The following is a 242050-nucleotide window of genomic DNA, read 5'->3' on the forward strand; positions in this document are numbered from 1 at the left end:
TGAAAAGGTATGGAGGGCCTGGATCAGGGAGGATCAATGGCTCTAGACTAGAGAGTTTCTGAGCAAGGGCAGCTGCTTGGAGGGCCACCTGGTTCCTATGGGGCATAACTCGGGCTGGGAGGAGAGACAGTCGTAGCTGCACATCTAGTCTGCCTGTGCTCCCTGAGTCCTTTGGCCACAGGATAAACAGATGAGTCCACAGAGGTATATGGCAGGGAGACACTGCTACAAATGTTTTTGGTGCCTTTGTTGATGCAGGCATTGTGCTTGGCACTGAGACAGCTACAAAGATGAGGAAGATACAACATAAGAATGCTCAGACCTGTAGAAAAAATTTTTTTTAAGTTATATAGCATTTGCTTTATTTCATTTATGTAAAGGTCGAGAGTTGTGGAGATTTTTTAAATATATTTTTATTGATTTCAGAGAGGAAGGGTGAGGGAGAGAGAGAGAAACATCAATGATGAGAGAATCATTGATTGGCTGCCTCCTGCATGCCCCCTACTGGGGATCCAGTTGGCAACCTGGGCATGTGGCCTTGATAGAATTGAACCCAGGACCCTTCAGTCCATAGGCTGATGCTCTATCCACTGAGCCAAACCAGCTAGGGCTTGAGAGTTTTTATAAGAGTTTATTTGAGGCCTCGCGGCCCTCCTCCGGGTCCTGAGCCACCTGCAGTTTCCAGGGTTTGCTGGGCTACTTTGTCCTGTGGAGTTGGGTGGGCACAGCCACAGCTAACTTGTAGCAGGTTGGGGTTCCAGCTCCACCCCAACTATAGGGGTGAGAGCCGATTCCAGATGGACCTTGGGCATGTGAAGTTCGTCTTCAACATCTGTGGGGGTGCCTTGGCCTGAGTTCTAAGCGCAGGCCTGCACCGTCCAGGAGGCTTCAGAGCCACTGCACCCAGTGAACAGCTTCAGATCACATGGAAAAACCACCCAACCACCACCACAGTGACACACTCAAGAGGCAGACTCGGGGCAGCAGAGCCCTGCTGAAGTGTGTGCTGCTCAGTGGGGTGGGCCCCTGCACACCTGACCCTTCACAGTGGTTGGTGGTGGTAGCCAGTTTTTGCAGCAGATTGGCCTGGGGGTAAGTCCCTCCCATTGATGTGCCAACAGCGATCAAGATTCAACTAAAACAGGAGGGTATACATAGCCCACGGGTGGGGAGGGGTGCAACTAGAGTGGTCAGGGAGGCTGGGCCATTGGATCCTACAGGACATCTACTACAATAGGCTATTCTACCAAGCCTGGGAGACATAGCAGCTCTACCTAATACATAGAAACAAACACAGAGGCTGCCAAAATGAGGAGACAAACACGTCGTCCCAAATGAAAGAACAGAACAAAACTCCAGAAAAAGAACCAAATAAAACGGAGACAAGCAATGGACCAGATGCAGAGTTCAAAACACTGGTTATAAGGATGCTCAAGGAACTTAATGAGAACCTCAACAGCATAAAAAAGAAACAGCCCTGGCCTGGCCACCATGGGTCAGTGGTTGAGCATTGACCTATGAACCAGGAGGTCACGGTTCAATCCTGGTCAGGGCATGTACCCTGGTTGTGGGTTCGATCCCCAGTGTGGGGCGTGCAGGAGATGGCCGGTCCATGTCTCTCTCACATAGATGTTTCTCCCTTCCTCTTTCTCTAAAATCAATAAAAAAAACTTTTTTGTTTTTTTAAAGAAACAGTAAGAGCTCTAGCTGGTTTGGCTCAGTGGATAGAGCGTAGGCCTGCGGACTGAAGGGCTCCAGTCAAGGGCATATGCCTGGGTTGTGGGCTCGATCCTCAGTAGGGGGCATGCAGGAGGCAGCTGATCAATGATTCTCTCTCATTATTGATGTTTCTATCTCTCTCCCTCTCCCTCTCTGAAATCAATAAAAATAAAAATATTTAAAAAAAAAAAACAGAAATGAAGGATACACTAATGAAATAAAGAATAATTTACAGAGAATCAACAGTTGAGTCCATGAAGCCAAGAAGCAAATCATTGACTTGGAATGTAAGGAAATAAAAAACACCCATTCAGAAAAGAAAGAAGAAAAAGGAATCCAAAAAAATGAGGATAGTATAAGGAGCCTCTGGGACAACTTCAAGCATACCAACTTTCCTATCATAGGGGTGCAGGAAGAAGGGAGAGAGCAAGAAATTGAAAACCTATTTGAAAAAATAACAGCCTTAGCTGGTTTAGCCCAGTGGATAGCGTGTCGGCCTGTGAACTGAAGGGACCCAGGTTTGATTCCAGTCAAGGGTCAAGGACACTACTTCGGTTGCAGGCTCCTCCCCGGTTAGGCCCTGGTTGGGGCATGTGCAGGAGGCAACCAATCGATGTGTTTCTCTCACATCGATATTTTGCTCTCCCTCTCTCTTCCATTCTCTCTAAAAATCAATGGAAAAATATCTTCGGGAAAGGATTAAAAAAGAAAAGAAAAAATAATAACAGAAAACTTCCCTAAACAAGATGAACAGAGTCCCAAACAAGATGAACCCAGTGCGGCCCACACTAAGATACATCATAATTAAAATGCAAAATGTTAAACACAGAGAGAATCTTAAAAGCAGCAAGAGAAAAGCAGTTAATTACCTTTAAGGGATCTCTTATAAGACTGTCAGCTCATATCTCAAAAGAAACTGCAGGCCAGAAGGGATAAGCAACAAATATTCAAAGTGATGACAAGCAAGAACCTACAACTAAGATTACTCTACCTTTCAAAGCTATCATTTAGAATTGAAGCACAGAGAAAGAGCTTCCCAGACAAGAAATAGCTGCCCTGGTTGGTGTGACTTGGTTAGGTGTCACCCAGTGCATCCAAAATTTGCTAGTTTGATTCTCAGCCTGTGTGTCAGATTGAAATTTGGGGGCATTACCTAAGGAGGGACAGTAGGAAGTTATGCAGTAGTTAAGCAGAGGTATGGCATGATAAGGTATCTGCTTTTTTGTTGTTGTTAAACCTCACCCAAGGATATTTTTCTATTGATTACCCCCCGCCCCCAGAGAGAATGGAAGATGCCTCCCCCACGCCCTTGTCTGGAATCGAACCTGGGACCCTTCAGTCCACAGCTCTATCCACTGAGCAAGACCAGCTAAGACAAGGTATCTGCTTCAAAGGAGATGATAGACCCTAGCAGGTTTGGCTCGGTGGATAGAGCATCGGCCTGCGAACTGAAGGGTCCCAGGTTTGATTCCGGTCAAGGGCATATGCCTGGGTTGCGGGCTCCATCCCCAGTGGGAGGCGTGCCAGCGGGGGGCATGCAGGAGGCAGCCAATAAATGATTCTTTCTCATTATTAATGTTTCTATCTCTTTCTCCCTCTTCCTTCCTCTCTGAAATCAATAAAAATATATTTAAAAAATAAAAAATAATAAAGGAGATGATAGGTGTGAGTGGGAAAACCTGGGGCCAGGGAACCAGTGAGGAGGCAGGCAAAATAGAGCAGAAGGTACTGAAGAGGTCCAACCTTGAGCAGTGGCAGTAGAAAGAGAAAGATAGTACTCCCTTTCCTGACCCTGAGTTTTAAAGTTACCTTCTTGAGTTGTTTCCCTTAACTGGCGAGCACACAAGTAGAGCTGGCAATTTGTTGTGTCAGGACCTAGAAGCCCAGATCCCTCATCCTGCTTCCAAAAGACAGCTTCCCCTTGGGACCAGTGACTTGAAGTTAGCTTTCCTGTGTGTTCGGGTGAGGAACAGGACGGGCCTGTCATGCAAAAAGAGAGGCCTAATCTGTACCAGCCATAAAATGTCATGATTCAAAAGGCATGAAAACACTCAAGGCTCCCATTTCCTAATCTCTAAAAAGGGAAATCACTTTCCATGCTTTGTGTGAGTCACAGACCTGTTAGTTTGCTTATTTACTCAGCAGTTATGTATGGAGCCCATACCATGTGCCAGATACTGTACTGGGTGTTGGGAGACAGTGATGAAAAAATACAGAACCGACCTCTGCCCTCAGAGAGCTTGCTGCGAAAATAAATGAAATACAGTAGCTCTGCCAACTATAAAGCACTGCACTGGTCTCATTTTTCTAATTTTAATTCCCAATAAGATTGTAATCCTGGTTACTCTTGTCTTCTTTATTATCTTCTCTGTATATATCCTTGAGCACAGTCATTTCGCCTCTTCAAGTGAGCCTCTATTCATACCCAGTGCAGGGTCTATGATTGGCTTTGTAGCAATCTCTCTCCACCCACCCTTTCCATAGTCCATCCCTATTCCCCGCCTTTAGTAGCTGCAGTCTCTTTAAATGCGCTCTCGTGTGTCAGCGACTCTGTGGGGCTGAGAGCGCATTTCTTCCCGGGCTTGACTGTTAGGTTGTTTGTCCGTTTGGGGCTTCCGTCCGGCGGGTCCGCCATATTGTCTGCTGGAGCTGCCGCCGGAGCTGCCGCCGAAGCCGCCGCCGCTGCCGCCGCCAAGTAGGAGCGAGCGGAGCCGCGATGGGTGAGTAAGGAAACCAGGCAACTGGGAGCTCCAGCCGAGGCAGTCTCGGGGCCTGGGGCCTGGCGACAGGCTGTCTGCAATCTGCAGAGGATGCCTGAGGCCCCTCCACATAGGTTTTGGGGAGAAGCCAGGCCGGGAGTGCCGCTCAGGCTATTTAGGGAGCGGGCTAGGGCCCCTTGCGGGGAGCAGTCTTTGGGGGCTGGTTCCGGGAACGCTGCCACGCCGGGAGCCCCCACGTGGTGTCCCTGGGTCGGAGCCCAAGCCTCGCTGGGGGCTAGAAAGGGGCCGACCCTCCGGCCTGCGCGGTGGAGACTGGGACTTGGGGCCGGGCTCCCCGCCGCAGGCCCGGGCGGTGCCGGCGGAGCCTCCTGCGGGCGTGTGCGTGGCCGACGCGCATCTTGACCGTATTCAGCGGCTCAGCCCCCGAGCGGAGGGAAACCTTACCTGCGTCGCGGGCGGAGTCCCCCGGCGCGGAGACGCCGGGCGCGCCGGCTCCGGGCCCGTAACCAAGGGTCGCCATGCCAGAGACGGCTCGGCGGCTGAAGGCCTGGAACTTCCCCGGCCCAGGCGGAAACGGGGAGGTGCGGTGGGGCTGAGTGACACCCTTCGCGGTGGCAGAAAACCAAAGGCCAGCACCTGTGGCCGTAGGTAGGTCGGGGACTTAGGAGGAAAAGCGACCTGTTGCTCTTTCTTAAGGGACGCCGGCTGGCCAGGCTTGTGCTCAGGGAGACTACGATGGCAAAGCTTTTGGACTTAGGGACAGAAACATCAGTGGTATTTCCTCTCCAGGAAAAATAAAAAAAATAAAATAAAAGATTTGCTGAGCACTTCCGATGTGCAGGTATTGTTCTGAGTGTGTATATGTCACGTTTTACTTAATGTGCGCCACCTAAGGAGGGAGAGACTACTGGTGTCCCTATTTTACAGATAAGGAAACTGAGGCTTCGAGAGGTAAGGTAACTCACCCAAGGTCACACGGTGCCTAAAACGGGGTGATTACTCCAGAACCCTAGTGAATAGCCTGGCCCCCTAGTGGTTGGGCTGGGAAAAGGGTGAAAGAAAGCTTTTAACCAAAGTTGTAAAGGTGGGTGTGTGTGTGTTTTTGTTTGTTTGTTTTTTTGGTTTTTTTTTTGCTTGTGGGACCACTTTGAAATCTTTAGTCTGAACGAAACTGAAAAACTGCAAATTGAATTGCTAACCCCAAATATTGTGCGTGTGTGTGCCCTCGCGCGTGCGCTAAATGAGACTCTAGGATTGAGTTTTGGAAGATCCCTGATCCTGAGAAAACATAAATTATTCCCTTGAGCTGCAAGGCAGTGACTGTAGAATCAGATCTGGCATTATCATCCTGCCTGTTGCTTCCTAGCTCGCATCCGGAGAAGTCACTTAGGTGTCTGATGCAGTAACACATGGAAAGTATCTAGCGTATCCTCAATAAATGTTGCTTTTCTTTTTTTTGAGTCTTCATTTCCTCATCTCTAGACAGAGCAAGGGGCGGTGTTATCAAAGGATATAACACAGTGTCGGAAGCCTAGTAAGAGCTCCGTACATATCAGAACAGATTCCTGTCCACCTTCAATAGTGTTAGTTCCTTTTTCTTAAGTGCTCTGGTTTCCAGAATCCTCCGTTAAGGCTGACATGCCTGTCTTTGTAACTGCTGCTTTATGTATCGAAAAATTTTAGGGGCTTTAATGTTACAGATTTTGTATTGGTCCTCAAGTTCAGGAATACTGGTGCCTCTAAGTCAGTGGTTCTCAACCTTCTGGCCCTTTAAATACAGTTCCTCGTGTTGTGACCCAACCATAAAATTATTTTCGTTGCTACTTCATAACTGTCATGTTGCTACTGTTATGAATCGTCATGTAAATATCTGATATGCAGGATGGTCTTAGGCGACCCCTGTGAAAGGGTCGTTCGACCGCCAAAGGGGTCGCGACCCACAGGTTGAGAACCGCTGCAGGAACTTATGTTTAGTTTAAGTTCAGTGAAATAAATTTGGTGGCGATTTACTCCCATTTTTACAGAAACTACCGCAGAGAAGATAACACAGTAAGTAGTAAAGCCAGAAGTGAGATTCTTACCTATTTTGCTGCACATAAGCCTCTTGGAAGACTTAAGGTGTGAAGTAAAGTAGTCCTTTTCCAGTAGACTTTGAAAGTTCTTAAGTGGAGCAACAAAACCTGACCAAGGTCCTGAAAGGGATTTTTTTTTTTTTTAATATAGTTTTATTGCTCAGAGAGGAAGCGAGAGGGAGTGAGAGAGATAGAAACATCAATGATGAGAGTCATTAATCGGCTGCCTCCTGCACGTCCCCCACCAGGGACCTAGCCCGCAACCCAGGCATGTGCCCTTGACCGGAATCGAACCTGGGACCCTTCAGTTCACAGGCTGACGCTCTATCCACTGAGCCAAACCGGCCAGGGCCGGAAAGGGATTTTTAATCTAGAGTCAGGCTGCCTCCCCTTGTCTCCCCAACTCCGTATCAGGTACCTCTCCCTGTCCCACCCTGTCTTTCCGACCTTTTGTTTTGGCTGATCCTTATACCATGGGAGTGAAACTAATGTAAGGCTACATTTAATCCTAACATCAAATCTGAGTTAGTTTGGGTTTTCCTCATTTATAAATGAGTAAACTTAGGCTTTGAGATTAGGTCAGGGGTGGGCAAACTTTTTGACTCGAGGGCCACAATGGGTTCTTAAACTGGACCGGAGGGCCGGAACAAAAGCATGGATGGAGTGTTTGTGTGAACTAATATAAATTCAAAGTAAACATCATTACATAAAAGGGTACGGTCTTTTTTTTTTTTTTTTTTTTAGTTTTATTCATTTTAAACGGGCCGGATCCGGCCCGCGGGCCGTGGTTTGCCCACGGCTGGATTAGGTGATGGTCCAAGGCTGGTGGCCTGCACCACACCCACATAAATGTAGAACCTGTTGTATTTCACCGCCTCTCTGGTGTACTCTCCTTGAGCTCTGCCCTATATGCGATGCTGTTTCTCCTGTGCCAAAATTCACTAGCCTTACCAGACCTTTGTAGTGATTTCACTGCCATTAGGAGCCCTGAGGGGGTGATATTTGGAGTTCTGGAAGTTACTTATTCTAACCCTCCCTGGCAGAGACCATAACCTCTCAAGACTAAGTGTTGGCAGACACTGGTGGTTTTATCACCATTCCTTGCCACCTTGCTAACCAGGAATCTGGAAGCCCCTCCCAGCCCCAGCGATAGGTCTTGATTAATATAAACTCTAAACCAGGGGTCCTCAAACTTTTTAAACAGGGGGCCAGTTCACTCAGACCGTTGGAGGGCCGGACTATAGTTTAAAAAAAAACTATGAGCAAATTCCTATGCACACTGCACATATCTTATTTTGAAGTAAAAAAACAAAACGGGAACAAATACAATATTTGTATTTGCATGTGGCCCGCGGGCCGTAGTTTGAGGACCCCTGCTCTAAACCAATCATTGTAATTCTAGCTCCCTAAGCAGTGATTGATTTAGGCCTGGGCATGTGATACAGTTCTGGCTAATTAGATGTGAAGGGAAGTCTGGGTGACTTCTGGGAAAGCCTTCCTTATTTAAAAGAGATTTGCCAGGTTTTATTTATTATTTTTTGCCAGCTTGTATTTTAATCCAGATATCACCAAACAACCTCAAAAAAAAGACAGCTGAAAAGGCTATAATAATAGTCAAAAATTATATAGAACTTTCTATGTGCTAGGCACTAAGTACCGTAATTTTTTTTTTTTTGAGGTCTAAATGCCTAACGTCTAAGTACTGTAATATTGACTCATTTAATTCTCAGATTCTCATGTTCTAGTTGAGAAAACTGAAGCACAGAGAGATTCAGTAACTTGTGAAAGGTCAGAGATAGCAAATAGAGGAACTACTTACTCAGGTGGTACGGCTCCAACCAAAATATGGGCTATCTGAAGGACAATGTTCTGCCTCTGGAAAGGAAAGCCCTTTCTGACTCTGAAATTGCCATTAGCAATGCTACATTCATGAGGCAGAATTTATAAGAATAGGCTGTTGTAAGGATGAGGGTAGAGAAGATGGAAAGAATCTGGTCTCGTGTTTTTGAGTCACTGAATTAGCCAACTTTGGAACTGTCCTATCTTTGCCCTTAAATAGTATACTGAAGACCACTTTTAGTTTGCTTTTGGGTGCAAGTAACAAAGCCTTTCTAACTGGTAATAACACTTATAGGTCAGGAAGTCATTTAGCCCATCATCTCTCTTCTTTTCATTACCTCCAGCCTTGTCCACCCACCCTACCGTTCATAACAGCTTCTTGCAGAGAAGGCACCAAACCATCAATCACTAAGTATCTCACAAGCACCAAACTCACTCCTCCTCCTTATCTTTCTTTTCCTTAAATATATTTTCTATGATTTCAGAGAGGGAGGGAGAGATAAAAACATCAATGATGAGAGAGAATCATTGATTGGCTGCCTCCTGCACACCCTCTACAGGGGATCAAGCCCTCAACCTGGGCATGTGCCCTTGACCGGAATCGACCGGGGACCCTTCAGTCCGAAGGCCAGTGCTGTATCCACTGAGCCAAACTGGCTAGGGCCTGCATTTTTGTTATTGGTGATCATTGACCCAGATACTAGGGCATAAGATAGAAAGGATATCTATCTTTGGTTTCTTACTCGTTTCTTGCCTTTCTATATTGGCAATGGTTGAATACTGTTAACACAGTTATCCTGTTACTAAGGTCTTCTCTAAATTGCTTTGTGTGAGTTTTTCTCACAACCTAGTCCCACGAAGAGTTTTAATTCTGTGGGGTTCAACCTTTTAAAAAAAATATATATTTTTATTGATTTCAGAGAGGAAGGAAGAGGGAGAGAAAGAAACATCAATGACGAGAGGATCATTGATGGGCTGCCTCCTGCATGCCCCCTACTGGGGACCGAGCCTGCAATCTGGGCACGTGCCTGGACTGGGAATCAACCATGACCTCCTAGTTCATAGGTCTATACTCAACCACTGGGCCACACTGGCTGGGCCAGCAAATGTTTATTGAATGCCTATTATGTGCCAGAGATTGTTCTAAGGCCTTGGAAATACAGTGGTGAACAAAACAGACAAAAATCTATCTTCCTATTGAAATCCCTAGAGTTTAAATTATAGTGGGTAATTGCATGAAATCAACCAAACGGAGACTGGCAGGCCAATTAGAGAGCCCCATGCAATCTACTTCCTGCAATTGACCTCCTGGTTCATAGGTTGACGCTCACCCACTGAGCCATGCTGGCTGGGCTATAAAATATGTCTTAAATATTTTATGTATTTTACCAAATTCTGTGTATTTAAAAATACATATTAAGCCGAAACCAGTTTGGCTCAATGGATAGAGCGTAGGCCTGCGGACTGAGGGGTCCCAGGTTCGATTCCGGTCAAGGGCATGTACCTGGGTTGCAGGCGGATGTGCAGGAGGCAGCTGATCGATGTTTCTCTCTCATCGATGTTTCTAACTCTCTATCTCTCTCCCTTCCTCTCTGTAAAAAATCAAAATATATTTAAAAAAAACAAAAACAAAAAATAAAAATACATATTAAAAGGATGAAGACAAGTATTTTTAAACATCATGCTGATCCCATAGCACTTTGTATTCAGTAGGCATCATTATTATTATTGTTGTTGTTGTTGATCCTCAGCCGAGGATATTTTTTTCATTGATTTCGTTTCTTTAGAGAGAGGGTAAGGGAAGGGGAGAGACAGAGTAACATAGATGTGCAAGAGACACATTGATTGGTTGCCTCTCCCACATGCCCCTAGAGCAGGGGTGGGCAACCTTTTTGTGAGTGCGTGCCAAAACCAGCAAAATCTCTGACTCAGAATTCTTCTGCGTGCCAACCCTAATTTTTTGAGAACATGTTACGCCTACTTGATATCTCTTAAGGTGTACGTATGTGAAGTACCTTGAAGAAATAATAAAATTCATTCGAGCGACAAAAACACAGTATATGATGTTGAAAAATACATTTATTTTTTAATGTATACATGTACACTGATAGTCCAACAGAAAACTTTATGACTCCGATTGATATTATTAGTGGGACTTTTGCTGCTGCATCACTGATGACAGAGATTTTATGTCAGGTTTATATTTCGTGACCTTCAGAGATATGCACGAGCTACTACTTTCATCCGTCAGGCTACTCCTATTACGAGACTTAACAAAATTCATCACTGAGAACAAAGCTTCACAAGCGTATGTGGATGAAACCAAAACACTGGTCGGATCTAGGAGGCAGGGAGAGTTAAGGCAGAGGCATAGAAATTGCTCTTCCCCTCTCTCGTCAATCCATGTCTATGGTCTTTAAGATAACTTGTTATGTAAAATTATTTATCTAAGATGCACCTACACTGAATTTATCTGAAAAATAAAAAAGTCGGTATTAAGAAAAAAATTGTAAATGGAAGATTATAAGAGAGGGTTTCGCGTGCCAGCAAAAGTTACTGGCATGCCATGTTTGGCACGCGTGCCAGGGGTTGCCCACCCCTGCCCTAGAGGGCTGGAGACCTAGCCTGCAACTGAGTTATGTGCCCTTGGCCAAAATCGAACCTGAGACACCTCAGGCCTCTAACCACTACACAACTGGCTAGGGCTCCGTAGTTTTTTGTTGTTGTTGTTTTCTTTAGTTTTTTAAAAATATATTCTTTATTTTAGAGAGAGGGGAAGGGAGAGGGAGAGAGAGAGAGAAACATCAGTGATGAGAGAGAATCATCGATCAGCTGCCTCCTGCATACCCCTACGAGGGAACAAGCCTTGCAACCCAGACATGTGCTCTGATCAGGAATCGAACCAGTGACCCCTTGGTGCATGGGATGACACTGAATCCACTGAGCCACACTGTCTGGGCAGTGGATATTATTTTTAAACACACCATTTGGAGTGAGATGAACAAGAGATTATAAATCCATATATATATATTTTTTCAATTACAAGCGAAAGTTTTAGAAAGTCACAAAATTAGAAAAGGTGAGCCTGTTGGGCTGTGAGGGCTCTAGAAATCAGTTACAAAGGCAAAAGAAGGGCCTTTTGAGCTTAGGAAAAAGCAAGGCAGAGAGAACGCACCTATGGTAAGGAGAGGAGGAAAGACGCGGGCATGCTCAAGAGAGAAAAAGAGTGTGCCTGCCATAATTCCATATTTTAAATTGTCTTCTAGATATTTAAAGTTTTTGGCTGACTTAGTTCTGATTAGCTGGTCATTATATATGTTGTTTTGTTTTATTATGAAAGTAGGTGTCATTTTGGTGCTAGTAGCTTCATATTTCTAGAGACATCAGCTCTGCTATTCTTTTGTTCCTTTTGTGTTTATATTATTTGTTTTTTAATATATTTTTATTGATTCTGAAGAGGGAGAGGGAGAGGGAGAGAAAAACATCAATGATGAGAGAGAATCATTGATTGGCTGCTTCCTGCACATCCCCTACTGGGAATCAAGCCCGCCACCCCGGCATGTGCCCTTGACTGGAATCAAACCCAGGACCCTTCAGTCTTCAGGCCACTCTATCCGCTGAGCCAAACCGGCTAGTGCTGTGCTTATATTAACACTAGAGGCCCTGTGCACGGATTTGTACACCGGTGGGGTCCCTTGGTCTAGCCTGCGGGGCTCAGGCCAAAACCGGCTCTCCGACTTCCCCCGAGGAGTCCTGGATTGAGAGAGGGTGCAGGCCAGGCCAAAGGACCCCACTGGTGCACGATCGGGGCTGGGGAGGGACCACAGAGGGCTCCAGGGCATGTCCAGTCTGTCTTGCCCAGTCCCGATCGGACCCCAGCAGCAAGCTAACTTACCAGTCGAAGCGTCTGCCCTCTGGTGGTCAGTGCACGTCATAGGGACCAGTCGTTCTGCTGTTTGGTCTATTTGCATATTAGCCTTTTATCATATAAGATACATATACCTATATTAAAGGTAAACCTTAGCATTATGCACTTATTTGATCAGTGGCTTTTACAAAATATTTCAATGGCATGGAAGCAAATTGGAGTGGGATAAGAAATGAGAGAGGAGAGGCAAACTGTTTCACGAAGTATGGAGTAAAGAAAAAAGAAACAAGTAAAGAGGCTCTTATAAAGTCTAGGCAAGACATCATGAAGACCGGAATTAGGTCAATGATAGTAGGAACAGAGAAAAAGAGAGTCCAGAAAAAATTAGGAAATAAAGATGGCCATTCTTAGTGATTGGGTGGTGGATAAAGGAAAACGAGTTGTCCAGGGTGACTCCCCAAGTTTCTGACTGTAAAGCTAAGAAGATATTGGACAAATCCCTAATCCCTTATATCAGTGTGTTTCTCAACCTTTTCTTTCATTATCACCCACCTAAGGAGCCTTTTTGAACACTTTTCCCCCTTGTTCATCCCTCCCATGAAATGTTAATGCATATACTCTATACCTTTCTACATATAATAAGTATATCTTTGCTTTATATATAAAGAGAGAAAGCATAAAGCTTGCTTTTTATTCAGTGCAGGGTTAAGAATGACTAAACAAATTTTGATGTTAAAAGTTAAATTGACAGCATGGATGGAACTTGAGAGCGGATAAATACCACAGGATCTCACTCATTTGTGGAATATAATGAACAACATAAGCTGATGAACAAGGACTGATCCAGAGATGGAGAGGCATTGATTGGACTGTCGGGACTTGGAGGGAAGGTAGGGGAGGGTGGGGGTAAGGGGGAAAGATCAACCAAAGGACTTATATGCAAGCATATAGGCCTAACCAATGGACATGGACAACGGGGGGGTGAGGGCATGAGCGGGGGTGGGGGGGGTGGGGGGTAGAGGGTAACGTGGGGACAAGGACACATATGTAATATCTTAATAAAAAATATATTTAAAAAAAAAAAGTTAAATTGAAAAGCTATTTGCACTTAACTAAATTTGATAGCTGTATTTACTACGTAACTTCTAATATTATTTATTTATATACATTGTAATGTATCAAGTTGCATATGCAAGTTAGCATTTATAAATATATAAATAATGTAATCAAAATTTAAAATTATCCAGAACTGTTTATTCTTCAGAAAAAGCAAAACCATAGAAAAAAAATAAGTTTCTTATTTTTAGTGAACTTTTAAACTTTTACTTGATGTGAGAAAATAACTTAGACTTAACTAGCTGCTAGATGTTTATTCAGATCTTGTTGACATTTCTCTTTTCAGCACTTGACATAATTAATCATGACAAATTTTAATTTGTAGAATTAAGCAATAAAATGTAAGCTTTTAATTTAATTACCAAAGCTGGTGTCACACACTGAGGATCATACATAAAGAGCATTCACAAGGCTTAACAGGCATGCACAGGCCACCTATGGTTTTATGACTTCAAGATCCAGCAGTTAGGAGTAAGTCCCCCTGTCAAATTTTGTTTGGCTGGCACGATGTAAAAATTGATTATGAGTGCAATCCCTGCTTTATTATTGTAACTGCCCTATTAAAAATCATTAACCTCTAGACGTTACAAGGCATTTGAGTTTGTGATTAACTGAAATTCTGGAATGTGAGCAGATTTGTTTATTTATTGGTGAGAGACAGTCCCCAACCCAGAATTCTGATGGATTTGCTGTTACCAGTCTTTTCCTTTTCAGGAAATGAAAAGAACCTGGAGTTTCGGACCAACTAGGTCAGGGTTGACTTTTTAGCATCATGGTTTATTATTTAACCTCTGAGTCTCAGTTTTCTCATCTGTAAAATGTATTCTCAGGATTATTGTGAAGATTAGGGATTATATCTACAAAGTGTTTGGCATATCAGGTCTTACTAGCTCACTGAGGCTGTGGACTCTATACCTCAGTGCACTCTTAACTCCTTTCTCTCTCATTACTGGCATGTGGCCATAGTGTTTCAACCCAGGAATCTTATGTTGATGCATATTTGCTAGAGAATTCCTAGTGAAAACTCATAGAGGCCAGCTTAAAAATAAACAAACAAACAGAAAACACACACGCGCACACACAAATCCAGCCTGAGAAGAATCAGGTTTCTTACATGCTTTAAGGAAGAGGCCTTAAAATGGGAGATACAGTGCATCTCTTTTATCTCTCTTCCCAGTGCCATTAAATAACTTTCAATGCATCATGATAAATTGTAAAACTTCCTAACTGTAGCATATGCCCAATAGTCAGTCTGCCTGATTTAAAACCTTAGCTCATTCTCTTTGCCTAGGCAGCTACAGTAACATTTTATTAGAAAGCCTCCTTCAAACAGGAGGGGAGGGCTCATGCAGTTTAGCACCAGGACAAAGGAAGTAATTTGAAAAGACTGACAGCTTCATAGTGTTCTAGGGCCCATGTCCTTAGAACAGCGGTTCTCAACCTGAGGGTCGCGACCCCTTTGGGGGTCAAACGACCCTTTCACAGGGGTTGCCTAAGACCATCGGAAAACACATATATAATTACATAGTATGTTCAATTTGTAACAATGAAATTGGGGGTCACCACAACATGAGGAACTGTATTAAAGGGTGGCGACATTAGGAAAGTTGAGAACCACTGGCTTAGAAGATTGTGTCATTACCCTGAAAATAAGGCTAGTTCCCTTATCTCCTAAATATAGCTCTTTCAGGGTCTTCTAGGGCTAGGCAAATGCCTTCAGGTGATTACTTGAAAACTTTTTTTTTTTTTTTTTTTAATTTTCGCGGAGGACATTTTTCCATTAATTTTTAGGGATAGTGCGAGAGAGAGGGAAAGACAGATTGGTTGCCTCCTGCATGCACCCTGCCAGGGCCGGGGCAGGAGGCAACCAAGGTACATGCCCTTGATTGGAATCAATCCGGGACCCTTAGGTCTGCAGGCCGACACTCTATCCACTGAGCCAGCAGCTGTCTAGGATGTGAGCTTGAAGGTGTGGCACTATCATTCCCATCTCATATACAGGACAGCTAACTATATATATATGCTTTTTTCTGAGAAAATATGCATGATTTTATTTATTTTTCCCTATTGAATACTTTATTTTAAAAGTTAAAATACTCTGAAGTTCACTTGAAAATGATATCAAACGTCATTTATTGTCTGCCAGGTAGTTCAGAAGGCACTTTAAGATTTTGAGGTTTTCTTATCATTGTTGTGATAAATATGGACATCATAAAGATGTAGAGTGTTAGGAGAGAATTGGGATTAGTCAGAGAGAGCAGCTTTTACTTAATGGTAATATTTTCCTGTATTATATAAAAATGTGCCTGATTTTAAAATGTGATGAATCTCAAAATTTTAGACATACCAGTTATTAAATGGAGTATTACAGTAACCTTGTTACTCACCTAGTATGTGAGCTCAGGCTCAAGGTCTTCATCTATCAATTACGGCAGTGATGGCGAACCTTTTGAGCTTGGCGTGTCAGCATTTTGAGAAAAACCCTAACTTAACTCTGGTGCCGTGTCACATATAGAAAATTTTTGATATTTATTTTATATATATATAAATGCCGTTTAACAAAGAAAAACTAACCAAAACAAATGAGTTCGCATGTCATAGGTTCGCCATCACTGAATTAGGGCCTGTATTTTGCTAGGGCTACCATAACAAAGTAGCATAGACCAGGTGGCTTAAATAATAGAAATTTATAGTGTTCTCAGTACTAGGGGCTAAAAGTCTGAGATCAAGGTGTTGACAGGGCTGGCTTCTGAGACTTCTCTCCTTGCCTTATAGAGGGCTGTCTTTGTGTTTACATAATGTACTTCCTCTGTGTGCATCTGTATCCTTTTGTTTGTTTGTTTTTTGTTAACCCTTACCCAAGGATATTTTTCCATTGATTTTTAGAGAGTGGAAGGGAGGGGGAGAGACGGAGAGAGAGAAACATGGATGTGAGAGAGAGAATTGATTGGTTGCCTTCTGCATTTGCCCCAACCATGGCTGGGAATGAGCCTGCAACCGAGGTATGTGCCCTTGACCAAATCAAACCCAGGACCCTTCAGTCTGTGGGCCAAACTGGCTAGGGCTGCATCTGTATCTTCTTTTTTACTTTTTTTTTTTTTTGACACTATGTGCATCTACATCTTTTTAAAAATATATATTTTTATTAATTTCACAGAGGAAGGGAGAGGGAGAGAGATAGAAACATCCATGATGAGGGAGAATCATGAATCGGCTGCCTCCTGCATGCCCCACACTAGGGATGGAGCCCACAACCCAGGCATGTGCCCTGACTGGGAATCGAACCATGACCTCCTGGTTCATACATAGGTCGATGCTCAACCACTGAGCCACGGTGGCCAGGCTGCATCTATATCTTAATCTTCATATTGGATTAAGGTCTTACCCCAGTATTAAGACCCTATTTACAAATACAGTCACATTTTGAGGTACTGAAGGTTAGGACTTCAACATCTGAAGGAGGGAGCATAATTCAGGCCATAGCACGTCTATACCTATTTTGTATTATTATTGCTAGTCCCTTATTTCTAAAAGCTTAGAAAATCCATGTCAGTATTAGACATTAATTTCCTGAAAATGGGAGGTATAACTTCAGGGACCTATTTATTTTGTGAGAGTTCCTTGACTAAGAAAACCCAAGGCAATCAGGTGCTAGAAAAAGTATATTTGTATTGTGGATTTCTTGATCCAGTCCCAGCAAGTAGGGAGTGCATGATGAAAAAAGCTCCCTTACCTGCACAAGACTCCAGCCTTCTTTGGTTGCTGATTCCAGATGTGCTTCTGCAGATGTTCCTCCTTCCAATCCAGTCTTCCCTGCCTGGCTTCTCCAGTGAAGTCATAAGCAAATATTTGTGATAGTTTCTTGTCACCATGGTGACTAAAGAAGTACAACCTGGGTCTCCTTCCAGCTTCACTGTCAGCTTTGCTGGAAGGAGAAAACAGCCCTCTGGGAGGGCCCAGGTTCAGAGTCATGAAAAACCATCTGTCAGGTAATGGGGGACAGAAGTCCACAGTGCCAACTTTAGGAATCTATCCTGTGCCTGTTAGTCTTGAGGCACTGGGGTAATTAGAGGTCCCAGAGGGAAGCTACTGCCCTGTTTTTTTTTGTTTAATGATAAATCCACTTGGGCTTTGTCAAGTGGGTATGGCGACTTGCACATTCTAAGTTCTAAGACCCAATTGATGCTATTGGTTTGCCAGGCTACTTTCTAGAATGACCCAAGGCATCATCTCTGAAGTTTCATTTTCTCAGTATGTTTACTGTAGAATTCAACTCTCTCCTCATCTTCCATTTTCATTTCTCTTTCCCTCAGATTCTCTTAATAGACTATTTTCCCCCCTCTCATTTATTCCATTTCCACCCCCAAAGTGAATTTTCTACTTGAACCAGCCCAAATCTTTCCTTGGGAGACTTATTTATTTACTAGAGACCCTGTGCATGAATTTCATGCACTCGGGCGGGGGGGGGGGGGGTTGGGGGCGGGTCCCTCAGCCCGGCCTGCACCCTCTTGCAGCCCAGGAGCCCTCAGGGGATGTCCAACTACTGGCTTAGGCCCGCTCCCTGCTTAGCGCTGCCATGGAAGCAGGAGAGGCTCCCGCCACCACCGCTGTGCTTGCCAGCCGTGAGCCTGGCTTCTGGCTGAGCAGCACTCCTCCTGTGGGAGCATGCTGACCACCAGGTTGGGAGCTCCTGCATTGAACGTCTGCACCCTGGTGGTCAGTGTGCGTCATAGCGATGGGTCATTCTGCCGTTTGGTCAATTTGCATATTAGCCTTTTATGTAGGATTTCTTTATTAAAATTTCAATTACAGTTAATACTATATTACTTTCAGGTGTACAGCATAGTGGTTAGACAATTTATATCAGGAGATTTATTTTTTAATTTTGAGAGTACATTTATTAAAGCTGGGAGCAGTGAAACAAGGAAAGGCCTAGGACAGAGCCTAGGCAGGGCTGGTGTCAACTCACTGGAGACAGGTTCAGGGGGTTAGCTCAGAACAAGCTGCTGCTGCCTGCTGCTCCCCTGTGGGGACCCTTACAGTTTAGGAGAAAGAAAAAATTACCTGAAAAGTAGATTCAAATGGTGTGCCTCCAGGAGGGTGTACCAGGAGATTTCTTTCCTTTTTTAAAAAAAAAAAAAAAAAAAAAAAATTATTGATTTCAGAGAGGAAGGGAGAGGGAGAAAGAGAAGCATCAATGATGGGAGAGAATAATTGATCATCTGCCTCCTGCACACCCCACACTGGGGATCAAGCCTGCAACCTGGGCATGTGCCCTGACCAGAAGTCAAACCATGATCTCTGGGTTCATAAGCTGATGTTCAACTACTAAGCCACTCTGGCTGGGCCAGGAGATTTCTTTTTAAACTCTAATCACAGGCACCCCATCCACTCCAGAAAGAGGGCAATATTCTATTAGAGTTAGTTTTTTCTTTCTGTGTGCCTATAAAACTTGTTTTCCATTCCTTTTGCAGTACTTTTAGTATCTGCTTCAAATTAGAAATTTGTAGAATGGGAAATATTTATAAAAGGGTAACCTACTCTTAGTGAGGATTCCTCTACTTGTACTTTAACACAATCAGCTTCACTTTTTCAATTTTTAAAATACTGAGATTGTTTTTAAAATATTGGGGCCGAACCGGTTTGGCTCAGTGGATAGAGCGTCGGCCTGCGGACTCAAGGGTCCCCGGGTTCGATTCCAATCAAGGGCATGTACCCTGGTTGCGGGCACATCCCCGCAACCAGTGGGGGGCGTGCAGGAGGCAGCTGATCGATGTTTCTCTCTCATCGATGTTTCTAACTCTCTATCCCTCTCCCTTCTTCTCTGTAAAAAATCAATAAAATATATTTAATAAATAAATAAAATAAAATAAAATATTGGATAAAGTATGGTAAAGTCACTCTAGCCACAGGAGGAGGCAAGAACAAGTCTTGGAAGGAAGATGTGTGTTATACTCAGTGGTCTCAGAGAGGGTGTCACTTTATGCCACACAGTGTCACAGAGGAAAACACCAGGATGGTGGAGCGGCAGAAGGGACAGGAGCCAGTGGAAGGTTAAGGCAACCACCTTTATTAGGGTTCCCAAGGGAAAGTGAAAGCAGGGCAGAGTAAACAGTTTAGGGTTAAGCTAGTTTGAGTCATTCTGGAGGGCTTTGGTCTATAGGAGTAGTCTCTAGTTGCCTACTATGTGGCCATGGAATATTTCCTCCTGGGGTCTACCTACAAGCTAGATAGAAGAGATACGGCTTTTGATTGGTTAGTTTGCATATCAAAGTTAGGCTCTTAGGCAAGTTATCTTTAGGAATTAGTAGGCCTGAGAGGGGCAGTCTCTCCCTGAGTCTGTAAGGCTCCCAAATACCAGAATATAAAGAATATAGAAAATAAGAACATATAGTTAGTTTATTTGGCTCTGTGATGAATGAATGCAAATAGATAAATACAGAATCTAAGAAAACATAGAACAGGGATTCCATGTCAGATTTAACTGCAGGAGGTATGCTACAATCTTAAAATTTGTGAGTGGTAAAATATAACAAAATTCACCATTTTAACCATTTTGAAGTATACAATTAAGTAGCATTAATTACATCTACAATGTTGTAGCACCATCCCCACTGTTTCCAAACTTTTCATTACCCCAAACAGAAACTCAACCCAATTGGCAATAATTCCCCATATCCCCCTCCCCAAGTATCTGATAATCTCTAATCTATTTTCTGTCTTTATGAGTTTGACTACTCTAATTACCTCATATAAGTGGAATCATGTATTTGTCTTTTTGTGTCTGATTTCTTTCAATTAGCATACTATATTTGTAGCATATGTCAGACCTTCATTCCTTTTTATGGCTGAATAATATTCCATTTTGTGTATATGTCACATTTTGTTCATTTCTCTGTTGGTGGATACCTGGGTTGTTTGTTTGTTTGTTTGTTTGTTTGTTTGTTTAAAATATATTTTTATTGATTTCAGAGAGGAAAGGAGAGGGAGATAGAAGTATCAGTGATGAGAGGGAATCATTGGTTGGCTGCCTCCTGCGGGCCCCCTGGACTGGGGATGGAGCCCACAACCAGAGCATGTGATACTTGTCTTTCTCTGATTGACTCATTTCACTTAGCATGATACTCTCCAGGTCCCTCTATGCTGTCTCCAAGGGTAAGAGATTCTTCTTTTTTACTGCTGCATACTATTCCAGGACGTAAGTGTACCACAGATTTTTTATCCACTCCTACTGATGGGCACTTGGGCTGTTTCCAGATCTTAGCTATTGTAAATTATGCTGCTGTGAACATAGGGGTGCATATATTCTTTCTGATTGTTTGTTTTGATTTTCTTAGGATATATTCCTAGAAGTAGGATCACTAGGATAAATGGCAGTTCCATAATTTTTTTTTTTTTTTTTTTTTGAGGAAACTCCATACTGTTTTCCATAATGGCTGCACCAGTCTGCATTCCCATCAGCAGTGTACTAGGGTTCCCTTTTCTCCACATCCTCACCAACATTCTGATAGGTGTGAGATGATACCTCAGTGTCATTTTAATTTGCATCTCTCTGATGATCAGTGACGTTAAGCATTTTCTCATATGTCTCTTGGCCATCTGTATTATTCACTTTGGAGAAATAGCTATTTTGGTCCTTTGCCCATTTTTTAATTGGATTGTTTATCTTCCTTTTGTGAAGTTGTATGAGTTCCTTATATACTTTGGATATTAACCCTTTATTAGATATATCATTGCCAAATATATTCTCCCATACAGTGGGCTCCCTTTTTGTTTTTTTGTTTTTAATATATATATTTTATTGATTTTTCACAGAGAGGAAAGGAGAGGGATAGAGAGTTAGAAATATCGATGAGAGAGAAACATCGATCAGCTGCCTCCTGCACACCCCGCACTGGGGATGTGCCCGCAACCAAGGTACATGCCCTTGACCGGAATCGAACCTGGGACCTTTCAGTCCGCAGGCCGACGCTCTATCCACTGAGCCAAACCAGTCAGGGCCCTTTTTGTTTTTTTGATGGTTTCTTTTGCTGTGCAGAAGCTTTTTATTTTGGTGTAGTCCCATTTGTTTATTTTCTCCTTAGTTTCTTTTACCCTTTAACTAAATTTTTTAAAAATATATTTTTTTGTTTTTTTACAGAGAGAAAGGGAGAGGGATAGAGAGTTAGAAACATCAATGAGAGAGAAACATCGATCAGCTGCCTCCTGCACATCTCCCACTGGGGATATGCCCGCAACCCAGGTACATGCCCTTGACCGGAATCAAACCTGGGACCCTTCAGTCTGCAAACCAACGCTTCTATCCACTGAGCCAAACCGGTTTGGGCTAAACTAGACTTTTAAAAAAATATTTTTTTATTGATTTCAGAGAGGAGGGGAGAGAAAGAGAGAGATAGAAACATCAGTGATGAGAGGGAATCATTGATTGGCTGCCTCCTGCACGTTGGACCACGACCGCAACCCAGCACGTGCCCTTGACCGGAATCGAACCTGAGACCCTTTGGTCCGCAGGCTGACGCTCTATCCACTGACCCAAACCAGCTAGGCTAAACTAGACATTTTTAAAACAACACTGTTTTTACTTGAAAGAATGACTGACATAAAAACTCATTATTCACACTTAGGTATTGGGCAAACATTTTCTTAAAATGCAAGAAGTAAGTCAGGCTCCAGCCAATTTGGCTCAGTGGATAGAGCGTCGGTCTACGGACTAAAGGGTCCCGGGTTCGATTCTGGTCAAGGGCACATACCTTGGTTGCAGACTCCTTCCTGGCTTGGGCCCTCGTTGGGGTGTGTGCAAGAGGCAACCAATTGATGTGTTTCTCTTACATCGATATTTTTCTCAGTCTTTGCCTCTCTCTTCAAATCAGTGGAAAATATCCTTAGGTGAGGATTTAAAAAGAAAAAAAAGAAGTAAGTCAGTATTTGTTGCCAATGATAAAATTTTAGCTTCCAAGCAAAAAAAGACTTTCAGAAAACTTATATCTACCACTTAAGCTCAACAATTTTCCAAAAGGTTTATAATAGAATAAAATGGGGGTGGGGGTTGGGAGTGGAAGACCAGCATAATAAAAATGGTTAAGTTATGATACATTTATGCAGTAAAATAATGTAACAAGAAAAATGAATGAAATACAGCTCCATAAAAAAGGTGAGCCCTGGCCTGTGTGGCTCAGTTGGTTAGAGAGTTGTCCTGTGCAACCTCGGCATATCGGATGACACTCTAACTGACTGAGCTACCCAGCCATTGCCCAGGCATATTAATATTCTAGTTCTTAGATTTGGTGGTGGGTTTACAGATTCTCACTGTATTATTTTGTTTGGTAACAACATTGTTTCCTTTTGTATGTATCAAATATTACAGATTCATTTTAAAATTGGGTCCTTTTTAAACAATACGTGGTATTTCACTGAATTTGTATGTACTATAATTATTTCATTTGGCTAGGTTAAATATATTTGAGTTTATTGGGCAAGTCATATAACTTTCTCATCATGGAGGTGATCATAGCTTATGAGCATTTACCCTATTATGTTCTAAGAAGTACTTCACATGTATTAACCTATTTAATTTTTCTCTCTCTTTTTTTGATTTGAGAGAGAGAAAGCAACGTCAATTTTTTGTTCTGTTTATTTATGAATTCATTGGTTGATTCTTGTATGTATCCTGACCTGGGATCAAACCCACAACCTTGGCATATTGGGCCGACACTCTAACCCAGCGGTTCTCAACCTGTGGGTCGCAACCTCTTTGGTGGTCGAATGACCCTTTCACAGGGGTCGCCTAAGACCATCCTGCCTATCAGATATTTACATGACGATTTATAACAGTAGCAACATTACAGTTATGAAGTAGCAACTAAAATAATTTTATGGTTGGGTCACAATATGAGGAACTGTATTTAAAGGGCCAGAAGGTTGAGAACCACTGCTCTAACCAACTGAACTGCCCGGCCAGGGCACTTTTCTAACAACTCTATGAAGTAGGAACTATTATGTCCCTGTTTGAAAGCTAAGATCCTACAGCATAGAGGTTAAAGCAACTTATTGAAGGTTTGCACAGTTAAGAAGCAGAGAGCCAGAATTTGAACTCTCACAAACTGCCTCCAGGGCCTACACATTTAACTATTAATATTTATATCAATTGCTATAATTACACTTAATTTAACCAGCTTATTATGATTAAAGGAAACTGTTTTGGTGGTGGTAGAGGTGTCAAGTGTGGTTAATGAGATTATTATGCTTCCTTGGGAATCTGGTCTCCCGGAGTAAGGGAGGGTGGGTAGAGACAGGAGCCCAGGGAAAAGGAAGTGTCTTCTTAAGAGCCTTTGCCAATGTGTTTGTATCTCCTCTTCTTCTAGAGACCATGGCAAGCCCAGGGAAAGACAATTATCGGATGAAGAGCTATAAGAACAATGCCCTAAACCCTGAGGAAATGAGGCGAAGACGAGAAGAAGAGGGCATTCAGCTTCGGAAGCAGAAGCGGGAGCAACAAGTGGGTTAACCCGAGTATTCTTTATTTTTCTTATATGTTTTTAAAGAGAGAGAGAGAGAGAGAGAGAGAAACATCAATTTGTTCCACTTATATTTTTTTTATTTCAGAGAGGAAGGGAGAGGGAGATAGAAATATCAATGATGAGAGAGAATCATTGATCGGCTACCTCCTGTGCGCCCCACACTGAGGATCAAGCCTGGAACCTGGGCATATGCCCTGACTCAGAATTGAACCGTGACCTCCTGGTTCGTAGGTCAGCACTCATCCACTGAGCCATGCTGGCCGGGCTTCCCAAGGATATTTTTTCCATTGATTGTTTTTGTTTGTTTTTTTTCAGAAAGATTGGAAGGGAGGAACAGGAAAGAGAGAGAGAAACATTGATGTGAGAGAGACACATCAATTGGTTGCCTCCTGCACACGCCCGAACTGGGACCAGGGATCAAACCTGCAACACAGGTACATGACCTTAGCCGTGATTAAAGGGTGACCCTTTGGTGCTCTAACCATTAGACCACACCTACTAATACCATTGGTTGATTCTTATGTGCCATGTGTGAGGATCAAACCCATAACCTTGGCATATTGGGACAACACTCTTACCAATTGAGCTATCTGGCCAGGGCCCAGAGTATTCTTAAACATATTGTTCTGAGAAAGGATCCAGCTGCCATGATTGGCCTCCACCTTGCACTCTCACCCTCCCTTTAGGAAAGTAGCTAAGCTACAACAGCTTCCTTTGTTGTAAAGAAATGTTGAAAGCTTTGAGAAAGAGAAAATCAGCCCTACCTGGTTTGGCTCAATGGATAGAGCATCTGCCTGCGGACTTAAGGGTCCCAGGTTCAATTCCGGTCAAGGGCATGTACCTTGGTTGCGGACACATCCCCAGTGTGGGGTGTGCAGGAGACAGCTGATCTTGATGTTTCTCTCTCATCATCGATGTTTCTAACTCTCTGTCCCTCTCCCTTCCTCGCTGTAAAAAAATCAATAAAGTATATTTAAACAAAAAGAAAAAGAGAAAATCAATCACTTATTCTTTTTTCATAACAGCAGCATCATTTCTGTCTTCAATATAACATTTTGGTTTTAGACCCCTATTTATTGCCTTCTCTCTTCTTTACCCTAAAGTCAGTGTTAGGCCTGGCCTTCAAGGCCTAGCTCCAAGCCTAACTTTTTAAGAGGTTCATCTGCTATTCTGGGCTGCCTTATTTCTCTTTCCTGGGTCCATTCTTTGTAAGTCTCCCTAGGACTGAGAGTATATTAATACCTCACCATTTGTGCTCTTTCACACACCCACTAAATTGGTGCCTTGCCCAAACCTACATGTAGTCACCTAACCTGCTTTTGCCTACCCTCTTGCTTTACCATTATTCCTTCAAAGCCTTTTATACTCTTCACCTTTTATACAAAGGGCATTAGAATCTTTAAAGATTTTTTTGCTTATAAAAATGAAAATAGTTAGATAAAATAGAAAGTAAAGCTCTTGAATATCTTTCTATGCCAGTATGTTGAACTTGGCATTTTCTCAACCATGCTAGCATTTCCTTGACAGTTTTGCCATAATTTAACATTAGGTTATTCTTTGTTGTTGTTGTTTTTGTTTCAGTGAATAGTCTTACCACCATCTCTTCTCTTCACTTGCAGCTATTTAAACGGAGAAATGTAGAGATGATTAATGAAGAAGCTGCCATGTTCGATAGTCTCCTCATGGACTCCTACGTGAGCTCTACCACTGGGGTAAGGCCCTTGCTTCGGGCAGGCCTGGGAAGTACCTGCTTCTACAAAACAGAAATTGGGCAGTTCACATCATCTAGTAGTTTTGCTCACAACCATGCAAAGCTCTTTCTTCCACGGGCCCTTTTGTAGTTGGTCAGCTTTAAGAGACCTCAAGGATTTATCTCTAATAGAGACACCTTAGGAAACACTTAAAAGGAAGCCATCAGTTGCCTCAAAAGTAAGGAATTACTTTTCAAATGTCCCGACTTGAAGCAGCCATGGATTAAACCAGCGCATTCTCCTGAGCCTGTCTGTTATGCTGTCCTCTTGCCCTCAACTCTTTACAAAGTAGGATGCCACACAGGATTATGTGCTCATGTCTGACTCTAGTGTTGGTTTGCAAAGCCTTGAACCTGTTTTATATTCTAGGAGAGTGTGATCACAAGAGAGATGGTAGAGATGCTCTTTTCTGATGACTCTGACCTGCAGTTAGCAACCACACAGAAATTCCGGAAACTGCTCTCTAAAGGTACAAAGCCTGGCCCACCCCCAAAGAGACCAACTACATGATTTAGTGTCTTGTTTCTTCTCACCGACCTCATCAATCTACCCCCCTTCACTCATTCTGCTTTGGTGTGTAGAGAAGCCAGGCACATTTTTACCTTTGCACTGGCTATTCCTCCTACCTGATACCCTCTACCTGACATAGCTGTGTGACAGCTCCCTCACTTCTGCAATCAGATCCTACCTTCTGGATGAAGCCTACCCTGATATCCTATTTAAAATTACAGGCCTTCTCCCAACCCTTGGCATTTTTAATCTTTTTACCTTGCCCAACCTATTCTTTTTTTCCTCATTATATTTATTACCTTCTATCAACAGAATCTCTCTCCTCACTAGGATGTAAGCTCTGTGAGAACAGAGACTTTTGGTTTTGTTCACTACTGTATCCTCAGTATCTGGAACTGTGTCGGGCACATTGTTCATGCTCAGTAAAAATTTGATAGTAAAAATACTTGTCTCAGTATATGAAGCAGCTCTCCCAATAAAGGAATGCTGGTCTTAGAAGGAAAATGTGTAGACTAGGGTTGCTCATCCCTTGGGCTTTCTTCTCTCCCTTACTTACTTGCTTAGGTTCAATAAGCCAAAGGTGAGTATACTTAAATTAGGATAGGTTTCACTCCTGAGCCAAACCGGTTTCGGCAAGGCTTCACTCTTTAGCATCCCAACTGCTTCACAGAGGTCAAAGATGACCAACTGTTGTGAAAACCACCTCACCCAGAAGGAGTTTGGGCATGCTCATAGGATGGTCAGGAGCATCTAGGGAGGATGGTGAGTTGACCCCAGTGGATGCATCAGCCAAAGCCTATCCTGACTTTTCCTCTTCTTCCTTTCTCCCTCTTCCAGAGCCTAGCCCTCCTATAGATGAAGTTATCAACACGCCAGGAGTGGTGGATCGGTTTGTGGAGTTTCTGAAGAGGAACGAGAATTGTACATTACAGGTGCGCTCTGGGTGGAATGGTATCAGATGAAAGCCCTCCTTCAAAGAAATTGCAGTGGGATGTTTCTATAGACACATCTCTTAGGAAATAGACAAGTAATGTGAGGAAACATTTAAGAGAAGCTATCTGTTTGTTGCTCAGAAGTCTTGGCCTCAAATAAGAGAGCCCAGATCTCTTCTCTAAAATAATGTGAAAGAAAGATACCAGAATATAACAGATGGACCGTTCAGTTATAAATTAGAGGTTCCAGTTCACTTCCACATTACCTGTGTGACCTGAGGCAAATTATTTAGCCTCTGGATTTTTTTTCTCAGAAATGGGTGGTGAGTCAGTCTCTTGGAACTTGCTAGAAACTCAGCTGAAAGGGACTTGGACAGATCCAACACACGCTAATCCTGGTTTCAGTAATGAAGAAAGTGAATCCTGGGAAATAAAATTGTTTGCTGAAGGACTAATTGATGCTGTAGTAGTGCAGGTCTAGACCGGGAACGTTGAGGCCCACTCCTGGCTTCCCATTCTGTTATGTCACTGCCAGTACCTCTTCCTACCATTTAAAGGGGGAGCGGAAAAGGCCTGTGTTTTGATTTATTTATTTATTTACTTACTTATTAGTCAGGAACAAGAGGCTTACTGCCTGAGCCAGCTGGTAGGCATAGCTGCCCTGTCTGGAATGACTTCTCAATGATGGTTTAATCTCACTTTCAGTTTGAAGCTGCCTGGGCTCTAACCAACATTGCCTCTGGAACCTCTCAGCAGACCAAAATTGTTATTGAAGCAGGGGCTGTCCCCATTTTTATAGAGCTGCTTAACTCAGACTTTGAGGATGTACAGGAACAGGTAATGCTCAAATTTGGCTTAATTCTTTAAAACAAAAAAAAAAGATATTTTTAATTGATTTTTTTAAAGAGGGGGAGGTGGGAGGGGAGCGGCAGAAACATCTATGTGAAAGCAAAACATCAATCAGCTGCCTCTTGCATGCCCCCTACCAGGGATTGAGCCAGAAACCCCGGTGGGAATCGAACCATTCCCGGCAACCTGTTGGTGCACTGGACAGTGCCCAACAGAGCAACCCACCAGCCAAGGCTGGCTTAATTCTTGATAGTACCTGTGGTATAATACAAAATATGTTTGGTCTTTGCCTCCAGTTCTGGCAAAAAGCTCCTAAAATCCTTCGAATTTTCTGAGTGATAGTAGTGTCTTTTGTTATTTATTATGAGCCCTTTTGGAACATACCTGAGTCTGTGCTAATGAGATGGTTCAGGGTGTGGCTCCTTAATCTCAGGATTGGGGGGAGGGGGGTGGCTGGTCATCAGAACGACCAGACATAGGATTAGAGGGTGGGAACTCTCAGCCCCAACTCCCAAAACCTTCCCCACCCATCCACCCCAACCTCCCACGAAGGTTAGGAGAGCTAGAGATCTGGTTATAAAAACTCTTGAACAGTGATTATTTAGAGAGCTCCCAGATTGGTGAACACATCAATATGCTGGGAAGATGGGAAGCCTGGAGAGGACATGGAAGCTCTGTGACACCCCCATTCCTCACCCCATACCTTGCCCTATGCATCGCTTTCATTTAGCTCTTCCTGCATTGTAGCCGTTATAATAAACTGGTAAATAACTAAAGTGTTTCCCTGAGTTCTGTGAACCTTTAGTGAATTATTGAGCCTGAAAGGGGATTGTGGGAACTCTCAAATTTATAGCCAGTGTGTGGTGCCTGGTGTCTAAAGTGGGGGCAGCGTTGTGGACTGAGCATTAACCTGTAGGGTTTGCGCTAACTCCAAGAGTTAGTGTTAGAATTTAGTTGACTTGTTGGGCACTTGGTGTGGAAAAACTCCACACGTTTGGCATCAGAGGTGGTAGTGGAGAAAAGATACCCCTGTACCCACTTCTCAGTACCTACAGATCATAGAGATAAAGATACAACTTCCATTTCTTCCACTGGATATTTGCTGTTGGCTAGAAGTAGAGGGTGGTACTGGGATTTTTCCCCTCCATTACAGTAAGGTAGGTCCTGTGAGAATACAAGAGTGCACCTTTTCAATCACTTTCGCCTTTTGTGGGGGTGGGGCTAGAAAGGTCTTGGTTAGGCTTCTCTGGCTGTAGTACAGAGGTCAGCCTGTCTTGGCCACTGAACCAGGAACCCTCATAATAAAGGCCGTCATAGAGCAAGTGCTCATAAAAGACACCAAAAGGGCCCTGGCTGGGTTGGAGCATCATCCAATATGCCAAAAGGTTGTGGGTTTGATTCCTGGTCAGGGCACATACTTAGGTTTCGGGTTCAGTCCCCAGTTGGGGTGTGTAGGGGAGGCAACCAGTCCATATTTCTCTCTCATATCAATGTTTCTCCCTCTCTTTCCCTTCCTCTCTAAAAAAAATTTTTTTTGATCAATTAAAAATATATCGTTGTGTGAGGATGAAAAAAACAAAACTACATTAAAAATAAAAAAGGGTCAACAGAGATGGCACCTGAGCTTATCCAGTGTGTCTTGGGCCTTGATATGGTTTTCATCTGATTATTGGTGGGTACCCACTCTGTGGTTGTAAGTATAAAGAAACCATTAGGCTCTGTGGGTGACAGTCTCATCATCCCCTTTTCAGGCAGTCTGGGCACTGGGAAACATAGCTGGAGACAGCTCCGTTTGCCGAGATTACGTCTTGAACTGTTCCATCCTTAATCCTTTGTTAACGTGAGTAACTAATGATCACCTGCACCTGAGGCATCTGTAGGGCAGCCATGTGGTAGTTCTTTTGGGGGAACTTCCCTCAAGTTGGTAAGTAAAGATAAAAAGTACATGTTGATTGCCAAAGTAAAAAGTATCATTTAAGAGCATGAAGATTGTGCTGCTGGTCTGTGCCAAGGTGGATCTTACGCTTCCTCACTTCATGGCACCGTGGAATCTTACGTTGGTCATACCTGCCTTATTTTTGAGCCAGGGAGAGAGGCAGGATTAGCCCATCTTGGAAAATCTAGCCTTCTCTGCAGAACACACTGATTTGCTATGGGTTTATGCATAGGGACATTGGAAAGCTCTGTTGTAAACTGCAGGTCAAAGTCCCCATGAAAGGTCACCTGGACCCTTCCCCCATCCCTTAAAGTAGAGCTACATTACATTTAAACCAAAATAAATGGATGAACTGTTCTTCAGAGAGCACAATCTCATAGCATCATCCTCTGGGCATGCGGTTGGCCTCCCAGCACAAACAGGCTATTAACTTAGGCCTATGGGTAGGAAGAAACTGAGCTGCTGGAGTCTTAGGGATCTAACTGGATTTGCTCCTGGGGTTCATTGGCAACAACCCTATGCCAAGGACATCATTGCTCAGGATCTGGCTTTTTTTTTTTACCCTTTCAGGCTCCTTACAAAATCCACACGACTGACAATGACACGGAATGCAGTCTGGGCCCTGTCAAACCTCTGCCGAGGGAAGAACCCACCTCCAGAGTTTGCAATGGTGAGAGAGTGTCTTACCGGTTCCTGAGGGATAGCAGGTTCCTTCATGTGGATGAATTTTTATGTGGGAGTTTTCAAGTCTTTGGGGAACTCCTATGACTCTCTCAACCTATGGGAGACTGGGAAAGGCTCTTGTCAATGAAGTAGGTAATCTTGTGTGCATAGATGGGAAAGTGAAAAGTTAGGCCTGATGGCTTAATGTTGTAGGGATGTCCAGGGCATAGAATTACTTGTAGAGGCGGGGACAGCAGTGTTAGTAGTAGTAGAGTTGATATAACTATCCCCTGTGAGTCCCTCTCACTCTGCTTCCAACAGGTCTCCCCTTGTTTGCCTGTGCTGTCTCGCCTCCTCTTCAGCAGTGACTCAGATTTGCTGGCAGATGCTTGCTGGGCCCTTTCTTATTTGTCTGATGGCCCCAATGAGAAGATCCAGGCGGTCATAGACTCTGGAGTCTGCAGGAGATTGGTAGAGCTTCTAATGTGAGTGGTCTCAGAAAGTGTACAGATTCCCTAATCTTTTCTTTTTTAAAAAAATATATTTTTATTGATTTCAGAGAGGAAAGGATAGAAAAAGAGAGATAGAAACATCAATGATGAGAGAGAATCATCAATTGGCTGCCTCCTGCACGCCCCCTACTGGGGATTGAACCCACAACCCAGGCACATGCCCTTGACTGGAATCAAATTCAGGACCCTTCAGTCCGCAGGCCGATGCTCTAGCCACTGAGCCAAACCAACTAGGGCTCCCTAATCTTTTCCAAGCTCAGACTAAAGAACTGCTGCCCTTTCCCAAGATCTGGAGCCATGAGAGTGCTGTCAGCCTTGGTGGTCAGCAGGGCTGAGTACTATGTACTGTTTTTTACTCACCAGTTCTCCCTCCTCTGCAGGCATAATGATTACAAAGTGGCTTCTCCTGCCCTGAGAGCTGTGGGTAACATCGTCACTGGGGATGACATCCAAACCCAGGTAAGGAAGAAGAGGGCTTTCTGTGGACAAAACCCTTCCCTACCAAGAACTGTGGGGCTGATGGGAGGCAGCATAGACTAGGAGAGAAAGCATGGGCTTGGGTGAAAATTTCCAACTTTGCCACTTGCTATATGATCACGGGCAACTTGGTTGCCTTCATTTTTTTCTATAAATTGGAAGCAAATTATCATTCATTCTGTGCTTTTGAAGGAACATTAAATTAATCTAACTTAGTACCTGGGACATTGTAAGCTAACTGTTAACAGTTTTTGAGTCCTGGTCCTTTGGAGATATTAAAAGGTATGAAACCTTACCCCTACTTCCTAGACCTTAGGATCCTATAGGGACACTACCTCCAGTTAATGTAGACAGGGAGGGCACAGTAAACGAGTTCTGTTCTGTTCAAAGGCTAGAAACCTGGGTTTTCTTTGAGTCTTAAGTAGTTGACATAATTCTGTGGGATTCTTGACAGTTTTTTATGCGTGATCAAACCCACACTCATTTTCTAGGCCATTCTTAATGTGTGGGTATGTGAGCAAATATTCATACATAAAATTTACTGGTTTAACAATTTTCAAGTGTACATTTCTGTGTCATTAAGTACATTCACATTGTTACTCAACCACCATCACCATCCATTTTCTTTTTTTTAAATATATTTTATTGATTTTTTTTTACAGAGAGGAAGGGAGAGAGATAGAGTTAGAAACATCGATGAGAGAGAAACATCGATCAGCTGCCTCCTGCACACTCCTTACTGGGGATGTGCCCGCAACCAAGGTACATGCCCTTGACCAGAATCGAACCTGAGACCCTTCAGTCCACAGGCTGATGCTCTATCCACTGAGCCAAACCAGTTAGGGCACCATCTATTTTCATAATCTATAATAATAAAAGCATAATATGCTAATTAGACCGGACGTCCTTCCAGACAAAGTCAGGGTGCGAGGGAAGCCCGGGTCCTGGTTACCAGAGGGAAGCCTGTGCCGGCAGCCAGGGGAAGGAAGGCCTACTCTTGCATGAATTTCCTGCATTGAGCCTCTAGTTTTTCCATAATTTCAAACCGAAAGTCTGTACCCATTAAATAATAACTCCCCATTTCCTCCTCCCCCCAGCCCCTAGTAACCACAATACTACTTTCTTCGTGAGTTTGACTACTCTAGGTACCTCATATAAGTGGAACCATATATATTTGTTCTTTTGTGTCACCTTATTTCACTTAGCATAATATGTTTGAGGTTCATTCATATTATAGCATGTGTCAGACCTTCATTCTTTTTTATGTGTAAACTAGAGGCCCGATGCACAAAATTTGTGCAAGAGTAGGCCTTCCTTCCCCTGGCTGCCGGCACCAGCTTCCCTCTGGCACCCAGGATCCGGGCTTCCCTCGCAGCCCCAGCTTCGTCTGGAAGGTTATCCGGAACAACATTTGGTCTAATTAGAATATTATGCTTTTATTATTATAGATAATATTGCATTGTATGCATACACCACATTTTGTTTATGCATTTTATGCATCTGTTGATAGACACTTGGGTTGTTTTCACCTTTTGGCTATTGTGAATAATACTGCATTGAACATTGGTGTTCAAGTTATCTGTTTGAGTTTCTGCTTTCAGTTCTTTTGGATATGTATCCAGAAGTGGAATTATTGGATCATATGATAATTTTATGTGTAATATTTTAAGGAATCACCATAGGGTTTTGCACAGTGGCCATACCAATTTGCATTCCCACCCTCAACATACCAGGTTCCGTTTTTTTCCATATCCTTATCAACACTTGTATTTTCTGGGGGGTTTTTATAGTAGTCATCCTAGTAAGTGTAAAGTGGTATCTCATGGTTTTGATTTGCATTTCCTAATGATTAGTGATGTTTGGCATCTTTTTATCTGCTTTTTGGCCATCTATATATCTTCTTTGGAGAAATGTCTATTCAAATCCTATGCCCATTTTTAAAATTGAGTTGTTTGTTTCTTCATTGTTGAATTGTAGAAATTCTTTATATATTCTTTTTTTTTTTTTTTTTTAATATATTTTATTGATTTTTCACAGAGAGGAAGGGAAAGAGATAGAAAGTTAGAAACATCGATGACAGAGAAACATCGATCAGCTGCCTCCCGCACATCTCCCACTGGGGATATGCCCGCAACCCAGGTACATGCCCTTGACCGGAATCGAACCCGGGACCCTTCAGTCCGCAGGCCGATGCTCTATCCACTGAGCCAAACCGGTTTCGGCTATATATTCTTGATATTAATTCTTACCAGGTATTTGTTTTGCATATATTTTCTCCCGTTCTGTGATTTAGCTGTCCACTCTATTGATGGTATCTTCTTCTTTTTTTTCTTTTTTTTTTTTTTTAAATATATTTTATTGATTTTTTACAGAGAGGAAGGGAGAGAGATAGAGAGTTAGAAATATCGATGAGAGAGAAACATCGATCAGCTGCCTCCTGCACATCTCCTGCTGGGGATATGCCCACAACCCAGGTACATGCCCTTGACCGGAATCGAACCTGGGACCTTTCAGTCCGCAGACCGACGCTCTATCCACTGAGCCAAACCGGTTTCGGCTTGATGGTATCTTCTGATGCATAAAAGTGTTAAATTTTGATTAAGTCCTCTTATCTAATTTTTGTTGCCTATGCTTTTGGTGTTCTAGGTCATTCTCAACTGTTCAGCACTCCCTTGCCTCCTCCACTTGCTGAGCAGCCCCAAGGAGTCAATTCGGAAAGAAGCTTGCTGGACCATTTCAAATATCACTGCTGGCAACAGGGCTCAAATTCAGGTAGAACAAGCAGAAGGGAAGTCGGGGTGGGTACGTCAGGTGGGAAGGCATGGGGACATGAGAGGTTGTAGAATATTTGCTTCTAGAAGAATTTGTTCCCCTTTAGAAATTGGGGTCAAAGATTCTGTGTAGTGGAAGCCAGATTCCCCCGCAGTTTCTCATCTACATAACAAGAACAAAGGAAGACTCCCAGGAAGGCAAGAGGTCTCAATCTTAGCTGATTTGTGGGCTGGATTTGATTTCTCTTCTTGAAGTGACTTACTTTCTCCTCCCCATCCCCACCCCAATCCTCTCTCAGGCTGTCATAGATACAAACATCTTCCCTGTGCTGATCGAAATTCTTCAGAAAGCAGAGTTCCGTACAAGGAAAGAGGCAGCCTGGGCCATCACCAATGCCACATCTGGAGGAACCCCTGAGCAGATCAGGTATCATGTTTTTTCCCCCCTTGTCTGGAGTGATATGTATACTCTCCTTTTCTTTTCTTTTTTTAAATATATTTTTATTGATTCCAGAGAAGAAGGGAGAGAGAGATAGAAGCATCAGTGATGAGAGAGAATCATTGATTGGCTGCCTCCTACATATCCCATAATATGAATCAAGCCCGCAATCTAGGCATGTGCCCTGACTGGGAATGGAACCAGCAACCTCTTGGTGCATGGATCAACGCTCAAACACTGAACTGGCTAGGCAGCTGCAATAGGTTCTAACTGATAAACTGCTAGAGTGGCACTGGAGTCTGGAATAGATACCGACAGACCATGTACCTCTCTTCTCTCCTGGAGAACAGAAATCTGTGGTACAGACTTCTGTCTCCTACCTCATTCTCCACACCAGAGACTATAAGTAATTGTCAATTATCCATGCAAATGAAGGAGAGCCATGTTATGGTTCATTCGCATCAGCTTCTTTTTTTTTTTTTTTTTTTTTTTAAATATATATTTTATTGATTTTTTACAGAGAGGAAGGGAGAGAGATAGAGAGTTAGAAACATCGATGAGAGAGAATCATCGATCAGCTGCCTCCTGCACATCTCCCACTGGGGATATGCCCGCAACCCAGGTACATGCCCTTGACCGGAATCGAACCTGGGACCCCTCAGTCCGCAGGCCGACGCTCCATCCACTGAGCCAAACCGGTTTCGGCCGCATCAGCTTCTTTAGGAAATCATTTTGGGGGGTGATACTTGGGAGAAACAAGAAGAAAGTATTTTGTGTATGTGTGCTTGTTTTTTTTGTTTTTGTTTTTGTTGTTGTTTTTTTTTAGTTTCCATTATCAATATGAATAGGAGTGGTGGGAACTAGGCAAGTGTCTTGCCCTTAGTAAGGGGATATATTCAGTACAGTCATTCACCACTTAATGACAAGAATACGTTGTAAGATTAGGGGATTTTGCCATTGTGCAAATATCACAGAGTGCACTTAAACAAACCTAGATGGTCTAGCCTACTCCATACCTAAGCTATATGGTATAGCACACAGTTCCTAGGCTACAAGCCTATCTCTACATGTAAAAGGCTAATATGCAAAGTGTCCCCTTGGGAGTTCGACCGGGAAACTGTAAGTTTGATTGCTCGCTATGACGTGCGCTGACCACCATGGGACGGTGGGAACAAAGTGAGGCCCCAGTTGGCAGCCAGAAGGCCCCTGTCGGCCCTGATCCCCAGCCAGGCCTAAGAATCCTACCCGTGCACGAATTTTGTGCATCAGGCCTCTAGTACTACATATTACTAAATTAAACAAAATGATGTGACATGGTAAACAGGAGATGTGTGAGGCTACTGCCAGCATAACAGTTATTGTTTGACAGCAAACTTTTTTATAACCAGAAGAGTATTCTTTTTTTGTTTCTTTCTTTATTTTTATTAAATTTATTGTGGTGACATTGGTCAACATGAACATACAGGTTTCAGGTGTGGTTTTTGTGTTATAAGATCTGTTCATTGCAGCACCATGTGCCTACAACCCAAAGTCAAATCTTATACTGTCACTGTATATTGGAACCCTTTTTCCCCCCTTCGAGAAAGAGTGCACTTATAACAATAAAAAGTACCGTATATGCCCTAGCCGGTTTGGCTCAGTGGATGGAGCGTCGGCCTGCGGACTGAAAGGTCCCAGGTTCGATTCCGGTCAGGGGCATGTACCTTGGTTGTGGGCACATTCTCAGTGGGAGGTGTGCAGGAGGCAGCTGATGGATGTTTCTCTCTCATCAATGTTTCTCTCTATCCCTCTCTCTTCCTCTCTGTAAAAAAATCAATAAAATATGTAAAAAAAAAAACAAAAAAGTACCGTATAGTAAACACATGAAGCAGCAACATATTCATTTATTATCATCAAGTGTTATGTATTGTACAGAACTATGTATGTTTTACTTTTATACAATGGCAGTGCAGTAGTTTTGTTTATACCAGCATCACCACAAATAAGTGAATAATGTGTTGTGCTATGATGTTATGATGGCTACGATGTAAGTGATAAGAATTTTTCTGGTCTGTTATAATTTTTATGGGACCATCATCATATAGTCTGTCATTGACCAAAATTTTGTTATGCTGTGCATGACTGTATACATAAAGCTTTAGGAGTAAAGGGATAGCCATTAAGTTAATCTTTGAAGGATAAATACAGGGTTGTAAAAGGCCTTTACGGTTGTAAAAATATAAGTAAAGTACAAGAACCAGAAACTTGGAGACCTTTATTTTTTTAATGTATTTTTATTGATTTCAGAAAGGAAGGGAGAGGGAGAGAGAGAGAGAGAGAAAAACATCAATGATGAGAGAGAATCACTGATTGGCTGCCTCCTGCATGTCCCCTACTGGGGATTAAGCCTGCAACCTGGGCATGTGCCCTTGACTGGAATCAAACCTGGGACCCTTCAGTCCACAGACCGACACTCTATCCACTGAGCCAAACCAGCTAGGGCACTTGGAGACTTTTACATGTTTGACTGGAATGTAGAGTATTTAGAAGGGAATGATGGGAAGCGAAGCTAGAAGAGGAGGGTAGAAGCCAGATTGTAGAGGGTCTATATTGTCATGCCTGTAAAGCTTGTACTGTGCAAACTTTTAAGCAGAGAAATGATGTGTTCAGAGTGGTAATATTACAGTAAGGAGACATTAGAAATGAGGAGAAGGAATCATGGTAGCCTTCCACATGGAAATGAACTAGACCAGCGATTTTCAACTGGTGTGCCACAAGAATTTTTAAAAACATGCAGTACTATGCCCGGCTGTGTGATTCAGTGGTTGAATGTCGACCTAAAACCTGGAGGTCACGGTTTGATTCCCGGTCAGGGCACATGCCTGGATTGCAGGCTCAAGCTCCAGAGTGGGGTGTGGTCAGTGATTCTCTCATCATCGATCTCTCTCTCTCTCTCTCTCTCCTCCTCCTTCCTCCCTGTCTCTCTAAAAATCAATTTAAAATCTCTTTTAAAAGTGTTAAAAACAAACAAAACAAAAAAAACATGAAGTACCTGACTATTTAGTCAAGGGCACTGACCTCTTTTCCCCTTAGATTGTCAAATAAAATTGACAACAGCCAATACAACAATAGCTGTCTGGTGTGAATGAATCAAAATTATGCCTTTCGTTTTTGTCAGATAGGCAAAAATTATATTTTTGATGTGCCACAGAATTTTAGTAATTAATTCATGTGTGGGAAAGGTTGAAAATCGCTGAACTAGACCACTAACATTGGGAAGGTAGAGAGATTGAGATAAAGGATGGGTGGTTATAAAGACTCAGTAAGAGTGGATTGGTCAGCATGTTGACATGCATGAAGGAGATCCACAGGCATCATAGTACCTGCCCAAGCACCTCCCTTGCACTGCATTCATTTTTTTCTTTTCTTTTCTTTTCTTTTTTTTTAGCTAAAGTAAAGGTTTATTACAGAAAAGCTCCCTGCTGCAGGGAGAGGACCCGAACAGATTGCCAGGGCAGTTCCTTTGTCTAAGGGTTAATATATGACCTGCTAACTTTCCATTGGTTGGTTAGAAAAATTCGACCCTAGCATCATCCTTATATTTTAAACTTCAGAGTTCCCACTCATTTCTCCCCTCCCCCCAGCCCTGCATTAATTTTAGAACTTGCCTGGTCTCTGGTCCTCAGGTACCTGGTATCACTGGGTTGCATCAAACCCCTTTGTGATTTGCTGACTGTAATGGATTCAAAGATTGTTCAAGTGGCCCTCAATGGACTGGAGAACATCCTTCGGCTTGGAGAACAAGAGAGCAAGCGCAGTGGCTCAGGAGTAAATCCCTACTGTGGCCTCATCGAAGAAGCCTATGGTATGTGTCCTTTCCCAACATGAGCTCTGACTTAAGTAGAGAGGTTATAGGTCAGAGTCTCGGGACTGTACGCCTCCAAAGTAGTACACATATGTGAGGGTGTATGTTTTAGAGTCATCATTGAATGCAAGGTTCTATCTCATCAGTTCCTTCTTCCTCTCAGGGGCAGTAGATCAGTTCAGTTCTCTTTCAGATGGGCTCTACCCAGCAAGTAAGTATAATACAGATGCAAAAAGAAAGCTCCAGCCGAAACCGGTTTGGCTCAGTGGATAGAGCGTCGGCCTGCGGACTGAAAGGTCCCAGGTTCGATTCCGGTCAAGGGCATGTACCTGGGTTGTGGGCACATCCCCAGTGGGGGATGTGCAGGAGGCGGCTGGTCGATGTTTCTCTCTCATCGATGTTTCTGACTCTCTATCTCTCTCCCTTCCTCTCTGTAAAAAATCAATAAAATATATTTAAAAAAAAAAAAAAAGAAACCTCCAGAACTGATAATAGAACCAGGCACTGGGAGGCATATTTTTAGCTGAGCTTATAGCAAATTCAAGCAAGAGTACAATGTAGATGGACTCATCTCAGAGATTCAGAGAAGTAATTAAAAGCAGAATCAGGCCCTAGCTGGTTTGGCTCAATTGAAAGAGCATAGGCCTGCAGACCAAAGAGGGCCAGGTTCGATTCTAATCAAGGGCACATGCCTGGGTTGTGGGCTCGATCCCCAGTAGGGGGCGTGCAGGAGGCAGCTGATCAATGATTCTCTCTCATCATTGATGTTTCTATATCTCTTTCCTTCTTCCTTCCTCTCTGAAATCAATAAAAATATTTTTTAAAAAATAATTTAAAAAATAAAAGCAGAATCAGGACTAGAACCTCTGATTTATAACTGACATATGGTATTTTTCCTTTGGGGTTATGTAGTTTGGGAGGGAAATCTTGGCTTTCCTCTTTCAGGTCAAAAGATAAAGATTCGATCATATTACTTGTATTTATAAACAACAACATACCTCGGGGAAAGGAAAATAGAAAAGCACTTATGCAAGTTGACTCTCCCTCCTTCCTTGTTACCACCGTAGGCTTGGATAAAATTGAGTTTCTCCAGAGCCATGAGAACCAGGACATCTACCAGAAGGCCTTCGACCTCATTGAGCACTACTTCGGTGTAGAAGATGATGATAGCAGCCTGGCTCCCCAAGTGGATGAAACACAACAGCAGTTCATCTTCCAACAGCCTGAGGCCCCCATGGAGGGCTTCCAGCTATAATGTCTGCCTCCGGGGAGGGGATGGGATGGGAAGCACCACCAACCAGCGGAAAAGCAGCCCTCTGGTGGGCGGGAAACCAGCCCCCCACCACCAGCCACCACACACCTCTGCTGCCCTGGAAACTGTGCTCTTGACCTGCTCCACCCCCTTCCCTTTGAGGGAGCACCCTCTGGACAGACAGAACCATCTGAGGCTCATATTTGGGTTTTGTGACAAGAAGGGGACGTGTTGGGTTTTTCTTCCTTACACTCTATTTTGGCTGCACATATGTCTTTAACCCAGGAGCCCAGGGTAGACAAAGGAGGACTGAGGTAATCAATTTTGCACCTTTTTTATGTTTATTTTTTCTTTAGTAGTGACTTCCTTCCCTTTTATCTTCCTTCATCCTTCCCAGTTCTCTGCCCTGATTTGTGTAACTCTTATCTTGGGTACTTGAGCAGATGGAATATTCCAGAAGTAGGGGGTGGGAGGGGAGGAGAGAAATCCCAAAAAAGTATTCTCGCTCTGACAGAATATTAATCTTGTACGCTTGGATTGAGTTATTTAATTTTTTTCTTTTGCACATTTTTCTTGTATTAAGGTTGCTCTTTCCAAGAACCATGAGTTCCTGGTTTTAGGAATCCCAGCTGCCAGCATTGTCTGGGACTAGAGGCTGAGGGGGAGGTCCCCATAAGACAAGGCCCTTCCTCCCACCCCCTCTCTAATCTCTGCCCAGACCTCTTTAGTTGGGGAGACCCCCCTCACTCTCCTGGGCAACTTCACCAGTGGGAGTGGAGGGGAGGAGCACAGGCCTTTCAGACGGGGCTTCCCATGTGTCGCTACTGATCCCATGTTTCCTACCCACCTTCCAATGGTGCGACCCAACTTCATTTGTTTACTTGAAAATTCCCCTCGGAGCTGAATGAACCTCTGAGGTAGCTGTATTTTCTCCTAGGCACGAGACGGGGCTGCGATCCTTCCTTCTCCTGCGAGAAAGTCCTTGCTCTGGTGACCCATAAGTTGCAGAGGAGGGTGGAGTGAGAGTGTCATGTATTGGGATAGCCAGGGATCCCTACCTTTGGCCTTTCTTCCTCTTCCATAGTTGGATCATGTATATTTTATTTCCAAAGGAGAGAATGTCAAAAAGTTCTGTATTTTTTTATATTCTATATATTAGGTAGGTCAATCTTAATTGGTCTTGAGAGGAAGAACTGTAATTTCTGTTAGTAGGGTACTGTGAGGAAGACCACAAAGAAATGTGGAAGCTCCCTCAGGAGGCCTGAGCTTGGTCCTTTTCTTCTCTGCTTGGATTCTGGGCCACCACTGGGGACCAACCCTTAGCTCTGGTACCTTTATGTAGCATGTCAGCCTGGTCTGATTGTCCCAGTACCTGAAGGAAGCAAGGATGACCCAGGGTGTGGTGAAGTATAACACTCTAATCTTTACTGTGAGCATCCTGCTTGCATCAGAAAACCCAGAAAGTGTCTGTCTTCTTAGATTTGGTCTCAAAAGACCCTTATTCACATAAGTTATCACTCATGGCTGACTTTCCTATTATCACAGAAACTTAGCAGCCTCAGGACTTTTGTGAGAGTTATCGATATCTTCCCTGTTTGGGATCCTTGTACCTGGTTTGGGTTTTGCCCTTCCTTGTGACAATTATAACCCTAGTGTCTTTTTTTCTTTTCTCTTTGAATAAAGCTAGTGCAGTGCCACAATGGCTTGCCTGTGCTTTTGTGAATTACATGTGAGAGCAAAGCCCATAGTTGGGGATGGGGTGGAGGAAGTTGTCAGATAAGCAAGTATAGACCAACTTTGAAAAGGCACAGTCTGCTCTGCCCCTGCTTTCCTCCGTGGTCGGCCAGTCAGAGGTGCCTGCTCTAAGCTGTATTTTCCCTTCCCCAGAAACAGTGCCATTCTTGCTTCCATTCCTACACGTCTCTGGCTCAGGTGAAATCCATGCCCCTCTGCTTACAGGTCTAAGGTTCAGGTGCTCACTGTCAGCCTTGAATTTGCCTTCATTCTGCTTTGAGATCCAACTCCATAGCCATTTTCTGAGAAAGGTGGTTTGAGGCTATAGCTTGTCACTAAAAGTATGTCAGATGCTACTCTTCAGCTTAGGAATGTGACTCAACCCCCAGTCTCCCAGGTCGGCAAGAGGCAGGACCTTTTCCACTTGGCCTGCTGACTCCATTACAAACTATTCTATAGTTCAAAGAGAAACTCCACTCTCACCCCTAACCCCCATCCTTGTCCAAAGGGGAAAGAAAGCACTTTAGTGGGATCACTTTGTACATCTTAAGCAATAGCTAAGTCCCTGACATTGGGACCAGATTCTTACTGTGAGACCTACACACCCTGCTTTTCCCAACTGTTCCTCCAAAATCTCCTTTCCCTTCAGATCTGGGCCCTGTACCAGATGGAAGACTTGATCCTCTGGCTGCTGCTTAAAGCCAGTTTTCCTCAAAAGCTGAAGTCTCCCAGGGCACAACATGAGGACATTCTCATCAGCTCAAAGGGGCCTCTTGGAGCTTTCCTTCGTTGGTGTCTTCCTCAGACCATGTTTTCCCACGATCTTCCTCTAACCCCTCCGTCAACAGGCGGAGTTCTTCCAGCCGCAGAGCAGTGTTTCTTTTGTGTTTCTCCTCTCCTCTGGCCATCTTGGGAAGCAAAGTAATATTTCTTTAACCCAGGCTTGACAGCCCCTCTTCATGGACAGCTCCCATCTGGACTCCAGACCCCGGCCTAGGTGAGGTCAAAGGCTTTCAGGCAGATTTCTGAATGGGTGTTGCAGAGATGGAGGGCCTGCCAGGCTGCTATAGGGAGTAGCCTGATATTCATGTTTTGGAATCTTCATATGTTGACACATGACTGGTATGTCCACTTTAAGATCTCTGGTGGGGATGGAGGTTTCTAGGTGTGGAATAAGGGGATAAGGAGCCTTTTTCTTAGCTAAAGTATTCCGATACTGTTTTGAACAGTGCCAGCTATTCTTTATTGCCAGCCCCTCTTCATCTTCCAGTACTAACAGGGCCTCTTGTCCTAGAAGCCTGCCCACATTTCTAAGGTCTCCCCAGTGACTACCTGGTCTTGGTGTTGGCTGCACCTTCTGATAGAACCACATGGGTTCCACCTCAGCTGGCCAGCCTGGTTACTTGGGTCCTTGGGTACAAATGGCCCTTCCAAGGAGCAGGTGTTAATGACTTCCGCTTTCAGGAGCCCTTGGTGTTCCCCATTACCTACCTAGGACCCTTAGGTCTACCTCCTACTTATTCTCCTTGCTCTGGAAGCAACTTTCCATAAGCCCAAGTTTTTGGAGCTGAACTGCACAGATTATAGCTGCTAGTATAATTAGTCAAGGAAGAGCAAAAGAAGGCTCTCAGGCACAGACTTTTCTCTCAAGCCAAACCAGCTTAAAAAGAAACGGTGTACAGAGTGAAATGGATTTCCATTTTCGTGTCTGCCTGCCTTCCCCTTCATCCTAGAGTTACTCCTGTTTCTAGCATAACAGAAGGGAAGGTGAGTGCCTGGCAGTACTTCCCTCCTCATTCCACATACCCCTCTTCGAATGCCTCAGCTCATATGTTGTGGCTACACATCCTCTCCCGAGACTCACTCAGCTTGGTGTCCATCATCTTGGGTATTCATCTGTAGATTTGTCTTGTGGGCTCAGATTCTGGATTCTCAAATGAAGGCAGGAAGCAGATTCTCCAGGTCCCTATAGGCCCTACAGGGACCTGTAGGATAAACAGGCTACCCGGGGACCTCAGGAATGTGTGTGACTGCCTGCCTCCCTGGCAGGCTAGGGAAGGGTGCCAGGCCCAGTGCCACAGGAAAATGCTCATAACCAGTCGCAACATCTTCTACAAGTGAGTGTGAGACTGAGAAAATGCTCAGAGTAGGTTTCTTCCATCGCCGTTTTAGGATTCTAGACTAATCTTGTCCAGTATTTTTTCTGTGTCTTAACTTTTGGATTCTTTTGTTAAACCAACAAGCTGAGATTTTGACCCTGTGGGGATTCATGTCATAGGCACTAGCTGCTCTTTGGCCAAGGCCTTCACAAATGATTCAGTAATCCTTTTGTCTATCTGCCAGCCTCGGATTAAGACCATAGCAAGGGAAGAATTTGAGGTCAGCACCAACCAAGTGTGAATTAAAGCTGTTATATTTCCTTTGGGGGCATTTTGCCTCAGGCCTGGGATATTTTGCAGCATTAAATTTTGGGCTCAACACCACAGGAGAAAGATTTGCGTAGTGTTACAAAGGTTTGTGTAGTTTGGGCCTACCTCGCTATTTCTGGGCCAGCGTGACTGTTGATATCCACGTTAGAACATACCTGAGCCCCTCTGCTAAATGCTAGATCCCTGCTCCCCTGTGTAGGTCAGATTTTCAGCCCCTGGGTTTTAGGACAGTATCTTGCCATTCCCTGGGAGTAGTGAAGGAGGTCAAATGTCAGATCCTGAGGCTGACTGGGAACCTCTGACTCCGGATGGCTTTAGAGAGTCCACATCTATGAGAACCCTCAGGCCCTATAGTTGGGTGTTGACTCTTTAGCCAACTTGTGTGGGAACTGCCTTTGAATGAGCCACTACAGAAGCGAAGGTGGCGTGAGGTCCCAGCCGCCCAAGACAAACCAGATGTCCCTCAACAGCAGCTTGGGTGCCCAGTACAGACCCTGCAAAGGTGAATCGAACCCTGTTTCTCACTGGTTTTCCTTTCCAAATTCATTTGCTTTTCATTTTCCAAGAACTGTAAACTCTGGCTATTTTCTATGTTCTCAGGGCCCCTGGGTAGACGACAAAGCTTGATTTCAGAGCAGACATAGGCCAAGAAACCATGGCATTGAGTGTGCTGAGTCCAGACAAATGATATTTATATACACATCCAAATTTGAAGAGAAAATGTATTTCTTTAGGTTTCAAACACTGTAATAGAAATAAAGCAAAAATAAAAACCTGTTGCAAAGTTCTAAATTGTCTTCTTTGGGATTCTTCTAGAATGGATTCTCGTGATGTGAATGGGAGAACATGTTTAAACCTGCGACTTAACAGTGGAATTAAGAATTGGTAACAGCCTACTCCTGCTATAAAGATGTTTTTAAAAATCAGCTTTATTGAAATATTATTGGCATTAAATAAATGGCACATTTAAAATGTACAATTTGATGTGATAGCATCACATCAATGAAGATAGTGAACATATCCATCATCTCTAGAAGTTTCTGTGTGCCCCTTAGGAATCCTTCTCATCCAAACTCCAGCAACCACTGATCTGCATTCTGTCACTATAACTTAGTGAGCCCATTAAGGCCATACAGCTCACTGATTACTCGCTTTGGATTAGATCAATTCCTAAAGCAAAGATTATAGACAAGCAGCCAAAAAATTGATGAACCCAAAAAGAGGATTTTGGTTAACTGATAGTGTGTTTCAGTTTTAATATGTTGCCAACATCCTATCTAATAAAAGACAAAAAGGGTAATTAACCATACCTCCGCTATGCTTCCCATTGGCTAATCAGCGAGATATGCAAATTAACTGCCAACAAAGATGGCAGCCGGCAGCCACGCAGCTGAAGCGAGCAGGAGGCTTGCTTGCTCCAGTGATGGAGGAAGCCAAGGTTCCCAGCCTGCTGCGGCCTGCTCTAAGGTCCAAAAGCAACAACTCCAAAAGCAACAAAGTTTCAATTATAGAAGCCAAACAAACCCCAGATACCTGCTTTCAGCCAGCCGTAGCCTCAGAGCTGGAGCGAGTAGGATGGCGACAAAGTTTCAATTATAGAAGGTAAATAAACCCCAGAATAAAAAAAAAAAAAAGAGAGGGTGGGAGCTTCAGTTGCCGGCCAGTCTGAAAACGGCCCTCAGCCCCTCACCCAGACTGGCCAGGCACCCCAGTGGGGACCCCCACCCTGAAGGGGGTGTGACCAACTGCAAACAGCCATCAGCCTCTCACCCAGGCTGGCCAGGCACCCAAGCGGAACCCCCACCCTGATCTGGGACACCCTTCAGGGCAAACCAGCCAGTCCCCACCCGTGCACCAGGCCTCTATCCTATATAGTAAAAGGGTAATATGCAAACTGACCCTAACAGCAGAAAGACAGGGAATGACTGGTCACTATGACACACACTGACCACCAGGGGGCAGACGCTCAATGCAGGAGCTGCCCTCTGGTGGTCAGTGCGCTCCCACATGGGGGAGCTCTGCTCAGCCACAAGCCAGGCAGATGGCTACCAGTACAGCGGTGGTGGTGGGAGCCTCTCCTGCCTCCTCAGCAGCGCTAAGGATGTCCGACTGCAGCTTAGGTCTGCTCCCCGCTGGCAAGTGGACATCCCCCAAGGGCTGCCGGGCTGCCAGAGGGATGTCTGATTGCCAGCTTAGGCCCAATCCCCCGGGGAGCAGGCCAAAGCCAGCAGGTGGTCATCCCCCGAGGGATCCCAGGCCGCGAGAGGGCACAGGCTGGGCTGAGGGACCCTCCCCCCCACCCACCCGCCCTGAGTGCACAAATTTTTGTGCACCGGACCTCTAGTTTTAAAATAGATAACTATCTTGAAAAATATCTGGCATTACCAGGCTTGAGTTTCTGCTTGAAAACAATTGGGCCGAAACCGGTTTGGCTTGGTGGATAGAGCGTTGGCCTGCGGACTGACGGGTCCCAAGTTCGATTCTGGTCAGGGGCATGTACCTTGGTTGTGGGCACATCCCCAGTGGGGAGTGTGCAGGAGGCGGCTGGTTGATGTTTCTCTCTCACCGATGTTTCTGGCTCTCTATCTCTCTCCTTTCCTCTCTGTAGAAAAAAAAAAAGAAAAAAAAAAAAAACTCAATAAAATATATTAAAAAAAAAAAAAAAGAAAACAATCGGCAAGAGCTCTGGCCACAATCACCACCATTCTAAATGGTCTCCCTGACTCAATGGCAGGTTCTAATATTGTTGCTATTTTCTTTGGTAGCACAGGAGAAAGTAACTTTTTAATACGTGATATCAGATTTAGTTATTACTCTTAAAATAATTTTTATTGGTTTTAGAGAGAGAAAGAAACATAGATTTGTGGCCCCACATATTTATGCATTCATTGATTGATTCTTGTATGTGCCTTGACTGGGGAATCAAACCCACAACCTTGGCATATTGGGATGACACTCTAACCAACTGTGCTAGCTGCTGGTCAAGGCCAGACTTTGTTATTTCTTGCCTGCTTATTCCACTTGATCCTTCCTGTTACACTGCTCCACCCCTCACTTTGTTGTTGTTTACTATGTTCTTTATCTGCCTAGAACACCTTCATCCTGTGGAAATTGAGCAAAGTCTGATTTATATATTGCCTCTTCAACAAATTTCCAACATGCTTTTCTGGAAATAATCAAGCCTTGGGTTCCTGTGATCTGGATTCCAAAACGTTCTGGCCGTGAGTTTCACCATTATTATACCACATTACCTCTCAATGTTACCTGGTAAATATGAACTTTGGCTGCCTAAGGGAAGGGAAAGACCACTGCCCAGGAGTCTCTTAACTGGGAAAAACACTTCATACCTTAGGAGCCCTAAAACAGCCCTGACCGATGTGGCTCAGTTGGCTGGGCATTGACAGGTTGCCAGTTCACTCTTGATTAGGGCATATGCCTGAGTTTCAGGCTCCATTCCCCAATAAGAGGCATGCAGGAGTCAGCCAATCAATATTATGTTCTCACATGGATGTTTCTTCCCCTCCCTTCTCTACAAATCAGTAAAATATATATATTTTTAAAAGAGCCCTAAAACAATGCTGATTTGCACAACAAGTGAAACATTCTGCCCCCAGAAATTCTACGCTTTAGAACTAGAGGACTTAGCCAACAGTTCTTGTAATGTTCATTGATTTGTAAGCAAATAATTTCAACACCTAATGTGTAACAGAACTCTATCCAGACGTTGGGAGCTAGTACAGACTGCAAGCGGAGCACTGGAAGACTCTGAAGTAACCTTTGAGTTGGGCCTCAAAAAAATGTTTTTGCTAGAAAAGTAATTTGTAAACTAGAATAGCACTTGCAAAAACCTGTGAAGTCCTGGATATAGTAAAAGTAGAGGATGGGCCAGTCAGAGAAAAGGCTCAGGAATTGGCTGAGGCTAAACTACTTTCAGGGTCTCCTCAGCTCCTTCCAAAAAGTGATTCATGTTGGTAATGGGTAGAGAAAAAAATATAACCTACTTTCACAAGTTTTTAAAAAATGTTTTCTTAAAATTGATTTTTAGAGAGGAAGGGAGAGTGATAAGACAGAAACATCTATAGAGCATTGGCCTGCGGACTGAAGGGTCCCAGGTTCGATTCTGGTCAAGGGCACATGCCTGGGTTGTGGGCTTGATCCCCAGTAGGGGGCTTGCAGGAGGCAGCCAGTCAATGATCCTCTCTCATCATTGATATATATTTCTCTCTCTCTCTCTCCCTCTCCCTTCCACTCTGAAATCAAATATATATTTACATATATATATGCACATCGTAAGCACTCAGAGAACTACTATTGTTACTGAAAGCTTCCACCTGAGTACGGAAATTGAGTCCTGAGGAGAGAAAAGAATGCCCAGTCAGGTAGCAAATTCATGATGGAGTTGGGACTGCAATACAAGTTTCCCAGACGGTCATACATGTTCACAGCATGGGGGAAGTGTTGGTGGGAGCGTGCAAGAAAGAAGATTCAGGCGCAAGGCTTTTGGGGCTGAATCACAGCTTCTGAGCGAGAGAAACAAGCTTGACGTGAGTCGTTGCGCAGAATGACCAGCTCCTTCCGGACCTCCTGAGTTTCTGGCACCTAGAGCTAAAGCCCTTCCTATTGTATCCTGGGAGTGGAGGGTCATCCCCGGTGCATGGAGGGACGTGTAGTCTTTTCCCTGCCCCCGCCTTCCCAGCTTGCCCGCCTCAGAGGCCGCGTCTCTTCATCTTTCCCAGCAAGCCCCGCGCGAGAGCCGGCTACTGATTGGCTGCGGGGAGCAGGCGGCTCTGCCGGCAGCGGTTACCCGGGTTTCCGGTGCGCGGCTACCGGGGGCGAAGCCGTGAGGACGTCGGCTGTGGGGTCCGTCCCGTGGCGGCTGGAGGGAGGAGGCGATCAGAGGGCCCGTAGGCCTGAGCGCTTTCGGTCAGTGGGAAGAGTCACGCAGATTCCGCGCGAGGGCTCGGGCCGGAGGGCAGGGCTGAGGCCTCTGCGCGTGCGCGGGTGGCTGAGAGCGGGCGGCTCGCGGGGCGTGGGTGGCTGTGCGCGCGGGGGGTGGGAGGGAGGCCCATGTGGGGCCCGGGAGGCGGGGGAGAGGCCAGGAATCGAGCGTCCCGCCACGTCAGTCACCGGCCGGGAACCTATCCCGCGCTCGGCGGAGCCTGCGGGGCCCGCGTTGTGTCGGGAAGAGGACTCAGGGAGAAGGAGGCCTTTCTTCCCCTGCGCCCGGAGCAGCGCCCCGACCACCTGCCTGTGCACACCAGGCTCCCCTGACCCGCCGGAGACGGAGGGAACCGAGGGTTACCGCCGGGGCAGGCCGGCCAGTTTGTGTTTAGAAGCTTGGTGCATCCGGTATCGGGAATTCCGATCCAGGCTGAGAAGAATTCCGAAGGCTTGGGAAATAGCGAGTGTGCTTGTTTCTATAGGATCGGCTCCTCGCCTCGCACTGCAACCACAATGAAGAACCAAGACAAAAAGAACGGGGCTGCCAAGCAATCAGGCCACACTTCCAACCCAAAAAGCAACCCGGGGCAAGTGGAAGCCGGACCAGCCGGAGCCCAGGGGCTGCCCAGCCGGGCGGCCTCCGCGGCACAAGCCGAAGGTTCCGCCCGCCAGACTCCCGGGAAGACGGAGGGTGTGTGCCAGCCCTGCTTTCCCTGCGGGCCGGGGGAGGAGCTTGCGGTGCGCCAGTCTAGCTTCTGGAGGTAGAGGCCCCTGTGGACCCAGAAAGAAGGAAGTTAGAATGGGCGGGGAAGTGCGGGTCTGGGAGATAGGAGAGCCTTGGGCGCTAAGCACAGGAGCAGAAAGAGCTCTTGGGAGAAGGCTCTGGCGGGATGAAATCCCGAGCAGTCAAACGAGACACCAGCTTGCAAGTCCAGGTTGGAAACGCCTCCTGTGCCAGGGGGTAACTGCTCTTCATAGTGGAGGCACTTCCGGAACTTTTTTACTATCAAGAAATGATGGTCACTAGGAGGAGAAGGGGGTGGATTAGACATTGAGCTCCTGCTACATGCCATCCCTCTGTGCGGAAGGCTTTACCGGATTTCTTTTATACTCAGAAAAGAAATACTCCTCTCATTTTATAGGTAAATAAACTGAGGCTTACAGAAGTTAGGCCACATTTAATCCAAACCAGTAAGTTTGGGCCTGAATAAATCCCAACCAGTGGTATCACCTTCTCATTTCACATTCTGCCCTTCCTCCTCCTGTAGGAGCACAGGCCAAAGGCTCTCGGCCTGGGGCCCTCCGTGATGTCTCAGAGGAGCTGAGCCGCCAGTTGGAAGACATCCTGAGTACATACTGTGTGGACAACAATCAGGGGGGCCCAGGTGAGGATGGTGCCCAGGGTGAGCCTGTGGAACCTGACGATGCAGAGAAGTCCCGGACCTATGCCTCGAGGAATGGGGAGCCTGAGCCAGAGATCCCAGTAGTCAATGGTGAGAAGACCTCTAAGGGGGAGCCAGGCACAGACGAGATCCGGGCAAGTGATGAGATGGGAGACCGAGACCACCGAAGGCCACAAGAGAAGAAGAAAGCCAAGGGTCTGGGTGAGCAGAGGGCAACTACTTGTGAGGCTGGTGAGGGGAGGGTGTTTGGACCTGACCTTCTTTGGGCTAGCCTGCTCTGCTAGGATTCGGAGTAAACCCTGCTTCCCAGTGCAGCGGCCACACCAGCTTAATCACAGCCAGGGCTGTGGGGCCGTAGCATAGAGGTGTGCAGGTTGTTCACTGCACAGGGACTTCTGGCCTTGGGAGCAAGTGAGAAGCGAAATCCAACCTGCTCTCTGAGAAAATGGGGAGCAGGAGACCTGGGGGGACTCCTGTGCCAGTCAGCACCATTTCTCATCTGTGCGACCTTAGGCAAGGCCTTTCCCCTTTTTCGTCCTTAGCTGTCACTTCTCTACAGTAAGAGAAGTGGACTAGACCAGGGTTGAGAACTCAAATAAGCCAAGCTAGCCAAGAAAGTGCCCACTTCATCCAAGGGTTACTGCCACCTGGTCCCAGCAAGTTGATAGCATGTAAAACTACAGGCTAAGTCTAGTTTTCCTTTAAAAAAAAAAAAAAACCCAACCAGAGTTATGTGCAATCTCTAGATTTTTAACAGTTGGCAATTGGTATGCTAGGAGCCAAACAAAACCTATCTGTGGGTTGGGTTTGGCCCGTTGTGCCAGTGATTTGCAGTCTCTCTTGGAGCCTCCCAGGGTTGCCATTGCAGAAGTCTAGTGCTGTGCTATGTACAGTGGCCCTCCAGGGAGACAGAGGGAAGAGTCTGACTCAGGCACAGGCATTGCAGGAAAGTAATTTGGGTGAGGGTGGAAGTAGAGGGCTATTGTGTCTTAAGTTCCCTGTTTGGCTACTTCTGTTGATAAGAGTTTCATAATTCTTGCCCTGACCAGTTTGGCTCAGTGGATAGAGCGTCGGCCTGCAGACTCAAGGGTCCCAGGTTCGATTCCGGTCAAGGACATGTACCTTGGTTGTGGGCACATCCCCTGTGGGGGGAGTGTGCAGGAGGCAGCTGATTGATGTTTCTCTCTCATCGATGTTTCTAACTCTCTACCCCTCTCTCTTCCTTTCTTTAAAAAATCAATAATATATATATATATATATATATATATATATATATATATATATATATATATAAAGACTTTCATAATTCTCAAGGAGACCTGTTCCTTTTTGCATCCTTTCTATTTCAGAGGGGAATTCCTTGCATTGAAACAGTAGTACTGAATTCATAGATCAGATATATATACACACACAAACACATTTTTTTAAAATATATTTTATTGATTTTTTTACAGAGAGGAAGGGAGAGGGATAGTTAGAAACATCGATGAGAGAGAAACATTGATTAGCTGCCTCCTGCACACACCCTACTGGGGATGTGCCCGCAACCAAGGTACATGCCCTTGACCAGAATCGAACCTGGGACCTTTCAGTCCGCAGGCCGATGCTCTATCCACTGAGCAAAACCGGTTAGGGCTTTTTAAAAACATATTTTTATTGATTTCAGAGAGGAAGGGAGAGGGAGAGAGATAGAAATATCAATGATGAGAAAGAATCATTGATTGGCTGCCTCCTGCATGCCCCCCACCGGGAATCAAGCCCGCAACCCAGGCATGTGCCCTTGACTGGAATCGAACCCAGGACTCTTCAGTCCACAGGCCGATGCTCTATCCACTCAGCCAAACCAGCCAGGGCCACACACATATTTAATATCTTTATTGATTTCAGAGAGGAAGGGAGAGGGAGAGAGAGAGAGAAACATCAATGATGTGAGAGAATCATGGATGGGCTGCCTCCTGCATGCCCCCTACTGGGGATCAAGCCCGCAACCGGGTATGTGAATCAAACCGTGACATTCTGGTTCACAGGTTGATGCTCAGCCATGGAGCCATGCTGGCCGGGCAGGAACACCTTTCTTAAACCTGTTGGTAGAGCAGGTAGTTGTTTTTTTCTCCCATTCCTGGTGCTCACCAAGGAGATTCCACAGAGATTCGGTCATTCGTTTTTGTTGTTGTTAATCCTCACCCGAGGATATTTTTCTATTGATATTTAGGGAGAGTAGAAGAGAGGGAAGGACACAGAGAAACATCTATGTGAGAGAAACACATCGATTGGTTGCTTCCTGCACAAGCCCTGACCAGGGCCTGGACCAGGGAGGAGCCTGCAACCCAGGTACATGCCCTTGACTGGAATTGAACCCCAGACCCTTCGATCTGCTGGCCGATGCTCTATCCACTGAGCCAAACCGGTTAGGGCCAGTCATTCATTTAATAAGTATTTGTTGAGCATGTCCTCAGCGAGGGCCACTAGGGACAGCACTGAGCTGCATTGGTAGGCAGAATTGAGTTGGTTGCAGACCTCATGAAGCACACAGAGTAGCAGGAAAGGCAGCCAGTTCAACAAACAGAAATGTAAAGTACGATAGTGGGCCCAGGCCTGGAGGGGACTCCCAGAGAAAGGGGTACATGCCTTTGTTCCCTGTACTTTGCAGGAAAGGAGATCACATTACTGATGCAGACATTGAACACACTGAGTACCCCAGAGGAGAAGCTGGCAGCTCTGTGCAAGAAGTATGCTGAACTGGTCAGTTCTCCCCCTTCTCCTTGCACCCTCTCTGCCTCGGAACATCAGCAGGCCACCCAGTATGGGGTTGAGGGTACAAGGGCAGGTGGGTGGCTTAATTTCTGTTCAACCTCTCTCAGCCTTTTCCGTATCTGACTGGGGGGGGGGGTCTAGTCCCAGCCACCTTTCGGTCTGGCAGTACAGTAAGAAGAGAAATTGTACATCCCAGTGCAACAACATTAATCATTTGATTTTCTCTTAATACCCAGTCTGTAGTCAGATTTCCCCAGTTGTTTAAAAATGTCACTTTGATCAAATCAGGATCCAAAGGAGGTACATTTATTACGTTGTGTTGTTACGACTTTTTCCCTCCTTTACTCCAAAGCAGTTTTCATCGATCTGCCCTGCAGATCAGTTGTCCTGTTCTAGCTTTGTGGTGGCATTTAGCTTGTTCCTTTAGCTCCTTAGTTCCTGTAAATAAAGTGGAATTTTTCTGGGAAAAGAGAGCAAAAGCGATGAGGGCATAAGGAATTTAAGCTGAGTGAGAAAGAGATTATTTAAAGGAAAGTGAAAGAGTGGTTGGTTCAAAGGCTTGAAGGTCAATAGGGTAGTAGACCTGAGACCTCAGATATGGATTGGAGAGGATGAGCTTGGAAGATACGTGGTGGTCCTGGCTTGGGATGAGATCTTGGAGGTGGATGCAGTTCTGAGTGATGACAGAGTTGCCGATTGAAATGTGACTACTCTGAATCTGGATGTGTTGTTAAGTGTAAGACAAAGAGGAGTAGCAGGTGATCTCATCTGAGGGCATGAGTGTCCCCTGAATTGGGGGAATGTAGTGGTCTGAGAACTGGGAGAGAAACTGGGATCTGCTGGCTGTGTGCTTCTGTCCTATCTGAGTGTCCATTTCTGTATCCTTGAGGTATGGGGGCCCTAAGGGTTATTGTGAGGAGCAAATGGAGTGCCCGCACAGTGTCCGGCCTGAGCTGTTATGGCTGGAGTTGGGGGAGAGGGCCCGGGTTAGGTCAGCCCAGGGGACCCTGGATCCCCATGGGAAGAGCCTCCCAGGGTACTTACCTGCCCTCCGGTCCCAGCTGGAGGAACATCGGAACTCCCAGAAGCAGATGAAGCTCCTGCAGAAGAAGCAGAGCCAGCTGGTGCAGGAGAAGGACCACCTGCGCGGTGAGCACAGCAAGGCCATCCTGGCCCGCAGCAAGCTCGAGAGCCTGTGCCGCGAGCTGCAGCGCCACAACCGTTCCCTCAAGGTAGGCTGGCTGGGCCCCCTAAGATGGACAATTGGTTCCCTTAACTTCCACTTATCTTTGGCGGCTTTTCCCTTAAAAACTAGCGCAGGTTTTCAGTACAGAAGTAGATTTCCCCAGTAATGCCCTGATTAGCAAGAACTACTTCTAACCATTTGAAATGTACTTGTAGTAGGGAAGGTAAAGGCTAAGAATCAAAGAACCCAGAGTGCTTGCCTTCAGGAGTTCTCAACTCCATCATAGTCCCCAGGTAAGCTGGGGTCCAGTGCTGACCAGCAGCTCTTGTCCCGGTGTTGGTCAGTCAGGAATGTGGGTCCTTTCTCCTTGTTCTGCCTTTCCTAGGGTGGGGTCACTGGTTAAAGCCTGGTCACTGCTGTGACCTCCAGGTCATACAATTTGGATCAGTAAATATATGGTATTTTGCAACTTGCTTTGCTCGTTTTTAATTTGTCTTTTAAAACATTATAAATTTAATGTGTTTGATGTAAGATGATAAAAGTTAACAAGTCAAAGGTAATAGTCACCCACTGTCCTCAACCCCAGTGGCCAGCAGAAACTGCTGGGAAGTAAACCTACTAATATGTAAGTTTAAGTACAACCTTTTAACTTTCCTATCTACATAGAAAATCTTACATACAGTTTTTTAAGTAAAAATATTATACATGTATTTTTCCATATCCTATTCCATTTTCTCACTTTACACAACGCTTTATCTTTCCTCCCTGTCGTTATACATAGAGCTATCTCATTCTTTTCAGCAATGTCATTATATGGGTATATTGCATTTTATTCCTGTCCTCATTAAGGTATTTTTGGGTAGCTTCCAATTTTTTACTATTATCCTATATAACAAAAGCCTAATATGCAAATTGACTGAACAGCCGAACGCCCAGTTGCTATGATGTGCACTGACCACCAGGGGGCAGATGCTCAATGCAGGAGCTGCCCATAGGCCAGCCACGGAGGGGAGGGGGCTCCCAATCACCCCACCAGTCGCCCTGCAGATCAGCACTGGTCGCCAGCCAGGCCTGGGGACCCTACCCATGCATGAATTTCATGCACCGGTTCTCTAGTATATAGAGTTAGTGAAAATTCTTGTTACATATGTCCCTGTCTAATTACACAGAATTTATCTAAGATAAATCTCAGAAGTGATATGTCCAGATTGCCTTCCCACTAACTGTGTCTGAGTGCCTAATTCTGAACAACTTTGCCAAACCTGGGTATTTCTGAATCATAACTACTTGATGGTATGTGGGGGGTGGCTGTCAAATATGAAAGCACATTAAAACAAGACTATTAAGGCCCAGCCAGGTAGCTCAGTTACTTAGAGCCTGTCCCAATACCTCAGGGTGTGGGTTTGATCTCCGGTCAGGGCACATACAAGACACAACCAATAAATGCATTAAGTAAGTGGAACAACAAATCGATATTTCTCTCCCTTTCCCTCCCACTTCCCTCCCTGTTTCCCTTCCTCTCTCTAAAAATTCACTAAAAAAAAAAAAAGAGAGACTACTTTATAAGTCTGGAAGCATAGGCTTAGGAGATCCAGAGTTCTTTAGAACGGCTCTTAACAAGGATGCCTGCATTTTCTAGGGAGAGGCTCTCTCACTTGTTGCCACCTGAGATACAGAAGGGTCCATTAGGAGCCCCCATTCCTTGACATCTTGGAGCCTGGCTATTCATCAATTTGAGAGCAGGGAGGACTATTGATAGAGCCCATCCCGGGCTAGTTGGGTGGCAGGGGGAGGAGCCTTGCGAGGCTGGCTGGGGAGCAATCGATGATGGAACTGGGTCTGACTTCCCTGCCCAGGAAGAAGGCGTGCAGCGGGCCCGGGAAGAGGAGGAGAAACGCAAGGAGGTGACCTCGCACTTCCAGGTGACGCTGAATGACATTCAGCTACAGATGGAACAGCACAATGAGCGCAATTCCAAGCTGCGCCAGGAGAACATGGAGCTGGCTGAGAGGCTGAAGAAGCTGATTGAGCAGTATGAGCTGCGAGAGGAGGTGAGGTGTTGTGGACAGCACCTTGGCCAGGGAATTGGAGGGTGTGGGTGTGGCAGGCACTGGGACAGCACTTTTCGGGCTTCATTCCATTCTCCTATTCTATTTTTTATTTTTTTAAGAGTTTTCAGTATCCATTGATTGATTGGTTTCAGAAAGGAAGGGAGAGGGAGAGAGGGATAGAAACATCAATGATGAGAGAGAATCATTGATTGGCTGCCTCTTGCACGCGCCCCCAAATCAGACACATTAATATTTACGCAGTTTATGCCCTGACCGGTTTGGCTCAGTGGATAGAGCGTTGGCCTGCGGCCTGAAAGGTCCCAGGTTCGATTCCAGTCAGGGGCATGTATGTACCTTGGTTGCGGGCACATCCCTAGTGGGAGGTGTGCAGGAGGCAGCTGATCAATGTTTCTCTCTCATTGATGTTTCTAACTCTATCTCTTTCCCTTCCTCTCTGTAAAAAATCAATAAAATATATTTTTCAAAAATAAAATATTTACGCAGTTTAACTTGTGAGTATCCTCACCTACATTATAATTAGCCATACAAAGGTACAGGTCATGTTTGTCTGCCAACTTCTGACAATGTCAGTTTTCAGAATTTTTTAGAATTTGAAATCCCAGGGGAGGAGCTAGACCTAGGGTCAGTGATCTACTCTAAAGGCTACGTCCTCTGATTCCTTGCTGCTCTTCTGCCCCAGTCACCAGAGTCCCTCTCTTGGGGTCTTCACATGCTTGGCTTTTCTGGGCCTCTGTTTCTTTGTGAAAAGAGAGACTGCCAGCTACCTTACAGTCCCAGACCAGACCCCTTCCTAGGCCCTGGAGGTGTGGTGATAGGTGATAGGTGGGACAGTCCAGTGTGGCAATCATTGTATGCAGGGCCTGGAGGGGCCTCCTCTGGGAACAAGGCTGCTTGTGATGCATGTGGTTTGAGAGGAGTTGGTTTGGTTCCTGTCCTACAGAACTGAAAGACATGGAGGCTTACTGAGCCACCAGAGTGAGGCACCTACTTCAAAACCTGAGGACTTCCCCCTCCTGCACCCCACCCCCCACCTGTTTCCCACCAAGGCAAAATAGATTTGGTACTACCTGCAGAGGTAGAGCTGTGGGCCCCAGGCCCTATGCTCCTCATTTACACCCCACCCCCAGTCAGAATCAGGCACTGCCATCCTGCCCCCTCTGAGCCTCTGCACTTCAGATCACAGGAGACTGAAATTCATGTCCCAAACTGGACACATCCCCAAGCCACCTTCCCTTCCTCATTCAAAAAACACAATTCCCCTACATCCCTTTTTTTTTTTTTTTGTAGCACTTGAGTTCATCACCTTCTCTCACCCGTCCCGGTTCCCAGGGCTCCTCCTGTAGTTAGGACAGCTATTTCTTGCAATATCAAATCTTCACCTATAGATTGAGCAGAGCTCTGCCAATAGAGCTAAGCTGTTGTGTTGGCAGAGGTGTCATTTTTGCCCTTTCTTCCCCCTTACAAGGGAGTCAGGCTATAAAAGTGAGGGTTGTGAGCCCCATGGATTGGTCTCTCTTGGGGCTGGAGATTTGAGTATTTATTGACTTCCTGGAAGCTGATTTCATCCATAGCCCCTATGCTCACCCAGGACTGACTCAGTGGGAGAGAAATAAGGTGAGGTTGGACAGTAGGCTTTCCAGGGACGTGGGGCCCATGTCCTATGGTACACATGGGAGTCCAGCATATCAGATTGAGATGGGAGGCTGGGCAGGGAGCCCTGGAGTCTGTAGCCATTAGGCCGGCCTCTCTGAGAAAGGGAAAGGCAGGTCCTAACAGGTGGACCCCTCCCACCATGCTTTCCTGCAGCATATCGACAAAGTCTTCAAACACAAGGACCTGCAGCAGCAGCTGGTGGACGCCAAGCTCCAGCAGGCCCAGGAGATGCTGAAGGAGGCAGAGGAGAGGCACCAGCGGGAGAAGGATTTTGTGAGGCTCAGGCTCTGGGGTTGGGGGGTCTTGGAAGAGGAGGGTTGGGTTCTGGCTTAGCTCATAGTCACGTTTGTGTGGGAAACGTTGGTGCTGGCCAGAGCAGGACACTTCAGTGGGTTTTGGTGTGTTTGGCAAAAAACACACAGAGCCCCTTGGGGCTTCTAACGAGGTCTTATGTCCTATCTTGGAAATAGCTCCTCAAAGAGGCAGTGGAGTCCCAGAGGATGTGTGAGCTGATGAAGCAGCAGGAGACCCACCTGAAGCAGCAGGTGAGACTGTGTGTATCTTGACCCTGTGCCTTCAAGGTCTCCTCATTGGGACCCGTCCTGGGGGCAGGGCAATGGGACCCTCATTCTAGGACTACCTTGACTGCTATATGACCTTGCTGAGTCTGTTCTCTCTGGACCCGCCCAGCACCTGTGTGGTGGTGACCAGGTGGCTAGGTGAGCTTGAAGGACTTCATTCCTAGTTGGAAGTTGTGCTGCTTTTGAGGGGTTGGGGACAGATGGTTGGTTTTAATTCTATAAATTATATGTAATTCTGGAAGAAACATTTGAAGACAAACATAAAAAAACACACACACACACAAAAAAAAAAACATGTCACCCCAAATCCTACTTTCTAGGCTTACATGAAGAAAAATGGGATCTCGGAATTGTTGGGTCAGAGGGCCAAGCATGGGTCTGAGTGTATGGACCAGAAGTGCCCTCTAGGGAAGTTCGGTCTTAACTGTGGGCTTCTTTCTCGCCCAGCTTGCCCTATACACGGAGAAGTTCGAGGAGTTCCAGAACACTCTTTCCAAAAGCAGTGAGGTGTTCACCACATTCAAACAGGAGATGGAAAAGGTAACACTGGCCCAGGCTGGGTATGGCTGCAGGGGCACAAGCTGCTTCATTCAGAATGTGGTGCCTCACTGAGAGCTGTTTACAGTAACAGTGTGATTGAGACCAAGGGAGGGACTGTAAGAAGGAATCACACCCTTTCCTCCCTCACCTTCCGGGTTGTCCTGGAGAAGGGACTGCCTTGCCGTTTCCTGTTATTGGCAGTGGGCATTTAACTTGAGAGGTCCTAAGGTGGCACCGGAAGCACTGGCTGTGTCCTGTACTGCCTTGCCTGCTGCCATGGGACTGTTGCCCCACCTTGGGGACACAGATGCAAACAGCTTGTGCCCTGACCATTTCCTCTGCCTGTCACATAACCCAGATGACTAAGAAGATCAAGAAGCTGGAGAAAGAAACCACCATGTACCGGTCCCGGTGGGAAAGCAGCAACAAGGCCCTGCTGGAGATGGCTGAAGAGGTGGGCTGAGTGCACTCTGCAGCCAGGGCTGGGGTGTGCAGTTACTGAGTACCAGGCCGTTTTCTGTAGTTCTAGCAGTGAGTGATGCAGCTGGCATGAGGTGGAGCTGGGCACGTCTGTCCAAGTCCAAGGCACTGCCAGCTCTCCCCAGGGGAGGTGGTGAACCCAGTCATAGGCCTGCAGTGGAAGCAAAGGGAATAAATGGAAGAAAAGAATAAGGAACAAGAAAAACAAATGGTGCCAATGATGTGTGTAGTTTGTATGTGGAGTGGCCCCGATCATTTGATTTTGTGACTTGAGATGTAGGAGAGGAAAGTAACTTTATGCTAGAGTAGCTACTGCAGCCAGACCTGCTGAATGTCTGTGCTGTGCCAGTTCATTGAACCTTCCCTTGAGATCTGTGAGGTTGATGTTAGTAGACGAGTTTAACAGATCAGGAGATCGGCTACAAAACCAAGTACTTTGCCAAGGTCTTCTGGTAGATATATGGAGAAATACATGGTCTCTAAGCCATGCCCCTCCCCTACACCACATTGCCCTCAACTGACAGCCAGGCCTTGGCATAAACCAGGGCTGTTCACATGAAAGGGGCCAGCTTTGGACTCCAGTCTGCTCCCAGCGTTGTTAAAGTGTGAATGTTTTCTACCAAGTGGCAGTGGCAGGTGGAGGATCGATGGCATGACACTGAAAAGCCCCCTTTCTCTCCCTAGAAAACCCTCCGGGACAAAGAGCTTGAGGGCCTGCAGGTGAAAATCCAGCGGCTGGAGAAGCTGTGCCGGGCGCTGCAGACAGAGCGCAACGATCTGAACAAGAGGGTACAGGACCTGAGTGCTGGTGGCCAGAGCCCCCTCACTGACAGCGGCCCTGAGCAAAGGCCAGAGGCTGCCACTGCCTCCAAAGAGCAGGGTGGCGAGGGGTCCGGGGTCCAAGCACCTAGCTCTACAGGAGCCACAGAAGCTCCCTGCTGCCCCGGAGCACCAAGCACAGAAGCGTCAGGCCAAACAGGGTCCCAGGAGCCCACCTCCACCACCGCCTAGGGAGCCTGGCACTAGGGGCATGCTGGGAAGGGAGCAAGCAGCCCAGCCAGGCCTGGCTCATGCAAGGCTCCCACTGCTAAGTAGTCCAGTGCTGAGGCCCAGGGTGCTCTGACCTGGCTGGCATATGACACTGCAGTTTGAATTTCATGGGTCAGCTTCACGTACATATGACATGTGCAAGGCCTCATACATTTATTTCTCTAAGTGTAAAATAGGCTTGCACTGGATGCAGAGCGGGTGTGTACAGATGAAGGCAGTGGCTCTTCTGTGAGCTGAAGAGTCGAAGCGGAGTCGTCATCTGTAGCCTCCTTCAGTGACCTGGCAGGACAGTGACTTGAACATTTCTCTGCCTGACATGAGGCTTAGACCCCTCCCCTCCCTGCCCTTCAGGGATCATGACAAGTGACACACCCAGGCCTGACTGCGTTTCTCTTGTTGGCAGGGCTTTGGCAGCTCTGGCTCTCCTAGCTCCTCTGGACGCTTCTTTGCTTTTCTTAACCAGGAAAGGGGTCCCCAGACAGAGCCTTGGCAGGGCACTCAGAGCTGGTGATCAAACCACTTTCCTGCCTCAGACAAGGAACCTGAAGAATGTTCTGTGTAGGATGATGTGCTGGTAGGGAGCCCTTTCGGCACTGCTTCCCCTGCCCTGCGGTAGTGCCAGGACCAGGCCAGTGATGCTTCTCAGTAGCCTTATCATTCACAGGTGCCTCTCTAGCCTGCACAAATGATTGATGGGATCACCCAAAGGATTCTTTCGGAAGGTTTTTTTTGTTTTTGTTGCACGTGACAGTGTTTGTATGGAGGGTCTTCTGAGGAGGGAGGAGGAATACTCCAGAGGTGGTGCCTGGGTTCCTGGCTTCCAGTGCCTCACCCCCCTCTCCACCCCACCCAGCACTTCTGTCATGTGGTGCTTAGGTTCCTGTTTGATGAGATCAGATTGTGGGAGAAAGGAAAGGAGTTTGAATCCTATGGGTTTCAATCCTGGAAGGCCACCACCAATGCCATCACCACTGCCTCCATGTAGCAGTCGCTAGGCCCCAGGAGCAGCTGTTCCCGGTGGCTTTATGGGTCTGTTTCTGCTTCCTGCCCCCATCCCCACTGTGCAGTCCTTGAGATTTGCTCTGGTTCCATTGTCCAAGGAGTAAGAGCTGAGTGTCCTCGATATCCTACTTCTTCCTGTGTGGGGGCCCCAGCTCTTGTCTGGCAATTGATGGATAAGAATGAGAATTGACTAACCCCCAGAAATCCACAAAGTGGCTGCAGATACTCCCATAATCCCCTCCCCTTACATGTTCCTCTATAAAGTTCCGCTGGTTGCCAACTTGCCTAAGGTATTAGGCCACCGTAATACAGAGCAATTTTCTGGAACAACAGATGAGCCTTGGATCAGGAAGCAGAGCTCTGCTGGGCTTGGGGACTGTCCCCTCTCCAGCGGGGCCTGGGCTTCTGTAGCTGAGGGAGCCACGGACCAAGGTGGGTGAAATGGCTGAGCTGATGCTGTATTTTCTTAAAGCTAATTCATTATCATATAGGTTCTTTCATCTTGCACAACTAGCCCATGCTTTCAGCCCTTAAATCCCTCTTATAAAATAGGTTCATGAAGAGTATTAAGTACTCCTTGTTCTGGCTTTGACCAGAGATGGCAAGTGAAAGGTACACCATTCCTCTGCTCCATAGTAGGTACCACTAGTCTCTGTTCAGAGTTTTTCCTGCTCATTCTTGGTATTTCATTTCTTGAAGTTCCCTCAGCAGCCAGTGCTGAGACCTGTTTGCCATCCCTGGCTGAGATATTGCTCTCCTGTGGAGAAGTGTCTTCCCCTCTGAAATGGGTGTGTCTAGATTGGTCCCTGAACATGCCTCTTCCTGTTCCAGTAAGGCTCCCTCACTCATGCCGGGTTGAGGTACTCAAAAACTGCCCCATACAGGGTTTGCTGGGCTGTGGAAGCATTGGGAGGGGGCAGAAGCTTTTGCCCACCTCTTTAAAGATCAGGTAGACCTGCAATAGCCCACATGATTGCCTGCCTCACTTCACCTACCTCTTAAGGCCCATGGGGTTAGCGGGGAGGGAGCCCAGTGTGATGGGGTGGGAACTCAGCACAACAGCTCTCTGAAACCAAGTGGAGCTACAGGGAGCAAGGTGGCCTCAGCTGGGCTTCCGGGTCAGAAATAATAGGCCCTGGGCAGGGTGGAACCGTTGCTCTCAGCTCTGGGCATCCTGGCCAGGCTGTAGGTAGGGATCCCATTCCTCTAACTCCATTGACCAAATCGTAATCACTACAGCTGTTCTGCTTGCTCCGCTTTCCAAAGTCAGCCCAGGTACCTGGGTGCTGCCAGCCAGGAGCCTGGGCCAGATGCAGGGGATGTGGCCTCTCTGAAGGCCAGTGCCTTCCTCTCTAGGGCAGGTCCCATGCACATGACCTCAGTTCTAGGACCAAGAGCTGTGTTGGTTTCTTGGACTGCTAGCTTTTCCTCCAGGGGACCACAGCAGGCGAGGCTCACAGCCCAGAGCCCTTGGCTCTGCTGACAGTAGTTGTGTTCAGACCTTGTCCAGCTGAGAGCGTCATGTACACCAGATTCTAAGAGGTGTCAACAGCACTTTCTTGTTTGTTTTCCATGAGGTTTTTGGACCATGGGCTGAGCTCAGGCACTTTTTTCTGTAAGAGAATGTTATGTCTGTAAAGATGGTTATTTTCCCTCCTCTACCCCAACTGTGGTTGCCCTGGTGTCTAGGGGAGGGCCAAGGCCTGCTGAGCTGATTCTCCAGCTGCCCCAGCCCTCCCACCTTGCACAGCACAGAAGGTCACCCCAGGGACAGCCAGGTACCCACCTCCTGGGGGAGGGGTGCTGCCGTCTGTCTCTAACTGCTTCCCTTATGGCCCACCTTGGCCTCCCAGATTTGTTTGAAGCTGTGCTGACAGGTTTTTTTTGTTGGTTTTTTTTTGTCTCATTTTGGTATTCACAACAGCCAGGGACTTGATTTTGATGTATTTTAAACCCTATTAAATAAAGAGTCTGTTGCCTTATTGCTTCTGTCCTGACCTTTGTGGTCATTCAGACTTGTGAATCCATCCAGCCATCAGTGATTTGTCTGGATCTTCTGCCAAGTCTGGCTGTGCCCTGACACCCTGCATCTTCCAGAGTGCCCTCCCTCCCTTCCAGCTCAGGATACAGACTCACTGGAGCTGCCCAAGTGGAGCCCTTGGCAAAGCTGACATGATACACATATGTGTGGGAGCACCGGAAATGATTCTCACAAAGTCAAAAATTGGCCCTACCCTCGGAGGGCTCACAGGCTGGTGAGGGGAAAAGGGATGTTCGGATGTGGAAGGGGTGGTTGTCCTATGGGACCAAAGAGGAAGAAGGCCCTGTCCCCTTCAGCAAGAGAATAGGGGTGGATACCTGGAAGGGCCTATGGCCCAAGGAGCAGGTAGAAGTTCGATAACCATTTAGTACAGAGGTAGGGAACCTTTTTTTGCTAAGGGTCATTTGCATATTTATATCATTTGCTTAATATAATTCACTTAATATACATTTGTGTTGCTATGACAAAAGCTCTTAGATTTGTTGAATTTTGAGTTCTGCCTATGATTGCCTTGGCAGGACCATGCCAACTTATTTCATGGGCCTTATACAGCCTGCAGGCCGGACGTTCCCCACCCCTTGTTTAGTAACAGTGGTTCAATGCAGGTGCCCTGGAAGGGGTGGAAGAGATGATGCAGGGGCCAAATAAGTCACCAAGAGCCGGTGTGCCAGATTTGGGCTATATCCAGGGAGACCCACTGAAGGTCTTCAGGGAGGGCCCATAGGAATGCAAAATCAAGGGCAACAGAAAGCTAGGCACATGGTGAGGTCCAGATTAGACAAGTGGCATCACTACTATCTGGGCTGTCTGCCATGGGCAACATCTCTTGGCACCAGCCCACCAGGGACCTCCAGGTCCCTTTCCTTTGATTTTGTGTGTTCTTTGACCACAGTCTGCATATAGTTCTTAAGAATGAACTGGTTTCAGCCTGACTGGGTGGCTCCATTGGTTGCAGCATCATCCCCCTGCACCAAAGATTGTGGGTTCAGTCCCTGGTCGGGGTCAGGGTGCATACAGGAGACAACTGATTAATGTTTCCCTTTTTTCTCTCAGTAAAAATCCTCCGGTGAGATTTAAAAAAAAAAAAAAAAAAAAAAAAAAAAAAAAAAAAGAATGAACTGGTTTCTTATACACTCCTGCTCACCCACCCCAAGCTCCTATATGGGACACATGCTGGATGTCTCACCCAGCACCTGTTCTCTCTGGGGCCTGGGCTGTTCATCACAAAGGACCATATATGAATGGCCAACCAATGACAGAAACCAAGTGCCCTTCCCTCCACGTCTCCACAAGTAGATGTGTCCACCCTGTGTAACAGTCCCCACAGAGCCCCTGCCCCTTCCAGTCAGGGTTCTAATGGGTTGATATTTTTCTGTGCTGGCCACGTTGGTTCCAAAGATCCTTTGGAGGGGGTCAGGGGAGACCGCCTCAACTGGGAGCTCTGAGCAAAGCAGCTCTAAGTATTACCACCCTAGAGGTGCTCCCGGGCCCTCTGCCACTTTCCCACAGGAGCCTGGTGCCACTCCTGCAGTTCTATAAGGGAGGAGGGGGCCTTCCAGCTGTCCTGTCTGCCTGTGCAGGCCCGTCTCAGATCCCTGCTTATCGAACAAGTCCTGACCTACTAGTAATGTCTTCCCTTCAGGAGCAGTCTGGGCATTGAAAGCACCTGGCAAAGAGCCTTGCTGGGGAGCCTGCTGAAACAGCGCCTCGTCCCTCCCTAACTCAGCCGGAGGCCAGGCCCAGGGACGCTGCCCCGGCCCCTCGGGAGAGGACGGTGGGTGGGAGCAGTTGTGTGCACTGCCCAGGGCAGCTATTTGAGCCTGTAGGGCAGCCTGTCTCCTGTTGCATCAGATGCTTCTCTGAGGACCTGAGCTGGGAGCCTCTGCCAGGTCTTTAAATAGCTGCCCCACTGATCTCCTGGGGCAGCAGGGGGTGGGGAAGTGTGTCAGCCTCCAGGCCTGCAGTCAAACGCCAGGTTTCCATTCACCGATGCCCAGCTCCCAGGTCTCCTGGGCCTGGGGGTGGGCCTGTCCTGTCACTTCATCAGTGACTGAGTACAGCCCCCAGCGCTGTACCAGCGAGCAGTGTCTGGTGTTGTGGGAGGAGTGCCACTGCCCTCAAAAGACTATTGTTGACTGTTGGTAAAAGGAGACGATGACGGGATCTTCCGCCAGGGCTGTGATGAGGGTTAAATGACCATAAAGTGCTTAAAGGGGTCCTGGACTCACTTGATGGATCATGTCTTCTCCCAGTTTCTTCCTGTTGCTGCTGCCCTGGTGCTTCGTCCATGCTTTTATATATGTCCATTCACATTCCCTCTCTTCCCTCTGCATTCTTCTTCCTGACAAAGCCACCACCATTTTGTGAGACTATAGTTTCTCTCCAAAACAGATGGGAAAGTGAAAGGATTTTTAGATTGCCATCACACAACATCGTAGCCACCTTGTTCAGGTGAGGAGGTAAAGTCTTGAGAGGAACAGCATAATAAATGTGGAGACTCTCTCCCATCTTACCCCACCACCAGCGATAAAGGTCACTTTCTCTTTAAATGCAAATTACCTCCTGCCGGCTCCGCTTCCACCCCTCCAGTTCCCTGTTCCCGGTAGGAGAGTGCTGAGGGCGGAGGAACACACACGGAAGCATCACTCCAGACCCCAAACCTCCAGGTCTGTTGCCCCTGGGAGTGGGGTGGGGCAGAATGACACTCCCTTTGAGATCCTGGCTCCTGAGCTGAGCGATCCACTTGGCACAGGTTTTGGGGGTTGAGTGGGAAACAGATCCCAGGCTGTGCCCAGCGGTTCCTGGGGAGCAGAGGCGCCCACTCCAATTCTTCTATCAAGTCCCTAATTGGGTCAAGCTGCCGCAGGTCTCCCCTCTGCCACACCCCCTAATGCCAACCAGCCATATGCCGATTTAAATGCCCCCCGCACCACCACCATCCCAGAGTGCAGATCAGGCTTGGTGGTGGCAGCCTGGAAGGAGCAGCTCGGGGAAAACCCCCAGAAAGGGCCCCCAGACCTCCCGGGGAGGACCTCAACAGACCTGGGCTTGCGGGCGGAGCTGGCCCGGAGGCCCAGCAGCCAGCCACAGGCCAGCCATTGTTGGGGCCAAGGCAGCCAGCTGCTGCCCACCACCCACCCCAGCGAAGCCAAGCAGGGACTTTCTGAGTGGGGAGGGTGAAGCAGCTGGAAGCATGTCCCAGGGAACTTCTGAGAGTTGCCTGGTGTTTGAGTTTGGGAGTAGATGGAGGAGGGGGTGCAAGCATCTAAATGGGGGAAAACCCCACAGAGCCCTGCCCTGCAGGCCACCGTTTCTCCCGCTGATATCCATCCTCTGGTGGTTAGTGTGTGGCACACCCACACCTGGGTCACCTCCCATGCAGATGCTCCCAGCTTCTGCCTAAGCAGTTGACATACAGAACATGGCCTGGCTAAGACACCCCTAATCCTTTGGAGCTCCTGCCAGCTCACCTCCGCTGCCTCTCCCTCCCTCCACATTTCCTCTGCCAGCTCCCCGCCCTCAGCTACGGGGCAGGGAACTCCAGCAGCCTCTGGAGAATCCTACCTGATGCAGCCCTTTCAGGCAGGGCTGGAGGACAGGTGGGCACCTGAGTGGGCTCAGAAGGTCCTTCAAATACAGACCCATGACCCCAACAGTAGGCGCTGGCATTGGGCCCAGCCCATACTGGACAGATGAGGGGACGGATGTGAAGGGATGGTTGGAAAGCCCCAGGGCCTTCCTTTGCAGCTCTCGGGACTTGGCAGGTGAAGGGATGACTTTGCTTCTCAGATTTCAGTGGGTCTGCCTCCCACCCAGGGCCTGAGGCCCAGCCAGCATCAATGGAGGACAAGAAGAAGAAAAGGAGTCCCAAACCCTGCCTGGCCCAGCCGGCTGCAGCCCCAGGAACACTCCGCAGGGTCCCTGTGCCCACCAGCCACAGTGGCTCCTTGGCCCTGGGCCTCCCTCATCTGCCGTCCCCCAAACAGAGGGCCAAGTTCAAGAGGTGGGTACAGAAGGAAAGGGCAAGAAGGGAGGGAGCCTAACTCTAAGCTGAGCACTATGGTCAGGAAGGTAAAGGGGCCTTAGCCTTTAGGTACTGAGCAATAATTGATGCTTTCCCTGGGGTTGCCCCTGAGAACCCAGTGCTCAGGCCCAGCGTCAATCCTCAAGTGTGTGGGGGAGAGGCTGGGTGGGTCACACAGTGTGATGACTGAATCCCTCAGAGCAGGGAGTGAGCAGCACTGCCTGCCAGGAAGTGAGAGTCAAGGCTGGGGGGACACTGGACAGGGAGAATGTTCTAAGGGGCTTGCTTGGCATAAGAAAGAAGAAAAATACTGCCTGGAAAGTTCCAGGAACCACAGGTGGTTTGGTGGCCCTGGAGTGTCATAGGTAGGAAATGGTGAGGAGCTACTCAGGTATACAATTAGAATTATTGGCCCAATTTTTAAATTAAATTTATTGGGGTGGCATTGTTTAATAAGATCATATAGGTTTCAAGTGTACATTTCTCTGATACATGATCTGTATATTGCATTGTGTGCCCACCACCCAGTCATATCACCTGCCGACACCATATATTTGGCTTCTTTCCCCTTTACTAACCCATCCTTCCCTCTGTAACCACCATACTGTTGTGTGTGTCTGTGAGTTTCGGTCTTATATCCCACATATGAGTGAAATCATATGGTAAGCTTTCTCTGATTGACTTGTTTCACATAGCATAACATTCTCAAGGACCATCCAGGGCTTAATATTTTTTAATGATTGGGAATCTGCATCCTACCCTATAATGTGTCCCTGTGTGTTCTTTCTGCAACTGCTATGTTTCCCTATGGCTTTGACATCCCCTGCCTTAGGGGCATGTTTAGGGACAGCCACAGTGGGTATAGCTGAAGCTCTGGACTGGGGAAGGAATAAGAAGAAATGCAGTTGGAGAATGGGATTGCAGATGGGGACCAGGCTGAGAAGGTCGTTAGGTGTCATTCTAAGGGCAATGGAAAATTCAAAAGTTTTTAAAGGCCCTGGCCGGGTAGTTCAGTTGGTTAGAGCATCTTCCTGATACACCAAGGTTGCAGTTCGATCCTGGTCAGGGGACATACAAGAATCAACCAATGAATGCATAAATAAGTAGAACAACAGAATCAATGTGTTTCTCTCTCTCTCTCTCTCAAAATCAATCATAGTTTTTAAATAGAAGAGTGTCAGAAAGATATTATGGGGAGAGGTAAGACAGCTCTCATGGCAATAAGGGAGTAACTGTCCCCAAATTCACTGAGAACCAGTGAGGACAAGTGATTCACTCAGGGTCACAGGAGGAATGAGTGGGGGCTCAGACAGGAACCCAGGAGCCTCCTTCCAGGCATGGCTCTGACTTTATCATTGTTAGAAAAAAAAAAACAACTTATTTTGACTTCTTACCCTCATCCCTCCTCACCCTTCCTTCCTATTATCAGTCCTGGTACCCAGCGCAGGGCCAGAAGAACAAACATCCATTTATGTTGATGAGTGGATAGGAAGATGAATTAGTGTACAGATAGATGGCACAAAAGACCTGGGGGTGCCTGGCTGCCTCTGCCCTGTGACCTTGGTCATGTCCACTCCACCCAGGGTAGGCAAGGAGAAATGCCGCCCGGTGCTGGCCGGAGGTGGGGTTGGCTCTGCAGGCACCCCCCTGCAGCACTCGTTCCTGACTGAGGTGACCGATGTTTATGAGATGGAGGGAGGACTGTTGAACCTGCTCAATGATTTCCACTCAGGCCGGCTACAGGCCTTCGGTGAGTCCTGGGAGTTGGTTTAGAGGGTATCTGTGTGTGGGGTGTGCGTGTGTGTGTGTGTGTGTGTGTGTGTGTGTGTGTGTGAGGGGGTGGGGGGCACGGCTAGAGGGCCTGGTCTCTGGTGAGTGGCTGGGGCCAAGGTCCCAAAGTTGCTCCCAGGGCTCAGACAGGTGCTGTCCAGGGAAGGAATGCTCCTTCGAGCAGTTGGAGCACGTGCGGGAGATGCAGGAGAAGCTGGCCCGGCTGCACTTCAGCCTGGACGTGTGTGGGGAGGAGGAGGAAGAGGAGGAAGAAGAGGACGGGGTCACTGAGGGGCTGCCTGAAGAGCAGAAGAAGACCACGGCTGACCGCAACCTGGACCAGCTGCTTAGCAATGTGGGTCAGGGCTGGGTGCTTTGATTCCTGGGGGCATAAGGGAGTGGGGGAGGTACTGCTCTTAAGGCCATTATTGACCCTTGGGTGAAAAGCTGGGGGTGCATAAAGCTAAGAGCTCTGAGTCTCTCAAGCCCACAAGAAAATGGCACTCAGAACATCTGGGGTTTGGCCTGGTGCCTCTTCTGACAGGAATGTCTCTTTCTCTCCACAGCTGGAAGATCTTAGTAATTCCATGTATCCTTTCCCGGACCTGTGTATGTGTATGGGCCTCCCAGAGATGGTATCACTTTCCTCTTCCCTCACACCCTCCAGGAGTGTTTACTATAACATCATCGCCACACTCTGATGTCCTACTAAGTCAGAGTTAGCCACAGACTGCCCCCACCCGGGAAAAGGAGTGCAGGAAGAATTTCCCAAATATTAGGAAAAAGTGGTTGCAGGGAGTATGTTTTACCTACTTACCCAAAATCTTTGCAAGCACTTTGGCTGACACCAATCCATGGCAAAGCTTGTCTAATGTCTTCCTAATCTTTCAGCACGCAATTATTTTCAGTGATTTAGATGATCTCCCTACCTAGTCCTGGTCAGAAATAGTGCGGATGCAGACACCTGTAGGATCTACTAGATCAAAAGAGAATGGGCTAAGCCACCTAGCAAGAAGGGCCGATGAAGACTGCAACCTCAGCCCTGGCTGGTCTGGCTCAGTGGATAAAGCTAAGGCCTGTGGACTGAAGGGTCCCAGGTTTGATTCTGGTCAGGGGCACATGCCCAGGTTGCAGGCTCTATCCCCAGTGGGGGCCATACAGGAGGGATGGACCAATGATTCCCATCATTGATGTTTCTATCTCTCTCTCCCTCTCCTTTCCTCTCTGAAATGAATAAAAATATATTTTTTAAAAAAGACTGCAACCTCAGACCACCCCAGAGTCCCTTGCACAGCCCCTTTCGCAGTTGGAGAGCCAGCCTGTGCAGGATGGAAAGATGGGGCTGGAAAGACCGGGTCTGCAGTGTCCAATCCTTGACTGACACAGACAGAAGCTGCACCTGGCCGAGAATGCGGAGCCTGAGGAGCAGGCAGCGGTGTAGGTGTCGGACCGACGCCCGGACTGCCCCCGCTCATTCCCTTCAAACTGTGACTTTTTACAGACTCGACTGCGTATTCTGTGGCCCCCCAGGTGCTATGGGGAGGGGGGATTACATGGAATTAAACCAGAATGAACGAACGCGGCTCCGTGTCCTCCCTCTCTCATCGCGTCTTTCTCGGGTGGAGGCCCCGGCCGGGCAGATACATCCCCGCGCAACCCACTTCCGGTTCGGCAGGTCCGGCTCCTGGAGGCCGGAATCCCAGTGCGGCCCCGGCGGGCGCGGAGGCTCGGACTCATCCCGCCCAGGCCGGAGGGGAGGTTGTCCTGGAGACGGCGGGGCGGGCCTGGCTCGCCAGCCCTGGGCGCCGACTAGTGACGCACGAGGCAGGCGCCGGCAGCCGCGCGGGCAGTTGGCACCCAGATGGAGTGGGAGCAGTTGGTTCGGAAGGTGGTGGTGCTGCAGGTACCGGGCGGTCGGGTGCACATGATGACCCCCATGGACCTCGGAGATACCGCCCTGAGGAAGGCTGGGACCCAGGGGCCCCCACGCGCTCCCAGCACACGCTCTTGGGGGACCATGGAAACGGGGATCCAGCCCGGAGCCCCAGCGCACAGCGTCACCTCTCCTTTGCCCGTGGCCACGGGGTGACCTCCCCAGGAGAATCCCAGAGGATGCCTCCACCTTAGCAGTGATGAGGCTTTCTTTCCCCACCAGGCCTGCGTCCGGGGTTTCCTGGTCCGACGCCAGTTCCAGAGTCTCCGAGCAGAGTATGAGGCTATTGTACGAGAGATCGAGGGTGATCTGGGCACCCTGCAGTGGACTGAAGGCTGGATTCCCAGGCCCCAGTTCCTCCCACAGGTAGTGCACACCCCAGAAGGAGAAGGGACCTGGGCAGGGGATTCAAAGGAATGGTAGACTCCACCCTTCCTGCTGACAAGCTTTTCTCAATGGAGAAGGCAGCAGCAGGCTTGCTTCCCCACACCCCAATCCTGAATCTCCCCCCACTTGTAAGCCGAACGGCACCCAGATACTTAGAGGTTTAGCCCTGGGGCACTCATACCTCTCCGATTTCTCAGAAGGCAAGATCCCATCGGAACTGGAAAGCTGGAGAGAGGGTACCACAGTCAGAGCAGGAACTATGGAGTTGCTTCCCATGTAAGGAGCCCGAGAAAGAGATGCTGCTGAAGAAGTCGGGAGAGAGCTCAGCAAACTCAGAAAGTCTTCACCGCAGAGATGACAGCTCCTGGCTTCAGGATCAGCAAAGTAGGAAAACCAGGAAACCCAGCCAAGAGGAGACTGAAGCTATGCCAAGGATGGAGAACCCAGGTACCTCTCTGCCTAGATCAGGGCAAGCCCCTGACCCTCTATGGGCCTCGACTTTCCCACCTAAAAAGTGAAAGGCTTTTTTTAAACTATATTTTGTATTGATTTCAGAGAGGAAGGGAGAGGGAGAGAGAGATAGGAACATCAATGATGAGAGAGAATCACTGATTGGCTGCCTCCTGCACGCCCCCACTGGGGACTGAGTCCACAACCCAGGCATGTGCCCTTGACCGGAATCGAACCCAGAACCCTTCAGTCTGCAGGCCGATACTCTAACCACTGAGCCAAACCGGCTAGGGCGTGAAAGGCTTTTTCTAGATAAGTTGCACCCCATCTCCTTCCTCTCGCCTAGTTGAGGGCAACTCGTGGGTGGGCAGGAGGAGGGTGCTAGGGTCTAATGCTAGGTCACTGCCCAGGATTTACACCTTAGGCTTTCTCCCATTCCTCCCTCCTTCAAGAAGCTGCAGGTCCAGGACTGCCCCACAGTCCAACAGAGCTCCAGGAGCTCCAGTACCAGCACAGCCACTTGGCCATGGAGCTGCTGTGGATACAGCAGGCCATCAATAGCCGTAAGGAGGTAGGCACTAACTTGGAACCCTTTGTGACATGTAGAAACAAGGGTGGCAGTGAGGGAAAGGCCTCCTGCCATGCCCTTGCAGGCCTGTCTGGTACAGTGTTTGTTCTCTTCCCAACAGTACCTAGTTCTCAAACAAACACTGGGATCCCCAGAGGCAAGGTTAGACCACGGGGGACAGACCTGTGAAAGAGCTGGGTCACAACCAGGCCCCCCACTGGAAGACCAGTACTACAGAGACAGGACAACTGGAGAGCAAGACCATGCAGATGACTCTTGCTGGAGGCTCAGATCACAACCTCACAAATCCCCAGAAAGACTGGCCACTACAGATGCAATCACTACTGGGGCCAAGTACAGGGACCCAAACCGCAGGAGGGCTGGACCACAGCTACCCACACCATCAGATAAGCAGGCCACAGAGAACAGGCTCACCAAAGAGCCACATCCTGGGGAACAGACCTTTGGAGGGACCTGCCTACAGCTGACAGAACCGGAGGACCAGACACCCACAGGCCTCAAACCTAAGGGCCCCTGTTCTGGAAAGGCCAGAACACAGCTGCCCAGACTCCGTGTGGACCCAAATATTGAAGATAAGTCTCCTAGAAGGTCAGACCACAAAGAGCCTAATTGCCAAAGAGCTAGGCCACGAGAGCTGGGCCTCTCAGAGGACCGTGTCATCTGGGGTGGGACTCTGGCAGAACATGGTACCCTGGATCTCTGGAAGACCAAACCGCCCAGGCCCAGACCCCCAGTAATAAAAGCTCCAGAGGTAGAGCTTCCAATGAGCCTAGCCCTGAAGGATGGAAAAGCCAGAGGAATGGACCGGGGAGATGAAGGCCACTTGAGAAACTGTCTTCTACAGGGTAGATAGCATAGGAGGGAACCACTGGAGGGACAGGCTGTGGGAAACAGGACCAGCAGGCTAGACGCTGGGGGAGCCAGGGCTGATATGAAAGGGCAAGGAGACAGGTCCCTGGGACCAGTTCTACCTCCTGCCCCTGGCTCTTGGTGGCCAGTGGGGCCAAGAGAAGCTGGAGCAAAGAGTTGGCACCAGTACAGGGAGAGGAGGGAGAAGGACACCCTTTCATCCTTTATCTGGGCTCAATCCAAATTTCAGGACAGGGGAGTTACCTGGGTAAGTAAAAGGGGAGACCTGATGGAAAATAAAGGTTTTCCTTGGATTCTGAGCCTCATTGCATTCATTTGCTGCCTGTGGTCAGAACTGGCTGGAAGCAGACTAGCCATCCTTGGGAAATAATCCCCAAAGCTGATCCTCCCTGTAAGGTGGCAGGGGGATTCTGAGAAGCCCTCCCTCGGCCCCGTATTGGGCCATCTATTTCAGTGTGATCTCTGCCACTGCCTCTCACCGAGCCCCAGCATCTTCCTGTATATAGTGATTACACCCTCTCTGCTCTGGTGAGGCCCCTGCAAGGGCAGATTGAATGAGACCCTGAATGTCGATAGATGTTCCTGCCGAGGCTCTCCCTGCATTCCTGAGTGAGAGGGCAGGCCTCCCCCTCTGACTGGCACTGCTCCCAGGCCTGCCTTGGTTGCCTGGCAACAGCTCTGCGTCTCTAGCTGAGAGCACACTATGGCAGCCAAGAGGGTAGTGGTGTACCGGAACGGGGACCCTTTCTTCCCAGGCCGCCAGCTGGTGGTCACTCAACACCGCTTCCCCACCCTGGAGGCCTTCCTCAGCGAGGTGACATCAGCTGTGCAGGCCTCACTGGCCGTGCGCGCCCTATACACTCCTTGTCATGGCCACCCTGTCACTGACCTGGCCGACCTGCAGAACGGAGGGCAGTATGTGGCTGCTGGCTTCGAACGATTCTGCAAGCTCCAGTGAGTAGCTGGGGCTGGTCAGAGTGTAGGGAGGGAGGTAACAGCAATAGCACGTTCAGAATGTACTAGGTATGTGCAGACACTTCAGACGTTTAAATGCAGCAACCCTATGAAGGGGTGGTCTCGTCCCCATTCTTTAGAAAGGGGACATCAAGACAATGAAGTTAAGTAACAAATAGTGGAGCCACAGTCCAAGCTGAAGTCTGACACTGATGTTTGTCCATCACAGGACCAGCCTGTGAGAAGGAAAACCTCCTGCAGGCTGAGCCCCTTTTACCAAAGGCTCTTCCTCCGAATCAGAAAATTTCTGAGATACAGTAGGATGCTTAATGAACTAGTTTCTCTCAACCTTTCATCTTACGGTTTGTGTCAACCTGACTCAGGACACTAAGGCAGGTTCAAGTGCCAGCGTCTGTTTCTGGACTGAAATGACAGACTGTTCCAATGGGAAGGGATGGCTGGTGAGCTGGGCCCCAGCCCCCAGCTCTGGCATCTACAAGGCTTCCCAAGATGACCTGTGACCTATCTGTCCTTTCAGCTACTTGCCCCCTGGAGGGAAGGATCTAGGTGGGAAAAGCAGCAGACTACCAGTAAGTCTTCCCACCCCTCCTGGGATTGCCTCCAATTTCATCTGGGAAGCCAGGGGCCTTGGCAAGGGCAGGACCTGCCAGTCTCCTGGCAGCAGTCTCCACGCCTACTCTGGAACAGCTACTATGCTTCCTGGGTGTGAGACTTCAAGACACTATCCCTTGCTCCCTTCCCAGCCTTTCACTTTATCTCCAGGCTGTGGTCCCCAAAGGAAAGGGAGCTGTAAAACACATGGGCAGGGGGTGATGAGAACGTGACTTAGGAAGTTAGAAGAACCCTTTGGTGAAGATATGACCAGTACCATCCCTTCTTGCCGCATCTGCCCCAATCAGGTTCCTTTCCCTCACCCTACCTGCCTTGGACTGGCCCACCCTAACCAAAGGCCTCAACTCTCACCTGACTTGGGTTTTAGTGTTGTCCTGTGACTCAGCACCCAGGTGACGGGGCCCTTGGATGGAGGCTGCCTGCAGGTGCCCCCTGCTATATCCAGTAAGTGCTCGTGTCCGGAGCAAGGGCATACATTTCTGTCGCAGTGAGACCGAGAAAATGTGAGTGGGTTTATTCCAGCAGCCCATGGTCCCTGGTGGGAACATAAAAAGTCCAACATGCTTGATGGGTGAAAATGGACCAATGCACTGGCTGGTTCTTGAACCATCTTCTGACCCCTGTGCCACCCTTTTTCCTTTCACACATAGGAAGTTCTGGGGACCCTCCCCCTTACCAGGCTGCTCTTTGTCCCAGTGTGTTCAGGAATGGGGACCTGTTAAGTCCCCCATTTGGGCTGAAGCTGTCCCAGGCTGCCAGCGAGGACTGGGAAACGGTGCTGAAGCTCCTGACGGAGAAGGCCAAGTTACAGAGTGGGGCTGTGTGCAAGTGAGTATGGGGACTGGAGAAGCCCAAAAGTCTCCAAAGGGAGCCTCCTTACTGGTTTCGACTGTCCTTGAGGATGAAAAGGCAAAAGGAAAGCACATTTCCCTCAATGGGATTTCTTTCTGTGCCACAGGCAGAGGCCCCTCCAGCCCAGCTCTCTTGGAGCCAGGGCAGAGCCTGGGGACTGGCCCTGGTGCCCACAGGACAAGTAGCCAAAGGATACCCTGGAATAGCTGTACCCACCCCCTCATAATCTGCCAAATATGAAGAGGCATCTTGTCCTCCGCTCACCTCTCTCCCCCAGACTCTGCACCTTGGAAGGCCTCCCGTTGTCAGCAAGGGAGGCTCTGGTGAGCGGCCGTTACTATGTGGCTGTTGGAGAAGATGAATTCAAGGCCCTCCCCTACCTGGAGCTGCTGGTGCCTAACCCCTCACTGCCCAGGGGCTGCTGGTATGTATGTGTGAGGGGGCGCGGGGGTTGGGGGGGTAGCTGGTTAGAGCGAGGAAGCCGCCCTGACCCCATGTCCTCTTCTGCCTACTACAAGCTTTTCCTTTTTCATTGCAGGCATCCTCGAGACCGAAAGTCTAGGCCCCACAAGCAGGGGGTAGGTGACGTGTGAGGCCAAAGGGAGCGAGGGGAGGAAGGAGAGTGACTGGCTGACTCCCCCTGCAGCTCAGGCTCTGCCCTTACCTCACTGCATCCTCTCAGTAATCGTGTGAAAGAGAGATTATTATTCCCATTTCCCAGAGGAGAGACTGAAGTTCAAAGGAGTGAAGTAATTTGTTCAGGGTGACACAGTAATTGAGTGGTAGGGGCCAGACCAGACCCTGATCGGAAAGTCAGCTCATCCAGGCTCTATGAGGAACTTCAGGACTCTGACTTCCTGGACCTAATGCCTGCTCGCCAGGTTCAGTGCCGACAGAGAGAAGTGGTATATCTGGCACAGCAGAGTCTACAGGAGCTTATCTCCCGTGAGATGAGCCACTGAGCATCCAACGGGGGCTAGGGAGACTCGGTCTGGTTTCGCTGGCCTTCTTTCTTTTTTTTATATATACATATATTTTTATTGATTTGAGAGAGGAAGGGAGAGGGAGAGAGAGAGAGAGAGAAACATCAATGATGAGAGAGAATCATTGATCGGCTGCCTCCTGCACACCCTGCACTGGGGATCGAGCTCACAACCCAGGCATGTTCCCTGACCAGGAATCAAACCCAGGCCTCTTCAGTCCACAGGCCGACGCTCTATCCACTGAGCCAAACCAGCTGGGGCTCCCTGGGCTTCTTGAGTGCCAGGCACCAGCTACTCTGTTCTTGGATAAGGCAGCCTGATGGGAAGAGGGAGCAGGGAGGGAGGATGCAGGCTTTGAAGATGGACGGCATCTCCTCTCAAGCTACCACAGGCACCAGGGCATTCAAGCCTGGACTGGGAGTAGAGAAGGTAAGAACAACCAGTGCCTGTGGCCCAAGCACTGTGTTCCCTCTACAGGCCCATGGCCACAGGACACACACAACCCAACCCTCTCCAACGAAACCAAGCCAAATTGAGCCATCTGCTTTCTATGCCAGACCCCCACAGGCTACTCAGCCAAGAAGCCTGCTCCCCGCGCTCTCATTCCCATCAGGTGAGGGGCCCCTGGACCGAGACTCTTCTCAGCCACCTTCTCACTGGAACAGGGGAGGTCCCTGCTGCTGTGGGGATGGTCCATGGGGGCATAACGCCCAGGTACAGAGCTAGCCCTGACCTCGGCAGAGCTGTCTCCCACGTGCATATCCAGTCCCTTTGTCTGTCTGTCTGTCTCTATTAAGCCTCACCTGAGGATTTGTTTGTTTTGTTTTTGTTTTTTAATTGATTTGAGAGAGGAAGGGAGAGGGCGAGAGATACATCAATGATGAGAGAGAATCACTGGTGGGCTGCCTCCCGCGTGCCCCACACTGGGGATGGAGCCCACAACTCAGGCATGTGCCCTGACTGAGAATCAAACCGCGACCTCCTGGTTCATAGGTCGATGCTCAACCACTGAGCCATGCCAGCTGGGCTGAGGATTTGTTTTTTTGTTTTTTTTTTTTTTTTTCTTTTTTTTTTTATATATTTTATTGATTTTTTACAGAGAGGAAGGGAGAGAGATAGAGAGTTAGAAACATCGATGAGAGAGAAACATCGACCAGCTGCCTCCTGCACATCCCCCACTGGGGATGTGCCCGCAGCCCAGGTACATGCCCTTGACCGGAATCGAACCTGGGACCTTTCAGTCCGCAGGCCGACGCTCTATCCACTGAGCCAAACCGGTTTCGGCAGGATTTGTTTTTTATTGATGTTTAGAGAGCAGAAGGGAAAGAGAGAGACATAAACATTGATATGAGAGAGAAACATCGATTGGTTGCCTCCCATCCCCAACCAGAGATGGAACCCAAAACCTAAATATGTGACCTGACCAGGAATCAAACCCACAGCCTTTTGGTGAACGGATGATGCTCCAACCAATGAAGCTACCCAGCCAGGGCCAGTCCCTTGTCTCTTTACGAGGACTTGGCATATGGAAAGAAGTACATGGAAACTCAAAGAAATGAGTCTTCAGGGGTAGGATTTGGGAAGGACGGGGGTGGGGGCCAAAGTCCTGCTTCTGAAGTACCCTGCCATCCTCGGAGGTAATGAGGAGCAAGGCTCAGGGGAGGGGAAGGGCTAGTAGAGAAGATCAAGGGAAAGAATGTTCAGGGCTCAGCCTGAGCATCAGCCAATGCTGTCCCCTCATCAGGAGTGTATGGGGCTCCCCACCCAAGGAAGGAAACAGAAGGGGCCCAGGAAGTAGCAGATGATACAGACACCTGGACAGAGGAGCCCTTGGATCAGGTGGGCTGGGGCTGGAAGCAGTGTGCTGGGACAGGAGGGGTTCTGAGCTGGATGGAGACTGTCAGCCCTGCATCCCAGGATCAGTTCTTCCCCCTGTGACTCTGAGCAGATCTCCTAACCTCTCAGAGCCCACTTCCTACCTTGTTAAATGAGAGGCAAATCCTAATTTCTAAAGTCTCTTCCTTTCCTGGGATTGGGACACTCGGCTGAGGGCCGGACACTGGACGTGGGATGCTAATGGTCCACTCCGTATGGCTTTCCTCCTCCCCCAGAGGACAGCACAGATAGTGGACGAGGCCCTGCCCCTGGAAAGCCAGCCTGGAGCTGGGGCAGCTAGCTCCACCTCAGACCCTGCTCCTCCATCTTGAGAGCCACAGCCCCAGCCAGGAACCGGGACCACCACTCTGCAGCCACACTTTATCCTCAGCCCCAGCAGCCTGTTCTAGAGGAGCTAGTGCCTCCCCTGGGCTTGTAGAATATGCTTCAGCCCCCTCAGCCCCTACCCAGTCTTCTGCTTCTAAGCTCACAGCCCCGTCTTCCTTTGCTTGCTGAGCAGAGTATCCCTGGCCACAGAGGTCATTTCCTCTGGGGTTCTCTGGCCAGAGAAAGGGGTAGCCAACTGAGCTTGGGAGAGACCACAAACTTGGGAGTGGGTCTGTCACAATAAAAGAATACTAACCTCGTCTGTTTACTACAGATTTATTACGGGCTACTACTCGCCAGGCATTACGCCAAACGCTGGTTAGGCAGTGCTGGGCTCACAGGTGTCTTATCTATTTGAGAGGGGCAGACATGCAAGGCTAACAGACAGCTTATCTCCCCTACATCTGCCATTCTGAGGCACCTCCCTCCCCTCAGTTCCCCTGCTGGTAGCCAAGGCGTTCTGAGTCCTGGAGGCCTCCTGCTTGCATTTCTGGCTTAAAGACTAGAGCTGGCCCTTGCAGTGCAGCTGGGGCTCTGAAGTCCATTGACCCTGCTGCTGTGAGAGTCAGAACAGACCATAGTGACAGCTGCCGGGCTGGGGGACTCATGTGACAGCAGGAAGAGAGCTGCTGGGGCCCAAAGGTTGCTGAGGTTGAGTGTGAAGTTTCTTGTGCTAAATCCTAGCCGTTGAATAGCTCTTGAATGTTACAAAACCCTTTCACTCTTGTTCTCTTATTGTGATCCTCGAGGTAGTAATTATCCCCATAAGAGATGAGGAAGCTGAGGCTAAGATGGAAGTGCTAGGTCCATCGCCCGCACCTCATGGCCCAAGGGGCTTCCTGGAGAGAGCAGAGCTGGAGGGTGGCGTTGGCCCACTCAAAGGGCAGACGGTTGTCCCTGGGTCTTGCTCACTGAGCTTGTGATGCAGAGTGTAATTCCTGCCGTGGTGAGCACCATGCCTGCAAATGTTCCTGGGATAATGGATAGAAATCGAGGGGCTCTAAGCCCAGCCATGCCATGGAAGCTGGTGCAGGGCTGGGGGAAGGTCCTTTCCTCACCCGCCCATGAACTGACACAGGGGTGTCAAGGCCCAAGTAGCTGCTTCCCACACTTACAGTAGCCTGACTTACGTTTTCCACCAATATCTTCTCCCAGGACCTTTCCAACAATCAGTGTGAAGACGATGGACAGGGAGTTACTGATGGGCACAGCCAGAGTTAGATCTGAATGATCAAATTAAAAAAGAAATCACTGAGATGCAAAAAAAAATGTCTTTCTAAGCACAAAGCACTGTCATTTTATCATCAAGACAGGCTTTTTTAAAATTTTTTTTGATTGATTTTTAGAGGGAGAGGAAGAGGTAGATGAAACACTGGCCACCTCCTGCACACCCCCTTACTGGATATTGAGTCCACAACCCAGGCATGTGCCCTGACCAGGAATCAAACCAGTGCACAGGATGATGCCCAACCAACTACCAACTGAGCCACACCCGTCAGGGCTAGACAGCTTTTATTAAAAACGTATCTCATGACTCCGTATCTCAGATGAAGTCACAGTAAAGCTCAGGATTCAAACCCAGGTTTCCTGATTCCAAATTTGTTCTCTCAGGATTCCAGCATGAAGACCTGAGCTACAAGGTATGGGACCACCCTGGTTTGCTGATAAGTATGAGATCTCTGCACTCAAAGAGAGCTCCTGAGACCTCAAGGACATCGGGCCAGACAGACACCCAAAACTCAAAGGATGCAGCAGAATGACTGCAATAACACCTACCAAACATTTATTCAGCACATGTTATGTGCTAGGTGCATTGTGTATATATCTCACTTAATCTTCAAAACAACACTGCAAGAAGAGCATTATCATGTCTTTGCATAGATAAAGGAAACAAGGCTCAAAAAGGTCACATAGCCCTGGCCAGTTTGGCTCAGTGGAGAGAGTGTCAGCCTGCAAACTGAAGAGTCACAGGTTCGATTCTGGTCAAGGGCACATGCCTGGGTTGCAGGCTCAATCCCTCACAGGGGGCATGCAGAAGGCAGCCAATCAATGATTGTCTCTCATCATTGATGTTTCTATCTATCTCTCTCCCTCTCCCTCTCTGAAATCAATAAAGACATTTTTTTTTTAAAAAAAAGGTCATATAAATTGAGGCACATTGAGGATTTAAATCAAGGTCTGCCTAACTCCAAAGCTGTCCCTTACTAAACTAATGGATATGAACAACCCAAAACAGCAGGTGAAGCACATTTTGTTTCTGTTTCAGCTCTGGCTCAGGCCTTATGGAGTTAAGGAAGAGAAAAAGACAGGGTTGGACTTTACATAGAGGTCACCAGAGCTCAGGATCCCTTCCTTAGTTTTGAAGTTCCAAGGAACTGACTCCCAATAAACAAACTGGAAAAAGACTAATGAAGTTAATAACACTGTTAACTTAAAATGTTATTAACTTAAATTTTGTACACTTAAAATTTGCTAAGACGGTAAATTTCATGTTAAGTGTTGTCACACACTACCAAAACAAAACACTAATGGATAAATCAGAAGCTGAGTTACTTGTTGACAACAAGATTCACAACTGCCAGGCAGACTGGGATGCTCATGTGGGCTCCTTAGCACATTCTTTCCCAGCACCTCCAGGCCTCACCTGCTCCAGGTAGAGGAGGAAAGAACTGTCTTGCTCCTCAGCCCCTCCAAGGCCCCACTACAGCATTATCCATCCAAGAAACTGGCACAACTCCTACCTACTCAGAGCTGCTTCCTTTGGTTAACACACCTTCCACTGGATGCCATGCCTGCTAAGGACTGGTCTGCAACAGTAGATGGGAGAGGGAAGCAACCTGGCCAATGGAGCAGCAAGGGCACTGGAGTGAGGCAGACACTGGTTTCCCTGTGTAATCTTGGTTAAGTCACACAGACACGCTGAGCCTGTTCCCCACATGTAAAACAGTGATAGCAAGAGAACATCTTACAACAGATGTTATCTTGTAAGATGAAATATGATAATGCATGTATAGTCCCTGGATAAAGTAGATGCTTAATAGTGATCGCTATTCTGATCTTTAGAATGGGCGGATGTTAAAGGATAGAGGTAGAGTAGATGATGAGAATCAGATCCTAAAGCTGCAATTTGCTCAAAATTTGGTAAATGGCTCCGTGCCATCAGCTGGCCAAAGGGTTTAGCATTCTTGGGCCCCGGGGAGTGCCAGAGGCATTCAAACTTTCTTTTAAATGAAGCATTATGACCCCTGGCCGGTGTGGCTCCGTTGGTTGGGCATTGCCCCACACATCGAAAGGTTGCCGGTTTGATTCCTGGTCAGGGCACATGCCAGCGTTGTGGGCTCAATCCCTGGTAGGGGGTGTGCAGGAAGCAGCGGATCGATGTTTCACTTTCACATCAGTGTTTCTCTCTCTCTCACTCTGCCTCTCTAAAAATAAATGAAAAATATATTTTTAAAATGAAGCTTTATGAGAAGCTCAAAATGTAAAACAGATGCAAGTGGAGTGGCTCTAGCTGAAGCCGAGGTGGCAGGTCTGGAGGTTAGCCTATCCCCTCACCCCCGGTTTCTGAGGGGTTCCCCAAAGTTACTTGGGGCCCAAACTCCCCTCAGGTCCCTGGAGGGCCTGGTGAGCCTCCGGGGAGGTGAAGCTACAACAGGGAGACTTCTCATAGCAAAGTTCAAAAGCATAAACTTTAGGTAACATATGGCTTCAAATCCTTCTACACTGGCATGCTATGTGGGACAAAGACAGATAAAATAAGTTGCAAAACGAACCCTCCTTTTTCCTCTGCTGCTGCACAAACCAACCTTAGCGCCTGTCAGTGTACTCATAACCAGCCCACTGTGCCCCTACGGCTCAGAGAAGAGGGTGCAAAGAGAAAACCGGAGATGGTGGGCTCACCCGCACTCATGGAAACAAGGTGTTGCAGGCACCCTCCCCAAAGTGACTCTAAGCACAGCAGTTCTAAGCCAGAGACCCACCTGTTGATGCCAAGGTGAAGTAGTAGAGAAGGGAGCCACACTGGTTGAGGAAAAAGGGCACCAGGTACTGGAAACAGAAGAAATCCAAAGTCAGTGTGATTGCGTGACTGAGCAGCGCTGCCTTCTTTGAGCTTCTAGATGAGCCTTTCCCCGGAGGGAGGAATGCTGTAAGGACCCAGGGAGCACTAAGCCCTCCGAAAACCAGCCCCCGCGCCCGCAGTGTACTCATAACCAGCCGGCGGGGCCCTGCAGCTGAGAAGAGGGTGCAAAGAGAAAACCAGAGACAGTGGGCGCGCCTTCACGCATGGAAACCAGCTGTTGCAGGCATCCTCCCCAAAGTGCGGGAGGCAGAGGGAAAGTTCCGGACTGAACCCTGGGCCCCTGCCCCGAATGCCCTCTCCCTCAGCGCCGCTCGTTCGCATCCTCCCATCCTGCAATTCCCCTGGCTCCAGCCCCTTCCTCTAATCAGCATTGATCTGCACCTCTCTCGGCCCTCAGCCCTGAGAGGCGGCCGTGTGTCTTCTCTTTGCCACAAACCTAGACTGGCAGTGCTGGGGTCAGAGGAAATCCCCCACGGCCTTCCTTATCCTCCCTCCCCAGGGACAATGTGAACCCCAAGACTTCCCTCTGTCCATCCTCACCCGAGGATATTTTTCTTTGACTTTTATTTTTTTTTAATATATTTTTATTGACTTCAGAGGTCATTCACAGACGCACCTCAATATTGAGGAAGAGGGTCTTCATCTCCTGCAGCAACTGCCGGAGCCAGGTCCGCTCGTGGACGTGCCGCAGGCGGGAGGAGGCCCGCTTCAGCAGCGGCTGGGTGCCGCCCCACAGCGCGGCCACGAGCACCAGAGCCAGCACCTGCCCTGGACCAAGAGGCGAGTGAGCCTCTCCCCGCCCCCAAACGGCCGCGCGCCGGGCCCAGCCAGCTTCCGGCCCCCCATGCCTAGCTCGCCGCCCCCAAAGCCCCCTCCGCTCCCCGACGTCCCGGGTGCGACTGGCGGGTAGGCAGACCCGGAAGCCGGGGAGATGGACCCAGGAGCCGGGATTTGGGGCTGTAGCGGGGGTCTGAGCTGGTGAGGAACGTGGAAAGGGGGACAGGAACTCTGGGGTGAGGGGCTCAGATGGGCGGGGAGTGGGTGTGAGAAGCCCACAAAGGGGATGGGCCGCCTACACACCGAGAGACGCCGCCATGGCAACGCCGCACCTTCCACTTCCGGGAATGAAAGGGCGGAGACCCATAAACCGGAAGTGGAGCCAAAGCGTCTTCCGGTCCTAGTCACGTTGCTTTTTTTCCTGGTGTCACCGCGGGGATGGTGAGTTCCACGGGTGGGAGATGCTGTCGTGGGGGGCCGGGGCGGGGGCGAGTGCGGATTCTGGGCGCTGACACCCCCGTCCTGTCCCCACAGAAGCCGATCCTGCTGCAGGGCCATGAGCGGTCCATCACGCAGATTAAGTACAACCGCGAGGGCGACCTTCTCTTCACGGTGGCCAAGGACCCTGTGAGCTGCGTCCCGAGGGCTGGCGGGCGGGACCCTTCTGAGGGGCCCGGGAGGGGCGGTCGTTTCGCCTGGGTGATGGGTGGACACGCCAGTTCTGCCGCGAGCGGGGACCCGAAGAGAACCCCGTTCTAAGAAGTAGGGAACGACCAGCCTTTTCTACCGGGAAAGGGGCTAGAACTCAGTTGGTGGAAGGAGGGCGTAGCTGGAGGAAGCAAAGCCAGAGACCCGTGGTGGAAGGGGCGGGACGAGGAGTTCGTCCAGGGGCCGGGAAGAGACCATTCTGGGGGAGAACACAGCTGTGCTGCCAGGATAGGGAAGCCACTTGTAGAGGGGAAGGCGGATCCTTGGGCAGCGAGGGACACCTGGGACTTCATGGAGGCGTCCCTGGTCTTATTTCAGTCAGGTCTCTGGGCCCGGCCTGCCCAGAAGAGTGCAAACAGCCCCTCACACGACTGCCTTTTATGAAGTAGTTCATGAAGGCGGGGCCTGGAGCAGGCCTGCCCTCAGGCTGGCCTAGACTGTAGGGAAGATTTCACCACAGGAGACCGGATGGGTTTGAGAATATGTTTGTTCATGCTGGGGGCAGCGAAGCAAAAGAAGAAATTAGGGTAGAAGAAACAACGGTGAGAGCCTAGGTGCTCTGCTTTGGCTCTCTAGCTACGTTCCAGGAAAGAAGTGAGCCAGGGCAGGCTGCTGCTGGCTCACTAGAAAGTGGGAGGAGAGGGGGGCCTGGAGATAGGATCAGGGGGTGAGCCGCTGCCCACTGAGCTCCTGGCTGCAAGTCTCCTGGGGACCCTTAGAAATTAAAAGTTCAGCCGGGCCGTGGTGGGTCAGTGGTTGAGCATCCACTGATGGACCAAGAGGTCACGGGTTTGATGCCCTGTCAGGGCACATGCTGGGGTTGGAGGCTCTGTCCCCAGTGGGGCGTTCAGGAGGCAGCCCATGGATGTTTGTCTCTCATGATGTTTCTATCGCTCTGTCCCTCTCCCTTCCTCCCTCTCTAAAATCAATAATAACATTTTTTTTAGAAGAAAGAAAAGCCAAAACCGGTTTGGCTCAGTGGATAGAGCGTCGGTCTGCGGACTGAAGGGTCCCGGGTTCGATTCCGGTCAAGGGCATGTACCTGGGTTTCGGGCATATCCCCAGTGGGAGGTGTGCAGGAGGCAGCTGATCGGTGTTTCTCTCTCATCGATGTTTCTGGCTCTCTGTCTCTCTCCCTTCCTCTCTGTAAAAAATAAAAAAAAAAAATTTAAAAAAAAAAAAAAAAAGAAAGAAAGAAAGAAAGAAAAAGTTCATGCCCAGGAAGAGAGAGACATGGGTGTGCTCCAGAGCATGCCCCCACTGAGTCTTTGTCCTGAGGGCTTTTTATGTTCTGCGGGTGAGGATCTTAGGGGAGCGTTTCAGTAGAATATTCATCAGCTTTCCAGGTGCATTTTTAATATGCTGATGCATTAAACTGAGTATAGAGGGGAGTTTTGGGTTATTGGTCTGTTTAACTTTTATCTACGTCTATCTGGCTTTAATGGGATTTTTGTTACTTGTTCCCCAACCTCCTCTGTCTTTGGGGTTAGCTGGCACAAAGGGCATTATTTGGGCCTTTGTTCTCTGTTTCCCCAGGCTATGTGTTTTAAGCTATTGTATGTAATTTAAGCTTTGTATTTTCTGATTGGGGAGGAGAGGTGTAAACCATTAACTCTCAATTGTCCTTGGTTAGGGAAGATAAGGTCTTGCAACCACAAGCTGGCTGTAAGCTGCCCAAGCTGTTGGGCCTTGTTTAACTTTCTTGTCTCAGTTCCCCCATTCCACTTGCCCAGGAATTTTCCTAGCTTCTTACTGTCCAGCCCCGGTACCTCCATATGGAGAAAGTGAACAGTAGAGGCTAATCCTGGGGTCTCTAAAGCCAAACAGACTTGATTTGAATCCTAACTCCTGCATCCACCAGCGTGACTTTGAGGATGTCATTTGACCTTTCTAAACTTCAAGTTTCCCTTTTCGTAAAATATGGGTACTAGTAGCCCCTCCCTGGTGGGGTTGTCTTTAGAATTAAATGATATCATTCAAGTAAACACTGTAGCACAGAACCTGATGCTAATGAGTGCCTCTTGAATGTTAGTCACTTTTATTCTAAATTCCTTAGACATCACTTTATTAGAATAGCCTCCCTATCCTTTGAAGAAGGCATTATTGTCATGGCCATTTTACAGATGGGAACACTGAAGTTCAGAGAGGAGAAAAGCTGTATTTGAGAGAATACAGTGAGATAGTGGCAGAGCAGGGATTGAAGTGCAGGCTTCACTACTACCAGCAGCTCCCACTTGGACCGATCACCAAAGCTCCTGTTTTTCTTCAAGGGTTTAGGAGTCTGGGGGAGGGCTGGAAGCCTCCTGACTCCCCTGCCACTTACCTACGGGGAGGAAGAGAATCCAGGAGTTGATCTTTTTGCCAGCAATCTGCCAGTTCCCAAGAGATGAGCGGGAGAGGGCCAAATCCGACCTGGCTAGAGGCTGCTGAGGGTTCCTGGGGCAAAATAGGCAGCCATCACTCTGCCTGAGTGTGTGCTATCCTGTCACATTATCTTTGGCTCCTCCAGATTGTCAATGTGTGGTACTCTGTGAATGGGGAGAGGCTGGGCACCTACATGGGCCATACTGGAGCTGTGTGGTGTGTAGATGCTGACTGTATCCTTGTCTTTGCTCTGAGTTTATGTTCCCAGAGTTTGCCAGCAATAGAGAGGCTATTGATGTGGAGCTGGGAATTTGGGGTACGATTGTGGGTCTAGAGAATAATACCTGCCTCCTATTCCCAGTCTGTTCACTGGTTGGGGGAACATTTAGGACAAGTTCCATTTCTAGTTGAGAAGGTTAGAGTGCTCTGAGGTCAGAGAGGAAGAAGGGCTCTCTAGAGCTGAACAGGGAAGTGATTGAGTTGGGCTCAGGTGAACTTGGTCATGTTTCTTAACGCCTTCTTCAGGGGACACCAAGCATGTCCTCACCGGCTCAGCTGACAACAGCTGTCGTCTCTGGGACTGTGAAACAGGTAAGTCTGGATCATTCACTTTTTTAGCAAATGAGGACCTACAGTGTACTGTTTAAGCAAACGAGTTCTGGGGGTGGCGGGGGCGGCGCGGGGGGATGGAAGGGTGGCAACTGACTGCCTGGAATAGGATGGGAGCAGCTTAGGAAGATTTCCCAAGGCAAATGTCATATGAGCAGATACTTAAAGGATGAGAAAGAGTTCATCACTTTGACACGTGCAGGAATAAAAGCACGGCAAGGGTCGTGTCCAAGTAAACTGATCTAGTGGAGTTCCTGCTTCTTGGACACTGAAGTAAGACAGTGGAGCAGATGGGGCAGAGTAGGACCAGAACAGGCCTTGAATGCCAAACTCAGGAGCTTAGCTTTGTTCTGTCAGACTTGGCATGCTGAGGAGGTCCCTGAGCCGGGAAGAGTGGTCTGGGGTAACTTTTAGCAAGCTCTGGTAGCAGCGGGGAATCTTGGAAGAACTGAGACTAAAGATGGGATGCTATTAAGCTCCTCGGTCTAGTAAGTATTTACTGGGCACCCAGTTCTGTGCCAGTTCGCTGGGCACCGGGGACATGCAGAGAAATTAGGTCTTTGCTGTGGAGGAGCACATTCTGAGGAGGAGACAGGTGTCCTGCGCTCCACTATGAGCAGTGCCTCGTGAGCAGGATGTCTGAGGAGAGACTGGGGGGGAAAGTTGAGACTTGAGCCAAAGCATAGCAGTGAGGAAGAGGAGGATAGTGGGTTAGAGCCACTAGAGCAGGAGAAACAGTGAGAAATGATGATAGGCAAGGGGTGGCTCGGGCTCTGTCTGTCCCCAGGGAAGCAGCTGGCTCTACTCAAGACCAATTCAGCTGTCCGGACCTGTGGCTTTGACTTTGGAGGCAATATCATCATGTTCTCCACGGATAAGCAGATGGGCTACCAGTGCTTTGTGAGCTTCTTTGACCTGCGGGATCCGAGCCAGATTGGTAAGGACGGGGCCTAGGCTTGGGGTTGAGGTGAAGGGTGCAACTCCAAAGCCCACGGCCTGACATCTGCTGTCCCACACAGACAGCAATGAGCCCTACATGAAGATCCCTTGCAATGACTCCAAGATCACCAGTGCCGTTTGGGGACCCCTCGGGGAGTGCATCATTGCGGGCCATGAGAGTGGAGAGCTCAACCAGTATAGTGCCAAGGTAAGTGGCTGGCTGGGGCCCGTGCCCACTAGAATGATTCCCTACAAGAGGCAGGATTGCACAGTGGTTAAGAACGAGGGTTGGATTTAAATACAGACTTTACCCATTTGAGCTGTGCGATCTTGGGTAAGTTACATAACTTCCCTGAGCCTGTTTATCATAAAATGTTTCAAGAATCTAATATTAGGTATTTGAAAAACTTGTTACTTAGTTCTCAGGATCTGTTAATAATGATCACAACTAAGTATTTTACTGCTATCCCTGAGTTTCAGGGCCCTGCCCCAGGGGAGACAGACTGGCAAACAGCCAGCATGAGTCAGATTGTGAGTTCTGCCACCATAGAGGTCTCAGTCAAATGCAGAAAACGCCTTCTGTCACAGAGGAGGTGGCACAAACATTAAGTAACGGAGAACAAATGGAGCGTCACACAGGAAAGGAAGTACATTCCGAAGGCAAAGGGAGTAGCAGACACAGGCACAGAATGAAGGGAGTGTACGGGTTCTTCAGGAAATAGAGTCTGGTATCACTGGAATGTGGTATTGGGGAAGGTGGACAGAGTTTCCTTTATTTAATTTTATTTTTTTGTTAGGGACTAGATTTGAGTATCAGGAATTAAGGCGTGATTTTCCGTTAGAGAGTGGGATATCTTTAAATGGTTAGTGATGATCAGAGTTCCTCTTTAAAAAGCTTTTGCAGGCTACAGTTTGGAGAATGGACCTGAACTAAGCAATAGCCATGAAGATATGGGGTACTCAACGGTCAAGAGATAGTTAAGGGTGACATGAGGATGAAATGGGTCGGGGGAAGAAAGGATAAAACCCAGGCTGTCTGAGATTTCTGATTCAGGTACTTCCATTCCTGGTGAATGCTGGAATGTAATGCCATAAAGGTTAGTCAGTCACTCAGCAAGCACTGACTGTGGTCCACTAGGCACCAGGCCTACCTGCAGGAAGGAAACTGGAACCCAGGTCAAAGGCATAAATGATGCTTGATGCTGGCAAAAGTGGAGCTGATCTGTGCCCCGAGGTAGGCCAGATTGTAACGCTGATGTATGTTTCCCAAAATGTAGGAGACAGATACATCCCTACGATGTGCCCAAATTGATGGATGGGACAAAAATATATTCTTCCCTCAGAATAGATAAAAATAATTAAGGAAATGAATATTTTTTGAGGATCTGCTATGTGTGATGCTACTCCCTTTGCCTTCATCTAACAAATGTTTACAAGACATATGGCAGGCGCCTGTCAAAACCAAAGTCCACTAAATCATAGTCCCAATATCCTTACAGTGACCCTGGACAGTGGGCTTTTAGCACCCTTGTTTTCTAGATAGAAAAAATTGAGGCACAGAGAAGTACATTTAAGGACAAACTCAGCTCTGCTCTTTGTACTACCACAATCTAGCAGGTTGTGGGAAGGGAAAGCAGATGAAATGGCCCCTTGAGAAGACCTAAGAGAAGGCAGACAGGGCAGTCCTCGTGGACTGGAACCCAGCCCCTGGCAGGGGAGAGGGCTAAGCTGGGGCTCTCTGCCTCGTACTATTTGCCTGATCTCCCAGTCATACCACCTCTCTGAACCTTAGAGTATTCCTTTTAAAATTTCCGTTAAAGTATCCACTTCATAGGATTGTTGTGAGGATGAAATGAAGGAAGATGTTGGTAAGTGCTTGGCACAGTGCCTGGCAATTAGTAACTGTACAATAACTAGGTTGAAAAAAAGGGACAAATGGGAACTGCTCTACCATTATAATGTGATGATTAGCTAATAGGCCCATGGATTTGTCGCCATAAGCATGTGTTTTCCTAGATGGACTAGCAGTGTTTATGAAACTTGTACACATGGGCCAGGTGAAGATGTAGGCTTGGGCTTGGGAGAGGGAGTAAATGTTGATTCAGGGGTACGAAGGCAGTCCCAACCAAGACCTGTGGTCCCCTTGATGGGACAGGAAGCAGTGTCAATCCTGGCTGAGTAATGGGCTAGTGGGGCTGGGGCTGGTCAGGCTCACTCTTTTTCCTTCCCAGTCTGGAGAGGTGTTGGTGAATGTTAAGGAGCACTCCCGGCAGATCAATGACATCCAGTTATCCAGGGACATGACCATGTTTGTCACTGCATCCAAAGACAACACAGCCAAGGTGAGCCTGGGCAAGGGGTCTGGCAGAGCTCAACTTTCCCAACTTCCCCCAGGAAGTCTCCTTTTACAGATTCTACCCCCTTCCTCACCCCTCCACCCCCCCTCTCTCTCCAGCTCTTTGACTCCACAACCCTTGAACATCAGAAGACTTTCCGGACAGAACGTCCCGTCAACTCGGCTGCCCTCTCTCCTAACTATGACCATGTAAGGGAATCCCATCTATGCTTCCTGCTAAAGCCTCAGAATGCTTCCAGGATCTAGATGTTTGTCTAGCAGTTAAGATAGAATTCTGGGGGGAAATAGTGTCAGGCAAAAAGGTGATTCCCAGAGCATCAACAGGACTGAACAATTGAGATGCCCCAGGGATGGAGTAGGGGGTGGCTAAAGTACCAAATCTCTTTGTCCCTGCCCTTTGTATCCTCCCATCTGATGTGGGAGATAATAAGTTTATGGAGTGGGGAGGAAAACAGCAAAGGGGCTTGCCTGTCCTTTGGGCCTGTGTAGAATTTCTTCTTCTCTTCAGGTGGTGCTGGGCGGTGGTCAGGAAGCCATGGATGTAACCACAACCTCCACCAGGATTGGCAAGTTCGAGGCCAGGTAAAGGTGGAGGGAGCTCTTCCGCATGGAAATCCCATGGGGCATCCTTCATAATGGACACAAACCGAGTGACAAAGGAGACTGCCCTTATGTCTTTAGTTGTTAGAAAGTGCAGCCAGATTTGTGGCCCTCCTGTGACAAGTGTGTAATGCAGCAGTTAAGAGCATGAACTCTTGGGCTCAGTCAGATGCCCTGGACACATTCTTATATTTCTCTGACCCTAGTTACCCTTTGCTGTACAATGGGGACAGTGACAGTAAACTTCTCTCATAAAATGATGCAGATTAATAAGTGAGTTAATGCACTGCCCAGCACATGGTAAGGAAGAGTTAGCTGTGTGGGCCTAATCTTCCCCTAACTTAATGTTGTTCACATTCACTTCTCCTTGTCCCCGTTTCCCCACTTTATAGTTTGTGTTGGGGGTGATACCTCCAGAGTGTTTTGGAAGGAGATGGAGAGTGAATAAACTGCCCCTTCTCACCACCCTTTTTCCTCCAGGTTCTTCCATTTGGCATTTGAAGAAGAGTTTGGAAGAGTCAAGGGTCACTTTGGACCTATCAACAGTGTTGCCTTCCATCCTGATGGCAAGAGGTAGGGCCAGTGAAGGGAGCTGAGCTCAGCTTGGGCCTGGTCCCTGCCCCACAGGCCCACTCCGTGCCCCTTTCCCAAGCCCTGCCTCATAGGCCTGCCTCCTCAGAGCAGGCATCTGACCAGTCCCGCTTATCTCTTTGCAGCTACAGCAGTGGTGGTGAAGATGGTTATGTCCGCATCCACTACTTCGACCCACAGTACTTTGAATTTGAGTTTGAAGCTTAAGAAGCTGTGTCTCTATCCTGGCCAGGGAAAAGTTTCTGGTTTAGGGCTCACAGAAAGTTTTGGACTCTGAGAAATAATAAATTAGTTTGGAAATAAATGGATTCTGGTCAGATATTTTATGGGGTTTAATAATTTTCCCTTCTCAGTGTGACACCCCAGTGAGCTGCTATCCAGGCAAGGAGACCTTGATTATTTGGACCTCCCTACACTTTCTTTGGACACTTCAAACCTGGAAGTTCAGTATTACGAGCAAGGCTGGTTGCAGGCACCTTCATCCAAGGTCCGAAGGTGCTGTGGGCCTGGAGAGGTCTCAGGAACATCGCAGCCACTCTAGGAGATGCCAGCACTTAGGGCTGGGGCTCAAAGGTGCTGTGGGCCTGGAGAGGTCTCAGGAACATCACAGCCACTCTAGGAGATGCCAGCACTTAGGGCTGGGGCTCAGAGGCTGAAACCATTGGCTGAGAGCCTTCTGTCTTCTCATCTGTCACTATTTGCCACACCTCCCATGCTACCTCTGAAGGGGGAGGGGGGGACGTCCAGCACAGAAATAGGCAAGGAAGTTAAGCAGTGCCCATCCGGCTTGGCTCAGTAGATAGAGCATTGGCCTGGGAACCGCAGGGTCCTGGGTTCGATTCCTGTCAAGGGCATGCACCTCAGTTGTAGGCTCCTCCCTGGCCTGATCCCTGGTCGGCTCATGCAGGAGGCAACCAATCAATGTATTTCTCTCACATTGATCTTTTTCTCTGTCTTTCCCTATCTCTTCCACTCTAAAAATCAGTGGAAAATATCCTCGGGTGAGGATTTAAAATATATATATAAATATATATATGAATAAACAGTTTTGTATTCTGGGTAGGAGAGTAGTGCATCCTCCTCAAAGCACAGAAACTCACTTAGGACCTCCTCTGGTACTACCATCATCTGGAGACAGGGAATAGGTATAGCTGGGCAGGGGCTGGGACCTATACTGGGTGTGTGAGTGTGTGTGTGTGTGTGTGTGTGTGTGTGTGAGAGAGAGAGAGAGGAGGTTGTTCCTGGGAGGCAATTTTCAGTGTAATGTAAAGCAGTGCTTTTTTCCAGGAGATGGGGCCTCCAGGGTGTCATGAGCTCTGTCAGTGGGAGGGTGCAAGTGGGGACGTCTATCTGGCGGCATGGCTACCAGGAAAGGCTTAACATCCTCAAGGTTTCTGTAAGATAACTCCCTTTACAATCAGGAAGAGGCTTGCAGGAGAGCCTAGGAAGCCCCTTACCCCTCCAGGGGCCAGTGCAGCCTTTCCAGCCAGGGTAGGCGGCCTTGGATTTAGTGCCGCCGCCAGTCCTGCGGGCCTGTTTGGCGGTCTAGGCCGAGCAAGTATCCACGATGATGCCCGGGCCCCAGGTCGAGCCCCAGCCAGCACAGCTCCCAGCAGCTCCTCCTCCTCGGTGCAGCGCCGCTTCTGGGGCCTGGTCAGGGGCTGGCTGGATCGTAGCAGCACCTGCAGACAGGGACTGGGCCCCGGGAAGCCGTACCCACCAGCCCTGGCTCACGAACTCCTCTGAGAGCCCCTGGGCGAGTCTACACTGGAGCGGCTCAGAGCGAGCAGGCGCAGGAGCCTTCCGAGCGGAATTCGCAAGCCTCGGACCCGGTCTGAGTTGCTTGTGGTGGGACAGGGAGGGGCCCGATAAGCAGACCTTGTGCAGGTCCTGTATTGACAAAAGAGGGACTAGGTTCAGAGGCCCGGCCCGGCCCGACCAGGGGGCGGGGCCACGGAGCTCAGACCCCGAAACCCGGGAGGGGGGGGGGCCCGAGTGGAGGAAGACTGGGCGGGCAAGGCCAGTTGGAGACAGGACCCGGCGGGGCCAGAAAAGCCTGGAGCCAGGGCAAGAGCCAGGGCCGCGGCGGGGCAGCGAACTGGCCCGGCCAAAGCAGGAAAGGGCCCAATAGGGACGCGGTTGGTCCTAGAGGCGGAGACTGGGGCGGGGCGGGGCGCACGGTTCCGCTGGGAGCGTGGTGGTAGCTGAGCCCAGGTTAGCGGCCTCCCGGGCGGAAGCGGGCGCTGAGCGCCACGGCCTCGTTGTCCGCAGAGCGAGGCACGATCACGGCGCGGGGGTCACTGGGCACAAGCTGAAGTCCCTGTTCATCCCGCTCAGCCTCCGTGGGTCGGTCTGCAGCGCAGGGAGGGGCGAAGGCGTGCTCTTGAGTACCCAGTGAGTGCCATGTCCCCGCGCCCCTCCCAGGCCCGGCGCGTCCACATCCCGAGGCGGGTGGAAGCGCCAGGCGGCGCCCAGTCTCAAGCCCTTGGGACGGTAGAAGAACAGATAGGAGGTGATGACCGATTCCAGGGAAGACAGCGCCTGGAGAAGAAGGCAGGGGATCTGGGAAAGGTGGGATCATCCCACCCACACCTTCCGGCCCCTCGGGTCCGCACCTCCCGCCTCTCCAAGTACTCCAGACCACCCGGGTACCTAGCCATTAGCTGTGCCCCGGGATAACACTGGCTGCTGAATGCTCTTGCTCAGCGACCCCCTTTTACTACCATGGTTACGGGACAGGGGTAGCGTAAGTGCCTCGGGTGCACCGCAGCGTACCTCGACGGAGCGGGCTATGTCCAGCGTCGCGTCCACGCCCTCAGTGTCCAGCTGTAGCGCGCCCAGGTCCTTACAGCGCAGCGTGATGGTGCCAGAGTCACCCGCGACCCTGGGGATGAACGCGTTTAGGCTCAGTGTACCCGGCTCCCCATCAGGGAAGGAGAAACCAGTTATAGGATTGGACGTAATGCATCATCTCCAACTGCACTTGCTCTTTCCCCTCACTCCACGGAACCGCGAAGTCCCCAACTCCAGGGTCGCCCCCGCCAAGCTCACCGCTTCTCGATGGAGTCAACACTATGCAACGGCCCAACAGCCGCAGCCAGAGGCCCAGAATCGCCTGGGCCCTGGAGACAGCAGCAGGTGGTGGCCGGCAACGCACAGCGCGCCACGCAGTGGGGCCGCCTCCTGGCCCCGCAAGAGCTCGGCTTGGGCCCGGCTGGTGCGGATCAACTCTGAGAACTCCATTCCTCCGGAGGTGGGCCTGGGGCCCAGCAAAAGGACAGACTCCAGGAGTGTCAGGCGGGGCAAGCTGGGGCCCCAGAAGGGACAGGAACTGGCTGGGCACCTGGCGCCCCGCATGGCCAGCTGTCGAGGAGGCCCCTTAGAGGAAGGATAACACAGTTCCAAAGAACTGTCCCCCTCTTATTGCCAGCACCTCTCAGCAGGACCCCAGGCAGAACTTGTTAAGGAAACCTCAATCTCACCATCTGTGAAATGGGGAGAATAATCTTGCTTAACCCCTTAGCCTGGTGCTTAATTCGCGTGAGGCACTCAATATTTTTGGCTTTTTACTTTATTTTTTACCAATATATTTTTATTGATTTCAGAGAGGAAGGGAGAGAGAGATAGAAACATCAATGATGAGAGAGAATCATTGATCGGCTGCCTCCTGTACGCCTCCTACTGGGGATTGAACACAAAACTCCAAATTGAACAAGGGACTCCAGTCCACAGGCCGCTGCTCTATCCACTGAGTCAAACTCGCCAGGTCAATAGTTTTGGCTTTTTAGACTGGAATGCTGGCACTCTGGCTGACTTAAAAAAGAAAGAAGAATGCCATCTCTTCTTCTGGACCCTGGTGGAAGGGGTGGAAAGTGTGGGTGTGAAACTGGGAACTGCCTACTTCCTCCCTCACATCTGAGGTTGGGTGTCTTCCTTAAATGCAAGCAGCTGTGTAACTGGCACCCCGCAGCCACCACGCGGATGTCCCTGCCTAAGGGCGCCCTCTATGGTGACCACTTCCCCGGAGCCCCGTTCCCTATTGCTCCATTCTTTGCCCATACAATGAGCTGAGTTCTGTGCTTAGTGTTGTAACCAAAGGATGACTGAGTTCTGTTCATAGGGTTTACAGTCTGGCAAGAGTCACACTTCAACTGGTAATTTACACGAGATAACCCAATTTACCGGGGGACTCATCAGCCCATCCATCCAATTATTCTTTTATTTCTCAAACACTGATGCCTATACTGTGTTAAGTACTGATTATTAAGAAGACGAAGATGGACTCCTGCCTTCAAAGGGCCTTCTGGTCCACTAGGTTCCAAGCTTTTGTGTATTCATCAAGCTGTGTATTTATGATATGTGCGTTTTTCTCTGTGTGTTACATTTCAATACAAAGTTTAAAAAAGGGAACTGCACCCTAACCCGTTTGGCTCAGTGGATAGAGAGTCAGCCTGTGTGTAGACTGAAGAGTCCCAGGTTCGATTCCGGTCCAGGGCATGTACCTTGGTTGCGGGCACATCCCCAGTAGGGGGTGTGTAGGAGGCAGCTGATCGATGTTTCTAACTATCCCTCTTCCTTCCTCGCTGAAAAAAATTAACAAAATATATTTTTAAAAATTAAAAAGGGAACTGCTTGTGTTGAAGCCCTGGGAAGGGCCAGGAGAGACGGGTCTTGGAGCCCATCCACAGGTGTGCCTGATCCTGCATGCGGTCTCTGAGAGATTTCCAAGGAACCTAAAGTTCCTTAGAGCACAGCTTAAAATCAAAGATCTGTCCCAACAGAGAGTCGGTGACTTATCCAAGGTCCCACACAACCAGCGTCAGAACCCAAGTCTTCTGACTCCCGGGCCAGGGCTCTGGACACTTCCTTTGCCATGAGTGAGGACAGAGGGCAGCTCGTCAGCTTTCTATCCCCTCCCCACTCCCTTACGTGGGTCTTAGGAAGAGGGCCAAGAAGCTGGTGTTGGTGATGCTTTTCTTATCCTGGAACAACTTCCTTTCTGGGAAACTGGGTGTCTCCTTCTGGGCAAAGACAATAAAATTCATCCAAGGGGCCAAAAGAGCAGGGCTTCTTCTGTCGCCAAACGGATGGGCATCACGTGGCTCCAGGGTTAGCAGTCCTGGAAAATCCCAGCCCTTGCCACTCTGCCTCCCACACCCATCTACTCACTCACCCTCACACACTCAGCCTCCCGACCCACCTTGAACATTCACCATCGCACCCTGTTCACCCTCAGCTTCTGCCACCACTACCTGGGCAATATTACCAGCCTTTTCCTAATCCCAGAGCTGCAGTCTTGCTTTGTCACCCGTCCCAGACCCACCATGTCCCTGAGGCCACTGAAATTCCAGGCAGTGGGTGAAGAAAACGAGGAGGAAGAGAGCCTGGATTCTGTGAAGGCGCTGACGGCGAAGCTGCAGCTGCAAACACGGCGGCCCTCGTATCTGGAGTGGACCGCCCAGGTCCAGAGCCAGACCTGGCGCAAGGCCCGAGCTGGGCCTGGGCCGGGGGAACCTGGGGCCATCTGCGGCTTTGACTCAATGGACTCTGCCCTTGAGTGGCTGCGCCGGGAGCTGGTGAGTCTGGTGGGGTGGACAGCCTTGCAGAGGGCCTGGGGGACAGTTCTCCAAGACCACGGGTGTGGGGTGGGAATGGATCCCGCCCCCAGCAACTGCGCGTTCCTGTGGCTGTGTCCTGAGGAGCCAGGACACAGTGTTTTATTCAGGAAGACTTGCTGGAGGATTCCATTCAGTCTGCTGACCTTGTGCTTTTGAGGCTAAAGGCACAGAGCCTGCTCTTTGGGCCACCAGTTATCTAGATGGGGAGGGCATGGCCTCCCCTACTCTAGGAATTGCTATATCCAGAGACACTGTGAAGTACAGAATGGGGCACTCTGGAGGCAGAATCTGAGGAGCGAATGTTGAATAGGTGGCTCTTAATCCAACACGTGTAAATGTAAAGAGGTCCAGGCTCCCAGTTGGAGATTCCACTTAGTTATCTGGGATGGGGCCTGAGGCACCTGTATTTGTTTAATGCTAGATTCTTCTTTAAATTTTTCTTTTATATATATATTTTATTGATTTTTTTATAGAGATGGAGAGAGAGAGAGAGGGAGAGAGAGAGAGAGAGAGAGAGAGAGAGAGAGAGAGAGAGAGAGAGAGAGAGAGAGAGAGAGAGAGAGAGAAACATCCCACAGAGGGTCAAACCAGCAACCTGGGGTATGTGCCCTAACCAGGAATCAAACCCACCTCCTTTTGGTGTATGGGAGGGCGCGCCAACCAACCCAACCTAGCCACAGTGGCCAGGGCAATGCTGGCTTTTTAAGAAAAAAAAATTTTTTAATTTATTGATTTGAGAGAGGGAGAGACAGAAACATCAATGATCAGAGAGAATCATTGATCGGCTGCCTCCTGCACGCCCCCTACTGGGGACCGAACCTGCAACTTGGGCATGTGCCCTTGGCCGGAATCGAACCTGGACCCTTTAGTCCACAGGCCGACGCTGTATCCATGAGCCAAACCAGCCAGGGCAATGCTGGCTTCTTAGCTTGGTTTTAGAACCGCTCGGGCAGAGAGGTGGGGAGGGATTAAACTGGGAAGAGAAGGGATGTGGAGGACACAGACAGTGCAAAGACCCAGGGTGTTGACAGAAAGGGAGGGACGAGCGGGCGAGAGCGGCTGAGGGCCCAGGCAGCCGGCTGATGCCCCCTCTCGGCTGCAGCGGGAGATGCAGGCTCAGGACCGGCAGCTGGCGGGGCAGCTGCTTCGCCTGCGGGCCCAGTTGCACCGGCTGAAGGTGGACCAAGCCTGTCATCGGCACCAAGAGCTGCTGGACGAAGCTGAGCTGGAGCTGGAACTGGAGCCCGGGGCCGGCCTGGCCCTGGCCCCGCCGCTGCGGCACCTCGGCCTCACACGCATGAACATCAGCGCTCGACGCTTCACGCTCTGCTGAGGGGAACCTGCGTGCCTACTGAGCACCCGGTACCCTTTTCCCCCACCCACCTGGGGGGAAAAGGTGTGCCCCAGAGGCACCAGCACCTGGCAGGAGAGGGGGTTGGTGGGTACACTCAGATTAGATCTGGGAGCATAGAGCCCAGCATCCTGTTCCTGCTGCTGCCCCAGCTGTGTGTGTGTGGGGGGGGGGGGGGGGGGTAAAGCGGGGGGGGGGGGGGGGGTGTTGGGCGGGAAGGGGTGGAGAGAGAGTTGGAGAGGGGCAGTAGGAGCTCACATAATAAATACCTTCTCTGCTTCCCATCAAGGTCTCTGCAGTCATTTATTCAGGCCAAGGTCGCTGTCTTCTGTTGCTGGGACCAGGGATTCATTATAGAAGAGAAGGCCTGGGTTGGGGGTGGACACGGACTAATGGATCCTGATCTCCCCCACAGCTCTAGCTCTATCTATCTTACCAAGATCAGAACTGAGAAAAGCCGAAACTGGTTTGGCTCAGTGGATAGAGCGTCGGCCTGCGGACTGAAAGGTCCCAGGTTCGATTCCGGTCGGGGGCATGTACCTGGGTTGCGGGCACATCCCCAGTGGGAGATGTGCAGGAGGCAGCTGATCGATGTTTCTCTCTCATCGATGTTTCTAACTCTCTATCTCTCTCCCTTCCTCTCTGTAAAAAATCAATAAAATATATTTAAAAAAAAAAAAGAACTGAGAAAGAACTTAAAATCCTAAATGACCCCCATGGAAGTGACTTGGGTAAATGAGCATCTGGAGAATGCAGGACCTGCCAGACCTGGATTCAAAGCCCGCCCACCATCTATCTCCATCAGACCTTGAGGGGGTCCCGTAACTTTGGACTCTGTTTCCTGACCTCTGAAATGCAAGTGCTAGTTCTCACTCCACAAGTAGTTGGACCTGTCTTCAGTGCGACAGTGCACAGCAAGCACTCAATAAACGCAAATTTCAATGGCTTATCATTGCTGTCGCCAGCGCCATTCCTACTGGGCTGAGGCCCAGAGATGGCCTGTGAAGGGAGCTTCGGCTGCAGCCCTGGCTCTGGGCTCCGTGTCACTGTAGTCTGCTGTGTGTTTTCTGTTAACTTTGTCTCTCTCTCAGCCTTTGTTTCTGTTACCCTCTTTGTCTGACTTTCCAACGCAGGCTTCCTCTTCCCCCACCCATTTCCTGTCTCCCCTTCCCTCTGCAGCTGAGGTGCACACACAATCAGCTTCCACCTCACAAACCCCAACAATGCTCTGCGGGCTCCCCTCCCCCAACCGGCTCACTCAGCGTAGCTCAGGCAGTGGCGGTAGTGAGGCATTCATAGTTTCCTCTGGGAGGGGGTCAAGCATCTTGGGCCTCATAAAGGCCACCTAGCGTTTCTCCTAACACCGGTGACCCGGCCCTCTGCCTATGATGGTGCCACCCTCAGTGTGGCCCCAGGTTAACGGGGGATTCTTGGCCTGCTTGTGCTTGAGACAGGGTTCCTGCCTCCTGCCTATAACAGAAAGTGCTGCCAGTCCGCTGCCTGCAGCTGGGTGCCCGGGGAAGGGGTGTTTGTTCTGTCTTCCACTGGCTGCAGGAGATGGTGCCCTGCCCCATACCTTTAACAGGGTCTCTGGCCTTGCCTCTACCTGAGTTAGAAGTGGCCCACTACTCTCCAACCGTAGTGTTGTCCTGCCTGCTTCCAGGCAGATGCTGGCTGTCCAGCATCTGCCTGGAAGAGGAGTGTTAGTTAGCCTACCCTCTGACTGTAATAAGCGATGGTCCTGTGCCCAGAAATGATCCGGCTATTTTCCTGACTGCAGTAGCCACGTTAGCTGGCACCTGCCTATAGCATGGGGGCCCTGCTCTCCGCCTGCCGAACAGGGTACTGGACTCTCCTCTGACTCGGAAGTGATGTTGCCTTTGCCTCAGACTGTAACGAAAAACTGTGTGAGAGCAGTGCTTCTTGCCTTTCACTGACAGCTAAGTGTGTGTGCGTCTGCCTGCCCCTGCTCTTCGGGGTTTAAAGGCTGCCCTTGCACCTCTTGTCCAGGTGCACCCTGGAGGTCAGGAGGGAGGTAACATCAAATAGCCTCCCTTCTCCTCCAAGTGTCACCCTCAAGGTGAGGAGAGCTAGGCCTGGAGATGTACAGGACCCTCAGGGACTGAGGCACGAGTGACTCTGGTGGCAGGAAGCTTGGGGTGCTGGAGGCTTGTGGTTGGGCTACTGGGGCCCTGTTGCCTGCGGAGCCCTCAGGAGGAGGCAGGAAGTCAGGGTGGGACGTGGGCGCGAGGAGTCAGGTGGTGGCTACCATCGCGAGGAGAGCTGAAACTGTCTGGGCAGCCAGGCTAGGCCAGCAGGACCATGTGAATGGGGCCGGAGGGCTCCTGGGCTGGGCAGGTAAGGAGACTGGGAACAGGGGTCAAGGGGCTGTGGTTGGGAACCTGATATCAGGGGGTGAAACTAGACATGGGGCCAGGCTGCCTGGGTATGCAGCAGCCCTGCAGGCTTGGGGGACAGAAGAACCTTGCTGAAGGTCAGGTAGGAGGCATGCAGTGCAGCCAGATCACCGCTTTCCTGTGTAGACGTTGGCTCTTGGTTCTGCCGCACTGCCCGCCACGGCCTCCACCTCACTTGGAGATCTGGCACATGGACTATCAGGTATTAAAAAGAGCTCGCTTTGGCAGCACATATATAAAGAGAGAGAGAGAGAATCCCCAAGTCCAGTCGCTCATCCCACGATGGATGAGCCTCCTACACGCAGAGAGGGCCCAGCGCTCCCCCCCGGCAGGCCCTCAGCAAGGCGGTGGCAGGGCCAGGTCTTGGGACAGAGTGACTGTCTAGGCTGTGACCTCCCATGAGGCAGGGTAGTGGACAGGCTTGAGTCAAGGGACCCAGAATCCTTTTGGTTGCTGGGGCAGAACCCAGCGACAAGAATCTCCTGAGAGAGATCGGAGTCACCCAGAGCATCCGAATGGACATGAGTGAAAAGGTCTTAGCCGCAGTGACCAGTATTGCTTGAGAGAGGGAGGAGTCTCCGGTTGGGAGTGGATGGATATGTGAGGGCATATTTATCATCTAGGATGGCGCCTTCCTCTGACTGGACGCTGGGAAGTTGGAGCGGAGAGTATAGGGGGAGAAGGGGAGAGGAAGGGCTATTTTAATCCCGGACAGGGGTGCAGTTGGCCCTGAGAGAGGAACATCTGAACTTCCATCTGGAAAGTTGCCATTCCTGCCGCTGCCAAGTGTCACAGGATGTCCTCCCCTCCCCCCTGGCCTGCTAACTACCCCCTGTCCCCCACCACCCAGTGACTGCAGGTGTAGGGCCAATTGGTCCTGTGGATTCCTGCTTCAAACCCCAGCAGGTGGAGGCCCCGGAAAGCATAGTCAGCTAACTGCCCCCTCACCCACCACCTAACTCAGCCTACAGTTTGTGGGGGGAGTCCCCACCTGCACCAGACCGTCCAGGTTTCCTCTGCCATTGGAGTTTTTCTTGACACACAATTTCCATCTAGTCAGCATGTCCCGACCTTTCTCCTGTCCCTAGCTCCAAGGCCTGCAGACTTTGGTGGGGGCTGGGGAGCACGCGGACTCTCTCTGAACCCAGGGGGCTCACCCACACCCTAGACAGGCATAAGCAGTCCCCCTTCCCACCAACCCAGCCTGTAGTGATAGATGACCCAGCGCTCGAGGCAGAGGTTCTTCTCAAAGGGAAAAAGTGCCAAGTGATGGGGCCAAGGACAGGCGAAGGGTTCAGAGGGTGGGAGAAGACACCTGGAAGAGTCAAGGCAGTTCTGAGAAGGATAATGGCCCACTTCGGAGAGTACCTAAAACATGAAGCCATGGTCTCTGTCCCTGGGTTCTGTTCCTTGTGTACCATGATGGCAGAGATCTCAGAGCAAAACCAAATGCAAGACAGCAGATGCAAAAAGCACGCATTTCAGAGGCAGGCAGACCCAGGCACAATTCCGGTTCTGCCATTTTCTTGAACAAGTGGCTTCACCTCTCCGGACTCTAGTTTACTTATCTCTAAAGAGGCAATAATGAGTCTCTCCCTTACAGAGTGCTTGTGGGTACTCAAAGAGAAAATAATGGCTGTGATGTGCCAGGGTACTACCCGACACATAGTAGGTGCTTAACAGAGGTTTAGCACTCCATCTTCCTGCAAGTGTGCACCAAAGGGAGGGATGCCCACACCCAGAATTACTCCCACTAAGCGCCTTGGCAAACCAGTGAACCACCCATTCTCACACACTTGTGGTGTGGCTTTGCAAATGAGCTTGTTTCCTGTGTATAGTGGGTGTGAGAATTACAGACTAAACTACAGGTCTACCTTAGAAGAGGATCCCTCATACAGCTACACAAACACCCTACATATCATCATTGGGAAATGTATATATTCACATGTGTTCAGAGGCAGAGGCAGGGACTACACATACAACACACACTGGACCCTACAAATCCATATACACACCCACAAGCTGATGGCTTTAAGGCCAAGCTTAATTCAGTGAAAGCAATGCTGAGAGGAGCTGGTGTGTGGGTGGCATGGGGACAGGCGAGACCACAACACTATCCAGGGATGTGGCCCCCTCTAAAACCAACATTAGTGTTGGTTTAAAAGCATCTGCAGATGCATTTCCAATGCTTGTTCTAAAGAACACCAGTTCCCTGAGGCGCCTGGAAAGAAAAGGGTTCTGGAACCAAATCAACATGGTCTCAGCTACAAACTGTCCTGATTAGCTTCACGGTGGACGTGAGCTTGTTAAAGCTCTGGAAGTCCTTCCAGAGAAGGAGCTGGGTAGACTTTCTCTAATCCAGTGTTTTCCAAACGTCAGAACCTTTTTTGCCCCCAGCATCACCTCCTCCATGTCTACCCCTTTGAGACAAGGAGAAGAATGGAAGGACGGGCTGTAGAACTGATCTTCCTCAAATGATCGTGTTTCTTAGCAGAGTGTTTGCATTGATGGTGGTTTTATTGTTTGTGTGGTTTTTTTTTCAAGTACAAAAGTAGCACAGGATTTGAATTTTAAAAATTCAAACAGTATCGAGGCAGGTAAAGGAATGCAAGAAATGCAGCTTCCGCCGATCTCACTCCTGGGGCGTGCTCACTGTGGACTATTTGGTGTGCATTCTTCCAGAATTTCCTATGTATGGCTACTACAAAGCCTGGTGGTTAAGAGCCTAGCCTCTGGAGGCAAGTAAACCCAGGCTCAAATCGCCACTCCACCAGTAATTTGTTTGTTATGAGACCTCAGACAAATTGCTTTACCCTGTTTGGGCCTCAGTTTTTGCATCTGTAAAATGGGGATAATAATAGCACTTACTTCATAGGATTATTATGAGAATTACATGAAATCATGCAAATAAAGGCTTAGCAAAGAGCCCTGCTTAAAAGAACCCCCTATACATATTTAAATGCAAATACGCTTATACTCTACATTCTGTTCTGTAACTGCTGACCATGCTATATCTGGGATGTCTTTCCATGTCAATACGTGGCGATCTACCCCACCTTTTCAAGTTAGCTAACCGTCACTAACTTGGTAAGTGGATAATGGTGGTGATTTTGAGATGCTATTTCCTGGCAAGTATCGGTGTTCTGTGTTAATGTTTTTGTGAGTCACAGACATTACCCATCAGTGAGGTGAAGACAGGCATTTTGGCTTCCTGTGAAGATGGAGTAGCCTGCCAGAGGGGCACCCGGCTGAGTCAGAGGGCAGGGCCAGGTGTCTGGGAACCTCTCTGTTTGTGCACTTCTGTATCCCTAGCACTAGACCAGAATTGGCACATAAGAATTGACCACTAAATTTTTGTCAATAGGCTGGCCAATTAAGAAAATTGTGCCACCCTAGTTGGTTTGGCTCAGTGGATAGAGAGTCAGACTGCAGACTTAAGAGTCCCAGGTTTGACTCTGGTCAAAGGCATATGCCCGGCTTATGGGCTTGGTCCCTGGTACGGGGCCTGCAGGAGGCAGCTGATCAATGATTCTCTCTCATTATTGATGTTTCTATCTCTCTCCCCCTCTCCCTTCCTCTTCGAAATCAATAAAAATATACTTAAAAAAGAAAAGAAAAGAAAATTGTCTGTCCTGGCCAGTGTGGCTCATTTGGTTTTGCATCATTCTGTGCACCTACTAGTAAAGGTTTCAGATTCGATTCCTGGTCGGGGCCCAGGCCCAGGTCAGGGTGTGTATGGGAGGCAACTGATCTCTCTCTCTCTCTCTCTCTCTCTCTCTCTCTCTCTCTCTCTCACCCCCTTCCTCTCTTCCTCAAGTCAATAAAAGCATATTAAAAAGAAAAAGAAAAGGAAAATTGTGCCTCCTCTCACTCACTGACAGGTCTAAGCTCAAAATTGTCTCACAGTGCAGCATTTCCAAAAATATGGCCTGTGTACCATTGATGTGGGTGAGTGATTTCAGGGGGTGATGAATAGACGTTTACAAATGAGAATTTATGTGTTAAATTATGTGTTTATTTTCATATGTACTGACTTCTATTTATGGCTGGCGATACTGGTTTTCCATTTATGTTAGTGAAGTTTCATTTTAGGTAACTATATTAAAGGAGAAAAGGTGGTTCGTGAAAGTACCAAAAATGTCAAAGAAAAATGAAAATGATTCATACTTTTAGTCTGGAGAATGCTTAACGCTGGTGTAATGAAATGTTCATGCTAGCCTCCAATAACTATAATTCTCATTTATTTAGTCCTTATTATGTGCCAAGCACCACATTAAGCACTTTCTTATATGGGGTCATCTATATATCATACGTAATGCTCACAATAGCCCTAGAAGCAGGTCTATTTTTATTCTCATTTTGTAGATGAAGTCACTGGGGGAAGCTGGGAACGATTTAGTAACCTGCCCAAAGACCATCTGCCAGTGAGTGACTGGGAGGCCTTGGGGTTGAACTTGGGTCACTGTGACATGGACATGGTGAGCTGAGCCTCCGTGACCTGCAGATTCCAAGAAAGTTTAATAAAGCAGCACGGATTGTCAAGCTGTAAGTAAGGCTCTGTCCTGATAAAACCCCATGGCGCAAAATGCACACAGAGGTATGAGGGAGGGCACTCACTACAAGGGATTACTAGGTCCATAAAAGTTACTAGTTGAAGGGCCTCTACCAAAACTACCAGCTTTAGCGTCATTGCTCTGTAGCCCTTGTTTATGGCAACAGTTAACTAGCAGAATCAGTTGTATGTTCAGCACACTCCCAGTTTGTGAGAATAAAATTCAACTTGTTTGCATGTAAGAGACTTATCTTCTTGTTCCCTATTTTTTGGAAACTCTGAACTCACAGAGTTCATTCAAAAGTGGTATTATATAAAAAAGGAACACACGTCCCTAACCTGTTTAGCTCAGTGGACAGAGCATCGGCCCACGGACTGAAGGGTCCTGGGTTCGATTCCCGTCAAGGGCATGTACCTGGGTTGTGGGCTCAATCTCCAGTAGGGGGCGTGCAGGAGGCAGCTAATCAATGTTTCTCTATCCCTCTCCCTTTCTTTCTGTAAAAATCAATAAAATATATATTTTTTAAAAGGAACACATGAGCCGAAACCGGTTTGGCTCAGTGGATAGAGCGTCGGCCTGCGGACTGAAGGGTCCCAGGTTCGATTCCGGTCAAGGGCATGTACCTGGGTTGCGGGCACATCCCCAGTAGGAGGTGTGCAGGAGGCAGCTGATCGATGTTTCTCTCTCATCGATGTTTCTAACTCTCTATCTCTCTCCCTTCCTCTCTGTAAAAAATCAATAAAATATATTAAAAAAAAAAAAGGAACACATGAAAAAGGAGGCAACTCAGGACACATCCCTGTTTCACCCAGAATTTATTTACCATGTCTGCCAACCCTGATTCTTGGGTACGGTGATGAGGGTTCTGTGTGGGCAACCCATAGTTAAGGCTCTTCATTGAACATTTGCAACTTTGCCAATAACCAAATCTTGGCCAAAGACATAGGCCAAAAAATGGTTTGAAATTATTCCTGACAAATTTTGCCATGAGGTTGCCCAGAGTACAACAGTGGTCTGCAGTGGACTAGCCTGCCTGCTCTTTGTAAAGGATTAGCCTGAGAAACCCAGGCAAGAAGCTGGCACACATTTTGGATAGAACGTTCAGTAAATGAAGAAGTTTATACTTCATGGAAGGGAAAGTGTTGCCCCCCCCCCCTTTTTTTTAATTTAAAGAGAACCAAACAGCCCGGCCCTTGTGGCTCAGTGGTTGATTGTCGACCCGTGAATCAGGGCGGTCACTATTCAATTCCAGGTCACAGCATATGCCTGGGTTGTGGGCTTGGTCCCCATTAGGGAGCATGTACGAGGCAGCTGATCAATGACTCTCTCATCATTGATGTTTCTCTCTCTCTCTCTCTGTCCCTCTTCCTTGCTCTCTCTGAAACCAACCAAAAAAAACCTTTTTTTTTTTTTTTAAAAAAGAGGGTAAAACACATTCTATGGCCAGCCAGGCCAGGTAATGTCTATGATCATGTCTATGGAGTTGATAAAAGTAATCGAGTTAGCAAGAATCAGAACTCATCATGATATGATTCCTAAACAAGCCTGGAATCAGAAAATCTAGTCCAGGACAGCCTGAGGTTTTTGATCAGTTCTACACAATGTGAGCAGGGCCACTGTGTGTGTGCTTTGGGTGCTTCACTGAGAGGCAAGAAGGGATGGGGACTGAAATCTAGCTCTCACTCCACTCTCCAAATTTTTTTGTGTTTGTTTTATTGGAGAGAGAGAGAGAGAGAGAGACATCCACCAGTTGCCTCTTGTATGTACCTGACCAGGAATCGAACACACCCCCTTCTGGTGTACAGGATGACACACCAACCTACGGAGCCACAGCAAACAGGGCTGGCTTTTCAAATGTTTTAACCCCAGGGACGGGTGGCCCTTCGAAATGGCACAAAGTGCTCTGAGGACCATGGACAGCCTTGAATTTGAGGGAGAACATTCCAGACCCTAGTCAGAAGAGGTTTAGAATCTACAAAATTCCTGCTATTGACCTTGAATTTCTGAGTTGTGAGAAGAGAATGTCCTGTTTCATTGACCCCAGAATCTGCCCTCATTGCTGGTTCTGAAAGCCCTTGGGATCCCTTGGATTTTTTTTCTCCTTTTTCTTTCAGACAATGAGAAATTTCTACTAAGTTTTAATTTTTATTTTCTCTTTACTGACTTCATCTATTAACCTGTTCATATAATTTTGGCTACTCAGCAATCTCTGTCAAGCAAAGACCAAAAGAAGGGAACCCACATTTTATATAAATAGATGTATCTATATAATATCTCACAATTACACAGGGACAGGCACAAAGTATACATACCCCTATTTTTGTCTACATCCATCTGTATGCACTGACTCATACACACCCATGACTATGCATACATTAGCAGGAATGCTCACTGAATCATATGCCTCCATATGTGTGCACTTGCACTCACCAATCAGGTAAATGTACACTCAGAAACATGCATTCTAGGTAGAGGGAGAATTGTCTTGGAGAGAAAAGACTTTGTTAACAGAACAATGATTACATTTTTAAGAATATGTCCTTATTGATTTTAGAGAGACAAGAAGGGAGAGGGAGATAGAAACATCGATTGGCTGCCTCGGGCACTGAGCCATACCGTGAGCTGCAAAGATTACATTTTTTATGGAGAGTGGATCCCATTCTGTCACACCTGCCTCCCTGCCCATTTTTTCCGTGACCTCTCAGGGTCCTCCAACCTCTTTAGACTTCTCAGGGAGTAAGGGTAGAGGTAGGGGCCTGATTTGAGTTTCACGTCTGCCAAGAGTCGTGTACTATTGGGAAAATTACTTAACTTCTCTGATCCCCTGGCTTCTTCATCCTTAAAACGAGGCTGGTGAATTACATTAGGGCTTCTAAACGCTTCTCTCCCAAGGACTCCTTTGCCCCTGTTTTACCTCCCCCTCCTTCCCCCCACAAACACACCTTGTGGATCTATGACTTGAAGTTTTTGCCATTAAACTATCTCATTTAGGCACTAATTTTCTTGTTTTCTAGTTCAAATTTTAATCAGAGACTTAACTAAGTCTGCACTAAAGAAGCAAGAAAACAATTTTTCAAATTAAGAAACAAATAATAATACAATTTCCCTTTAGACTTTTAAAATATTGAAATAACCTGCAGGCCTTCAACATTTTCCTGGGGCCTCCAAGGAGCGCGTCGCTCCCAGTGGCTCTAGACTGGCAGCCACTGACTTTGACAGGTCCCAGGGTTTCTGATTGCTGCCAGGCCCTACACTCCAAAGCCCACCTTTTGGAGAGAGCTGGATCTGCTACCTGCAGCCGGAGTGCTTCAGGAGTGGAAACAAGCCAGAGAGGAAACACTTCGGGGTCAGGTACTGGCAGAGTTACAGGGCTCCTTTCCGCTTAATTTGACACAACTTGACGTTTTCCACTCATGGCCCCAGCCTTTAGGGATGTCAGGTCCTCTCTGATAGGCCCAGATTCAGTCCAGGATCAGGTCCCACCTGCGTGATCTGGACTCTTGCCCAAAGCCTGGAGACTCCTTTTCCCTCCCTAGGTGACCCCAGCCTGGACTAGGTACCAGCCTCCAGGCCTATGGTTCCTTCTGCCCTTCTTCTGACTTCTCCTCACTGCTGCATCCCAGTTCATCCCCTCTTTTCATAACCCCAAACGTTTCTCATCTTTCTCTTACCCTTTGCCAGGGCCTCCAAGAATGTCAGGCCTGGGAGGGACCTTACTGATGTCAGTCCACACGCCATCTGATGTTGGTGTTCTCAACTACATTATAACCAACCTGTGGTTTTCTACGGCCTGTTTGAGAAGCCCAAACAACAGGATGCTCACGACCTTACTAGCTAGCTCAACTTATTTTAGGCTAGCTCCAGGTTGTCACCAGCTCTTTCCTGAAGGCTTTTGCTACTAACCAGTTCCTGGTCAGAATAAAAATAGCAGCCAAAAAGCCATTTGCATGATGACAGGAGAAGATTTGACTTTGGGTGGTGGGCACACGGTGCAATACACAGATCATGTAACATAGAAACCTACGCCTGAAACCTGTATGTTCATGTTGACCACCCCAATAAATTTTAATTTTACAACAAAGGCATTTGCAGCCACAGATGGGTGAACTGTGGCTGAGCGATTTCTCAAATGTCTACCCCCTACACTCCTCCAAGACTCCTAACAGTAGGGGGAAGAATGTGTCCCCTTTTCCTTGATTTGGCTTAAAATTCCATGTATATTTTACATCTTCCTCTATAATAGACCTGGGCCTGTTTAACTATATGAAGAAGGACAAGGAAGATGCTCTGGGAAGATGCACACCAGTGACTCTGGTACCGATGAGAGCTTATGAGTATCTCAGTTTAAAAAACAGGAGCTTGGGACATATGTAATACTTTCAACAATAAAGAATTATTTAAAAAGAAAAGAAACAGAAGCTTGCCCAGCTGGGTGGCTCAGTGTTTGAGCATCGACCAATGAACCAAGAGGTCATGATTCCATTCCCAGGCAGGTCACATGTCCAGGTTGCAGGCTCAATCCCCAGTAGGGGGTGTGCAGGAGGCAGCCAATTAATGTTTCTGTCTTACATGAATGTTTCTCTCTCTCTTTCTCTCTCTTCCTCCCTCTAAAGTCAATTTTTCAAAAATTGAGGTATAATTGACATATGTCCTTAATTCTTACTAACTCAACCCTCCTTCCACTTGGGCCCAGCATGGCTTAGCAACTCTAGCTTTGTTCTGCTAGATAAGTTGTGTGAATGTAAGCAGGCCTCTCTGGGCTTTGGTTTGTTCACCTAAAATCAGAGATTAGATTTGGTGGCTGCTAAGACCTTTACAGATGGGAGAATCTGTGCATTAAAACAATTTTTTAAATTGTTCAATCACAGTTGACATTCAATATTACATTAGTTTTAGGTGTACAACATAGTGGTTAGACATTTATATAACTTACAAAGTGAGCCCCCTAATAAGTCTAGTACCCACCTGGCACCATGCATAGTTGCTACAATATTATTGACTACATTCCCTGTGCTGTACTTTACAACCTGGTAACTGGTTCATAGGTCGACACTCAACACTGAACCACACCGGCCAGGCTCAACTTCTTAATTCCTTCACCTTTTTCACCCTGCCCCGCCACCCTCCTCACATCTGGAGACTACCAGTTCTGCATTTACGAGTTTGTTTCTATTTTATTTATTCTGTTCCTTAGAGTCCACATGTAAGTGAAATCATTTGTTATTTGTTTTTCTCTAGCTGACTTATTTCACTTATCATAATATCCTCCAGGTCCATCCATGTTGTTACAAATGCTAAGAGCTCATTATTTTTTTATGGCAGAGTAATAGTCTGTTGTATATTCATATGTACCACATCTTTTTCATCCGATTGTCTATTGATGTAAACTTTGGTTGCTTCCAAATTGTAGCTATTGTATATGAAATGTCCTTCTTTGTCTTTTGTTATAGCTTTTGTTTTAAACTCTATTTTGCCTGCCTGGCTGGTGTTGTTGGGTGGTTGAGCATCGATCTATGAACCAGGAGGTCATGCTTCGATTCCCAGTCAGGGCATATGACCGGGTTGCAGGCTCCGTTCCCACTGTGGAGCATGCAGGAGGCAGCTGATCAATCATTCTCTCTCATCATTGATGTTTCTATCTCTCTCTCCCTCTCCCTTCCTCTCTGAAATCAATAAAAATATTTTTTTAAAAATAAAATTTAAAAAACCAATAAAAACATCAAGTGAGGATTTTTTTTTTTAAAAGTCTATTTTGTCTGATATAAATATTGCTACCCCAGCTTTTTTTAATTTCCATTTGCGTGAGATATATTTTTCCATCCCTTTACTTTCAGTCTGCATGTGTTTTTTTTATCTGAAATAGGTTCCTTGTTGGCAGCATAGGTATGGGTCTTGTTTTCTTATCCATTCAGTCACTCTATGTCTTTTGATTAGATTTAATTCACTTATATTTAAACTAATTATTGATAGGTATGTAGTTATTGCCATTTTATTATTCACATTTTTTCTTCTCCTCCTTCTCCTTCTCCTTCTTCTGGAAGTCCCTTTAACATTTCTTGTATTACTGGTTTTGTGGTGGTGAACTTTTTAGCTTTTTCTCATCTGGGAGAGAATCTGTGCATTAACCCTTCATATACCAGTCAATTTTATTTATTTGCTTGTTCATTTGTTTATGAGAGAGAGAAGAGAGAGAGATTGTTCCATCATTTATTTATGTATTCATTGGTTGTTTCTTGTATGTGCCCTGACTGGGGATCGAACCCAGTGTATATCAGGACAGTGTATCAGGACAGTGCTCCAATCAATTGAGCTACCTGGCCTGGGCCCTAGTCAACATTTATAAATGACAACTAGTTCTGGGTGCTGGGGCATTCAAGCAAATAAAGCACAGGTTCTGTTCTCCAGGAATTCCCCCATCTCATCAAGGGGTGGAAGAGGCCATGGGCCTGACACATAAGTCAGTGTAGGTTGGGCACTCGGTGCCTAAGTTGATGATGGTGGTCTGAGTAGAAGTGCAGCAGCAAAGAGCATGGGAAGGCTGCACAGAGTAGGTGATGTGTGAGCTGAGCCTTGAAAGTTGAGTCCAATAGATGGACAAAAAGAGAGCATCCCGAGGCAGGAGAAGCACATGTGCAAGGGCATGGAGTAAGAAAACAGTGTGGGGTGTTTGGGAGGGACAGGTGTAGCTCAAAGACTGTGTGAGTGTGTAGGGGGGGGGAGGGGGGTGCGTGTGTGTGTGTGTGTGTGTGTGTGTGTGTGTGTGTGTAAGAACAGACTGAGGAAGTGGATTTGATCTTGATATTAAAGGGTCTTGAACACATGGTAAATTTAACTTTATCTGAGGACTAGTGCTTTCCAAGCAGTTCTGAGGAGCAGCCCAGGGAAGGAGGTGTCTTGGGGACTCCTAGGGGCTTCAGAGAGAGGCCCCACTGGGCTTCAGGCACTGCAGCTCCATTTTTGCTTTATCTATGGGGTTCTGCTTGATTTCATCTGACAAAAAGTTTCCACTGCTAAAGCAAGCAAACAAATAAAAAAAAAGTCACAGCCAATAGGGCCACTGAAGGATTTTCTGCTGGGGAGAAGCAGAAGGAACCCTCTGAAGGAGACTTGTGTGGGAGGGGAAGGGGGCAGAGGCCTGAGGGCTGACTTTGGGGAGCAGGAGTCTTTCATTTAGCTTTCTGGGCTGGAGAGGGGAATTGTATTAGGAGGTGGGGCGCACTCACCTTTAAGGTGTGGGCGGATCAAAACTTAGGTCTCTCCCAGGGTTTGGAAGAAGTGTGTGATCTCTACTGGGTAGTCCCCCAACTTGGGGGATGGGCAGAGAGAGAGAGAGAGAGAGAGAGAGAGAGAGAGAGAGAGAGGTTGGGGGAGAGGCAGGAAGCGGGCAGATAGACTAACAAAGGTGCCTGTGTCGGTTTGCCCATCCCAGGTGGGGGGCGGGGCCTAGGACTGGGGTGTGTGTGACTTTACTTGTGGCCTGGGGGCTCAGAGGGAGCATCAGTCAGTAGCTAGGGCCCCATTTCAGTTTGTCTATGGCTGGTGAATGGGGGCCTGGGGAGGAGGGCGAACCTAAGGTACTTCTGGAAGTTTTCAGGGTGAGGCCCCAGTATGTCGGAGGTTGGGCGAGCAGATGTTGGGGGAACCCCTTAAGCGCCTCTCCATTCCCCCAGGGACCATGGGCTGTGGCTGCAGCTCAAACCCTGAAGATGACTGGATGGAAAACATCGATGTATGTGAGAACTGCCATTACCCCATAGTCCCACTGGATGGCAAGGCCACGGTAAGAGGCAAGACATGGGGCTTGATGAGGGAGCCGGGTGGGGTGCACAGCTCAGGAGAACAAAATGGGCCACCACTAAAGGTCCTTGAAATAACAGAGCGGCCCTCTCCTCTGCAATACAGAAAGGAAAAGAGGCTCAGAGAAGGGAAGGGACTCTGCTAAGTCACACAGCAAGTAGTTGGCAAGTTCAGGGATAGGAAGAAGCGGCCGGCTAGGCTGGAGAAGTGAAGGAGATCAGGGTGGTGGGGAGCGGAGCCGGGATCTGACCCCGCCTCCTGCTCTCTGACCTCACTCTCATCCCCTACCCCCCAGCTGCCCATCCGGAATGGCTCTGAGGTGCGGGATCCACTGGTCACCTACCAGGACACCAACCCCCCGGCTTCTCCACTGCAAGGTGACCGCAGCCAGCAGGGCCTGGAGATGAGGCCTGTGGGTCTTTGGCTGTCGGCCTCCATCTCCTCCCCGTCTACCCTCTATTCTGCCCAGTTTCTCTGGCCCCAGTCTTGTGCTCTGCCCTGTCACGTCTGAACTCCATGTTCCCAGCTTATTTCAGGCTGGTTCTCCCTGACGCCCCCCTGTCTTTACAGACAACCTGGTTATCGCCCTGCACAGCTATGAGCCCTCTCACGATGGGGACCTGGGATTCGAAAAGGGTGAACAGCTTCGTGTCCTGGAGCAGTGAGTGTCCCCGCTATGCCACCCCTCCTCGCCCTGCGGCGGTGAGGGAGTGAGGGAGCGGAGACGCCGGGCTCCGCAGCCCTCCTGCAGGTCCTGACTGGCTTGCAGTAGGCGCCCTTGAGACAAAATGAGAGGCTGGCGGGTGCCGAGCTGGAGGGTGGGGTGGCATTGACAGCTGGGGCTCTGGAGGGAGGGAGTCCAGCCGAGTCCAGGCTGAGCAAGCCACGCTGACCACGGTGTTCTCAGGAACGGCGAGTGGTGGAAGGCGCAGTCTCTGACCACCGGCCAGGAGGGTTTCATCCCCTTCAACTTCGTGGCCAAAGCGAACAGCCTGGAGCCCGAACCGTGAGTGGGGACTCGTCTTGGGGATGGGTAGGAGCAAGCGGACCTAGGGACCCCGGGGCAGAGGAGGGCTGCTTGAGGGGTGAAGGAAGGAGCACCTTCCAACCGACGACGGCTTTCACTCTCCCTGCGCAGCTGGTTCTTCAAAAACCTGAGCCGCAAGGATGCTGAGCGGCAGCTCCTGGCCCCCGGGAACACGCACGGCTCCTTCCTGATCCGGGAGAGCGAGAGCACCGCGGGTGAGCGGCGGGGCGGGGGCGCGGTGGGCGGGGCCCGGGCGGGGCAGAGGCGGTGGGCGGAGTCCGGACTGGGCGAGGCGGGGGCGCGGTGGGCGGGGCCCGGGCGGGGCAGAGGCGGTGGGCGGAGTCTGGGATGGGCGGGGCAGGGGCGTGGTGGGCGGGGCCCGGGCTAGGTCCCGGGAGCCGCGGTGCGGGCTGCGCGAGCCCGCGGGCAGGAGCGCGGTGGCGGAGGTGCACCCGCCGTAGGTCACCCCTCCCCCTCTGACGTTCGCTTACCTATTCTTTTATTCAGGATCGTTTTCCCTGTCCGTTCGGGACTTCGACCAGAACCAAGGAGAGGTGGTGAAACATTACAAGATCCGCAACTTGGACAAAGGAGGCTTCTACATCTCCCCCCGCATCACTTTTCCCGGCCTGCAGGAGCTGGTCCGCCATTACACCAGTGAGCGCAGCCGTACCCCTCAGACGTGGGCCTGAGGCCCCCTCACCTGTGTCCTAGCAGCCTGCCTCCCCCAAGTCCCTCTCGGGGATGCCCTACCCATCACTAAGCCTGCTCTTCCATTCCCGGCCGGGGTGCGGTGCCAGACGCTGCAGCCGCAGGTGTCCACACCTCCCCTGCCCGGCCATTTCCCTAGACGGGACTTGGTGAAGTCCCTACTCCCTCCCTTGTCCTCGCAGACACTCCGGACGGGCTATGCACGCGGTTGAGCCGCCCCTGCCAGACCCAGAAGCCCCAGAAGCCGTGGTGGGAGGACGAGTGGGAGGTTCCCAGGGAGACGCTGAAGCTGGTGGAGCGGCTGGGGGCCGGCCAGTTCGGGGAGGTGTGGATGGGTAAGTGAGGCCCTCCTGGACTGCGGGGGATTGTGGGGGAGGGGGGCGTCCGCTGAGATCCGAGAGTCCCCCCGACAGTCCGTGTGACTTCCTCCAACCCTCCCCACCCAGGGTACTACAACGGGCACACGAAGGTGGCAGTGAAGAGCCTGAAGCAGGGCAGCATGTCCCCCGACGCCTTCCTGGCCGAGGCCAACCTCATGAAGCAGTTGCAGCATCAGCGGCTGGTCCGGCTCTACGCGGTGGTCACCCAGGAGCCCATCTACATCATCACGGAATACATGGAGAATGGTGGGCGCTGCCGTCCCCTCTGCTCTTGCTAGAGGGTGGAGGAGGCCTGCCTTTTCTCCTGGCTCAGCACTGAAGTTGGGCTGGGCTCCTAAAGTCTCAGCTCCAAGGGCCAGAAGAGGGTGTGTCCTCGAGGCTGTCTGGGAGCCCCGCCTCAGGTGGCCGGCTCTGGAAGGGCATTCAGCCCCCATCTCCCCTGACCTGCAAGTCCCGTTTGCCTTCAAAGCCCTACCTTGATCTAAAGATGCTTGTTTTCAGGAAATGAGTGCATCCCTGGTCCCATTTCTTTCCCTTCTGCCCCTGAGTGTTGGGAGGCCAGATCTGCCCCAAAGCCCTCTTTCTCAGTTCTGGGCGAGCCCCTCCCCCTCCCTTGGTCTGTTACTGCACAGAGTAAGAGCCTCACCGCGGTAAACAGGAATTTGCAGGCCTAGATTTGCTACAGATTTGCTGTGTGACACAGGCCAAGTTCCTGGCCTGCATCTGGTGCTCCATTTCCCTAAGTATAACAGCAGAAATCTGAACGGTTCTGATTCTTTGGGAGTATAAGATCTCCCCCTCTTTCAGGAGGGGAGAAAAGCTGTCATTGGCTAATGGGTTCTGGAAATGGCAAATGGATTTTATTATATAAGCCTACTTTAGTTGGTAGTTGCTTGGAGTTCTGCGTTGAGGATTCTGAGGCTCATTGGAAGTGAGTGCTAGGATTGATTAGCAACATCTGCCATGGACACAATGGAGGAATGGCAGTCTATGTCACATATTTGCTGTGTCTGGGTGAGGCCTTTATCTTTGGTGACTAATTCAGTACTCATAGTGGGGACACACAGGTTGCTATCATCTTCACACAGGGCTTTAATCTCTTAAGAAGGGACAGAAGTTACGAGCTCCAATCCAGCAACTCCCAACCTGTCAGGTCTCCACACATCTCTTTCCACAGTCCTTTTTAAAAAAATTTTTTTTTTTTATTCATTTCTTACAGAGAAGAAGGGACAGGGATAGAGAGTTAGAAACATCAATGAGAGAGAAACATATACCAGTTGCCTCCTGCACACCCCCTACTGGGGATGTGCCTGAAACCAAGGTACATGCCCTTGACTGGAATCAAACCTGGGACCCTTCAGCCTGCAGGCTGACGCTCTATCCACTGAGCCAAACTGGTTAGGGCTCCACACTCCTTTTAATGCGTGCAGCACACATTTATTACTGCTTACTTTGGGCTGGGCACTGGGAACGTGGATGGACAAAACAAGGTGCCTGCTGTCTCATTTTAGTTATGCACACCTGGAAAACCAGTGTCTGGGCTAGAAAAGTTCCAGCATGCCCCAGAGAATGTAGATGGTGATTTAATTTATTATGTCTAGTAGGATCTAGAAAAGCTTCCTAGAGGAATAGTCTAGCTGGGCCACGCAAGAAAAGTAAGGCAGAGACGGGACAAAGAGACTTTGAGGTGAGAACGCAATGGTCCATGTGAAAAATGTTGAAATTGTCTAGTGGGGTTGGAACAAGAGTAGCAGGAGTCGGGGAAGACAAGAAACTATGAAGTGGACCATGCAGAGCTTTGGATGCTGGCTGAGGAGTTTGAGCTCTACCCCGTGGGTGACAAAAAGCTTACAGATCCCTTCGAGCATGCCCCACCCTAGTCCCCTGGAAAAGACCTTCACATGTCCCAAACTCCTCACTCAGAACACACACGCCTCCATTTTCTGCCCTTCCTCTTCCTTTCCACATATAAGACACTGCTTCTAGACCACCCCCACCGCCCCACTGCCTACACAGTTAGGCGAGAAGGGTTGGGGAGCTCTCTCCTTGGGCAACTTGGATCAGCAACTCTTGCTTCTGCCCACAGGGAGCCTGGTGGATTTTCTCAAGACCCCTGCAGGCATCAAGCTGACCATCAACAAACTCTTGGATATGGCAGCCCAAGTAAGGAGACTTGGGAGGGCTGGGCATGGGCACAGGCCAGCAGGGTAAGGATGTCTGGCCCACCACTGCTGACCTATCCATACCTGACCTGCAGATTGCAGAGGGCATGGCGTTTATTGAAGAGCGCAATTACATCCACCGTGACCTGAGGGCCGCCAACATCCTGGTGTCTGACACCCTGAGCTGCAAGATCGCAGACTTTGGCCTAGCACGCCTCATTGAGGACAATGAGTACACAGCCAGGGAAGGTAGGTGTGAGATAGAAGGGAAGTCTGGGGCCTACAGGCCACGCAGTCCTTGGTGACCTCACTCTGCTTCCCCACAGGGGCCAAGTTTCCCATTAAGTGGACAGCGCCGGAAGCCATTAACTATGGGACCTTCACCATCAAGTCGGACGTGTGGTCTTTCGGGATTCTGCTGACGGAGATTGTCACCCACGGTCGCATCCCTTACCCAGGTCAGGACCAAAGGCAGGAACTAAAAAGGGTGATGAGGCAGGGCAGTAAAATCCACGTCTTTCCACTCACCTTTTCCCAGGCTCAGAATCTGAAACTTTCTAGTTGCTTCTCCTCCATCTTCTCAGAGATGTGACTCCGATATCACCAGGGAGGTACTGATCAACCATGGCTGACTTTCATCTCTGTCTCTGGATCTCTCTCTCTCCCTTCGATAATCCCAGCTCTTCTCTTTAGTTCCAACACAGGCAGCCCAGTAGGGTGAAAAGGCTCTGGCCTGAGAGACAAGAAGCCTGTCTTTCATTATCAGACATGCCATGATATTAACTTTCTGTTTGATCAGATGATGCCTTCTTTTCCCATTTGTAAAATGTAAGGTTAGACTAATACTTGGCCCCCCCCCAGCTGGTTTGGCTCAGTGGATAGACCGTCGGCCTGCAGACTAAAGGGTCCCAGGTTCGATTCCAGACAAGGGCAAATGAATGGATTGTAGGCTGGATCCCTAGTAGGGGGCATGCAGGACACAACCAATCAATAATTCTCTCTCATCATTGACATTTCTCTCTCTCTCTCTCCCTCTCCCTTCCTCTCTGAAATCAATAATAATACTTTTTTAAAAAGTTGTTCTCGAGAGAAAATGATGCCAAAAGTGTTTAGAAGTCTGGAAAAAATCACACACACACACAAAGAATATTAATATTACCTGGCCCATTTAAGCACTCAAGAGTGTTAGATTTGTTTGTTTGTTAAACATATTTTATTGACTTCTTACAGAGAGGAAGGGAGAGGGATAGAGAGTTAGAAACATTGATGAGAGAGAAACATCAATCAGCTGCCTCCTGCACACCCCCTACTGGGGATGTGCCCGCAACCAAGGTACATGCCCTTGACCAGAATCGAACCTGGGACCTTTCAGTCCGCAAGCCGACGCTCTATCCACTGAGCCAAACCGGTCAGGCCAAGAGTGTTAGGTTTTGCTATTAATAGTGACTATTATGCTATTAATAGTCACTTTGGGCAAGTGACTTCACCTCTCTGAGCCTGTTCCCTGATATGAAAAACAAGATTATCTGTGAAAGACCTTGACTCATAATAGGTGCTCACTAAACACTGACTTCTGTTCCCTCTGAAGCTTTCTGTCTAAAGACTGAAAGAGACATGTAAACAACTGACTCTCACTCACTCCCACCCCTCCCTTTATCTCCTGGACAAAGTTCTTTACCCCTGAATTCAGCCAAGACAGCAATGGAATCTTTTAAAAGGAACTTGCTAGGAAACTGGGGGAAGGAAATGGAACACAAAGACAGGGCACAGAGGTCATGGAGCACAGTGGCCAGATTTTAGAAGCTTCCCACATCACGAGAGCAGTGTGCACAGAGCTTTGCTCCTAGGAAGGTCAAGGCACCTTAGAATCAGGCGAGAGCCAGAAGGCTTTCCCTGCCCTGGACTTACCCCATCACAGAATCGAGGGAGAGCGCTGGGGCTGGAAGCCCACCCTGGTCATCTTGCCAAGGACCCTCACTGCCCCTCCACTGTGCCCACAGAGGTGAATCCATAGGCAATGTCTCTGTTACAACTGAAAAGACATTGTTAACATGATGATGAATGGCAACTCGGCTTCAGGGTCAGGGAGACAATGGGGAGTAATGGGGATTTGGGTGAACTTGCATCTGCTCCAGCAGAAGGTTGCCTTTAAGACCTGGGGGCCCAGCCCTGGCTGGCATGCTCAGTGGTTATAGTGTCAGCCTGTGCACCGGAGTGTCTTAGGTTCGATTCCCTTGGTTGTGGGTTCGCTCCCCACCCTGAGTCAGGGTGCATGTGGGAGGCAACCGGTCACTGTGTCTCTCTCACATCCATGTTATTTTCTCTCTCCCCCTCCTTTTCTCCCTTCTACTCTCTCTGAAAAGCAATGGAAAAAGTGTCCTCAGGGGAGGATTAACAAAAAGGAAACACAAAAACAAAAGGCACGGGGTCCCAAAAAACAGATTTTTTTTTTTTTTCAAGAGAAGCCCAGACTTGCAGCTTTAGAAAAATGTGCGCATTTCCAAACATTGGTGATTGATTCAAATTATTTAAAAACACTACAGAAGCCAAACCAAAGTGTGTCTAGAGGCTATATTTAGGCTGGATTTAGCCTATGGGCTTGCAGCCTTGACTCTAGCCTTGGGTGTTTAGTTCCATGGCCTATGTCCTCCAATGTGCTAATTTTGAAACGTGAGGGACCCATAGCTAGAGGCCTCCTAGCGGCAAGGCCTGGGCAAGAGGGTATTTATTGAGCGCGGTCCATTCCCAAGTTTTGCAGGACCATAAAGCGTTTAGTCTTTGGGAACTGCCTGTCACAGTCTCCTCTCAGAAGACTGAAGGAGAAATCAGAGGCCACATGGGAAATTTAGACACAGGCAGCTGTTTCTGCCATGATCATGCAGTTCTCTGGATCAAGTCCTCTCAGGGTCCACATGCTAAGAGCCTACCAGGTGGGACAGGACCAGTATGAAGGCAGGGAACTGGCCCCAAAATTATTTCATCTGGGTCATGGAGGGACCTGGTAGACCTCTGCCCATGCAGAGTCTGCTTTGCTGGGGCCCAGAGTCCATCTGGCTTCCTAATGTAGCATCTCATGTGCCTGGTCCCAGAGCTAGGGAAGCCTCGCCATTGTCGTGGCTGTGGGCTCCCATCCAGCCCTGGGCCTTGACCACCATATCTTCCCACCAAATAATAATAATCATAAGTGTTATTTATGCAGTATCTCATTTCCAGGCACTACATGAATTATATGCACTATCTCATTGAATCCTCATAGAAACTCTGAGGTAGGAGTTATTTGTTCTGTTTTCCAAATGAGAAAACTGAGGCTCAAAATATTTTTTTTTTTTTTTTTTTTTTTTAATTAAATCTTTATTGTTCAGATTATTACATTTGTTCCTCTTTTTTTTTTCCCCCCATAACTCCCCTTCTCCCAGTTCCCGCCCCACCCTCCGCCCTCACTCCCCACCCCCTGTCCTCATCCATAGGTGCACGATTTTTGTCCAGTCTCTTCCCGCATCTCCCATACCCCTTTCCCCCCCAGGAATAGTCAGTCCATTCCCTTTCTATGTCCCTGATTCTATTATAATCAACAGTTCATTCTGTTCATCAGATTATTTATTCACTTGATTCTTAGATTCACTTGTTGATAGATGCATATTTGTTGTTCATAATTTGTATCTTTACCTTTTTCTTCCTCTTCCTCTTCTTAAAGGATACCTTTCAGCATTTCATATAATCCTGGTTTGGTGGTGATGAACTCCTTTAGCTTTTCCTTATCTGTGAAGCTCTTTATCTGACCTTCAATTCTGAATGATAGCTTTGCTGGATAAAGTAATCTTGGTTGTAGGTTCTTGGTATTCATCACTTTGAATATTTCTTGCCACTCCCTTCTGGCCTGCAAAGTTTCTGTTGAGAAATCAGCTGACAGTCGTATGGGTATTCCCTTGTAGGTAACTGAGTTTCTTTCTCTTGCTGTTTTTAAGATTCTCTCTTTATCTTTTGCTCTTGGCATTTTAATTATGATGTGTCTTGGTGTGGTCCTCTTTGGATTCCTTTTGTTTGGGGTTCTCCGCGCTTCTTGGACCTGTAAGTCCATTTCTTTCACCAGGTGGGGGAAGTTTTCTGTCATTATTTCTTCAAATAGGTTTTCAATATCTTGCTCTCTCTCATCTTCTGGCACCCCTATAATTCTGATGTTGGTACGCCTGAAGCTGTCCCAGAGGCTCCTTACACTATCCTCGCATTTTTGGATTCTTTTTTCATTTTGCTTTTCCGGTTGGGTGTTTTTTGCTTCCTCGCATTTCAAATCATTGACTTGATTCTTGCGCTCCTCTGGTCTGCTGTCGGGAGTCTGTATAATATTCGTTATTTCAGTCCGTGTATGCTTAATTTCTAGTTGGTTCCCCAATATAAGATCGAGGGTCTCATTAGTTTTCTTGTAGATCTCATTAAGTTTATCGGCGGCTTCTAAACAGTTCTTGAGAGACCTTAAAAGTGTGGTTCTGAACTCTATATCTTCCATTGACAATTTTGTCCTGTTTCTTTGTCTCCGCATTTTGTTATGCTTCCTTGGTGCACCCCCTAGTGGTCTTTGTTCGCAGTCTGATAGTTAAATCTTGATTGTTGTAGCTAATTCCAGGGAGGGTTTGACCTCCAGGCCAAGTGGCTATGAGAATCAGCTGTGTCAGCAGTGAGAGAACTTCTGTCCTCTAGGGAGGTGCTAATCTGGCGTTTGCCTGAGGCTATCCGGCAAATGCCTGTGTGCAGGGCTTGGGCGGGGCGGGTCGCACAGGATCAACAGGGTGGGCCGGAGAGAGCAGTTATGGCGGCTCTCAGTCCTGTCCCCAGGGGCTCTGCCTCTCTGAGTCCCAGCACCCGCTGCAAAGCTCCGAGAGAAAGCTGCACTCGCTCTGACCGAAGCCAGACAGTCCCGCTTCTCCCGTTTGAGTCTGGGTCCCTAAAGACTCGCCCGGATCTGGAGCTCAGAGTCTGCGACTCCCTCCCGATTGAAAACGCCAACCGCGCCCTCCGCCGCCAGCCCACTCCGCGCACTCCGCACCTCAGAATTTGACTTCAGCACTGCGCCTCCTCTGAGTGTCCGTATGCGCTTCTCTTTCCTCCTAGTTGTAGGACTTCCACTCAGCCAGCGTTCCTGTGGTTCTGGGTGATGTCCCTTCCGTTTTTTGGTTTCACTTTTGAAGTAGTTGTTCAAGGCAGCAAACTCCGGCGTTAACCTATGCCGCCATCTTGGTTCTCCGAGAAAACTGAGGCTCAAAATATTGAGGTGGCTCCCAAGGCAGCCAACAGTGTGTGTTATTGAGTGTCTAAGCCATAGCTGACATTCCAAGGGGCACAACTGACATTTTTTAAAAATATATTTTTTTATTGATTTTTTACAGAGAGGAAGGGAGAGGGATAGAGAGTTAGAAACATCGATCAGCTGCCTCCTGCACACCCCCTACTGGGGACGTGCCCGCACCAAGGTACATGCTCTTTTTTTTTTATTTATTTATTTATTTATTTATTTATTTATTTATTTATTTTTAATATATTTTATTGATTTTTCACAGAGAGGAATGGAGAGAGATAGAGAGCTAGAAACATCGATGAGAGAGAAACATCGATCAGCTGCTTCCTGCACATCTCCCACTGGGGATGTGCCCGCAACCCAGGTACATGCTCTTGACCAGAATCGAACCTGGGACCCTTTAGTCCGCAGGCCGACGCTCTAGCCACTGAGCCAAACCAATTAGGGCCACAACTGACATTTAGCAGGTGCCTATAGTAAGGCCTTACCATTGATGAAGACCAAGATCCTTTCGGATGGGTGCTCACACCATAACAGTTAAATAATCTGAACATGGCCCCTGCCTGTGGGCTTCCAAAGCCTGGAGCCTTGATGTCTTTTCTCCCATCAACCCGCAGGGATGACCAATCCTGAGGTGATTCAGAACCTGGAACGAGGTTACCGCATGGTGAGACCTGACAACTGTCCAGAGGAGCTGTACCACCTCATGATGCTGTGTTGGAAGGAGCACCCAGAGGACCGGCCCACCTTTGACTACCTGCGCAGCGTGCTGGACGACTTCTTCACTGCCACAGAGGGCCAGTACCAGCCCCAGCCCTGAGAGCCCGAGCTGGGGCCTAGAGCCCTGTCCTCATCTAGCCAACCTGGCTGGGAGAAGCAGTTCCTGTGCCATACCCATGGCCGATGCACATAATGACTCTGCATGTGAATCCTGCCCATGTGTGACACGTATACTTCTCCTGTTTTGTACACTGGTTCTTTAGTTGTGTGGGCTCTGCACATGTGTCTTGTACATGTGCAGCCTGTGCATATGTCTTGGACACCTGTCCAGGCTATCCCTTTCTGGGCCTCTCATTTCCTGAGACCACCTGAGAAAGGAGAGAGGGATGTGATTGACACCAGCTTCTGCTCACCCCCATTTCCTTTCCCCTGGTCATCAAGAAGCTCCTTGAGGGGGAAACCTCATGTAATACCTCCATGCCCTCCTCTTCGGTGACTGGCACACATCAGGAGCTCAATAAATGTTTGTTTGTTGATGAAGATTGTGCATCTCTCTGTTCCCCTCTCTCATTTCTTCTTCCTTGGGAGGGAAGAGTGGGGGTTCAGAAGTTGATAACCAAGAATTGGGATGAAAGATGGAATGAGGGGATGTCTGAACTTTTTCCAGCTTTGCTGATGCTGGGGATGAAGAGGAGGTCCCTATGCTTTCCTGTCTGGGCTCTTTGAATCCCTTTAAACCCCTGCCTCAAAGGATTTAGGGCAACCCCTACCCAGAACCTCCTAGGGAGTGGGTGTGTCCCAGGGCAATAGCATTTTTTACAGCCATTGATTCTAGGGCTATATTTGGCCTCAGATATGTTTTGATTCACCTTCAAGTTGTTTTAAAATATTATTGAGCTAAGTCGCTCATTTAACAAATCTTTATTGAACATCTACTGTGTGCCAGGCACAGGTCTGGGCTCATAGGATATACAGTAGATAAAATAAAGTCTCACCCAGCTGGTGTGGTTCAGTGGTTGAGCATCCACCTATGATCCAGGAGGTCACGGTTCGATTCCTGGTCCTGGGCACATGCCCGGGTTGCTCACAATGATTCTCTCTCATCATTGAAGTTTCTGTCTCTCTCTATCCCCTCTCCCTTCCTTTCTGAAATCAATAAAAAAAATATTTTTAAAAAAGTCTCCGCCTTTATGGAGCTTACATTCTACAAGACAAACAGTAACGATCGCAAAGAAGTAAATGATATGATATGCTACAAGCTGATGAGTGCTAAGGAGATAATAGAGCAGGACAAGGGGGTTTATGTTTGGGGAGCTTGGCACTTTTAAAGAGGGTGGTCTGGGAAGGCCTCATTGAAAAGGTGAGCAAAGATTTGAAGGAGGGGAGTGAGTGAGCCTGTGGGGAAGAGTTGGGTGGGTAGAGCGAACAGCCTGAGGCAGAAGCTTGCCTGGCCAGCTTGGATAGGTCCTCTGGGCCCTGTGGCATTTCAGGAACCATTTTGAGGAGTCTTTAAAGAGATTTGTGCAGGGCTATGTCATGATGTGACATTTTATTTATATTTATTATTTTTTAAAATATATATATTTCAGAGAGGAAAGGAGAGGGAGAGAGAGAGAAACATCAATGATGAGGATCACCGGTTGACCAGCTGTTGACACTCAACCACTGAGTCCACGCTAGCCAGGCTGACTTACTTTTTATTATTTATTTATTTATTTATTTTAAATATATTTTTATTGGTTTCAGAAAGGAAGGAAGAGGGAGAGATAGAAACATCCATGATGAGAGAGAATCATGGATTGGCTGCCTCCTGCAAGTCCTCCACTGGGGGCTGAGCCCACAACCTGGGCATGTGCCCCCAACCGGAATCGAACCTGGGACCCTTCAGTTTGCAGGCCGACGCTCTATCCACTGAGCCAAACCGGCCAGGGCTATTTATTTATTTGTTAATCCTCACCTGAAGATATTTTTCTTTTTAAATCTTCATTGTTGAAAATATTACATATGTCCCTTCCCCTCCCCTCCCGTCCCTCCCCCTCTCCCCCCCATTTTACCCTTTCTAGCCTGCAGGATGTTTTCCCATTACTTTTTAGAGAGAGTGGAAGGGAAGGGAAGGGGAGAGACAGAAAGAGAGAAATATTGATGTGAGACACATTGATTGTTTGCCTCCAGCATACTAGTATGCTCCACTGTGACTTTCAAAATTTTATTATTGATTTTAGATAGGAAGGGAGAGGGAGAGATAGAAACATCAATGATGAGAGAGAATCAATGATGGCTGCCTCCTGAACGCCCCCTACTGGGGATCCAGCCCACACTCCTGGCATGTGCCTCTGACTGGAATTGAATGGTGACCTCCCGGTTCATAGGTCAACCTTCAACCACTAAGCCACTGCCCGAGGGTAGAGTGGTGGGGCTATTTACACTCCCTCCAATCCCCCTTGCCCTGGAGACATGTGATGTTTGCCGGCAATTTTGGTTGTTACAACAGAGGGGGAGTAGAGGCCTCGAAGGCTGCGAAACATCCTACAGTGCATAGGACAGCTTCCTATAATAAAGAATTAAAAAAAAAAAAAAAAAAAGATTACCCAGCCCAGCCTTGGCCAGTGTGGCTCAATTGGTTGAGCGTCATCTCATGCACCAAAATGTCCTGGGTTTGAATCCGTCAGGGCACATACCCAGGTTCCTGTAGGTGTTTCTCTTTCACATTGATGTTTCTCTCTCTCTCTTTCTCTCTCTCCCTCTCCCTTCCTCTCTCTAAAACCAATAAATATATATCCTCTGCTCTGGCTAGTGTGCTCAGTGGTTAGAGAGTTGTTGGCCCGTGTTCCAAAGGGGTTGAGGGTTCGATTCCTGGTCAAGGGAACATACCTGGGTTGCAGGTTTGATTCCTCCCTCCTCCAACTTTGTCGTGGCACATGTGGGAAGCAACCAATCGATGTTTCTCTCTCTCTTCCTCCTTGCCCTCTCTCCCTCCCATTCTAAAATCAATGAAAAAATATCCCCAGGTGCAGATTAACAAAACAAACAAAAAATATATACGTATCCTTCGATGATTAAAAACACACACACCACAGCCCAAAATGTCAATAGGTTCAAAAACGTGAGAAACCCTGTGCCAGTATAAGGGGGCACTCCTCCTGGGTGACTGCATTGGGGAGGTAGGCTTTCGAGTAAGAAAAACGGGGTTCTGCCACTTTGTTACGGTGTCTCTGGTGCATAGTAGTCATTCAAAATATGCGTACAATTGAAAACTGAATGTAATTACTAATTGTGTGACTGAGCAAGTCACAAAGGCCTCGCCTTCAATAAGTTTACCTGTAAACTGGGGATAAAAAAATCTCTCCTCCAAAACTTGTGAGGAATAATTGGAATATCTGAGATAACGTGGTAAAGGTATTGCACAGTACTGGGCCTGCAGCACTTTTATTTCCGTTGTCAGTTAATTTCTCCCTTCTCCAAACCGCAGTTTCAACCCCGATGGGTGACCTTGTGCAAGTCACTAACCCCCTGCCCGTAGGGCTCGGTGGATTCGCTGTAAAATTACGAAGTTGGCTTCTGATCTCCAAGCACGCGTCCCACCGACATGGGGCTGGGAAGTGTGTATGCCCGTCTTCCCCCGAGACTAATGGTACGGTCCCTGAGCAGCTCCCCACCCCCCTGTCGTGGACCTTGGTACAGGCCCAGGGGGCCCCGGGCGGCCTCTCCGGGCTGCCCTTGCCCCCTGCCGAGTTCCGGGCCGTCCCTGCGCAAGCTGATTGGCTGGAGCCGTGCCCGGGCTGCGCGGCTATAGGTGAGCCTGGGAGGGGCGGGCGGAGCGGGCTGGAGGCCCGCCCCCTCCCCCCCTGGGTCGGACACGGAGCGGAGCCGCGGGCGGGAGGCCTGACGGACCGACGGACGGGCCGGAGCGACAGCAGGCGAGCAAGATGGCGCAGACTCAGGGCACCCGGCGGAAAGTCTGTTACTACTACGACGGTGAGCGCGGTCCTCGCGGCGGGGGCGGGGCCTGGCCGGGCGGAATCCGGGAGCGGGAGGCTGAGGAGACCTGAGAGGGGAGGCTGGGAGAGGCGAGGCGTTGGGGAAAGGCTGAGGGGAGGCTGAGGGGGAACGGAGGTCGGGGCTGCGGGTGGAGGCTGAGAGGAAAGGAGGTCGAGACTGAGGGAGGAGGAGCTGAGAGGATGGAAGTCTGGGCTGAGGGAGGAGGCTGAGAGGAATGAGGTCGGGCTGGGCAAGGAGGGCGAGACTGAGGGAAGAGGCGCGAGGAAAAGAGACCGAGGCTGAGGGAGGAGGCTGAGAGGAGGTCGGGCCTGAGATCGGAGGCTCAGAGGGATGCAAAGGGGGTGGAAACTGAGGGAAGAGCGTGAGGCGAGGGGTCGCTCCGGGACGTCTGAGGTACTCTCGGTGGGGAATTGTGAAGTCTGATGGGAGAGTTGGAGTGGGACTCCTAGAGGGGAGGCTGAGGCTGAGGGGGGAGACAGAATATGATGGGGAAGATTGCAAGGGTTTATATTTTCTCCTGAGACTACCCAGGTCTTTTACTGCCCCTGTCCCTGCTCCTCCTTGAGAAGAGTCCTTCAGGAATCACCAACTGGTGGTGACCACTGTCCCTCTCACGGTCTCTGAGCAGGGCCTGCAGCTGCTACTGGGAAATGGAGCCCCTGGGGTTGGAAGGAGAAGGACGCTACTTATTCACGTACCAAAAGTCTACCCAGCAGCTTACTCTGAGTTAGGTAGCATGTCGGTGCTGGAGCCGGGGAGGGGGGTTGATCAAGTCACTTCTCCAGCTCAGTTTGGAGCGGAGATAGTGACAGAGAGCTGCTCCCCAGTGTCTTGCTGGGATAAAGGAACTCTCAGGGTGTTGTAGGGGCACCCAGCCCAGACCCAGGAGTCAGGGAGAGCGGTGCCATCTCAGCTAGGACCTGAAGAACAGGAGTTATTAGCCTGGCAAAGGTAACAGCAAGGTTAGAGATGAAAGAGAGGACAGCACATTTGAAAACCAGCATGTTTCTATACTAGGTGTACCGGTTAGTAATGCGGATTTTGTAATCAAAGGAAACACGATAATTTCAAGAGAAACATCAAAAGTGCTTTATTCAAAGTAATGCCCATTGCTAGCTACACATTTCCCCCATCTTTCAGGTAATTTGTGGATACTGTCCCAATAGAACTTTTCTTGTTTTGAGGCAAAGCATTCAGAGACCCAATTTTCCACTTCTTATGTTTTGAAGTGCTGCTCAGAAAGTGCGTGTGCCACCGATCGGAACAAGTAATCTGAAGGAGCAAGGTCTGGTGGATATGGCGGGTGGGTTAATACCTCCCAGGCCAGATCTTTTAACGAAGCGGTTCTCAACCTGTGAGTCGCGACTCCTTTGGGGGTCGAACGACCCTTTCACAGGGGTCGCCTAAGACCATTGGAAAACACATATATAATTACATATTGTTTCTGTGATTAATCACTATGCTTTAATTATGTTCAATTTGTAACAATGAGAATACATCCTGCATATCAGATATTTACATTACGATTCATAACAGTAGCAAAATTACAGTTATGAAGTAGCAACGACAATAATTTTATGGTTGGGGGTCACCACAACACGAGGAACTGTATTAAAGGGTTGCGGCATTAGGAAGGTTGAGAACCACTGTTTTAACGTGTCGTTAACTTGTTTTGAAGTGTGTGATGGTGCGTCATCATGAAGCAAAATTACTTTGCCATGTCTTCTGGCATATTCTGGTCGTTTCACGATCAAAGCGAAGTTCAAATTGATTATTTGTTGTTGGTAGCGATCAGTATTTCACCTGGTTTTAGAAGCTCATAATACACACCTTCCTGATCCCACCAAACACAGAGCATTGTCTTCCTTCCAAAGCAATTTGGCCTTGCAGTCAGTGTTGATGGTTGATCTGGATCAACCCATGATTTTGTGTGTTTGGGATTCTCAAAATAAGTCCACTTTTCATCGCCAGTCACAATTCGATGCCAAAAAGACTTTCTTTCGTGCTGTTGAAGCAACATTTTTTGTTGTTGTTGTTGAAGCAACATTTTACTGATGACTTTTCGGTTTTCCATTTGTCTTTCGTTCAGTTGATGTGGCAGCCATTTTCCTTCCTTTAAAGTCTTTCCCATTGCTTGTATAAATGATCAGAAATTGTTTGCTGAGCAATGTTGACTCTTTCTGCAAGTTGTTTTTGAGTTTGACACGCATCTTCATCCAGTAATGCTTGTAATTGTTGGTCTTCAAACATTTTTGGTTGACCTGGACGTTCTTTGTCTTTCACATCGAAATCACTTTTAAAGCATTTAAACCAGCGTTCACAAGTATCTTGAGATGGAGTATGTTCACCATAAGCTTCCCGAAGTATACAATAACTTTCAGCAGCACTTTTCTTCAAAAGTAATGAATTAAAACTTCCTGCAAATGCTCTTTTTTGGCATAAAATTCGATATTTTTAAGCATAAAAATATCTATGATGTTAACACCTTCAGAAAATTTGACATATAAAGTTTTGAAGCTTGTCAATACAACAAATAGCATACATGTTAAATCGCATATATATCAACATATGTGTAACTCCAGCTATTGAAAAAATCCGCAGTATTAACCAGTATACCTTGTACAGTATGCCTGAAACATAGATTTGAGGGCAGAGTGGAGAAGGTAGGGAGCAGAGAGCAGGGGTAAGGGAAAGGTTGCAAGTGATGAGGCCAGAGAAATAAATGGGGATCTGAGCATGAAGGGCTGGGCATACTATCCTAAGGAAGTTGTACTTTATTCTAAGGGCACTTGTGAGTCATTGAAGTTTTATGCAGGTTAGTGATGACATCAGATTTATGCGTAGAGCTAGCACTCTGGGACAGAAATTAGATTCATGAATGTTGGGGTAAGGAAGAAGACAAGGAGCCCAAGTTTCTGGTTTGGGCAGTTTGATGCTGAGTGTTTGGAGATCATGTCAGTTGATAACTTTGGGGCGTTTTTTGGTAGGCTTTTTGCTTATTTGTTTGTTTGTTTTCTTGTTGATATGTTTGGGGGATATCCAAGCAGAGGTGTCCAGTAGGCAATTGACCATACTGGTCTGTAGTTTAGAAGACAGAAATGAAAAGATAGAGAGATTTTTGGTAATCATCAGCATACCGATGGGAATTTTATTATAGAAGAATTTTATTATATGCAATCAGTCACCCCAAGAAGTTGTGTAGGGTGAAAAGAGAAGAGGGTCCAGGGTGGAATTCTAAGGAAGTGTACTGAGGAAAAGACTAGTGTCCGTCATGCTCTGTACTCCCCTGTCAGCATTTGTCACTTGTGTTGGAATTGCCCATTTACTTGTTCATACCTTTTACAGATAGTAAATGCCTAAGGGAAAGGGAACATGTCTTATCTACCTCTGAATGCTCAACCCTCAAAACAGTGCTAGCTCCTAGTAGGCTGTCAGTAAAGATACAGAGGGAATGGTCCAAGATGTAAGTGAACCAGAAAGTGTTGGGTTACAGTAGCCAAAAGAGGGAGGGAGTGGCCAGGTGTGGGCAAGTACTGTTTTCTGTGCAGGGTTTGGAATTGAAGAAGTGAGTGAAGAGGAGACATCAGGCAGCCAGTTATATTTGGCCCAACTTTTTAATAAAGCTTGTCCTGGGCAGAGAGAGAGTTGTTGATAAAGGGGAGATAGAATGCTTGCGAGTTGAGCATATTCAAATTCTTAGGGGAAATAGCCAGGGAGAAGGAGAGGTTGAAGATATTAGAGGGGCTAGTAATGGTGGAGTTTCCTGAGGAGACCAGGTGGGATGGACACCAGAGCACATGTGGGGACACTAGCCTTCAAGAGGAAGTTCCTTCTTGATAAGTAGGTAAGAAAAAGTTCAAATGTAGTTAAGTTTGAGGGAGTTTTCAAGATAAAGTAGGAGAATATTTTTTTTTCCTGAGAGTGGGGGAGGTCAGTTGGTAGTGTAGGAATCTTGAAGAGAGATAACTGTTAAATAGCTGCTGTGAAAGAGGGAGGTCGAAAAATAAATTTGGAAAGATTGCTGGGCAGTGGTGAGGGCGCATTTGAGGCTGGATCTTATGACTTCGTAGCCATGTTAGTTTGCAGTTTTGTGATTGCCACAGTCGTAGTTTAAAAAGAGAAAAAGGGTATAGAACCAACTTTTAGAGAAGAGAAACATCTTTTTAAGACAGTGTGAGTTTTTCAGTGAGGTCACTAGCTTGGAACTCAAATTTGGCTCTGCTGCTTAGAAGCTTTGCAGTATTGGGTAAGTCACTTTACCTTTCTAGCCTCAGGTCACTTCCATAAAATTAAAAAAAAAAAAAAAAACTATGAGAACAGTGGGAAAAGCTCTTTTAAAGTTTAAAAGTAGTACCTAAATACCAGTTATTTCTTTTAAAGTCTCTCAGTAACCTAAATAAAAACTGTTAAGAGGATGGTGTCTCTGGGCCCCACCCTCAGGTACTCCCTTAACCTTCTAGATAAGGTATCTTAGTTCCTCAAGTCTAAGTCTTGGCTGGATCCAAGCTTGATAGGCAAGGGAGTTGCTAGGGGTCAAGGCCCATGCCAGACTTGGGTAAGCAGGAATTCAATTATATATCATGATTATAGCCATGTATCTACTGACTGCCCAACAAATTGTATCTGCATCAGCCACTGCCTTAAGAATCTATTCTATCCATCCCCATGGCTGATAAGGGACCCTGGGAACAACTTTCTGCTTTCCTTTCTTGCTACTGCATCTCAAAATCTGTGTCTATGTGCAACACGGATCCCTATTGAATGCCACTACAGGCTGTACTCTGGCTGTTTCCCATTATCCCAGACCTTGTCTATGACAAAGAGACTTGGAGTGTGGCTTGGATGCCGTTGATGGCATTCCCCACAGTGCATTGCTCTCTGGAATGAAACCTGTTTCTGGTACCACCAACCCACAATGGATAAGAGGTTGGAACCTTTTTTTCACTGGTGCTGAAAGATCTCCCTCATCCTGATGGACGCCTTAGGAAGAATCTTTGGGTGTGCAGTTCACTAGATTTTGGAATATTATTACAGAAACTGTCTACTATGTAGACTCACAGAGCCCTGTAGTTTAAGTGCAAACTGAAGTAGGTACCTGGCATACTAGATTTAGAGTCAGAAGAGCTGACTCCCAAATCACTCATTGATTGTGTGATCTTGTGCAGGCACTTAACTTTTCTGAGTCTCAGTTCAACTCTTTGAATCTTTATTGAGCCTCTGTGATATACAGGGCATATTTGTCCTTGCCTTGAAGGAGCACCTAGTCTTAATGGAGATATAAATAGGTATGTCAATAATTCAGATACAAAGCAAAATGAATTAAGTGCTAAATAAATTGCACACAGAGGAAAAGACCATTATTCTAATTAGGAATATGTTTGGAGCTTGAGCTGGGCTTTGTAGTATGAGGATCATCAGAGAAGGAAGGACATTCCAGGTCAAAGGAACAGTATGAACTAAGGATATTTGATGAAGGTGAATGTCATGTTCAGGATGCTGACAATAATCTAGTGTGTTTAGAGCAGATAGTGGCAAACTTTCTGTAAAAGACCAGATAGTAAATATTTTAGACTTTTCATGCCATATGGATGGGTTTCTATAGCAATTATTTAACTACTGAACTCTGCTATTATAATGTGAAAGCAGCTGTAGGCAATATATAAACTCATGGTCATGGCTGTGTGCCAATAAAATATTATTTGCATTAAACAGGCAGCCAGTTATATTTGGCCCAAGGGCTGTAGTAGTTTGTCTGCTCCCAGCTAGTGGAGAGGGAGAAAGAGAGAAGGAGAGACTTGTGGAGGAGAGTGGTGGTGATAGGTAACAAGAGCTGAAGCTGGAAAAGTATATTAAGAAAGTCCTTGAATGCCAGGTTACTGAAGTTGTTCTTTATTTTTCATCCTGTAGGGGATGGGGGGCCATTAAGGATTTTTGAGCAGGGGAGTGATGTTATCAAAGCATGTATTAGGGGAATAACTGGTGACAGTGTGGCCAATAATTTGAATTGAAGGCAGAGGGACCATTGCTGTAGATGAAGCAAGAGTTTAGTTTTCTATTCTATAAAATGGCAATAAAACTCCCTGTCTACTTTACAGGGTTATTGTGAGAATCCAGTAAGAAAATGAATGTGAAGTGTCATGTGCAAGAGGTGAACTATGGCTTATAATAATTCTGAGTATTGATGGTTATTTTCTTTTTTTAAAATATGGTTTTACCGGTTTGGCTCAGTGGATAGAGCGTCAGCCTGCGGACTGAAAGGTCCCAGGTTCGATTCCGGTCAAGGGCATGTACTTGGGTTGCGGGCACACCCCAGTAGGAGATGTGCAGGAAGTGGCTGATCGATGTTTCTCTCTCATCGATGTTTCTAACTCTCTATCTCTCCCTTCCTCTCTGTAAAAAATCAATAAAATATATAAAAAAAAAAAAAATATGGTTTTAATTGATTTCAGAGAGAGGAAGGGAGAGGGAGAGAAACATTGATGATGAGAGAAAAACATGGATCTGCTGCCTCCTGCACTCCCCCTACTGGGAATTTAACATGAAATCTGGGCAAGTATCCTGACTGGGAATCAAACCATAACCTCCTGGTTCATGGGATGGTATGCAACCACTTGAGCCACACTGGCTGGGCTGATGGTTATTTTTCTGTTTTGGGAGTGGATTTCTTGGAGATATAGTGTCATTTCCAAGTAGCTTTAGAATGAACCCCTCACACTCTCAAGTTAGTGCCTATGGATCATGGGGGAAGAAACTGGGCTGGACTGACATTTGTAAGTGTTGACTTCTCCAGGGTTCCCTGCCTTTTTTTTTTTTTCCCCATTTGGAGTTATCCCTTCTCAAGGTGGGTAAGAATCTTAAAGACTAGAATGAACCAGAAAGAAAGTTTATTGGAAAGATTCCTGGGTTCTTCTGGGAATGTGTGTCTGTGTCACTGAAACTGTCACTCTTTCTTCTTCAGGGGATGTTGGAAATTACTATTATGGACAAGGCCACCCAATGAAACCTCACCGAATCCGCATGACTCACAATTTGCTACTTAACTATGGTCTCTACCGAAAAATGGAAATCTATGTGAGTTACTGGGAGCTCTGCCCCTCCCTAATCTCATCAGCTCTGATTCCCCATATGTCATTCATTATCTTATTTTCTTGAATGCCCATTCATCAGATGTGTTGTACTACAGTGTGTACCTGCAACAATTTAAAAATGCATACTTTTTGGCCAGTGTTCTCAGTGGTTAGAGCACCAGCCTGTGCACCAAAGAGTCTCAGGTTTGATTCCCAGTCAAGGGCACATACCTGGGTTTCAGGTTCAAGCCCTGGCCCTGTCGGGGTTTATTCAGAAGGCAGCCAGTCAATGTGTCTCTCTCACATCGATGATTCTCTCTCTGTGTCTCTCCCCCTCCCTTCTACTATATCTAAAAGTCAATGGAAAAATATTCTCGGGTAAGGATTAACAACAACAAAGTACAAGATGCACCCTGACTAGTGTGGCTCAGTTGGTTGGGCGTCATCCTGTGCACTGAGAGGTTGCTGGTTCCATTCCCAGTCAGGGCTCATGCCGGAATTGTGGGCTCAATCCCCAGTAGGAAGTGTGCAGGAGGTAGTCAATCAATGTGTTATGCTTTCATGTCGATATTTCTCTCTTTCCCCTTCATCTCTCTAAAAAATATATAAACTATTAAAGAAAAAACAAGATGTAGAGATAAGGAGCAGTGAAGGAATAAGGGAACCTTGGGATATTTCCTAGAGGTGATATCTGAGCAGAGTTTAAAGATTAAGTAGAATCTAGCCTGGAATTTGGAATGGGACTGGCATTCTAGGCCAAGGGAAGAACATACGCAAAAAGGCAGAGAAGTAAGAACAATATAGTGAGTTTGGGGAAAATATAAGTAGTTCAGTGTTCAGGTATTGTGGTAAAGTTCACAGGTGTGAGGGGAGCTAGAGCTGAAGAGGTCAGCAAGAATTGGATGTGCTGTACTAAGCAGCTCTGACGGGTTAGAGTAAAAAAATCCAATGCCTAAAATGGTTATTAGGATTTTTGAACTAGCACCAAGTCTCTAGTTACTAAAGAGTATAGACCAGCCGTGGGCAAACTACGGCCCGCGGGCCGGATCCAGCCCGTTTGAAATGAATAAAACTAAAAAAAAAAAAAAAAAGACCGTACCCTTTTATGTAATGATGTTTACTTTGAATTTATATTAGTTCACACAAACACTCCATCCATGCTTTTGTTCGGCCCTCCGGTCCAGTTTAAGAACCCATTGTGGCCCTAAACTGGACCCATTGTGGCCCTAACCGGCTTGGCTCAGTGGATAGAGCATTGGCCTGCGGACTGGGGGGTCCCGGGTTCGATTCCGGCCAAGGGCACATGCCTGGGTTGCAGGCTCCATCCCTAATAGGGGGTGTGCGGGAGGCAGCCAATCAATGATCCCCTATCATCATTGATGTTTCTATCTCTCTTTCTCCCTTCCTCTCTGAAATCAATAAAGAAATATATTTAAAAAAAAAAAAAAAAAGAACCCATTGTGTGCCGAAACTGGTTTGGCTCAGTGGATAGAGCGTCGGCCTGCGGACTGAAGGGTCCCAGGTTCGATTCCGGTCAAGGGCATGTACCTGGGTTGCGGGCACATCCCCAGTAGGAGATGTGCAGGAGGCAGCTGATCGATGTTTCTCTCTCATCGATGTTTCTAGCCCTCTATCTCTCTCCCTTCCTCTCTGTAAAAAATCAATAAAAATATATTTAATAATAAATAAATAAATAAATAATGAACCCATTGTGGCCCTTGAGTCAAAAAGTTTGCCCACCCCTGCTATAGACTGTCTAACCTCTTGACTCCACTCCTGCTGATCTCTGCTCCATCTTCCAGTTTTTAAAACTTAAGCAGAAACACATCAGTACATCTGTGGACCAAATTTGATTCAAAGGTTCCCAGTTTGAACCTTATCTGGAGGTAGTGAAGAAAAAGTGAACGATTTTACATGAAAGAGATAGGAATAGGCACGCATTTTAGTAGCACGGGGGCCATTTAGGAGCTGTTGTAAAGGTCCAAGTGAGAAAATCAAGAGGATCTGGGGGCCCATGTTGCCTTATGGTTAGAGCATAAGAGTCTGTTAAAGTGTATGGGCAGCTTAAGTAACCTAGCAACAGCAGTATCCTTCCTCACCATTCCAGAGAATGAAAGGGATGAGTTTTCCTTCCCAGATGGTCCTGTTATGTCTCTAAGATCCTGTAGAGATAGCTGGGGAAGCCAGAGGGAAGGTAGATAGGAGTAGGTCAGATCTTGAGACCGGAGAGATTTTTCAGGTGTGAAAGGCAGATGGGAATGGAAAACATAAAAGGTAGCAAGGTTTTTAGGCACTCTGGAGAGCAGACTAGCGTTTAGATAAAGAGGATACCTGAGCTCTAGCTGGTTTGGCTCAGTGGATAAAGTATTGACCTGCGGACCAAAGGGTACCAGGTTCAATTCTGGTCAAGGGCACATGCCCGGGGTTCCCGGCTCGATCCCCAGTGGGGGACCTGCAGGAGACAGCGAATCAATGATTCTCTCTCATCATTGATGTTTCTATCTCTCTCCCTCTCCCTCTCTGAAATCAATAAAAAAGTATATATATATATATATATATATATATATATATATATATATATATATATATATATATATATATATATACTAGAGGCCCGGTGCACAAAAATTTGTGCACTCAGGGGGGAGGGGGGTCCCTCAGCCCAGCCTGTGCCCTCTTACAGTCTGGGACCCCTCGGGAGATAACGACCTGCTGGCTTAGGCCTGCTCCTGGGTGGCAGAGGGCAGGCCCAATCCCTAGGTGCAGCCCCTGGTTGGGCTCAGAGCAGGGCCGATTGGGGAGTTGGGACGCCGCCCCTTGTCATGCAAAGAGCAGGGCAATCGGGAGGTTGTGATGCCACCCTCAGTCACGCTCAGGGTAGGGCCGATTGGGGGGTTGGGGCACCGTCCCCTGTCACACTCAAGGCAGGGTCGATGGGGAGGTTGCGGTGCCACCCCCTGTCACGCACAGAGCAGGGCCCATCAGGGGGTTGGGGCGCCGCCACTCTCACACTCAGGGCAGGGCCGATGGGGAGGTTATGGCTCTACCCCGTCACACACAGAGCAGGGCCCGTGGGGGGGGGGGGTTGGGGCGCCGCACCCTGTCACACACAGAGCAGGGCAATCAGGGGGTTGGGGAGCTCCCTCCTATCAGGCACAGAGCAGGGCTGATCAGGGGGTTGGGGCGCCTTCCCCTGTCACGAACAGAGCAGGGTGGATAGGGAGGTTGTGGCCCCGCCCCCTGTCACACACAGAGCTGCAGGGCGATTAGGGGGTTTGGGCGCTGCCCCCTGTCACGCTGATCCCGGTGCCAGGAGGCCTCGCGGCTCCACTGATCCCGGTGCTGGGAGGCATATTACCCTTTTACTATATAGGGTAGAGGCCTGGTGCACGGGTGGGTGCCGGCTGGTTTGCCCTGAAGGGTGTCCTGGATCAGGGTGGGGGTCCCCACTGGGGTGCCTGGCCAGCCTGGGTGAGGGGATGATGGCTGTTTGCAGCTGGTCACACACCCTTCAGGGTGGGGGTCCCCACTGGGGTGCCTGGCCAGTCTGGGTGAGCGGCTGAGGGCTGTTTTCAGGCTCGGGGTGACTGAAGCTCCCAACTGCTCCTTTTTTTCTTTTCTTTTTTTTTTATTCTGGGCCAGCTTTAGCTTTGAGGCTTGGCTCCAGCTCTTAGGCCTCCGCTGCTGAAAGTAGGTTTCTGGCCTTTGCTTACAATGTTGCGATCCTGCTGGCTGAAGCCTGGCAGACTAAAGCAGGTTTCTGGGGTTTTGTTTAGCTTCTATATTTGTTACATAGTTGCTTAGAGTTGCAGCTCAGAGGCTGGCAGCGGCAGGCGGGGAACGTTGGAGTCCTCCGTCACTGAAGCAAGCAAGCCTCATGTTAGTTTCAAGCTGCCTGGCTGCCGGCTGCCATCTTGGCTGGCAGTTAATTTGCATATTGCCCTGATTAGCCAATGGGAAGGGTAGCGGTCGTACGCCCATTACCATGTTTCTCTTTTATTAGATAGGATATAAATAAAGAGGATACCTGAATGTGGATTAGTAAGCACCAGGAGTCTCCAGAGCTGCCTATTGCACATCTACACCATGTTAATCTGGCCCCAGCTTGCCTTCTTTATTTCCTTTCCCCCCTTAGCCCTCCAAATCAGCCAGATCAGATTCTGCATCTTTCCACACCATCCTGACTGGGAGGATTATTTACTGTGCCCCCTCATATCTTACTTATCTTCAAGAGTCACCCCAAGTCCTCTTCCAACATATTTTTGTTGAGTACTGTCATACCCCAGTGACTATATCGACCTCCATGAGAGATTTGAGAAATAAAAAAATGAATTCTATCTTCAAGTGAGAAGAAAAATAAACTAATATTTATTGATGATTGCTGGTGCCCGGCTATGGTACCTGTTATTTAGTGTATTAATTATAACAACCCTAACTTATAGATCAGAAAACAAGCTCAAAGAAGATAATTAATGAACATGTCCAAAGTCACATAGCTATTAATAAATGAGTTTAGACTCCAACCCATATTTCTCTAATTCCAGTGTCTGTATCTGTCCATTTGTCCTTTTTTGCTTCCTAAACAACCTTTTAACCAGAAGTCTAGAAGTAAATGGTCTCTAGACCATTTGGCTATGTCATCAGGGACTCAGGCTTATTTTATCCTTCTGCTCAGCCATCCTTAGCTTATGTGATTTCATCATGTTTTTTTGCCTTGAAGTCACGTGATGGCTATCTCCAAGTATTATGTCTTCATGTAACAGAATCCAAAAAGGAAGGGAACAGGATAAATGGATCACTGTCCTCACCCCACTCTGTTCTTTTTTTTTTTTTTTTTAAATATATTTTATTGATTTTTTACAGAGAGGAAGGGAGAGAGATAGTTAGAAACATCGATGAGAGAGAAACATCGATTAGCCGCCTCCTGCACATCTCCTACCGGGGATATGCCCGCAACCCAGGTACATGCCCTTGACCGGAATCGAACCTGGGACCCTTGAGTCCGCAGGCTGACGCTCTATTCACTGAGCCAAACTGGTTAGGGCTGTTCTTTTTATTAAAGAGGAAAACCCTCTCCAGAGATTTCCCCTTATATCTCATTGGGTCATTTGCTATCCTTAGGCCATTTACCAGCAATTGGCTTAGACTAATCACATTTGATACCTGTGGCTGTGTACATTAACACCTAACCAAATTGAAATATGTTACCAAGAATAGCTCGTTGGAAAGCAACCAACTGTGGCTGTCATAGAAAATAATACGTTATTGGAAATTATGTAATACCAGGGGCCCAGTGCACAAATTGGTGCACCTTGAAAGAAACTGTGGGCCGCGAGGCTGCAGTGAGCACAGGCGGGCCTCGGCCCTCCCGCAGCAGCCCCTGGCCCCTTGTCTGCTGGCAGCCACCGCAGCTCCCCTGCGCTGATGGCACCAAGTGATTGGGGGCATCGGCAGCGAGTGCAAGTGAGGCTGGTACTGGCAGTAGGTGCAAATAGCGGCTTCGGTGCCAGCAGTGGATACAAGTGGGGCCATTGCTGGCAGTGGGTGTGAGCAGGGCTGGCGCTGGCAGTGGGTGCAAGAAGCAGCTGCTGGCCCGCTCTTCAAGAGCAGGGGGAGGTGGGGAAGCCCCTCGGGGCGATCAGGGCCGCGCTGGCAGCAGGTGCAAGCACCGGGCGGGACCACAGCACACAGGAGCAAAGAATTTTCAGTAACCACCAGAGGCTCTTCCCAATGACAGCAACTGGTGCCCTGACTTGGTCTGGCGCCCCCACTCATCTGCTCCACCATCCCACGGTGGCCATTGCCCACCATGTTCAGCATGTGCCCCCTGGTGGTCAGTGCATGTCATAGCAACTGGTTATTTGGTTGTTCCACTGTTTGGTCTATTTGAATATTAGGGTTTTATATATATAGATGTGTGGTATTCTTACTCTAAACTTCTAAAGCAAAACCTCAGTGTTATCTCTTCTTCCGAAATCTATACCTTGTGTGTGTTTTTCGTTAATCCTCATCCGAGAATATTTTTTCCATTGATTTTTAGATAGAGTGGAAGGGATGGAGAGAGACAGAGAGAGAGAAACATTGATGTGAGAGAGATACATCGATTGGTTGCCTTCTGCATGTACCTTGACCTGGGCTGGGGATTGAGCTTGCCACTGAGGTACGTGCCCTTGACCGGAATCAAACCCCTGACCCTTCAGCCTGTGGGCTGACACTCTAACCACTGAGCAACCTGTTAGGGCTAAACCTTATTCTCTTTAATGTGATCTTTTTCTTTCTCTAGCCCTACCTTTTCATTGAGAGTGCATCTTTGGCCCTATTCCAACATAGTTTCTCTGCATTCATCCCTTCTGTCCTCTCCTTTCTCTGGGCTGTGATCCTAGCATTCCTTTCTCAAAGCATAGATAGTCATTTTAGTATCTTTCCTGAGATGGATGGCTTTTGAGAGTCAGTCCTGAAAGATGCTCCTTAGAATTCTCATAGTAGTTGTATTACTTCTGTACTTCTGTGTCTACACCTGAAGGAGACATGTTGAGGTATTTTTCACACAATTTCACCCTTTTGGGCTCCTTCCTCAATTCATCTCTCCCAGAATCTATATCCCCACTTTTATCCAGGAACCTTCCTATTTACATAATCAAAAGTCCTGTTCTCTTCCTTGCCTCGGATGCTAATTTTATATATTCCTAGGCTTCTTATTCATTGCCTTCTGTTCTTTTGTTCTGTTTTTAAAAAATGTTTTTATATAATATTGTAGATATGAAATAATTTTTTAAAAAATACATATAAGGTATAAAAAAATCACATTGTAATTAATACTACCTACTTTAAGAAAAGGACCCAGCCAGTGTGGCTCAGTGGTTGAGCATCAACCTATGAAGGTCACGGTTGACTCCAGGTCGGGGCACATGCCCAGATTTCGGGCTTGATCCCCAGTAGGGGGTGTGCAGGAGGCAGCCGATCAATGATCCTCTCAACATTAATTCATTGATGTTTCTCTCTCTCTCTCCCTCTCTCTTCTTCTCTGAAATCAATAAAAAAAATTATATATATATATATATATATACTTAAAAACAAACAAACACAAAACACCTAAGTATTTGGAGCCAAGCCTTGCTTCTTTCACTGTGGGTGTTTTTTAATAAAACTGTATCCGTCTTTGAGTCTTATATTTCTCATTATATTTAGTAAGAATTAAATGAGACTCAGAGAATTAAATAAGCCAGACCTCTGGGTTTCCTAATCCAGCTTCCTAGTGTGTAACCTTGGGCAAATTACTTAACCTCTCTGCTTTAGTTTCCTTACTGCAAGTGAGGATGATAATAGTATAAACTTTTACCATTTGTACATCATAAGCACCTATAGACGCAACCGGCAGACCTTTTTAAAATTCAAAATATCTTGGCAGTTAACTGGTTAAAAGATGGTTGTAAGGCCCAATTGGTGTGTTTCAGTGGTTAAGCATCGACCCAAGAACTAGGAGGTCATAGTTCTATTCCCAGTTGGGGCACATGCCTGGGTTGCGAGCTCAATCGCCAGTAGGGGGCGTTCAGGATGTTTCTAATCAATTAAAAAATAAATAAAATAAAAGGTGGTTGTAAGGATCATATGAGATAGCATATAAAGTGTCTCTGATAAAAGTATTGGTAATTAGAAAAGAAGAGGGTCATCTTTGAAGACCTGCCTTGAAGGGATGAGGGGAAGAGAAGAAAAGATAAGAGAATTTTTAAAAAGAGGGGAGGAAGAATCAGAATGATGTCCCATCTATTTCAAATTATTAGTCACCCCTTCTTTTCTTTTTCTTTTTTAAATATATTTTTATGATTTCAGAGAGCAAGGAAGAAGGAGAGAGAAACATCAGTGATGAGAAAGAATCAATGATTGGCTGCCTCTTGCACACCCCTTACTGGGGATTGAGGTGCATATGTCCTTGACTGGAATTGAACCTGGGACCCTTCCGTCTGCAGGCCAGTGCTCTATCCACTGAGAAAACCAACTAGGGCTAGTCACCCCTTCTTATTGAACTTTTAGAGCCACTTGGCCCATAATTATAAATTGTTATATTTAATATTAAAAAATAATAATTTAAGTGCTTTATAATTTATAAAGAGATTTGACAATCTCATTCAATTCTTACAACTTCTGTGTAAGGTAGATATTGTTATTCCTAAATAGTAAATGAGGGAGTTGAAGCTCAAGAGGTAGACTTACCAAAGCAACAGAAGTTGAGTTGCATCTGGGTCTTCTGATACCGAGTCTCCTTTGATAATCTTATTTGCTTAATTAGATTTCAAGTTTCTTGAGGCCTAAATATAATCAGTAATTTCTTTTTATCCTTTATAGCATCTAGCCCAGTGATGCTGAACCTTTTGAGCTCGGCATGTCAGCATTTTGAAAAACCCTAACTTAATTCTGGTGCTGTGTCAAATATAGAAATTTTTTAATATTTGCAACCATAGTAAAACAAAGATTTATATTTTTGATATTTATTTTATATATTTAAATGCCATTTAACAGAAAAATCAACCAAAAAAATGAGTTCGCTTGTCACCTCTGACACGCGTGTCATAGGTTCGCCATCACTGATCTAGCCCAGTGCTGGGTAGATATAAGTGTTCAAACTAGACTGAGTGAAGACTGGCATGTAGTTAAGAATAACATGCCCTTTCTCCTCTCTGCCCTCTAGCGTCCTCACAAAGCCAATGCTGAAGAGATGACCAAGTATCACAGCGATGATTACATAAAATTCTTGCGCTCCATCCGCCCAGATAACATGTCTGAATACAGCAAGCAGATGCAGAGATGTAAGTCCCTTCTGTTTGTTCCCTATGTTAAAGCCCCCAGTTGGATCTCCCTTTCAGTTGGAGGGGGCCACCCTGTTTTCCTTTGTTCGTCCCATTCAGCTGACACCTGATTTCCCTTCCCTCCCAAGGGTGCTAAAGTGCTTCTTTTTTCTCTTCTGGTTTTCCTTGTTTCTGATTGTAAGGAATAGAGATTTAACCTCGTCCAGTTAGATTCACAACATTTTGCCAAGAAAACTGTAGTAGTTTTAATGGAAAAAGCACTGACCTGGGAGTGGGGATAAAAGATATAGGTCCCAGCTTTGACTCTTTGTTTTAAAAGTATATTTTTATTGATTTCAGAGAAGAAGGGAGAGGGAGAGAAATTCAGAAACATCAGTGATGAGAGAGAATCGTTTGGCTGCTTCCTGCACGTCCCCCACTGGGGATTGAGCCGGCAACACAGGGCATGTGCCCTGTCTGGGAATTGAACCGTGACCTCCTGGTTCATAGATCAACGTTCAACCACTGAAGCACTGCAGCCCGCCCAGCTCTGACTCTTAACTGGCTTGACAAGTCACTTCCCCTCATCTCAGATTTTTCTTTAGTAAAATGGATTGGATGTCATACAACTAACTGCTCCCACTATGTGAACTGAGAATTTAGCAGCAACTGAGGACAGACTCTGGATGATGTAATCTTTGAGTTGAGGTGATTCTCCCCCTGTCTCTTGGGACTTGAAAGTCAGAACAGGTTCCATCTCAGAAGCAACACCCAATTTATAGGAATGATGGGGATTGTTTTAGCTGTGGGGGAAAAATATCTTCAAATTTGGGAGGAACTATCATATATGACTTTGCTCTTGTAATTTTAGAAATTCTCTCTGAGCACCTAAGATCTCAGTAAAACAATGTAACAGCATTGTTCAGAGAGGTTTTCATAGTTTATGACAGCTTATTTTCAAATATCAGGAAATCTGTGGCACTTGTTTGTTGCTACTGGCCCAGGTAGTCTGAGTCCCAAGGCAGAAAGTTATTTATTTGTTGTAATAATTGTGCAGGTAGTGATTACAGAACCACAGGGGCCTTCTTTGAAGCATTGAGTTTCACAGCTCCAGGAGCTGCTGTCCTCTAAGTGAAGTGTTTGCTCTGAATTAGCAGGGTCTTGTTTCCTTTCAACGTGAGACAAATTCATTCCTTTGGCTTTAGGGGTTTCCATTACCTATTTAGACTAGCAGTGAGGCTCCACTGTTAGTAGAGAGGGCTTCTCTGAGAGAGTAGCTGTTGAAGCAAGAAATTGAGCTTTTTAAAAAATACATATATTTTTTATTGATTTCAGAGAGAAAAGGAGAGGGAGAGAGAAATAGAAACATCAATGAGAGAGAATCATTGATTGGCTGCCTCCTGCACACTCTACTGGGGTTTGAACCCCCAACCTGGGTATGTGCCCTTGACCAGAATTGAACCTAGGACTCTTTAGTCTGCAAGCTGACTATCCACTGAGCCAAACTGTCTAGGGCAAGAAAATTAGCTTTGATGTCTTGGTTTGAATCCCTTAGCTCTGCCACTTAAATATGTGTTCTTGAGTAAGTCTCCTAGCCTCTCTGAGACTGTTTTTGTTTTTGTTCTGAGTCTTTTTGTCCTTCTTTAAAAAGAAGACAGTAGTGTCTATCTTATAGTGGAGATTGGGGGTGGCTAAATTAGATAATGTATTCAAAGCACCAACTAGTATGACTTACAACTTTTGTTATTTTCAAATCTGTCAAGGCGGCCTGGCCAGCGGCTCAGTGGTGGAGTGTTGACCTATGAACCAGGAGGTCACGGTTCCATTCCTGGTTAGGGCACATGCCCAAGTTGCAGGCTTGATCCCCAGTGTTGAGTGTGCAAGAAGCAGCTGATCAATGATTCTCTTTCATCATTGATGTTTCTATCTCTCACTCCCTCTCCCTTCCTCTCTGAAATCAATAAATATATTTAAAATCTGTCAAGGCAGACAAAATATTAGGCCCTCCAGAGTACACAGGTTTGGCTCTGGCTCACAGTTTTTTCTAATTTTCCTGAAACCAGCACTCTAAATTTGTGCATTTAAAAAGTAAGTCTAGGATTTTTTCTCAGTGAAGATGAGAAGTAGAAAGGGTAAGGCTCTCTAAGGATTTCAGAGAACCTTATTGACTTGATTCATAGGATTATAGAGAGATATCATTTAGTACAGTGCTTTATAACCAGGGGTATCTACAGAGATATCAGGGATGTAAGAACTGAGCTCTCTTTAAAATATTTACCAACACTTAACCTAGGAAATTATACCTGAAATGAAATACTGTTTTCTTATGTCTAAAACACCCATTTCCTCCATGGATGCTCCACATCCCAAATGGGAATGCAAGCAAAATGTTGGAAACCCAAGCAAGCCAAACCCACTGCAGGAGGAAGCAGCCAGAGGAAGAAATTGGTTGCCATGGATAAATAGCCTGCCCAGGGGCCAAAGTTCTTATTGACACAACCTCCCAATGTTTACCCGGGAAGCTGGGGAGAGAGCCACCCACTGCACATCCCCTTACGCAGGCCATGCTTTCCCAAGCACTTGTCTTGGCAGGGCATCAGATCAGAGCACCCTTCACATTTAGGGCAGTGCCAGAGTTGATAACTCTATGGTTATTGCAAACCTTGATGTTAACTCTTACGGTTATTGTAAACCTTGAGCTTTAGCTGTCTCAAGCTGGGTTCTCCTGCCCTCCTCATCCTAGGGGGGTCCTCCTCCTTAGTCTAATTTGGGAACTATTATTGGTAATAGTGGATGGGTAATGGGAAGACTAGGGCAAGAGAATAGGCTGTAGTCCTACCCCTGCCTCTAAATTCTTATGTATCATTGATGTCTCAGCAGTTTCCTTTTCTGTGAAAAGATACTTGGAGCCATAAGGTTCCTCTCTTGCTCTGTGAGTCTACAACCTTCAGGGGTGCTTCCTTTCCTGTCCTTTTCATTTCATTTGCATTCTGGTTTGCATGTGTTTATCATTGTGTTTTAGTTTGTACTTTTACCCCTTTGGGATTCAAGACACCTGGACTCTGATTCTGGTTCTTGCCATTGCCTGGTTGTATAACCTTGGGCAAGCCACTTCTCCATATCTCTTTGTGTGGGGTTGATATCTGTCTTGTCTAGCTCATGGGATTGTTATGAGGATCAGATGAGATTGTGTATGTGAAATTACTGGGGGAAAGCCAGAGTATGTTTTCATAGGCTTTTAGGACAGGCAGGCCAATACTTGAATACTGCCTCTGCCATTTACTAGCAGTTCATCTCTCTGAGCCTGTTTCCCCATTCATAAAATGGGGCCAAATTTTACCTCATATGGTTGTGTGAGGATAGATTATATCAGGTATTGAAAGCATTTAGCATAGTGTCTGGCATGTTGCTAAATATTTGGTGAATTCCTTATTGGTCAGCCTGAGTGAGGTACAGTAACAAACCCAGGCTGGAAGAAGAGGCTACATTTTTCTCCCTCATGTAATGAATCAACATTTCCCAAGCACTTATTTGCTAAATGTTTCCTCATCTAAGATTTCTGTTCATCTTCTCAACAATGGAGTAAGGTGGGATGTCATTATGACTTGTTATAGATAAAGAGCCAAAGCTCAGAGAAATTAAATGATGTGACCCACTACACAGCCAGTCTAGTAGCCTGGACTAGAGTCCAAGCCTTCTGAATTCAAATTCTGTTTTTCTATCAGCTCATAAATATATAAACAAAAACTAAAGGAAATTATGGAAACTAACCTTTCACTTATGTCTTTCAAGTCAACGTTGGTGAAGACTGTCCTGTATTTGATGGCCTGTTTGAGTTCTGTCAGTTATCTACTGGTGGCTCTGTTGGTAAGGAACATACCTCCCTCCTTGAGGGCTGTGCTGGGTTGTAGTAGTGAGGTCTGTCTTTTAGGTCACTGTCCCAGTAGGCTGATCTGTGACCATATGAAATGGTACTGTGGGTTTGTTTGTTTGTTAATCTTCACCGAAGGGTACCTTTTGCATTGATCTTCTAGAGAGAGTAGAAGGGGGAGAAAGAGAGGGGAGGAGAAAAGCATATTGATTAGTCCCCTCCTACATGCGCCCCTACTGGGGACATGGATTGAACCTGCAATCCAGATATATGCCCTTAACCGGGAATCAAACCTGAGACCCTTCGGTCTGTGGCCCAACACTCCAACCACTGAGGCATACCAGCCAGGGTGGTCCTGTGGATTTTTACCTTAGGTCTTTTTTAAAAAATATATTTTATTGATTTTTTACAGAGAGGAAGGGAGAGGGATAGAAAGTTAGAAGCATCAATGAGAGAGAAACATCGATCAGCTGCCTTCTGCACCCTCCCTACTGGGTACATGCCCTTGACCAGAATCGAACCTGGGACCCTTCAGTCCGCAGGCCGACGCTCTATCCACTCAGCCAAACTGGTTAGGGCAACCTTTGGTCTTTCAGCTGTCCTGGTTCAGTCCCAGCCCAGGCTCAGTCTCTTGATGTGGTACTGACAGGTGTCCTTGACTGATCTCTCCTACCAAGAGATCTTAAATACAGGAATTCCCTGCTGACTTTATGGGATTGTTGAGATGCTATCCATAAAAGCAATTTGTGAACAGCATAGTGCTATAAAAATGGGAAGTGTCATCATTTGTGTTGTACAAAAGAACATGGTAATTATCTTTGAGGTCAGAGATATGCTCTAAATATTTCCCACTTTCATTAGTAACTTTTAGATTACTTCTAGAATTATTCTAACCCTTTTTCTTAACAGGTATTAATTTTCTTATGCCTGTTGTTTTCTCTCCTCCCCTCTCCCTTCCACTACCCAGTGTAATCTCAGGAAACAAAAAGAATTGCACAGGGGGGAAAAAATTGCCCACAATCACACTGTCAATGAATAACCATTGTTACCATTTTAGAGTTTGTACATTCATTCTTTTTTCTGTGTGTATATATCTGGACATAACATATATACATCTATATAATGCAAAAAATACCTTGCATTAATCTCCATTTTTCATTTTAATAAATCTTTAAAGTTTCTCTATCTGTAGTAGATACAGCATGTTTTTTAGTGGCTACATGATTATTCCATGTTTTGGACCTACTTCAGTTGATTCAATTGGTTGCCTCTTGTTGGATCATTTGGATTGTTTCATGTTACTTCTATTAAAATTACACTTTAAGAAATGCACAAATGTACTAGAACACTTGAGTGTATATTTCTCTCTCACTTCTTGGACCTATTTGTATTTTGAGTCTCTGTTACCTTTGGCATCTTCACTGTGAACCATGGTAAGAAATAACATTTATATTTGCAATCCAACTTGTGTACATACACACACACACACACACATACTCAACTCAAAACTCTTTCTCACCCTGAAGCCAGTTTTACAGAAGAGCAGTTACCTTTACTGTTATTCTGATATTTTTATTCTACTCTATTTTATTTGGGTATATATATATATTGGTCATGACCCACTAAACCAAGTTTAAGGCATACTAAAGGGTTTACCACCTTTCATTTAGAAAACAGTTTTTTTAGAGTAATACATTTACTGACAGTTGGGATGGGATGGGATGGGAGGGAGAAGACTGGCTTGTGAATTGTATGATACAGCTGTTGAATAGGCAGGTCCTACCTCTCACTGGTTCCCTGGGCTTCTTGCGGGGAGGGGGAGAGTGGCTTGGTAATAGGCTTATGTTCTTTCTTCCCACGCCCAGCAAGTGCTGTGAAACTTAATAAGCAGCAGACGGACATCGCTGTGAATTGGGCTGGGGGCCTGCACCATGCAAAGAAGTCTGAGGCATCTGGCTTCTGTTACGTCAACGATATCGTCTTGGCCATCCTGGAACTGCTAAAGTATGCCTGCCTGGCCTTTTCTTTCGGAGAAGCACCTTAGGCCAGGTTCCCACTTACCTTTCCCCCTGGGCTTGCCTCCCCAGTTTGCTTTTCTTAGCAGTGTGTTGGCTAGGATATGTTCAGTGAGTGTCTCTGGCCATTCTCTCCTTGACGGGGTCTTGATTTGATCTGAGCCCACGGCAAGATCAGGGGCAGGCGCTGCTCAGATGCTGCCTCCAGAGTGTCCCTGTGTGGCTGGAGTTGACCCTGGCTATAGAGTAGGAAGATCGGACTTGGTCGGCTTGGTCAGGCCTCTGGAGACACCCTGCCGCACTTCCACCTTCCTTCAGCCAGTTTCCACGTCTCTGGTGCTTAGAGATACCTGAGGGAGGCAGCCAGCTCGGTAAGCTGGGACCTGGCGCCCTTGGCGCGTCCCACTCAGAAAGAGCCCCCAGATCCCTGACCCTTTTTTGATCCTAGGTATCACCAGAGGGTGCTGTATATTGATATTGATATTCACCATGGCGATGGCGTGGAAGAGGCCTTCTATACCACAGACCGGGTCATGACTGTGTCCTTTCATAAATATGGAGAGTACTTCCCAGGAACTGGGGATCTACGGGTGAGAACTCCTTTCAGGGGCCAATCAGCTCACCCTCAGCTGCCAGTTCTAACTCTCATTCACCAAAAACCACTTCCTGCCTCTTCTGCCTTTTAGAACACCATTCTCCAGCCCAAGACACCTGCCCATAGTCTCCTTTCCTCCCTTATTCTGGAGGAAGGGAGTGTTGGAACATAAAGGATTTGGGAGGGAAAGGGGTTGCCTGACTCATGCACTTTCCTCCAGGCCACAGCTAAATCACATTACATTTTCCCCATATGGCTTGAATTTTAGGCTAGAAATGTCAGGTTCTCTCCCATGGGCTAGGATTTGGGACCCTTATGAACCATCTCAGGGGAAAAATATTTTAGGTCACTTCCCTTTTGATCATCTGACTGAAAGTTATGGACTCTAGCCCCAGAAAAGTACATGAAATTTTGCATCGGATATCGAATAGTTAAGACACCTCCACCTAAATGAAGTCCATCCATGGACCTCTAAGAATCCTTGGAAGCTAATTCATTGAACTGTTCTGTTATTAGCATGAATACTGTGAAATCAGCCATTTTGTCATGCCAGTAACCCTTAGGTGAAAAAAGTGGCACTGATTCAATTGTTTGGTATGATGCGCATTAGAGTAACTGAGTATTTACTATTTTGAGAACTTTTTTTTTCCTTCTTTGCATCCCCACCATATATCCCTAGAGAGAGAGGGTGGGTGGGTAGAGTGAGCAGTAAAGCTCTCTGGAGAGGAAAGGGTTGTTGCATGTAGGTATTCTGTGTCCCAGTCACCAGCCAGCTCTAACCCAACCCAAAGGTAGAGGTCTTTGTGCTGTGGGATAGGATATTTAATCGCTGGACCCATAAACAATTCCCAGTTTGGGTACAGTACTCAGTGGTGTGTCATGAGCTGTGAGCTAGACTTGCCACTGAGGGGAAGGGTACTAACCACAGTGTCTCTGGACCCTCATGGGCCCCGCTTGCCTCTTAGAACCAGCCCCCATCCTTGAACTTCTAGCTTCATTTTTCAGTTTTATTTTAATGTCCCCTTGATTAGGATATTGGGGCTGGCAAAGGCAAGTATTATGCTGTTAACTACCCGCTTCGAGATGGGATTGATGACGAGTCCTATGAGGCCATTTTCAAGCCGGTAAGTGGTTTATCCACCACCTGGGTTACAAATGGGATTGGCCTAAGGGGGGGTAGCAAAGCACCCCACCATTTCAGGGTCTTTCCCCTGAGAGGCTGGTCGGGAGATGTGCTTCAACCCTGGATTGCATGCTGTGTGCTCAGTTCCGGAAACAATTCATCCAAATAGTTGTTGATGCCTTCTGTGATTCAGGCCCTCTGTTGGATACAAGAACACCTAAGTCATGATCTATGGCCTTGAAGACCTCAGTGTGGGAGGCAGGCATATACCTAACGGTGTAGTCAGTACTGTTTTTGAGGGATGAACCAGAGGAGTGAGAGGCAGTCTGCTGCCTGGGCTGGGGAAAGGGTAGTCTGATGGTTGCACAGAGGTGGTGACATTTGAGCTAGACTTTGAAAAATGAGTTACCCATGTAAAGAAGGACGTGGGGGCTGATGGGAGGGGTGGCATTCAACTGAGGGAACAGTGGTGCCAATATGTAGCTGTCTGTAGGCCACTGTGATACGTGGGAGGAGTATCTAAGGATGTAGAAAATGTATGTTGGGGTCAGTATTTCAGAGGGAGCCTTGAATGTCCTGCTGACAAATTAAATCTTCACTTGTCAGCAGCAGGGAACCATTAATAGAGTAACCTAATAAAGTCAGCAAACACCAAATGCCTAATTTGTGCTTGTAGTAAGTGCAGGCAGCAACAGAAGCCTGAGTTATGGTCTCTGTCCTCAGTAATGGTTCCTCACAATATCAGGCTCAAAGTCTATAGGACCAGGTGAGTAGAGCAGACGCACCTAAGGGTAGTGAAAGAAGGGACTGGGGGTTGATACAGATGCCATTCTAAGTTCAGTGTTGGTAGAACTAAGAGATCCTGTCAGATCAGAAAACTGAAATTCAAAGTGGGAAAACCTGAAGCCACCCAGCATATGGGAGAGTGGAAAGGTACAGAAGAAAGTGCTGCACCCACTCTTTTTAGCCTAAAACAACACATAGCTTTTCTTGAGGCTGGTGGTGACCAGGATGTTATCCTTTAGGTCATATCCAAAGTGATGGAGATGTTTCAACCCAGTGCAGTCGTCTTACAGTGTGGCTCTGACTCCCTGTCTGGGGATCGGTTAGGTTGCTTCAATCTGACCATCAAAGGTGAGGCCAGGTGGCATAGGCCTGGGTGGGCAGGGTCCTGCTGGTGCTTCCGTAACCCAGCACCTCCTTCTTCCACCAAAGGGCACGCCAAGTGTGTGGAGTTTGTGAAGAGCTTTAACCTGCCTATGCTGATGCTGGGAGGAGGTGGCTATACCATTCGTAATGTTGCCCGATGCTGGACATACGAAACAGCTGTCGCCCTGGACACAGAGATTCCTAATGGTAATAGCGCCAAGGCCAGGTTGGCTGGATAGAGCTGGAGCTCACATGTCCTCAAGTTCACAACTCCCTTTGGCTAAATGACCTCTCCTCTTCCAATACTAGTTATTGATTCTCCTGTTTATTCTCTTGTGTTTGTCAGACCATAGTCATTAATTTTTCTTGAGTCCTTTTTGACCCCCCTGTTCCCTCTCCCTTTTTTGGTCTGAACAAAATTACCACTGGTTATTTATAGCTCTGGAATTTCTCTATATGGTAACTGGGGTAGTAAGGGAGTGCTCCCAATTAATATTGCCTAAATCTTTCTAAACCAAGGGCTTGGGCCTACTCATGAGATAGACACACCACTGGTATGGACATTGCAGAATGCCATTGAAGAGATTGAAGTACTATAGACATGATTCTCACCCTATTTTGGAGGCATTCTTCTCTTTGATAGTTGGGCTTATAGGTCCAGATAAACCTGTAAATGCTTTTCTCGGGGTCCCATGGTTTGGCCAGGTCTCATGACTCTCTCTGCTACCCCAATTAGAGCTTCCATACAACGACTACTTTGAATACTTTGGGCCAGATTTCAAACTTCACATCAGTCCTTCCAATATGACTAACCAGAACACAAATGAGTACCTGGAGAAGATCAAGTGAGTATATCCCCAGACACCTCTTGATTGAACATTCCAGGCTGTGGTTTGTCCCTAACTAGAACCCAGCCACCCTCTATACCATTGGCCATAGACAGCGACTGTTTGAGAACCTGAGAATGCTGCCCCATGCACCTGGGGTCCAAATGCAGGCGATTCCTGAGGACGCCATTCCAGAGGAGAGTGGTGATGAGGATGAGGAAGACCCTGACAAGCGCATTTCGAGTAAGACCCCGACCCAGGGTCCTGTACTTCCCTGAGTAGGCAACTCTGACTTCCCTCCACTGTTCTTGGTTTCCATTTCCCCCCAAGTTACCCATCTGTTAGGAAACCCAAGTTCAGTGCCTGTAGGAGCAAGCAGGGAACCTGAGTTCCCTCTGCCCTTCTTTGTCCTCTACCCTTAGTGTCTCTCAGAGGACACTCATAGGGAAACATTGGGCACTCCTGCTCTCTGTGTTTTCCATTGCTTCCCAGTCTGTTCCTCTGACAAACGAATTGCCTGTGAGGAAGAGTTCTCCGACTCTGATGAGGAGGGAGAAGGTGGTCGCAAGAACTCTTCCAACTTCAAAAAAGCCAAGAGAGTTAAAACGGAGGATGAAAAAGAGAAAGACCCAGAAGAGAAGAAAGGTGGGTATGGTTAGGCAAAGATTTGGGTCTTGAGCCCCAGTACTGGAGAAAGATGAATCTATGTAGGGCACTGGGAGGAGGGAGCTGACTTGGGCCTGCCAGCTCCTGTGGGGATCTTCCTCAGCTCCTTGGCCTTTCAGTGGCTCCCAGAAGTGGCAAGGCTTCCAAAGGAATGAAACTCAATTCATCATCTCCACCAGATTATCGAGCCCTGCCAGGCTCCAAAGCCAGGGACATGCCTGGGCTCCCTGTGGTCAGGAGTGTGGCCCTCACATACCACCCAAGCCCTTTTCCTGGCATTTCACCCCAGTTTCCCAGGGGGCTGCCTCCTCCCACCAGGTTCAGGCTCTAGCAGGTTGGGAAACCGGTCAGACCTGTTTGTTCTCAACAGGGCTCACTGGGTAGACCTGGGATGGGCTTTTTTTTATGTCCAGTGAGCTGTAGTGTGGGGAAGGGGTTTTTTGGTAAGGGAAGATCCCATGGGTCTTTCCAGAGGGTCTGTCCTTGGCCATCCCTGCACTTTTATGTTTCAGAAGTCACAGAAGAGGAGAAAACCAAGGAGGACAAGCAAGAAGCCAAAGGGTGAGGAAGGAGCCGTCAGCCATCTCCCTGGCATTGGTGCACCAGCCCCTTTGTCCCACGACACTGAGAGGGAAGGCACAGGGACAGCTGGGCCAGCTCACAAAGGCCTCTTTCAGGGACCAGTCTGTCTGCAGTTCTAGGCAGAGCTAGGAAGCCCCAGCCCTCAGCAGTCACCTGGGCAGCGGGTCCTGTGAAAGTCAATCATTGTACCCACACTTCAAGGCCTCTGGGGTGGGTTATCTCATACCAGTCTCTGTTCTCTCCACAGGGTTAAAGAGGAGGTCAAGTTGGCCTGAGCAGTCCTCTCCAGTTCTGGCTTCTTGCAAAGTGCCCCACCTTTCTCCTGTAACCCCTCAGATTTTATATTTTCTATTTCTGTGTATTTATATAAAAATATATTAAATATAAATATTCCCAGGGACTAGACAGGAACCAGGGCCATGAGCCCAGGGCACACGTGCTGGGCACGCTCTTATAATAGCTGCCCAGCCATCCTTCCCCAATTCTTAGTTTTGAACCATAAAGGGTGCCAGTTCTGGGTGAAAGGGATTCTGTTCTCTTAAACATCCATAGAACATAATTCCAAAATGCCAAATTCCTGCTTAGTGGCTTTGGAAAGATGCCCATATTGAGCATTCTAGGAATGGCTGGGTCTTCAGGAACCCCCTGTTCTTTACAGGCGCCTTAAGGTAACATCAGCTACATTTAGATTGGTTCTGTTATACCTTCCCACTGGCCCCAAGTGAGTTAAGAAACTCACACTATCTGACCTCTGACCCCTCTCCTCCATTTTGCAGGTGGGAATTGGTAGTTTCCTTTTTGAGATGCTATTTTTGGGGACTTTGTGTGTGTGTATGTGTGTGTGAGAATCTTTGTAATAAAATGGTACATTTCTATACCCTCCTGAGCTCATCTAGCAGTATCCCTGGGTTAATTTTTATTCCACTTCCCTGCCTTTCTGGGGTCCATGAAGATCTGGGCAACGCCCCAACAAAAAAAGAACTCCACAAACTTACCTGTCCTTCATCCCTCCCTCAAGGTTTGAGGTTAACCAATCCTTTTTAAATTTTATTTTTTAGAGAGAGGAAGGGGGAGAAAGAGAAAGATTGATCGGTTTCCCCTGGCATGAACCCCAACTGGGTTTGATAACTTTTTGCTATACTGGACTACACTCCAATCAACTGAGCAACACTGGCCAGGGCTGAGATTAACCAATCTTCTCACCCTTCCCTCAGAAGGCCACTCATTAAAAAGCACCACTAAAGGGACAACATTTATTCCTTTTCCAAATGTTACAGTAAAACCAGGTGGAAGAGAATGGTTTTAAAAGTTAGACAAAAAAAAAAAAAAGTACAAATCTGGGATTTGGCCATTAAAAGTTATTTACAACAATGGGAGGGGGAAAAGAAAAGAAGTTGTTTCACATTACAGACCTCCCCCCACCCCAAAGCCTAATACTTGCTTACCAAGTCAAAAAAGAGACACAGTTGATTCACAAGCTGGAGGTTTGAACTTGAGTAAGACATTTATAAAAACCTAGACAGGGGCAGTGTCCTCCCCTAGCCCAGGTGCCACTAGGCACAGCACGAGACTAAAAACCGGGAAGGCTGGACACTCAGGGTTTAGGAGTGTAGGCACCCCACATCTGGCTCAGGGATTTGGGGAGTAAACAAAACCTACTTGGAAAAGAATTGGGGAGGAAAACAGCAATTGCCTTATGTAGGGGTGGGGACAGGGAAAGAGGTAGGGACAGGGGCAGGAGCATTTCACATCACTAACCTAACTTGGGAAACCATCTTCAACTGGCCTTAAGAGGAAGACCAGGTGGGTGATGGGAGAATCCACAGGAGGGAAAGGAGGAAAGGGAACGTGGCTGGGAGGGGGCAGCAGCCCCTCCTTTCTGGGCACAGGAAGGCAGCCAGGGCACCAGGTCCAGGCAGTGACCTCACAAGGACAGCACAGTTTTTGCAGCTTAGAGATCACCCACCTGTCCCAACCCAGCTACTCATTCTGCTCGCCGGCAGGTGTAGGGCCACTCTCTGGCCCCGAGGGCGTGGACAGCTCTGCAGCCTGGGGCCCTGCCTCCTCTTCTGTGTCTCCGCCCTTGGAGGCAGCGCTAGCCTCTGCCCCCTTGGCCTGGGGCTCCTGGCTCTCGGGGGTGGCGACAGCCTTCCCTTCCTGGGCAGTGCCTTCCTCGCTGCAGGCACCGATCTCCCCCTGCTCCTGCTCTTCCTCTGTGGGTGAGGAGGCAGACGATTCACCCCCGCCCTCCTTGCGATTTCTCTTGAAGGAGAGGCCACTCAATTTGAAAGGCTTCTTGAAAGAGAATTTCTTCTTCTTCTTGGGGGTCTCCTTGGGGGGTACCTCCCCCTTGGCCTCAGCTCCCTGGCTAGCGGGTGCTGGCTCAATGGCATCACCAGTGGCCCCGGCTGCCTCCTCTGTTCCGTTCACAGGGGGCGACTCCCCTTCACCCTTGGGGGATAAGTCTCCATTGCTTTTCACATGGCCATTCTCCTGCGGGGCAGAGGAGACAGCAGTGAGGCTCAGGACGCCACCCCGCTCCAGCCCGCCTCTATCCCTTCCAGACAGTGGGGGCTCGACTCCTCCTCCTGCAGCCTCACCCCGCACCCGGGATCCCGTCAAACATCTCCCTCCTGCCCTTTCAGGCGCGCTGGGGCCGACAGCGGAGGCCGCGGCCGGCAGGAGGCGCTGGGGTCCCGTGGCCCCCACCCACTTCCCCGGGGCGCGCTCTCCATTCCGCGCAGATCCGCAGGCGGCCGCGGGGCCGGGCGGGCCGCCAGCCGCGCTGCCGAGATTGGGCGGGAAGCCGCCCCGGGGCGCTGTTCCCGCACCTGGACGGCCCACGTCCCGGCCTCCTGCTTTGTGTAAACGGCCCCCACCCCCCGCGGGCCCTCCCCTCCTCCCGACTGCCCCCTGGAAAAGGGCGGTGGGCCGCCGGGGCTGGGGCTGGGGCTGGGGCTGGGGCAGCGGGTGGAGTGCTCCGAGGGGAGGGTACCCGCCCCACGGCCCCTGGGCGCCCCCTCGGCGCGGCCCTTTGTTCCCCGCGCGGCACTCGGGGCGGCCCGGGGGCAGCGCCGAGGGCCAGGGCGGCGAACAAAGAAGGCGGCGGGGCCCGGCCGGCGCCCCCTCCCCGCCCCTCCCCTCGCTTTGCCCGCGGGGGCTGCGGCGCCGAGAACAAAGGGACCAGGCGGGGGAGGGGGTTGCCGCGTGTCCCGGGCCGGACAAAGCGCGCGGCCCCGGCTCAGGGCCCTAGAGGGGACGGGGTGCGAGAGGAGGGGGCCAGGGCGGGCCGTGCCAGCGCACCCACCTGTCCGTTGGCCTTAGCGGGGGAAGCGCCTGCTGCCTCCTCGGCGGTCACGTCGCCCCGGGGAGCCTTGGAGCTCTGGCTGCCCATGATGCGGGGGTCTGCTGGGGGGGCGCCCGGAGCCGCCCCGGGCTCGCGCCGCAGGGGATCACTCGGTGGGGTCGGCCTGGCCGGCGAAGGGGTGGGGCTCGCGCCTGAGGGGGAGGGGTGTCGGGGGAAACCGAGCTGCGCCCCCGCTCCGCCCGACCCGAAAGCTGCGCCCGCCGCCGCTCAGCTCCGCGCCAGAATGCCGCCCGCCGCCCGCCGAGCCGCCTATATATCTGGGCCCCGAGCTCGGGGCGTGGCTGGGCATTTAAATGAGCGCCCAATCGAGGGGCGGGGGCGGGCTCAGGTCGCGCGCCCCGCTAGTGCAGTGGGCGATGCTGGAGGTCTGGTCCCCCAGCCCGCGCGGCCGGTGGGGTGTGATGTGGAAGGAGCGAGGCGGGCTCTTGGCGAGCTGGGCAGAGGGGCGCGCTGCTGGAGGGAAGGGGAGCGAGCAAACATTCCCTCCTCTCACGGCCCGCCTCTCGGCGCCGGGAGTAGCCCCACTGCCTCGGTCCTGCCCTGGCAGTCTCCCCCGAGAACTCTTGAAGGGCTAACTCATCACATGCTGGTCCTGAGTTATGCTCCAGAGAATGCGGTCATCGAAGCTGCAGGGCCCCTCGCTAGGATCTGCACCCCCTCAGGCCCGGAGACAGGTGCGAGGTCCCGCCCACTTCCCTGTGGGCCTGCGGGAGCCAGCCTGGGGGGCTGAGCACATGTTGGATCGTTCTGGCCAGACCGTGAGGCGAGGCCCCATCCTCATCCCTCCGCTCATTCCTGGTGGCCAGTCATGCTGAGCCCCCACAGACAAGCTCACTCTTGGTCCCTCATGCCCTCAGCTTGGACACTTTGAGGTGGTCCTGCGACCTTGAAGGGCATCTTGACCTCCCTTTGACAGCTGAGGAGCCTTATACTGTCTGACTTGTCCGGTGCTCTCCCCCCACACCTGCTCCCCTACATCAGGACTCCCCATGAAGCAGGCAGAGGTACCCCAGGAAGGGGATTAACAAACCTTCCTGAAGAGGAGGGGTAGGACATCACCAAGGCTCCCTCAAGCCTGGACGGGCCATGGGAACCCCAGAGGCCTGGCTGGCCCCAGAGGTGTGTATGTGCAGCTGCCTGGGGTGAAGGGGTTGTGTGTGTTGTCACTGTGCAGCAGGAAGGGGATGGGAACTGGAGGAAGCAAAGTGCTACAAAAGCAAGGCTGTCTCCTGGAGAGCTAGCTCAGCCTGGTGTCCATCTTCCCTCCAACCTACAGTGGGTGAGGCCTCCTGAGAGGACCGAGGTTCTCAGGGATGGACAGACCCCGCACTCCACGCCCCCCCCCCCCACACACACACACACCTGAGAAATCAGGAACTCTAACCACAGAGCAGGCAACATGGGGGTGGAGAGATAGGCTGCGGTGGCTTCTGCATCAGCACTCACTCTTATATCCTCCATCCCCACCCACAATTGGATACATAACACTCTCAGCTTCATTAGCACCCTCCCATTTTATAGTCGGGGACACTGAGGTTCAAAAAAGGAAAGTGGCATGTTCAAGGGCACACAGCACATACCAGTAGCTGAGGGTAAGAAAGAGCCAAGAGACCTGCTACAATGGGCTGAAGGCTGTAAGGAAACCCCTGGAAGAATTCTCTGTTGAGGTCTAGGGCCGCTTGGTCAGGGTGGGAAGCAAGAAGAACTAGCTTTGGGGTGGTGGTCGGGGGTGGGGGGCGGGGGGGACACCAGGCCCAGCTGCAGCTCTCATATGACAGTGACTTCTCTACCCACTGCCAAAGGGATGGACGTGGTGACCTGCAGCTCTGTGCTGGCCACAACAGGGAACCCACAATGCTGCCAGGAGCTACCCACCTGAGCTGGTAGGGCTTAGCTGGAGGGTATGGGTGAGTTGAGGAGAGGTTGAGGTCAGAGGTTAAGAGCAGATCCCAAGGCTCCTGATTTCCAGGCACTGCCCTTCGGGGGATGAGAGGCAAATTGCTTGGGTAATCCCAGGAGGAGAAAGGAGGTCAGAGCTAAAGGACCTTGAGTCCCCAGATCCTCAGAAGGAGCCCGGTCCACAGGGAGCCGCTGTGTTATCCACCAGATGTTGCTGGAAGCTGCAGGCAGGGGGATACATGGGAGCCCAGTCCCTCAGCAAATCTAGGTCCCGGCAGAATCTGGCTTCTGGAAAAAGGAAGAGGTTTAGAGGATGCTGCAGGAGTGAGGGGGTGGGTACAGCAGCCCCCACGGCCTCCTGTGTCCACACTGCTGCTCCTTCCTCCCCAGCTGCTGCCAGCCCAAACAATGTGTCCATTGTTCTGCGTCTCCAGGGGCCTGTGTGCAACTGTGTGTGTCTGTTTCTCTGTGTGTGTGACTGTGTATTGCTCTGTATCTGTCTGTGTGTGAGAGACTTTGTGACTCTGCATGTGTGTGTGACCAGGTGTGTACAGCTGTGGTTGTGTGAGTCTGCATCCTTGTGTGACTGTGTGTATTTAGGGTGACTCTTGGTGACTCTGAGACTTTCTGGGTGTGTGCTTGTCTGTCCCTGAGATTGCATGTTGCTATTGTCTGACTGTGACTGGGTGTATTCCTATGAGTGTGTGTGGCTGTGTAAAGGATGTCTATGGGTGTGTGGACAAAAGAGTGAATACTCTGTATGTGTGCTCATGGGTGCTGGGTGTGCTTCAGTGGGTCCCTGAGGCTGTGGTGGTCAGAATCTTTGAGGTGTGAACTTCGGCCAGGAAGAGTGGCAGGGAAAGGAGGAATGGGAAAACAGGGTGACTCCAGGATACATGGGGGAAGGGAAGCTGCAGAGACTAGAAACCCCATGTTTTCATACATCCCCCATCTGTTCCCAGCTCTCTGGTAAGGCTCAGCCCCCCGGCCCTGGTCTGAGAAGCTCCTCGTCCCCATGGACAGAAAGGAATGAATTTCCCTGGCAGGAAGCCTGGGACCTCAGAGAGATGTAGGGTAGGGCTGACGATGGAGGAGGGCAGCAGAGAACACTGTCCCATAAAGGAGGCGGGGGGGGGGCGCATTTTGGGATCTCTGAGGGGGGCCCTGTGGTGGGGATCAGATCAGATGCCAGGTGAGGTGGGAGTAAGCACTACCTAGTCAGTGATGGAGGATGGGCCTTCCTAGTCAGGAAAGGCCTAGAGATGGGGGAAGACATCAGCGAGTGGCTAGGTCCCCGTGGAGGCCTCAGGAATGGTGACTTGGCACAGCTCAGGCGGGGTCTGGTGTGGGAAGGAGAGAGGCTGGTTCCTGGGCCAGCTGGGCAGAGGGGTGTTCCCAGCCCCAGGGTCCCTCTCTCCTTCCAGGAACATCACCTGGACCCAGAGACCTTAGTTCTAGCCCCAGGTCTGCCTCTTCCTGCTCTGTAACTGTGAGCCAGTCCCCTCTCCTCTTGGGCCTCAGTTTGCTTATCTGTACAGTGAGAGGTTGGGCTCTGATTCAAACTCACAAAGACTGGAATTCCTTCTGCTCTCACCAAGGCAGAGTGTCAACTGTGAGTCACACAGGCCCTGCTCACAGGGGTTTCCCATTGAGGGAAGACAGGCAATGCCTAAGGGGGAGAAGAAAAACCAGACGCGATCGTGGGCGGCGTGGAGCGGGGGCATGTGGGTGGGCCAGGGGATGGAGGAAGGGCTTAGAGCAGGACAAAGGGAGAACAGCAAATGGCTTGTGTGAGGACGTGGACAGAGGGAGAGGCCTAGTCCGGAGCAAAGTTCAGGAGACAGGCTCCCTAGGATCCGGTGACTGCGGGGTGAAGGGGTTGGCTGAGTGGGGAGAAGGAAGTGATGAAGTTGTTGCCCACATTTCTGTTTGGGGGTGACAGCTGGCAAAGTGAATTCTTTGACTGAGACAAGGCATCGGAGGAAAAAAATAATTGGGAGGGGTTTGCTGAATCTAGACTTGTTGAGTGTGAGGTGCCCAGAGGACACTCGGGGAGATGACCAGGACACTTCAGCACATAGACATGAGATCACAAAGGCCAGGGCCCAGCCTGACTAGAGACCATCCAGGGACAACCGACAGAAGGTTTTAAGTCAGAACTGACCCCACAAAATCTGGGCCTCCGATCATTGCTTTTCACAGGCGCCACACAACACATGAGGTCACCCACAAAGTACCAGGGCGGTAAGGGGCACTGCCACTGGAGGGGCAGGCAGCAGGAGAGGACCCCAGAAAGGAGCCGGGAGGGAGCCAGCAGAGAGGGGGAGGGAAAACCCCAGAGGACAGAATCATGGAGACCTTGGGCCACTGAGGAGATCTTTCATACTGACATGGCGCTTAACAAGGCAGGAATGACCAGCAGTAATAATAACCAAAGCTGCTAGCACTGATTACATGCTGCTTCCCATACATTCTTTCCAACCAGTGAGATAGGTAGCATCTTTGTTTCCATTTACAGAGGAGGAAACCGAAGCCCCGAGGAGGAGAGTTTATGTGAGCAGAAGCGGGGGAGGTCAGGACTAGCAGAAAGTGGTTTTCAGAAGTTCTGCGGAGCAGGGCCATGCTAAGTTCAGATGGAGGCATCCACAAGGGGTTCTGATGCTTTGGGTCTGGGAGGAGCAGTCAGATGTCGGCAAGGCAGTCACAGGGCTGGCGGCCAGTGACGTGATTCTCTGGCATTCTGGGTATGCTAGGTTCTGACAAGGTAGTCAGGAGGATGCAGGTCTGCAGCCTTGCTGCCAATCACTTAGCCTTGAACCTGGTCTAGATACTGAGCTACTTCAGGGCCTTTATTGGGACCCACCATGCAACCAGCCACTAAATCACAGGGACAGGGATTCTGCAAGTTTCCTTTCAGAATTTTAGGCAGCCCAGACCTAAAAATATCATTTTTATATTTTTCAATTATAATTGACATGCATTATTATATTAATTTGAGGTATATACCCGTTATTAGACACAACTTAATAAGTTACTAGACAGAACTTACTAAGTGATCATCCCAATACTCCTTTCCCTCCCGCTTCCCCTGGTCTCTGTATGGTGTGGTGTGTGTGTGCGGGGGGGTGGGGGTGGGGGTTGAGGGGCAGGGGGGGGCAGGGGGGGCTGCGTAATGCACAGGGCCCGGCACTGTCCCACAGCCATTTCGCTGGCTGTTTCTCCAATAGCCAAGAGGTGTGTAATCTCAGTTCACCGACATATCTCCCCCAGGCTTGATGAAGTCACCAGAAATTCAATCCTGTTTTTCTGGGCTGCCCTGAGCCTCTCCCTTCCACTTTCCCAACTTTCAGTTTCTTTTTAGATCCTGAGAGTCTTTGGGGAAGAGGTGGAATGTGGATTGCTTACAACTTTCCAGCCAAAAACCCCCACTTAGGGGAAGTCCCTTTAAAAGGGAAACTAAAATTCTCTCCCAGAACAGTCCCCAGTCCCACCCCTTTCTCTCCACACTGCTCATCACCTCTCCCATTCAGCCTCTTCCTCCAATGATCTGGACCCAAATTACGGTTATCTTCCAGCTTTGTGATCCTAACAAGACTCTTCCCCACCCTGACCCTCACCATGCCCACTCTAAAATGAGGGTGCTGGGTGCCACTTCAGGTTGTGGAAAGGGTTCAGTGAGTTATTGTGTTGAGCCAGTTGTGGTGAAGAGCTGGCTTCATCATGCCCTAGCTGTGTGCCTCTTTAGGCCCTCTCTGAGCCTCAGTATTCTCATCTGTAAAATGGGAATAACAGTATCCACTTCTTAGGGCTACTGTGAGATAAATGAGCTAGTGCCAGCCAGTAAAGCCTGTAAAACCGAGGTCCTGAGGCGAGGAGCACCCAAGAAGTTCAACAATGTTCCTAGATTCGATTACATGACATGCCAGGCAAAGGCCTGACACAAAGTTAGCACTCAGCTGTGTGCCCATTTCCTCCCCTCTCTTCCCTCCCTGCCCCGGGGCGAGGAGATGAGGTTTCTAGGACCACCCTGAGAAAACCTTGCAGTCTCTCCATCAACAATCTTCTGGGGCAGGTGGTAGAGGGACTGACCAGGCTGATCCAGACTGACCAGATACTGAATTGCTCAGAGGGAAATTTATTTGGCTCACTATCTTCCTTAAATGGTAAAGGAATCTGCCTCTCTCCAGAACCCTGAGGATTCTCTTTCTCTTGTCTTGCACCCCAAAGTGTCCCCCTGGGACCTCCTTTTAGTGACTTTTCCCAGAAAGACACCCTCTGGAGCCCCCCTCCAGCACATACTTTATCTGTCTGTCCCCTCCCAGTCCATCCACAAATTCTCCTTCCCTTCTATCCGCACAAGGGGCCTGGCATCCCGGTGGCCCTCCCCCGGTGCCGCTGAGAGACTGAGCTCCTGGCCCCCTTGTCCTCATTTTCTCCTCAGTCCACTGAACTTCAGATTTACTGGATTTTTTAGTTCAGAGGCTGAGCTTCGACCACCTCAGGGCCGGGACATGCTGTTCCCTCCACCTCGAATGCCTCTCCACTTCTCTGCTCTCTGAGTTTCTACTTTCCTCTTAAAACCCAGACCAAGCCACTCCTGAGGACTTTCAGATGCCCCCGGAGGAAGGAATGGCTCTCCCCACCACAGAGGGCCATACCTCTGGGCTTAGGGTTCCCACTCAGCACCTCTCACATGGCATCTTCTCAGTGCTGGGGAGTGTGAGTGCAGCCTCAGAGTTAAAGTTTGAGATGCTTATTGGAGTGGAGACACCAGGCTGCAGTGAATGGATCAACAAACCTGGATTTCAGAGGAGTTGGGGGGGGGGGGGGCAGTGTTCCAAATTTGAAGCCACAGGATTAGACGGGATCCACTAGAGAGGAGGGGCTCCTGAAGACAGCGCTGGGACTCAGTCCTGCGTGGGAGCTGGGAGAGTGTGTGAGGGGGGCAGGTTCCAGGCACCTTGGAACTGACTGAGGGCTGGAGACCACTCACTGCCCACCAGCGTGGACCTGAGACCCCGGAGGGCCCAAGGTTGGAGATGCCCTGACCTGACGGGACCATGTCCCTCCCCTGCTTTAAACCTGTCCATGTCTCCCTACTTCCTTCTGGAGAATGTCTGACTCCCTACTTTGGCCTTCAAACTCTTTGAAGCAAAAAAATTTTTTTTTCTTTGAAGCGCCAAGCCCAACTAGCTACATTTTAGTCCATGTCCACTTGGCTGCCAGTCTCACCATTCCATCAGTGAGATGACCATTTCCGCCTACAAATCACCAAACCTTTCTCCACGCTGCCAGTTCTGCCTGCACTGCTGTGCCGCGTGTGTGCCTTCCCTGATGCTCACCCATCAAGATTCAGCTCAAGGGACCCCTCCGGTAGCCTTTTTGGCCCAGAAGACCCTCTGGGCCTCATAGAAACCAGTGTCATCATTCCCCCACCCCCGTGGCATTTTACTGAGCTGAAGTATATCTCTGCCTTTCTCTTTCTATCACTGTGAGAGTCTGGAGAGCAGGAGCCAGGTCTGGTTCATCCAGTCTACCCTACTGGGGGGTTCATGGGTGCGAATGGGTGCAGTGGGGAGATTGGGGGTGACAGCAGATGCCCCCAACCCCTGGGCTCAGTCTAACTCCTTGTGTGGGAATGGGGAGAACTGAGAGAGCCACAGAGAGGCGGAAGCGGCTTTATTTGGGCACCAAAGGGCAGAGAGCCCAGGAGAGGTCAGAGTTAGGTCATCTTCGCCCTCAGAGAGGGGCAGGAGACTGTGCAGTGCTCCCAGGCCATCTTTCTGCTCATCTTGGCTTGGCACAAGTCAGCTCCAGGAAGATCATGCGATGAACCTGAAGTCTGTCTTCCCAAATCTCTGGAAAACAGACATCTGTGACACTCCTCTGGAACCACAGGGCACAAGGTGTGTCGCTGAGCGTGCCAGGCTGCCTGGACTTACATGCCGCTCTGCCATGAACTAGCAGATGCCCTTGGGCAAGTCATCTAATGGCTCGGAGCCTCAGTCTCATCGGAGGATAATGAAAATAATGATGGTACCCACCTCCCAGGGGTGTGATGAGGCTTAAGAAAGATAATTGAGCCCAGCCAGGGTGGCTCAGTGGTTGAGCATGGACCTATGAACCAGGAGGTCACGGTTCGATTCCTGGTCAGGGCACATGCCTGGTTGCGGGCTCGATCCCCAGTGTGGGGCATGCAGGAGGCAGCCAATCAATGATTCTCTCTCATCATTGATGTTCTATCTCTCTCTCCCTCTCCCTACCTCTCTGAAACCAATAAAAATATATTTTTTTTAAAAGAAAGATAATTGAATGCAACGCTTAAGCATGGTACTTGGCAGAGATCAATGTGCAATAAATATTATTTGTTATGATTATTTCTACTTTATCAGGAGACCTGGGTTCTGGTCCCAGTTCTGCCATGTTTTCCTCTCTGGGCCTGCCTGAGTTTCCGTCTGTAAAATAGGGGCGTGTTGAAGGGTTCAATGAGATAACGGATGTGGCAGAGGCTTCCAAGGTGAATGACTACCTCTGCCCCTCTGAGGTTTATCTCCTGGGGAATGCAGGGGCATTGTCACCCCCACTCTGTCAGGTCTTTACTGGGCTCTCAGTCCAGGCAGTACCTGCTCCCACAGGGCCAGCCCATCTCCTCCCCTCTGCCCACAAGGCAGAATGAGAGGAAGGGCTGGCCAGCAGGGACTGTGGTTAGACAGGACGAAGGACTTCCTTCCTTCCGAGCTGCAGGATACTACCCTGGAAAGGAGCCAGAGGTCTGGGGACTGAGGCTGCTGGGGGTGGGGGTGGGGGGGTGGGGAGTGGGGGGGGGGGGTTGCTTTTAGGGAAATTGCCAGGCCAGCCTGGTCAGGCCGGAATGGTTCAGTGAGGTGAATTAGCTCTGCAGTGACCTCACTCTAGACACCCTGGAGGGGCCCTGTTTAAACCTGCCCTGTGGCTCCCAAGACCACAAAAACAACAGACAGGAACAGAGATGGCAATAGGGGTACTTGAGGACAGCCAGCCAGAGGCCAGGGGCCACCCACTAGACCAGCCGTGGGCAAACTATGGCCCGCAGGCTGGATGTTTGAAATGAATAAAACTATTGAAAAAAAAGACCGTACCCTTTTATGTAATGGTGTTTACTTTGAATTTATATTAGTTCACACAAACACTCCATCCATGCTTTTGTCCAGCCCGGTCCAGTTTAAGAACCCATTGTGGCCCTCAAGTCAAAAAGTGTGCCCACCCCTGCACTAGACACATGTGTTTCCTCTGTCCAGAACACTCTTCCCGGGGGCTGGAGTGGCTGACCCCTCGTTCTTCAGGCCTTGGCTGAGAGTTAACCTCCTCAGTCAAGACTTTCTGACCAACAGATGCATTCATTCAACATTGACTGAGCCCCAAGCAAGAGTCAGGCACTCTTCTAGGTCTGTGAACACGACCAAATCCTGCCCACTACACATAAAGTAGCATCTGGCCCACCTTGTTCTTAAACACAGAGCATTTTACCTCTGACCCCTTTTTATTGTCTGTCTCCCCAACCAGAATATAAGCTCCATGAGGGCAGGGACTTCAACTGCTTGTTTCACTAAATGTGAACCCTGTGACTCAGTGTATAAACCTGACACAAACCACTAGAAAGGCCCTTGATAAATATTTGTTGAATAAATGGACACAGAGGCCAGAGATAGACAGATACACAGAAACTGAGGCATGCTGAAAGGATGCAGACGCTCAGAGATGCACAGAAAGGTAAGCATGCCGCACACAGGATGATCACCATGACAGTGCCTGTCAAGCGGACCCGGCCTTCCTTCCCTGAGGTTATTCAGCTTAGTCACCAGGCCAAGGGCTGGAGTCAGTCCTGATCCAGTTGGTGCCCAAAGCCAAGACCTAACTGGTCCCAGCACTCCTCATGCAGGCCACAAAGTTGGCATTATTTGAGAAGCCCTGTTTGGAACTCTTATTTTACTTTTTTAGATGTCTTCTGAAGAACAGGAATTTTAATATAGTTAAAATATGCTAATCTTTTAAAATATGTGTGTGGTGGTACGAGAAAGGCAGGGATAAATAACCCCGCAGAGACCCCCACCCAGCCCGTGTGCCTCTTCTTTTTTTAAAAAAAAAAATATTTTTATTGATTTCAGAGAGGAAGGGAGAGGGAGAGATAGATAGATGAATCAATGATCAGAGAGAATCATTGATCAGCTGCTTCCTGCACGCCTGCTACTGGGGATTGACCCTGCCATTGGGGCAGGTGCCCTGACCGAATCCTGACCTGGTTCATAGGTCGATGCTCAGCCTTCTGAGCCACACCAGCCGGGCCCAGGTGCCTCTTCCATTTCAGTTCAACACCTCCTGGTCCTGAAGTCTGCAGCAGCCGCGCACCCACCTCGCATTCAGGCCTTGCCCCTCCCCAACCCTCCCCTAGGCTCCGCCCCCACAACACGCCCCTCCGTGGTCGCCCCCTCTCCAGGCCCCGCCCATTACCGGTTCTCACGGGCGCAGAGGAACTAGATGTCTCTTCCTCTTGCCCAGGAAGTGGTAGTTAATATTCTGCCACCGGTGCGTCCACCTGGAGGGCGGGAAAATTTGGCGGACAAAATGGGAGCAAGGCTCCCCTACGCCCCCCAGAGCTCCGCCCACTCCGCCTAGCCCCGCCCCTTATCCGCTCTCAGCCCCTCAGGCGCCGCCCTCCGCAGTTCCGCCCCTCCTCCCGCTCGCAGGAACCGTCAGGCCCAGCCCATCCAACTCCTGACTGGTTTCTCGGCTGTGGGGATCCGCCCCTTCTCACAGGCCCCGCCCCCGGCGGTAGGCCCCGCCCCTCCCAGAGCCCCTCCCCCCTGGTCCCTCGCTCACGTGAGGCGCGGGCGCGCGCCGTAGCAGCTGGGCCACCGCGCGGAGGGGATGTCGGCCAGGCCCGTGGCCCCCGGCAGCAGCAGCAGGTTGCGCGCCGGCCAGCGCCAGGCGGCGCCGGGCGGGAGGCGGCGCTGCGGGCTCAGCCAGTAGTCGCCCAGGCTGCGGCGGGCGGCGGGCGCCGGCAGGGACGGGCCCCGGCAGCCCCAGAAACACAGCTCCTGGTCCAGGCGGTGCGGTGGCGTGGCCCGGGGTCGCCTGCGGGGACGTGGGGCAGCGGTCACCCCAGGAGGGGACCACGAGGGAGAGGAGGGGCCGCCTCGAAGGCCGGGGTCACTCCTGGTGGAGTCAGCGGGACTGGGAGGGGGGTTGGAGGCCCCCATCGGGGCTTCCCCAGGGCCTGGCGCCTCCTTCCCCCACCTGCCAGGTCAGGGCCCCTGGTACTGCTGGCGCCCCCCTCCCCCCCTAGCCCCTCACCGGGAAAGAAGGAAGTTCACCACGAAGTGGGCAGTCTCGGTGAACAGCATGGTGTCCAGGCCGCCTGGCCGGCCTCGGCCTCTTTAATACCTGCCCAGGCGTGGAGGGGCCCGAAAGCCCATAGTCCCCCTGGGCCGGCTGTTTTTAGCAGAGGCCTCAGCTGGCAGCGCGGGGGCGGGCAGCGCCAGCCCCTCTGGCGGGTCCAGTCCGCTGTCTGACTTCACCAGCCGCTTTGGTGGGAGACAGCTGGTCACCAGATCGTAAGCGTCCCCTGGACACGGCCCCAGGACCTGGGACGGAAGGGCAAGGGCGGGCAGAGGCAGCGAGAGGGGGCGGAGGGCAGGAAGGCCAGCTGCCGGTTGAATAAACCTTCCCCGTTCCACTCCAGCCTCCACGCTCACACCTGATGGTGTGTGTGCTCAGGTGGAACCCACACCTCAAAAGGCCTCCCTGCTCCCAGGTTGAGGAGCCCCGCTCAGTGGGCCCTTTAAGAGCCTTTCCCCCTTGCTCCAGGGCCCTCTTCAATGTCAGCGGCTCTCAGCCAGCTAGAGGTCAGGAATTCTTATCTAGTTCAGGAATGCGTTTCTGGGAGCTTCAGAACCCTAAACTGTCTGCAAAGTTCCAGACACAAGTATATTTCTGGAAAGAATCTAGAAAGGGTTCCTGACTCTCCCCCTAAAAAAGTCCTTAATCTGGTCTAACCCACTCTTTGCAGAACGGGAAACAGGTTCAGAGAGGAGTAGAGAAAAGCCCAAAGTAAAGCCCTGGCTTCCTACTACTCTGTTTGCCCCCCACCCCCCAACGAAGAGAGAGACAACTCTTCTGTGCCCTTGTCCTGCCCAGAGCATGGGGTTCAGGGCTCAGAGCCCTCAACCCCTGGGGATCCTGAGCAGCGTTCTGGCCCAGCTCTCTTCCCCACACTGCCAGTTGGGGCTATTTCCCCCCAGTGACTCATACTGGCTGCTGGGGAGAGTGGGCAGCTGTTTTGAGCCCCCAGAGTCCAGTGCAGGTCCTGACTTGCCCCACCTCCACCCCTCCAAATTGTGCAACCACATTTGGGGATTTAATCTCTTTTCCTTCCTTAGGGAATCTCCTCTCATTCCTTCCCCTTTCTTTCTCTCCAACCTCTCCCTCCCTGACGGCTCCTTCCCAGCAGCAAACAAACAGGCTGTAGTCCTTCCTGTCTTTGAAAAAGGAAGCCCTCCTTCAACCCTGTGTCCTTCTCCAGATCCCTTCACAGCCAACATTCTTGAAAGAGTTGTGTGCACACGCTACCTGGGCACTCACACAGTGTGGCTTCCGCCCCGACCTTTCCTCACCAAGGTCATCACCACTGACGTTGTTGTTAAATCCAAAGGATGCTCTCAAGGCTTTATCTGACCTGACACAGTCACATACTCTCTCCTGTTTGAAGTACTCTGTGTCCTCGTTTTTCTGGACACTGCACTCTTGATTTTCCTATCTTACTGATTGCTGCCACATGGCAAATTTCTCCTCCTTTGCTCACGGCCTAAACATAGGTGTCCCGGGCCCGCAGTCTGTCCCGAGGGAATCGCCTCTCATCGGTTCCCGTGCCTTTGGTGTCCGCCTGTGTCAGGGACTCACTTCTCTCTTTCAGCCCTGACCTCTCTTCCCTGCTCCACACCTGTCTCTTGGACCCCGCCCCCCAGATGTCCCACCTCACAGGAAACATGCCCAGCACCTGCCCTTCCTCTCATGTTCCCCAGCTTGGCCCTTTTCTCCGTTGCCTGAACTAGAAATCTGGGCTTGGTTCTATTCTTCCCTTTCAATATTCAAGGAGCTACAAAATCCTGTCCTGAGACACACCCAAATCCCACTGTTTCTCTCCATTTCCACTGCTCACACCTGGTCCCAGTACCTGTGGCCTTGTACCTGGGAGGCTGCAGCAGCCTCCCCCCGATTGTCTCCTGCTGCCACTCTGGATCTCGTAGACCGTCTGTTCCCACAAAGCAACCAGGGTTCTCTTTCCAACCATGAGTATGTCCCTCTGCCCAATGTCTTCAGCAAAAAGTTCACACATGGCACACACCAATCCCAGTGCTGGGCCATTTCCCACCCTAGGTTTTTGCCTGGGTAACTGCTTATCTCAGTTCCAGTGTCAGTTCCCTAGGGAAGCCATTCTGGACACCCCCAGCTGGCTCTGCTTTTCCTTCTACAGCACTGTGGCCTCTCCTTGGTGGACTTATCAAGCAGTCATTCGCTAGCTAATCTAATCTGCAGACATCCTACAAAATCCTTAGCCCTCCCATTTTAGGCCCTGGGGGTGTCGATGTGAATATGTCCTCACTGAATCCATTCAGCAGGGATAAAAGAATATAGTAAGTACACAGTGGGATAATTAGGTGCTATGGGAGGGCAGAAACAGGTGGGCAGAGCCTTCTTTGAGAAGTGACAATTGGAGATCTGAAGGGTCAGTGGGATTGGAAAGGAGGCTATTCCAGGCAGGAGGACCGGTATGCTTAAAGGTGGGAAAAACGTTTAGTGAAGAGCTGAGGGGTGTCCAGTGGCTGGACAAGTGATGTAAAGAAGCCACGAATGAGATTTCAGTAGGAGAATGACATGGCTGGGTTTGTGGTCTTTATAAAACAAGTCCAGACTGGAGGAATCAAGCGAGGAAGAAAGCGGAGGGGCTGGTTAGGAGCTGATGGAGTAATCCAGATGAGTAGCAATGAGGGCTTGATTTGGAGGGGTGGCAGACTGGACTGTGGTCATTGGGACTGGGGTTGGGAAAGAGAGAGGGAATGAAAATGATTCTGGTGCCCTTACCCCAAGGGTGGGTGGGGAGAGGCATGGGAGCTGGGACACCCATATCCCTGTGGTGTCCAACTCACTGATCTACCTGGTTTGGGGTTTCCTGAGTCTTCCCAGCTGCTCCTCATTCATCATTTTTCCTAGAGGAGCAGGTGAGGCCCAAGAGGAGGAGGCTGCTAAGGAGACCCAGATGAGGCAGAGGGGAGGACAAAAGGCAAGTTGGGTCAGAGTCCAGATGTGATGGGGTTTCAGGGAAAGTGATATCTGGGGTTTCCTCAGAGTCTGGAAATTCCACTGTCTCTGGCTCCACTCTGACCCCCAAATTCTGAGATGCTCAATCTCAGGGACCCAGTCCTTGGAAGTCTCAGGAGCCTTCTAGGGACTGAGAGTCTATAGCTGAAGGTCCATCATCCCCTGCTGTCAGGACTCTGGACAGTCCCTGACATCAGTGTGACTTCACACGAGTTGGCCCATTGCCCACTGCCAGCATGATTCTCCAGGATTGGGATCCTCACACGAACCCTGGAGTTCCCCAGCTTATGTAACCACATTGTACATAGGAGACTTCCAGCGTTTAAGGAATTCGCACAGCTAAGATGAGGCAGGAGGAGGATTGGAACTAAGGTTTGACGGGCATCAAAGTCTGTGCTTTTAACTCCTGAACTATATTAAGCCTGTCGACCCCTGGTTGATTGGCTCAGTAAGGGGAGAAGGTTTTATGGGAACTTGCTTGTGGTTGGGGTAGCTGCCCCCGTTTCATATCAAGCAATGGGAAAAGATGGTGCTGACGTCAATCGTTGCCATGACGACATAGCAACCCTTCCCCTGCCATCTCCATGGTAACCTGGGGGTCCATCTGTACTTCACCCCCTCCCTCTAAAAGGAATCCTTAGGGAGGGGCTGGCTAATAAGGTGTCTGAGAGAGAATAAGGGAAGGCAGTGAGTCAAGCATCGCCTTTTCCCTGGGCCCCTCCCCATTCCTCAGGTCCAGACAGTAAGGCTGGGATCTGGGGTCCTGCTTTGGGATCAGGGTGAGGGAGGCAACTCTGCTTTTACCACTTGGGGATTCCCCTGGAAATGCCCCCCTACCAAGTTCGTAGGCTTCTGAGCAGAACTGCTGGGAAGCTGGCAGAGGAAGGCAAGAGGGTTTCCCCAAGCCCCTCCCCGGCTGGGTATCACCCAGTCCCTGGGGACTTGGCTGGCCGGCTCTCTGCTGCCCCTTGAAGCCAACTGCAGGAGCAGCATCAGCCTCTCTTGGTCTTCAAGTGCTAGCTATGCCAGAGATTCCACCTGGTGCTGTACTCATGACTACTGAAACCTCCCACCAGGTGTCATTAATCTCATAGATTCAGAGAGGAGACTCAGAGAGGCTAAGTAACTAGCCCAAGGTTGCACAGCTTGTAAATGGTAGTCAGGACTCAAACCCAGGACTAGAATTTAGGCCAGTGACTTTTTCCGTGGGAAAGAAGAACCAGCGGCAGAGGACAGAATGGAGATGATGCGAAGTAGGAAAGAGCAGTGATCCAGATTGGAGCCTGTGGTGCTCCCTGTCGCCCACAAAACAAAGTTCAAACTCAATGTCTCAGTCCAGCTTCTCTCCTGTGACTTCATCCCTGGATCCCCTGAATCTGAGCTCTGCAAGGGCACGTGATCAGATTCAGGCCTGGGCTCTCAGCACCTGGTGTGGCCCAGGTAGGTACTGGTGAAAGTTGAACTGAATTCCTTGAACTTGCCCTGCACTTTTCTGCCTCCTGCCTTTGTCACAGTGCTCCTTCCACCTAGAATGCCCCACTCACGGACATTCTAGACCGAACTGGCTCCAGGGTCTTGGCAAGGTGTGTGTCTGGAATCTTTGCATCCCTCACTATATATATATATTTTTTAAGGAAAGGAATGTTGAGAAGATGGGACAACGGAAGTAAGAGAGATGGGAGAAGGCAAGATGGGAAGGATTCAGCATTATAGGGCTGGCAAAGTCCAAAGAAATCAGCCAGTGCCTTTTTTTTTTTTTTTAATATATTTTATTGATTTTATACAGAGAGGAAGGGAGAGAGATATAGAGTCAGAAACATCGATGAGAGAGAAACATCGATGAGAGAGAAACATCGACCAGCCGCCTCCTGCACATCCCCCACCGGGGATGGGGATGTGCCCGCAACCCAGGTACATGCCCTTGACCGGAATCGAACCTGGGACCCTTCAGTCCGCAGGCCGACGCTCTATCCACCGAGCCAAACCGGTTTCGGCTTTTTTTTTTTTTTTTTTTTAAATCAGTGGGGAAAGAGGCCCTAAGGGAAGGGGCTTGCCTGAGTGAGGCCTTCTGGTGGTTCATTGGTAGCCATGTGAGTTCTGTGAGGGCCGAGGCCAGACTCGGTCAGGTTCACCACTGAATCTGCAGTGCCCTGCACAGGCCTGGGGGACCTGTATTGTCTGTGCCAGGGACAGAGCCTGAACTAGAACCCAGAGGCCTGACACCTGGTCATCCTGCCCAAGGCTCCTCATTGCCACAGAAGAGAGTTGTCACCCTGGCCCTGCCAGTCTTTACCCTTTCTTTTCTGGCCTCTTTCGCTCCCAGACATACCAATCTTCTGATCTTGGCATAAGCTGTCTCTGCTCCTGGTCTGTTTCTTTCTCCATCTTTACCCATTATTTTCTGGTGATGCTGTCAATCACCTGGCTGGGCTTGCTTACACCTCAAGGGAAGGCTTACCTGTGGCCCAGCCTGTCAGTTACAGTCTCCCATCTTTCTGGCAATGGTAATTGGCCCAAGGTGTGTACACATGATTTAAGAAGGGCCAGTTGCTGTTTCTCTAGCAGTGGTTTTCAACCTTGGCTGCACATTAGAATCACCTGGGAATCTTTTTAAAATCCTGATTTCTGGGCCTCTCCTCCAGAAATTCTGTTTCTTTGTTACTAATGTTGTGGCCTCACCCCATAACAAAGAAACAGAATTTCCAGAGGATGGGGCCCAGAAATCAGGATTTTAAAAAGATTCCCAGGTGATTCTAATGTGCAGCCAAGGTTGAGAACCACTGCTCTACGGGTAGATATACAGAGACTGGGAGAAACACCTCTCGCTTCTTGGGATTTCTAAGCTGCTTGTGGATGTGCTGCCTGCCCAGGAGATAATCTGGGATGAGAGAGGAACAATGGGGCAGTCCTGGTGGAGCTGAATCCTTGGTTATAGCCAGACAGATGCCCTGGTTCCTACAGTTCTTGCTTTAATCACTACTTATATCCTTCCAAGGCACTCAAAATAACGAATTCCTTTTTGCTCAAGCTACCTTCAGTTGCTCTCAATGGTGAGACCCTATCAATACAGAGCCTGGTAATTTTTTTCTCCCTTAAAATGAAAATATCCTCCTAAGGAGGTGAGCACTGGTTACAGGGAACGAGGCCCTTTTTCTGCAGAGCAGCAGCATGGGTTGTTAGGCTGCAGAGGGCCGACATTAAGCTTGGTGGGGATGGAAAGAGCTGGATTGTCCCACCTAACAGAACTGGGAGTCCCTGAGGGGTTCTCCAGGAGGGACGGGTGGAGGAGAGCAGTGGAGGAGGAGGGGAAAGCCAGCACTAGTGCCTGATGCAGGGGTGTTACCATGGTGGAGGGGAAAGATAGGTGTGGGGGGCTTTCAAGAATCAGGACGTCTTAAAGCAGCGGTCGCCAACCTTTTGGACCTCATGGACGACCGGTGGGCGACCACTGTCTTAAAGGACCAGGAGCCGAATGGTCACGTAAAGTCTTCACTTCAAAGTAGACCTTTTGGTCAACATCCTCTCCTTCAGTAAGCTTCCCACATTTGGCACTGCCTCGGGGAGCATTTGTGTGGAAGTCGAGAAGCCACCGTACAGGTGGCCGTGGGATTCTGAAGTGCTCTGAGGACAGCTGGCCTTCTACCCTCTGTGATTAGGGGAGGGGAATTAAGTCAGTTGTACTTAGATCTCAGGAGACTGAACCTGATCTTTGGCTTACATATATTTTTCCAATATTAAAATAATATAGGTTCATTAAAGCAAAATCGGAAAGTGGAAAATACTTGTTCGGCTTAAATACTACACTCCCAGGCAGCTTCCTGTCATGGGCCCTTCCTGTGGGTGGCTCTCAGGGTATTGAGTCTGAGGACAGGAGTAGGATAGCATGGCTCTCAAGGCTGTTTCCTCACCTGTAAAGTAGGAATAAGAAATCAGTTTTTCAAATGACCTATTTCCCAATCTTTTTTTCTGGTCCCACCGGTTCTAGGAGAAACCAAGGGTCAAAATAGAGGCAGCCCCTAAGTCTTCCAATAAAACCAGAGATGCCCAGGTCACAAAGCAGCAGGTAGCAAACCCAAGTGCATCTTGGGAGAATTGAATGGGCCTGGTGTGGGCGGGCATTCTCTTTATTCAAGTTGTCTGCCCACCCCCTCCAATCCCGAGCTTATCTAGGCCCGGGAGCACAGTAACACAACTTCCACTGGAGACCAAGAGAGGGGCGGGGGGGAGGAAGGATAAGGGGAAAGGGTCCGAGAGGAAAGGCTGCCAGAGAAGGGGTCATGCATGACTAGCCAGAAAAGGGGCAAGGGTGGGCACCCGGCCAGGAGAGAGTGAACCGAAGGGAGAGCCCTGGGGCTGGGAGGACCCAAGGCAGGAGGCAGCCTCAGGGAAGGTACTATGGGATGAAGCAGAGAAGTCCGCGGCCCAATCCGACGGGACAGACACACACGGCCAGCCCGGAGTGGAAAGAACAGTTTATGCTGTGCTTTATTAAAATGTGCATCATTCTTTATTTTAAAATGTGCATCATTGTCTCATGCTCGGCGCGCGCGACGTGCTAGGCGCACTCAGGTGGCGCGGGCCCGGGGGCTCCCGCCCATAGCCAGGTAGACGTCGATGGGCACGTGCAGCAGCGTCAGGCAGTGGCAGCCCGGGCAGCGGCGAAGCGGCCTGAGGGGAGCAGTGCGACAGGGGGCGCTGTTGGGGACCCATCCGCGGGGTGCACTGGGTCTCCGGGGTTGGGCGTGGACGTGGGGCCCTTACCTGGGCGGCGGTCTGGGGATGGCTTTTTGCTCAAGACCCGCTGGGACAGGGACGACCCGAGCGCAGGGGGGGCCGCGGGCAGGGCGCCGGCTCACCTGACCCGGTTGTGCTCCGTAGCGACCGGCTCTGGGTTGTCCTGGGACTCGGGGGTGGCGGCAAGGCCAGGGGAGTCTCCGGCCTCAATGGGAAATCTCCGACCCTGAGGGGGCTCCTGGGCACTCATGTCCAGGCCCCGGGTCGCTCTGCACGGGGAGGGCCGGTCAGGACGCGTGCGGACCGCCGGGCGCTCCCTCCCCGCGTCCCCGCCCCGGGCCGCCCCTCACCTGCTGGAGGCCGAGGCCAGTCCCAGGCTGGACGCAGCTGCCTGAGCCCCGGCCGCGGAAGGACGCTCCGGTCCAGGCGGAGCCGGGCAGGTGTCTGCGGCGCGTGCGGACACGGGCGTCGAGGGGGCGGGCTGCATTGTGACCCGGGCCGGGCGTGCTGACCTCACAGAACCCGTTCCTCCCGCCAGGGAACCCTCCCGCCGCCCGACACCCACCGCGAGCAGGAAGCCGGTGGGTTCCTGCCATGGCGCCTGGAGCCTGGGTGGCGCAGACCCCCAGCGGCCCGATGGGGGCGCCGGCGGCTCCAGCACCCGGTGGCGTCCAGGACGAGGAGCCCGGCATCTGGGCAGCGCGGACAGTCCGGAGGGCGCCTCCACGCCGGGCTGGGCTGCAACTCACCGCCAGACTCGGGGGTGGGGGCGCAGCGATGCTCAGCCGGTGCTGGGTTGGGTGCTGGTGCTGGTGAGGGCAGGTAGGGGCACTATCCATTTTGGCCAAGGGTCACACATTTACATCACAATTGGGCTGGAGTTTAAACATGTCTGGCCCTCTCCCTCCCCACCATCTGCGGCTGAATGTTCTAGCGATAGGGGCTGCTGTGGATGAAGTCCTTGGGGAGAAAGGGACCCGGCCAAGGGCTATGGTGGAGTAGAGCTGCCTCACAGAGGCAGCATGAGCTGAGAGGGTGAGAGGAAGGAGACGCTACACAGCATGGAGGACTTTCTGCTCTCCAATGGGTACCAGCTCGGCAAGACCATTGGGGAAGGGACCTACTCCAAAGTCAAAGAAGCATTTTCCAAAAAACACCAAAGAAAGGTGGCAATTAAAATTATAGACAAGATGGGAGGGCCAGAAGGTGAGCTGGGGCCCCTTCGGCGGGAGGACGGGCTGGCGGAGGTGGGTGAGGGCTTCCTCCAGTCAGAAGGATCACTGCAAGAGCCATTGTGGCTCTGGAGTAGGTCAGTGGGGAACAGAGAGGGATGCTGGAGGTCCAGGAACATCACACCCTCCAAAATCTAAGATTAACGTGGCAGGAGGTGACAGGTCCTCAGAGGCAGAACCCAAGCCCATCAGGGGAACAGAGATCAGCTGAGGCCATGATCAGGGCTCCCAGAGGGCAGGGGCTGGTGTGGAGGTGGTAGAGATGGGAAAAGGGCCAGGCTCATGGAAAGAACTGTGGGTCAGGAGGCAGGGGTGAGGGGAGCTGGGTCACCACACTGGGGGCAAATCAGGCCTCAGAATAGGAGCTTCAGTGGCTCCAACAATCCCCAAGCACTTGGGTATCCATGGTCTCACAGGCTGTTCCCAACAGTCCTTGAGGTTGACGTGTAGTTCCTTTGAATAATGTATTAACTACAAAAATAAGATGACTATTTTTTGTACAGTCCAAGCATCCAGATGTTTAAAACTGTTAAAGGGAACTTGACATTGTGACTAGAAGGCACCAGCCCCAGACATGGTGGGCAGGAATGTTGGAAGGCAGGAGACGGGAGGGAGGAGTAGGCTCTTCGGGGCTGATGCCCTCCTCTCCCCTTGTCTCCTCAGAATTTATCCAGAGATTCCTGCCTCGGGAGCTCCAGATCGTTCGTACCCTGGACCACAAGAACATCATCCAGGTGTACGAGATGCTGGAGTCTGCTGATGGGAAAATCTACCTGGTGATGGAGCTGGCTGAGGGAGGGGATGTATTTGACTGCGTGCTGAACGGGGGGCCACTGCCCGAGAGCCGAACAAAGGCCCTCTTCTGCCAGATGGTCGAGGCCATCCGCTACTGCCATGGCCGTGGCGTGGCCCACCGGGATCTTAAATGTGAGAACGCCTTGTTGCAGGGCTGCAACCTGAAGCTGACTGACTTTGGCTTCGCCAAGGTGTTGCCCAAGTCACGCCGGGAGCTGAGCCAGACCTTCTGCGGCAGCACCGCCTACGCCGCCCCCGAGGTGCTGCAGGGCATCCCCCACGACAGCAAGAAGGGTGATGTCTGGAGCATGGGCGTCGTCCTCTACGTCATGCTCTGCGCCAGCCTACCTTTTGATGACACCGACATTCCCAAGATGCTGTGGCAGCAGCAGAAGGGTGTGTCCTTCCCCACTCACCTGGGCATCTCGGCCGAATGCCAGGACTTGCTCAAGCAGCTGCTGGAACCAGACATGAGCCTCCGGCCTTCAATCGAAGAAGTTAGTTGGCATCCATGGCTAGCAAGCACTTCATAAAAGCAATGGCAAGTCCTCCCCAATAAAGCAGGGGAGAAAGCAAACCCAAAAACCCGCTTCTAAACTGGTGATATATATTTTACACTTTAAGTTACTTATCCTAAAACTTACCTACACCCTCCCCGCCTTACTTTTCTTCCCCTTTAAAGATCTGCATGGAACCAGAGGGCCTCATTCAGAGTTCCCTTTTATTATGACTGACAAGTGATTTTCATATGGGCATTTAACTAAAGTTAATGAAATTAGACCCCAGAATCATACACATACAGGGGGAGGAGAGAACAATGACCAAGAGCAATCAGAGCCACTGTTGTCGCTACTTCCTTTCCAAATAAAAGCAGAAGCACCGGGAATGCAGAATTGGCCTCTAACTTCTAGTCTTGGTGAGAAGCCTGTTGGGAGTCCTGCCCCTTCCTCATTCCGAAGGCCAAGTTGAGTCTGAGATGAGGACAGGACTTCCTCAGAACCCAGGCTACGCCCCCCCCCCCCCCAAAGGTTCTAAGCAGGAAGCCACTCTGCACATCGTGAATGTCCTGCCCCAGCTGCCATGGGGGAGAAGAACAGACCCCCAGACATCTTCCAGCTTCTGGTGAATCTCTTTAATGCTGTTAACGACAAGTCTGGAAAAGGTTCAGGACAAAGTTCTTTTTTCTTTCTTTTTTAATTACAAAACTAACAGCTGTTAGAATCTTTTTTTTTTCTCCTTTTTTTCTTTTCCCAGCTACAAAATACTCTGGGGAGATGCATTATAATTTAAAATATATAATATTGCACAAACAACCAAAAGATTAATTAAACTAAAGGAATAATTACAAAGAGAAAAACCCCATCCCATCCAACAGATTCCGCATTCTCTCCGCCCCACCCCCTCACTCCTTGGGATCCCAGCCACGCTCCCATGAAATCATCGGTGAACACCAGACTATGTACTAGAATACAGAGCAGCACTAAGCACCAGGGCCTCCAGGGATTCCTGCAGCCCTGCATTCCCCCAGAGAGGTGCAGCTTTAGCAGAGTGGAGGGTGAGAGACAAAGACGGGTCTGCCTTCAAGAGGAGCTTTCTCAGAAGCCTTTTTCAGAAGAGCTCCCTTCTAGAAGCAGAAGGGCTGAGGCAGAGAAATTGGGCTTACCCGAGTTGTAAGTACTCAGCTTTGATCACTGCTCTGTACCACTGCGAGCTGGCTTATGTCCTAAGATCCAGGTGAATTGAGGTGGGTAGCTGGCTGGACAAAGTACCCCGCCAGGCATCGCACAGAAGGGCCTGAAGTGGCCCCTCCCTTCGTGGGGAGGGGGAGAAAAGCAAGAGCAGAGTCTTGCAGGTGGCACAGCTGGGCTAAGGACTTGGGTGCATCTGACATAAGGAAGCCCTGGGAAGGGTGTTGGGGACATTCCAGCTGGGCTGGATGAGAGGAGATGGGAACTCAGGGTTTGGTCTCTAGATTCTGAACCACAAGGAACCTTACTGGGAATGGAAATGCCTGGGAAGGGGAGATTCCCAAGAGAGGCTAATTTCCCAGAATCAAACGTCTCTTACCCACCGGAATAAGAACCAAACTGTTTGCCATCCCTATCTAGCCAATGGCAGGTGGCATGTCTTTCCTTGCCTGCTTACGGGTGGACAGTGTGTTGACGTGGCTTCTTCCAAGAGACTGGTGGTTCAGCTTCTGTCCACACAGGAAGGAGGGATGGAGCTATTCCTTGGGACTTCCCAGCAAGAGTCCCCAGGAACAGGGTATTCAGCATAGAAATGTAGGCTCTTCCGGTGAGGGGGCAGGTTTCCTCCCCCTTAGGTCATCCTATGGTTGGCACAAGTCAGAGTTCTTGGTTTGTGAGCCCCTTCCCAGATGTGAGCAGAGGCCCACAGGGCCAGCAAGAAGCAACTCAGAATCTGTGCCTAGAGCTCTGGTTGAGAGGCCACTTGGGGGACATTCTTGGTCAGTGTCTTCCAGGGCTGGGCTGAGACGATCGAGGGAAATGGGAGGTGCTGTGGGAGGGGGAGCTGCTTGCTCTGGCTCCCCTCATTCCCAGTCCTCCCACTCTACATCTTCCAGCTGCAAATGGGAGAGGACAATGGAGAGCACAAACACCAATTTATTCCTCAAACCCAGACCCAAAGCTCCCCTTGCTGCCTCCATTTCCAGATAGCGCCGCCCCCCCCAAAGCCCCGCCTGCCCTGGGCCATACCTGCCCACGAGGGTGAACCATGGTCTTAAGGAATGTGTCTGGGAGCAGAGCCGCCCTCTGCCTAAGGGGTGCGTCTGCTGCTCTGATCATTCCAGACCCAAAGGAAATGTTCCCACCAACCAACACTTGTCTCTGCAAGGGGACACCTGCCCACAGGAACGAAGTCAGCAATTCCTTAACAAAAACTTGTCGCCTGCTGAGCAGCTAAGAAGATGGCTCAGAGAGGCAGAGAGCTTGAGAGTGGCACTAAAATTAGAAGCAAGCGTGGCCCTGGACTACATGTGCTTACGGGGTCTTCACTAGGGGCTCTGGCACCCGAGTCCTCAGCTAAAGTCTTCCCAGGCAACTTTCTCTTGGCCTGCTGATCCCTGCTATGATGAGTTCCAGAATAACTCTGCTAGGAAGCCTGGATGTCAGGCTTTAAAAGAAGGCTGCAAAGATACAAAAGCCATGACAGGACACCAGGGCCTTTCTGCTTGGGTATCATGAAGTCACAGGCACGAAATGCTCTCGCATGGGTCACTGCCTCCTCTCAGGCGTCAGTTTTCCAATATGAAGATCAAGGCCCTTCCCGGGCCTCTAATCTGTTTGCCTCTTTAGCAGGTGCAGGAGTTACATGGTGGACAGTGGAAGTAACACGGACTTGAATCAGATGTCTGGGCTGGAGCCTCAGTCCTGTTGTTTACTAGCTGTGAGAGTTTTTTTCCTAGCTTCTCATTCAAAATTATTTTTTAATTTTGAGAGGTAGCAAAGAATGAGCTCATAACTGGACTGGGTCTTGTGGTGGTTTTGGTAACATATACTAGTGCTCCCAAGTCCCAGGCACAATGCTTAATGTGTCGATCATTGTCTATCACAGCTTATAAGCTTATAATGATTAATTCCATGTTTTAGGCTAAGTGATTAGCCCTAGATCAAACTGTCTTTTGTCTCCAAGGATAGAAATCTGCTCAGGTCCCAGCCTGGGGGACCATGAGTCAGGAGGTCTGGGGTAGGGTTTGGCAACTGTATTTTTTAATAGTTCCTTGGTGATTCTGACACAGAGCTAATGTCAGGAACTCTCCCTTTCTTCCCTCCTGGAACTGAGGGGAAGCACAGCCTACCAATGACAACTGCTCAGGCCTGAGTGGGAGGTCCCCGCTCTCTTTCTGCAGGCTGCCACCTCGGATAGGCACAGGGTCCACCCTGAGGGAACAGTTGGGCTTGATGGGGAGAGGCCTCAGACCCTGAGATCGCTGGGCTTGCTTCCCTGTGGCCAACCAGGTCCACTCACCTCACCCGAGGCATCCACTTTGGAAAGTGCCATCTGCACTTCTTCTTCAGTCATGTCCAAGTCAAAGTCCTTCTCCCAGTCCTCGCTGATGTCTGTGCTTGAGCCTAGAACCAAAATCCACAGTGTCCAAGTCAGAGAGGGGTATGTGAAGGTCAAAGCTGGAGATAATGGCACTCTTTAAAAGGACCTGACAAATACACAACAAAGGTCTTCACCTTCTGCTGCTGTTCTAGTTCACTTCCCACTTTTAGGAATCTAAGGAAAAATCCTAGATTCAGTAAACACTGTGGTCAAAAGAATGTTCACCGTAGTGCTGCTATAGTGATGAAAACTTTAAAAATCACCTGAAAATCCACTGATAAGAGAATTACAAACATAAATAAATGGTGTAGTGATGTGATGGAACATTATGTGGCTTTTAAAGGTGAGGCTGCAGAACATGTACATGACAAATAGTATTAAACTATAATATTAAGTGAGGAAAAGCAAGTCACTGAATAGTAGAGAAGCACTTTGGTTCCAAGGTTCCCTGGGAGCCACAAAAATCTTCCAGAAGAAATAAACAATGAACCTCTTCCTCTTTACTCCCTCCATTCTGCCTACACTGATCTTGCTTTTAGCAGTGGTTCTCAACCTTCCGAATGCCGCGACCCTTTAATACAGTTCCTCATGTTGTGGTGACCCCCAATTTCATTGTTACAAATGGAACATAATTAAAGCACAGTGATTAATCACAAAACAATATGTAATTATATATGTGTTAGGTGACTCCTGTGAAAGGGGTCGTTTGACCCCAAAGGGGTCGCGACCCACAGGTTGAGAACCACTGTGCTACAGCTAAAGCACCAGGCACATTCCCACTGCAGGGTCTTTGCATGGGCTGTTCCCTACACCTGGAATTCTCCTATATCCACAAGCCAACTTCCTAACTTCCTGAACACCTTTACTCAAAGCTCACCATCTAAGTATGGCCTACACTAACCACCTTTTTATCTTATTTTCTAACATCCTTTTAAATTGCAACCTATTCCCTTCACTCTGCTCTAGTTGTTCTTTTTTCCATTGTTTTGTCACTTTCTAGCATATATCATCAGATTTAATATGCTTATTGTCTAATAATATAGGAGTTAAAATGAGAGCTCCCCAAGAGAAGGCGGTTTTATTTCCCCACATACTCCAAGTGACTAGAACACATAGCTTGTACCAATAAAATATTCATGGGCCCTTTCTCTAAACCAGGGGTTGGTAAACCATGGCCTATGGACCATGGTTTTTGGAAATAAAATGTCGTACACACATTGCCTATGGCTGCTTGAGGCTACAACAGCACAGCTGAGTAGTTGAGACAGAGACTCTATGCCCCCAAAGTCTAATTTATTTGTGATCTGGACCTATACGTTTTTCTATATAGAACAAGTTTATCCATCTCTGTTCTAGGCGATTCTGATGCCTGCTAAAGTTTGACAACTACTGCTCTAAAAATTCCTATTTGGTTATGATTTCTTACAAGCAAATATTTTTAAAATGTACATTGAAAGTTATTACTAAGAAGAAAGCTACAAATACAGTTCCTGTAAAAAAAAATATATGCAGTAAGATTCCATTTTAGAAATATGCTCACAGATGTATGCACACATACAGAAAAGATCAACAAGATATCCACAAAAATACTAACAATAGTTATCCCTAGGTGATGAGGTCATGGGGTAATTTTTCTTGGTGTGGTTTCCCCCCCCAAAGAAACATATATTACTTTGTAATCTTTTTTTTTTTAAGCACCTTTAAAAAAATGTGGGCCCCTGATACCAACAGCATGACTCGTAATATCTCCTTATTTCTTGTCTAACTTGCTCCTCACCAGGTGCCTAGGGCCTCAGCCGCCACATTCCTTATAAGGGGTCTCACACTGTGCTCTCTTCCTAGCCACCTAGCTAACTATAAGCAGTGTGGTAAGAGCATGGTCTATGGAACCAAGCCAATCTGGGTGGAATCCCGACTCTCTCATTTACTGTAGTCTTGAGCAAGTTACTCTGAGCTTCAGTCTACTTATAAATAAAGATAAAACCACTCTCTCTGCAAAGAACCACTGGAGGAGCTTATGAGAATGCAGACTCCTGCTCCCCCCCAACCCCCTCATTCAGACTCAGCAATCTAGGGGATGGCCCAGAATTCTGTAGGAACCTGGGGGATTCTGTGTAGACTAGAGCCTTTCAGTTTGATACAAGATAGTGTTAATATTATAAATAGCAGTGGAAAGTGCCCGTACCTTAGGTACATAGTGGATATTTAACAAATGGAGCCCTTACAGGCCTCTTCTCAAAGTTAAGTGATGTTGCACACGGACCACAGCTAGTCAGGGGCAGATGTGCCACCAAGACCCAGTTCTTCTGATCCACGTCTAAGTGTCCCTGTGCTTTCAGAACACTTTGGTGGACCCACCTGGCCACCTGACAGTGCAGCTCCCTGTGAGGTAGAAGCCAGACTCCTGGCTGATTTGTCACGTCAGAGCTGTGGCTGTGGCCATGACAGCTTTCTCTAGCCTCAGTTGTCCTTTAGGGATTTGAAACTCTCTTCTTCAGGCTTAAATGCTAGGGCAGACCCTTAGAAAACAGAGTATCAGCTAAACTTTTTGGAGCACTTCCCATCCACCCTCTAAGGTAGGTATTTACATCCTGGTTGACAGATGAGAAAATGAAGGCGCTTTGAGTGGCAGAGATGTGAACCAGGGCTCTGCCATCTGCCTTGTCCCACCATCCAGTTCCGTCACCCAAGGAGAGTAGTAAGATCTCCATTATACTGTGCACGTGGCAGAAGACTCATCTATGCAACAATCATTTTAGACTTCATGATGAGTTTTTCTGTTTTTTTTTATTACTAACCTCAGGTAGGAAGCAAATCTGCAAAGACGGGAATTGCACTGGGACCTGGGAGACCCTGTGGTGAGACCCCAGGAAAGACTGCTGCACCCAGAGACCACGCCTCCCTCGTGTCATTTTAGGAAGTAACACAAGTGGGAAAGGAGTCACTCTGTCTCTAAGTCTCCATCTTCCTTTAAAGATTTACTCCTTCTACTCTGTTCCCACTGCCCTAAGACCCTGGCTTCCCCTCACTGACTACAACTACTTCTGGTGGGTCTTCTGCATCGAATCCCCGCGTGCACTGCAGACAGTAAAACAGAGTGGTCAAGAGCTTTTGCTGCATCTTCCCCCAAATCTCCTTTTGTCCCGTCTCTTTCACCCACCACTCATTTTTTCTGATCATGTTCTCTGATGGGATTCCAAATGGAACCTATAATTCTTTAACCCTACAACTGTTTCACCGCTATTCCCTCCCTTGTCCAGCTAGGAGTCCATGAGCCATCATTCTAATCACTTCTTGCATGTACTTGACTCTCTCCTTTTCTTCCACTGATTTCACCTTGCTAAACTTGAACCCTGGTTAAATCCAACTCCCCATGTGCTCTGTGCCTGCACCTGAGCAACTGAATGTGGCTGGACAAAAGTGCAATAGTGCTGACCGGTGTCTCCAAGTTAATGACCATTACCTCCAATGGGCCCTTAGTACCACCCACCCAGCAACCACACACTACCTGTTGGTCCATCACCTACTCATCCACTCTCCTAAATGACTATTTCATACTTTCTAAATACTTATTGGGTAGGTGATTGACCTGTTTCCTACTAATAAAAAATGGGGAATACTGCACAGAACTCACAGGGCTTTTGTGAAGATTGAGTGATTATGCATATCGTGCTTAGCATAGAGCTATATGAACATACAGAAAGTGTTCAGAGACCAGTACCTCTTATTGTCATCATTTCTCCAAAGCAGGGCTCTACTCAAATTTCTTCCTTGATTAAGCACCTGGAACAATTACCCCCAGTTGATAGAGGCGTAAACGGAGGCTTAGAGATCAGTAACTTTTCTGAATCACTTGGCTTATGAGCAAAGTTGGGATTTGAACCCAGAGCCTCCCCATGTGAGGCTCTTAGTACAGGTTGAGCATAAAATATAAGCAGCATGCCCCGCTGCTTTGTGGCACTAAGTCCAACCTTCTAAATTCAGCTTACGTTCTTAAATTCTATTTCTGAGCCAATCCATTCACCCTTCTTGTTCCTCCCTCTCGTAGGAACAATACAGAAAAGTGGGCTTTGGTCACCACCCCTTCAATGTGCCCCATGCCCTCTGCTATATGGACTTCGTAGGCACACTGAGCCTGGACTACTTCCCCGCACCTGCCCCAAACTCTCCAACTCTCCTATACAATGCTTGTCTCCTCGGTGAAAGACTCGCTGACGCCGAGAAGTTCCTTCTTTCCTTGACCTTCTCCAATACCAAGTCTGTCCCACACTGCTTCATGTGTCATCATAAAGGCTGCAGCTTTTGCCCCTCCCTCCTCAGTGTCTCACAAAGAATAGGTAGGAGCTCAATGGATGACCTCACTGAGCCAGTCAGAAGGAAAGCACTCTGTTTGGAAACTAGAAACCCTGCAGTTTCCATTAGGGAGCAGGGGAGGGTGTAGTCGGGTCTGTTTCCCACCCACTGCAGCAAACCAGTCCCTCATGTGCCAGCAGGCCAGCACTCACCAGATGGGCAAGCTGTGTGGCTGACTGGTACTGAGTGCTGGCAAAGACAGGATGCATGTGTGTGTGAGGAGTTGAGGGAAGGTCTTGCTGGCCATCAGCTACCTCTAGAGAGGTATTTTTGAATGTGGCAAATAAATTGACAACAGCCGAAACCGGTTTGGCTCAGTGGATAGAGCGTCGGCCTGCGGACTGAAGGGTCCCAGGTTCGATTCTGGTCAAGGGCATGTACCTGGGTTGCAGGCACATCCCCAGTAGGAGATGTGCAGGAGGCAGCTGATCGATGTTTCTCTCTCATTGATGTTTCTGACTCTCTATCTCTCTCCCTTCCTCTCTGTAAAAAAATCAATAAAATATATTTTAAAAAAAAGAAAAGAAATTGACAACAAAGCTATGATTGTTAATTCTAGGAGTTAGAGAGGTTCCCCCTGTGACATCAAGTCAAAGAGTCTCCAGACTAAAATTCCATTATACAGATTAGAAACTAAAGCTTATTACTTAAGTTGGTTCACAGGAAGTTCATGAGTATTAACTTTATTCTTTAAAATGTACATGTAGCCCTACCCAGTTTGGTTCAGTGGATAGACCATTGGCCTGCAGACTGAAGGGTCCCAGGTTTGATTCTGGTCAAGGGCACATACCTTGGTTGCAGGCTCGACCTGGGACGCAACCAATCTATGTTTCGCTCTCTGTGTCTTTCCCTTCCACTCTCTCTAAAAATCAATGGAAAATATCCTCGAGTGAGGATTAACAAAAAACCCCCCAAAACTGTACATGTAAGTTTTGTTTATGTATTTTATAATTATAATTAATGAAGGCTTAGGGAAGCTAAATGACTTTCCTAAGGTCACCCAGGAGAGAAGACCCTTGACATCAATCAGTGTCACCGGAATACCCACCTCAAGATAAGATTAAATTGTCCAAAAGGATAGAAATGGGTACAGTGTGGTAGGAGGTTAAGGGCGTGGCCTTCAAATCACACAGACTTAAGTCTGAATCTGGGTTGGCCACTGTGGCCATGTGACTTGAGCAAGTTACTTAATATTTCTGAGCCTCACTTTCTTCATCTGTAAAATGAGGACAGTAACCCTGAGCTCACTGGGTTGTAAGATGTGAGAAATTAAAAGCAATGCTACAAACTTTAGCACAGGACCTGACATAAACCTTATTTTGTAAGATGCACTTTAATCAGTGTATTTTAGAATTGGACTAAGGTAATAAATAATACATAGTAACAGTCATCACATTGGTATCACAAATAGAAGACAGCTGCTCCTAGGATCCTCACAAGGGTCAAGGAGATCAGTCTGCCTTGTGAGGTCTCAACTCTCAGCTGCCCTGCCCCACACACTCACCGGGCTCTGGCCTTGACTTACCTTTCTTTCCATTGTTGGAAGGTGTAGATTTCCCACTGTCCGAGTTCAGCTCAAACACCCGTAAGTCTGTGAGCACCTCCTCCCTGAGAGTCTCTACTCTGGCTGGAGGCCTGGGCTCTGGGCCACTGGGGCGACCGGCAGAGGTGTGGGGCTTAGACTGAGCTGGGGGTGGGGGTCCAGTCTCGCCCACATCCACAGCCAGGTTCTGTTCCTCCAAAGAGGCCTCTAGCAGCTTTTGGGACAGGTCCTTGGGCAGTACTGGTGCCTCAGGTGTGGTGGCAGATTTGGCAACCTGGGTCACGAGGGAGATGCTCTCGCTGCTCTCGGATGGAGTGACTTCTGTTGGAGGCTCGACTGGAGTCACCAGATTCTCTTCACAGGGACTCTGGGGGCCAGGTCCTCCTTCAAGGGATGTGCACGTTTTGGCCACAGGAACCTTTGCCTCTTTTGGAGGTGTGGGTGAAATGCCCACAAGCTCCTCTGTCAGGAGAGAAAAGCAGGGAAAGCGGGCAATGTGCCCTGGTCAGCCCCAAGACCACCTTGTAGCTCCTGAAGACAGGCCTCGGTTTCTTCCAAAGTTTACTCTGAACAAGACGAAAGGGTGCCAGTTTCCTCCCCTTCTCCATCAGGCTCTACTGCATCCTGAGTGTATGATCTCAGGCAAAGCACTTAGTGTCTGTTTTTAACTTTTCTTTAACTTACTTGCCTCATTCATAAAAGAGGATAGTGAGTTGTGGTAATGACCATATATATAAAGCTCTTAGCACAGGTTGGGTATATAATATAAGCACTAATAAATAAATGTGTTAATATTACATCATGCAGGTGGCTCTCACACTGTCAAAAGCTGAGCTGCCATAAAGGATGCTTAGCTCCCTCCCTAAGCCAGCGGTTCCCAAGTCTGGCTGGGCATTAATATTGCTAGGGGAGCTTGTTAAATACAAGTTTGGCCCTGACCTGTGTGACTCAGTTGGTTGGAGCGTCGTCCCGTCCAGTATACCGAAAAGTCATGGGTTCGATTGCCCAGCTGGGCACAAACCCAGGTTGCGGGTTCAATCCCGTCGAGGCATGTACAAGAGGCAGTTGATTGATGTTTCTTTCTGACATGGAGGTTTTTCTCTCTCTCTCTTCCTCTCTCTAAAAATAAATTTTAAAACAGTAACAAAAACCCCACAAATACAAAAAACCCGAAAGTTTGGCCACAGAATCTTACAAGAGGGGATAAGGGGCTCTGGGATTTCCATAAGCATCCCAGGTGACTCTGCAGTAGCTGGTCCATGGCTGGCAGGGTAATCTGCTGCAACTGACACAGCAGGTTAGGTGCTTTCTGTACCTAGGATCCCACCAGCCTTGGGACACATCTCATCAGCTCAGCCTATCCTTAGCACGCACACACACTCAGTACTCTTCCCTGGGTGCCACGTCTCTCCTGGCTTCAGAGAGAATGGCCAGGCAGTCCCCCACAGGCAGGACCTGTTACCTGCCCAATACTTCTTACCTTCTTCCTCCTCCCATCTAGGCTCCTCAGAGATGCTTTGTTCGGCCCGCTGCTTCAGGGCATCCCTCCGGGCCTGCTCCTGAATGTGGGGGAGCAGATGTCGAGAACAGTCAGAGCACCCTCTTCCTAGATCTGGTCCTCACCCCAGAACTCTTGGCACCCTGTGTCCCCTTCTTCCCTCAACAAAATCCAGCCCACTTCCCCCATGGCTAAGTGGAGCACCTAGCCAGGCTGGGCCAGCATACCTGCTCCAGCTGATGAACTTTATAAAAATACCGATGCCAGAATTCTGAGTGGGAAACAGCTGCTGGCACCTGGGGGGAGGGGACAGCAAAGATGAAACTTCTGGAGTGGTTGTGTGGGGTCTGCATCCCAGCCTTACCAGCCAGCTCCTAGCCACTCTGGATTTCAAATACAGTGAGAGGCTGAGCAGTGATTATCAGAGTATTTCCAACCCACACCCCACTCCTGCTACCTTCCTGGCCTAGGTTGGCCCAGGAGCGAGAAAAGGAATTCACCAGGCTTTGCCAGTCCTTCCATTTCTCACCACGATGGCCAGAAACCTGGCATATCAATCCCCCCGTGCATATTCTCGGCTCAGGAACTGGCTGGTTTGGCTCTGTAAGGTCTTCCACTGCTCTCTAAGCCAGATGACTCTGAAATGACTCAGGATATGTCTCTCCCACCTCCCGCCACCTCAAGCTGGGAGCTGGCTGAGGTCCTGCCAGCTGGGCCCTCACCATCTTGGTGTAGAGGGCCCGGATGGAGGGGCTGCCTACAAGGAGCTCTGAGATCTCCCCCTTCTTCTTCTCCAAGCAGAACTGGGAAAGCCAGGCGTCAAACAATTCCGGGGGCCCTGTAGGGGGACAGACACTGATGGTCAGTTCCCTGGGTCTGGGGAAAGAACACTGGGCCTACAGAAAACACACCTAAGCCTGGTCATGGATAAGGTTTTTTTCAAAGCCATTTGGCCCAAGGTGGGGAGTAAGGTGGGGTGAAGGGGTGGGTGATATCAGGGGCAGCACCCACATGACCTCCAGGAGGGCTGCAGACTCCATCTCTCCCATGCCTACTCACTGTGCAGCCCACTGCCCTTGGCCACTGGATCTCCTCTCTCAAAGAGCTGTTCTCAGGTTACCAGTGACTCACATTGCCAGGTCCAATGGCTACTTCTCTGTCCTCCCTCAAGTGACCAATCCAGTTTATGACTCGGAGCCACTGCTTCCCTCTTGAAAATCCTGCAGATCCAGGGGTCCAAGTATCCCCTGGACACGTCCACTTGCACAGGTGCTGCAAACCCAACTCATTTTCTTTCCTGCCCAACCTGACCCACCTAGTGATCCAATGGAAACCTGAGGACGCTTCTAGACATGTACTTTCCTCCTCATTCCTCCTGCCGCCTCCTAGGTTCTGGCCCTATCTCTGATGGGAGGACTGCTACCAAGCCTCCTAACTTGTCCTCCTGTCTTCTATCTCTCCCTCTATTTCATCCTTCACAACACTGCCTGGAGCTCTTTTATATAATGTAAAATCTGATCACCCCAGGCCTCAAAACCCTTCAATAGTTCTCTACAGGAAGGCTTTTAAAGCTACGGTCCAAAGATGGGCTTCAAAGGGTCAAAGAATTCCCATTTTGCATATAAAATTTTGTGAAGAGAGGGCCTGTCATTTCCAACAAATTTTTAAAGGCCCTTTTGACTTTAAAAAAAAATGTTAAGCAGCACTACCTTGAGCATTTTAGGACAAAATTCAACTGCTTAGTCTGACACCGAAAGCATTCCAATCTGGCTTCTACCACATCTCTCACTGCTTTCATTCCCTCACACGCACCCTTTAATCCAACCTTCCCAAATGCCAGCTACTCCCTGTTCTTTCTGGACCTTCTGCTTAAACACCCCGCACCCCACTTTAAAGATAAAATTAATTTACTGCTAATTCATCCTTAAAACATCAATTCAAGTGTCACATCCTAGTTTCCCAGGCTAGGTTGGGTGCCATTCCTCTGGGTTCCCACTGCCCCCATCGTTCTATAGAAGCAGTCACTCCAAATCTACTACCTTTGCTTTATTCACTATTTCTTGTTTCCCTCTCCTAACAGCAGGTTCCTGAAAGTCTAGACCAGGTTGAGGGTTTGACTCATTTCTGACCTCCAGTTCCCAGCCTGGGGCTTCCTGTACCACAGGGGTTTAGCAAACAGGCAGGCAACAGGACTGGGAGGGAGCTTGAGCTGAGGATGAGGGAAAGGGTCAAAGCCTTTGCAGACAGGGATGAAGAGAGCCTGGGTGCAGGGAGGAAGAGGGACTATCAACCCACCCCACCAGATCTAAGGTACACACTCGCCCCACTCTGGTCCCTCTACACAGGAGATGCTTAGCCCTTGGTCTCCCTGCCCTGCAAGCCCACCCCCTCACCGCTACCCCCTCACCATCTGGTTCATTGCAGTAGGTTGCCGGGTCTGACTGCAGGCTATAGAGACGAGCCTATAAGAAACAGAGAACATTCTTCAATGAGGCGGTGGAGCCGCCTCCCCAGCAGATGCAGAGATGCAGATCTTTGTGAAGACTCTGACTGGGAAGACCATCACCCTTGAGGTTGAGCCCATTGAGAATATCAAAAGCAAAGTCCAAGACAAGGAGGGCATCCCGCCTGCCCAACAGCGCCTGATTTTTGTGGGCAAACAACTGGAGGATGGCTGCACTCTTTCAGACTACAACATTCAGAGAGTACACCCTACACTTGGTGCTTTGTCTACAGGGTGGCATCATCGAGCCCTTCCTCCTCCAGCTCTCCCAGAAGATGATGTCACAAGTGTTACACCTGCCTGCACCCCCAAGCTGTCAAATCCCGAAAGAAGTGAGGCCACACCAACAACCTGTCCCCCCAGAAGAAGGTTAATAAATAAGGCCTCTCTACCATTTCCTCCAGCCCACAGGACTGACTGCCTTCTGCCTGAACCCAGTCGCACTGGGACCTCAATAAAGTTTCCCTTTTGTTGACTGGAGCAATAAAGAAAAAAACAACAGCCAGGCTGGTGCGGCTCAGTGGTTGAACATCGACCTCTGAACCAGGAGGTCACAGTTCCATTCCCAGTCAGGGCACATGCCAGGGTTACGGGCTGGATCCCCAGTGTGGGGGCGTGTAGGAGGCAGCCGATCAATGATTCTCTCTCATCATTGAAGCTTCTATCTCTCTTTCCTTCTCCTTTCCTCTCTGAAATCAATAAAAATATATTTAAAAAAACAACAACACAGAAAAAGGAACATAAATCCTGGGAGGCTAGGCAAAGAAAGCATCCCCTCTGCCAGAGTACCCAACCAACCACAGCCCAGGTTCTCTCCTGTTGGTTACCATACCCACAGGACACTTGCCCATTAAAACAGGCGAGGGAGGGGAGTGCTGGGCTAGGAGTCCAAAAGTAGGCTCTGAGAAAAATGATCTTTCACCTAATATTACACTAAGAAAATACAGGGTAAACAGGCTACAAAATTATATGTATAAAATGCTTCTGAATTATGTGAAATTAGAAAAACTAATGCAAAAGTATTAATAAGGTCCAAATTTATGGACAAGTTTTGAAATAATATAACTTCTCCAAGTTAAAACCATTCATCAAGAATCTCTGAATTTCATAGCCATCCGCCAAGTGAACTGTAAGCTGTGTTCCAATTAGGGCCATGGAAGTGGCAAACGTTGGCTGGTAAACAGAAAGCCCACCTTCCTTCCTCAGTATTACATGAAGCATGGCTGGCTGGCTGCATCAGAACTGCAGCAAGTGGTTTGGGTGATTCACTGTTGTAATTTAAAGACCTGTAATTTTAAAATTTTCATAATTCCACTCAAATTTCACTAAGTGGTGGTACCAATTCTTGGAATTCAGTACGTTTGGAATGGAACTTCAATGTGGTAAAATGCTATGAAGGAGGCCAAATTGCTACAACACCACGGGATTTAGGAGAAAACACTCCATGACATCCAAGAAGTAATGATGAGAAAATAAAATGCGGTAGAAATATAGACATCCTCCTCCCATACATGTATTCCTATTGGAAGTTAGTTTTAAATAACCCAAATATGGAGCAGATCATGTCTGTAAAGATGCTCCATACAGCATTCCTCATTATGGTTGAAATCTGAAAGGAATCCAAATGTGCAACACAGGGAAGTGACTAAATAAATTATGCTAGCCCTAGCCAGTTTTGCTCAGGGGATAGAGCTTCAGCCTGTGGATTGAAGGGCCCTGAGTTCAATTCCAGTCAAGGGCACATGCATGGGTTGCAGGCTCCATCCCCAATAGGGGGCATGCAGGAGGCAGCCAATCAATGATTCTCTCTCATCATTGATGTTTCTGTCTCTCTCTCCCTTTCCCTTCCTCTCTGAAGTCAATAAAAATATATTAAAAAAAATAAATTATGCCATATTCATTTTAAAGACATTAAAAATGATGGTGATTAGGAAAGATGCTAAGTTTATTATAAATTTTTCAAAAGCAGGTAACAAAATTGCATGTATAAAGTGCCTTTTTTGTTAAAAAGAAAAAACCCAAAACTATCTTTACCCATGTTTGTAAACAAAAAGAAATGACCGGCACCCTAACCGGTTTGGCTCAGTGAATAGAGCGCCGGCCTGCAGACTGAAGGGTCCCGGGTTCGATTCCGGACAAGGGCATGTACTTTGGTTGCGGGCACATCCCCAGTCAGGGGTATGCAAGAGGCAGCTGATCGATGTTTCTAACTCTCTATCCCTCTCCCTTCCACTCTGTAAAAAATCAATAAAATATGCCGAAACCGGTTTGGCTCAGTGGATAGAGCGTCGGCCTGCGGACTGAAAGGTCCCAGGTTCGATTCCGGTCAAGGGCATGTACCTGGGTTGCGGGCACATCCCCAGTGGGAAATGTGCAGGAGGCAGCTGATTGATGTTTCTCTCTCATCGATGTTTCTAACTCTCTGTCTCTCTCCCTTCCTCTCTGTGAAAAATCAATAAAATATATTAAAAAAAAAAATCAATAAAATATATAAAAAAGAAAAGAAAAAAGAAATGACAGGCTAGCCTTGGCCAGGTAGCTCAGTTGGTTAGAGCATCATCCCAATACACCAATACTCCCCTCTACACTCTTTCTGTGCTGCTCCTTCTTTAAAAGAAAGAGAAGGAAGGGAGGGAGGGAGGGAGGAGGGGGAGGGAGGGAGGGAGGGAGGGAGGGAGGGAGGGAGGGAAGGGCAGGCTATACATCAACAAGAAATCAGTGATTCTTTTTGACTGATGGGATTATGAGTTTAGAAATAATTATCTTCTTGCTTATCGGTATTCTAAAATTCAGTTATATACATGTATTTACTTTTTAGCCAAAACACACATTGCTTTTGTGAGTACATGTGGGAGGCTAGAGCTCAGTGCTGTTAGACATCTGCAGGGAAAGCCACTAGTGAATACCTTGGTGCCATCATAGAGCTCAGCTGTGCCAGAGGGTGTGCCCATCAGGGTGATGACATCGCAGTCGATGGTTTTGTCTGCTGAGGGAGCAAAGGTGTCGGAGATCACCCCTAGGAAGTCAGACAAACCCTTCTTCATTTTCTCCGTCGCCCCCGAGGAGCCTTCAGTCTGAAAAGACAAGCCAGCAGAGGAAGCAAGTGGTCCAGGATCAGGCTATAATCTGGGGCATGGGGCATAGAGCAGCTAAGTATCAGGGGCAAAAATTTACTGTGTTATGTGGGGACCAGGGAAGTGCTCACAACTTCTCACTCCATCTCTGGGGCTGGAGAAGGAGAGCGAGGCAGCCAGGGTTCCCATCCCCAAGATGGGGGTGCAGAATAGGGCTGCAGTAGGCCTCTGTAGGTCAGAGCAGAGCTCCTTTGATTGGCTGTTTCATCAAAATTTCAAGGCCAGCCAGACTGAGCAAAAACTGACAGGTGAGGAGCCATGCCATAGACATTCAGTGGGGAAGACCTATGTGATGAGAAAGGTACTAGCTGGGGAATCAAACTTTAGTTGGAATCCTAGCTCTCCTACTTGCTGATATGAGACCTAAACCCTCCTTGAGTCTATGTTTCCTTTTCTGTAAAATTCAGATAAATATATTTCCTTCAGAGGGCTACTGTGAAGATTAAAAAGATATGGCATGTGAGTTTCAACACCAAAAAAAAAAAAAAAAAGAAAGAAAAAAAGAGAGATAAGGCATTCACAAAGTCTGGCATTCAGCAAACATTTAATAAATAGCAATACTGTAATATCACAATTTCATCATCATGATTGCTCAGGAAGTAGAATATTTTCTATGAAGTTTGAGGAAATATGGGCTGGATCAGAACACTGCCTTGCCTAGAGGCAAGCCTAGGACCAGCTGAGGGCCAATGTATGGACACCAAGCTTGAGCCACACTGGTCAGAATGTCCTCAAGCAAGCAAGGATGAAATGCTGAGAGACAGGGTCAGGACCTCATGGAAAATTATAATATTTATTCCTAACTAGGCTGCCCAGGCTTTTCATTTATTATTTTTGCCCTGGCATTTTAAACTAGAACCTATCTCAGTGCCTAGAACAAGTTAGCACAGTATACAATCCTATTTTTGGAATAAAAAAGGAATAAACAAATGAAAGAAACAAGTGCTGCCGAAACCGGTTTGGCTCAGTGGATGGAGCGTCGGCCTGTGGACTGGAGGGTCCCAGATTCGATTCCGGTCAGGGGCATGTGCCTGGGCTGCGGGCACATCCCCAGTGGGAGATGTGCAGGAGGCGGCTGATCGATGTTTCTCACTCTCTCTATCTCTCTCCCTTCCTCTCTGTAAAAAATCAATAAAATATATTTAAAAAAAAAAAAAAAGAAAGAAAGAAACAAGTGCTGTTTGCTGCTGGCTGGACTTATCGCAGTTCAGCAGCGTTACCACTTGTCTTTCATGCTCATCTGTAGCTGTGGTTAGCAGGCAGACAGTATTTTACAACATTCAACAAAACAAGCTTGGTAAAAAACTGCCAAACATGTTTTTCATAACATGGCCTCTAGTCACAGGGCAACTGATTCAACTGGAGAGCAAATGAAGAAATTGCAATCTGTCCCATCACTAAAGGGAAAACTATAATAAAAAACCAGTATACTGCTCTAACCGGTTTGGCTCAGTGGATAGAGCGTTGGCCTGCGGACTGAAAGGTCCCAGGTTCGATTCCGGTCAAGGGCATGTACCTTGGTTGCAGGCATATCCCCAGTGGGAGGTGTGCAGGAGGCAGCTGATCGATGTTTCTCTCTCGTCGATGTTTCTAACTTTCTATCCCTCTCCCTTCCTCTCTGTAAAAAACCAATAAAATATATTTTTTAAAAAACAACAGTATACTGTACTTCATCAGAAACTTGAGACTTGCAGGGATATGTTTGACTAAATACAATTTTCTCTTCCACACTGACTTCAGAATCAAACTCCTATGTCAGAAGAGGATTCCAATGCACAGCTCTGATGAATAAAAACTGGGCCAGTAAAAATGTAAGTTGGCACACCTTTCTCGAGGGTAGTTTTGCAATAAATATTAAAAGGCCTAAAACTATACTCACCCTATGATCCCTTCCAATATTTTATTAGAAAGAAAATGTGAAGGCAAAGATTTAGCAATCAGAATGTTCACTGTACCTCTGTTTACAATACTGGGGGAAAATGAAATAGGAAACTAGGAACTGGTTAAAGCCACATAATAGAATACCATGCCATTTGTGAAGCCACAGAATGAGGTCTGTAATGATGAAGCAAAAAAGTAGGTTACAGCCCTGGTTAGTGTAGCTCAGTTTGTTGGAGTGTCATCCTGTGCACTGAAAGGTGGCGGGTTCGACTCCCAGTCAGGACACATATCCAGGCTGCAAGATCAATCCCCAGTTGGGGTGCGGATGGGAGGCAACCAATAGATGTTTTTCCCTCCCCTCCCCCTGCCCCTGCCCTTCCTCTCTCTGAATTAAAAAAAAAAAAAAAAAATATACATTACAAAACATGGTCTTCATTTGATTCCAATTATGAAAAAAAAAAAAAAGTGTACCTAAGGGATATACTCCCACATAGTAACAGTAGTTATCTCTGGGATGGCATTTTGGATGTCTCTAGGCCTCTCTCTCTCTCTCTTTTTTCCTTTTACTTATCTGTATTTTCTAAATTATCTACAATGAATTATATTGGTAACAGGATAACATCTGCTAAGACAGTAAGAAGTGGGAAAGCTTATTAATACTTAACACATAGAAGGAGCTTGTTTGCGTGGCAGACACAATTCTAAATGAGAAGCCCATGGGAAAAACAATCACATGAAAGAAGAGTGGGAGAAAAGCTAGGAGCCTCCACCATGGTCTCAGAACAGGTCAGGCTGTGAGGGCCAGCCACTCCGAGGATACAGGTTGTACTCACAGCCAGCTTCTCCTTGACCACGCTGGCCGTGGCGGCGATGGTGCAGGCCGTGTCATGCTGCACCACCTGGGTGAACTCTGTCAGGTCCCGCTTCATGAACTCCAAGGCTTCGGAGGACTACGGAAGACAGAGCGGGATGCCAGAGCCAGCGGGCTCCAGCACCCTGTTCCTGTTCCCTGTGCTTCTTCAGTACCAGACAGACACACAGAAAACTCAAGTGACACGGGAAGCCCGGCCTCAGAAACAATGCTCATTTGTCCCAATTCCACGATTTCCTGCTGCTCTGAGAACTGAGTGTCAGCCCAGACGCTCACAAGCTGTGCAGCCAGAGAAAAGCTCATCTAGTCCTCGGCCGTCTCCTATGAAAGGAGGGGACGAGCTCAGTGGGGTTAGGGGACACATATAGTCTGAAGACCAAGCAGACTGTTGCATTGCTTTGATATGCCTTAAGATGTGACATCTATTTCAGATAACATGAAGAAAAGATTTTTTTTTTTTTTTATCAAAGGAAAGTGTTTCTATTTTTACTTTCTTTGTAAAAATAAATTTTAGGAAAATTCAGTTGAAATGAGGCAGTATGTGAAGTTATTTGTCTGAAAGGTTTAATAAACATGTTGCGTTAATAACAATAGTTTAGAAAGCTTTTATAAGTAATTCTTGACAATTTAATACCAACAGAAAGGTGTGTAATTTTTACATTCAACAAATGGGGTGTTAACAGAAATATTTGATTGAATTCTCTTCGAGGCATTCTTGGTCCCAACCATTCATTCATAGAGCTCCTTTGGGCAGAATTGATATTTGCTTCTGTTAGACCAGCGGTCACCAACTGTTGGTCCGCGAGGTCCGAAAGGTTGGCGACCTGCTGTGTTAGACCAATCTGCTTCTTACCCTGCACCAGAACCAGTTGGAGACAGCAGGCTCTCAGCTCTTGTCTAAGTCTTGCCTTGTCTTGCTTCATCCTCACACTTCCTGGGCTACCTCTGCATCCGTCTGCAAGCCCTCTCATTTTACGTAAGGATAGCCACTTGCAACATTTTAGCATATTTTTTAATATTCTGGTTGTGTTTTCTTTGGGGAAGGGCCTGCTTAGTTTTCAGCAACCTTGGAAGTCTCTGAGTGGGACACTCTCATCTATCAGCCAGAGGCTTCTCTGGGGGTGGGCGTTATGCCCCTATATCAGACTCAGAACTATTTAGTTGGGGTAAAGGAGTCATTTATTAATTCTTTCTCTCAATCCACACTGCCACCACCTTAGTCTAGGCCAGTGGTCGGCAAACTGCAGCTCGTGAGCCACATGCGGCTCTTTGGCCCTTTGAGTGTGGCTCTTCCACAAAATACCGACTTCTGCGCGTGGGCCACGAAGTTTCAATCGCACTGTACATGCGCGCCCGCACGTGGTCTAAGCTGTGCCCCTCACTGAGCTCCAGCTGGCCTTCAAGTTTCTCAAATGCCCTAGCACCTTCCCAACTTCATGGTATCTGAACACATGATTCCTCTTCTTGACACACAGTTCTAACTCTTCAAAACAAAGAGAACAAATACAATGGTGAGCCCTCTCACCTGGCCAATTCCCATTCCTACTTCAGATCTGTGTTTAAATGTCACTTCCCTGACGCCACCTCAGACTAGGTTGGCTCCTCTGCTTCATGTTCTAAGGGACTTGCACATTCTTTTAACATTTCTCAGACCTTAGACTTATGACTACCCATCCAATGTCTATCTTCCTGCATAACCTGTGAGTTCCGTGAACACAGAGCCTATGTTTTCTGTTCACTGATGCTTCCCTGGTATCTGACATAGAGTCAGGCATGGAGTAGGTGCTCTAGAAATGTTTGCTTATTACCTTTACATGAACCAAGGCAACTTTAATGATAAAACCATCTGCATGATTTGATGAATGATTGTCTCTCTCTCACTAGACTGAGGGCTAGAAGGGGAAAAACATGAATAAACATGGTGCTTGCCTTCGAGAAAGGTCAGTCTACTGGGGAAATGCTCTCATAACAGTGCTGACAAGCAAGGACAGACTAGTGACCAGTGTATTATAGGGAGCCTGGAAAGACTTGGTGAAGGGAAGCATGGATTATGAACGGGAGTCACCTAAGAAAGCCTGGGCATGGTGGGGTATGGGGTTTACGGAGGCCTATGGTATTTTAGTCCTAATGAACATAAAAGGTAAAGCATAAGTGATGAGGGATAAAGCCGGAGATGTTGCTGAGGGCAACCATGTAGCATCTGGTCAGCCTTGTGGGTGATGGAGAGCCACCAAAGGTTTAAAAGAGGTAGGACATGATGAGATCTGCTTTTCTTTTTTTTTTTAATCCTCACCCAAGGATATTTTCCATTGATTGATTTTAGAGAGAATAGAAGAGAAAGTGGGATGGGGAGAGAGAGACATCAATCAGTTGCCTCCCACATGCACCCCAATCTAGGCCGGGGATCGAACCTATAATCCAGATACATCCCCCTAACTGGGAATCGAACCCGCAACCTCTTAGTGTGTGGGGTGATGTTTCAACCACTGAGCAACACTGGCTGGGACAAGATCTGCATTTTTTAATAGGTAATTTCAGGACTGATACGGTCCCAGGGTGACAGGATTAGAAGAGGGAAGAAGACCAGTTAGGAGGCTGTTGCAATAGTCCAGGAAAGAAAACAGAAAAATATGAATAAGAACAGTGCTGGTAAGGATGGGACTGATTCAAGAAATATCAGGCATCCCTGACTGGTATGGCACAGTTGGTTGAGCACTGTCCCATTTACTAAGAGGTCACCAGTTCAATTCCAGGTCAGGGTACATGCCCAGGTTGCAGGCTCAATACCTAGTAGGGGGTGTACAGGAGGCAGCTGATCGATGTTCTCTCTCTGTCAAATCAATAAAAACATATTAAAAAAAAAGAAATAGCAGGCAAAAAAGGTGGATTTGGTAATTATATACCAGTATATGCATTGACTGAGAACAAGATAGAATCAAGAAGAGCCACTGGCTGCTAACCTAGATGACTAGGTTAGATCTAGTGCTGCCAACAAAGAGAAAACGCTGAAGGGGGAGCAGGTCTGAGAGACGATGATGACAATGACTCTGGTCATGTAGAATCAGCAGTGACTGAAATATCTGGATCAGTTGTCCAGAAGGAGTCTCTCAAACACTAAAGCTCAGAGAAAAGGACTGCGTCACCCTAACAAGAAAATGGAGGTCACCCAGGAAGAGTTTATAAACAGAGCAGTGGGCTAAGGACAAGGCCCCTTGGATACTACACCTTTAAGAGGAGGCAGAGCAAGAGGAACTCCTGGAAAGAGTCAGAAAAGGAAAGATGGGGAAGCATGTGGAGAACTGAGAAAGAATCATGTCACTAAAGCCAAGGGAGTAGAGTTTCAAGAAAGAGGGAGTGATCACTAGTGTCAAATGCAGCAGAAAGGTGCAGGAAGATAAGGGCTGAAAACACCCACTGGATTTGGCAAGTGGTAAGTAAGGCTGAGTGTGTATATAGATAAGTTTATATGTGGTGGCTTCAGGGGTGCAGAGGGAGTTAGAGAGATCATGTTGTTGACCTCAACATGGTTTGGCTCAGTGGATAGAGTTGGCCTACAGGCTGAAGGGTCCCGGGTTCGATTCTGGTTGGGAGCACATGCCTGGGTTGCGGGCTCGATCCCCAGTGCGGTGCGTGCAGGAGGCAGCCGATCAATGGTTCTCTCTTATCACTGATGTTTCTACTCTCTCTCCCTCTCTGAAATCAATAATAAATAAATATATATATATATATATATATTTTAAAGTAAGAGCTAATGTTATCTCCTGGAAGTAAAAGAGGAAGTGACTTAACAGAGAACTTCAGGGAGGTGTTAGGTTTGAGGAAAGTTTCTAAAGGCAAGGGGAGAAGAAGCAAATTAGAGATTGAAAAAGTTGCTGGGGGGTATTCAGGCTCAGATGAGTTTGGGAATCTGTGGCAGAACAGCAATAAACTTTTTCGACCAGTATCTGTGGGAAAGCTCATACACACACACCACACAGTACAGGAAGTAAGGAGCAGAGGGAGGCAGATTATAGCACCATCTCAGAGCAATAGTCTTTGGGGCAATTTGTGCCATGGGGTATAAGAGAACTGAGGGTGCTGGGAACTGAGTGGTCCAAATGGAGCCAGGGTAGAAATGAAGGCAGGAAGGCCAGGAAAGCACAGAAAGACTAAGAAAAAACGGACCCGTGGGCCTCAGTGGTTGAGCATCGATCCAAGAACCAAGAGGTTATTGGTTTGATTCCCATTCAGGGCACATGCCCGGGTTGTGGGTTCGACTTCTCAATAGGGGGCGTGCAGGAGGCAGCCTATCTCTCATCAATGCTTCTATCTCCCTTTTTCTCTCTCTAAAATCAATAAAAACATTTTTAAAAATATATTTCTTTACTGATTTCAGAGAGAAAGGGAGGAGATAGAAACATCGATGATGAGAGAGAATCATTGATCGGCTGCCTCCTGCACGTCCCCTACTGGGGATCAAGCCCACAACCTAGGCATGTGCCCTTGGCTGGAATTGAACCTGGGGCTCTTCAGTCCGCAGGCTGAGGCTTTATCCACTGAGCCAAGCCGGCCAGGGCTAAAAACGTATTTTTTAAAAAGTAAAGATGAGGAGCCAAGGCCTAAAGAGGTTAAGTAACCTGCCCAGGTTCACATAACAGTAAGTAGCTAAGAGACAGAAATTAACTCATTCTTCTCTTTAGGAATGGGGCATTGTTAAAGGCAGAAACAACAACAACACACACACACACAATTTTCAAATGAGAGTTCTCCAAGAACAAAGACGGAGAGCTAATCTACCTATTTTTCGTGAGTATGGGAGACCAACCTTGAGGGAAACACACAGGCGGCCTTCAAATGTGTTTGCTAAATGAATGTCAGCAGACTGAGCAACAGGAACCAAGCTCCGTGGAGGTCTCTCCTATTAAACCTCCGCGTGACATCCTCTTTCCTGGTCCTCCTCAAAACCCAAACAGCTCAGGGCAGCCTCAGACTTGCTGGCCTGGAGCTGAGAGGAGGACACAGGCCAGGGGAAGACAGAGATGCTCCCAGAGTAAAGGGCCGCTTTAACCGAGGGCAGAGCCTCCGGGGGGATGTTCTGAAGCAGCACTCATCCCAGTCGCTATTCCCGCAATTCATTCGGGTTCGGGCTGCCAGGCGAGCGTGGAATGAAACAGAAGCACACGGTGGCACTTCTCATCGGTGGAGCCGAGACTCACTCATCCCACCGGACGGTGAGCTCCGTGGGGCCGGGGATGCATCTGTTTGGCTAGTATCGGTATCTCGGAGCCCGCTAGAGAGCGCTGGCTGTGGCACATACGCCAATATTCCAATGACTACTGGACTAAGTTTCTGTTGCTAGAACCCTTTAAGCCCTACATTACATGTTTCCTCTTCTAGGAAGTTGTACATTTCTCCTTCCTATGGATTCCCACGGGAGGGGCGCTGCGGCCTTTAAAGTCTTTCCTTCACTGTGGCTAGTGTCCCACGGGTCTAAGTCGGATCGGTCTTTCCCGAGCCCGAAAGGGGCGAGAAGCAGGGAGAGAGTCCTTCTCATCCCCGAGGGCCGGCGGGGCCGCGCCAAGCTGCACTGAGCGGTGCGGGTCCCTGGGGGAGGAAGGGAGTCGGCCCGGCTTACCTTTTCCTTGACCGCCTGGTAGCTCTGCTGCAGCCAGCTCCGCCACCATCCCACGTCCTCCCTGTGGGAGACAGAGACAGCTGGCAGCCCCGCAGTACGAGCGATCCGGCCTCAGTTTCCCCCCAGATGGGACCCCGGGGGCTGAGGCTTCAGACCGCTTCCCCACCCCCTCACATTGCGACTCCACCCCGCCTTTCCAGCCGCGTCCACCGCCACGCTGGCCTCCTGTTCTCCACGGAGACCCTGGCCCAGCACCCCAACCCTGGGAGAATTCGGGCCCCAACGCCCGAGAGCAGGATGACGGGCTCACCCTTCCGCCATCTTGCCCGCATGACATCACCACTATTTACCGACCTTTGACTTCCGACACGGCACCGCCCCCTTAAGCACCGCCCCGGAGCACTCGACCCAATCCTCGCGCGGACACCACCCTCAGGCCAATCGCCGCCCCGCTTTATAATCAGGCCCCGCCTCCTTGAGCTTGGCCCATTCTCTATCCAGAGTTCTCCCTTAAACCCCGCCCCCGGATGCTGGGTCCAATCCTCAGTTTTGTCTTAAGGCCCCAAGCGTTAGCCCCGCCCCCACCGACCTCGGATCTTTGCGGGTATCAGCCATAGTCCCCTACGGTGGCCGCAGGGGCCTTGGCGGGTCCTCAGCGTGGTCGTGGGAAGCTGGGAGTGGAGGCGGGGAGGGGAGCGAGCCCCGCGGGAGCGAGCCCGGCCGGGGCCCGAACGTTTGGATCCCAGAGCGCAGGGCTAGGACCGCCCCCCTTTGTGAAACCTGCCGCGTAGTCGCTGTTTGGGGGCTCTTCGGGCTGATTCAGCGAGCGCGGACGGGGGTCGGGTTGGGGGGGCTCTGGGCCAGTGATTCCTGGAGAACAATTCAGAGGTGACTTAACATGCAGCCTCTAGAGGGGCTCTCAAGAGATCGGGAGACACAAGTAACTCAACTCTTGACGGCCTGACTCAAACCGACTCCACTCCAGTGGGTGTGGTTAGGAAAATGCAGAGAGCGTGGAGAAGGGAAGTTGAAGGTGTTGAGGGCGAGGGAGGGAGGGAGGGAGAGGGAGAGGGAGAGAGGGAGAGAGAGAATGAGAATGAATGGGGAGGGGACCACATACTTTGCACTAGATCCCATCCCTCTGGTCTGTTTCGGGGCATAGCTGTACAGTTCCCGCCACTCGCTCCCTTTTCCCTCATTATGGGATTATTCCTGTCATCACACATGCTGTTCCTTCTCCCATCTTAAAAGCAAGCAAACAAACAAAACCCAACCCTCTCTAGACCCGCCAGCATTTCCCTACTCCCCTTTACAGCAAAACTTCTGAAAGACTCGGCCATCCTCACCGCCTCCAGTTCCCCGCCCCTCCCCTCCCATTCTCTCCCGACTCCGGGTTTTCCCTCCCCACAGTCCTTTAACGTTTGTTAGGGTGCCAAGAACAAGGGCCAATTGTCAGTTCTCATCTTACTTGAACCATCATCATCTTATCTAACACAGTTGATCACTTTCCCTCTCCTTCAAATGTTGTCTTCACTCGGCTTCCAGGACACCATGCCCTCCTGACTTTGCTGGAGTGTCCCAGTTCTCCGTCCTCGACCCTCTCCTTTTTGATGTCTATATTATTCCTCAGATGATCTTATCAAGTCTCATGATTTTAAATGTCAGCTATACACCAGGGACTCTCAACTTTTCTCTCCACCCCATACATCTCTGAACCCCCGGATCTTGATCTCTAATTGATTGTAAAATAAACAGTGCCCCCAAAACTCCTGCTGTGTCCACCTCAACTTAATGCAAACTTCCCCAACATTGCAAATAGCAACCTCATCCCTCCAGTTACTCAAGCCCAAAACTTGGGAGACATTTCTTTCGTACTCAAAAGCTAATTCCTCGGCAAATGTAGTTGGCTCCACCATGAAAACAAAACCAGAATCCAGTCATGTCTCACCACATCCCCTGCTACTATGTATAGTAGATCCAAGCGGCTGTTATCTTTCACTTGGATAAAGGCAAGAGCCTCTTAACTGGTACCTCTGTGTCCACTCTTGCCCTCCTATAGTCTAGTCTTAATTCATCCTAAAAGTAATCTTTTAAACAACTTAAGATGGTGCGGCTTCTATGGAAAACAGTATGGTGATAAAAACAATGACCATGTGATCTAGCCATTCTACTTGCAGGTATACACTAAAAAACATTGAAAGCAGGAGCTCCCACAGATATTTGCACACCCATGTTTATAGCTGCATTATTCACAGTAGCCAAGGGGTGGGAGCTACCCATGTGTCCATTGACAGGGAATGGATAAACAAAATGTGGTATATAATACAATGGAATATTATTGAGTCTTAAAAAAGGAAACTCTTACACATGTTACATCATGGATGAGCCTTGAAGACATTATGCCCAGTGAAATAAGCCAGTCACAAAAGGACAAATACTGTATGAATCCATCTATATGAGGTACCTGGAGTAGTCAAATTCATAGAAAGTAAAAGGGTTACCAGGGGCTCGGGGGCTGAGGAAATGGGTACAGAGTTTAACTTTGGTAGATGAACAATTCTGGAGACGGAGGGTGGTGATGGTTGCACAACAGTGTGGATGTACTTAGTGCCACTGAACTGTACACTTGAAAATAGTTTAGCCCTTGATGGTCTGGCTCAGTGGATAGAACATTGGCCTGCAGACTGAAGGGTCTTGGGTTCTATTCCCGTCAAGGGCACATGTCTAGGTTTCGGGCTCGATCCCCGGTATAGGGCATGTAGGAGGCAGCCGATCAATGATTCTCTCTCATCATTGATGTTACTCTCTCTCTCCCTTCCTCTCTGAAGTCAATAAAAATATATTTAAAAAAAGGAAAATAGTTTATATTAGGTATATTTTACCAAAATAAAAAAATTATATGTAAGTAAGATCACAACCCTTCTCCTCTGCTCAAAATTCTCTAATGCCTTATTTCACTCAGAGAAAAAGCCAGTAAGTTCTTGCAAACTCCTTTATGGCCCTACATGGTTGATCTGACGGTGAACTGTGGCTTCCTTAGTATCTCTGCTTTAGCAATACTGGCCATTTTGATGTTCCTTGAAAATTCCCAGCCCTCTCCTCAAATTCTTTAAAACTGTAACGTGCACCCCCAGTATTCCTATTCCTCTCCCCTGCTCATTTTTTTCTTCACACAACTTATCACCATCTGACATACCATAATTTTTTTTTAAAAAAAGGCCTACCTCTCTCCCACTAGAAATGTGGCCTCCATGAAGTCATGAATTTTTGTTTGTCTTTTTTTAGAAAAATATATTTTATTGATTTTTTACAGAGAGGAAGGGAGAGGGATAGAAAGTTGGAAACATCGATCAGCTGCCTCCTGCACACTCCCCACTGGGGATGTGCCCTCAACCAAGGTACATGCCCTTGACCGAAATCGAACCTGGGACCCTTGAGTCCGCAAGCTGACGCTCTATCCCCTGAGCCAAACCGGTTAGGGCTTGTTTGTCTTATTTACCTGTCTACTCCTAGCACCTAGAACAGTGCCTGGAACATAATAGATGCTTAATATTTAATACTTATTGAGCAAATGAAGGAATAAATGTAAGGAGAGTGAGGACGAAGCAGGACTAATTTGGAGCAAGCTGGAGTGGCTAAAATGAAAAGAAAAGAGAAGATGAAGGTGAGCTATAAAGGTCATTAGCTTCTATATTCCTGAGAGCCTTGGATGTAGGGCTAAAAATTCAAACCTAATTCATGGACAGAGAGTCACTAAAGACTTTTTTAGTAAAGAAATGACTTGTGCTGTGAAAGTGACATGACCAACTGACCTTGTACTGTACTACTATTAATAGGTGTGATGGGGCCACTTATTAAACAGGTGAGTGTTTTACACAATGTGCCTGTGTGATCTTCCCAATAGCCCTATGAGGTACGAGCAATTTTTCATCTCCATCTTATAGTTGAAGAAGTTGAGAGCCAGAGAGATGGAGTGACTTCCCCAAGGTCACACAGCTAGGAAATGACAGAACTCTGATTTGAACTCAATGCTGCCCAACAAAAGCAAGTTTCTGCATATCTAATACGTCTTAATTTCATCCAGCTCATGTCCTGCCTCCCCAAGCAGATGATGAGCTGCAGACAGGCAAGGGCTGTATCCTATTGTTTGATATATTCACCTTACTCATTCTCCCACTCCCCGGCCTAGCACAGTGCTTGCCCAGGAGGGCCTCAGTGTGTGTGGACTGAGTGAGACCCTCTGCTTGGATCTCTCTGGTTGTCCCCATCCCTTGACCCTTGGCTCCCTTCAGCCAATCCCAGCTTAGCCACTTCCCAGCAATGTGACCTTGGGCAAGTTAACTTTCCCTGTCTTTAGTGTCTTTATCCATTAAAATGGAAACAGGACTCCTGGTTGTTATGAGGATTGAGTAAAATAAGTAAAACACCCAACACATATGACAAAGTCCTCAATGAAGTAATTATTATTGTTTTAGTCCCTTACCTTTGTCCTCAGAGCCTAACACAATGCTAGGCACTGGTAGAGCGTTCATAAGCACCTTTTGAATTAAAAGATATGTTGAGCCCTAGCTGGTTTGGCTCAGTGGATAGAGCATCAGCCTGTGGATTGAAGGGTCCCGGGTTTGATTCTGGTCAAAGGCACATGCCTAGGTTTCGGGCTTGATTCCCCAGTAGGGGGTGTGCAGGAGGCAGCCAATCAATGATTCTCTCTCATCACTGATGTTTCTATCTCTCTCTCCCTTGCCCTCTCTGAAATCAATAAAAATATTTTTTTAAAAAGAAAAGAAACCTAAGACAAGAAAATTTTTAAAAAGTAAAAATAAATAAAAGATATGTTGAAAGAAGACTGGACTGGGAGTCAGCAGATGTAGATTTTCATCCTGGATATGGGCATCGGTCACTTTTTTTCTCTGAAATTGTTTGTTTCAATGCCCTCTGGACCTCTACGCTCTTTTTAAAAAAAAAAAAAAAATATATATATATATATATATATATATATATATATATATTATTGATTTTTTACAGAGAGAAAGGGAAAGAGATAGAGAGTTAGAAACATCGATCAGTTGCCTCCTGCACACCCCCTACTGGAGATGTGCCTGCAGCCAACGTACATGCCCTTGACCGGAATCAAACCTGGGACCCTTGAGTCCGCAGGCCGACGCTCTATCCGCTGAGCCAAACCAGTTAGGGCCCTTGTAGCTCTTAGGCAACGTATGAATGCATAAATTCACCCCATCCCTGCCCCTCAGATCATCCTTTGACCCACATCCCCACTCCCTGTACTACTGGACCCCTCTTGGCTGAGGATCCTCCTGGCTTTGACTCCCAGGAAGCCCTGACACCCAGTTGCCACCAGATGGTGCTGTACATTCATTCAGGTAAAGCTGGCTGCCAGTGCCCTGCAGGGCTTACGGGAGTGGCCCCTAGAATGTTTTTCTGGCTCCTCTAGAGAGGCTGGGCCTCCTCAGTGAAAGGCAGCAAGGCCTGGGATGGTCCTGGGAGGTGTCGTTCCCAAAGATCACCCTATTTCTGTGGTGGAGATTCTACCATACCCTTGGCAGCAGGACCAGCTACATAATTTATGGGGCCCATGCAAAATGAAAACGCCTAAGTTGCTGGTAGAGACAGCACAGGGCATGCGTACAATCCAGCAGGAAGGTTCATTCAGTTCAGCCTTCTAGAGCTGACTGTTAACATTTCAAGAATTTTACAAGCTGGCTGTTTAGCACAGCCATTATTTTTAAAAATGATACAAACTTATGCACAGCTGGTGTGACTCAGTGGTTGAGCATCAATCCATGAACCAGTAGGTCACTGTTCAATTTCTTTCTGGTCAGAGCACACGCCTGGGTTTCAGAGTGGGTCGCAGTGAGGAGTGTGCAGGAGGCAGCTGATCAATGATTCCCTCTCTTCATTGATGTTTCTACCTCTCCCCCTCTCCCTTCCTTTCTGAAATCAATAAAAATATATTTTTAATAAAGAATGGACTCCTTTAATATATTTTTATTGATTTCAGAGAGGAAGGGAGAGGGAAAGAGAGGTAGAAACATCAATAATGTGAGAAATTATTGATTGGCTGCCTCATGCACACCCCACACTGGGGATCAAACTGTGACCTCCTGGTTCATAGGTCGATGCTCAACCACTGAGTCACGCCGGCTGGTCAGGAATCCATTCTTTTTTTAAAAAAAACTAACAACTTACAATTAAATAGATTACATAAAAAATAAAGGTGATAAATATCTGAAACTCACACTACATGATTATTTTTATACATTTCACTATCATCTATGCTTTTGAAGTGACAAATTTATTGTATCTATATGGTGGAAATACTATAAAATACTGTGCCTCTTACTGTACATCTCTTCCCAACGCTGCATTCAGTGGAGTCACATTCATGGTTTAAAATCGATGACAGTGGGAGTGTTCACATCATCAAAATCTACAAACAGTACACATCATGCCCCCCTTCTGAGACAGTCGTTGAACTTTTACCAGTACTCCCCTGGTCCTGCTCTACTAACGTGCTGTGCAATCTTTTTTAAAAATATATTTTTATTGATTTCAAAGAGGAAGGGAGAGGGAGAGAAAGATAGAAACATTAGTGATGAGAGAGAAACATCAATCACCTGCCTCCTGCACAACCACCATGGGGGATTGAGCCTGCAATCCAGGCATGTGCCCTGACCAGGAATCGAACCATGACCTCCTGGTTCATGGGTCGATGCTCAACCACTGAGCCACACCGCTGGGCTTAATTTTCATCTATTGATTGATTTTTAGAGGAAGAGGGCAAGGGAGAGATAGAGAAAGAGAGGAAATCAATTTGTTTTTGCACTTATTTATGCATTTATTGGTTGATTTTTGTATGTGCCCTGTCCCTGCAACCTTGGCGTATCAGGAAGATGCTCTAACCAGCTGAGCCAACTGGCCAGGGCCTATGCTCTGTGATCTTGAGCCAAATCCTGTTCCTTCCAACCTCCCATATATATTCTTTTTTTTAATCTTTATTTTTATTTTATTTTTTTAAATATATTTTATTGATTTTTTACAGGGAGGAAGGGAGAGAGATAGAGAGTTAGAAACATCGATGAGAGAGAAACATCGATCAGCTGCCTCCTGCACATCTCTTACTGGGGATGTGTCCCCAACCCAGGTACATGCCCTTGACCGGAATCGCACCTGGAACCTTTCAGTCCGCAAGCCGACGCTCTATCCACTGAGCCAAACCGGTTTCGGCTATTTTATTTTTTAATATAAATTCTTTATTGTTTAAAGTATTTCATAAGTCTCCCCCCCCCCATTGACCTCTCCCCGGTCCCCTCGACCCCCCAGCACATGCCCTCCCCGTTCCCCTGTCTGTGCCCACCATATCCATATGTGTTCTTTTATAATTAACAAAAGGGGGGGCATCCTTTGTATGCTGGCCACTATCTTCTCATGTAACTTTTAGAACCACCCAGGAGGTGGATTATTGTGGTCCAAAGAGCAAAGGATGTTGCCAAGGAAGAGCTGAGGACTGGCTCCTGCAAGGTGGCTGTCACCAAGGTTCCCAGAAGGTGACCTGTGGACTGGCTCAGGGGAGCAAGCCACATTACCCTTCAGAGCCTCTTTCTCTGCATTGATTAGATCAGCTATTTTCAACCAACATGCCGCAAGATTGTTTAAAATATTTGATACCTGACCTCTTTTCCCTTTCCAAAAAAATGACAACAGCCAATACAACAATAGCTGACCCATGTGAATGAATCAAAATTATATCTTTTTTTTTTTTTTTTGGTCAGATTGGTGAAAATGATGATATCATTTTGGTGTGCTGTAAAATTTTAGTAATTAGTTTATGTGTGCCATGAGATGAAAAAGATTGAAAATCACAATTATTAGATAATAACAACAACAACAATAGTCTTCCAATGCCTCCAGCATTATTCTTGGTACTCGTGCATCACAAGCCTGCTTCTTGGCTGTATCTGAGAGGAGGTAGAGTGAAGATCTAGCCCGCTCTGCTTTTGCAGAAGGCCACAGCAGTAGGAGACGAGCACTGGCATTTCCTTCTTACTGTGACAACAGACAGTGAGTGTTTTTCCAAAACGGAGACTGGGGTTGGATGCTTTAGGAGTTCAGGAAACGCCTGCCTCAAATATGCCAAGGTTGAAGGTTTGATCCTCGGTCAGGGCATATACAAGGATCAACCAATGAATACATACATAAGTGGAACAACAAATCGCTGTTTCTTTCTCTTGCTCTCTCTCTCTCTCTTCTCCTCCCCCAACTCTCTAAAATCAATCAATTTTTTAAATGAATAAATTTATATACCTTTTCTCCTGTTAATCTGCCTGTTGTCAGTTTATTTCATAGGCTCAAATAGTGAACCTGGAAAGGTAGTGCCGGCAAGTTTTTCCTCCCTTACAGTGTGGGTGGCCCAAACATTAATTGCCGTATGTACCCCACTTGCTGTCAAACACAGACCCCTGTGTCCCAATTTAGATTTGCTTCCCACTTAGCAGAAAGCAGATATCAGTCCTTTAAATGAGAAAGAAAACAACTTAATTCCCTAGGAAGGTACCTCAAGGCCCTCACGTTCCTCCTCTAGCTTCCTTACATTCCTTTCTCACTAATCTGCACTTTATGACTAAATGGTGGCGTTACTCTGCTTAGATGACGACCTAGAGACAATAGTAGGGGAAAGGGAAACGAAAGAGAAGGGAAAGTATTTAAAATATGTAAATATATATTTTGAGGAAGGAAGTTCAAATAGAAACTATCATCCTCACCTCCATAACCCATTCTAAGGCTGATCTTGTATTTATGACTTTTCTTTTTCGCTGTCTTTTTCCAGGTTTCTTCTGCCTTCAGTCAGAACAGATGGTCAAGTTCTTGGCCCACGGAAGAGACCCAACCCTTCATCCCTGAGAGATACGTGCCCTGGGAGGTTCTCTCGTATAGAATTGCAATAGTTTTGCAGTAACTTTGATGACAGGATTTGTAGTAGGAACAGGATCCTTAGGGATAGAGTTGAGTCTATCACTAAGCCTCACTAACCCTACGCTATGGTAACAACTTATGTCCCCTCGATAGCCAGAGTGTTTAACCCCAGATAATACCTTGATTTCTTTTTTTCACTTTCTGTTCAGCGGCAGGAAGTGTGCAAAATGGTTGAGTGGTCGGCTCAACAGTTCAGTTTAGTGGGAAATGTGCATCCACTTGGTGGAGGCATTCCTCTCTTAGACACTAAAGGCTTTTAGCATTCCTCCCCACCCTACAGCATGGGACTAGGAAGCAAATAATCTTTGAGTCAGTCAAAAAGTTATTGTCGTCAATGAAGGAAAAATACCACGTGATCTCACTCATTCATGGGTAATAGAGACCATTATAAACTTTTGAACAATAATAGATACAGAGGCAGAGCTGCCTCAAACAGATTGTCAAACTGCAGCGGGAAGGCCGGGGAGGGTTGGGGGGCAGGAGGTAGGGGGGTAAGAGATCAACTAAAGGACTTGTATGCATGCATATAAGCATAACCAATGGACATAAGACACTGGGGGATAGGGGAGGCTAGGGGACTGTCTAGGGCGGGGGGATAAAATGGACACATATGAAATACCCTTTGTAATACTTTAAGCAATAAATTAAAAAAAAAAGTTATTGTGAGTGGAGCCACTCTCCGACATCTAGCTCTAGCCCCTTGGTTCTTGAACTATGTAGCATCTGACTAAGGAGAAGCAGCACACTGGTTGAGAGCGCTACTGCATGTTGTAGATGGCTCTCTGTCTCACAGAGGGTACCTTGTCTGGCTGGGCCTCCTATAGACCTTGCCACCATTTTAGAAGGTACATAGTAAGGCCAGTGAATCCTGTGGGTAACAGCTCAGCATCTCACTTCTTTATTGTGAAATGACTCCCATGATCAAAACAATGTTGTGTGCGATACCAAGACTGATTATTAAGTCCACACATGGAGATGCCGGTGGAGGCATGCAAGGCAAGGAAAGCAAATCTAAATCCAGGATAAGCAACTCTTCTAGTGAGACAAAATCCTGTCTCCATCATGAGGGACATGATCCTATGCCATCAGTCCACCTCTAAATAATTGGCTGGTGCCCTCAGGGGTTCAGGGCTGGTTGTTGCTGGGGGCAAACTGGGTGTCAGTGGTGATGTTGGCAGCTTGGCTTTGGTGAGGGGATGTCCTTGTTCTTCACCCCTGTCATCATGGTCCTATGTCCATGAACCCATTGAACAAGTTGGGGGCCCATATTGAGCATTCATATGGCATACCTGCTGTCTCACGATCTAGGATCATTCTGGGGAATCCATCTTTCCCAAACCTCTTTGTCGTGAACTTCTAATCTTTCACTCTGAGCTGAGCTGCTCAAATCATTAGTCACTGTGAGCTGGTATAGATCTTGACCTCAGGACAATGAGATGTACTGCTGACAGTTCTGCCTGCAGATGTAATTAGTTAAGATGGCTTTTGTATTGGAGGAGAGTGAACCCTTAAACCAATATGACTAATGTCCTTTAAAAAGGGGGAAATCCGAATACAGATATATATATATATATATATATATATATATATATATATATATATATATATATATACACACACATACATACACAGGGAAAATGCCATGTGGACATGAAGATGGCCATCTACAAACCAAGGAGAGAGGCCAGGACAGATCCACCTTCACAGCCCTCAAAAGGAACCAATACCGACAACACCCTGATTTTGGACTTCTAGCCTCCAGAATTGTGAGACAATACATTTCTGCCGTTTAAGCTAGTTTGTGACACATCGCCACAGCAAGCCCCAACAGACAAATACACCCCTCACTAGAACTAAGTCCCCTGAGACCAGCAACCTGGTTTGTCTTGTTCACAGCCATTCCAGAACGCGCCTGTACCATCCCATAGCACCTTGTACCACTATTTAAAAATATGTTTTTATTGATTTCGGAGAGAGGGTGAGAGTTAGAAACATCAGTGATGAGAGAGAATCATTGATTCGCTGCAGCCTGCAAGCCCCCTGCTGGGGATAGAGCCGCCGCAGCCGGGGCACGCCCCCACCGTGACCTCCCTGTTCATGGGTCAGCGCTCAACCACTGAGCACACCGCCAGGCTCGTACCACTATTTAGGTGTTTCACTAGAGTATACGAACCCGAAAGCCTTTCAAGGGGAGAAAGTGTTGCTAGTATTCAATCATAACCTGTTGCGTAGATTAAACCATTTCACTCATTTCCAATTTTTTTGCGGTGCACGGATAAGTCATAGCTCTTACTCCCCGGGTTGCATTAATATGCATGACGCGCTTTTAGCTCTCCGGACAAAGAGATCAATACTTCGCAGGTCCCTCGAGTGGGACTCAGAAGACCGCACGAAGCTCCAGCCTTTTACAAGCGCTGGTTCTTGCCCCTTTTGGCATCTTGGTACTTGTAGTTTTGTCCACTGTATCTTTCACCGAAAAACCCACACCGAGACCACAACTCCCATCACCCCATGAGCACTGGGGCCTTCAGTGCGCATCCTCCGGAGAGGGCGCCCCGCCATTGGCTATCTTGCTGGGTGAAGGCCCACCTTCCCGAGCCCAGCCACACCCATGATTGGTCGGCTTCCCCGCTTCTCATCGGAGGAGGCGACAAGTGAATGAAAGCGGGGGGCGTGTCTGTGTGCGTAGCTTGGTGGCGGTGCTGGTGGAACCCACTGGAAGGTGAGATCCGAGAAGCGGGGTCACGCTGCCGCTTTCATTGGCTTGGGGGCACCCCGAAGGTCGGCCCTGGCCGGGGGTCAGCGGGCAAGGAAGCCCCATTTCGGTCGGCCTCCCTCCGACCGCCCGGCCCTGGCGACTCTGGGGATCCCCGCCGCGCAAACCCGTGCTGGATGACCGACTCCCATCCAGCCTCCCCTTAGTGTGGGGAGGGGGGTCGTGGGGCAGATCCCTCTCCTTCCCTAGCATTGGGCTGTCCCCCGCGTGGTCCACCGGGTGGGGGCGGCGGAGGTTCATCCGGATGTTGCGGGGGCGCTAGGCACCGCAGTGCTGGTCACTTTGTCCGCGGAGGCCACGGGAGGGGCCGGGCCTCGGTTCCCCACCCTCCGGGCCGAAGACAGAGTCCATTAACTAGTTCCGGTCGTCTGGCTCTGGACGGGGAGGATCCCCTGGTGCTGTGAACAATGTAGCAGGTGAACCAAAGATTCAGTTGACCCTGAAATTCTTTCTGTGTAAATGGAAACTTCTTCCTTGTCGTCCTCCTCCACTCCCTGCGTCGGGGCAAGGAGTGACCTCCCCAGCCTTCTCATTGTGTGCTGGGGGTTCGGGGAGTCGGGCTGGCACAGTGGCAGGAGTGTCAGCTCTGGGAGCTGACCGATCTCAGTTCCAGTCTGAGCTTTGGGCGTGTTGTCTGTAAATCTGAGCTGAAATTTTCTCTGAAAAAGAGGATGTAACGATGTAGCGACGGCATTGGGTTATCGTGAGGTTAAAATTAATCAGTGTTTGTAAAGTACTTTGTACGGTGCCTCATCAGAAGTAGAGCTCGGAGAAGGCTGACAATTGATGGGCAGGTTTTTGTGATTCTCAGGTCAGGGAACCTGGGGGAGTCCTGTCAGAGTCAGTGGCTGGAATTCCAGTCTGCTTTTGGTGCCTGAATGAAGACAGTCCTGTGACCTGGCTGGGTGGGATCCCCTCAGGGGACTGTGGGAGTTCACTGCAGGCGGTAGTGTTGGCATCTGCCCTCTCCTGAAGGACCAGGCACTAGAAAGTACTAGATCCATTTTTCTGTTCCTGGCATCCTCCTTGTGTCAGACATTGTTTATAAGTTACTAGCTAGGGTGGAGAGGGTGGGAGGGTCCCTGCCCGCGTGTGGATAAGTGTACTTCTGAGAGCACTGTGCCCGAAGAGCTTCTTTTCTGGGAGAAGGGGTGGTCCTCAGCATGTCCCAGGGATGCAGAGCACCAACAACAAATCAGATTAATTTGAACAAAATTTTTCACATTATATGCCAAATGCAGGATTGAGGAAAGGTTTGAAGAAAGTATGTGGATGGGCTTTCTCAAAGTCAGGGAGTATTTGCATGAGGCCGTAGAATTTAGAGTATTTGTAGAGAGAAAGCCAAAGGAAATGGATTTGGGGTACTATTGTTGAAAAGGAGCATCTTCCAGTGAAAAAATGGAAGTGCCCTGGGAGGAGGCCCTGTAGATAAGACCATTCTACAAGTTCAGAAGTATTGTGCCTCTTTAGATATTTATCTTTCTGGGTTGCCAGCTACTTACCCCTTTGCTGCTCCTCCTTTTTTTCTTTGTTAAGAAATAAAAACAAAAGTAATGCAGGTACATAGTGGAACATACTAACAGTACAGAGGTTGCAAAGGAAAGGTCCCTCCACACATCTCTTAACCATGGTCCCTCTCCTCAACGGTATCTGCTGTTAACTCTTGCTTATATAACCTTCCAGAAAAAAATTTACGCATGTATCAGCAAAACCATATACACAGATGGGATCAGACTGTACATTTCGCACCCTGTCTTTTTCTCTTTTACTATATCTTAGTGGCCTTTTCCACATAAAAACACACAACTCTAGCTCATTAAAAACATGGTTGCACCATGCTGGGAGGCTTGGTTAGTTGGAGTGTGTTGCGGGTTGATTCTCAGTCAGGGCACGTACATAGGTTGCAGGTTCAATCCCCGGTTGGGGTGTGTGTGGGAGGCAGCAGATCGATGTTTCTCTCATATCTATGTCTCTTTCTTCCTCTCCCTTCCCCTCTCTAAAAAATCAATAAAACATCCTCGGGTGAGGATAAAAAAAAAAAAGATGTGTACATTTTAAGCTGAGATAAATCTTGCCACATTCCCTTCTAAAATGGTGTTCAAAATTACATTCCCATCAATAGTGGATATTATCACATTTAAAAATGTAATTTTACCAGTCAGACAGGTTTTCTTTAAATTCTGAGGAAGAATACAGTGTGGGCCCTAACCGGTTTGGCTCAGTGGCTAGAGTGTCAGCCTGCGGACTCAAGGGTCCCAGGTTCGATTCTGGTCAAGGGCATGTATCTTGGTTTCGGGCACATCCCCAGTGGGGAGTGTGCAGGAGGCAGCTGATCGATGTTTCTAACTCTCTATTCCACTCCCTTCCTCTCTGTAAAAAAATCAATAAAATATATATATATTTTTTAAAAGAATACAGTGTGGTATTTAGATGTAGCATTCTCCTATATCAGTGATGGCGAACCTTTTGAGCTCGGCATGTCAGCATTTTGAAAAACCCTAACTTAACTCTGGTGCGTGTCACATATAGAAATTTTTTGATATTTGCAACCATAGTAAAACAAAGACTTCTATTTTTGATATTTATTTTATACATTTAAATGCCATTTAACAAAGAAAAATCAACCAAAATAAATGAGTTCGCATGTCATAGGTTCGCCATCACTGTCCTATATCTTGTTTTTCCTTTACCATTGTTTAAAATCCTCACCAGAGGAGGTGATTTTATTGATTTTTCTAGAGAGAGAGGAAGGGAAAACGAGATACACACACACACACACACACACACATTGATGTGAGAGAGAAACATTGATCGGTTGCCTTCTGGAGTCACCCTGACCAGGGATTGAACATGCAGCCCAGGTATGTGACTGGGAATAGAACCCACAACCTTTCGGTGTACCAGACAAGGTTCCAACCAACCAAGCCACCCGGCCAGGGCTCCCTTATCATTTAAAAAAAAAAAAATTGATTTGAGCCGAGACTGGTTTGGCTCAGTGGATAGAGCGTCAGCCTGCGGACTGAAAGGTCCCAGGTTTGATTCCGGTCAAGGGCATGTACCTGGGTTGCGGGCACATCCCCAGTGGGGGATGTGCAGGAGGCAGCTGATCGATGTTTCTCTCTCATCGATGTTTCTAACTCTATCTCTCTCCCTTCCTCTCTGTGAAAAATCAATAAAATATATTTTTAAAAAAATTGATTTGAGAGGAAGGGAGAGGGAGAGAGAGATAGAAACATCAATGATGAGAGAGAGAGTCATTGATCAGCTGCCTTCTGCATCAGGGGCCTACTGGGGTCTAAGCCCAAAACCCGGCATGTGCCCTTGACTGGAATCCACCCTGGGATCCTTCAGTCTGTAGGTCGATGCTCTATCCACTGAGCCAAACCGGCTAGGGCTCCCTTATCATTTTGATTGTCAAAGGCAATGGCAGGAACTGCTGGGCAGGCTTGGTTGGAGCTATTGGAAGGGGTGAGAATGACAGTGAAACCTTCATCCTGCGAAAACTTTCAGGGTTGATTTATTTGGGAATAGAATTTTTCAGATATCTGACAGTTCTCTTCCTTTTTGAACCAAAATGTTAATTTTAACTTTCAATGAAAATTTCCAAAATTATGACATATTTTTTTGAGTTTAAAATAATATAAAAATAGAAGTCTTCTTGATGACTTAGGTCCAATAATTATAGCCCTGGGCTATAATTTAGTGATGTCCTTAGGCCATTTTGAATATGTAGGCGCCTTTAATACACTTAGCTAAATGGCCTCAGGCGGACACTTTAAAAATTCCTAGGTGTAGTTTTTAGAACTGTTTTACCTTTCCTGCCCACCAGTTCTCACTTTTAAGTTTGTCAGTTTAGTTGCTTACAGAGGCTCCTCTTCACTTCTCTTCCTAATTGACTCCCTCGTTTCCGAACTCAGTGCATCACTTGCTATCTGTATGTATAAAGTAGGTGTAAATTGCCCTTTAGTAAGGTTGTTGTGGGTCTTTTATGAGTAAAGTCTGTGCCATTAGTGTGTTAGGCCTTGGGGAAACTATTTTTGCCAGTGAAAGGACCCTTTTTGGGGGAAGAAAGTGCCTGATTTCTGGCTGGGTGAGGCATTGTTGTGCTGCATTTGTAGAAAGGAAGCATGCTGAAGAGTTGTTAGCTATGGTTGGCAGCTCTAACTAGGCTTTTTGCGATTTCAGTAAAGGGGGATGATGTACTTGGTTGTAGAAACTCCTCTGAGCTCAATGGGTCAGCAAGTAAAAGGGGTATTGATGGATGGCTCTGTGGCTTGTGTGATGGGAAAAGATGGAGGAGGAGCTCCGGGAAGGTAACTCTTGTTTATATAACCCTCCAGAAAAAAATGCATGCATATATGCGCAAAGGCATATACACAGATGGGTTAGCAGAAGGATTTTGAATTTGATTTATATCGGTTCTACTTAGCAGTAATGAAAACAGTATTCTGTTGTATTTAGCAAACCTACCTGTCCAAAGCATTCTGCCAGGTGCTGTGGGGGATAGCAAATAAATAAGACATGGATCATGCTCTCAAAGGGCTTGTAGTCCACAGACAGACAAGGGCCAGGACATAGAAATACAGAAGAGTGAACCAAGGGTAGTTAGGATTCCTTCAGTTGCAAGAGATAGAAAACCCAACTCAAACCAGCTTAGCAAAAAGGGACTGAATTGGCTTCTGGCACAGCAGGAGGTAGGACTCAGATGGGTTCTATCTGTTGCTCCTGCCTGAGCTGGGCTTGGCTGGGCTGGTTCCCCTGTTGGTGTGGCAGCAGCATCCCTCACATCCCACCTGCTCACAGAGCAGAGTAATCTTTTTTGGAAGAACTAGTAAACATTTCACTGCTTTTTATTGGCTCTGACCAAGCCATGTGGCCAATTCTGAGCCAATCACTGTGGTCAGAGGGTGGAGCCTGGGGTTGGCACCAGATAGATGCCAAGATCATTGGCCAAGATTGGGGGATGGGTGTTTACAATCAAAGCTGAATGGTGAATGCATGCTGGCAAGCCCAAGAACTCACCAATGTTTCCACAAAGTGATAATAATAGATGTGAGCTGAGACTAGTTGCCAGTCTCTAAACTCTGTATCAGGACGCTGTAGATTGAACTGTAATTCTTTTTTTAAAAAAATATATTTTTGCTGATTTCAGAGAGGAAGAGAGAGGGAGAGAGATAGAAACATCAGTGATTAGAAAGAATCATTGATTGACTGCCTCCTGCACGCCCCTCACTTGGGACCGAGCCCATAACTCAGGCATGTGCCCTTGACCGGAACTGAACCCGGGATCCTTCAGTCCACAAGCCAACGCTCCATTCACTGAGCCAAACCAGCTGGCCAAGCTGTAATTCTTAGATTTGGGTATTATCTGTATTTTGAGCCTTGAAGAAAGTAGAGTGTAGTGCATCAGACCATGAATTCTGGAGGTTGGTTTTGAGTCCTGGCTCTGTTACAGCTGGGTCATCTGCTATCTTCTTCTTTTTTTCTTTTAATATATTTTTATTGATTTCAGAGAGGAAGGGAGAGGGAGAGAGAGACAGAAAAATCAATGATGAGAATCATTGATCGGCTGCCTCCTGCATGCCCCCTACTGGGGATCGAGCCTGCAACCCGGGCATGTGTCCTTGACTGGAATCAAACCCCGGACCCTTCAGTCCAAAGACCAATTCTCTATCCACTGAGCCAAACCAGCTAGGGCTCCTATTTTCTTTGAGTCTCAATTTCCTTATGGAAAAACAGGGACAATATTGGTGTTTTGTCGTAGAGTTTAATAAAAATTCATTGGAAAGAGCCGAAACCGGTTTGGCTCAGTGGATAGAGCGTCGGCCTGCGGACTGAAAGGTCCCAGGTTCGATTCCGGTCAAGGGCATGTACCTGGGTTGCGGGCATATCCCCAGTGGGAGATGTGCAGGAGGCAGCTGATCGATGTTTCTCTCTCATCGATGTTTCTAACTCTCTATCTCTCTCCCTTCCTCTCTGTAAAAAATCAATAAAATATATTTTAAAAAAATTCATTGGAAAGAATCAAACACTATGTACTGTGCCCACACGCAATTGTTGTTTTTCATAAATTAACTCAGTTGGACAACCTCTTATTTCTGTTAGGTCCAAAACAGCCCACATCATAAAGACACTACTGAACCAATGTTTGGGAAAGAATTTTCTTTTTAAATAGATTTTTATTGATTTCAGAGAATGAGGGAGAGGGATAGAGAGATAGAAACATCAATGATGAGATAGTCATTGATTGGCTGTTTCCTGCATGACCCATACTGGGGATTGAGCCCGAAACCTGGGCATGTGCCCTGATTGGGAATTGAACCGTGACTTCCTGGTTCATAGGTTAATGCTCAACCACTGAGCCACGCCAGCCGAGCAGGGAAAAAAATTTTTAAAAAATATTAAAAGTGGCCCCCACAGGTGCGGCTCAGTGGATAGTGTGTCGGCCTGCGGACTCAAGGGTCCCAGGTTCGATTCCGGTCAAGGGCATGTGCCTTGGTTGCGGGCACATCCCCAGCAGGGAGTGTGCAGGAGGCAGCTGATCGATGTTTCTCTCGCATCGATGTTTCTAACTCTCTATCCCTCTCCCTTCCTATCTGTAAAAAAAAAAAAAAATTTCAATAAAAATATATTTAAAAAATATTAAAAGTGAACATCTTATTTGTAAGGTTGAGATTTGTGAATCAACTTTTTAAACATCTTGGCAGAGATCAGGCTACTCCGGAGCAGCAGCAGCGGGTGAAGAAATGGAGATGCAATCCTACTATGCCAAGCTCTTGGGGGAGTTGAACGAACAGCGAAAGCGGGATTTTTTCTGTGACTGTAGCATCATTGTGGAAGGGCGGATCTTTAAGGCCCACAGGAATATTTTGTTTGCCAACAGCGGCTACTTCCGAGCCCTGCTCATTCACTATATTCAGGACAGCGGGCGGCACAGCACCGCCTCCTTGGACATTGTCACCTCCGACGCCTTTTCCATCATCTTGGATTTCCTGTATTCTGGGAAGTTGGATTTGTGTGGGGAAAACGTGATTGAAGTTATGTCGGCCGCCAGTTACCTACAGATGAATGATGTGGTAAACTTCTGCAAGACATATATCCGGTCATCCTTTGATATCTGCCGAAAGATGGAGAAGGAGGCTGCTGTGGCTGCAGCGGTGGCAGCGGCAACTGCAGCTGCAGCAGCTCATCAGGTTGACGGTGGAAGCCCCAGTTCAGGCACGGAAGGGGCCTCCTGTGATACCAAGAGCTTGGTCTCCTCTACAGCCAAGGAAGAAGAGTGTGTGGACTGTCCAAAGGAATCCCCTTGCGGTGACTGCCGCCCCCTGGAAGCGGTGGTGAAAGACAGCGAGGGCAGTGGCTCCGCTGACAGTGACCTCTCTGCGCTGCCCAAGCAGATAGAGCCCAAGGTGGAGTTTGATGCTGACGAAGTGGAGCAGGTGGAGGTTGGTGAGCAGCTCCAGCAATATGCTGCTCCACTGAACCTGGCCCACATGGAGGAGGGTTTGCCCAGTGGCCATCCCGTGGACGTGTCTTACGGTAACTACCACGTGAAGCAATTCTTGGAGGCCCTCTTGCGCAACGGTGCTGTCCAGAGCAAAGATGATGCGGATCACCACTTTTCTCGGAGTTTGGAGGGAAGACCAGATGGTGTAGGAGGAGCCATGAGTTCCATGATGGATGTCCCGACCGACTGGTATGGCGAGGATTCAGGTGAGTTCCATTAGCATTCATCGTCTCTGCTGGTCATTTAGCACCCACATCTGTGCCTTATAGTCTCCCATCATCATCGTCGTCATTGTCATTGTCATTACCACCATCATCATCACTAATTGCCATCACCATCACTATCACTGCATTATCTCCACCACCATCACAACCAATAGGTGTTAATTGAGTAGGGCATTGTTTCTTCATGTATGTTAGTATTTTACCTCTCCAACTAGAGTATAAGCATGTTGAGGGGCAGTTTGAAGAAATGGAAAGAATCTACTGTCTTCCACTAACCAGCAGTGGGACTTGGGTTAAATCATTAAATCTCTCTGAACTTGTTTGTTCAGGAGATAATCATCCCTATCTTGCCTTTTTCACAGGGTTGAGGACCAATTGAGATGGTTTTCATAATTTTTTTCTCACATATAATAGGAAATTTATTCTTTGTGTCAACCATGATGCCTGACGCATAACAGACATTCATAACATGTCATGGTTGATGGTATGATGTATTTGAGAATATTTTAGAGTTGGCATTTGGCTTCATGTGAGTAAGTTTCTGGGTTTTTTAAAATATATTTTATTGATTTCAGAGAGGAAGGGAGAGGGAGAGAGAGAAACATTGATATGAGAATGCAACATCAATCAGCGGCTTCTACCATGGATCGAGCCTGAAACGCAGGCATGTGCCCTTAACCAGGAATCAAACTGGCAACCTCCCAGTGCACAGGACTGTGCCCCACCAACTGAGCAACACCAGCTAGGCTGGCACATGTGTCCTTTATTGAATCTTACTAGTATTCTTTAAGGGACAAACAACCAGATGAGTCGGCTACAGTGAAGAAATCTCATTATTTTTATTTTTTTTAATATATTTTTATTTTTTTAGAGAGGAAGGGAGAGGGGAAGAGAGAGATAGGAACATCAATGATGAGAGAGAATCATTGACTGTCTGCCTGCTGCATGCCCCCTATGGGGATGGAGCCCTGACCGGAATCGAACCGTGACCTCTTGGTTCATAGGTTGAAACTCAACCACTGAGCCACACTGGGTCAGGGAAGAAATCTTATTTTTATAAGAGAATTAAGGCACTAAGATACTTCTAGGTATTATCTCAGTGATGCTTCTTAGCTTTATTCTGGGATTCCAGGTAATATTGAGCCCCTACAGCTACCACAAATGCAGCAAATCCCCATTTAAATCCTTTTATTAATGAACTAACAAAGGAAACATTGTTTGCTAAGCCACCCCTGTATCTCCAAGTTTCATTGCAGTCCCCATAGCCCTCTTACAGCCAGCTTTTCCTGTATGGTTTTCAGTGGTAACCCTTCTATCTTCCATATTTATAATCTGGAAGTTCCATTTTACTATAACCATGTTCCATGTCTGACAGCAATCTAACCTCTCAGGACATTCAATATTTAATCCTCCATGTGAATAAATTTCTTATATACTTTGTTAGGCTTTTTTTTTTTTTTTTTAAATATATTTTATTGATTTTTTACAGAGAGGAAGGGAGAGAGATAGAGAGTCAGAAACATCGATGAGAGAGAAACATCGATCAGCTGCCCCCTGCACATCTCCCACTGGGGATATGCTCGCAACCCAGGTACATGCCCTTGACCGGAATCGAACCCGGGACCCTTCAGTCCGCAGGCCGACGCTCTATCCACTGAGCCAAACCGGTTTCGGCATAGGCTTTTTTGTTTTAAGAGAACTTATGTTCCTAAACAATTCTGAAAGATGACTTAGCTCTTCTTAATAGTGAGTTAATTGTGTTGTAAAATGTCTTATAGGAGATAGAAATACACTCGGCTGTCACCTTCCTGATAAAAGTACCCTATAGCTTCTAGAACAGTGGTTCTCAACGTGTGGGTCGCGACCCCTTTGGTGGTCAAACGACCCTTTCACAGGGGTCGCCTAAGACCATCCTGCATATCAGATATTTACATGACGATTCATAACAGTAGCAACATTACAGTTATGAAGTAGCAACGAAAATAATTTTATGGTTGGGTCACAACATGAGGAACTGTATTTAAAGGGCCAGAAGGTTGAGAACCACTGTTCTAGAACCTGAAGCCAAGAAATTAATGAATCAAAATTCTTATACACCTTTCAACATGGAACAGTGAGAGTATTTTAAATAAGGGAGATTAGCTGCTTTTATTTGTTACTAGTGAGCTGTCTTTAGATTTTTTAATTTCAGTTTTTTAAATATATATTTTTGTTGATTTCAGAGAGGAAGGGAGAGGGAGAGAGAGAAACATCCATGATGAGAGAGAATCATGTATCGGTTGCCTCCTGCACACCCCTTATTGGTGATCAAACCTGCAACCCGGGCATGTGTCCTGACCGGAAATCGAACCCATGACCTCCTGGTTCATAGGTCGATGCTCAACCTCTGAGCCACACCAGCTGGGCTAATTTTATTTTTTTGAAGCAAGAACACTGTGGATGTCTGATTAAAATTAGACTTGAGCCCTGGCCAGTTTGGCTCGGTGGATAGAGTGTCAGCCTGTGGACTGAAGGGTCCCAGGTTCGATTCCGGTCAAGGGCACATGCCTGGGTTGCGGGGTAGGTCCCTGGTAGGGGTCATGCAGGAGGAAGCCGATCAATGACTCTCATCATTGATGTTTCTATCTCTCTCTCCTCCCCTCCCTTCCTCTCTGAAAGTAATAAAAATATATTTTTAAAAAATTAGACTTGGAGTTCATCACCACCAAACCAGTATTATATGAAATGCTGAAAGGTATCCTTTAAGAAGAGGAAGAAGAAGAAAAAGGTAAAGATACAAATTATGAACAACAAATACGCATCTATCAACAAGTGAATCTAAGAATCAAGTGAATAAATAATCTGATGAACAGAATGAACTGGTGATTATAATAGAATCAGGGACATAGAAAGGGAATGGACTGACTATTCTTGGGGGGGAAAGGGGTGTGGGAGATGCGGGAAGAGACTAGACAAAAATCGTGCACCTATGGATGAGGACAGTGGGTGGGGAGTGAGGGCGGAGGGTGGGGTGGGAACTGGGAGGAGAGGAGCTATAGGGGGAAAAAAGAGGAACAAATGTAATAATCTGAACAATAAAGATTTAATTTTAAAAAAAATTAGACTTGAAAAACTTAAAAATGCCGTTTCTGGTTCTCAGAGACACTGTCTTAACCAACATTTAGAAGGTAGCAGCTGTTTTCGCGGAACACACTATGGGAACTTGTTGAAATCTCATTTCCGTGTACATAATAGCACTTCACAGATTGTAATCACTGCTTAACATTCACTGGACCTTCATCATGTCCATGAGTTTGGCAAAGGAAGTGTAGAGAAACTGGGACTCAGAAGGGCTTAGTGAGTTTCCTGAGTTGCAGAGCTGGTAAGTGGCACAGCTAAAACTAGAAACCTGGGCTGGCTTCACTTCACTCATTAAACAAACTGAAGGCAGCACAAGTGGATAGAGGATTTCAGTGCAATGATTTTGTCTTTCAACGCCCTCTGCCTGTATGGACAAGTATCAAAAAGTAATTCAGTTGTGTGCCATCTTCATTCAAGTCCGGTCTATTAGCCTATAAAGTCAGGTTTCCAACTACAGGCTGTTGTGGCAAGGCAGCCACCCTGGCCCCTGGCCATACCTGTTGTCTGCCAGGTTTTTATTCCACTCACACAACTCCAGGCTAAACTCACTCTAAGTGCCAAGGCACAGAGTAGGACTGATATATTTGGTCATTCATTTTTTAAAAATATATATTTTTTATTGATTTCAGAAAGGGAGAGTGAGAGAGAGACATCAATGATGAGAGACAATCATTGATAGGCTGCCTCCTGTATGCCCCACACTGGGGATCGAGTCCACAACCCGGGCATGTGCCCTGACCAGGAATTGAACCGTGACCTCCTGGTTCATAGGTTGACACTCAAGCACTGAGCCATGCAAGCCAGTCTGGTCATTCATTTATTTGCTCAAATATTTGAGTAGCTTCTTGATGAAGCTACAAGGATAAGTCAGACATGAATCCAGCCCTTAACGAATTTAGAGGAGATGGGACGTGTATAATCACATGATCTAAAGGTACTAGGGCTGGAAGACAGATGGAAGTGTGAGTTTCATAGTTATCCAAAAGCTGGAGAACTGGCTTCCTACTGGGAGATCAGGGAGGCTTTCTGAATGTGGCATCTGAGGATAAGAAGAGACATAGAAAGAAATTGACTAGTGTCAGATCATGGAAAATCTTGAATGCTAAGAGATGAGGTTTTTATCTGTAGGCACAGGGGAGATTTTCCATAGTTTCTGAGTTTGGGAGGTGACAGGATCTGTGCTTTAGGGAGCTTAATTTGGCCTCAGCACAAGATGGTATACAGTTGGGAGACCAGGGCAAGGAGATGGTCAATAGTTTCATATCCATGTTGCTCATCCCAGCATTCGCTGATACTGTCAAAGCATAATGTCCTGCTATAATCAATAAAAATATATTTTAAGCCCTAACCGGTTTGGCTCAGTGGATAGAGTGTTGGCCTGCAGACTGAAGGGTCCCAGGTTCAGTTCTGGTCAAGGGCATGTACCTTGGTTGCGGGCACATCCCCAGTAGGGGGTGTGCAGGAGGCAGCTGATCGATGTTTCTCTCATCATTGTTTCTAACTATCCCTCTCTGTAAAAAATATCAATAAAATATATTTAAATATATATATGTATATATATATATTTTCTTAAAAAAACCTTAGGGTTTCAAAAATATGTATATTTTTATGGATTTTAGAGAGCGGAAGAGAGAGGGAGAGAGAGATAGAACATCGATTGGCTGCCTCCTGCACACCCCATACTGGGGATCAAGCCCACAATCTGGGCATGTGCCCTGACCTGGAATCAACCACTGAGCCACACCAGCTGGGGAAGATCCTAGAGTTTTTGAGGCCAAAGGAGGGACAGTGGTCTGGAATTGACAGTGAAGCATAAAAGAGACCCTACACACCTCCAACCCAGGGGTGTGGGCTATGGGTTAAGGGAAGTAGAGTGCTTCCAAGAGAGAGGCAGGGCTCAGGTAAAGTAACCACTCCAGTCTGCTGCCTCTCAAAACTGTGTTCTTCCCTTCTTTCCCTAAGCTCAGATATATCTATCCCGAAGGGCATGGATAGAGGGAACAAGTCTTGGAATGCTGCAGTAAGGGTAACTCATGTAACTTGAAAGGAACAGTTTCTATACAGTCACCTTAATGGTTGTATGAGCAAGGTAAACAAACAAACAAAAAGAGTTGGAAAGAGATTTAAGTGAATTCCTGGATATTTGATGATTTCAGATATATAGAGTGACTGTGAATTCCAACAATTTAAGTCTGCATCATCGCAAACCTCTTCTGTACATGCCTGGAAACTCTTCTGAGGAGCTACTGTCAAAACGTGAAACCTAGTCCAGAGGTCTGATCCATCCACCATCATGACCTGCGCTGGTGGCATTCTGCAGCCCCAGATCCATCCATTGGAGGCGTGGCCAGTGTTGTTGCTGCTTACAGTACAGCTAAATTAATCTGTTTGGTTTCCTAGGCGATGTGCTGGTGGTCCCCATCAAGCTCCACAGATGTCCTTTCTGCCCTTACACTGCCAAACAGAAGGGCATCCTTAAGCGGCACATCCGCTCACACACGGGTGAGCGGCCCTACCCCTGTGAGATCTGTGGCAAGAGATTCACGCGACAGGAGCACCTGCGGAGCCATGCCCTGAGCGTAAGTGAGCTGTGTGTGTGTGTGTGTGTGTGTGGCTCCTGACATTTGTCCAACGTAGCAATTTTTAACCAGTGTGCCGCAAGAGGCACATAGGTGTGCTGCAAGAATTTTTAAAACATGCAATACCTGACTGTGTAGTCAGGGGCACTGACCTCTTTCCTCTTAGATTGTCAAATTAAAAACTGACAACAGCCAACACAACAATAGTTGTCCCGTGTGAATGAATCAAAAGTATACCTATATTTTTGTCAGATCGGCAAATCAAAGCCATAATGAAATGCCACTTTACACCCACTAGGATGACTAGCATCAAAAAATGGATAATAGCAAAGTGTTGGCAAGAATGTGGAGAGATTGGATATTTTATACATTGCTGGTGGGAATGTAAAAGGGTGCAGCCGCTATAGACAAGAGTTTGGCGGTTCCTCAAAAAGTTAAGCATAAAGTTACTATAGGACTCAACAATTCTACTTTTATTTATTTATTTATTTTTAAAATATATTTTTATTGATGTCAGAGAAGAAGGGAGAGGGAAAGAGAGATAGAAACATCAATGATGAGAGAGAATCATTGATTGGCTGCGTCCCGCATGCCCCCCACTGGGGATCGAGCCCACAACCTGGGCATATGCCCTGACCAGGAATCGAACCCGCGACCTCTTGGTTCCTGGGTCGACGCTCATCTGCTGAGCTACACCCGGCTGGGCAACAATTCTACTTTTAGGTATATAACCAAGAGAACTGAACACACATTCACACAAAAATTTGCACACAAATGTTCATAGCAACATTATTCATAAAAGTAAACAAGTGGAAACAACCCAAATGTCCATCAACTGATGAATGAACAAACAAAAGATGCATCTATACAATAGAATGTTACTCAGCATAAAATGAAAGGAAGTTCTGATTCACATAACAACATGGATGAACCTTGAAAACATGCTAAGTGAAAGAAGCCAGTCACAAAGGACCACATACTGTATGATTCCATTTTTTAAAATATATTTTATTGATTTTTTACAGAGAGGAAGGGAGAGGGATAGAGAGTTAGAAACATCGATGAGAGAGAAACATTGATCAGCTGCCTCCTGCACACTCCCCAATGGGGATGTGCCCGCAACCAAGGCACATGCCCCTGACCGGAATCGAACCTGGGACCCTTGAGTCCGCAGGCCGATGCTCTATCCACTGAGCGAAACTGGTCAGGGCTGTATGATTCTATTTTTTTTTTTTTTAATTAATCTTTATTGTTCAGATTATTACATTTGTTCCTCTTTTTTTCCCCCCCATAACTCCCCTCCTCCCAGTTCCCGCCCCACCCTCCGCCCTCACTCCCCACCCACTGTCCTCATCCATAGGTGCACGATTTTTGTCCAGTCTCTTCTCGCATCTCCCACACCCCTTTCCCCCCCAGGAATAGTCAGTCCATTCCCTTTCTATGTCCCTGATTCTATTATAATCACCAGTTCATTCTGTTCATCAGATTATTTATTCACTTGATTCTTAGATTCACTTGTTGATAGATGCATATTTGTTGTTCATAATTTGTATCTTTACCTTTTTCTTCCTCTTCCTCTTCTTAAAGGATACCTTTCAGCATTTCATATAATCCTGGTTTGGTGGTGATGAACTCCTTTAGCTTTTCCTTATCTGTGAAGCTCTTTATCTGACCTTCAATTCTGAATGATAGCTTTGCTGGGTAAAGTAATCTTGGTTGTAGGTTCTTGGTATTCATCACTTTGAATATTTCTTGCCACTCCCTTCTGGCCTGCAAAGTTTTGTTGAGAAATCAGCTGACAGTCGTATGGGTATTCCCTTGTAGGTAACTGAGTTTCTTTCTCTTGCTGCTCTTAAGAGTCTCTCTTTATCTTTTGCTCTTGGCATTTTAATTATGATGTGTCTTGGTGTGGTCCTCTTTGGATTCCTTTTGTTTGGGGTTCTCCGCGCTTCTTGGACCTGTAAGTCCATTTCTTTCACCAGGTGGGGGAAGTTTTCTGTCATTATTTCTTCAAATAGGTTTTCAATATCTTGCTCTCTCTCATCTTCTGGCACCCCTATAATTCTGATGTTGGTACGCTTGAAGCTGTCCCAGAGGCTCCTTACACTATCCTCGCATTTTTGGATTCTTTTTTCATTTTGCTTTTCCGGTTGGGTGTTTTTTGCTTCCTCGCATTTCAAATCATTGACTTGATTCTTGCGCTCCTCTGGTCTGCTGTCGGGAGTCTGTATAATATTCGTTATTTCAGTCCGTGTATGCTTAATTTCTAGTTGGTTCCCCAATATAAGATCGAGGGTCTCATTAGTTTTCTTGTAGATCTCATTAAGTTTATCGGCGGCTTCTAAACAGTTCTTGAGAGACCTTAAAAGTGTGGTTCTGAACTCTATATCTTCCATTGACAATTTTGTCCTGTTTCTTTGTCTCCGCATTTTGTTTTGCTTCCTTGGTGCACCCCCTAGTGGTCTTTGTTCGCAGTCTTATAGTTAAATCTTGATTGTTGTAGCTAATTCCAGGGAGGGTTTGACCTCCAGGCCAAGTGGCTATGAGAATCAGCTGTGTCAGCAGTGAGAGAACTTCTGTCCTCTAGGGAGGTGCTAATCTGGCGTTTGCCTGAGGCTATCCGGCAAATGCCTCTGTGCAGGGCTTGGGCGGGGCGGGTCGCACAGGATCAACAGGGTGGGCCGGAGAGAGCAGTTATGGCGGCTCTCAGTCCTGTCCCCAGGAGCTCTGCCTCTCTGAGTCCAGCACCCGCTGCAAAGCTCAGAGAGAAAGCTGCACTCGCTCTGACCGAAGCCAGACAGTCCGGCTTCTCCCGTTTGAGTCGGGGTCCCTAAAGACTCGCCCGGATCTGGAGCTCAGAGTCTGCGACTCCCTCCCGATTGAAAACGCCAACCGCGCCCTCCGCCGCCAGCCCGCTCCGTGCACTCCGCACCTCAGAATTTGACTTCAGCACTGTGCCTCCTCTGAGTGTCCGTATGCGTTTCTCTTTCCTCCTAGTTGTAGGACTTCCACTCAGCCAGCGTTCCTGTGGTTCTGGGTGATGTCCCTTCCGTTTTTTGGTTTCACTTTTGAAGTAGTTGTTCAAAGCAGCAAACTCCGGCGTTAACCTATGCCGCCATCTTGGTTCTCCTCTGTATGATTCTATTTTTAAAAAATATATATATTTATTGATTTCAGAGAAGAAGGGAGAGGGATAGAGAGATAGAAACATCAATGATGAGAGAGAATCATTGATTGGCTGCCTCATGCACGCCCCCTACTGGGGATCGACCCTGCAACCCGGGCAATGTGCCCTTGACTGGAATTGAACCCATGACCCTTCAGTCTGCAGGCCAATGCTCTATCCACTGAGCCAAACTAGCCAGGGCTATTTTTAATTTTTTAATACTTTTATTGATTTGAGAGAGGAAGGGAGAGAGATAGAGAGATAGAAACATCAATGATGAGAGAGAATCATTGATCGACTGCCTCCTGCACATCCCCTACTGGGGGGGAAATCGAGCCTGCAACCCGGGCATGTGCCCTTGGCCAGAATTGAACCTGGGAATCGAAGCTGGGACCCTTTAGTTCACAGGCTGATGCTCTATCCACTGAACCAAACCAGCCAGGGCTGTATGATTCCATTTATATGACATGTACAAAATGGAAAGACTCATGGAGATAGAGAATAGATTAGGAGTTGCCAGAGGCTGGGAGCACGTGGGAATGGGAAAGAGGTGACCATTAGTAGGCACAGGGGTGATGAAAATGTGGAATTAGATGGTTGGAATGGTTGCACAATCTTGTGACTCTACTAAAAACCACTGAATTGTACACTTTAAGAGGAAAACTTTATGGTATGAATTATGGTTCTGAAGGAATCCAGATTGAAGATAAGTGCAAGGTTACTGCCTTTGCTGTCAGTACTGGTCCCAGCATACTTGTCTGAGAATGGCCTCCTCCCAAGGACTTAAGTTTTTGTTTGTTTCTCTCCCCGCCCCCCCCCCCCCCCCCCGTCCCCCCAATTTATATCTACGGTCTCTCTTGGCAGCAATAGGTCCCTGGGTGCCTCTAAGATGTTTTATCGGTTGGAATCCTCATTTCCTCTCTTTTTCCACATTATATAAGCCCTGGCAGTTTGAAAGGTTATAAGATACACACTCAGGTTAGCTCAAGTGTGGGGGTTTAGCATAGGAAGCTCAGGAAACCTCATGGGAATCAGGGACATTGGTCAGAATGTAATGGCAGCTCCAGCAACCTGGAGATCATGTTTTTGGCCCTTCTTCTGCATCAGCCTCTTTTTCTCTGCTGCTTGCATGTACCCCACATCTGTAGCTCTCCAAAAGAGAGGCTCTGATTGGTTCACAGAGCCCTTTTTGACTGGAGTTCCTGAAGAGTGCACACATTTGCAAGATAGTTCCTTACACAGGGGCCCCCTGGGGCTTTGTGGGGTAGGAAATGTAAACGGCAAGGGTGAAGCATTGGCTGGCACATTGGGGGAATACACTGTCTCGCAAATCTGCCTCCCTCATAACTAAACAGCCCAAGGTGCATAGAAGCCATGCCTAAAACCCCCACTGGTTCACTGAGTCCCCTTTACATGCCTGGCACTGGGAACATAGTAACCCGTGTGACAGAGAGTAGAGGACATGAATAAGGACAGCCAGAGTTCTCTCGGAACTTACAGTTTAGTGCATTTTACCAAGGATTTGTTAAACATACAGTAGTCTCCTCTTATCCACAGTCTAGCTTCCCACAGTTTCAGGTACCTGTGGTCAACTGGGATCTGAAAATATTAAGTGGGAAATTCCATAAATAAATAGTTCATACGTTTTAAATTGCACGATGTTCTGAGCAGAGTGATGAAATCTCTCACCGCACTCCATCCAACCCAGGATGTGAATCATCCCTTTGACGGTGTCTCCGCACTACACTAGTACATGCTTCCTGCTCATTCATTAGTCACTTGGTAGCTGTCTTGGTTGTCAGGTTGACTGTTGTGGTATCGCAGTGCTTGTGCACATGTAACCCATATTCTACTTAATAATGGCCCCAGAACACGAGACTAGCGTGCTGGCAATTTGGATATGCCAAAGAAAAGCCATAAAGAGCTTCCTTTAAGTGAAAAGGTATGTATGTATAGGAGAAAACATAGTCTATATAGCAGCGGTTCTCAACCTGTGGCCTTGGTAAGGAGCAGGGGTTGGCAGTGGGGAGGAGAGCACATTCCACGGATGTCCAGTGGCCCAGGGGTGGAAAGGACCTTGGTGAGGCTGAGAATATGGCAGATGGAACAAGGGGAAGAGTGGTGAGAAATGAGGTTGGAGGGTCAACCAGGGCCCACATCACATGGGGCCTTGAGGGTCACGGCTCAACCCCATTTCTGTGACATTGACTGTATCTACTTGTGATTTTAGGTCCACAGATCCAACTGTCCAATCATCTGCAAGGGCTGCAGAAGAACCTTCACGAATCACCTGTCACAGGGGCTGAGGCGCTTTGGGCTGTGTGACAGCTGCACCTGCGTTGCAGACACACATGATGATGAGTACAGTTTGATGCCCATCAACCTTAGCCTGGTGGAGGCTTCATCCGAAAGCCAAGAAAAGAGTGACACAGACAATGATTGGCCAATCTATGTGGAGTCTGGTGAGGAAAACGACCCTGCCGGAGAGGATTCTGACGACAGACCACCAATTCAGCCCAACCTAACAGACCGAGAGACACTCATGTAGCAGTAGATTTGGGGGAAGAGGTTTTGGAATTTGTTATTGTTCATTCTGTGGTTGAACCCTGAGACGAACATTTTTTTCAGTGTCAATATATTTGCATTTTTGTTAGATGACCTAGTAGAGGTTGGATTTTGTGACTCAAAGGACTAATGAGTTTTTAGTTTGGTGCCCTTGATTTCTGAGGGCTTTGCTGACCTTCCTTAATTCTGAGTGAATAAGGCTGGCCCTCAGGCTTCCTGTTTATCCTGTTGTGCACCTGAACTCTGGTTAGGAGAAAGATAAGAAAACCCCCATGCTTGTTTTCATAGTGTCTCAATCTCTGCATTCCTTTGGGGTCATCCTCTTTTCTCTGAAAAGGTGGGCAAGAATGTATTAAGTTTTGAGAATAATTTTACCTCTGCCAAGCCTCTCCTAATGAATTCCATATTCTAATTTTCCGAAGTACTTAAGAGAAAGCTTTATTGATACAAGGCAGGCGGGGCTGCCTTAGACATGATTGTAAAAGCTACTTTTCTAAATCTAAGACTGCAACGGTAAAAGCTGGGGGTGTTTGTGTGCATACAAGCACGGAAATAAGCTCAAAGCCTTCTTATGGCACTTTGACGTGCCCAGTGGAATTACATTTTAAGTTCGCCCCAGGAAGGGACTCTGTGAGCCCAGGTCTGGATGGTTTCCCTGCTTCGTTTGGTATTTGACAATTCTCTACACACGAATAACCTGTTTTGTGATCATAAAACAAATCATCTGGGCAAAACTAAAAATTCTCCCCTGCTTTTTCGAGCCATTTCCAAAGGCCACACTGCTGGAACTGTCGCTACCACTGACATTCTTTTACTTAGTTTATGAATGGAACTTTAATTGGAGGGAAAGTGTAAGCCTATCTATCTAAGCAAGTTATATTTCTAAATTGCTTACCTTTTAAAAGATCTGCTGGAAGGAAAGAGAAGTTTGTAGAAGTACAGGTTTTTAAAACCAGTCTGCTTTTCCCCTCTTAGCAGCCATGCAATTATTCTAACAAAAGGCTGCACTTCTTTAAAGGGCTAAAAAGCAGGAAATATTAGGGATTTAAAATATTTAAGGCACTTTCATAATTTTGTCTTATGTTAAGGTATCCAAAATGGATTTTCAAAGAAATCCCTAATGAAACGAAGTATGCAAACAAAACAGTTTCCTTTGAACTTTGAAAAAAAATAAAAGAAATCCCTTTTTCTTCCTTTAATTTAGTATAGTTATGTTTCAAAAGGTAGTAAAATCACTTTTTTCCTGTCTCTTAAACAAAAAGATCTTCAAAACATTATAAATTGGCTTGTAAATGCTAGTCATTGAAGAGTTCAAAGGTATTTAAACTACTCAGTAGAAGTTAAAGTTTAGCTAGTGTGACTCAAACTGTGGTCCTCACACGGGTGCTGGTCTGTGAGTTGTTTGGTACCAGTCCACACAGCAGGACCATGTATTGGTCTGCAGTAGATTGGAAATTTTAAAATTGGTCGTTTGCCCTGGCTGGTGTGGCTCAGTGATTCGAGAATCAGAATGGGTGTGCTGTATTCCAATAAAACTTTACTTGCAAAAAACAGGCAGCAAGCAGGATTTGGCCCAACCTGTTTTAGGTAGTACTTTTATTTTTCTTTTACTAAATGAAGTTAATGAGTCTTCAAGCAGAAAATGTATTTAGTGTTTAGTGTTAGCAGTTCTATATTATAATAGGTAATCTTTTTAAAATCTGTGGGCTATAGCCCAGCAGAGTGGCTCAGTGGTTGGGTGTTGACCTATGAACCAGGAGGTCACAATTCGATTCCCAGGCAGTTTGATGCCCGGTCAGGGCACGTGCCTGGGTTATGGGCTCTTGTGGGCTCCGTCCCAGGTGTGGAGCATGTGGGAGGCGGCCAATTGATGGTTCTCTCTCATCATTGATGTTTCTGTTTCTCGCTCCCCCCTCCCTTCCTCTCTGCAATCAATAAAAATATATTTTAAAAAAATCTATAGGATATAGCCCTGGCTGGCATGCCTCAGTGGTTAGAGCATCAGCCTGGGCAATGAAGGGTCTTGGGTTCGATTTCCAGTCAAAGGCATGTACCTGAGTTGCAGGTTCGCTTCCTGCCCCAGGTTGGGTGCCTGCCTGCGGGAGGCAACCAGCTTATGTATCTCTCTTACATTGATGATACTCTCCATCCCCTTTCCTCACTTTCTCCCTCCCTCCTTTCCACTCTCTGAAAAGCAATGGAAAAAATATCCTCGGGTGAGGATTAACAGAACAAGAAAGAAAAAATGGTCTTTTCCCACAGATAGTTTCAAAATTATTGTTCTAGATCAAGAGGTGCAAACTGAAACTTATTTAGGACCAGAAACATTTTTCTTAACCTAAAACGAAAATATTAGCTGTTGTTTTAATAGAGGGATCTTAGCGAAAGGCAAACCTAAATGGATGTGTAGAGGCTATACTTTGCAAGGAGTTGTGTTTGATTGTTTTTGCTCTCTCTGTTTAAAGTATTTTTGATATTTTAAAAGACTCTTCTACCTCACAATTTCACTTCTCTGCCTAGTTTCTCTGGTAGAGCAAGGAGCCTCTTCAGTGACCCCATGACCTGTTCATATTACTGGGTGCAAAGTAAAAAAAATTTACATTAGAGATTTTATTGTAAGACAGTGATTCTCAACTGGGGGTGATTTTGCCACCCAGAGGAGATTTGGCAATGTCTGGAGACTTTCTTAATTGTTACAACTGGGGCAAGGAGCTGCTAGCATCTAATGGGTAGAGGAAAGGATGCTGCTAAAATCCTACAATTTCTAGGATGGTTTCTTACAACAAAGAATTATCTAGTCCAACGTGTTAAGAGTTTAAGGTTAAGAAACCCCCCTAAAAAGTAAAATTTTAAAAAATGACTTTGAGTGAAGTTAATTTTGTGTTATATTTTAAGCTACGCTACCTTTTACCTTCTTCATATAAATAGACTCTTCCCTGGCCAGTGTGGCTCAGTTGGTTGGAGCATCGTCCTGTACCTTGAAAGGTCACGGGTTCAATTGCCCATTAGGCACATACCAGGTTGTGGGTTCAATCCCCTGTCAGGGTGCATGTAGGATGCAACCAATTGAGGTTTCTCTCTCCTTTTCCTTTCTGTCTCTAAAAATCAATAAAAACATGTCTTATTGATTTTTTAAATTTAAAAAATATTAATAAGCCCTTATACTCCCACAAGTTTTGGAAAATAGTGGATTAGCAAAATACCGAGTGGAGGCCAAATAATTCACAACTTGCCCATAACCTGATTAGGTCTGTGATACGGAAACTTAGGAATTCTGACTGAGACTTATACCCCCAGAATTACTCTAGGCTTTTATCATTTTATTAAATTTTAAAGTAGCAGAATCACTGGAAGGAAAACGGAACATGAAGCTTAATATTTAAGTGACTCTCTTTTTCCATAATATTTTAGATTGTTGCATTCCTGTTTGGCTGTTTAGAGTTTGTGTGTTGACATTCATAGTAACTAGATCACTGAATTCTGTCACTTTTAAAGGAGATCTTTGTCTGGACTATCAGATCACAGACTGTCCTGTTTTAAATTTATGTTCACATTTGGTGATCAGTATTTTTAATCTGCACAGTGTCTTGAGGTGTAATTTGTGTTGTTGGTGGTGATATTTTTATAATAAGTAAATTCACAGTTGGGTCCAACACAGACTATTTGTGATTTAGGTTATATTCTGACATCTTTCTGGCACATCTGCCCAAGTTCACAAAGGATACTTTTATCGTATATCAGATATATTGCATGAATGGGAACAGGATTTTTACTTCTAATGGAATTTAAAAATGGCATCCTTGGAAAGTTTCTCTTGGGGGAAGGGGTCAGGCTTTCATAGCAAGGGTTGGGAGGAATGTAAATAAGACCTATAATTGTAATAAATTAAGAAATGACATAGAGCATCATGACTTCTGGTCATTTGGCAGGAAGATGCCGTTCTGGTGTAAATATTTTGGTAGCCATTAGACTTTGAATATTCCTTAAGAAAATGACTGACCTAGTGGTCTGCAGAATGCTGTGGCATTGAGTGTTCTGGTGGTTCAGAATGCTGTGATGGTTTTTTGTTATTGTTGTTAATTGATGTTGCGACAAACCCCATAGAAAGGCAACAGGTAGGGCTCCAGGTACTGATTCTGAGGGCAGTGGGGAAGACTGGAGTAGCTTTTGGTCAACTGAATGTACACTGTTTCATTTGGACTTCTAGGTTTTTCTTGTGTGTCCCTTGTGCATTGACAATGGAGTTATCTCTGTGAGGGGCAAAGGGTTGGGTGGGTGAGAAATCCTATTATACTCTGTTTTGAGTATTACCACTGTACTTCCTGTTGTTGGTCTTTTATAGCTTCTCTTGTGCTTTCACGTGATCACACTATCTTCTAACCCCAAAAAAGGAGCACTTTATTCAGTTGCTTCTGATAGGCAGTGTTTTCATTCATTTTTATTCAGTATTTCCACAACATCCCTTATTACTATGTTCCTCAAACCTGTCAATATAGCGCTGAAAAATTGAATTCTTTTCTTCAAATAATGCTTCTGTAGAGACAAATGGAAAAAAAAATGGCAGGAATAGTTTGGTTGGTTTCTAACATGTCCTAGTTTTAATTCACACCATTGTGATTAGATGGTATAGAACCTTCCTAAGTTAAGGGGGACCTTCAGCAGAGGTAGACTCTCCAGGTAGGTAATTTTACTACTGCCAATTCTTCATTGACAACTGTGATTTTGGGGAGCAATTTATATATTCATCACTTGAGTTTTGAACAAGGAGACGACCCACATCAGGCAAGTATGGGAGTTATCCTGGCTAAAAAACCTCTTGTCCCACGGGAGCAAGTATCTTTTCTAACAACTCCACAGTCGTAGCTTCTAGGGTCCCGAAAGAGACATGTTTATTCCAAGAGTCACTGTACTTAGGGAAGCCCAGGGCTGTGGCTTCCTATCAGGTACTTATAGTTCTCCCAGTCTGAATGCAATTTACCAGTTAGGGGTCATTTCTACCATAGGTAACGTTCCTAGCAATATAGTTGACATACTACTCTTTCGTAGGTTGTCAGGGGAACAGAGCTAGGAAGTTAACCAGAGGTCAAATTCTCACACTGAAGGAGAAAAGGTTCTGTTAATCCTTTACCAAACAGTATGCTAAGCAATTGCACAATAGATAGTCCATCTAGTTCCTATAAAATATAACCAGGGGAATTTCCAATTAAAATATAGCCAACACCACCCCGCTGGCGTGGCTCAGTGGTTGAGCATTGACCTATGAACCGGGAGGTCACGGTTCCATTCCTGGGCAGGGCACTTGCCCGGGTTGCGGGCTTGACCCCCAGTGCGGGGCCTGCAGGAGGCAGCCAATCAATGATTCTCTCTCATCATTGATGTTTATATTGCCCTTTCCCTTCCTCTCTGAAATCAATAAAAATATAAAAATAAAATATAGCCAACACCAACTAACTTTTCCTCTCTTGAAGAGAGTTTATTCTATGTGCTTAGCTGCTTGTGATTAATAAATACACTGTTTGCAAATTTTGCTGAGATATGTGTAAGAGTTGAATAAATAGTCAAAATGTTCCTGTCAAAATGTCATGTATCCTTTGGTGCTACTCCTAGTAGGCAGGTGTAATATGACATAATATAGGGACATTGAATGGAAATTTCTGGGGATCCCATCAGTCACACTTTGAGGGGAACCGATGTCCACCTCACAACCACCAAACACTAGGCTCTTGTTAATGGTGCCTCTCCTTATTATGTCATGTGGCGCTACTTTTGCCTGTTTCTGTGGCTCCTTGACAGATTGATCAGTGAGGATAGTAGGTTGTTTATTCAACAGTTATACAACAACTATTTATGTAGTCCTTATTATGTGTCAGGCACTAGCACACATCAGTGAACAAGCAAAATCTCTGCCCCCAAAGAACTTGCAGTGAGTAATCAGGAAGACTAGCGATTAAGCAACACAGTTTTGGGCGTGACGATAGGGGCAAGGACAGGGCGCCCTGGAAGTGCTCGGGTAGAGCACGGAGCCCAGTTTTAGAGCCGGAGAAGGCTTTCTTACCTAAGCTACTGTTGTTGTGGTCTTTCCCAACCAGAAAACTTCTAGCTTTGGGATACAATTTATAAACAATTTAAACAGTCGCTGGCATTTCCTGCCTTTTCCAAACATGGTAGGTTGGAACATTAACAGT

General features: G+C 47.9%; 15 protein-coding genes and 2 pseudogenes across 31 annotated transcripts; 12 read left to right on the forward strand and 5 right to left on the reverse strand.

Moving 5' to 3' along the window:
- Positions 1-4279: 4279 nt before the first annotated feature.
- Positions 4280-44737, forward strand: KPNA6 (karyopherin subunit alpha 6). Of its 3 annotated transcripts, none has more exons than XM_036348345.1 (14): positions 4280-4439; positions 23696-23829; positions 25471-25563; positions 25972-26071; positions 26950-27044; positions 27750-27881; positions 29645-29733; positions 30400-30499; positions 30814-30977; positions 31385-31463; positions 34128-34253; positions 34360-34450; positions 34552-34679; positions 39603-39739. In XM_036348345.1, exons 1-13 carry the CDS (start codon positions 4436-4438, stop codon positions 34668-34670), a joined length of 1326 nt encoding a protein of 441 aa, XP_036204238.1. In that variant the 5' UTR covers positions 4280-4435; the 3' UTR covers positions 34671-34679; positions 39603-39739. The 3 variants fall into 3 exon arrangements, with proteins under 3 accessions (XP_036204238.1, XP_036204236.1, XP_036204237.1); XM_036348343.1 differs by lacking the exon at positions 34360-34450 and adding an exon at positions 38357-38535 and having other exon boundaries at positions 4284-4439; positions 39603-44737; XM_036348344.1 differs by lacking the exon at positions 39603-39739 and adding an exon at positions 38357-38492 and having other exon boundaries at positions 4284-4439.
- A 3977-nt stretch (positions 44738-48714) lies between these two features.
- On the forward strand, positions 48715-63595 carry TXLNA (taxilin alpha). Its single transcript, XM_036351821.1, has 11 exons — positions 48715-48873; positions 49374-49582; positions 50160-50495; positions 52945-53036; positions 54110-54280; positions 56091-56285; positions 58113-58232; positions 58430-58504; positions 58988-59080; positions 59439-59534; positions 60245-63595. The coding sequence occupies exons 2-11, from the start codon at positions 49405-49407 to the stop codon at positions 60569-60571; spliced, it is 1683 nt and encodes a 560-aa protein (XP_036207714.1). The 5' UTR covers positions 48715-48873; positions 49374-49404; the 3' UTR covers positions 60572-63595.
- Positions 63596-66205: 2610 nt separating this feature from the next.
- On the forward strand, positions 66206-71023 carry CCDC28B (coiled-coil domain containing 28B). Its single transcript, XM_036351826.1, has 6 exons — positions 66206-66319; positions 67443-67656; positions 69261-69427; positions 69609-69802; positions 70014-70036; positions 70834-71023. Exons 2-6 carry the CDS (start codon positions 67493-67495, stop codon positions 70886-70888), a joined length of 603 nt encoding a protein of 200 aa, XP_036207719.1. The 5' UTR covers positions 66206-66319; positions 67443-67492; the 3' UTR covers positions 70889-71023.
- Positions 71024-71265: 242 nt separating this feature from the next.
- On the forward strand, positions 71266-73969 carry IQCC (IQ motif containing C). Of its 2 annotated transcripts, XM_036351823.1 has the most exons (5): positions 71266-71350; positions 71603-71746; positions 71965-72214; positions 72670-72788; positions 72907-73969. In XM_036351823.1, the coding sequence occupies exons 1-5, from the start codon at positions 71309-71311 to the stop codon at positions 73657-73659; spliced, it is 1308 nt and encodes a 435-aa protein (XP_036207716.1). In that variant the 5' UTR covers positions 71266-71308; the 3' UTR covers positions 73660-73969. The 2 variants fall into 2 exon arrangements, with proteins under 2 accessions (XP_036207716.1, XP_036207717.1); XM_036351824.1 differs by lacking the exon at positions 71603-71746 and having other exon boundaries at positions 71277-71350.
- A 131-nt stretch (positions 73970-74100) lies between these two features.
- On the forward strand, positions 74101-79453 carry DCDC2B (doublecortin domain containing 2B). Its single transcript, XM_036351828.1, has 9 exons — positions 74101-74630; positions 75169-75220; positions 75631-75707; positions 75960-76091; positions 76393-76539; positions 76654-76693; positions 77576-77711; positions 78843-78937; positions 79210-79453. Exons 1-9 carry the CDS (start codon positions 74380-74382, stop codon positions 79303-79305), a joined length of 1026 nt encoding a protein of 341 aa, XP_036207721.1. The 5' UTR covers positions 74101-74379; the 3' UTR covers positions 79306-79453.
- A 166-nt stretch (positions 79454-79619) lies between these two features.
- On the reverse strand, positions 79620-84600 carry TMEM234 (transmembrane protein 234). The gene is made up of 5 exons (XM_036351827.1): positions 84522-84600; positions 84058-84209; positions 83341-83407; positions 80491-80583; positions 79620-80331 (listed from the first exon to the last, which is right to left on the reverse strand). Exons 1-5 carry the CDS (start codon positions 84583-84585, stop codon positions 80237-80239), a joined length of 471 nt encoding a protein of 156 aa, XP_036207720.1. The 5' UTR covers positions 84586-84600; the 3' UTR covers positions 79620-80236.
- Positions 84501-92689, forward strand: EIF3I (eukaryotic translation initiation factor 3 subunit I). Its single transcript, XM_036351825.1, has 11 exons — positions 84501-84659; positions 84753-84845; positions 87436-87523; positions 87816-87881; positions 88687-88836; positions 88919-89046; positions 91070-91180; positions 91294-91383; positions 91703-91776; positions 92275-92367; positions 92511-92689. Exons 1-11 carry the CDS (start codon positions 84657-84659, stop codon positions 92590-92592), a joined length of 978 nt encoding a protein of 325 aa, XP_036207718.1. The 5' UTR covers positions 84501-84656; the 3' UTR covers positions 92593-92689.
- A 4300-nt stretch (positions 92690-96989) lies between these two features.
- FAM167B (family with sequence similarity 167 member B) lies at positions 96990-99893 on the forward strand. 2 transcript variants are annotated; one of them, XM_036352816.1, is made up of 3 exons: positions 96990-97961; positions 99100-99365; positions 99644-99893. In XM_036352816.1, the coding sequence occupies exons 1-2, from the start codon at positions 97710-97712 to the stop codon at positions 99334-99336; spliced, it is 489 nt and encodes a 162-aa protein (XP_036208709.1). In that variant the 5' UTR covers positions 96990-97709; the 3' UTR covers positions 99337-99365; positions 99644-99893. The 2 variants fall into 2 exon arrangements, with proteins under 2 accessions (XP_036208709.1, XP_036208710.1); XM_036352817.1 differs by lacking the exon at positions 99644-99893 and having other exon boundaries at positions 96996-97961; positions 99106-99513.
- Positions 99894-101587: 1694 nt separating this feature from the next.
- LCK (LCK proto-oncogene, Src family tyrosine kinase) lies at positions 101588-124960 on the forward strand. 2 transcript variants are annotated; one of them, XM_036351745.1, is made up of 13 exons: positions 101588-101712; positions 113995-114104; positions 114417-114498; positions 114692-114782; positions 115029-115127; positions 115260-115363; positions 115656-115805; positions 116042-116194; positions 116306-116485; positions 118326-118402; positions 118497-118650; positions 118728-118859; positions 124309-124960. In XM_036351745.1, exons 2-13 carry the CDS (start codon positions 114000-114002, stop codon positions 124509-124511), a joined length of 1530 nt encoding a protein of 509 aa, XP_036207638.1. In that variant the 5' UTR covers positions 101588-101712; positions 113995-113999; the 3' UTR covers positions 124512-124960. The 2 variants fall into 2 exon arrangements, with proteins under 2 accessions (XP_036207638.1, XP_036207639.1); XM_036351746.1 differs by lacking the exon at positions 116042-116194.
- Positions 124961-128144: 3184 nt separating this feature from the next.
- On the forward strand, positions 128145-155981 carry HDAC1 (histone deacetylase 1). 6 transcript variants are annotated; one of them, XM_036350093.1, is made up of 15 exons: positions 128151-128386; positions 134506-134558; positions 135369-135481; positions 144164-144281; positions 148053-148127; positions 149997-150135; positions 150595-150736; positions 151773-151865; positions 152890-152998; positions 153080-153220; positions 153750-153858; positions 153953-154083; positions 154333-154485; positions 155019-155067; positions 155336-155981. In XM_036350093.1, the coding sequence occupies exons 3-15, from the start codon at positions 135407-135409 to the stop codon at positions 155361-155363; spliced, it is 1362 nt and encodes a 453-aa protein (XP_036205986.1). In that variant the 5' UTR covers positions 128151-128386; positions 134506-134558; positions 135369-135406; the 3' UTR covers positions 155364-155981. The 6 variants fall into 6 exon arrangements, with proteins under 6 accessions (XP_036205990.1, XP_036205986.1, XP_036205985.1 ...); XM_036350094.1 differs by lacking the exon at positions 128151-128386 and adding an exon at positions 129120-129136; XM_036350092.1 differs by lacking the exon at positions 134506-134558 and having other exon boundaries at positions 128338-128386.
- Positions 155982-156313: 332 nt separating this feature from the next.
- On the reverse strand, positions 156314-158693 carry MARCKSL1 (MARCKS like 1). The gene is made up of 2 exons (XM_036350098.1): positions 158396-158693; positions 156314-157581 (listed from the first exon to the last, which is right to left on the reverse strand). Exons 1-2 carry the CDS (start codon positions 158480-158482, stop codon positions 157069-157071), a joined length of 600 nt encoding a protein of 199 aa, XP_036205991.1. The 5' UTR covers positions 158483-158693; the 3' UTR covers positions 156314-157068.
- An 18475-nt stretch (positions 158694-177168) lies between these two features.
- On the reverse strand, positions 177169-178073 carry FAM229A (family with sequence similarity 229 member A). The gene is made up of 3 exons (XM_036348044.1): positions 177793-178073; positions 177565-177711; positions 177169-177376 (listed from the first exon to the last, which is right to left on the reverse strand). The coding sequence occupies exons 1-3, from the start codon at positions 177927-177929 to the stop codon at positions 177274-177276; spliced, it is 387 nt and encodes a 128-aa protein (XP_036203937.1). The 5' UTR covers positions 177930-178073; the 3' UTR covers positions 177169-177273.
- Positions 178074-178305: 232 nt separating this feature from the next.
- On the forward strand, positions 178306-180032 carry TSSK3 (testis specific serine kinase 3). Its single transcript, XM_036348046.1, has 2 exons — positions 178306-178648; positions 179338-180032. Exons 1-2 carry the CDS (start codon positions 178504-178506, stop codon positions 180000-180002), a joined length of 810 nt encoding a protein of 269 aa, XP_036203939.1. The 5' UTR covers positions 178306-178503; the 3' UTR covers positions 180003-180032.
- A 547-nt stretch (positions 180033-180579) lies between these two features.
- BSDC1 (BSD domain containing 1) lies at positions 180580-205298 on the reverse strand. 6 transcript variants are annotated; one of them, XM_036348039.1, is made up of 12 exons: positions 205248-205298; positions 204938-204998; positions 199286-199402; positions 196344-196511; positions 193342-193396; positions 191657-191772; positions 191162-191230; positions 190917-190995; positions 190376-190555; positions 189419-189898; positions 183460-183563; positions 180580-182053 (listed from the first exon to the last, which is right to left on the reverse strand). In XM_036348039.1, exons 1-12 carry the CDS (start codon positions 205256-205258, stop codon positions 182021-182023), a joined length of 1473 nt encoding a protein of 490 aa, XP_036203932.1. In that variant the 5' UTR covers positions 205259-205298; the 3' UTR covers positions 180580-182020. The 6 variants fall into 6 exon arrangements, with proteins under 6 accessions (XP_036203932.1, XP_036203933.1, XP_036203935.1 ...); XM_036348040.1 differs by having other exon boundaries at positions 180580-182070; XM_036348038.1 differs by lacking the exon at positions 180580-182053 and adding an exon at positions 182107-183371.
- On the forward strand, positions 193449-193818 carry LOC118675392 (annotated as a pseudogene).
- Positions 205299-216576: 11278 nt separating the features above from the next.
- On the forward strand, positions 216577-237662 carry ZBTB8B (zinc finger and BTB domain containing 8B). Of its 2 annotated transcripts, none has more exons than XM_036352036.1 (4): positions 216577-216650; positions 223412-224417; positions 229956-230134; positions 235531-237662. In XM_036352036.1, exons 2-4 carry the CDS (start codon positions 223451-223453, stop codon positions 235846-235848), a joined length of 1464 nt encoding a protein of 487 aa, XP_036207929.1. In that variant the 5' UTR covers positions 216577-216650; positions 223412-223450; the 3' UTR covers positions 235849-237662. The 2 variants fall into 2 exon arrangements, with proteins under 2 accessions (XP_036207929.1, XP_036207930.1); XM_036352037.1 differs by lacking the exon at positions 216577-216650 and adding an exon at positions 216689-217120.
- On the reverse strand, positions 225532-225801 carry LOC118677429 (annotated as a pseudogene).
- Positions 237663-242050: the final 4388 nt, after the last annotated feature.

The sequence above is a fragment of the Myotis myotis genome, unplaced genomic scaffold (genome assembly GCF_014108235.1).
Source record: "Myotis myotis isolate mMyoMyo1 unplaced genomic scaffold, mMyoMyo1.p scaffold_m19_p_2, whole genome shotgun sequence".
In the NCBI taxonomy this organism is placed as follows: Eukaryota; Metazoa; Chordata; class Mammalia; order Chiroptera; family Vespertilionidae; genus Myotis; species Myotis myotis.

Bases quoted from the DNA above. Each gene is read 5' to 3' on its own strand.
- DCDC2B (XM_036351828.1), top strand. From the start codon at position 74,380: ATGGCAGCCAAGAGGGTAGTGGTGTACCGGAACGGGGACCCTTTCTTC. The intron at 76,540-76,653 runs GTATGTATGTGT...TTTTCATTGCAG, and splicing joins TCACTGCCCAGGGGCTGCTG to GCATCCTCGAGACCGAAAGT. The intron at 76,694-77,575 runs GTAGGTGACGTG...TTCCCTCTACAG, and splicing joins CTAGGCCCCACAAGCAGGGG to GCCCATGGCCACAGGACACA.
- MARCKSL1 (XM_036350098.1), bottom strand. From the start codon at position 158,482: ATGGGCAGCCAGAGCTCCAAGGCTCCCCGGGGCGACGTGACCGCCGAG. The intron at 157,582-158,395 runs GTGGGTGCGCTG...TCTGCCCCGCAG, and splicing joins CCGCTAAGGCCAACGGACAG to GAGAATGGCCATGTGAAAAG.
- TSSK3 (XM_036348046.1), top strand. From the start codon at position 178,504: ATGGAGGACTTTCTGCTCTCCAATGGGTACCAGCTCGGCAAGACCATT. The intron at 178,649-179,337 runs GTGAGCTGGGGC...TTGTCTCCTCAG, and splicing joins CAAGATGGGAGGGCCAGAAG to AATTTATCCAGAGATTCCTG.
- TMEM234 (XM_036351827.1), bottom strand. From the start codon at position 84,585: ATGGGTCTCCGCCCTTTCATTCCCGGAAGTGGAAGGTGCGGCGTTGCC. The intron at 84,210-84,521 runs GTGTGTAGGCGG...CTCTTGGTCCAG, and splicing joins TGCCATGGCGGCGTCTCTCG to GGCAGGTGCTGGCTCTGGTG. The intron at 83,408-84,057 runs GTGCGTCTGTGA...TTCTGTTTCCAG, and splicing joins CCCTCTTCCTCAATATTGAG to TACCTGGTGCCCTTTTTCCT.
- ZBTB8B (XM_036352036.1), top strand. From the start codon at position 223,451: ATGGAGATGCAATCCTACTATGCCAAGCTCTTGGGGGAGTTGAACGAA. The intron at 224,418-229,955 runs GTGAGTTCCATT...TTGGTTTCCTAG, and splicing joins CTGGTATGGCGAGGATTCAG to GCGATGTGCTGGTGGTCCCC. The intron at 230,135-235,530 runs GTAAGTGAGCTG...TTGTGATTTTAG, and splicing joins TGCGGAGCCATGCCCTGAGC to GTCCACAGATCCAACTGTCC.
- CCDC28B (XM_036351826.1), top strand. From the start codon at position 67,493: ATGGAGGACAAGAAGAAGAAAAGGAGTCCCAAACCCTGCCTGGCCCAG. The intron at 67,657-69,260 runs GTGGGTACAGAA...CACTCCACCCAG, and splicing joins CAGAGGGCCAAGTTCAAGAG to GGTAGGCAAGGAGAAATGCC. The intron at 69,428-69,608 runs GTGAGTCCTGGG...GGTGCTGTCCAG, and splicing joins AGGCCGGCTACAGGCCTTCG to GGAAGGAATGCTCCTTCGAG.
- HDAC1 (XM_036350092.1), top strand. From the start codon at position 128,338: ATGGCGCAGACTCAGGGCACCCGGCGGAAAGTCTGTTACTACTACGAC. The intron at 144,282-148,052 runs GTAAGTCCCTTC...ATGTCTTTCAAG, and splicing joins CAGCAAGCAGATGCAGAGAT to TCAACGTTGGTGAAGACTGT. The intron at 153,859-153,952 runs GTGAGTATATCC...CATTGGCCATAG, and splicing joins GAGTACCTGGAGAAGATCAA to ACAGCGACTGTTTGAGAACC.
- IQCC (XM_036351823.1), top strand. From the start codon at position 71,309: ATGGAGTGGGAGCAGTTGGTTCGGAAGGTGGTGGTGCTGCAG. The intron at 71,351-71,602 runs GTACCGGGCGGT...TTTCCCCACCAG, and splicing joins GGAAGGTGGTGGTGCTGCAG to GCCTGCGTCCGGGGTTTCCT. The intron at 72,789-72,906 runs GTAGGCACTAAC...TCTTCCCAACAG, and splicing joins CCATCAATAGCCGTAAGGAG to TACCTAGTTCTCAAACAAAC.
- TXLNA (XM_036351821.1), top strand. From the start codon at position 49,405: ATGAAGAACCAAGACAAAAAGAACGGGGCTGCCAAGCAATCAGGCCAC. The intron at 49,583-50,159 runs GTGTGTGCCAGC...CTCCTCCTGTAG, and splicing joins GACTCCCGGGAAGACGGAGG to GAGCACAGGCCAAAGGCTCT. The intron at 58,233-58,429 runs GTGAGGCTCAGG...TCTTGGAAATAG, and splicing joins ACCAGCGGGAGAAGGATTTT to CTCCTCAAAGAGGCAGTGGA.
- EIF3I (XM_036351825.1), top strand. The intron at 87,882-88,686 runs GTAAGTCTGGAT...GTCTGTCCCCAG, and splicing joins TCTCTGGGACTGTGAAACAG to GGAAGCAGCTGGCTCTACTC. The intron at 91,181-91,293 runs GTGAGCCTGGGC...CTCTCTCTCCAG, and splicing joins CCAAAGACAACACAGCCAAG to CTCTTTGACTCCACAACCCT.
- LCK (XM_036351745.1), top strand. From the start codon at position 114,000: ATGGGCTGTGGCTGCAGCTCAAACCCTGAAGATGACTGGATGGAAAAC. The intron at 115,364-115,655 runs GTGAGCGGCGGG...TCTTTTATTCAG, and splicing joins GGAGAGCGAGAGCACCGCGG to GATCGTTTTCCCTGTCCGTT. The intron at 116,486-118,325 runs GTGGGCGCTGCC...TTCTGCCCACAG, and splicing joins CACGGAATACATGGAGAATG to GGAGCCTGGTGGATTTTCTC.
- KPNA6 (XM_036348343.1), top strand. The intron at 29,734-30,399 runs GTGAGTAACTAA...TTACCCTTTCAG, and splicing joins ATCCTTAATCCTTTGTTAAC to GCTCCTTACAAAATCCACAC. The intron at 34,254-34,551 runs GTAGAACAAGCA...ATCCTCTCTCAG, and splicing joins GCAACAGGGCTCAAATTCAG to GCTGTCATAGATACAAACAT.
- FAM167B (XM_036352816.1), top strand. From the start codon at position 97,710: ATGTCCCTGAGGCCACTGAAATTCCAGGCAGTGGGTGAAGAAAACGAG. The intron at 97,962-99,099 runs GTGAGTCTGGTG...GCCCCCTCTCGG, and splicing joins AGTGGCTGCGCCGGGAGCTG to CTGCAGCGGGAGATGCAGGC.
- BSDC1 (XM_036348038.1), bottom strand. The intron at 196,512-199,285 runs GTGAGTACAACC...TTGTCTTTTCAG, and splicing joins TGGTCAAGGAGAAGCTGGCT to ACTGAAGGCTCCTCGGGGGC. The intron at 183,372-183,459 runs GTGAGTGGACCT...CTGTTCCCTCAG, and splicing joins AAGTGGATGCCTCGGGTGAG to GGTGGACCCTGTGCCTATCC.
- FAM229A (XM_036348044.1), bottom strand. From the start codon at position 177,929: ATGCAGCCCGCCCCCTCGACGCCCGTGTCCGCACGCGCCGCAGACACC. The intron at 177,712-177,792 runs GTGAGGGGCGGC...CTCCCCGTGCAG, and splicing joins CTGGCCTCGGCCTCCAGCAG to AGCGACCCGGGGCCTGGACA. The intron at 177,377-177,564 runs GTGAGCCGGCGC...TGCTCCCCTCAG, and splicing joins ACGGAGCACAACCGGGTCAG to GCCGCTTCGCCGCTGCCCGG.